The sequence below is a fragment of the Oryctolagus cuniculus genome, chromosome 6 (assembly GCF_051225735.1).
Source record: "Oryctolagus cuniculus isolate XC-2025 breed Fujian yellow rabbit chromosome 6, ASM5122573v1, whole genome shotgun sequence".
Lineage (NCBI taxonomy): Eukaryota > Metazoa > Chordata > Mammalia > Lagomorpha > Leporidae > Oryctolagus > Oryctolagus cuniculus.
Genome location: NC_142872.1, coordinates 168,341,520 through 168,603,076, shown reverse-complemented (window position 1 = coordinate 168,603,076; position 261,557 = coordinate 168,341,520). Strand labels below are relative to the sequence as shown.

The window sequence follows — 261,557 nt, the reverse complement described above, 5'->3', positions numbered from 1 at the left end:
GACCTCCCATCTTCCAGTTCACTCCCCAAGTGGCCACCATGGTCGGGGTTAGGCTAGGCTCAAGCCAGGAGCCAGGAACTGCACCCAGGTCTCCCACGTGGGTGGCAGGGCTCCTGTACTCAGTCCATCTTCTGGTGCCTTCGCAGAGAGCTGGGTCGGAAGCAGAGCGGTCAAGACTCAAGCCAGCGCTGTGATATGCTGGCATTGAGGGCAGCAGCCTCCAGCCTCCAAGTCTCACCCCACACCCTGTATACACAGCTGGGAGGTTCCCCTCACTGGGTCTGCGTGGGCCACCCACGAGGGTGCAGCCGCATCAGTGGACTCTGCACCAGCTGCGACCCCAAAGGCACGTTCCGAGGTGGCCGTGAGCACCCACATGGTGCAGCACAGGGGCTGAGGCCCCGAGCAACCCCAGTCACGGGATTCCAGACAGGTGCAGGTGAGATGCCAGGGCCACAGTGTCATGGATGGCGGTGTCCATGTTATCTCAGACACCAAGAACTAGAGGATGAGACGCAGGCAGAAGCTAGCCAAGGGACCAGATTTACACACAGCGTGGACACACCGGCACGCTCGGGGAGAGCCACGGGGGCCAGACACACCAGCACGCTCAGGGAGAGCGCGGGGGCCGGAGAAGCCGCTGCCCGTCAGGGTCCCGGTCCCAGCTGCTCCCCTTCTGATGCAGCTCCCTGCTCACGGCCTGAGGAAGCCTGGCCTAAGTGGAGGCTGGCCCAAGGCCCCCGCACCCAGGTGGAAATCCTGGAGGAAGCCCCTGCCTTCCGCCTGGCCCGGCCCTGGCCGTCACAGCCCTCTGGGGAGTGAACCGGAGAGGGAGATGTCCCTCTCTCTGTCAACTCCTTCCAACAAGTCTCAGATGCCCCAGTGCCAGGAGGGGTGGAGCTCGAGTACCCCCCCACCCTCTTCTGGAAGCTGGAAGTGTCACGGTGACAGGTGCGGGTGAGACCGAGCAGTGACAGTTTTATGGCCGTGACCTTGTCGCGGGCTGGAGGTCACCGCCCGCGTGGGCAGGAGCCAGGCATTCAAGCAGGCAGGTCTGATTGCGCGGAGGGGCTGGGGCCTCCATGGCCGGCTTGCTTCTCAACACAAAACACCGCCTTGGAATCGCTCGGGCAAGCAGTATTGCAAAACACACTCGCCCCTTCCCACAACAGTGCCCAGGGGCGGGGGTGCGAGCCGGGCGGGCGCTGGCCCCGGAGAGCCGCCTGCGCCCCGCACGGGGGCGCGCGGGTTCCAGTTCCGCTCCCTGCTGATGCGCACCCTGGGAGGCGGCGGGTCCGGCCAGGCGCGGGACACCCGGACGAGCTCCGGCCCCCGGCCTGTGCCGGCACCGGCGGAGCGAGCCAGCAGAAGGGGTTCGTCTCTGCCTTTCAGCTACATAGCTGCTTGTGAAAGCAGGCCTTCTGTGCGCGCCCCCATTTCAACAGGAAGTACGGCGTCCGCAGCGGGTCGTGAGGTGGACTGTCCAGCACCCGGCGGCCGCGAGGGGAAGGCGTCCACCCTCCCGAGCCGCCCCAGCCAGGCAGACGGCCACTCCCAGAATGCCTCAGGCGGGCGGACTACGCTTCCCAGAACGCTCTGCGCCGCCAGCCCGCGCACGCGCACATTCAGGGGCGGGGCCGAGCAAGCGCGACGGTGAGGGGGCGGGGCCGAGCAAGCGCGATGGCGAGGGGGCGGGGCCGTGGGCGCCGCGCGGGAAGTCCGAGCCGGCGGCGGCGGCGGCGGCGGCGGCGAGCGGAGTATGAGCCTGGAGCGCGAGCTTCGTCGTGAGTCCCGCGGGGCCCGAGTGCCCGGGGCGTGGAGGAGGGACGGGGCCCCGGGCGGAGGCTCAGCTCCCCGCCTCCCTGTTCCCCGCAGAGCTGAGCAAGGCCCAGGCCAAGGCCCAGAGGAGCGGGCAGCTGCGTGAGGAGGCCGCCTGCTGCCACCAGCTGGGGGAGCTGCTGGCCGGCCATGGTGAGCGCGGGCGGGCGGCGGGTCTGCGGGGCGGCCGGGCGGCCCTGACGACGATCGTGCGGTGTCCTCCCCGCAGGCCGCTACGCAGAGGCGCTGGAGCAGCACCGGCGAGAGCTGCAGCTCCTGGAGGGCGCGGGCGACAGCCTGGGCTGCGCGGTGGCGCACCGCAAGATCGGGGAGCGCCTGGCGGAGCTGGAGGACTTCGCGGCTGCCCTGCAGGTGCGCGGCGCCTCCGCCTAGGGAGCCGAGGGCCCGCGCGGTTCCTGGGAGCCGAAGCCGTGGGCGGAAGTGTGGTTCCCGGGGGTCGCGCCCGCGGCGGGGTCCCTGGCGCCCCTCTGCCCTGATGCTGCGGGACAGAAGGAGCCGGCCCGGCCTGGCCCGCTCTGCGCTGGGTGGGGTGAGCGCCCAGCAACGGTTTCTGTCCACGCCAGCACCAGCACCGCTACCTGGAGCTGGCTGGTTCCCTGTCCAACCACACCGAGCTGCAGCGGGCCTGGGCCACCATAGGCCGCACGCACCTGGACGTCCACGACCACTCCCAGTCGAGGGAGGCCTTGCTGCAGGCGCAGGCGGCCTTTGAGAAGAGCTTGGCTATCGTGGACGAGAAGCTGGAAGGTGGGTCCACCTCGGCTGCGGCCGTGCTGCCTCCCACGGTGGGGCGGCCTTGGAGGAGTGGGGGGAGCAGCTGGGGGGAGGGGAGGCAGTGAGCATGGGGCGGGCGTCTTCCAGGGGTGCTGACTCAGCGGGAGCTGAGCGAGATGAGGACCAGGCTCTACCTCAACCTGGGCCTCACCTTTGAGAGCCTGCAGCAGACGGCCCTGTGCAACGACTACTTCAAGAAGAGCATCTTCCTTGCTGAGTGAGACCCGCACACGCGCCCTGCGGGGAGGGCAGGGCTGGGACTGGCTGGGTGTGCCCACCCTGAGCGCCCATCACGCCTGTGCCCACAGGCAGAACCACTTGTATGAGGATCTGTTCCGTGCCCGCTACAACCTGGGAACCATCCACTGGCGTGGAGGGCAGCACTCCCAGGCCATGCGCTGCCTGGAGGGGGCCCGGGAGTGTGCGCGCGTCATGAAGAAGCGGTTCATGGAGAGCGAGTGCTGCGTGGTGGTCTCACAGGTACCCGCTGCCCCCGGCCCTGGGCTCGGCCTGGGCGGGCTGGGCCCCGGGCGTCTGCCCGCCTCTCAGCCTCTCCTGCTGCTCCTCAGATCCTCCAAGACCTGGGGGATTTTTTGGCTGCCAAACGAGCCCTGAAGAAGGCCTACAGGCTGGGCTCCCAGAAGCCTCTGCAGAGGACGGCCGTCTGCCAGAGCCTCAAGTATGGTGAGGCGGGGGACACGTGTCCGTGGGGAAGTGGCAGCTTCCGTGTGGGCTCTCTTCCAACCCAAGGGACGGGTCCTCGTTGGGAGGAGACCCCTTCTTTCTCGAGTCTGTGTCGCCCTGGAGGGTGGCGGGAACCTGGCCACGCCTTCACTGAGGACTGTGGGTCAGAACAGGTGGCGGCGCAGCGTGGGTCTCAGCGCTCAGGCGCCGTCTTGGACTGCTCCGTGTGTTACCTCTAACCCTAAGACGACCCCTTGAGACGGGTTCGGGTTCCTACCACCCCCTTGTCGGCAGGCAGGTGGAGGCATGGCATGCCCCCCTCACGAGACCCTTTCTGGCAGTGTTAGCGGTAGTCCGGCTGCAGCAGCAGCTGGAGGAAGCCGAGGGCAGTGACCCTCAAGGCGCCATGGCCGTCTGTGAGCAGCTGGGGGACCTGTTCTCCAAGGCAGGCGACTTCCCCAGGGCGGCTGAGGCATACCAGAAGCAGGTACGTGGCCCCTGGCTTGAGGGCAGGTACAGAGGGGCCCGGCCAGGGAGGCGGCCCCCGCCTCACTGCTCGGGCCCCCTAGCTGCATCTCGCTGAGCTGCTGCAGAGGCCGGGGCCCGAGCTGGCCGTCATCCACGTGTCGCTGGCCACCACCCTGGGAGACATGAAGCAGCACCGCCAGGCCGAGCACCACTACCGAGAGGAGCTGAGGCTGCGCCATGGCAACGCCCTGGAGGTGACGCCCCTGCCCGCCGCCCAGGGTGCGGGTCGCCCACAGCCGCCTCGAGGGGTGTGCGTGGACGGCCAGTGCCGCCCTGGACTGCTGGCCTCGAGCAGTTAGTTGGGCACGAATGGGGCGTGTGGGGAACCGGCCCATGGCGGCGGCCCGCTGGCCGTGGCGGCCAAAGCCTCTGACTCCTTCCTTCCTCCTGCCCAGGAGGCCCAGACCTGGTTCAACATTGCGCTGTCCCGTGAGGAGGCCGGCGCCGCGTACGAGCTGCTGGCCCCCTGCTTCGAGAAGGCCCTCAGCTGTGCCCAGCAGGCCCAGCAGTGCCAGCTGCAGGTGCAGGAGCCCACACCGTGCCCGCCCTCCCCAGGCCCCCAGCAAACCCAGCCTCTGCTCTGCACCCTCTGGCCCAGCCCTGAGAGGGGCCTCTGAACCGGACTCCCTGCTGCTCCCCAGAGGCAGGTTCTGCGGCACCTCCACGCTGTGCAGCTGAGGCTGCAGCCGCAGGAGGCCCACGGCACTGAAATCCGACTGCAGGAGCTCTGTGTGCCTGAAGAGGAGGAGGAGGAGGAGGAGGAAGCCAGCGAGGCCTTGGAGGCCAGCGAGCCGGAGCTCTCGGAGAGCGGTGAGGGCCGCCGTGCAGCTGCGCCTGGCGTGTTCTCCCTGTCCCTGCTGAGAGCTGGTGCTGTGCCCCCAGGGAGCCTGCTCTGGGCTGTGCCCCTTGCTTCCCTGGAAGTGGGCAGGGGAGCAGGCCGGCCCTTCCTGGAGGGGCTGGCGTTGGGGGCTTCTTGCACATCAACCGGGGGCCAGTGGTGTGTTTGAGGGCTATGTGCCGTCCAGGCGAGGCCAGGCAGGGTGTATCACACAGCAGCCCAGCACATCCCTGAGTCCTCCCCAGGCTGGTACGGTCAGCCACACAGGTGGACGTGGGGCCCGGCTGGACCTGAGAGCGGCTTGGGGTGTGGAGTCAGGGAAGGCCGTGGCATACCTGGGGCGACCTCCAGAACCTGGAGCAGGCCCCAGGCAACTGTGCCTTGGAGGAGGAAGCGGGTGGGTGTGAGCAGGGGTCGCCAGGGGAGGGTGGGGAGGGGGGCAGGGCCTGGGACCAGCAAGGAGCCATGAGCGAGGACGGTGTGGAGAGGGCTGGACCAGCCAGGATGGGCAGGGAGAAGGCGGAGCTTGGGTGGCTGGGAGCCGAGGGTGTGCCAGGCTGAAGGGAGTGACCTGGGTCCTCCCAGGTGAGGGACAGGGGACAGTTTGGGCTGGAGGAAACTGACCTACAGGGCCGGGGCAAGAGACCAGCACACTAGTGGATGGGGTCAGGGTACAGTTCTCTGGGAGAGGGCCTGCCAGCAGGGCCAGGGGTGTGCTGAGACGTGGGCTGGGCTGAGGAGCCCCGGGACTACCTGCCCAAGTCCACCCTCTCTGGCTGCCGCCCCGGCTCACAAGGCTGGGGAGCCGAGGTGAAGGGGGGGCCTCTCACCCCGTGCAGGCTGACGTGGGGCTGTGGGCTGGGCTCTGTTCCAGAGGATGATGCTGACGGCCCATCCCAGCAGCTAGAGGACGAGGAGCTGCAGGGCTGCCTGGGCCGGCGGAAGGTGGACAAGGTGAGGGTGTGCTCCCCCGTCCCACCCCGCCCCTCAGCTCAGCAGCCCTGCCCCTCACGCCTCTGCCTGTACCCACAGTGGAACCGGCGCAACGACATGGGGGAGACCCTGCTGCATCGGGCCTGCATCGAAGGCCAGCTGCGCCGTGTCCAGGACCTCGTGAGGCAGGTGGGCCGGCCCCCTGGGGCAGGCTACTGGGCCCGAGCCACTGCGAGGCAGCTGTGGGTTTGGGCAGGGTCTCCCTGGTGTTGGAACAGTCTGAGGCAGCCAGCACTGACCAGGCCAGGGTGAGGACCGGCCCTGCCTGCCCCCGACCGGGCGTGTCTTCTTCCCACAAGGGGTGGGAGGCCGGCTTCGGGGGGCAGGCATGCCTTCCTCGCGGGCGAGACCTGGGCTGTGGCAGGAGAGTGCAGGGCAGGGCCACAGAGGGCCCATGGGGGCTGCAAGACGGGCCAGGGCCAGGCTGTGGGATGTGCCGGGCAGGCTCCTTGCTGTCCCTGACACAGGGCCACCCTGTGAACCCTCGGGACTACTGTGGCTGGACACCTCTGCACGAGGCCTGCAACCATGGGCACCTGGGTGAGTGAGCGGCAGGTGGGGGCTGGCGGGGCGGGGCGGGGTCTGAGGAGGGCCCTGGGCACGGACTTGCATCCCGCCTGTCCACAGACATCGTCCGCTTCCTGCTGGAGCACGGGGCCGCAGTGGATGACCCAGGCGGCCAGGGCTGCGAGGGCATCACGCCCCTGCATGATGCCCTCAACTGCGGCCACTTCGAGGTGGCCGAGCTGCTCATCGAGCGGGGCGCGTCCGTTACTCTCCGGACCAAGAAGGTGAGCAGGGGCCGGGCGGGGCGGGGCAGGGGCTGGGGCGCTGTGCTCCTGCTCACCAGGTGCCGTGCAGGGCCACAGTCCACTGGAGACGCTGCAGGAGTGGGTGAAGCTGTACTGCAAAGAGCTCGACCTGGAGACGCGGCAGAAGGCGGGGGCCATGGAGCAGCTGCTGCAGGCGACCGCGGCCCGAGGCAGGCGGGCCCCTCCCCCAGGCCCCGGGAGCACACCTAGGGCCGCAGAGGCGGCGGGACGGGGTGGGGTGGGGCTGCCCCTCACGACTGCTGTCTCCCCAGCTGCCCACAGCGCCCAGGCCTCCCGGACGGTGCCCAGCAACCGTTTGTTTGACCCTGAGACGTCTCCTCCCTCAAGCCCCTGCCCGGAGCCACCCTCTCGAACCCCTGGACCTGCAGAGGCCTCCCAGGCCCACGTCAGGGTCTCTGCAGCGGCAGCCAGGCCTCGGAGGAGCAGGCACTGGGTGGCCAGCAGCAGCAGCTCGGAGGACGAGGACGGCTCTGGTCACCCCCGGCCGTCTCACAAGAGGCCCCGGCACTCTCCCTCGGAGGTGGCTGCCGCGAGTGCTGGCAGGGCAGCCTACCAGGCGGCCATCCGCGGCGTGGGCAGCGCCCAGAGCCACCGCCTGGGGTCTGGCTCTCGCGGCCTGGGCAGAGCTCCCACCTCCCGGGCCGCACTCATCCCTGAGGAGGAGTACCTGGCCGGGGACTGGCTGGAGCAGGACATACCCCAAGCCCCCAGCCGGCAGAGCGGCCGCCCAGCCCGCCCCCAGGGCAATGGGGACAGCAGAAGGCCCAGTGCCGCGGGCCAGGACAGTGAGGAGTGCCCTACCAGGCCCCAGGCCCAGCAGACCCGCCCAGCCTGTCCTGAGGGCTGGGGTGCCCCCAGGAGCGCAGGGGACAGCGGCCTGGCTGCAGAGCCTCCAAGGAGCCCCAGCACCCCCAGGGCCTCGGGCCCACCCTCGGTGAGCACATGGTGTGGAGCGCAGCCAGCTCCCAGCTTGGGGCAGGTGGGGCTGAGGCCTCCGCCTTTCCTGACTCCCCCTCCCACACCTGCCTAGGGTCCAGTACCGCCCCCTCCCCTCAGGGTCCGGGTTCGAGTTCAGGATAATCTCTTCCTCATCCCTGTCCCACACAGGTAAGGCCTCACTTGCTCTGCCCCGTGCTTGGCCGCCTCTGCCAACCTGTGCAGCACCATGCCTGGGCAGCCAGCAGCAGGGGGAGTGGGACATGTGACACGGGCTCTGAGCTCAAGCAGCCTGGCCCTGGGGGCCGGAGCCTGGTGCAAACCCAGCCTGGGTCCCAGGAGTGGTGTGGGCCGGCCCTGTGGCCCCAGGAGTGACCAGAGGAGCTGGCCGTGTGCTGTGCTGCGGGAGGGCGGGGGGGCGGCTGTCAGGGAGATGGCCGGTGGGGGGGGAGCTATGGGAGCCGTGGGCCCTGGGCAGGGGTGCAGGACCCTGGGCTCAGTGTGCCCCCGTCCTGCAGCAGTGAGGCCCCTCCGGTGGCCTGGCTGGCCGAGCAGGCCGCCCAGCGCTACTACCAGACCTGCGGCCTGCTGCCCAGGCTCACCCTTCAAAAGGAGGGGGCCCTGCTGGCCCCGCAAGACCCCATCCCTGACGTGCTGCAGAGCAACGATGAGGTGAGGGGGTCCCGGCCAGGGTCCCCCCGTGAGCGGGGTCCCGGCCCAGGGTCCCCATCCCGGCCCAGGGTCCCCCCGTGAGCGGGGTCCCGCCCAGGGTCCCCACGTGAGGCCCCGCAGGCCGCTCGCTCGCTCACTCACGGTGACTTCCAGGTGCTGGCTGAAGTCAGCTCATGGGACCTTCCCCCGCTGGCCGACCGCTACCGTCGGGCCTGCCAGAGCCTGGGGCAAGGTGAGGGCCCAGGAACCCAGATTTGCAGGTGAAGGGGGGGCCGAGGGGGCGAGGTCTGCAGTCCGGGGTATGGGTACCCCTCCCTGGCCTAGAGTCTGATGGGTTCTGTGTCGGGGGTGGGGGAGGTGAGCCAGGAAGACAGCCACGAGCTGTCAGCTGTTGGTGGGAAGAGTGGGATACGTTGAGCCATGGGCTGGCCAGGAAGCTTGTCGGGGGGCTGACACCCCGCTGTGGGAGTGGCCTCCCGGGCTCTGGCCCCGCTGAGCCCATACCTCCCCCCAGAGGAGCACCCGCAGGTGCTGCAGGCTGTGGAGCGCCAGGACTCAGGCCCCTCGTTCAGTGCCTGCTCCCTGGCCCTGCGCCCGGCCCAGCTCACGCCCCTCCTGCGGGCCCTCAAGCTCCACACAGCACTCCGGGAGCTGCGGCTGGCAGGGAACCGGCTGGGGGACGGGTGTGCCGCCGAGCTGCTGGCTGCACTGGGCACCATGCCCGGCCTGGTCCTCCTCGACCTGTCCTCCAACCACCTGGGCCCTGAAGGCCTGCGCCATCTCGCCACAGGCCTCCCAGGCCAGGCTGTGCTGCAGGTAAAGGTGGTGGCCAGCATCAGCTGCGCGGTCAGGCAGGCCCCGTGCAAGGGGACCCCTGAGGGAGGCCCAGCCCACGGAACTTTCAGGAGCCCAGGCCCTGCCTCCTGTCTTTCACAGAACTTGGAGGAACTGGACTTAAGCATGAACCCGCTGGGGGACGGCTGTGGCCAGGCACTGGCCCTCCTCCTGCAGGCTTGCCCCGCACTCAGCACCCTGCGCCTGCAGGCCTGCGGCTTCGGCCCCGGCTTCCTTCTGAGCCACCAGGAAGCCCTGGGAAGTGCCTTTCGGGGTGAGCTGACCCGGGGGCTGGGCCTGCCACTCTAGGCAGAGGAAGGTGTGTGAGTGCTGGCCCCTGGGCTCTGCGGGTCGGGTGCTGTCCTGACAGTGGTTCTGGCCCTGGTGCAGATGCCACGTGCCTGGAGACCCTGTCGCTGTCCTACAATGCCTTGGGCACCCCCGCCCTCGCCAGGGCCCTGCACAGCCTGCCAGCCCACTCCCTCCTGCGCTTGGAGCTCGGCTCCGTGGCAGCCAGCAAGAGTGACCTGGGCCTCATGGAGCCTGTGCTCAGATACTTGACCCAGGTACAAGGAGGGCGGGGACCTGCCAGGCCGCCATCCTGGGCTCGGCTCCCACAGCTGGGCTCACCTGGGTAGAGGGAGGGTGGGGTTCGGGACAGCCCAGGTGCCAAGGCCCCGGGTCCCCACACTCCTGAGGGCTCTTCATCTGCCCTCTGGCTCAGGGTGTGCGGCCTCTGCTTGTGTGCAGGAGGGCTGTGTGCTGGCCCACCTGAGCCTGCCTGCAAACCACCTGGGAGACAAGGCTGTGAGGGACCTCAGCAGGTAGCACCCCGCCCCGCCCGTGCCCCTGGTCCCAAGGTGAGGTCCGAGGAGCTGGGGGGGGGCACTGAGCAGTGCCGGCCCCGCCCCCAGGCGTCGCCCTCCCAGGGCTCCCAGAGCTTGTCACCCTCTGCAGGGCCTGCACGAGGGCCCCCACTCTGGCTCTTGGGAGCACCAGGAGGTGCCCAGGCCTGCCAGCCCGGGAGTGCCTGCTGCCGAGCTCGGCTGGGGCGCTAACCCTGCCCTTCTTCCCCGTCTCCCCAGCTGTCTCCCCGTCTGCCCCTCGCTTGTCTCCCTGGACCTGTCTGCCAACCCTGCCATCAGCCGCAGCAGCCTGGAAGCGCTCCTCGACGCCCTCCGGGAGCGGCCCCAAGGCCTCGGCTTTCTGGGACTGTCAGGTGAGGCCCGGCGTGGCCCCGGCCGCCCCAGCTGCCAGAATCCCCCCTCCCCGAGGCCGGGTGGGGGTCAGCCGGGGGTGTGCCGCAGAGGGGATGCTGGCCGGCCCGCCCAGCTTGGCCCTCAGCTGTCCATGGTGGGCAGGAGAGAGCCCGAGGTGAGGGTGGCACAGGCTCCCACTTCCGGTGGGGTCTGCTCTGGGCCTCCCTGCGCCGCGTGGCCCGACCCAGCCTGTGCGCCGCCGCTGGAGCTGTCTGGGGGCACACTGCATGAACTGGCCAGCGGCAGGCACCCCGGGATGGCCGGCTGGGGTCTGCACAGGGGCCAGGCGGTGCCCTCCAGGGACAAGGGCTGGAAGTAGGTGTGCACAGGGAGCCCCTGCGTTCAGACTGCGTCTCCAGGAAAGCGCCCCCCCCCCCCCCAGGCAGGCTGCACCTGCACCCTCGCGCGCACATCTGCGGGCGCCCCGTGTGTCTGCTTCCTGCAGGGGGAGGCTGAGGACGTGGACGGGCTGAGCCCCTTCCCGGGGTCCCGCGGGACTGAGGCCGCCCTTCCCCCTAGGCTGTGCCGTGCAGGGACCCCTGGGCGCCGGCCTCTGGGACCGCATCGGCGCGCGGCTGCGGGAGCTTCGACTGTGCAGCCGCCAGCTCCGCGCCGAGGACCGCGACGCCGTGCTGCAGCTCCAGCCCGGCGCCGGCGCGCTGCTTCGCGGCCGCAAGCTCTTCTTCCGGCGCCTTTGACCCCCCGCCCCCAAGCCCCCAATAAACGCTGCTGAAGCCGGCCTGCCTGGTTGTCTGAGGAGGGGGCGGGCGCGCAGGCGCACACGGACCCGCGCCGAGGCAGGGGGAGGGCCGGGGCGGGCAGCGCGCAGGCGCAAGATGGCGAGCGCCGAGTTGCCGCTCGGGGCGGTCGGTGTCGGCGCGCAGGCGTAGGCCGGGGAGTTCCGAGCAGTCGATTGGAGAGCCCCGCCCGGCGCCATCTCGGCGACTCGCGCATCCCGCCCAGGTACCCGGGACTGGGGCGGCGGGAAGGGGCCGGCGACCCGGGGGAGAGCTGACTGCTGGGCGCGCGCCGCCCATCTCGGGCAGACCCCGACTGGCGCCAGGCCTGTGGGAATCGTGTCCTCCCGGCACCGGGCCAGGGCCCGAGGCGGCCTGGCCGAGCGCGCTTGGGCCGGCGATGTGGACCCCCGTGCCCCCGCGGTGTGGGCGCCGCGTCTCATCTGGCCTTTCACCTCTGCCGGGGGACGCGGCTGGCATTCTTGATTCCTTTGTGGTGTTGCCCCGGTCCGGGGGCTTCACAACCACACCACGTCTGGACTGACCCTGCCCGCCGGCTCCGCCTCCCTCACTGGGCGGGCCCCTTCCTTCCCGGTTCCTGCTTCGCTGCCACCGCCCCCCCCCCCCCCGTTCCCTGTCCCCCTCACCTGTCAGCAGCACTCTGCGTGCTTGCTGGGGGCTCCTCGTGGGGGCCGGGGCCACAGGGCCGGGCTCCTGGGGTCTCCCGAGTTGTCACAGGCTGTGCTCCCCAGGTCTCAGGGCTGTGGCTGCCAGAGCCTGCAAGGATGTTCCACGGGGTCCCCACCACTCCGGGCTTGGGAGGTGAGTGTCCCGAGGACCCGTAGGGCACCCCTGCCACTCGCTCAGTTTTGGGGACACTGGGGGAAAGGTCACAGTGCGTAACGAGCTTCTGGCGTCACATCATGGAGCTGGGAGCAAGGTACAGGTGGGCCAGGTTTAGCACGTGCCCACTCAAACTGATGTCGGGGTGGGCGTGGCCCTCCAGCTCCCCCGGGGCCTTGGGGACCAGAGGGTGCCAAGAAGGGGTGGGGTCAGCACTGTGGCCAGCTCTCTCCTGCTCTGTTGCAGCCCCTGGGAACAAGCCAGAGCTGTACGAGGTGAGTAGGGGACGGTCACCTGGCCCACGCTGGCCAGCAGCACATGCTCGTGTGGCCTGGCGGCGAGGCCAGCTACACACGGCCTGCTCTCCTGACAGGAAGTGAAGCTGTACAAGAATGCCCGGGAGCGGGAGAAGTGAGTCAACACCACCCCCATGCCTGCCTGGCCTCCCCACGTCCACCCCGGCTGCCCAGCACCCCCATGCCTGCCCACGTCCACCCCGGCTGCCCAGCACCCCCATGCCTGCCCACGTCCACCCCGGCTGCCCAGCACCCCCATGCCTGCCCACGTCCACCCCGGCTGCCCAGCACCCCCCACGCCTGCCCACGTCCACCCCGGCTGCCCAGCACCCCCCACGCCTGCCCACGTCCACCCTGGCTGCCCAGCACCCCCCATGCCTGCCTGGCCTGCCCACGTCCACTCACAGGGGACCTTGGAGGACACGGGCAGGGACGGGGTGAGGGAGGCGGCCCCCAGGCAGGGGCTGGGTGCTGGGCTCTGGAGGCCTCTGTCCCCACCCCGCCCTGCGGTCTGATGGGCAGGTCGTGGGCAGGTATGACAACATGGCGGAGCTGTTTGCGGTGGTGAAGACGATGCAGGCCCTGGAGAAGGCTTACATCAAGGATTGCGTCACCCCCAACGAGTGAGTCCGCCGGCTGTCGCCCGTGTGCCGTGGTGCTGTGCTCAGCCTCGGGAGCAGGGCGCTCAGTGAGGCCGCAGGCGCGCATCACCACCGCCCCGGTGCTCCCGACACTGGTGCCTTGGAGCCGTCCCAGCTGGGAGTGGGCAGTGGGCTCCTGGGAGGCTGGGGGCAGCCGGTCTGTGTCGCAGCTGGGGCGGCGTCCAGTGAGCTGGCGCCCAGACCGGCTGCCCAGGACCCGAGGGCTGGCCTCCCCCTAGGTACACCGCAGCCTGCTCCCGGCTCCTGGTCCAGTACAAAGCCGCCTTCCGGCAGGTTCAGGGCTCAGAAATCAGCTCCATCGAGGAGTTCTGCCGCAAGTTCCGTGTGAGTGAGCCAGCGCGGCCCCACACGCGGGAGGGTGGGGGTGGGGCCCCAGGAGGCCCAGCACCCACCTCCGCCCCACCCCCAGCTGGACTGCCCGCTGGCCATGGAGAGGATCAGAGAGGACAGGCCCATCACCATCAAGGACGATAAGGGCAACCTGAACCGCTGCATTGCCGACGTCGTCTCGGTGGGTGGCAGAGCCGGGAGGTGGGCCGTGTCCAGGGGCTCTGATGCGCCCCGCTGCCCACGAGGGGCGCGCACGCTAGTCTCCCGTGTGGGGTCCCCCGGTTCTCTGGGCAGCCAGGACCTGCCGCACCCACGGCCCCAGGCAGGGCGCAGGGTGCAGGGCTCAGTGAGGCCAGCAGGGCCCCGGGCGGGCTGCAGAGGTCTCCCCACCCGGGGCGGCCCTGGGAGCCTCACGCGCCCGCCCGCCGCAGCTCTTCATCACCGTCATGGACAAGCTGCGCCTGGAGATCCGCGCCATGGATGAGGTGCGGGGCGGGGCTGCCCGGGCAGGGGGCCGGGGTGGGGGGCCGGGAGGGGGCAGGGCCGAGCTGCCGCCTGCACGCCTGCACCGCAGATTCAGCCTGACCTGCGGGAGCTGATGGAGACGATGCACCGCATGAGCCACCTGCCCGCCGACTTCGAGGGCCGCCAGACGGTCAGCCAGTGGTGAGTGCCCCCAGCCCGGCCCAGCTGCCCGGCGCCCCGGCAGCCCGCCGACACCCGCCCCGCCGGGCACTGTGCCTCCCCAGGCTGCAGACGCTGAGCGGCATGTCGGCCTCCGACGAGCTGGACGACTCCCAGGTGCGCCAGATGCTCTTTGACCTGGAGTCGGCCTACAACGCCTTCAACCGCTTCCTGCACGCCTGAGCCCGCCCTGTGTCCCCGTGGTGGTTCCCGCGCCTCGTGCCCTGTCTGTGTGTGGTACCAGGACCCCAGAGACCCTGCCCCACAATAAAGACGCTGTGTCCCTCCGCTGCGGGCAGCTCACCCCTCAGCCTGCTGTGTGTGTTGCCTGCTGGGGTCCTGTGAGCTCAAAGGCCGGGGAGAAGCCTCCGCCTGAGTTGGGTGCCCTCGGAGTCTCAGGCAGGAGGCACACCTGAGAGCCCTGGGCACAGCACTGCGCCCACGGCTGTCTCACCTGCCTGTGGAGTTCTGGGGGCACCGCACCCAGGGGCGCTGCAGGAGCCACACCTGGCCTCAGTGGGGCAGGTGGAGACAGACACACAGATCACAGCCATGGGGCAGGTGGAGACACACAGATCACAGCCGTGGTATGCCGGCCTGCGGCACAATGAACTGGGTCTTCCTGAAACAGAGAGTGGGAATGTGGGGACAAGGACGCAAAGAATGGAGCCAAGACAAGTCCTGATCAAGGCTCGTTTATTGAATAAATCCAGTAGTATTTAAACATGACCAGTTGTTTACAAGAAGGAGCACAAAAGATTTACATATCAAAACGGCTCTTAAGGTTACAATAAAAACACTTAGGTGATAAATGAAGGTTACAGGTGTGACTGATTATCTGTATCATCTCTTGTGAAAGTTTTAGGTTCTTCCTGCCTCTTTCCGGAATCTCCCTAGCCCAGTTGTCTGTGCCGGGAAGTCTCCATTCACATGTTTAAGTGTAAACAAAGGGAGTGACTACCTGTGGCTGCCCACACCGTGGGGCAGGTGGAGACACACAGATCACAGCCGTGGGGCAGGTGGAGACAGACACAGAGGCCATGTGTTGCCCTCAGCAGGGTGGGCCAGTGAGGGAAGGCAGTGGCACTGCGAGATGGGAACAGGACAGGCTGCGGGGAGATCCCGCCCATGACGGGCGCACACTGCCGCATGTGACCCAACAAGACGCCTGTCAGGGCCCAGGGGCACTGGACGTGGAGGACTGGGCATTTGAGGAGAGCTCAGAGGGAGTTGTACAGGGCACAGGCTCAGGACCCAGGGCAGAAGCCTGCAAAAGTATACTACGGCCACAGACAGCACCCTGGGCAGTGGGAACACAGCTGAACACGGGTAGAGGCCCAGCACAGAGCCCAGGGCAAGAAGAGGAAGGTGCGTGGGTGTGGTCCCAGGTGCCCGTGTCAGAGGGGGAGGGGCCACATGGGTGCCCCGTCCTGCTGTCGGAAGGGCAGCTGGCAGGGAAGGCGGTCTGGATCCCTGTTGAATGTCTGCTTGTGATAGAGCATGTGAACAGCTCAGTGGCATTAAGCACAAGCCGAGGCAGGCTGCCCCGCTGCCACCTCTGTCTCGGGCACTGGCCCTTCCGTGTCCTGTCCGTGTGGCTGTCTCGGAGAAAGGTGGATGAAAGAGACAGGAGCCTCAGCCGGTCCCACTCATCACCCATGAACATTGGGATGTATTCCCGGCCCTTGGATCTCACACACTACTGCCTTCAGACCCTGCCCCACCCCCACCGCAGCCCCTGGGGGTCGGCCAGCAGCTGGTCACCCACCGCTGTGGGGAGCAGCCCGGACTGGACTGAGTTACTGGAATTAAGACTTATTCTATGCATCTGCTCTCCCACAATATGGCGCTGGGAGAGAAGTAAACAGCTTCCGCACAGCTGCCTCCAGTTCAACCAATAAACTGTAGGACTTGCTCCTGATTGGAGGAGAGCAGCGTACTCGGCGTGTGGGCAGCCGAGTTGGGATTGGCGGAGGAGGACTATAAAGGAGGAGAGAGACGGCATGCACCAGGAACATCTAAGGGGAACATCTACCTGAGGAACACCTGTGCAGCCCCCGAGAGAGCCGGCCGGCGGTGTGCCGCTCCCCTGCGGAAGTGGGGAATGTGGCCAGGGGGAACTGCCCTTCCACGGAGGTGGAAGGGATAGTAGCCAACCCGGGAAGAACCAGCAGCAAACCCGGGGAGGGCCGAGCAGACAAAAGAACAGCGCAGGGTCCTGTGTCGTTCCTCCGCGAAGACGGGGAGCGACACACCGCTACAAGTTTGTTTTCTCTGAATAAATGCGGCCTGGCTGTAGAGTCCTATTCTGCACCTCTTCCTAGCATTTATGGAGTCCCATGGGAGGAGGCACCAATCGTAACTCTTCCTAACACAGGCCACTCGGGTCTCTGTGTCATGGAAGAACTTCCACGAGGACAGGGCAGAGAGAAAAGCAACATTTATTTAAGTCAGAGACTTCCTGCCCAAGCCGCTGGGAGGGGCTCCTAGACGGGCTGGTGGTAGTGGGGTTTAAGTGCAATTCTGAGGCCCTGACTTGGAATCTTGCCCTGCCCGGCCGAGGGAGGTGGCTTGTTTTCACAGTAGCCTGGGAGCTCAGAGGGTGGAATGTCACGCCCTGGCTATTCTCAGGAGAAAACTGGAAGCTCCCTAAAGGCAGCTTTTGGGGAAAAGCGTGCAGTGGGCTCCAGCACTTGGACCTTGCTAGGGATAAACTGGGGCAGCAGCTTGCACCCTCTTAGGGAGAGCCCCCCCCTTCTCTTCCACCCCACCAGGACCAACCCATCACAGAACCAGCATCCTCCAGGCTCCCCACCAGGTAGCAGGGGTTAGAATCCCCTTCCTCTTTAAGGCTGGTGACGCCCACCCCCAGGGGTGCTGCCTGGAGCTGGGTGTTTGGTCTCAGACGGGAGCAGACAGACACCAGACACCGAGCTGCCGCTGCTCTTGGGGCAACAGGGCAAGGCTGCAAGAAGCGGGGTGTGTGTGTGTGTGCGCGCGTGTGTGCGCTCCTGAGTCAGGAACAAGGAAGCCCCCAGGCTGCTCTGAGCCCCCTGTGGGGAGACCTCCAGTGGCTCAGCTCAGGCAGCTCTGCCCCTTGGCCCAGAGACTGGGATGGCCGAGACCTTTGACCAGAAGCTGATAGCTCCCAAGCAGTGTGGCCCAGCCTCTGTCCACTGTGGTGGAGCACAGAGCCGCCACAGCTCCCTGCGGGCTGCCCTCGTCCTGTTGCATCCACTGGTCAGCTAAAATAGAGAACTACAAAAACCAGTGACAGTCACACACGAATTTTATTGAAAATGAGAAGCAAATGAGAGGCAGGGTAACCGATCGGGACCGGCACTCCTTACCCCTCAACAGCAGGTTACACAGCTCTGTATAGTATTCTGTCCACTGGGCTCACAATTTCGAACTGGGCCCCTGGTATGCAGTGAACAATAAAAAGGAAAGCCAGAATATGGCTGTAAGATAACAGCTAACAATAACAAACCCAATAACAGATCCAAGTTACGGTTGTAAGGTAACAGTGAGGGCACATTTCAACCTAGTTCCTGGAAATTTGGGCCCACATAGTCTCTTTCTTTTAAAGGATTTTATTTATTTACTTGACAGTGAGAGAGACAGAGATAAAGGTCTTCCATCCATTGGTTCACTCCCCAAATGGCCGCAACGGCTGGAACTGCGCCTATCCGAAGCCAGGAGCCAGGTGCTTCTCCTGGTCTCCCATGTGGGTGCAGGGCCCAAGCACTTGGGCCATCCTCCACTGCACTCCCGGGCCACAGCAGAGAGCTGGCCTGGAAGAGGAGCAACCGGGACGAAAGCCGACACCCACACGGGATGCCGGCGCCGCAGGCGGAGGATTAACCTATTGCGCCACGGCACCGGCCCCCACCGGCTTCACAAGAGACACCCTTAGTCGTTAGCAAGCAAAGCTAATATGTACAGAAGCAAGAGATCTACAGTTAGCTTTTAGCCACGCTCACTCCATTTTGATTCTGATTCTACAGTCCCAGTGCCTCCAAGTCACTAGTTGCCTCCCAGATCCTTGGGGCTCAGAGGTCACAGAGGTGTCCTTGGCCTGAGGGCATCAGGCTTCAGCATGTGTGGATGGGGCAGAGGGGAGAAGCACCTGACCTGGGTGGAGAGCAGGGGCAGAGTCCTGCAGCCTCAGGCTACAGCTCCCCACCCAGCCACACGCCAAAGGCAGGGCTCAGGGTCAGAGCTTGGTGGGACACCAGAGGGAGGGCCCAGCAGTGCTTTGAGCCCAGCAGGCAGAGATAAGGCTGAGGGGTTCAAAGGCCAGGAAGCTGGCCCGGAGGGGCAGGGCTGGGAACCCTCCCTGGGCCTGGAGCTCAGGACCGGCCCTGACCTCCTGACCCAGGTGCTCCCAACCAGAGAGCGGCCAGGCCAAGGTCCCCGGCTCCCCCTCCTGTTTGTGCTGGGGCTCTGGCTGGTTCCTGGAGACTTGGGCGGGGGAGCATGACTCAGCAGGCAGCATTTGCCCGGGAGACCCCAGCCCAGCACCTAGGGAGAGGCTTCCCCACGCCCATCCTAACAGGGGCTCCTGAGGGCACAGGGGCTTCCTAGGCCACCAGCGCTGGGGGCAGTAGGAAGGGGGTGAAGCAAGGGGCCTGGGGCCGCGTGTGATCGCGTGGCATCTACCACCTCCGTCCCAGGACCCCAGCTTGGGGCCAGCCGCCTGGGTCCCAAGGCAACTCCCTCGGGGAGCAGAGGGGTGGCCCCACCAGCTGCCTCTGGGGGTGGCAGGTGGGGGAGCAGGTGCCAAGGCCACCCACCTGCAGGGAAGAGACCCGGTCTCACCAGACACATCTGAGGCTCCACGGCAGCCCCAGGGAGGACCTGCTACTGGAATGGCTAATCCGGCGCCTCCAGCAGCCAATCACAGAGCCCTGCAGCCAATACCTGGGAGAGGTCTCCCATGGCCCAGCCCCAGCCTGGCCCCAGGCAGCCCCAGTGACCCAGACACCCACAGCCTCCAGAAGGCGCTGAGCAGCAGGCCGACGATGGCGGTCCCGGCGTCCCCGGCCTGCCTCCGGCCGGGGCTGCTCCTGGCCCTGCTGGTGGCGGTGGCCTCGGCGGCCCAGCACCCCCGTCTGCTGAACCTACTCACCTCCAGCCAGGGCGCTCTGGACCGGGAGGCGCTGGGCGGCTTGTTAAATACGCTAGCGGCCCGTGTGCACTGCGGCGGGCCGTGTGGAAAGGTAACTGCCCCACCCGACGGCCCCCGGCCCCAGCCCCTTCCCGCCTGCTCCACCCTGTGTGCCGCAGCAGAGGGCCCGGGCAAACTCCAGGAGGCGGGCCTCGGGCGCCCAGGAATCCAGGGGCCATCAAACTGGTGGTGGCTCCTGGGGAAAGCTGGAGACGGGGAGCCCAGCCAGGGACGCCCTGTGTGCACACAACAATCCGCCGGCCTAAGACGGCCATGCGGTGTGGACTCCCGGGGTGGGGACCACTGTGTGCCCTGAGGGGGTGCTGCAGCTCCTTGCACACAGACCCACAGCCCGGCCTGGCCCCTGCCCACCCTCTGCCCACAGTGCCCGTCTGTGGAGGATGCCCTGGCCCTGGGCGAGCCCGAGGCACCGGGGCGGGCCCTGGAGTCCCGGCACATCGCCCGCCTCAGCGCAGCAGCCGCCCTCTTCCTGAGCAACCCAGAGGGCACCTGTGCCGACATCCGGGCTGGCCGCTGGGCCGCCCGCGCCGATGGACTCCTGGCCCAGCTCGAGGGCCCCGGGGCCCTGACCGCGGGCCTGAGCCGGCTGCTGCGGAGGATCGAGGACCCCATTGACCGCCAGGCCACTGGGGAGGAGGTCAGGGCATGGGCAGGCCTGGTACAGAATGGATGAGAAGGGCCGACGGCCAGTGGAGGGGCCGCCTGGGGGTCCTGGCTGTGGCCACACAGGGCACCTGGGGCACGCCGGGGAGGTGGCGGGGGGCTGGGGTCCAAGGTGGTGTTCACTGGCAGCCCCTGGGAGGAGAGGGCTCACAGGAGCGGACGCCAAGGGAGGGGCTGGTGGGGGAGACCCGGGGTGCCAGGGCAGGCGGCCAGCCCAGGCGCCGGGGGAGGCTGAGGCCATCTCCTCCCCCAGGCCTGCACGGGTGTCCCTCAGCTGCTGGAGGAGGCGGTAGGGGCAGGGGCCCCCGGCAGCCCTGGCGCGGCCCTGGCCGCCCTGCTGGACCACGCCAGGAGCGGGTCCTGCTTCCGCGCCATGCCGGACCCCCAGTACTTCGTGGAGTTTGTGTTCCAGCACCACAGTGGCGAGGCGCCCAACCTCACCCTGGCCGGTGAGACCCGGGTCCCTCGGGAGGGCGAGGCGGGGCCGGAGCCGGCGGCCGGCGCTGACTCTGGCCTCCCCGCCAGAGCTGGAGACGCTGATGCACACGCTGGGGCTGGGTGCTGAGGCCCACAGTGACCACAGGAGTCTGGGCAGGGCGGCCGGCCCCCAGGAGCCTGGTGCCCTCAACAGCAGCTCCCACGAGTGGGACGTGGTGAGTGGCCTGGGGCCCCGGGGGGCAGATGGGCACCCACGGGGCTGCTAAGGCCCTGATCGCTGTCTCCCCCCACCCCGCAGGTGTGCCTGAGTGCCAGGGACGTGATGGCCGTGTACGGGCTGTCGGAGCAGGAAGGGGTGAGCCCGGAGGGCTGGGCCCAGCTGAGCCCTGCCCTGCTCCAGCAGCAGCTGAGCGGGGCCTGCAGCCCCCAGCCCACCACCTCCACCAAGGACCAGCTCAGCCAGAGCGAGCGTGAGTGCCCGCCCAGCTGCCGCCGTGCCCCAGGGTGCCCCAGGGTGCCGGTTGTCCCAGAGGAGGGGCAGGGGTGAGGGGCCAGCCATGCGCGCCCCCTCACGCGGCCCTGCTCCCCAGAGTACCTGTACGGCTCCCTGGCCACCCTGATCATCTGCCTGTGCGCGGTCTTCGGCCTCCTGCTGCTGAGCTGCACCCACTGCAGCGTGGCCACCCACTACGTGCTGCAGACCTTCCTGAGCTTGGCCGTGGGCGCGCTCACCGGCGACGCCCTCCTGCACCTGACGCCCAAGGTCTGCCCGCCCCCACCCCCGCGCCCCCACCCCGGGACGCCGCCCCAGCCTCTCTCCCAGCCCAGCGCCCCCTGCTCCCCAGGTGCTGGGCCTGCACACGCACGGCGAGGGGGACCACGCTCACGGCCACACGGACAGCGGGGATGGTGTCGGCTCGGAGCCCACCTGGCGCCTCCTGGCTGTGCTCGGCGGCCTCTACGCCTTCTTCCTGTTCGAGAATCTCTTCAACCTCTTGCTGCCCAGGGACCCCGAGGTCAGGCCCTGGCAGGCACTGGACCTCACAGGTTGGGGGGAGGGGCTCCACAGGACCTGAGCCGCCGTCCCCCACAGGACCCGGAAAAGGATGCACCCTGCAGCCATGGCCACGGCGGCCACAGCCACGGCGTGTCCCTGCAGCTGGCCCCCAACCAGCTCCGGCAGCCCAAGCAGCCCCATGAGGGTTCCCGCGCCGACCTGGTGAGTGGGACCCCTGCGGCCCCCCACCCTGCTTGCGGGGACCAGACCCCTGCCCAAGGCCCTCAGCAGCTCCCCTTCCCTCCCCTGCCCCCTCAATCCTTCTCCCAGGTAGTGGAGGACAGCCCGGAACTGCTGAACACGGAGCCACGGAGGCCGAATCCAGGTGAGGCCTGAGGGGGGCGGGGCAGGCCCAGGACGCAGGGCTGGGGCTGGGGCCAGGCCCGCACGACCGTGTCCGCCGCCCCGCAGGGCTCAGGCTGCTGCCCTATCTGATCACGCTGGGCGACGCAGTGCACAACTTTGCCGACGGGCTGGCCGTAGGCGCCGCCTTCGCATCCTCCTGGAAGACGGGGCTGGCCACCTCGCTGGCCGTGTTCTGCCACGAGCTGCCCCACGAGCTGGGTGAGCGGCGGGGCGGGCGGGGCGGGGCGGGGCGGGGCGGCGGGCGGGGCGGGGCCGGCGGCGGGCGGGGCTCTCTCACGACCCCGCCCCCTCAGGGGACTTCGCGGCCTTGCTGCACTCCGGGCTGTCCGTGCGCCGCGCGCTGCTGCTGAACCTGGCCTCGGCCGTCACGGCCTTCGTGGGACTCTACGTGGCGCTCGCGGTGGGAGTCGGCGAGGAGAGCGAGGCCTGGATCCTGGCGGTGGCCACCGGCCTCTTCCTCTACGTGGCGCTCTGTGACATGGTCAGGGAGGTGGCCGGGAAGGGGCCGCCCAGGGCACCGGGCGGCTGAAGGGCTGGCTGCTGAGCCCGCGCCCGCTCCTCCTCAGCTCCCGGCCATGCTGAACGTCAGGGACAAGAGGCCCTGGCTCCTCTTCCTGCTGCACAACGTGGGCCTGCTGGGCGGCTGGACCGTCCTGCTGCTGCTCTCGCTGTACGAGGACCACATAACCCTCTGAGACCCCCGCCCGGTCTCCGGCGCGGCCCGGCCCTGTGTCCCTGCCCCGTCTCGTCCCTGGCCCTGCCCCCTGCCCGGTCTCCGGCGCGGCCCAGCCCTGTGTCCCTGCCCCGTCTCCAGTCCCTGGCCCTGCCCCCTGCCCGGTCTCAGGCCGCGGCCCTGCGCTGTGTCCCTGCCCCGTCTCGTCCCTGGCCCTGCCCCCTGCCCGGTCTCAGGCCGCGGCCCTGCGCTGTGTCCATGCCCCGTCTCCAGTCCCTGGCCCTGCCCCCCCGCCCGGTCTCTGGCCCCAGCCCTGCCTTACTGCCTTGTGCCGGTTTGGTCTCTGGCACCCTGGCAACTTTGAGCCCCGGGCGGCTGAAAAGTCCCTGGCCTGCAAGCGCCCCCCCCCCCCCCCCCCGCTGTGCCCCAGCCCCAGCCTCAATAAAGAAACTCTGCTTTGGAGCCCAGCCCCACTCTGGCCAGCACCAGCTCCCCCGCGACTCACCGGCCTGGCCCCCGGGACGAGGGCTGCAGTGGACACCAGGCCTGCAGGTGGCCAGGCGAGTCGGCCAAGGGGGCCCCCGGCCTCCGGCTGGCCACAAGCAACAGAGTCGCTGCTCGCAGCTCTGGAGGCTGCGTGAGGGCCAGGGTGCCGGTGGGTGGGGCTCGCTCCCTTGGAGGGCGCCTGAGTGCTCAGGGTTGTCGGGCGTGCGGCAGCAGGTCAGCGGGGCGCCAGCCTTGGAAAGGATTCCACTCATCCGTCCCGGATTTCTGGCCCCACCCCACTGCCGGTGGCCTCACCTTAACTCGTGCCATCTGTCGCCGTCCCGTTTGCAAACAGCCACATTCTGAGGTGCCAGGTCAGGGCTTCGCCATGTCCTTTGATGTGCACCGTGCAACGCATGAGCAGCTGCTCGTGGCCCAACACGGCTGCCAAGGCTCTAGCATCACATGAGTTCTCCTGGCATCAGAAAGGCGGGTGGAGAGAGCAGAGGGGGACGGGGCCCCGGGGCACCAGATCACACCTGTTTTCCGCTCAGTACCTTGGGTGCGGGAGCAGGAAAGACATTGTGCCAGGCCCCCAGGGCGGCTGGAACCCGGTGCAGAAGACGGGTGCTATTCCGTCTTCTCCAGGGAGCTGGCGCTGTCGTGCAGGTTAAGCCGCTGCTTGCGACACCGGCTTCCCGTGCCAGAGTGCGGCTCCGCTGCCCATGCTGCTCCAGCTCCCTGCTAAGGCGATGGCCCAAGTGCTCGGATCCCTGCCACCCACGTTCGAGACCGGGATGGCACTCCTGGCTCCTGGCTTCTGCCTGGCCCAGCCTGAGCAATTCAGGGAAAACCCAGTGGATGGGAGATATTCTCTCTCTCTCTGTAACTCTGCCATTCATAGATACATAAGTCTTAGGAAAACAAAACCTGGGGCTGGCGCTGTGGCAAAGCGGGTAAAGCCACCTGCAGTGCCAGCATCCCATATGGGCACCAGTTCGAGTCCCAGCTGCTCCACTTCTGATCCAGCTCTCTGCTATGGCCTGGGAAAGCAGCAGAGGATGGCCCAAGTGCTTGAGTCCCTGCACCTGTGTGGGAGACCCAGAAGAAGCACCTGGCTCCTGGCTTCAGATGTGCCATTTGGGGAGCGAACCAGTGGATGGAAGAAACCTCTCTCTCTCTCTCTGCCTCTGCCTCTCTGTAACTCTGCCTTTCAAATAAATAAATACAAAAAAAAAAATCTTTAAAAAAAAGTCTCAGCACACAGGATCCAGGACTGTGCAGCGGGGGGGTGGGTGTCTCGGGTGCAGCTCAGGGGATGCCACCTGCCTGACCACGCCAGAGGCCGTCATCCGCCGCCTGCACGTTCCGGCTTCACTTGTCCAGGTCAGGGTGCTGGGTCCCAGCAGCACCGGGAGCTGGCACTCAGCATCCCTGGGGGCGCCTTGGGTAACCCCAGCAGCCGGCCCTCAGGGCTGGGGGCGCCGAGCGAGACGGAGCCGCCACCCCCGGCCGCCAGGGGCCGCTGTCGCCGCTCGCGCCGCGCAAGAGCCCGGAACCTCGGCGCGGGGCTTCCGGGTGAGGCCGGACCGAGTCCGCCGGCGTCCCGGGTCCCCCGGTGGTCGGCTGCAACGGCCGGGTGGGCGGGCGGCGCTCGCGCGCGGGCCGTGCGCTCCCGCCGCCATGTACGCTGTGTACAAGCAGGCGCACCCGCCCACCGGCCTCGAGTTCTGCATGTACTGCAACTTCTTCAACAACAGCGAGCGCAACCTCGTGGTGGCCGGCACCTCGCAGCTCTACGTGTACCGCCTGAACCGCGACGCCGAGGTAGGCCGGCCGAGCCGCGCCGGCGCCCGCGCCCGCGCCCGCACCCGCACCCGCACCCGCACCCGCGCCGCCTGGACGCGCGCGTCCGCACCCGGCCCGCCGGGGCCCTCAGCGCCGGGGGAGGACGGCGGGCCCGCACCGAAGTGCAGGGAGCGTGTGGCGGGGGAGCCGCAGGCCCCGGAGGCTCCTCGCGGAAGGCGGCAGCTTCCCAGCTGTTTTCAATTTTATTTCCCTTTAAGTTGACGTAGGGAGAGAGAACTCCCGCCCGCCGCCTCCCAGATGCCGGCGGCCCCCGGGGTCGGGAGCCTGGAGCTCGCCTCGGCCGCCCACGTGGGTAGCGGGGCCGGGCCCCCCTGCGCCTTCGCGGCACGCTGGGGTCGGGCCGGCGGCTCCTGGAGGGGATGCGGGCGCCCGGGCGGGAGCAGCCCGTGCTCAGGGCGAGCTGAGGGTGCGTGCGATGAGTGGGACACGCACGGCTGTGCCAGGGCGCGTCGTGAGAGCTCTGAACCCAGCCCGTCCCAAAAGCAAGCTCGCCTCCCGCCTCCGTGAGCTCGGCACGTGGCTTCAAGGGCAGAGTCTCCATCTGCGGGGATGTGGCGGGCAGGGTGCGCCTGGACTGGGCTCCGGGTGTCTGGGGGTTGGACTAGGGGGGTGGGAGATAACCTGCCACCTCCCCCACCTCCCTCTGTTGCTCTGCTTTTGAAATGGAGAGAAGTAAAAAGCTGGAGAGGGGCCGGCGCCGCGGCTCACTAGGCTAATCCTCCGCCTTGCGGCGCCGGCACACCGGGTTCTAGTCCCGGTCGGGGCGCCGGATTCTGTCCCGGTTGCCCCTCTTCCAGGCCAGCTCTCTGCTGTGGCCCGGGAAGGCAGTGGAGGATGGCCCAAGTACTTGGGCCCTGCACCCCATGGGAGACCAGGAGAAGCACCTGGCTCCTGCCTTCGGATCAGTGCGCTGCACCGGCCACAGCGCACCGGCTGCGGCGGCCATTGGAGGGTGAATCAATGGCAAAGGAAGACCTTTCTCTCTGTCTCTCTCTCTCACTGTCCACTCTGCCTGTCAAAAAAAAAAAAAAAAAAAGCTGGAGAGGGCTTCTTGCAGACACGGGGGCAGGTGAGGGCATCGTGCGTCTGAGCTGCCTGGAAGACTTTGTCCTTTCTAATGGGGTCAGACCTTGTCGTGTAATCGGATTTCTACTATACGAGGTCACAGCCCACTGGAGCCCATTCCTGTCTGCTCGGCGTGTACTGAGCGCTTGCCGTGGGCAGGCGTCCGGGGAGACGCTGGCGAGCACCAGGCCCCCCCATCCCGGGGAGCTCGACAGGCAGGGTGGGGAGTAGGGAGCCAGGGCCGCGCTAAAGCCTCCTTGGGAGGCAGGGGTCCCGGGTGTGGGGCAGAGGGAGCGAGGAGGGGAGAGCAGAGGCGCAGGGGCTGGGCTGGCCGGGCACTGGCCCTGGTTCAGAGCCTTCGCTGGCTGGAGCCTCAGAGGTGGTGGGGCACCCTGGGGAGAGACTGGCATGTGGGGAGGCGCGGCTCGGGCCACTGTCTGGACTTGTGTCACTGTTTGGGGTGTAACCGGTGACCCCGAACTCAGACTGTGGTTTAGAGTCTGAGGGTCAGGAATCGGGGGAGGTTGGCTGTGTGGCTACTGTTCAGGGTCCCGGCTCTGCTTCCCGCTCACCCGCACGCTGTCCCGGGCAGCAGGCAGCAGAGCCGGTGGAGCTGCTCTGTGTCGGGGGGTAGGCCTGTTCTGCGGCTGTCTCAGCTGCGCTGCACCTCAGAGGCCACTCCTGTTGTCCCCAAGCCTGGTACCGTGTGGATGGCACTACCCAGGAAGCAGCCTGGCCTGGGCCCTGCGGGAGGGGCCGCGGAGGTCTGGCTGGCCGCAGTCCACTGTGGGGGTGGGGAGCTGGTGCACCCCCAGAGGCAGCACCCACACTGCTCTGTAGACCCAGGGTTCTTCACAAGACAGGGGCCTGGGTGGGGCTGTAGTGGGTCCTGTCACTGCCCTGGGCCTGGGGGGGCCGGCCAGGCCAGGCGTGAGCTCGCTTGGTTTTCCTGGCAGCATCATGGTTTGGCTTCTCTGGCGCTCAGGGCTGTGGTTGTCACGGCCTGGGAGGGCGCCTCCAGGGAGTGGGCCAGGCTCGGTCAGCTGGTGTCCAGCACAGCGAGACTGGAGGAGTCCTCCTTTCTAATGGTCACGGCGCCTGGGCCCATGCTGAGACCCGTGGTGCAGGTGCTGGGGCGGCAGGGGTGGGGCCCCCCTGGGGCGAGGGGATGAGTGACCCCTTGCTGCCCTCTGTCCTTCCTCTAGGCTCAGACCAAGAATGACAGGAGCACAGGTGAGTGTAGGGTGCCCCTGAGGGCGGGGGGTGGTCGGGGCACCTGGCTGAGACCTGGACACACCGCCCCTGCGCAGAGGGGAAGGCCCACCGGGAGCGGCTGGAGCTGGTGGCCTCCTTCTCCTTCTTCGGCAATGTCATGTCCATGGCCAGTGTGCAGCTGGCGGGGGCCAAGCGGGACGCCCTGCTGCTCAGCTTCAAGGATGCTAAGGTGAGCGCTGGGCCTGGGGTGGGGCCTGGCCAGCGGGGCGGGCAGGCAGGCCACGGGCATGCTCTCCCTGCAGCTGTCGGTGGTGGAGTACGACCCGGGAACCCACGACCTGAAGACCCTGTCCCTACACTACTTCGAGGAGCCCGAGCTGCGGGTAGGGGCCCCTCTGCCCACTGTGCTGCCCAGGTGCCCCAGGCCTGGCTGGCGCCCCTGCCCCCTACTCCTGGGCTGGCGTCCCTGCCCACTTCCCCCTGAGCCCAGCTGACACCCCTGCTCCCTACTCCCGGGCTGATGCCCCTGCTCCCTACCCCCTGGGCTGATGCCCCTGCTCCCTACTCCCGGGCTGATGCCCCTGCTCCCTACCCCCTGGGCTGATGCCCCTGCTCCCTACTCCCGGGCTGATGCCCCTGCTCCCTACCCCCTGGGCCCGGCTGACACCCCTGCCCCCTACCCCCTGGGCTGATGCCCCTGCTCCCTACCCCCTGGGCCCGGCTGACACCCCTGCCCCCTACTCCCGGGCTGATGCCCCTGCTCCCTACCCCCTGGGCTGATGCCCCTGCTCCCTACTCCCGGGCTGATGCCCCTGCTCCCTACTCCTGGGCTGACACCCCTGCTCCCTACTCCCGGGCTGATGCCCCTGCTCCCTACTCCTGGGCTGATGCCCCTGCTCCCTACTCCTGGGCTGATGCCCCTGCTCCCTACTCCCGGGCTGATGCCCCTGCTCCCTACCCCCTGGGCTGATGCCCCTGCTCCCTACTCCCGGGCTGATGCCCCTGCTCCCTACTCCCGGGCTGATGCCCCTGCTCCCTACCCCCTGGGCTGATGCCCCTGCTCCCTACCCCCTGGGCTGATGCCCCTGCTCCCTACCCCCTGGGCTGATGCCCCTGCTCCCTACTCCCGGGCTGATGCCCCTGCTCCCTACCCCCTGGGCTGATGCCCCTGCTCCCTACTCCTTGGCTGATGCCCCTGCTCCCTACCCCCTGGGCTGATGCCCCTGCTCCCTACTCCTGGGCTGATGCCCCTGCTCCCTACCTCCTGGGCTGATGCCCCTGCTCCCTACTCCCGGGCTGATGCCCCTGCTCCCTACTCCCGGGCTGATGCCCCTGCTCCCTACTCCTGGGCTGATGCCCCTGCTCCCTACCCCCTGGGCTGATGCCCCTGCTCCCTACCCCCTGGGCTGATGCCCCTGCTCCCTACTCCCGGGCTGATGCCCCTGCTCCCTACTCCTTGGCTGATGCCCCTGCTCCCTACCCCCTGGGCTGATGCCCCTGCTCCCTACTCCTGGGCTGATGCCCCTGCTCCCTACCCCCTGGGCTGATGCCCCTGCTCCCTACTCCTGGGCTGATGCCCCTGCTCCCTACCCCCTGGGCTGATGCCCCTGCTCCCTACTCCTGGGCTGATGCCCCTGCTCCCTACCCCCTGGGCTGATGCCCCTGCTCCCTACCCCCTGGGCTGATGCCCCTGCTCCCTACCCCCTGGGCTGATGCCCCTGCTCCCTACCCCCTGGGCTGATGCCCCTGCTCCCTACCCCCTGGGCTGATGCCCCTGCTCCCTACCCCCTGGGCCCAGCTGACGCCCCTGCCCCCTACTCCCGGGCTGATGCGCTGCCCCTGCAGGACGGGTTCGTGCAGAATGTGCACACGCCACACGTGCGGGTGGACCCTGACGGGCGCTGCGCGGCCATGCTCATCTACGGCACGCGGCTGGTGGTGCTGCCCTTCCGCAGGGAGAGCTTGGCCGAGGAGCACGAGGGGCTGGTGGGGGAAGGGTGAGTGCGGGGTAGGGCGCGGTGGGGGAGGGTGAGTGCCGGGGAGGGTGCGGGGGGAGGGTGAGTGCCAGGTAGGGGGCGGGGCGGGGGGGTGTGAGTGCCAGGGAGGGTGAGTGCCTGGGAGAGCTTGCGGGGGGGGGGGGGTGAGTGCCGGGCAGCCGTGTGCGTAGGGCGTGGCGGGGGGGAGGGTGAGTGCCGGGTAGGGCGCGGGGGGGGGGTGTGTGTGTGTGTGTGTGTGTGTGTGAGTGCTGGGTAGGGTGCGGGGCGGGGGGGGGGGGGGATGAGTGCCGGGTAGGGCGCGCGGGGCAGGGGGTGAGTGCCGGGGAGGGTGAGTGCCGGGCAGCCGTGTGCGTAGGGCGTGGGGGCGCTGTGGCCCAGGTGCCCCGCTGAAGCCCTCCCCCCCAGGCAGAGGTCCAGCTTCCTGCCGAGCTACATCATCGACGTGCGGGCGCTGGACGAGAAGCTGCTGAACATTGTGGACCTGCAGTTCCTGCACGGCTACTACGAGCCCACCCTGCTCATCCTGTTTGAGCCCAACCAGACCTGGCCTGGGTGAGCCCCCTTCTGGCTGGGGGTGGGAGCTCGCCTAGGGAGGCCCGGCCCGGCCCCGCTGACTGGCCTGTCGGCCCAGGCGCGTGGCCGTGAGGCAGGACACCTGCTCCATCGTGGCCATCTCCCTGAACATCACGCAGAAGGTGCACCCCGTCATCTGGTCCCTCACCAGTCTGCCCTTCGACTGCACCCAGGCCCTGGCCGTGCCCAAGCCCATAGGTGAGGGCCCTGGGCTGGGCGGAGGTGGGTGCTGGGGTGGGGCAGTGGGGCAGGAGCCCAGCCCCCAGCCTCGGCCCTCCCTCAGGTGGCGTGGTGATCTTTGCCGTCAACTCACTGCTGTACCTGAATCAGAGCGTCCCCCCGTATGGCGTCGCCCTCAACAGCCTCACCGCGGGCACCACTGCCTTCCCACTGCGTAAGTGTGGGGGCCTGGGGGTGTGCGGGCAGCTGGTGGGGGCGGGGCGGGTCTGCCCGGTCTCACTTCCCCCAACAGGCACCCAGGAGGGGGTGCGCATCACCCTGGACTGCGCCCAGGCCGCCTTCATCTCCTACGACAAGATGGTCATCTCCCTCAAGGGTGGCGAGATGTGAGCCCCCTGCCCCATCCCTGCCTGCCCCAGTGCCCCCATCCCCCCAGGGCCCCTGCCCCCTCTCAGCGCCCTCCTCCCACAGCTACGTGCTGACCCTGGTCTCCGATAGTGTGCACCCCCTACCCCCGCAGGGCCCCCCAGTCCCCCGTCCCCCCAGGGCCCCGCCCCCTCTCAGCGTCCTCCTCCCGCAGCTACGTGCTGACCCTGGTCTCCGATAGTGTGCACCCCCTACCCCCGCAGGGCCCCCCAGTCCTCCGTCCCTCCATGGCCCCACCCCCTCTCAGCGCCCTCTTCCCACAGCTACGTGCTGACCCTGGTCTCCGGTAGTGTGCACCCCCTACCCCCGCAGGGCCCCCCAGTCCCCCGTCCCCCCAGGGCCCCGCCCCCTCTCAGCGCCCTCCTCCCGCAGCTACGTGCTAACCCTGGTCACCGACGGCATGCGCAGTGTCCGTGCCTTCCACTTCGACAAGGCGGCTGCCAGCGTCCTCACCACCAGTGTGAGTTGGGGCTGCAGGGGTGGCCCTGGTGCAGCACGGCCCTGCCCTCACCTGCCCCCCTTTCAGATGGTCACCATGGAGCCCGGGTACCTGTTCCTGGGCTCTCGCCTGGGCAACTCCCTCCTCCTCAAGTACACGGAGAAGCTGCAGGAGCCCCCGGCCAGTGCAGACAAGGTGGGTGCCCGGGCCTGCTGGGTGGCTTCCCCTTGTCTTGTGCCTGGGGCCACTCACCGCCCCCTCCTGCCTCACAGGAAGAGCCTCCCTCCAAGAAGAAGCGAGTGGACGCCACCGTGGGCTGGTCAGGTGAGGGTCCCGGGGCGGTGGCTGCGTGGGGAGGGGCCGAGTGGCCCAGCTGCGCTCAGACGGGCTCTGTGCTGCAGGGAGCAAGTCGGTACCGCAGGACGAGGTGGACGAGATCGAGGTGTACGGCAGCGAGGCCCAGTCGGGCACGCAGCTGGCCACCTACTCGTTTGAGGTGAGACTCGGGGTGGCGGCGGGGAGGGCTGCCCCCGCCAGCCCAGCTGACTTGTGTGCCCGCAGGTGTGTGACAGCATCCTCAACATCGGGCCCTGTGCCAACGCCGCCATGGGCGAGCCCGCCTTCCTCTCTGAAGAGGTGCCTGGGGCTGGGGTGGGGGCGGCTGGGGTGCCCGGGTTGGGGAGGGGGCGCTCACACCCACCCTGTTCAGTTTCAGAACAGCCCTGAGCCGGACCTGGAGGTCGTGGTGTGCTCCGGCTACGGAAAGAACGGGGCTCTCTCCGTGCTGCAGGTGTGTAGGGCAGCAGGCGCGTCCGTGGTGACAGCTGGCTGGGCTGACCCTCCCAGCCTCTCCCTCCCTTCATTCCAGAAGAGTATCCGGCCCCAAGTGGTGACAACCTTCGAACTTCCTGGCTGCTACGACATGTGGACGGTCATCGCACCTGTGCACAAGGAGGAGGTAGAGGGGGCCGGGCTGTGAGGAGGCGCCAGGCACGCAGGAGCACACACCTGCCCTGCCCTGAGCGTCCTGCTCCCCGACTGCCTCTGCAGGAAGACACCCCCAAGGGGGAGGGCTCGGAGCAGGAGGCGGGGACCCCCGAGGCAGAGGACGACGGGCGCCGACACGGCTTCCTTATTCTGAGTCGAGAAGACTCCACCATGGTGAGGGGTGGGGCCTGGGCAGGGTCCCCTGTGTGTGTGTGCGGGGGGGGGGTTCACCTCCCACTGTCACCCCCAGATCCTGCAGACAGGCCAGGAGATCACGGAGGGCAGGGTCCCCTGTGTGTGTGTGTGGGGGGGGGAGGGTTCACCTCCCACTGTCGCCCCCAGATCCTGCAGACAGGCCAGGAGATCACGGAGGGCAGGGTCCCCTGTGTGTGTGGGGGGGGGGGGGAGGGTTCACCTCCCACTGTCGCCCCCAGATCCTGCAGACGGGCCAGGAGATCACGGAGGGCAGGGTCCCCTGTGTGTGTGTGTGGGGGGGGAGGGTTCACCTCCCACTGTCGCCCCCAGATCCTGCAGACGGGCCAGGAGATCACGGAGGGCAGGGTCCCCTGTGTGTGTGTGGGGGGGGGGGTTCACCTCCCACTGTCGCCCCCAGATCCTGCAGAGGGGCCAGGAGATCACGGAGGGCAGGGTCCCCTGTGTGTGGGGGGGGGGGGGAGGGTTCACCTCCCACTGTCACCCCCAGATCCTGCAGACAGGCCAGGAGATCACGGAGGGCAGGGTCCCCTGTGTGTGTGTGTGGGGGGGGGGAGGGTTCACCTCCCACTGTCACCCCCAGATCCTGCAGACGGGCCAGGAGATCATGGAGCTGGACACCAGCGGCTTTGCCACACAGGGCCCCACGGTGTTTGCCGGAAACATCGGGGACAACCGCTACATAGTCCAAGTGTCGCCGCTGGGCATCCGCCTGCTGGAAGGAGGTGGGGTGGGCGGCCGCTGGGTCCCGCGGAGCGGGCGTGTGCTGACAGCCGGCCGCTGCCCTGGCTGGCAGCCCAGGGGTCGCTGGGTCCCGCGGAGCGGGCGTGTGCTGACAGCTGTGCCTGCCGCCCTGGCTGGCAGCCCAGGGGTCGCTGGGTCCCGCGGAGCGGGCGTGTGCTGACAGCCGGCCCGCTGCCCTGGCTGGCAGCCCAGGGGGCCGCTGGGTCCCGCAGAGCGGGCGTGTGCTGACAGCCGGCCGCTGCGCTGTGCCCGCAGTGAACCAGCTGCACTTCATCCCGGTGGACCTGGGCGCCCCCATCGTGCAGTGTGCCGTGGCCGACCCCTACGTGGTCATCATGAGTGCCGAGGGCCACGTCACCATGTTCCTGCTCAAGAGCGACTCCTACGGGGGCCGCCACCACCGCCTGGCGCTGCACAAGCCCCCGCTGCACCATGTAGGCCCCCACCCCGCCCTGCCGTCTCCCCCAGCCCGTGTCCCCGCCCGAGGCTGAGCCCCGCCTGCTCCCCGCAGCAGTCCAAGGTGATCGCGCTGTGCCTGTACCGGGACGTCAGCGGCATGTTCACCACCGAGAGCCGCCTGGGTGGGGCCCGCGACGAGCTGGGCGGCCGGAGCAGCATGGAGGCCGAGGGCCTGGGCTCGGAGACCAGGTGAGCAGGTGCTGGGGGCAGGGCGTCGGGTTCCCGGGCAGCCTGTGACCACCTGCTGCCCCCAGCCCCACAGTGGACGACGAGGAGGAGATGCTGTACGGCGACTCGGGCTCCCTCTTCAGCCCCAGCAAGGAGGAGGCCCGCAGGAGTAGCCAGCCTCCCGCCGACCGGGACCCCGCACCCTTCCGCGCCGAGCCCACGCACTGGTGCCTGCTGGTGCGGGAGAACGGCACCATGGAGGTGGGTGGGGCCCGAGCGCGGGGTGGGGCGGGGGGGGGTCACGGAGGAGGGGTGCTTCCTAGCACGCAGCAGGGCGCCCCTCCTGCCTCCACCACTGCTGTTCGCTCCCTCAGATCTACCAGCTCCCCGACTGGCGGCTGGTGTTCCTGGTGAAGAACTTCCCTGTGGGGCAGCGGGTCCTGGTGGACAGCTCCTTTGGACAGCCCACCACCCAAGGCCCTGAGGCCCGCAAGGAGGAGGCCACGCGCCAAGGGGAGCTGCCCCTGGTCAAGGAGGTGCTGCTGGTGGCCCTGGGGAGCCGCCAGAGCAGGCCCTACCTGCTGGTGAGTGCGAGCCCCCCCCGCCCCGCCCCGCCCCCAACACGCACAGCACTCGGCACAGCCCCTCCCTGCAGGTGCACGTGGACCAGGAGCTGCTCATCTACGAGGCCTTCCCCCACGACTCACAGCTTGGCCAGGGCAACCTCAAAGTCCGGTTCAAGAAGGTGCTAGGGGTGGGAGAGCCTGGGGGGCGCTGGGGGCTGGGGGCGGGGCCAGCGGGGCCTTCACAGTGCCTGCCCCCAGGTCCCCCACAACATCAATTTCCGGGAGAAGAAGCCGAAGCCGTCCAAGAAGAAGGCGGAAGGCGGCAGCAGCGAGGAGGGGCCGGGGGCGCGCGGCCGCGTGGCTCGCTTCCGCTACTTTGAGGACATCTATGGCTACTCGGGGGTAGGCTGGCGCCTTCCTGGGGCGGGGCAGGGCGGGGCAGGGCGGGGCGGGGCCTCCATGCATGCTCACACCCCTGCCTCCAGGTGTTCATCTGCGGCCCCTCCCCGCACTGGCTGCTGGTGACGGCTCGGGGGGCCCTGCGGCTGCACCCCATGGGCATTGATGGCCCCATCGACTCCTTCGCCCCGTTCCACAATGTCAACTGCCCCCGTGGCTTCCTCTACTTCAACAGACAGGTAGAGTGGCCCTGGGCCCCCAGAACGAGGACCCTTAGCTGTGCTGGGGCCAGGGGTGACCTTGTGCAGGTTGGTGCGGCCCAAGGGGTGGTATCTCGAGCTTAACGTGGGGAGGGGTGCAGGATGTGGGCCCAACAGCCCTAGCTGGAGGAGCCCTTCCTCGGGGCTGTGTGTCGGGGGCATGCACCCTCCGCGAGCTGGGGCCACCAAGGTGAGTGCTTCCCAGGGCAGTGGACGGTCTGCAGTCCTGGGCGTGCCCAGTCTGTGGCTGCCCCCGGCAGGGCCTGTCTCCAGCCGTAGGGGAGTCCCTGAGGGTGGACTCAGCAGACTCAGCAGAAGCTGAGGTGCCCAGGCCACCGCCTGCGTGCAGCACCCTGTAGGTCTCCTGGGCCAAGGGCCAGGCTCGGCTGACCCCTCCACCCACCCGCCCCAGGGAGAGCTGAGGATCAGCGTCCTGCCTGCCTACCTGTCCTACGACGCCCCCTGGCCCGTCAGGAAGATCCCACTGCGCTGCACAGCCCACTACGTGGCCTACCACGTGGAGTCCAAGGTCTGTGCCCTGCCCCGCCCTTCTCCCCCAGGGAACTGCAGTCTGCGTGCCCTGCCCCGCCCCTTCCTCCTGACCTGTGGCACCCGCTGGTTGCCAGGTGTACGCTGTGGCCACCAGCACCAACACCCCGTGTACCCGCATCCCACGCATGACAGGCGAGGAGAAGGAGTTTGAGACCATCGAGAGAGGTGGGTCCTGCTCAGGGGACCCCTGTGCTGGGCACAGCCCCACCCCTGACCTCAGCGTGTCCCCACAGATGACCGATACGTCCACCCACAGCAAGAGGCCTTCTCCATCCAGCTCATCTCCCCGGTCAGCTGGGAGGCCATTCCCAACGCCAGGTGAGGCTGGGCCTGGGCGGGGTGGGAGGGCCTGGCTGGGCGGCCTGGCCTCCTGACCACCCCCTCCCCAGGATCGAGCTGGAGGAGTGGGAGCACGTGACCTGCATGAAGACAGTGTCGCTGCGCAGCGAGGAGACCGTGTCGGGCCTCAAGGGCTACGTGGCCGCGGGGACCTGCCTCATGCAGGGCGAGGAGGTCACGTGTCGCGGGCGGGTAAGGCCCAGGGTCCAGGGCTCACCACGGCGCCCGGCCGCCCCTGCGCCACCCACACTTCCTCTGCCCTGCAGATCCTCATCATGGATGTGATCGAGGTGGTGCCTGAGCCTGGCCAGCCCTTGACCAAGAACAAGTTCAAGGTCCTGTATGAAAAGGAGCAGAAGGGGCCAGTGACCGCTCTGTGCCACTGCAACGGTCACCTGGTGTCCGCCATCGGCCAGAAGGTGAGTCCCCATGCCCCAGCCCCCTGCCCTGCCCCCCTATCTGCCGCCCGCTCACCCCCACCCCCGTGTCCACAGATCTTCCTGTGGAGCCTGCGGGCCAGCGAGCTGACCGGCATGGCCTTCATCGACACCCAGCTGTACATCCACCAGATGATCAGCGTCAAGAACTTCATCCTGGCTGCCGACGTCATGAAGAGCATCTCGCTGCTGCGCTACCAGGAGGAGAGCAAGACACTCAGCCTCGTGTCCCGGGTGCGTGGGGCTGCGGGGGCTCAGCCTCCTGCCCTGTGTGCATGCGGCTTGGCAGGGGCAAGTGGCAGCCCCCGGCTGGGGCTGACACCTCTCCTCTCCCCCACAGGACGCTAAGCCCCTTGAGGTGTACAGCGTGGACTTCATGGTGGACAACGCCCAGCTGGGCTTCCTGGGTGAGTGTCGGGGCCTGGGGGCTGAGCCAACACGGGGCTCGGCTGGAACTAACTGGGCCTGCCCCGCAGTGTCTGACCGAGACCGCAACCTCATGGTATACATGTACCTCCCGGAAGGTGAGCAGGCCATGGGTCTCCCGGGGAGGGCGGGGCGGGGCGGGGCGGGGCAGGCAGTGACCCGAGGGGTCTCTGGCCAGCCAAGGAGAGCTTTGGGGGCATGCGCCTCCTGCGCCGGGCTGACTTCCATGTGGGTGCCCACGTCAACACCTTCTGGAGGACGCCGTGCCGAGGGGCGGCCGACGGGCCGAGCAAGAAATCGGTCATGTGGGAGAACAAGCACATCACGTGGTTCGGTGAGCACGGGGGCGGCTGTGGCTGGACCGTGGGGACGCCGGGGCAGTTGGCTTCACTCACGCCCTCCCCCAACCCCCCAGCCACACTGGACGGCGGCATCGGGCTCCTGCTGCCCATGCAGGAGAAGACGTACCGGCGGCTGCTGATGCTGCAGAACGCACTGACCACCATGCTGCCCCACCACGCGGGCCTGAACCCACGCGCCTTCCGGTGAGTGCTGCCCCTCCCCAGCCCTGCCACCCAGCTGACCCCTCCCCCGCTGACCCGGCCCCCCCCCCTGCCCCCAGGATGCTGCACGTGGACCGGCGCACCCTGCAGAACGCCGTGCGGAATGTCCTGGATGGAGAGCTGCTCAGCCGCTACCTGTACCTCAGCACCATGGAGCGCGGCGAGCTGGCCAAGAAGATCGGCACCACGCCCGACATCGTGAGTGCCGCCCGCCCCCCCGCCCGCCCGCCCCGGCACCCCACACCCAGGCCACGCTGACCCACCCCCTCTCCCTGTAGATCCTGGACGACCTGCTGGAGACAGACCGCGTCACCGCCCACTTCTAGCCCTCTGACACCGCCACACTGCTTCCCACCCCCTTTTGTACAAAACACAGACAGATTGGCTTGAGCAGAGTGGTCATTGCTTGCGTCTGGACACAGAGCCCAGTGTCCCAGGCTGTGGGGCATCGGTGGGGTGGGCCCCGGGGACCCGAGGCTGGATGGGCAGCTCTGTGTTGTGGGGCCCCAGGGCCTAGGTCTCCAGGGCTTGGTACAGCTCCTCTGTTGGGGGCATGAGGCCCAGGTGCACCAGGGCTCGGATCAGGAGGGTGGTGAGCCGCATGGCCAGCATCTCCAGCCTGGGGCAGGGGCAGGGGCAGGGTGGTCACTGGCTGGTGGGGGCAAGGCCCTGCCCGCCCCCACCAGCCCCCCGAGTCTGCCCACCTCAAGGCTACTTCGAACTTGAGCATCTCCCAGAACACCCTGACGCGGCGCAGGAAGCTGCTGCTGCGGAGGCCCTGGTGTGCGGCACCGGCCATGCGGCTCCAGGCCCGGACGGCGCTGCCAGACACGAGCGTGAGCCCCGCTGCCCGCGCCCTCCTGCCCGCGCCCGCGCGCCCCGCGGCCCGTCACGCACCTCCTGGCCATGAGGAAGTAGCGGTCCACGGGGCTGCCCAGGGCGGCGTGCACGGCCCGCACGGTGTTGACGTTGCGCAGCACGAGCAGCATGGGCCGGGGCAGCGCGCGCAGCACCGCCATGATGCGCTCGAAGTGCTGGCGCGCCATGGCCTGCATGTAGGCCGCCTCCCGGCGGCTCAGCAGGTGGGAGCCCCACAGCTGCCCCAGGCGCACCGGCCGCTGCATGAGCATCTCGGAGAACAGCAGGTAGTCTGGGGGCGGGCAGGGGCGGCTGACGGGCGGCCCTGGGGTGCGCCCCTGCCCGCCCGCCCCGGCCCGGAGCTGCCCTCACCTTGCACCCCCAGGGTGGCCGCGTGCTCCCTCATGGCAGCGTCGTCCCTCAGGATGATGGCCCGCCACAGCTGGCACAGGGCCGCGCGGTGCCTGCGGGGGCCCGGCCGTGAGCCCAGCGCTGGGCAGGACGCCCCGGGACAGGCCTGCCCGCCCCCCAGCTTACTTCTCGTCCAGGAACTGGTAGAGCCCGTGGTCCAGCAGCACCAGCTCAGCCGTCCCGTCCGGGCCCTTGCGCACCAGCACTAGGGGCACAGCGTGTGGGCTCGTGCCGTGCCGCCCCCACTCCCGGCCCTCCCCGGGGACGTCCTACCGTTGCCAGGGTGCGGGTCCGAGTGGATGAAGCCGGTGTAGAATATCTGCTCCGCAAACGCCCGGGTCAGCTTCTCCGCTATCTGGGGAGGGGCGGGTGCTTGCGGCGCCTGTGGCAGCTCCCTGCAGCCAGCCACCCCACCCCCACGCACATGGCACTCACGTCCGCAACCGCCAGCCCCTGGCGCTGGATGGCTTCCAGGTCGTTCACCTTGCAGCCCTCACAGAAGTCGGCCGTCAGCACGCGCTGGGGGCGAGTGAGAGGCTGAGCGTCTCGGGCCCTGGGGCCCCACCCGGGGAGGGGCCAGCCCCGCCCACCTTGCTGCACTTATCCCAGTGCACCCGGGGGACCACGACGTAGCGGAAGTGCCCCAGCTCGCGGGCACAGCGCTCAGCGTTCCGGCCCTCGTTCTCGAAGTCCAGCTCCTGTGCCAGGGTCCCCTTCAGGTCCTGGGGGCCACACACAGGGTCAGAAGGCCAGGGCTGGGGGCGTGGCCCTGCCCCACCCCAGCGGGCTGCCCCGGGCGGCGTCACCTGCAGGACCCAGCTGAAGCCGAAGCTGGGGTGCATGAGCTCCACCAGGCGCAGCAGCAGCTCCAGCGTGTGCACGTCCCCCTCAAACCGGTCCTGCAGGTCGATGTACTGCACCTGTGCAGACGGGCCAGCTGGGACCCGGCCCCGGAAAGGCTGGGCGCCCAGGCTACCCCAGCCCCACACACCTTCACGGCCACGGTGGTGCCATCCTGCAGCTGGGCTCGGTGCACCTGGGCCAGGCTGGCGGCCGCTATGGGCTGGTAGTCAAACTCTTGGAAGAGCTCGCTGGGCAGGGCCTGGAAGTCTTCAAGGAACAGTTCGTCCACCTGGCAGGAGCGGGTGCGTGCAGCGCTGTGGGGTCACGGTGGGAGGGCCGCCCCGCCCCCATCCTCGCCCGGGGGCCGGCTCACCTCTCGGAAGCCCCGGCTGAGGGCCCTGTCCTCCAGCACGCGCAGGGTCCGGATGTACTCGGGCGGCAGCAGGTGGTTGAAGGAGCACAGCCCCTGGCCCAGCTTCACGTACAGGCCCCCGTTGCTGATGGCGCCGGCCACAAGCGCGTCGGCAGCACGCTGGTGACACGCTGACATCACTTCCACGTAGACCGGGCTGTTCTGACCACAGGCAGAGTGCAGGATGGCTGCAGGCGCTGTGCCCCGGTCCCAGCACCCACCGCCTCCAGGGTGCCCCTCGTGGGCCTGGGGCACCAGCACAAACCTCCTCCACCCCTCGCAGAACAACGTTCGTGCACCACCAGTAGTCCAGGGAGATGAGCAGGCCGATCCTCAGAGACCTGCGGGCAGGGGGGCGCCTCTGAGCCTCTCCCCCTCCCCCAGGAGCCTGTGGGGGAGGCTGCAGAGGTGCAGGGCGGGGCCCCAGTGCTCACACCGCGGGCAGGCCTGCAGGCCACCGGGATCCTGCAGAACCATGGTCAGGGCAGACGGGAGGAGGGTGTGGGAACCACGGTGACTCCCAGGAAGGCGCACCAGGGGCTGAGGGGCTGCAGGTGTAGGACTCACTGGCCACGTGTCAGGTCCGGGAAAAGCAGGGGGTGGGAATGAGTCCAGCGACAGGACAGCCCGCTGTGTCTACACTGGCTGAGCAGCCCAGCAAGCACACAAGCAGTGTGTGTCGGACAGAGACAGCCGGGTGACACGTCCAGGGAGGCCCCCAGACCTGAGCGGCCACGAGGGAGTCCAGGGGATGATGGAAGGGCACGAGGGAACAGATCAGTTTCCTGCAGCACCCCTGCCAGGGACCCACCCATCGACTGCTCACTTCCCATCCGGCTCCCTGCCGAGGCGCCCGGGCGAGCAGCAGAGGACGACCCAAGTGCTCGGGCCCCTGCACCTGCGTGGGAGACCCAGAGGGAGGTCCTGGCTCCTGATCAGCGCAGCTCTGGCTGCTCCAGCCATTTGGGGGGGTGAGCCAGCAGATGGATGACCCCTCCGTCTCCCCTCAAATACAGAAATCCTGAGAGAAGATCAGGCTTCTGAGGCAGGGAGGCCGGGTGGCTGCTGTTCTGCCCTCTGCTCTCCTATGGCCAAACGCTGCCACCCCCTCATGTGGGAGCCGACCCTGACCCTCCCCGCCTCACTCCTTCCTTGGGCTCCTGCTCAGCCAGGGGTGTGCCACAGCCCTGCAGCTGCCCGGGAAGCCGGGTTCAGGGTGCTCTGCAGCCCCAGCTCAGGCGCCTGCTTAGTGGGCTGTGGAAGCAGACAGGACCCAGCATTGCAGGGACACGGACGCCTGGGACGCCTGGGACGCCTGGGCAAGCTGACTGGCGGAGGGGCAGGCAGGGCCGGTCCTTCCCAGAGGCCGCAGGCCCAGGGGCCCACGCTTCCTCACGCCTGTGGCTGCCCCTAGAGTGAATCCCAGCTAAGCCTCTGCGTGTCTGAAAACCTGGGGGCCCAGGGCCCTGCAGGGGACAGACATCAAGGCTGGCAGGGAAGCCACCCACAGCCCGTGTCGGAGGGCCTCGCGCTGGCCCTGGCCCTGCCTCCTGCCTTGGAGGATCCAGGGGGCTCCTGGCCTTAGCCAGTCTCCGGGTGAACCAGTAGGCGGGAGCTCTGCCTGCCCCCAACCCCAGGAAGTCAGCCCAGCCTGGGCCAGGGAGGCTGCAGGGCGCAGCAGTGCCACGGCCTCCCCTGGCGGTCAATCCCTCCACCCAACCTGAGGTTCCCCTCAGAACCAGGGGCCGGAGGTGACCAAAAGCAGCAGCGCCAGCAGCTCTCCCACCCCCAGGTTCTGACCTGGGAGAGGAAGGACACTGGACAGCTCTGGGGACCAGAGCCCAGAGCAGGCCCACAGGCAGGACCCCCCCTCCTGGTCCCAATCTGTGTGTGGACACTGCCTATCCCCATATCCCCACGTGGACACTGTGTGTGTGTGTGTGTGTGTGTGAACACCATCTATCCCCACGTGTGGACACTGCCTGTCCCCATGTGGTCACCTGTGTGAGTGTAGACACTGTCCCTATGTGGACACCTGTGTGAGTGTGGACACTGCCTGTCCCCATGTGGACACCTGTGTGAGTGTGGACACTGCCTGTCCCCATGTGGACACCTGTGTGAGTGTGGACACTGCCTGTCCCCATGTGGACACCTGTGTGTGTGGACACTGCCTGTCCAGCAGCATGGGTGAGGAGGAGGTGCCCCCTGCACAGGCCAGGGCTGGTCTGGGGGAGGGGCTGTGCAGCTGGTGCCAGCCCGGGGGGCCCTCACCTGCCAGCCTCTTGCCTGCATCACCTGTGCCCCATCCGTCAGCTCCTCCCCACGCGTTCCCAGAACCCCCAACCCCAGGAGGGGCTCGCAGGGGCCAGGCCACGGGCCACCTACCTGCCGAAGCGGCCGATGCCGTCCACGGTGAGCCGCATGCGCCTCCTCTCGCGAGGCTCGGAGGTGAAGTAGCGGACGCCGAGGAGCAGGGGCACGGCCACCGCGGTGCCGGACAGCGCCCTCCTCCACAGGGACGTGCGCCGCAGGGCCCTGGGCACAGAGAACGGCTCTGCTGCGCCTGCCCTCCACAGGCCTGTTCTCAGCCCCACGGCCACGCCTTCCGGGGCGGTGCTCATGGGAGAGCAGAGGGTGGGCACCGCTGGCCACCAGCCCAGTGTCCAGCCACGGTTGCAGGCTGGGATGGCGGAGGCCACCAGTGCTGCAGCAGGGGCGGTGCTTGGCTTGGCTGCGAGGCGGCCACCTGGGACGCTGGCCGCCCACATCGGAGTGCCTGGTTCGAGTCCCAGCTCCTCTGCTTCTGTCAGTGCACCTGGGGGCAGCAGGAGCTGGTCCAAGCGCTTGGGCCCTGCCCCCATGCGGGAGACCGGTGGCGTCTGTCTGGGCTCCTGGCTGTTGCAGGCACTGAGGAGCGAACCAGTGGATGGACGCTCTCTCTCTGCTTGCAAATAATTTTCTTAAAAAAAAAAAAAAAAGCCAGGGCCAGCGCTGTGGCACAGCGGGTTAAAGCCACGGCCTGCAGTGCCAGCATCCCCTATGGGTGCTGGTTCGAGTCCTGGCCACTCTACTTCCAATCCAGCTCTCTGCTGTGGCCTGGGAAAGCAGCAGAGGATGGCCCTAGTGCTTGGGCCCCTGCACCCACGTGGGAGACCCAGTGGAGCTCTTGGCTTTGGCCTGGCCCAGCCTGGGCCGTCTGCAGTGAACCAGCAGATGGAAGACCTCTGTCTCTCCCTCTGTAACTCTGCCTTTCAAATAAGTGACCAAGTCTCAAAAAAACAAACCAGGAAACAGGGCAGGGCCTCCCCGTGCCCACCCCCCGTTCCCAGCCTCGAGTTCCCATCTCGGGGTCTCTCCTGCTGTCACGCACAGAGCTTGGGGCAGGACTCAGCCGCCCTCCCCATCAGACCATCTCGCTGCTGCACACACCTGGCCTGTCCGCCACCATGGCCTGGGGCCTTGGCCCAGCCTCTCCTGGAGCTGGGAGCCCGCTGCCCCCGCCGTGACCCATGGCCCTCCCCGCCCAGGTGGGGGCCCCTACCTTGCAGGGGGGCTCCTGAAGCTCTTCTGGAAGCGGGCAGCGGGGGGCGGCCAGGCCTTCTCCCTGCCCTGCAGCAGGGCAGAGTGGAAGCGGCAGAGTCGCAGCTGCAAGACAGCAGAGGCTGGGCTGGCGAGCAGGGACACTCCCTGGGGGCCCTGCCGCGGCCCAGCAGAGCCAGCCGGCCCCCGACGGAGAGTGGAGAGGCGGCCGCACCCTCAGCCACAGGAAGTCCACGCAGCTCAGCCCGGGCCCCAGAGGTCCCGAAAACCCTCATCGAGGGACGGGTGCTGGGCACAGCCGTGAGGGCACGGGTTCGAGTCCCAGCTCCAGCTCGGACTCCAGCGTCCTGACGCACGCCCTGGTAAGGGCTCCAGTGGTTAGATTCCTGCCGCCCGCGCGAGGCCTGGGCTGAGGCCCGACCCAGCCCGAGCGCCGCGGGCACCTGGGAAGCGAGCCAGCAGGTGGGAGCTGTCTTTCCCTCTCTGCCTGTCGACCACAAGCTGCCCAGCAGTGCGCAGGAGAGAAAGGACTCAGGGCACTGATGGACCAAAGCAGCAGCCGCCCCTGCACGCCACCCCGAGCTGAGCACACAGCCCTGCACACGGCCCAAGGACTGCAGAGCAGTGCAAAAGCCAGGCGCGGCCATGACCCGCCGCCCCGGGACCGCGCAAGGCCACACACAGCCAGCACCGCCTCTCAGGGAGAACCAGAGGCAGACGGGGTGGGGGGCAGCCGCCCGCCACCCCGGGGGCCTCCGGAGCCAGGACGCCTGTGTGGAGCACCTGCCACAGCGACCACGGCGGGGACAGACACCCCAAACTCCCTCCCACCTCCTCAGCCCTGCACTGGCTGCCACTTCCACACACACACACACACACACACGTGCGCGCACACACACAGGTGCACACACGCACACGCTCGCCTGCCAACCAGCCCCTCAGGCAGGCCCTGTGTGCACCCAGGAGCCGCAGCGAGAGCACCGTGGCAAGTCTGGAGGCAGGAGACGGCCTGAGTGCCTGGAACAGAACTGAAGATGGTGGGGCGGGGGGGGGGGGTGCTCCGGAAGACAGGGGCACCGGCTTCCTCGCCGGAGAGGAACAGACCCGGCAGGGGCTCCGGCTGGGCGGCCAGGCCAGGAGCAGGCACAAGCTGGGCGGGGGGGGGGGGGGGGGGCAAAGCCACAGCCAGGGAAAGGAACATTGGGAGACAAGGCCAAGTGGATTCAGGACAAGGCGCCCAGAGGCGCGGGGGGCGTATTCCGGTCTCGGGAGCCCTACGCCCATGAGCAAGGATGGACGCCAGCAGCGCGGCCCTGTGCTGGTCCTGGGTTATCAGTGACCCTGAGAGCAGCCCCGCAGATACAGCACCAGGCACCCACTCGGCAGCGCCACCTCTGTAAACATCTGCAGTTTCTCAGAAAAAGTCAGGGAAGCCCTGGGGTCGGCTGAGGACCGGGGCAGACCCAGGGCGGCGGGCACGGCCGACCGTGGCCAGGACCGGTGCTTCCAGGCCTTGCTTGGTCAAGGGTTGATCTCTGAGTGGCCCGATGACAACACAGACGCAAACGCGCAGGGCTGGGCACCTGGCACGGCAGGGCCCCGACGGCAGCTCCCTGCTGATGCACACCCAGCAGAGTTCCCGGCCCAGCCCCGGCTGCTGCCACCGCTCAGGGAGTGAACCAGCGGCTGCAAGATCTCTCTCTCCCTCTTTCAAATTTAAGAGGTCCGGGGCTGGTGCTGTGATACGGCACATTAAGCCGCCGCCTGCAGTGCCAGCATCCCCTGTGGGCGCCAGTTCCAGTCCCGGCTGCTCCACTCCCGCAGCTCCCTGTTGATCAAGTGCCTGGGCCCCTGCACCCACGTGGGAGACCCGGACAGAGCTCCTGGCTGCTGGCTTCAGCCTAGCCCAGTCCCGGCCGATGCAGCCGCTTGGGGAGTGAACCAGCAGACGGAAACCTCTCCCGCTCTGCCTCTTCCTCTAGTTCTGCCTTTCAACTAAGCAAACAATCTAAGAGAGAGAGAGAGAGAGAGAGAGAGAGAAGGGGGAGGACGGAGGTGGCCTGTTTGGCCCGGACCAGAAGGCAGGCGATTCCAGTGCGCGCCCGTCTGCAGCAGCTCTGCCCACGTGTGCAGGGGCTCAGCACAGGCACAGCTGCCCCTGCGGGGCCCGGGAAGACAGCAAGCCGGCCTGAGCGGACAGAAACGTCAGCGTGCAGAAGGGAACAAGGGGGAGCAGGGCAGACAGCCCCGAGGCCGAGTCCAGCAAGGAAGCAGTGGAAGGCGGGCACCGGCTCTGCCGTCCCAGGCCCTGGGCAGGGGCCCTGCGGCGCCAGCACAGCCCCTTCAGGGAGCCCAGCCCGAGCACCCGGATGGCCCGGGGGAGGGGCAGGGAGTAAGACGCTGCCCACTGTCAGCAGCCGTGTGTGCGGGACAGGGACCCCGACGGCCCGGACTGGGGAGCGCACTCGGGACTCGCACGTGCGTGTTCTCACGTGCCGCACGGCCGCGACACCCCGGCCGACTGCCTTCTACAGCGTCCGACGGTCACCCCAAAGGGGGTGGCAGGAAGAGCCGAGGCCCTGCCCGAGGGGCAGCCGTGGCTGGAATCTACAGCCGCTCGCACAGTCCTTGCACAGAGATCCCCAAGTTGAGTCATCTCTCAGCGACGCCTGAGCCTGTCTCTGTGCCCGGCCCCTGGCACCTGCAGGGCTGGGGGCGTGGGGACAGCCAAGGCTCAGGGCACACAGCGCCCGGCACACAGAATGTTCCAGAATAAGAAGGCGCCACAGAGCAGGGAGGCCCAACCAGCGGCCCCAGGTTTCCCAGAACAGCAAGGCCGGAGCTCCGGGGGCCCTGCCCCTTCCCGCTGACGGCCTCGAGGCCTGGGCCCCGCCGCCCTACCCACTCTGACGGCCTCGAGGCCTGGACCCCGCCGCCCTAGCACGGGCTGTCCTGCCCCTTCCCGCTGACGGCCTCGAGCCTGGGCCCCGCCGCCCTACCCGCTCTGACGGCCTCGAGGCCTGGGCCCCGCCGCCCTAGCACCCGCTGTCCTGCCCCTCGCAGGCACCCAGGAACAGAGGCGGTGGGTGCTCGGTGCCCCGCAAGGCACGGCGCTCACCTGCCCCAGGCGCGGAGGGCAGCAGGCTGGCCCTGGACACGAGGTCTTCCGCTGACCTGTGCGGAGTCCCCAGCAGGGCTGTGCCACCTCGCCAAAGCACCACCAACTCCCCTCCCACAGGAGACGTCCCCCAAGACCCAGAGGCCACGTGGGGCCAAGCCTGCAGCCAGACCTCCCGGGGCCCCACGCACGGCCACTGCGGCACAGGACAGCGCGAGGAAGACCCCCCGCTGGCCCCCCGCGCCGCCTGGGCTGCCCGGCGCGTGCGCAGTCCGCCCGCAGAGGCAGGCACACCCCTTTCCCAGAGGTTTGCAGTTCCCAGCGGGGCGCGGCCGCGGGCTACCAGGCGGCCAGGAGGAGGCCCCGGACCCAGCTCCCCAGCAGGACCCCGGCGCCGCCACACCACCCGCGGCCCCGCCAGGGCCCAGCGGCTCATCCGCCGCCGCTGACCCCCGCGAGGGCCCCGCGCGACCCCGGGGGCAGGACGGCCGCGGCCGCCGAGTGCCCGTCCCCGGGCGCGGAGCTCCCAGCCGCGCATCCCAGCCTCCCCCACGCGCATCGGGTCGCGGGTCGCGGGTCCCGGGGGGTCCGAGCGCCGTGGGGGCCCCCGAGGAGCCGGGGCGCCCCAGGTCCTCACCGGTCGCCACATCTCCCGAGCGCCGCGCTCCCGCCCGAGCCGCCTCGCGTGGGCGCAGTGCGCACGCGCGCCCCGCCCCCCGGTAGGCGGGGCTCACGGCCGGGCGGCCTTGCTCGTCTGGCCCTGCGGCGCAGCGGTGCCCCCTGGCGGTCACCGGCGGCCCAGCCTCGGCACCTGCATGCACTCCCTGGAGCACAGGTTCGAGTCCTGTGCTCACCGCCGGAACACGACGCCGCGGTAGGGGCTACGGCAAGCAGCAGCTGGTGCGAGGTGTGGAGGGCTGGGGGCTCCTCCCCAGGTCTCTCTCCAAAGGGAGGCTATAACTCACAAGCTAAGCCCCTAGTCGGGTCCTTGTGTTCTGTCGGGGTGAGTCCAGCTTTCGGCTTGAGCAGGAGCAAGGAGCCAGAGGCCGCAGGCCCAGCCTGCCCTGGCCCGCCTCCCTCTCCCCGGGCCTCTGCCACCACCGGGCACTGTCCAGTGGGTCTTCCTGCAGCACAGCTGTTCTGGAGTGGCCACTGGGCTCACTCTGGCTGTGGCTCGGGATGGAGGCTACCATCGGGGCACCCGGCCCCACCGAGAGCTCACGCGCCAGGGGAGCAGGCCCAGGAAGGTCCGAGCAGAGGTGGGTGGCAAAGGCCTGGGGTCAGGCAGAAGCCAGGCAGTGGGGAGGCCAGCACCACTGCTTCCTGGGCCCTGGAAGGGCTGCCCCATGAGACAGGGCGCGGGGCTGGCAGGAGCGCTCAAGGTGCACCAGCCCAAGGCGGGGGGGGGGGGGCGTCCAGGGACCAGAGCCGCTCTGCCATGCACCTGCTGGGAGGCAGCCTGGCTCCATCCCAAACGGGCACCAGTTCGAGTCCCGGCCGCTCTGCTGCTGACCGGCTTCCTGCTAATGCGCCCGGGAAAGCAGTGGAAGGCGGTCCAAGTGCTTGGGTTCCTGCACCCACACGGCGGCCAGGACCGAACTTCAGGCTCCTGGCTTTGGCCTGGCCCAGTCCTGACCATCAGGGCCATTTGGGGAGTGAACCAGTGGGTGGAAGACCTGTCTTTCCCTCTCTGTGTGTCACCTGGCCTTTCAAATAAATACTCTTTGTTAAGAGGGGTTCATGCAGGGTGCATGAGCGTCAGCAGTGGTGACCTTCAGTGAGGTGAAGGTCATTGCGGGATGGTTTTTTCCGGCCAACACAGGGGCCGGGGTTTTCCATTGCACAAGTTGGGGGGAGGGGGGGCAGTGCAGCCCACAGCCTCAGCCCCTCCCCGTCTAGCACCTGGCTGTCCACACTTTTTTCCAAGCAGGTTGGGTGAGAACCAGGCCAGGGCCGCAGGGAAGTGGCCTCAGGGGAGACCTCGGGGGAGGGAAGCCTGGGAGTGAGACTATGGTGGGGCAGCGGGGTCGGCCGGGGCTGGGAGACAGGGAGGCTGCGGCCTGCCAAGGCTGCCACGTGGGGGCTTGCACAGCCGGCCCTGGCGGGGCAGCTCCCACACTCCCGCCAGCCTTGGGGAGACCTGCACTGCCATTTCCACGGTGGCCGTGTCCTGGCTGTACTGCCCGGGCGCCCGGCCTGCTGTGCCGCCTTCCATGCTGAGAGGCCTCCTGCCTGTGACACGGAGGGACCAGGAGAGTAGCCCACAAAAGGCCCGGCCCCCAGCACATGGCCCGCATGTCCGTCCCCTCGCTCAGCACCCTCGGGGACAGCACAGCCTGCCACACCCCCGGCTGCTCGCCGCTGCACCTGCTGGGAGCCGTGACGGGGAGAGCCCAGGGCCCTGGGCAGCGCCTCCCGTGCAGACCCCTCGATCGGCGGCCAGGGCCGATCCTGCCACACCTTCTGGCCCAGAGAGACCACCAAGGAGCGACAGACTCCCTTGTTGAGCCCAAGAGGTCTCTGGGGCCTGGCCTAGAGGCGCCACCTGGCGGGGAATGGGCGCTTTGGCCCCCGAGATCCACACAGCCCCTTCTCCTCTGCCAGGGCTCCTCACTGCGGCCGCCTGTGTGAGGTCCCTGGGCAGTGGGGGTGAACGCCCAGCTGGCCGGACGCAGGCAGAGGTCCTCACCTGCCCGCTCAGCAGAGGGGCCTCATGTCCCCTAGCTCTCGGCCCCCACATCCGGGCCAGGGCTCCACCAAGGCACCGGAGCCCCCGGGAGGGCCAGACTTTCTGGAATGTTCCCAGGTGTACACATCTGAGCTCCCCCATAACCTCACAGTCATGGGACAGGTTCAGGAGGTCCTGACACGCTCAGGCCCAAGGGCATAGCCGATGGGAGCACAGAGAGCCGCTCCCCTGGAGGGCTGGGCACCTGCTGCCCTGGCTGCCAGCTCCAGCGAGGGGCAGCTGGAGGCCTCGCCCCTGCCGGGAATCCAGGGCAGAGCAGCGGAGGAGCCAAGCAGTGAACTCTGCCCCATCTCGGGGAGAGAACCCGGCTCTGGCTGGGGCCCTGCCCCACGCCCAGCCCTGGTGGTTCATCTCCCAAGTTGGGGTTGCTGGGCTGGGGGCACGGGAACCCCTCTCCCAGGTAACAGGTGGCCTCCGCTTCTGCTCCCCCCAGCCCCACCAGTCCCCTGCTCCCATGTCCCCAGTCCCTTTGGCCTCCAAAGCTGCCAGGAAAGGAAAGAAGTCCCAGGGCACACGCCCAAGGCCAGCCTGGAGGCTCAGATCAGGTTTTATTTACTCGAAAGGCAGAATTAGAGCGGGGTGGGGGGAGGGAGGTCTTCCATCTGCTGGCTCACTCCCCAAATACCTGACACAGTCGGGTCTGGGCCAGGGCCTCCATCCGGGTCTCCCACGTGGGTGCAGGGGCCCAGCTACTTGAGCCATCACTTCTGCCTCCCAGGGTGTGCACTGGCAGGAAGCTGGCTGGGAAATGGAGCAGGACTCGAACCCAGGGACCCGGATACGGGAGGCAGACACCCCAAGAGGTGCCCTAACCACTGTGCCAATCCTCGCCCCAGCCAGTCGTAGTGAGTTGTGCCGGCAGCCTCCGGAAACCCCAACAGTGTGGCCAGGGCAGTTAACTCATCAACTACAGAAAGTTCTCACGATCAGCTCCCAAGCGAAGGCCAAGATCCGCGGTTAGCAGAGCAGAGGGGCTGCCGCTGGTGAGGCTGGCCTCCGAGATCAGACTGCCGTCTACGTCCCGGCTGCTCTACTTCTTTATTTACTTATTTATTTGAGAGGCAGAGTTACAGTGGAAGGGTGAGACAGAAAGAAAAGTCTTCCATCATTGGTTCACTCCCCAAATGGTGCAATGGCTGGAGCTGAGCTGATCCGAAGCCAGGAGCCAGGAGTTTCTTCCCAGTCTCCCTCACAGGTGCAGGGCCCGAGGACGTGGGCCATCCTCCCCTGCTTTCCCAGGCCACACTAGAGCGCTGGACTGGAAGAGGAGCAGCCGGGACTAGAAACGTGCCCACGTGGGACATGGCACTGCAGGCGGAGGATTGTTTTTTTTTAGTAGAAAGCTCACTTTGCAGCGCTGGTGTGTAGGCTGTCAGCTGTGGAGCCCGAGCCACGGGCGCCACGGGCACCCAGGCCCCCCGCGCCGGCCCCCCACGCCGGCCCCCCGCGCCCCTCCAACCTCAGCGGCTCCCTCCGCTGTCTCCCTAACTCTTCCCTGCAGCTACACTATCTCCACTTTCTTCAGCCATCCTCTCCTGGGCGCGAGCCACCTCGGACCACGCCCTGCTCCACTGCAGATCCAGCAAGGCCAGGTGATGGCCCGGAACCCCACTCCCACGCGGGAGACCGGATGGGGTCCTTGGCTCCTGGCTTCGGCCTGGCCCAGCCCTGGCTGTTGAGAGCCTCTGGGGAGTGAGCCAGTGGATGCAAGATCTCCTTGGTCTCGTGTTCTGCCTTCCAAATAAATCGACCTTAAAAGCAGCAGGTGTGCGGCTGGCTTTCCACAGGAGACAGCCAGGGACGCTCCCAGGACCAGAGTCACCTGCTTGAGAAGGGGCCGGCGCACGAGGGCTCATCTGACGCCATCGGGGCAACGGGGCGCGGGACCGTGGGCCCAGAACAAGCTGATCTGGACCCCAAGCTTGCTTTTCCACTGGATGCACCAGTGTTTAGTGTCTTCACTGCTGATCCCATGGTTGGTTTTTGTTTTTTCTTTTGACATGCAGAGTGGACAGTGAGAGAGACAGAGAGAAAGGTCTTCCTTTTCTGTTGGTTCACCCCAGAGTGGCCACTACGGCCGGCGCACCACGCTGATCCGAAGCCAGGAGCCAGGTGCTTCTCCTGGTCTCCCATGGGGTGCAGGGCCCGAGCACTTGGGCTATCCTCCACTGCTCTCCCGGGACACAGCAGAGAGCTGGCCTGGAATAGCAACCAGGACAGAATCCAGTGACTCGACCGGACTAGAACCCAGTGTGCCGGCGCCGCAGGCAGAGGATTAGCCTAGTGAGCCACGGCGCCAGCCCCATGGTTCCTTTTTTCGATTAAAAAGTACAATACAGGGGCCAGCACTGTGGTGTAGCAGATACAGTAGCAGCATCACATATGGGCGCCGGTTCTAGTCCCGGCTGCTCCACTTCTGATCCAGCTCTCTGCTGTGGCCTGGGAAAGCAGCAGAAGATGGCCTACGTCCTTGGGCCCCTGCACCCACGTGGGAGACCAGGAAGAAGCACCTGGCTCCTGGCTTCGGACCAGCGCAGTTCTGGCTGTTGTGGTCAACTGGGGAGTGAACCAGCTGATGGAAGACCTCTCTAACTCCAACTTTTAAATAAATATTTTAAAAGAAAAAAGTACAAAACATCAGGACCAGCACGGTGGTAGGAGTTCAGCTGCCACCAGCGATACCCGCATCCCAAGCAGGTATGGGCTGGAGTCCTGCCTGCTCCACTCCGATCCTGCTCCTGTTAATGCACTTGGGGAAAGCAGTGGACGATGCTCACGTGCTCGGGCCCCTGCACCCACGTGGGAGACCTGGAGGAAGCTCCTGGCTGCCCCAGCTCTGGCCTTTGTGGCCATTGGAGAGTGAACCAGCAGATGGAAGACCTCTTCTGTCTTTCCCTGTAACTGCCTTTCAAATAAATAATCTTTAAAAAAACTCCTTAACTACTACCACATTGTAGACAGAGTGGCAAATCCCTGACTGACAAGCTACACCGTAGCTCCTGCTGTGGGGAGAAGCAGGGACGCCGTTCCTTGGGCTCATGGAAGTGGGGCCGGGCAGAGGCAGGCTGGTGCCCACTGATGCAAGAGGCCAACGGCATCTCCAGGGCGCACGACTCGTCCTCAGGCTTAGAGGAAGGAGTTCCTTAGGTGGGGAACTCAGCTCACTGCAGGGCACACCCCCCTCCCCGCCAGGGTGCGCACCCCTCACGGCCACAGCCGCCACCAGCTTGCCCCCCCCCGTCGAGGTCCTGCCCCCTGCATGTCCTGCCCCGTCCTCCAGCCGCACCCCCTCATTGAGGTCCAGCTCCATCCCTCAGCTGCCCCCCATCCAGGTCCTGCCCCTGCATGTCCAGCCCCGTCCTCCAGCTGCCCCCCATCCAGGTCCTGTCCCTGCACGTCCAGCCCCGTCCTCCAGCTGCCCCCATCCAGGTCCTGTCCCTGCACGTCCTGCCCCGTCCTCCAGCCGCACCCCCTCATTGAGGTCCAGCTCCGTCCCTCAGCTGCCCCGCCCCGTCCTGGTCGGGCCTCCTGCACGTCCAGCTCCGTCCCGCAGCTACCCCTTGTCCAGGTCCTGCCCTCTGCACGTCCAGCTCCATCCCCGTCGAGGTCCTGCCCCCCCATCCTAAAGTAAATGTGGGTGGGCTTCTGTCTGTGACCCCCAGGGCCCCTCCTGTCCTCCTCAGCGACCTTTGACACAGCCCCCTCTCCCTCGCTTGCCAAGGGGAGTTAATCATTGTCTTAGCGACCCCCCGTATGCTGTGACCCCCCCCCCCATTGAGTGCTTCCCTGGCTTGCTCCCCTGCCGCAGAGGGATACGGACGGGGCGGGGGCAGGCCCCCCCTCAGCCACACCACACAGATAAAAGCCCCAGGGTGGGCTGGCAAAGGGTGCCGGGCACACCTGCCGGCCCGGCCTCCACCACACCTGAGGGCAGAAGAGCCGGCCAAGTCACGGCTCTGTAAGGCAGGGAGCGAGACCGGGCTCCGATCTGCTGGTTCACTCCTCAAGGCCCACAACCACGAGGGCTGGGCCAGGTCAACGGGGAGCCAGGGATTAGCCCAGGTCCCACGTGGGCAGCAGCCCGAGCGCTGGGGCCCTCCCTGCTACCTCCCCCGGAGCACGAGACCTGCATTTCTGGTGATGAAGCAAACAGGGGGACCCAAGTGGGGGCTGGGCCTTGGAGAACAGAACCAGGCGCCCCAGAACGTCAGAACTGTGGGCGCTGGGCCGAAGCATGGGGGCTGGGGCCCTGGGGATCCCACACCAAGGGGACCTGGCTTCGGCACAGCTGGAGCCCCGCAGCCCTGAAGACGACGTCGAGGTTGTGCGTTCGGGTTCGGCTCCGCTGTCCGCGCTGGCCTCGCTCTGGGCACACAGCTCCCACGATGGACTGCCGTGAGCTCCACGGGGGTCATCGCCCCCTTTCCAGTCGCTGTGGGCAGGAAGAGGTGCTGTGACCAATGTACCACAAGGACCACGCCAAGAACTGACCAGGCTGGCTCTTGGAGCCGCAGCAGGCCGGGCAGCTTTCCCAGGGTGGGCTGGGGGACAGAAGGGCCGACTCCTTCACTGCTGGGGACCTGTACCTGCCCCCACCCCGGCTACACCTGCGGCCTAGGAGAGGTCCTTTGAGGTCCACGGAGCCCAGGGGCCCCGTCCCTAAGCCGCCAACAGAGTCCTGGGTGGACCAAGTGCAGGACGAGGCCACTCTCCCCCCAGGCACTGCACACCTGGCTCTGGTGGGCTGACAACCCCGGGAAGGAGGGAGGCGAAGGTCCTACCTCTCACCTCTCAGCCCGGTCAGCAGCCACGACTTGGCTGGCCCTCCCCTCACCTCTTGATGGTGGCACAGGCAACGCCCTCCAGGACGCCCGGTGCCTCCAAGTCGTCTTCCTCCCCTGGTCCACTGACCTCTGCCCTGTGCCTGCGGCGCCAGCAGCAAGGCCTGGATTCAAAGGGCAGCGGCTTCCTCAGATTGTCAGCCTCCACCCTGGGGGCTTGGGGCCACCTGCCCCTCTCTGCAGCAGGGCCAGGCAGGGCCTTCTTCCTCCACCCACCGCCCCGGGCCCCCCGTGTGCGTGCACACACACACATGCACACGCATGCACAGGCCTGAGAGGCCTCTGATCACAGGCCAAGGGGAAAGAAAACAGGAAGGAGCTGAGGGTGGCCCAGCAGCCCAAGGACAGGCGCTGGCCTGGGAGGAAGGCACCGCCGACCCCGCCAGCCTTGTCCTTGCCCTCCGACCACCCCAAGGCAGCCGGCTGGCCCCACCGCCAAAGGGAAGGGACCTCCTCATGCAGCGGACACCCTGGGGGGAGGGCTCTGCCCCCGTGCAGGTGCAGGCCTGGCCCAGTCCAGGGTGGGACCTGCCTGTGGGGAAGGCCCCGACGCCAGGCTGTCTCCTGCCTCCTCACAGGGCAGGTGCAGCCCCTCCACGCCGCCGGCCTGGCCCCAACGGCCCAAGGTCCAGGCTGACGCCCTGTTCCCTGCAGACACCAAGGAGCAAGGCCCAGACTGCCCAGCACCGGGGGCAACGGAGCTCCCTCCACATCCGCCCGAGTGAAGGGTGCGGAGCCGGACCAGAGCTGGCGGCTCAGGAGGGGCAACGCTCTCAGGCTGAAGGGTCCCCAGAGGAGCAGGAACCCCGAACCGCCCCCAGGAAGGCACAGACAGGAGCAGCGGCCCCACCCACCCGGCGATCCTGGAGGGGCGCACGCTGGGCAGACCCCATGCTGAAGCCGCCCCACGCGGCCCTCGCCCTCCAGAGCCTGCAGCCCGAGTGGGCCCCAGGAGCTGGCCTCTGCCCACCCTCATGCAGCTCCGAGAGGCAGTGGGGGTGGATGTCCTGGGCTCAGAGGCGTGTGTGAAGGCCGGGCTGCCTGCCCAGGAGAGGGGCTCACACCAACGACGCCAACCCACCACGCAGACATACTTTATTGTACAAACCCCACCGCCGTCCAGGATCAAGCCCACGGCTCAACCCGGCTCTCTGGTCCCTACCCCGCAGCGCAGGGTGTCCTGTGGAGTGTGCAGGTGCGTCCAGCTTGCCCGAGTGCCTGCAGCCTTGAGGTGAAGACGGGTGGGAGCGAGGCCCCTGCCTGCCCAGGCTCAGGGCCCACACAGGTCCACGCAGTCTTGCCCGCTGCGGAACACGCGGTAGATGCTGGTGGGCGGGAACATGGTGACAGCCCCGAGCAGGGAGCCCAGCTGGATGGCCACGCCGGCCGCCAGCAGGGCTTGCCGCCCCCCACCGTGCAGCAGGGAGCTGACGGCCACCTTCACGTAGGAGAACACGCCGGCACACAGCACCCACGACAGCACCTGAGGGAGACGCGGCAGCCTCCTGAGTGCCAGCCGTCCCTGCCCGGGGCAGCCGGCCCTCCCTCTCATACCCCCGCCACGCTCACCACGAGAACCACCCCGGCAGAGGTGCCCACCAGCGGGGGGCAGGGGCTCAGGATCGCCAGCGCCATCAGGTAGGCCCCAAGGAGCACACCCAGCAGCGAGAGACCACCCAGGCCTGCCAGGGACCTGCGGGGAAAGAGTGGAGACTCAGGGCTGGCCGCGCCAGGACCGGCCCCCGGCCCTCCGCTCCTCCCGCCCTCGCACACCTGCACAGCACGCCCATGGCCAAGAAGCAGGCGAGGGGGTTTGCGGCGCTGCCCAGCACCACGGCCAGGTGGTAGGCCAGGCGCCCGTAAGGCAGGGAGGAGAAGCTCTGTACTGAGGGCAGCACGCCGTTGGTCAGCGCGTTGGTGGCGGCCAGCAGGCCCAGCAGGCAGGCGGTGCGGGCCGACAGCAGCCGGCGGGCCTCGGGCTCCGGGCTGGCAGGGGTGCCTGCCGCCTGGCCTGGCGGTTCCTGCAACGGCGAGGCCTCCTCCTCGGTCCCCGGGGCTCCCACCTGCAGGCCAGGGCCGGAGCCCCCCGCGGGGGCGGAGGGCGAGGGCGGCAGCAGCTGCAGGAGGCCCTGGAAGGCGGCGGCCGAGGTGACCAGGAGGGCAGTCAGCATCCAGAAGAAGGTGCTGGCTGAAAACCGCTCGGGGAAGTTGACGGGGGGCCCCGGCGTGCCGTTCGCCGGGGCCGGCAGGCACTCGAGCCGGCCCACGCCCTGCACCAGGGCCAGCACGCAGGGCAGCAGGGCACTGAGGCCCTGGCCCAGGAAGAAGGACCGCAGGAAGGGGGGCGGCAGGTGGCTCAGGAAGGGCAGGAAAGTGACGTTGGAGGCGCAGCAGGCCATGGCCAGCAGCAAGGCCAGCGTCAGGAAGGCCACGGAGTGCTGCTGCCCCCCCACGGGGGCCACATGGTGCCACAGAGGGGCCAGCAGCGCCGTGGCCGCCACGCTCAGCGCCTGCACCACCCGGATGGGTATCCGCTCGCCCTTGCCCGGGGCCAGCCGCCTCCACGCCGTCACCACCAGCAGGCCCAGGTTCCCCAGCGCCACCAGCACGGACAGGTAGGAGGGGAGGCTCCAGCCTGCGGGGGGGGGGGGGGGGAGAGGCCGCGTCAGGGGCCCGCACAGGCACCAGGCGAGGCAGCCCGGGCCCGGCTCCAGCACCCCTGCGCCACTCACCCTCGGGCAGGTCCTTCACCACCACGGGCAGCTCCACCCAGACCCCGTTGACGGCCGCCCACGAGCCCATGCCGAAGAGGGCCACCAGCAGGTGGGTCAGCACCAGGCGGCCCAGCGGGGGCGCCGCCATCCGGCCCGAGTCCGGCAGGCTCGTTCCCCACGTCGGACCGAGCGCGCGTGGGCTCGGCGGGCAGCGGGACGCCTCTTCCTGCGGGGAGGAAGCGGACGCCGGCGGGGCGGGGCGGGGGAGGGACTACCGTGCGCTGGGCAGGGCCCCCCCGGGGGCCGAAGGTCCTGTGGTCCAGGCCCCGCGCCGTGGACGGGCTCCGGCAGGGGTGCGCTCTGCGCCGCACACCGCCCGACGGCTTCTGCCGAGCGCAGGCCCGCAGCTGCCCGGCCGGCTGGGGGGGCGTGGCAGCGGCGCGAGTCCCCGCCCCAAGGTCTTTCCGCGTGGGAGGGCTTCCCGCCGCTTGTCCCCCGCCCCCGGCCAGAGCCCGCAGCAGCCAGAGCGGGCCGGCCGGAGCGGGGACTCGAACTCACGCGCCGCTCCCGGGGTACTCCGACGGCCGGCCCGCCCCCCGCGCGCGCGCCCCGACCGGAAGCCCGCCCCCGGAAGTCGCCGTCGGCGAGCAGGCGCGTGGTCTCGCCTCTTCCGCCGCGGCCCCGCCCCTTCCGCCCCGCAGAGGGGTGCGCTTGCTCATGGCGCCCGGGGCGGCCCGGCGAGCGCGGCGCCGGGCGCGGTGCGCGCGCGGGGCCTGGGCGCGGGCCCGCTCGGCCGAGGACTGGTGGTGGGACCGGCTGGCGCCGCGCGGCTCCGAGTGCCACCTGCTGCAGGCGGACAGCATGCTGCTCGTGCTGCCCGGCCCGGGGCCCCGCGAGGCCGCTGCCCATCCCAGGGCGCGGCCCAGACCCGAGCCGCAGCCGGCGCCCGCGCCGGGGCCCGACTTGGGCTGGGGGGACCGCATTCCCCTGGAAATCCTGGTGCAGGTTTTCGGGCTGCTGGTGGCGGCTGACGGGCCCCTGCCGTTCCTGGGCAGGTAGGCCTGGGCCCGGCCGCCCGGGGCGGGGCGAGCCCGCGGAAGGCCGGGCGCCCGCAGCCGTCCTGTGCCCGCAGGGCCGCGCGCGTGTGCCGCCGCTGGCACGAGGCCGCCTCGCATCCTGCGCTCTGGCGCGCGGTGACCCTGGCGCCGCCGCTGGCCGGCCGCCCTGCCAAGAGCGGAGTCAAGGCGGAGAAGAAGCTCCTCGCTTCCCTGGAGTGGCTCATGCCCAGCCGGTGAGGGGCTCCCCGCTGGCCGCCCCACGAGCGGGGGTGCCGACGCCCCCGGGCCCTCCGTGTCCCGGCGCGGGGGAGGGCGGGGGGGGCTGGCGCAGCTCGGCCTCTGCTGTCGCCCAGGTTCTCACAGCTGCAGAGGCTGACCCTCATCCACTGGAAGTCTCAGGTGCAGCCCGTGCTGAAGGTGAGCCCCGGGCTGCGGAACCCGCCGGACCCTGCCTGGGGCTCGCTCCTTGTGGCCTCTTGCAGCCGCCTGCGCCCAGGACAGGGCTGCACGGGCAAGGCCCGCCTCCCAGCTGGCCTCCGTGTCCCCGCAGCTGGTCGGCGAGCACTGCCCGCGGCTCACCTTCCTCAAGCTTTCAGACTGCCACGGGGTGACTGCTGACGCCCTGGTCGCACTGGCCAGAGCCTGCCACCAGCTCCACAGCCTGGACCTGCAGCACTCCGTGGTGAGCCCCGAGTCCCCCAGGGGGCGCTGAGGCCACCTGGCCCGGGTGACCGGTGCCCCTGTGCTGGGTCCCAGGTGGAGTCCGCGGCTGTGGTGAGCTTTCTGGAGGAGGCAGGACCCCGCATGCGCAGGCTGTGGCTGACCTACAGCTCCCAGACGACAGCCATCCTGGGCGCGCTGCTGGTACGTCGGCGGCTTCGGGCGGGAGCTGGGTCAGATGCCAGGCCACTGACCCTGTGTTTTCCCCGACCGTGCAGGGCAGCTGCTGCCCCCAGCTCCAGGTGCTGGAGGTGAGCACGGGCATCAGCCCCAACAGCACTCCCCTGCAGCTCCCGGTGGAGGCCCTGCAGACAGGCTGCCCCCAGCTGCAGGTACCTGCCGCCCCCGCCCCCGGCCCCGCCCCGCCTGCGGCCTGAGCCTCGCCCCCGCCCCGCCTGCAGCCTGAGCCCGCCCCGCCTGCAGCCTGCGCCCCGCCCCGCCCCCAGCCCCGCCCCGCCTGCAGCCTCGACCCCGCCCCAGGTGCTCCGGCTGCTGAATCTCGTGTGGCTGCCCAAGCCCTCTGCGCGGGGGGCGGCCCCCGGGCCCGGCTTCCCTGGCCTGGAGGAGCTCTGCCTGGCCAGCTCCACCTGCAACTTCGTGAGCAACGCGGTCTTGGGCCGCCTGCTCCATGGCTCCCCCAACCTGCGCCTGCTGGACCTCCGCGGCTGTGCCCGAATCACGCCTGCGGGCCTGCACGACCTGCCGTGTCAGGGTCAGCCTTCCCTGGGCAGCGGCCGGGTGGGCGGGGCCGGGGACGCTGGCCCAGCCTGCCGCTCACGCTCACACTCACGCCCCTCCCCTCAGAGCTGGAGCAGCTGCACCTGGGCCTGTATGGCCTGTCAGACCGGCTGACCCTAGCCAAGGAGGGCAGCCCCCTGCTGACCCACAAGTGGTGCCACACCCTGCGGGAGCTGGACTTGAGCGGCCAGGGATTCAGCGAGAAGGACCTGGAGCAGGCCCTAGCTGCCTTCTCGGGCACCCCTGGGGGCCCACACCCGGCCCTGTGTTCTCTCAACCTCAGGGGCACCCGGGTCACTCCCAGCACAGTCAGGTCAGCACCCCTCCCTCGGCCCCTTGGAGCTGGTCCTGCCTGCCTCTGTGTCCACCGTGGGCTGGCCTCGGTGCTGGGCCTGGGCGGCCCAGGGGCAGAGCACAGGCAGAGGGCTCTCTGTGTCCACAGCGCTGTCATCACCAGCTGCCCGGGTCTGCTGTACCTGAACCTGGAGTCCTGCCGCTGCCTCCCCAGGGGCCTGAAGCGGGCCTACCGCGGCCAGGCGGAAGTCCAGTGGTGTCTGGAGCAGCTGCTCACCAGCACCCCGCCCCCCAGCTAGGAACTGCCCCCTTTCCTGTTTTGTTACAATAAATGTTTTTTAGGAGCTCTGTGTGGTCCTTGGGGGGAGAGTGGACCCCTGCCTGCTGCAGCCTGCGTTGTGGGGGTGGGGTGGCCAAGGACCCCACTGCTCCCAGCGGCTCAGGGGTGTGTGTGTCCCACCGCAGGGGACACTGCGGGGAACGGGAGCTGTGGGACCCACACAGCCATGGCATCAGGGAGGGGCCTCGGCCAGTGGGTCCCCCCTCATCCCACTTAGGCCACCTCCACGTGAGCCTGTGCCAGGAGATCTCGCCAGGGCAGGGGCTGGTAGGGAGGGGAACGGCCACGGCCCGGCCTGACCCAGGGGCCTCCACGTGGGAGAGAGCAACAGAGAGGCCATTCTAGAACCCGCCGCCCAGAACTTCTAGAACTCGCACGGCCTGCCTGGCCCGGCCCCTGTGTCCACACTGACTCACCGCTGGTCCCTGGACCGCAACCCTGGAGGTTGGGGCGCTGCTGGGCTGTGGGAGGGGCGCGGGGACCGTGGCCGGCGCCCGGCTGACCGCCGCCGTCCCACGCAGACCCACGAGGGCCAGGCCAGCGGCCTGCCCACGACCTCGGGCGGCAAACACTTCCAGCTCTGGCGGCTGGGTTTCTGCACCGAGCGGCACCTGGCCAAGTGCCTCAAGAGCAACAGCTTCTACCCCTTCACGCAGCAGCAGCCGGGCGGTGCGCGCGGGGCGGGCCCGGGGCGGCACACGGGGCGGCCGGGCGCGGGCAGGGCCCCCGGGTCCTCACCACCGCCCTCGGCCCGCAGTCTTCGTGCTGCAGTACTACCTGGACACGCTGTGGAAGGGCGCGCTGCTCTTCGTCGTCTGCCTCGCGCTCGTCAGCTTGGACTTCGTCAGGCAGGTAGGCCGGCAGGTGCGCGCCCAGGGCCGGCCCGGTGCCAAGGCCTGGCGTGCTCACGTGGCCCCGCGGCGCCCGCAGGTGCGCAAGCAGGAGACCTGGGGCTTCCCCGCCTTCGGCGTGGGCGTGGGGCTGTGGCTCCTGGTCTCGTCGCTGCCGCGGCGCCGCCTGGTGCTGAATCACACGCACGGCCTCTACCACTTCTCCATCCGGGGCCGCACCGTGTGCCAGGGTCCGATGAACCTCATCTACGTGCGCCTGGCTCTCAGCTCCGATGGTGACGCTCAGGCGGGCGGGGGCGGGCAGGGCCGGGGGTTGGGGGGACGGCACGTGATGGCCCTCAGCCCCGGGGTGACCCGCTCTCTCGAGGCCCGCCCCACCCTCGGAGCACCCCCTTCACCCACCCCGCCCAGGAGGCCGCGCCCGGGGACCCGAGGCTGAGCCCACCCCGTCCCCCGCCAGCCTATGGGAGGTGCTTCTTCCGGCTCGTCCTGTGCGGCCACAAACTGGAGCCGCTGGTGCTGGTGCAGCTGTCGGAGCGCTACGAGGTGGGTCCCGCTGTGGACGCCGCCCCGCGGTCCAGGTCCAGGGCGCTCCGGTGGGGCGGGCCCGGGGCGGGCCGTTGGCCCGGTGAGGCGCAGAGCCCACCGCCGCCCACTCCCTCAGCAAATGGAGTACCTGGGCCGTCACATCGCTCGGAAACTCAACATCAACTACTTCGACTACCTGGTCACGTCCTACCGGCACGTGGTCCGCCACTGGCCGCTGGGGGGCGCCTTCAGCCCGGGCTTGGGGCAGCGCAAACCCCATATGTATCCCCCGCCGCGCCAGGCGACGACCGAGGCCTAGGGGCCGCCCTAGGGCCCGCGCCCCGCCCCCTCTGCCCTCAGTCCCCCGCCCCGCGTGGACCCACCGGCCCTGCTCGGAATAAAGCTGCCTCTGGCCCTCTGCCGCCGGGTCGTGGTCTCTGAGGGCAGGGGCGCTGGGGTTTCGAGACCGGGTGGCGGTGGAACACCCCTTAAAGAGAAGGCTCAGTGGCTGCCCAGCGGGTCCCGTACCTGTTCCCAGTGCAACCAGCGGTGGGGTGCGGCAGAGTGGGAAGACAGGCTGGGGGCCTGGGGATGAATCCTGGACCGGCCAAGGGCGAGTCGCTGCTGCCCACCCTGGGCAGCGGGCACGGGGCCTGCTCATGGCCTGGCTGTGTCCCCCTGGCCCCAGAGCCCTGGCCTCTCGCGCTGCAGCCGTGGAGGCCACCTGGTGGGAGATGAGAAAGTAGGGGGCTGGGTGGAGCAGTGCCCACCACGGCCCACATGGCTGTCCTGGTCAGCACGTCTGCAGACGTTATCCAGCGAACATCCCCAGAACCAGCACTGGCTGCAAATGTGGAGCCCTCACTGCAAAGTTCTGGAGAATTCCAGGATGACAACAGCAGAACATTAAAACCAGCACAGGGGGCCGGTGCTGCGGCCCAACCAGTAAAGCCGCCGCCTGCAGCACCGGCATCCCATGTGGGCGCTGGTTGGAGTCCTGGCTGCTCCACCTCCCATCCAGCTCCTTGCTAATGCTCCTGGGGGGACAGGAGAGGATGGCCCAGTGCCTGGGCTCAGGCCATGCATATGAGTGACCTGGGTGGAGCTCAGGGCTCCTGCTTTGGCCTGGCCCAGCCCTGGCTGCTGGTTGCAGCCACTTGGGGAGTGAACCAGCAGATGGAAGAGCTCCCCTCTCTGTAGCTCTGCCTTTCCAATAAATAATCAAAATCTTAAAGAAGCAACAGGATGGGGGCAGGCGGTTCAGACACAACTGGGATCTGGCTTAGGCTCCCACCCAGCTTCCTGCTGATGAGCACCCTGGGAGGCTCAGACACCTGGGCCCCGGCCCCTGACACCCACGCAAGAGACACAGGTGGAGTGACAGGTTCCTGGCTTCCCCCTGATCTAGCTGGCTGTTGAGGGCGTCTGAGGATGAGCAGGGAGAAGCTCTCTCTTGCCTTGTCTGTGTGTGTCTGCCTTTCAGATGAAATGAAAATAATTTTTAAAAAAGATTTAACACAGCACGGGGCCTGTCTGAACAGGGAGCCTGGTGAAGCAGCTCTGGGTGAGACCACGCCTCGTGAGTCACTAAGCCACCCCGGCCAGTGGTGCACAGGAAGCCCAGGGCCAGAGCCATCACCACCAAGAAGCTCCCTAAAGCCCAAGTCCCTGAGATGTCCCTGGCCACTTGGTGGTGGGGTGGAACCAGGTGTGGGCTGTGGGCGGGGCCGCAGGGAGCGCGGAGCGCGTGGCAGGAGTGTAGGGGTAGGGGACCTGGCAGCAGCAGGAGGGAGGCCCTCTTGTCCGTTTCCTTTTTATTATTTTTAATTTATTTGAAAGGCAGAGTGACAGAGAGAGGTCTTTCATCTGCTGGTCCCCAAATGGCCAGTGGTTGCAAGGGCCAGGCTGAAGCCAGTCTGGAGTTGGGCCACCTTCTGCTGCTTCCCAGAAAGAAGGCAGGGGATTGTACACTATGGAATACTACACAGAGGTTAAGAAAATGAAATCTTGTCATTTGCAACAAAATGGGAAAATCTGGAAAACACACTTAGTGAAATAAGCCAGTCCCAAAGGACAAACGCCACACATTCTCCCTGACCTGTGAGCGCTGATGGAGCCCCCAGAAGCCATCTGTAGAAGGGACACTGACACTCTGAGAGGCGGTGACTGAATAGTCCTCGTCTCAACTGCTGAGAACAGCTTTTTTTTTTTTTCATACAATTTGTTGAACTCTTACTTCGTAGAGTTAATCGTATGTGTATAAAGTTAACTGTTCCTAAGGTGCCCATGTGCGTCCCACAAGCCACCAGCGTGTGCCGGAGGGAGCAGTCCCCAGCCTGGTTTCCAGTCTGGCCTGCAGCACGTGTGTCAGGCCAGGTGCGGCACATGTACACATGCAAGTGCTAATGGAGTGGGGGGAACGTCCTCAGTGGACATTTCCCACTAAAATGTGGGGGCACCAGTTCATTTTCTGGCTGCTCCTCTTCCAATCCAGCTTCCTGCTATGATCTGGGAAAGCAGTGGAGGATGGACCAAGTGTTTGGGCCCCTGCACCTATGTGAGACCCTGAAGAAGCTCCTGGCTCCTGGCTTCACACCGGCTCAGATCCAGCCATTGTGACCATTTGGGGAGGAAACCAGTGGATGGAAGATCTGTCTCTCTCAACTCTATCAAATAAATAAATCTTAAAAAAAAAAAAAAAAGTGGGGGCAGTAGAGCTGGCATTGTGATGTAATGGGTTAAGCCTCCACCTGCAATGCTGGCACCCATGTGGGGACCAGTTCATGTCCCAGCTGCTCCACTTCCCATCCAGCTCCCTGCTACAGCGTAGGAAAGCAGCAGAAGACAGCCCAAGTGCTTGGTCCCCTGCACCCACGTGAGAGACCAGGAGGGAGCTTCTGGCTGCTGGCTTCAGCCTGTGCAGTCCTGGCCATTGCAACCATTTGGGGAGTGAGCCAGTGGATGAAAGACCTCCCTCTCTCCCTCCCTATCCTTCTCTGTAACTCCACCTTTCAAATAAGTATTTTAATAAAAAAATTCATACAAATCTCTTCAAGGCAGAGCCCCTGTACTGCAGTGGAATGTGTCCGAGATCCCAGAAGGAAACCCTCTGTGTAGCTGCGAGGGGCTGTGGAACACGGCCTCATAGTTTTCAGCAACATGAACATCAAGATTCTGCCAAAAATCAGAGCCTGGAGCTCCATCCGTGTCTCCCATGTGGCATGGCAGGGGCCCACGTACATCTCCTGCTTCCCAGGATTAGCAGGCAGCTCAATCAGGAGCGGAGCAGCCGGGACGGGCACTCACATAGCATGCGGGCGTCACAGGCCTGGTGCCACAGTGCCAGCCCCTGCATGTGGACGTCTGAACCAACCTCTTAGCCACCAAGGTAACCGCCTGCCTGTTCCCGGTTGTGTCACGTAGGAAGACAGATCCGGCTCTTGTACTGCCTCCTGCCCTGCTGTGGAGGTGAGCTCAGCTCCTCCACGATGAAGCAGTGGCCCGGCCTGCGCCCTCGGCCTCCCAGCCACCCTGGTACCCTGTTCTGAGGGTTTCTCCCGTGATTTTCAAACCCTTGGAACGGTGCCCTCGGCATCTGTGGTCTGACGTTCCTGTGTGTGGCCCTGATGATCCATGGGAGGCTGTGAGGGTGGGGGGCTGGGGAGTGGGGGAGGAACTCTCTGGGGTGGGGTCAGTCCCCTTGGAATTCCAGACCCCAGGCAGCTCCCATTGGCCAGGTGACGACACAGTGAGGTGTACCCGGACCTGCCAGTGCCCCCACAACTGGACTGTGAGACGCCATCTGCTGCTCGGTGCTCTGCCTGGGCGGTCTGAACAGAGCAAGACACAGTTGGCTGCTCCTAGCACACAGTCCTGGCCGGTCGCTGGCCCCGCAGTGGCCCCCATGTCCTCCCTGCCCCTTGTTCTCCCCTCTCAGCAGGCGGCTTCCACGTCTGTCCCTGGCCTGGAAGCTGGCCACTCACCCTCCATCCCTTCTCCAGAAGGGTCCCTGCTGGGAGAGTCCCTGGCCACGCCAGCCTCCCTCCGTGTCAGCTCTTGCTGTCCCGGCATGGCATCCTTCCACTCCCTGGTCTCTCTTCCTGCCAATGACCTTGTCCTCCGCCCGCCATGTACCCCGAACCCATCTCTGCCAGTCATGACCCCCACCACACATGGTGCAGCACCCCCGCCTCTGCCCATCACCACAGGTGACCAGAACATGACCCTGGGGAGGGGGGCTGCAGCAGGGGGACCCACCCTCCAGCCAGGCCTCTCATCAGGGTTGTGCAGCCCGAGGCAGGAGTGCTCCCTAGCTGTGCAAGGTTGGAGGCCAGCAGCAGGGCGGTGCATAGGCATGGCCAGGCAGGCCCCAGCATCACCAACGCGGCTTTGGCTGGGGGCCCTGACTTCACTGAGCCCTTCAGTCCCCAGCCTGGGAGACTCGGGACAGCCTCTGGCGGGGAGCTGAAACCGCCCCAAATCGGACGGACGGTCGCCGGTCCTTCCCCAGAGCCTTCCGGCTGGACCTTCCCATGTGGCTGGGGGTGGGGGCCAGTGTTCCAAGGGAGGCCACGCCGGAGGGCCAAGTCCTTGTGCTGGGGCCGCATGTGTGCTCGGTACCCAGGAGGGCCCAGACTGATGGCCAAGGCCTGGGCCCAGCTGCCCTTCCCTGCCGGGTGACCCAGGGGCTGCAGGATCCACCCGAGCTCGAGCAAGGACCGCGGGAATGGTTCCCTTGGGAGCGCCTGGCTGCGGGACACAGGTGTGCCGGCACTGGAGCTTCCTGCACCAAGGACACTGGGGGGCCAGGGGATGGAGGGCGGAGAGACAGGCGATGGAAAAATGGGGCTCCAGACAACGAAATGCAGAAGGGGGGAGGAGCGGAGAGGTGGGAAAGTGTGGGAGGGAACTCCGTGTCTGCGAGCAGGCGGTGGGCGCCGGGCGAGGGCATCGCGCCGGGCACGTCCCGCAGGCGCCCCGAGGGCCTGCCAGGTAATTAGGCCTTGGTCCAGCTGGGCCCCCCAAGTCCCGCAATCAAAATGCTAATTGGCCCTGCGACTCCGGCTGCGCCTCGGACGGACGAGCATCGTCACCCCCCACCCCGAGGGGACCCCTGCCCCGCCCCCGCGAGCCTCGCCGGCTGTGGCTCCGCGATAGGGGGGCGGCAGTGCCCTCTCGGCTCCCGGGAGCGCCCATGCCGGCGCCGGGTCGGGCACGGGGCGGCCCCTGGTCTCCGCCGCGCGCCTAAGCCGGGTCGGATCGCTCGCCCCGCCGTGGCTCGGCGGCGGCTGTGGGCGGCGCAGCGAGGGACGAGGCGCGGGATCCGTGCGGGTTGGACGCTAAGCAGCGCCCGCACGCCCCGTGCGCTCCCAGCCTCCGCGCGCTCCCGGCCGCCCTGCGCCCAGCACAAGGTCACCGCGCGCAGCTCGACGAGCGCGCGCGCCCCCGCTTGGCCGCGCTCCCGGCTCCGCCGCGCTGGGACACGCCCGGAACCGCTGAGCAACCTCGGCCCCGGGAACCGCGGGCGGCGTGGGCACGCGCCCGGACCGTGGAGACCCAAAGGACCGGGCGGGGGCGGCGAGGGGACAATGGCGGCGCCGGGCCCTAATTGGGGACATATGCACCGCGCGCGGCCATTGTGCGGCCCCGAGCCCCTGCGCCCCGCGCGCGCCATTGGCCGCCGGTCCTGACGTCATGGGGGCTGCAAACTCCGCGCGGGCGGCCGCAGGAAGGTTATGCGCCTGGTTGCGGGGCCGCCGGGGGGAGCTGCAGCCCCGCGGAAGGGCGAAAAACCACCCACGAAGTAAAAATTCTGGAGCGGGGCACCGCGTCCCCTCGCTGTCTCCACGCCGGACGCTCGCTGGGCCGCAGCGCTCCGCATCCGCCGCAGGGGCGAGAGGCAGGGAGGGGAGGCCCCCCGGGCATGCTCGGGGTCAGCCCGGGTGACGGGGTGGCCGGAGACACTGCGGCACAGGGCGCACACGCGGCACCCGCACACTGCGGGGTCGCCGGGCACGCGCCGCGCCTGCACACCCGCTTTCGCTGCCTCAGCACTCGCTCCCCAGTCTGGCGCCGCCCCCGCTCTCCCCCGCAGCCCCGCGCGTCCAGGCCCCGGGCGAGGCAGGCTGACCCGAGCTGGGTGCGCCCGCGTCCCTCCCTACATGACCCCAAGCCCCGGGCGAATAGGTCCCAGGCCCTACCTCCACCTCTCCCACCCGCCCGGCAATGCCGCCGACCGCGGGGTAGCCGTTCCCGAGCCGCGCGGGGGACCCTCCCCCCAACACGCAGAGGCCGAGGCATCCCCGAGACCCCTCCCAGGAGACCCTGGCCGAGGACCGGCCCAGCGCAGCCATTTCCGCCGGCCTCTTCCCCTCCCCTGCCTCCCCCTCCCCCCCGCTCGAGGGCTTTAAAAGCCGGAGGCTGGGCCGGGCCGCAGGCAGAGGCGGCTGCGAGCTCGGAGGCCGGGCGGGAGCTGTCCGAGAGCCGAGCCCCGCCCCCGGAGCCCCGTCCCTCCCCCTCCCTCGGCCCGCCCTCCCTGCGCTCCCCTCCCCCCAGGACCCCCGCCCCCCGCCCGCCGCCGCCGCCGCCGCCGCCACCACCACCGCTCGGGCTGCAGAACAATAAAGCAAGCCTCCCCGAGACCCCCGCCGAGGACCCCCGCCCGGCGGCCGAGCCCCCTCGGCCCGCCCCTCTCCACCCGCGCCGGCCGAGCGCGCCCGGGCGCTGGCCGCGGTGCTGCCCGGGCCGGCGCTGGCCGCGGTGCTGAAGACGCCGGCGCCCCCGCCGCCGCTGCAGCCGCCGCGTTGTCCCGGTCCGGCGCCGCCGCCCCCGGGGGCATGGGGGACCGCTGACTGAGGCTCGGCCACGGCGGCGGGGGGGAGGGCGAGGGGCCGCAGCCCTGCACCCACTCGCAGCCTACGGGCCCGGGACGGAGCCGCTCCCCCCTCCCCGCCCCCCCCAGCCTCCTCCCCCGCCTGTCCAGGGGCGGCACTGCGGGCTGGGAAGCCGGGACCAGAGGAGGGAAGGAAGGAAGGAAGGAAAGAAGGAAGAGGAGAGCGGAGCGGAGCGGAGGACGGAGGAGAGCGGCCGGGAGGCGCAGCGGCGGCGGCGCAGGGCAGGAAGCGGGCGGCGAGCGGACTGGCACTGGCGCGGCAGCATCCAGCGGCCGGAGGGGGGACCCGAGCCGCCTCCGCCGCTCCTCGGATGGTGACGGGGCCCCGCCGCGGCCGCAGTCCCCCCGAGCCCCGGCTCCGCAGGAATCATGCCCAGGTCCTTCCTGGTCAAGAAGGTCAAACTTGACACGTTCTCTTCGGCAGACCTCGAGAGCTCCTACGGGCGTGCCCGCGGCGACCTCGGCGTGCGACTGCACGATAAAGGTGCGAGCCGATTGGGGTGCAGGCCCAGGGCGTTGCTGCGAGGGGTAGAGGGCCCGAGCGTGGGGGGTGGAAGGGCAAGGTCGGGGGGGGGGGCGAAGAGGCCCCAGGGAACCAGAGCCACCGAGGGGCTGTGGCCAAGCCTGGACCGCAGCAGGGCATGGGGACCCGGCCTGGCTGGGAGGGGAGGAGGTGGAGGAGATGGGTGAGAACCAGGAGGCAGGCCGCCACCAATGCCGGCCACCTGCTGACACTGCACGTGCGGGCCCACACCCCAATCCTGGACCCATTGCCCTCTTCCTGTGCTCCCAGGACCCCTGCTAGGGAGCAGGCAGGGGTTCCAGGGGCCGCCCACCTGTCAGGGCAGGAGCTGCAGTGCCAGGGCCTTCCCTGAAGCCAGGGTCAGGGGGAGGAAGCTGCGGGCAGGGGAGGCTCTCTGTGCCAGGGTGCCCAAGTTCAAGGACAACTGTTCGCATGGGAGCTGGGGTGCAGGGAGTGCCAGCAGCCTGGCGGCAGGGCAAGTGCGACCTGCAGGAGTGGGAGCCTGTGTGGGCCCATGTGACTGCGTGTGACCATGTGACTGTCAGTGTGTGACCCTGTGTGAGTGTGTGCCTGCTTGTGTGCCACTCCATGGGACCATGTGACTCTGGGGCCAGTGTGCACCATGTGACTGAGAGTGTCCAGGTGGCTGCATATGTGACCCTGCACGAGTGGGTGGCCTAGCCAGCCGGGGACTCCAGGGAGGACCAAAGCGGGGACACAACCCCCTCCTGAGAGGTGCGCTTGTGATTTTGAGCTTGTAAGATCCATCTTGTGCTCTGGGTTCCGGCACGAATTGTGCTGCCTTCCCGAGGCTGTGTCTCTCTGAAGGTGTCCCATGGTGGACACCTGGGCGCTGTGCTCACCGCAGTGTCTCTGGCCTGGGAATGGCCCCTGCAGAGGCTAGGGGGTGGGAGGAAGAGGCTAGCAGAGAGCAGAGCAGGAACCCGAGGAGCAGCCCAGGAAAGGCGTGTGGAGCCATGGAGGCACCACTGCCGGCGTGGGTGGGGGTCAAGCCCAGCCAGGTGGGGGGGCGCGCCGGAGGAGCCGGAGCGGGGAGCCCGTCTCTGGGGCTCGCTGGGGGGCAGTACCAAGGCGGGGCACCGGGAAGAGCCTGCGGGGACCCCGGAGCGGCGGCCCCGGCTTTGTGCGCCGCAGGTCTGCAGTGTGTTGCATAATCAGGGAAAACTGCTGAAGTGGGGAGAACCCGAGGGGGAGGGGGAGGGGAGGGGAGGCGGGAGAGGGAGGCGCCGCCCCTCCCCCCTGACCTTGAGGCTCCGCGGAAGGGGGGCGGCCGCGCCCCGAGCTGCGCCTCCCTCCTCCCCCAGCGGGGGCGGGGCGCCGGGCGGCGGGGGCGGAGCGCGGCCGGGCCCGACTCATCCTCGCCTGTGCTCTCCCCTCCCTCCCCGCTGTCTCCATCCCGCCTGCCCCGCGGTCCCCCGGCCCCTTCTTTGTCTTCCTCCCGGTTCGTCCCCGCTCTGTCCTCCCTGTGCCCCTCCCGCCCCCTGTCCGTGTGTCCGCCTCGGTCCGCAGGATACCTCAGCGACTACGTGGGGCCTGCGTCCGTCTACGATGGCGACGCCGAGGCGGCGCTGCTCAAAGGGCCGTCCCCGGAGCCCATGTACGCGGCGGCCGTGCGGGGAGAGCTGGGCCCCGCGGCCGCGGGCTCGGCGCCGCCGCCCACCCCGCGCCCTGAGCTGGCCACCGCTGCGGGCGGCTACATCAACGGCGACGCGGCCGTCAGCGAGGGCTACGCGGCCGACGCCTTCTTCATCACCGACGGGCGCTCGCGCCGCAAGGCCGCCGCCGCCGCCGCCGCCGCCGCCGCCGCCCCCTCCACGGCCGCGGCCCCCGACGGCGACGGCGACACCGGAGGCGGAGGCGGGGCGGGCGCGCGGGGCTCGGGCTCGGGGGCAGGGGGCCGGGGCGGCGCGCGCGCGGGGGCGGGCCCCGAAGCTCGCGCGGGGCCAGGGCCCGCGGGTGCCGGTGGCCGGCACGCGTGCGGCGAGTGCGGCAAGACGTACGCCACGTCGTCGAACCTGAGCCGCCACAAGCAGACGCACCGCAGCCTGGACAGCCAGCTGGCGCGGCGCTGCCCGACGTGTGGCAAGGTGTACGTGTCCATGCCGGCCATGGCCATGCACCTGCTCACGCACGACCTGCGCCACAAGTGCGGCGTGTGCGGCAAGGCCTTCTCGCGGCCCTGGCTGCTGCAGGGCCACATGCGCTCGCACACGGGCGAGAAGCCCTTCGGCTGCGCGCACTGCGGCAAAGCCTTCGCCGACCGCTCCAACCTGCGCGCGCACATGCAGACGCACTCCGCCTTCAAACACTTCCAGTGCAAGCGTTGCAAGAAGAGCTTCGCGCTCAAGTCCTATCTCAACAAGCACTACGAGTCCGCCTGCTTCAAGGGTGGCGCGGCCGGCGGCCCCGCGGCCCCCGCGCCGCCGCAGCTCGGCCCCGTGCAGGCCTAGGGCGGAGGGCCTGCGCCAGCCCGCTCGGCGCTCAGCAATACGGGGCCTCCCCCAGGGAAGTCTCCGCCGGCGTCCGGGTGGAGGGGCCGGAGGGCGGGCCCCTCCTCACAGCAATAGGGGGAGGGGGCCGGCCCCACCCTGCCCCGCCCGCCGGGGGCCTTGCCAGCCCCTTCAAGCAATAGGGTCCCGAGGGGAGACCCACCCCGAACCCGCTCCCCTCCCCTCCAGGGTGCCCCAGGCTTCCTCCCAGCAATAGGGTCGCCGAGACCCAGAACCGAACCTCAGCTCCGAGCTGGGTCTCCGAAGATTGGGGCGGGGGGCGGGCGCGCCCCCCTGCTCCCTCCTCTGCGCCTCTGGATCGCGTCGCGAGACTCAGGTCTTCCCCACCCCTTCCCAAGCCTTCCAGGGCCGGGCCTTCGGCCCACACGTCCGGGGCGTCGGTTCCTCGCGGCAGCGGGCTGGCGGAGGGGCGGGCGCGGGCGCGGCCTGCGGAGGCGCCGCTGCCCGCTCCGGGGGCCGGGGCCGGGGCTGACGGCAGCGCTGCTCTCCCTCGGGCCCCTTCGGGGGGGCCCGGTCCGAGCCGCCCTCCCACCCTCACCCTCCTCGCATCCTCTGCGAAATCCGAATTCTTCCAGCCCAGCTCCCGGGGCTCTGTCCTCCACACGGAATAATAATGACGCATATCGAATCGCATGGACTCACCGACCCCCTGAGACCCCCGCCCCGCCCCGGGGCCCCGTCCCGCGCACCCGCGGCGCTAGGTGGTGTTGGAGGACGGATTCCGGGCCCGGCAGGCGGGCGCGGCTCTGCCCTCCACACACCTCTGTATTCGCTGCGAGGGGTTGCGGACGCGTCGGGGCTCCTTCCTGTATTAGTTTTATTTATGAACGGATTGCACTCGGGTCAGGGAGGGGGCGCCGGATCCCCCACCCCCTAATCCTCCCCGCCGACGCTGGGGACTCGGGAGTCCAGGATCAGTGTCCCCACCCCTAGCCGGGCTCGGGCTCGGTCCCGGGGGAGCCTCGGACCCCGCCCCACTCGGTTGCCAACTTTCGCCCGTCTATGCCAAAGCCTCGGCGGCGACTCCGCCCCAAGGGCCCGCCCCATTGGCCGCCGCCTTTGTGACGTCACTGCATGCAGCCCCACCCCTCCTCCCGACCCTTCCCGGGGCTGCCCGCTCCCCTGGCCCCCTAGTTAGTCCGACGCCGACTATAGAGCAATAATGCGCACTGCATGCGAAGCTGCCGCCGCCTCTAGTTCTTGAGAATCAGGTATCCCCGCCCCACCCCGCCCCGCCCCATAGGCCCCTAGATCAGGGATGCTGCGCGGGGCCGGCCGCGCGGACTTTCTACCCCCTTCCCCGCCCCCTCCCACGGCAGAGCCCGGCGGGGGTCTCGGCCCCGGAGGGGCGGGGCGGTTGCACCCAAGACCCCGCCTTCAGTCGCCCATCACTCACCGACCGCTCAGTGGGCACCTGCTGGGCGCCAGGCACCCGGCGGCCTGCGGGGAAGTGCAGGACCACCGCGGAGGCCCAGCGGCTCCCGCGGGGCGAGGGACGCGCGCAGATGCAGAGGGAGGCCGGGGTCCCGGGCCCAGACGCCCCTCCTCTCGTCCGGGGGCCTTTTCCGGCTCTGCCTTTGATCTGGGCCTCGCGTTCTCTGCTCAGGCAGGACGATCGCCCGCGTGGCCCTGCGAGTCCAGCCTGCGCCAGGGCCCTTCGCGAGGCAAGGCGCACTCTTGAGTGCTTGACGCGCCCAGCCCCAGGTTCGGTTGTGCCCACAGGGGCAGGTCCGGCATCGCGGTGCCCACATCCCGAACCCCCTCCCTCGCCAGGCGCGGTGCCCGCACAGCCCGGCCCTGCCCGCCTGCGCCGCGCGCAGTCGCGTGCACAGGCGCCCCCATCCCACTCTCCTGTCTACCTACCTGAGGAGAAGGCCCGAGGGCCGTGGGCCGCCCGGAGCCCCCGCTTCTCCGCACACCCCGCCGCCGTGGAAAGCCATGGGCCCCCTCCCGCCCCCATAACGAAGCAGCACAATAACCGACTTAGCGAATTCAGGTAGAAGGAACGTTTAGCTAGCACCTGTTTTGTACTATTCTACAAGTAGGGCCCGAGGTGCGGGGCCCTCGGTGGGGGCCGTGGCCGCCGGCCCGCCCCGCCCCCACCCCCGCCTGCGCCCCGCCGCCTTGTACAGATTCCCACCCGGAGCACGCCGGGATTTTTACTCGGGCCGGCCCCTCTTCCGCCCCCGTTTGGGGCTGGGCCGGCCGGACAGACGGACGGACGGACAGACCTCCTTCCTAAGCACAATAGCACCAGCTCCCCGGAGCGCCGCACCTCCACAAGGAGAATAAATGCCACTCTTGATAGAACTCGGAGCCTCACGCTGGTGTGTCCTGGGCTGGGCCGGCTGCAGGGGAGGGTCTGCGGGCTGGCCCCTTGCAAGGCTGGGCGCTGCATCTGGGAGGGGGAGGTCCCCCGGCCTGAGGCGCCTTTGTCCTCCCTGGACAGCGTCACCAGCCGGGCAGACCTGAGAGCCGGGGGTGCTGGTGGAAGACCCAGGACTGAAGAGGGTTTGAAGTCTGGCCTCTGCCTGCAGTCTGCAGCCCTCGCCCCGACCCCAGACTCCAGAGCAGTGCTCCCCCACCCCACACACCAACCACCTGCAAGCATGGCTGGGCCCGGGGCCACCCAGAACCCTGCACAGAGTCAAGGAGGCGAGGACCAGGCTGTGGTGGACGGGAAGGGCAGAGGGCCAGGGACATCCTGCCCAGCCACAGAGCCTGGCGAGAAGGTAGGCAGGCCTGAGCGGAGAGAGCCCTCAGTCTTGGGGCTTGGGAGTTCCTACCAGGCCAGCCCTGCAGGGGCCAGCGCAGCTGCCCACAGCCAGCGGCATGGGGAGGGGGCCGGGGCCAGGTCTGCAGCAGAGGCGGCTTTGCAGGGGTGAGTGCCCCCTTCTGGAGCGCACAGCCAGTGGGACAGCCTGCAGGGTGAAGGCACCCCTGCCGCTGCCCGGGGCCCAGCTCTCCTGCAGACCCTCCCTCTCATGCCGCCTAGCTGCAGGAGTCTGAGCCCACCTCGCCGAAGGCCAGGAGGAGCCACAGGTGAAGCCACAGGCTGGCACCCCCCCCCACCTGCTCCATTCCACCAGGACGGCAGGACCCCCTGGTGGGGCCTCACCCTCTGCCCTGTAACTTCCCAGCAGACAGACCTGTCCTGGCCAGGACACCACAGGCTTCACCTGCCCCACCGCCCTCCTCTCCCCGCGGTGGCGGTGGGGCTCCTCTCGCTGGTGGTCACCGCCTGGCCTTCCCGCTGTCTCGGCCCTTGGCCCAGCCGGACCTTCCTCCCCAGTGGCCCCGGCTCCGGTCGCCCAACTCCCGCGGCCACTGTCATGCTGGCGGCTCGGAGCTGGGACGTGGACGCACACAGCCGCCTCCAAAGCGGCCCCGCACTGCCGCTGGCCAGCCCCTGCGGGGGGACCCGACCGCTCGGCCCGGCGTGGCCGCCGTGCTCCGCGCTCTCTCCCCGGAGCCCCAGGCGCAGAGCGGGGGCGTCGTCTGCCACGCCCGCCGCACGTGGCAGCGTTTACAACAGCGGGCGAGAGGTTCGGCTGTCGGGCCCGCCCCGCGGACGCCGTAGGTCCTCGGCCGCCTCGCCGGACCGCCGCAGCCCCGCGCGCGCCCCTCGCTCGCCGCCGCGCCGCGACTACAACTCCCAGGGTGCGCCGCGCGCGCCCGCGGGCTCCGCCCACGCCGGCCGCGGGCTACAAATGGGCGCGCGCGCGGCCTGCCCAGCAGGCGCGCGCGGTCGGAGGCGACGGTGCCGCGGGTCGTCGCCGGAAGCGCGCGACGCGGGCGGGCTACGGCGGCCGGCAGGGGGCGGCGGCGGCCGTTGCCGAGGGTCCGGAGGCGGGGCCGCGGGCCTCGGGCGCTGCGAGCCCGGAGGGCCACGACGAGGGGGCCGCAGGGTGCGGGCGGAGGCCATGGGCGACCGCGGCGGCGCGGGCGGCTCCCGGCGCCGGAGGACCGGTTCGCGGCCCTCGGGCCAGGCCGGCGGCGGGCCTGCGGCGGCGGAAGAGGAGGTGCGGAACGGGGCGGCGGGCCCGGACGTGGGCGCCGCGGGAGACACGCCGGCCCCGGACAAGGACGCGGACGCCGACGTGGGCGACGGCCACTGGGAGCTGAGGTAGCCGCGCGCCCGACCCCAGCCCGCCGGGTGCGCCCCGCGGGGAGAGGCCGGGCTTGGCGGGGGAGGGTCACCTGCCAAGGTCACCCAGGTGGCCGGCCAGGTGGCGCGGAGCGCATCCTCAGGTGCGGAGGCCCGCGGAGGGGCCGGCCTCGCGCTTGGCTCCCCCGCCCCCGTGGCTGGACCCGCAGCTGCCGGGATAGGGGGCGTCTCGGGGCTGCCCGGGAGGGGGCCCTGCTCTGAGGGCGGGAGGGGCGCGCGTCCTGCTGCCCGGGCCGCCAGGGAGGACCGACGGCCCGGGCTCTGGCCCTTTGGCACCCTCAGGCTCTTGGCGCTGCCGTCATGTGGCCCAGGGTCCTCGGGGCAGCCGGGGGGCCAGGAGGAAGTGGGCGCTGTAGCCTGCCCGTGGGGTGCTCACGGCTCACCGGGGAGATAAGATAACCCCGCGGAGCAGTGTGGACAAAGGTCGCCGAGGCGGCCACGAAGGCGCCGGGGGCGGGGGGCCTCCCGAGAGGGGTGCAGCTTCCCCTGGGCGGGGCCTGCCCGAGAGGGGGTGTGGATTCTGGGAGGGGTGCTGCGGGGCCTCTGTGTGAGATGGGGCCCCGGGCCTGGCAGGGGGCAGCCACGTCCAGCTGGGCACTGGCCAGTGAGCCTTTGCTGTGTCCTGGTGTGGGCTGGGGCAAGGCGAGTGCGAGAGCCAGCAGAGCCCGGTCCCTGTCCCCGTCTGGTCTCCCGGGCAGAGCTGGGCCTGCTGGGGAAGCCGCCGCTCCTGGGTCCCAGCACCTGTGTCTCTGCCTGTCCCCAGACCTGGGGTGACCTGTGTCTCTGCCTGTCCCCAGACCTGGGGTGACCTGTGTCTCTGCCTGCCCCCTAGACCTGAGGGTGACCTGTGTCACTGCCTGCCCCCCAAACCTGGGATGACCTGTGTCTCTGCCTGCCCCCAGACCTGAGAGTGACCTGTGTCTCTGTGCCTGCCCCCAGACCTGAGAGTGACCTGTGTCTCTGTGCCTGCCCCCAGACCTGGGGGTGACCTGTGTCTCTGCCCCCCAGACCTGGGGGTGACCTGTGTCTCTGCCCCTCAGACCTGGGGTGACCTGTGTCTCTGTGCCTGTGGCTCAGACCTGGGGGTGACCTGTGCCTCTGTGCCTGCCCCCAGACCTGGGGGTGACCTGTGTCTCTGTGCCTGTGTCTCAGACCTGGGGTGACCTGTGTCTCTGCCTGCCCCTCAGACCTGGGGGTGACCTGTGTCTCTGTGCCTGCCCCTCAGACCTGGGGGTGACCTGTGTCTGTGCCTGTGTCTCAGACCTGGGGTGACCTGTGTCTCTGTGCCTGCCCCCCAGACCTGGGGTGACCTGTGCCTCTGTGCCTGTCCCTCAGACCTGGGGGTGACCTGTGTCTCTGCCCCTCAGACCTGGGGTGACCTGTGTCTCTGCCTGCCCCCTAGACCTGAGGGTGACCTGTGTCACTGCCTGCCCCCCAGACCTGGGATGACCTGTGTCTCTGCCTGTCCCTCAGACCTGGGATGACCTGTGTCTCTGTGCCTGCCCCCAGACCTGGGGGTGACCTGTGTCTCTGTGCCTGTGTCTCAGACCTGGGATGACCTGTGTCTCTGCCTGCCCCTCAGACCTGGAGGTGACCTGTGTCTCTGTGCCTGCCCCTCAGACCTGGGGGTGACCTGTGTCTCTGTGCCTGCCCCTCAGACCTGGGGGTGACCTGTGTCTCTGTGCCTGCCCCCCAGACCTGGGGTGACCTGTGCCTCTGTGCCTGTCCCTCAGACCTGGGGGTGACCTGTGTCTCTGTGCCTGTCCCTCAGACCTGGGGGTGACCTGTGTGTCTGTCCCTCAGACCTGGGGGTGACCTGTGTCTCTGCCCCTCAGACCTGGGGTGACCTGTGTCTCTGTGCCTGTCCCTCAGACCTGGGGGTGACCTGTGTCTCTGTGCCTGCCCCCAGACCTGGGGTGACCTGTGGCTCCGTGTGCCTGTCACTCAGACCTGGGCTGCACAGGGCTCGGGGCTGCTGGCGGGGCAGCCCTCTCTGTGGGCTCAGCTCGCCGTCTGTGTCCCTTCTCTCCGGGCCTGTGGCTGCTCTTCCTCTCTCCCTTCCTGGTCGCTCTGTGAGCGCCTGCCTCCCCCTCCTCACTTCCTGCTCTCCTTGGCCTGGGCAGCCCGGTCAGGCGCTGGGCATGAGCTCACTTCTGCCCTGTGGCAAGGTGAGAGCACCGTCCCTGCTCAGCCTGTGGCCTGCCAGGCTCCGCAGCCCCGTGGGTGCCGGGGTGCAGTGAGCCCCGCACTCCAGGGCTGTGGGGTGGCAGCAGGGGGAGCTGGCCCTCTGCCCCGTCCTCGCTCTGCTTGGCCCTGGGGCTGGACCGTGTGGTCTGCAGGTGAGGCCCGACTTGGAAGTAGAGCCGTGTGTGTGTCTGCCGCCTGTGCTGCCTGGGTGGGGGAGGGGTTAGAAGGGGCTCGGCTGGGGAGTGGGTGAGAGACAGCTGCAAGGCACAGAAGCGCGGGCAGGCTGTCCAGTGGGTGAGAGGGTGGGAAAGATGGCTCTGCACAGCTGCCCGGTCCGCGTCTCCCTGTGGCTTGCCCTCTAGCCCACTTGCCACTGGCTGCACTGGCAATCCTGCAGTTCTGTGGACGTTGGGGACAGGGCCTCGGGCATGTTGGTGGGGAGGGCAGCCGGGCTGAGAACGGAGGGGTGCTAGGGGCAGGGCTGGTGAGGAGCCCTGGAGGGGCCTGGGCGTGTGCAGGGGGGGCCTGGGGAGGGCCCAGCAAGCGAAGCAGGGGTGACGTGGGAGATGGCCACAGCCATCTCGGTGGTGGTCGCGGTGTGGAACAGCCGTGCTCAGGAGTGGCGCGGGAAGCTCGGTGGTTCTCTGGCAACAGCAAGTGGGCGCGCGCGTGAGCGCGAGCGCGAAGGCTGCCCTGCCCAGCCCGTGCTGCTGGGCTCTGGGGGTGGGGCTCAGGTGCAGAAGGAGCTGGTGTGTGCGTGGTGTGTGCAGGGGAAGCTCAGGCCGAGCTGCCTGCCCTGGTGCTGCAGCCCGAGGTGGGCAGGTGGGTGTGCGATCTCTGTGCTGCTGGGGGCCGGGTGGGCGCAGGGCTGTGTGGAGAGGGGCGCCTGGAGGCAGCAGCACCGGGTGCTTGTGGGAGGGAGGGGAGGAGGGGAGGCCGTGTGGCCTCTTACAAAACCCGGGCCTTGCTCAACGTGGCCCGGGGCTGCCTGGAGGGAGAGTGGGGTGCAGCTGCTGCCGCTCTGAGCTTGCCAGGGGCTGGGTCAGGACCTTGCCCCAGCCACCCAAGTGGCCTCTCTGTTGGGCCAGGTGTCCACCCCGGCACTGATGGAGGCCTTCACTGGGGGCCTGCCCCGAGCTCAGGGAGAGGACACGTAAGCACATGGGTGGTGCTCCTGCATCCAGGAAGCTGTGTCAAGCTGGGCGCTGGGCTGGCCCTTGCCTCGGTCCCAACGTGTGGCCGAGTGGGGAGGTTTTGTTGGCACGTTGGGCCAGCTGAGCGGGGTGGACTTGAGCCTCAGCCCCCGTCCCTGCAGTGCTAAGTGGTGCCAGGTGAGCCCACAGACCCCCAGAGTGGACTTCTGTGGCCCGAGTGCCCCTGGAGAGTGAGGTGTGGCCTCCTGCTTTCGGGCACCCAAGCGCACGGAAGCCTGGGCAGCCCGGGACAGGTGCCTGGGCCTCTGCCCGTGACCTGCTCCTTCCTGCTGCCTGCAGGGCAGGCCTCCAAGAGCTTTGCCGCCGCCCGCCCTGTGGCTGCGGTGGGCTCGCCGGCTTCTCTGCCCATCTGTAAATGGGCTGCGGGGGGGGGGGGGGGTGGATCCTGGTTTGGGGCCCTGCCCTGCCCTGCCCACGCGGCTCACCAGGTGCCTGTCGCTCACCAGATGCCACCGCCTGCAGGACTCACTGTTCAGCTCTGACAGTGGCTTCAGCAACTACCGTGGCATCCTGAACTGGTGTGTGGTGATGCTGGTGAGTAGGGCCAGCTGACGTCTGCCTGGGCACAGGCTGTGTCCCCAGGTGCAGGACCGTGGGTTGGGACACGTGAGACCTGACGCTGCCCTGAGGAGGCTGGGGCAGTGGGGGCCGCACAGGGGTAGTCCCTGCAGTGACCAGAGGGGCTCACGCTGGGCGAGGGAGGGCGAGCGGTGTGCCCAGGGCTCCAGGCCTCTGTGCTGTGAACTGCCCTGAGGGCCCAAGGCTCCCTTGTGGCCGCCTGGGCTGCTGTGGGCTTTCAGGGTAAGGGGACGGCCAGGCGGCGCTCTGGGCCACGAGGCCTCTCTGGGAGCTGGTGAATGTCCCTGTGCCTTGCCGTGTGACCCTCGGGGGCGGAAGCCCTCCAGGCCTCCTGGCCAGCCTCTCTCTCTTTGGGTCCCAGGAGTTTGTAGGGAGGAACTGATGGACACCTGTACTACATACCAGACCTGGTGCACTCCGGAGCATTGGAGTCCGGGCTCAAAGGGGCAGCCTGTGGAGCAGGTCGGGGCGCACAGGCCTGTCTGGGACCAGTGGCTACCGCGCACAGCCCATGTGGCTGAGACCTGCGGTCCTCACCTGGAGGAGCTCTTGGGCCTCTGTGACTGCTCCGCGCATGCCCACACTCCCTGCCAGCTGCCCTGGGAGGGCCCCAGCATCCTCGGCCCAGAGATGGCCTGATGGTTGAGAAGCTGGCCAGGCAGGCCACAGGAAGCCCAGTGCAGCCTGGCTTCCACAGATGGTGTGTCCATTCTGGCCAGGCTGGCTCTCGGGCCCGAGCAGGGGCTCTGGGGTAGCCTGGGCAGCACTGTCTGCTCTCCCACAACACCCGGGACCCTCTTTTTTTTTTTTTTTTTTTAAAGATTTATTTATTTGAAAGAGTTAACACACAGAGAGAAGGAGGCAGAGAGAGAGACAGAGAGAGGTCTTCCATCCGATGGTTCACTCCCCAACTGGCTGCAATAGCTGGAGCTGTGCTGATCCAAAGCCAGGAGCCAGGAGCTTCTTCCAGGTCTCCCATGCAGGTGCAGGGGCCCAACGGCTTAGGCCATCTTCTGCTGCTTTCCCAGGCCATAGCAGAGAGCTGGATCAGAAGTGGAGCAGCTGGGACTGGAACTGGTGCCCATATGGGATGCCGGCGCTGCAGGTGGTGGCTTTAACTGCTATGCCACAGCGCCGGCCCCTGCCTTCCGTGGGCCCCCCCAGGCAGGGCCCCCTGACCCCAGCGTGTGTGGCTCCTCCGCAGTCCTTGTCAATTCTGTTGCGCAGAGTTGAGCTCTGGGCAGACAGGTCAGTGGCATCAGGGCCCGGCTCGCCAGAGTACCTGTGAGATGGGGTCAAGGGAGGCCAGGGCCTGGCCCCAGGCTCGAGCCTGCAGTCTCTGCTGTGGTTCAGATCTTAGAAGCCACACTGGGGCTCGGAGAGCTCCAGGCCCAGGCCCCTGCGCCTCATAGCTCTGGCCAGTATCTTTCTCCCACCCCTAGGACTGCACCTCCCTGCCGCAGTCTCTTGCCACAGGCTGGACACTTGGGATTGGCCTGGCTGGTGGGCAGGCTCTGGCGTGTGCTTTGGGGCGGGTGGTCACTGTGCTGCTGGCCGTGGCTCCAGGCAGCTGGTGCCTGGTTCTGCGGTTTCTCTTGGTGTCTTCTCTGCCCCTGTGGTGGAGTGGTTGGGGTGAGGTGGGTAGTGGGCCCCAGAGCTTGGCATGGAGGCTAGACAGGAGCCAGGCTGCTGCCCAGGAGCTGTGCCAGGACTGCCCGCACTGGGCCCTCCTGTCTTTCAGATCCTGAGCAATGCACGGTTGTTCCTGGAAAACCTTATCAAGTGAGTACCCTTCCAGGCCCACAGGCCTCCTCCTCACTCCCGCTCAGGTTCCACCCCAGCCCAGGCCTTGCCCCCAGCTACTCAGGCCCCCATCCCCTGCCCCCAGGTATGGCATCCTGGTGGACCCCATCCAGGTGGTGTCTTTGTTCCTGAAGGACCCCTACAGCTGGCCCGCCCCGTGCCTGGTCATTGGTGAGCTGGGCTCCAAGGAGGGCCTCGGGCGGGGACTGGGCCCACTGTGCCCTGAGCCCGCCCTGTGGTGCTTCTGTCCTCAGTGGCCAATGTCTTTGCCGTGGCTGCGTTCCAGGTTGAGAAACGCCTGGCAGTGGTAAGCAGGGCCTGTCCTCGCCTCCCACGGCCCTTGGCCCTCGGCCCTCGGCGTGGCACTCCTCACTGGCTAGCCAGCCCTCTCCTAGAGGCAGCTCTGGCTGAGCGCGCCGTCTCCACCCCAGGGTGCCCTGACGGAGCCCGTGGGGCTGCTGCTGCACGTGGCCAACCTGGCCACCGTTCTCTGCTTCCCTGCGGCTGTGGCCTTACTGGTGGAGTCCATCACCCCAGGTGCGCCTGCCCCACCCGGCTCGGGCCAGCCTTGCTCCGGAGTCGCCTCTGGCACCAGACTGAGCCTGCCTCTCCACAGTGGGCTCCGTGCTGGCGCTGTCGGTGCACACCATCCTCTTCCTCAAGCTCTTCTCCTACCGAGATGTGAACCTGTGGTGCCGCCAGCGCAGGGCCAAGGCTGGTGAGGGCCGCGGGGGCGGGGGCTGCCCGCGGGGGCAGGGGCGGGGGCGGGGCAGCCATGGCCTACTCTGGCCCGTTTGCAGTCTCTGCAGGGAAGGCCATTGGGGCCGCAGGCCAGTGCACCGTGAGCTACCCCGACAACCTGACCTACCGTGGTGAGGGCTTGGGGGCGGTGGGGCCTGGGTGGGGCCTGGCCAGGGCGGGCCAGGCCTGTGAGGGTGCCAGCCCCCGCCTCCCCCTTTCACCCCAGATCTCTACTACTTCCTTTTCGCCCCCACTCTGTGTTATGAGCTCAACTTCCCCCGCTCCCCACGCATCCGGAAGCGCTTCCTGCTGCGCCGGCTCCTGGAGATGGTGAGGCGGGGGGCAGGGTGGCTCCCCGGGCTGGCAGACCCCCTGGACTGGGGCTCAGGCGCTGTCTGGTTCCTCCTCCAGCTCTTCTTCACGCAGCTGCAGGTGGGGCTGATCCAGCAGGTACGTGGGCCTGGGCCTGGGGGGCGGGGGCCCAGCCAGCCTGAGCTGACCTGTGTCTCCCTTTGCAGTGGATGGTCCCCACCATCCGGAACTCCATGAAGCCCTTCAAGGTGAGCGGGCGGGCTCCGGGGACTGGGGTGGGGGCGGCCGCGTGCTGAGGGAGCCTTTCTCCTGGCAGGACATGGATTACTCCCGCATCGTTGAACGGCTGCTGAAGCTGGCGGTGAGTGGGGCGGGTGGGGCGGGTGGGCGGCAGGTGGGCTTTCTGGAGCCTGGAGCCCCTTCTCCTTGCAGGTCCCCAACCATCTCATCTGGCTCATCTTCTTCTACTGGCTCTTCCATTCCTGCCTCAACGCCGTGGGGGAGCTCATGCGATTCGGAGACCGACAGTTCTACCGGGACTGGTGGTGGGTGGCCTTGGGGTGGCTCTGGGGGCGGGGCTTAGGGGCTGCACGTGCTCCAGCAGCCTCGTTCTCACCTCCAGGAACTCGGAGTCTGTCACCTACTTCTGGCAGAATTGGAACATCCCTGTGCACAAGTGGTGCAGCAGGTAGCTGGGCGTGGGCGTGGGGCAGGCTCGGACCCCCCCCACCCCCCCCCACCCCGTCCCACGGCCTCCCTCCCCGCAGGCACTTCTACAAACCAATGCTGCGGCAGGGCAGCAGCAGGTGGGTGGCCAGGACGGGGGTGTTCCTGGCCTCGGCCTTCTTCCACGAGGTCAGTGCTCCTCGGGGTGCCCCACCGCAGCCCTGGGCCAGGGTCTGGCCCTGGCGGACACTGACGCCCTCCTTCCCCACCCAGTACCTGGTGAGCATCCCCCTGCGCATGTTCCGCCTCTGGGCGTTCACCGGCATGATGGCACAGGTGAGCTCCCTCTGGCCCACTTTGCTTCTGGGACCTGGAACAGCCAACCCTGGGGCCGTGTCCCCGTGACGCAGCCCTTGTGTCCCCAGGTCCCGCTGGCCTGGATCGTGGGCCGTTTCTTCCGGGGCAACTACGGCAACGCAGCCGTGTGGCTGACGCTCATCATCGGGCAGCCGGTGGCCGTCCTCATGTACGTCCATGACTACTATGTGCTCAACCACGAGGCCCCGAGCGCTGGGGCCTGAGGGTTCCCAGGACCCAGCCTCTCCTCACTGTCCACAGCCAGAGCTCGCCTGCCCTGCTGGGCCTCAAGTGCCGGGAGGGGCCGCCTGCCCGCCCCTCCTGCCCTGGGAAGGCTTCTGCCCCCATGGGGCCTCCTCGGCTGCCCTCAGGGTGAGGGTAGCTACCCTGGCCCAGGTGGTCAATAAAGTGCTGCCCACAGTGACCTCTGCCTGCTGGGGTTGGGGGTGTGGCCAGGGCTGCTGCTGGACAGAGGGAGGGGGGTCCCACTTCCCGCTGCAGCCACCTTGAGTGTCCACATGGGCGTGGGCGGCACTGGCCTACCAGGGTGGGGCCCTGCAGGCCTGAGGCTGCTTTCACCTGGCAGAGGTCTTGGGACGGGGCCTCAAGCAGGCAGCCCAGGAGCTGTAGGCTTGCCCATGGCCCAGCAGCACTGTGTGATTGGTCCTGAGGCGCCACCATGGCCCTGGGCCCTGTGGGCCGCAGAGGAAGCCATGTTGTGGCAGAGGCCTTGGTGGTAGGGGTGGCTGTGGGGCCCATTCCTGCCTTCCCTGGGCACGGTGGGTTTCTGATTGCTGTGCAGCCATCTTGGTGGTGGGCAGTCCCGCTGCACGGCCCACACCTCTGCTGTCCTGGGGGAGGCGGCATCTCCCAGTGGCCAGTGTCCTGGGCCTGCCAGGATGGGAGCAGCTGTGGGGCTCCCAGACCCAACTCCCCTGCGCACAGCCTGACGGGGAGCTGGGGCCTCGCCCCGGGCTCTGGAGCAGCGCCGTGGGTGCCCACCTGACACATGCGAGAAGGCCCTCCCATGCCCGTCCTCACTGTAGCCCGCCCGCCTCGCCACCAGGGGCAGGAAGCACACAGAGGCTGCAGCCTAGAGCCCGTCCATTTATACAGCATCGCTGCCTGTCTCGTCTCCGTCTGTCCACCTGTGCGTCTGTGTCTGGAAGGGGAGGGGTACCCTCATGTAAAAACCAAAATACACCTCTGAGCAAGCCGCAGGCCAGTCCAAGTTGGCTGTAAAGCTCCAGCCAAACCCCTGGACGCCGGGAAGGGGCAAAGGCAACTCTGGCTCCTGCCTGGAGGCACTGCCCACCCCAAGCGCCTGTCCAGCTGCCCCGAGCCCAGCCCTGCACTGGGGGTGGCGGTGGGCAGGCCCTGGGTGGCCCAGCTCCCCCCAGGGCCTCTAGGAGACGGCAGGGTCCTTGGCTTTGGGGGGCTCGGAGCCTGTCAGCAGGGATATGGTGGGGTCGTCTGAGTAGTCGTCCCCTTCGGAGAAGTAGGAGCCTTCCCCCAGCTCGAAGAGCACGGGCAGCTCGCTGCTCCCTGTGTCCACGGCGTCCGGGTCCAGCAGGAGCAGGGGCTGCGCTGTGTAGTGGACCAGCTGCTTTCCTGTGTGGGGGACAAGGCAGGGTGGTGGTGGGCAGGGGGCAGGGGGCAGGGGGCAGGGATGGGGGCTGCGGTTGGTGTGGAGCCGAGTCTCAGCTCACCTGAGTCCGGGCTGCTGTTCTCTGCCTCGAGAGGCCTGGGGGGCTCCTGGGGAGACAGGAGCTCCTGGATCTGTGGGGGGATGGGGTGTTGTGGGAGGGACATTGTGAGGGTCCCTGCTGGTTCTTGCACCTGCCCCCTCCCTCCTGCCCGCCTACGCACACTGGCCAGGCTGTTGTCAAGGTCAGGCAGGTTCATGTCAGGCAGCGTCACCGAGGGGCTGAACAGCTGCGGGAGGAGGGAGGGAAGTCAGGGCCCAGCTGGGGAGGGGGCAGGGGGCGGGGTGGGGCAGGACTCACGTCCAGCAGGGCGCTGGTGTCCACGCTGAAGCCGTGACTGGTTAGCATGGTCTGCAGGTTATCCAGATTGGAGTCCATGGCATCCAAGTGGTCACTGAGCTCGTTCCTGGCCCGGGGTGAGTGGGCAGGTGAACCAGCGCCCCAGCTTCCCTGCCCAAATGTGCTCCTGGGGGAGAGGGGCTCCCCATGACCACACCCCCGCAGGGTGCCCAGCAGAGGCTGGGTGGGGGCGCGGAGAGCTAGGAGATGGGAGACTTGGGCTGGGCCGAGACAGTAGCTGGCTGGGGGGTGTCTTGTCTAGAAGTGTGATGGTAGCTCAAGAGTGTTATCAGGCCGACGGTGTCACCACTGCGTTTGGAAGGTGATGAGGAGGGACCTGTGGGGCCGTGGGGCCGTGTCGGCTCCACCCCAGAGTTGCTGCGAGGCCGTGGCTGAGGAAGCCCTGGGTCCCTGTGGCATGGGTGGGCTGGCTGGGCCAGCACAGAAGCCTGCACCCTGCTTTCGCCAGCCACAGGGCCAGGCTGGGGCCCAACCCCGGTCCAAGACAGTGAAGATGCAGCGCCGGGGCGGCCCCCCGCACCAGGCAGGGCCTAGTGCCGCACCCAGGCTGGGGGAGGGGCCCGAGCTCTGGCGGAGCCCTCCTCCCTCCCCAGAGGGGGCAGCGCTAACCCTGGCTGGACTCGGCCATGCAGAGAGGAGGAGGAGGGGCAGGGGAAGAGGCGGGCGACCCCAGACATCTGTGGAGCGCGAGCCACACTGCAAGATACAAAGACAAGAGCCCCCATTGCAGGCGGGGGCCGGCAGGCTGCGCCCGCGGTCCTCGCACTCCGCGGCTGGGGCGGGGCGGGGCAAAGAGCTGGAGAGCAGGTGCTCCCAGGGTGCTCTGCCAGGGGTGCCCTGCGGTGCCAGCGGCTCTGGGAGCTGTGCGGGCCCCCCAACCTCCCCCAGCCCGAAGTCTGGTGGGAGCCAGGCCTGTCCCTCTCGCCCCTGGAAGCCTGAGGCTCAGCCGCGAGTCCAGCCTCGTTGCCCACCCTGGGCCCAGCCCTCCAGGAGTGGGGTGGGAGTGGCACTCACTTGTCCAGGCAGGCTACGCTGAGGCACTTCTCGGGGGCGGAGCGGGGTGAGGGCGAGGGGGGGCGACCCCCTGCGTCCGGGAGGGCTGAGGCTGAGGCGGCTGTGGGGGCGGGTTCGCTCTCCCGCAGGATGGAGTCGATGAAGGTGGTCGGGGACAAGGGGGTGTCCACAGACGACGGGCACCCGGGACTCGCCTCCTCCACCCGAGGGCTCCGAGGTGGGCTCGGGGGCTCCTCCTTAACTCGCACCAGGGAGCTGCTGGATAGAGGCCTGGACGGTGGGGTGGCGCCGCGTCAGCAGGAGCCCTGCTGGTCCCACCTCCCCACAGCCCTGCCTTGGGCCCACAGAGCCCCACCTCTCATCTGCGCTCACGCCTGAGGAGCCCAGGGGGCTGGAGGGGGCCAGCTCAGTGATGTCGGAGATGATGGGCCCGGAGCTGGCGACGGCGTCTGCCGCGTAGAGGCTGGAGCCGCTGTAGGCCGGGGCCGGGGCCTGCAACCAGAAGCCGGCGGCTGCACGTCACACGTCCCCTGGCGGCACCCATCCCACCTGGCCGTGTCGCCAGGCCCCCGGCGCTCACCGCATAGGGGCCGGCACCGGGGACGTGCTCCAGGGAGTACTGCCGGCCGTACTTGGGCATGGAATGTGCAGAGCTGCCGTCATTCAGCATCAGCGGGCTGCAGGGAAGGGGTGGGGTTAGCTGCCTCCCGAGGCCTTGAGTGGCCCAGGGCCGGAGTGCGGGGGGCAGGGACCCCAGCGTCTCACATCTTTCTCTTCACCCCCAGGATCCGGTTGGACTGCACCAGCGAGATCAGGAACTGAATGAGCTGTAGGGGGGAGGGCTCCGTCAGCCTGGTCTGTGGGAGGACCATGGGGGGGGAGGGGAGCTGCTGGCCCTGCCCCCACCTTGTTGACAACTTTCTGCTGCTGGGCGTGCTTCTGCCGCAGGCTGGCCACCTCCCGCCACAGGGCCTCGTTCTCGCTGCAACACACAGGGCTGTGTCACCGGTGTGGGGAGCCCACGGGGCCTGTACCACCCGCCCTGCTCCACAGCACTCAAGTGCACAAGTGTACCCCAGGCACCTGGCACCAATCCTGCCCCCAGAAGGGCTGGGGGCCAGGTTCCAGGAACACCCGGCACCTGAGGCCCAGGAGTGGCCCAGTGGCCACGTGGGCCAGGGAAGAGCTGCCACGAGACATGGCAGGTGAGCGGGCTGGGTGCACTCCTGCCCTCAGGGCCTCCAGAGATGTGTCTGGGACCTGGAAGGTCAAGTGCACCTGGGCTATCTCCAGGTAACACAAAGTTAGTCGCTTCTGCTGGGCCCAAATGTGGGGCCCTGGAGCCCGGGGCCCCTCCACACTGCCTACAGGGAGCTCCACCGCTGCCCTGTGCTGGGGCGCCCCCGCTCTTGGGCCCTCCTTAACTCGCACCAGGGAGCTGCTGGATAGAGGCGGATGAGACGAGACCCACGCTGGCCGTCGTCCTAGGTGGCCTTGCCTCAGTGTCCCAGGTGCAACCTGTGTGGCAGGCCCCCAGCTAGGGCTTTCCCAGGACTCTGGGGTCCTTGTTGAGGAGGGGGCCACAACCGTAACCGGAGTGACCGGACCCCCGGCAGGGGCAGAGTTCCCTGCCTTAGGCCTGCGGTGGAGGCACTGCAGGTGCGCTGGGAGTGCCCCAGGGCGGCCAGGAGCAGGTGGCTGTCCCTCCTGGGCAGTGAAGAGGGTTCTGCATGGAGGGTGCGGGTGGGGCGGACACGTGGACCCCGGCACGGGACCCCCTCTTCCCACCCGCCGCTCCCGCAGCACGTGGCGACCTACTGCTTCATGGCCAGGAGCTTGGAGTCCATGCACTCCTGCCGCCCCTTCATGAGCTGCACGTCCGTCAGCAGCTTCGTGACGCTGTCCTGACGCACCTTGATGTCCTCGCTCTTCAGGGTGGAGGCCTGGGTCCCGGGGGAGGGGGCGTCACAGGCGGCCCCAGCCAGGTCCCCGGGGAGAGGGGAAGGCCCGGGCCCAGGGGGGGGTGCGGGCCGCGCGGGAGTGACTCACGCTGGTCACTTTCCTCTTGATGTTCTCGAGCAGCTGCTCCTGGCCACGCAGGAAGCACGGGTGCTGGAACTCGGTGTCGTCCCTCTCGGGCTTGACCAGGCCGCCCTGCTCGATGCGCACCACCTTCCGGAAGCCGTCTGCACAGGAGGCGGCAGCAGGTCTGCCTGAGGCCATAGGCCAGACTGGGGCGCAGCCTGGCGGTCTTGGCTAGGGGGCACCCTGTGGTCTCCCAGCTCCTGGCTCCGGCCCCTCCCACAAGGACCCTTCCCCCAGGAAGGGACCTCCCCCCCAGCCCGGGCTGCTGGCCTTCACATCCTGCACTGGTCAACCCAGAGTCCGTCCTTTGGCCGGGGCCCGGCAGGCACTCACACATGTTGAGCTGCCGCACGAAGCTGGCCATGTTGCTGTGCTTGAAGTACTTGGGCAGCACCTCCTTGGCAAACTGGCCCTGGTCGAACACGTGGAAGCTGTTGCCGCTCTGGCAGGAGACACGGGGTGGTCACACGTGGCAGCATGGGCCAGGCAGCATGGCTGCAGCCCTTCCCCGCCAGCTCTGTGATGCGCCCTCCCACCCCATGGGGTGGGGCTATGGAGGGGCTCGGGGGGAGGGGTACGGCAGGAGGAGGAACCGTCTCCCGGGGACCGGCAGACACATATGCACTGTACATGCCCCATGATGTGAGGCACCGGGCCGTGTGGCCAGAAACGGGGCCCTCACCCAGGCCCCACCTGGGATGAGAAGAGCCACACCTTCAGGCCCACGTGCTGGGGGCCGGCACTGAGCAAGCCCGATTCCCGTCGGAGGGGAGGGAACGCAGCCCCAGCCCCTGGCACAGACGGTGGCGGGGTGCGCTGCCCCTCTGTCCTCCTGAGCGCAGCCCAGGCACCAGGAGGAAGGTCTGGCACAGCGTCTGTGCTGGGAGCAGCTGTGGGGGCTCCGACGGGGCAGAGTCCACACAGTGGGGAGCAGGAGCAGGCAGGGACCGGGAAGAACCAAGGGCCTGTGGTTCTGGACAGGAACTGGAGCTGCTTTTGAACTCCAGAGAGAAGGAAAACGACACGGCAAGGGGCGTGCAAGAGACGGAGGAAGGGACCCGAAGCAGCAGGGAGAGCCCCGCGGCCGACGCCCCCAGAATCCAACTTGCGGAGGGGACACTTCTTCCCCAGCGACAGCAGCGAGCCTCCCTCCACCCCTGCAGCTGGGCATGGCAGGTGGGGCTGGGGCGCGTCTCTGCTGCCTGTCCCATTGCACAGGGGCTCCCCCAGGGCAGGTCTACGGCAGCATCCAGACGACAGAGGCAGAGACAGCTGTCCCATCTGCTGATTCACCCCCAAATGCTTGCCGCGAGCTGGCGGAGACCAGGTGACAGGAGCTCAAGCCAGGTCTCCCAGGTGGGCAGTGGCCTCCCACCGTTCACGCTAGCAGGAAGCTGGGGTCAGGCGCCAGAGCCTCTGCCATGGGATGGAGGTGTCTGAGCCTCTAGGCCGCACGCCTGCCCCCAGAGGCAGCTGTCAACAAAGCTTGCTGGGGGAGACAGAGCACCAAGCAGAGGAGGCAGGCAGGAGACAAGGAGAGGCTCCAGACACCTACGGGGGCCTGGACGCCAGGGCAGGTACCCAGGGCGTGCACTGGAAACCTTGCGGGCTCCGAGGAGGCAGGCAGGGAAGGAGGTGTGGAGAGGCTCCCAGGAAAGCCCGAGGCTGGCGGGCCCCAGCACCGAGACCACGCCCTCTCCTACAAGGGAGCCGAGGAGGTCAGATGATCAGAGCTGTGAGAGGCGAAGCCCCTTCCTCAGACCCTGCCTGGGCCACAGGACGCAGCGCGGGGCTGCACAGAATCAGCGACCACAACTCCAGGGAGGATGTCTCACTGTCTCATCTCCAGAGCCGCCCCATCAGGCCCAGCAACAGCCAGTTTCCAGCAAGCAAGCAAGCGAGAAGGGGTGGGTAGAGCCGCCGCCTGCAGTGCCGGCATCCCGTATGGGCGTCGGCTCAGGTCCCAGCTGCTCCACCTCCGGTCCAGCTGGGAAAGCAGTAGAGGATGGCCCAAGTCCTTGAGCCCCGGCACCCATGCGGGAGACCTGGAAGAAGCTCTTGGCTTGCAGCTCTGGCTGTGGCGGCCATCTGAGGAGTGAACCAGCAGATGGAAGACCTCTCTCTCTCTCTCTGTGGCTCTCAAGTAAATAAAAAATAAATCTTAAAAAAAAGAAAAGCAGAACAGAAAGTCCCCCACGCAGGAGCTGGCGCTTGGTGCAGCGGGCTAAGCTGCCACCTGGGACACTGCACCCACAGAAGCGCGGGGCCAAGTCCCGGCCGCTCCATGCAGGGCCCAGCGCCCTGCTGACTTGCCTGGCAGAGTGGGGGACAGGCTCCTGGCTCTGGCCCGGGCCACCTGGGGAGCGGATCTGCCAGCAGAGCCTGCTGGGGCTGAGGATTTCCTTGACGTGAGGCTCATACCAGGGACCTAACCCGTTTAAGCGTCGTGGGCGCTGGGCAGCTGGCTTGCGAGGACCTGGCCCACTTCACCTAGGGTGCGAATCCACATGCGTGCAGACGCAGTCTCCGGCCACAGCGGGGGTGCACTGGGGCCCCCCACGGCATCCTGCAGACCTGCAGATGAAGGGCTCCTGCCCAAGACTCGGGCCCGAGGACGTCACGGAGCAGCGGCAGCCTGAAGCTCCCTCCTCTGCTCGGCGGGTGACTGCACCCCTTCCCTCTGTCCCTGGGGCTCTGTGCTCTAACTCAGAGCGATGCCTGGAATCCGGTGACCCATCGCACTACTTCACAGAACCCTCACAGCCGTGAGCCTGACACGAGGAGAGAGGCTCTGGGCCCGCTGCCTCCTCCAGCCGGGCTGTCCACCCGGCCCAGAGCTGGACAGAGCCTCAGGAGACGGCGGGGACGGGAGGCTGACGTGGGCTTGGGCCCAGGACCTGAGAGGTGAAGCCCGCCTCCGGGCACCAGCTCCAGTTCCACGCAGCTTCCTAACGCACCTGGGCGCGCTGCCACTCACGGGGGAGACCCGGATGGAGCTCTGGGCTCCTGGCTTCGTCTGGCTCAGCCCCGGCTGTTGGGGGCATTTGGGCAGTAAACTGGTGGAGAGAAGCTCTCTCTCTCTACTGCTGTACCTTCCAAGTAGATGAAAATAAGGAAACTTTTTTTTTTTTAAAGTGCATTCTGGAAAAAACCCAGACATCGGGTGTGGGGAGGGCACGAGGCTGCAGGGCTGAGGCGAGGCGGTGCCAGGATCGCAGTCTACGCAGAGGGGCCGCAGCAGTTCTGAGCCAGCAGGAACGGGGGAGATGGCATGGGTCCTTGAACTCATCCTTCCCCAAGTCTTGTTTCTTCCTTCCTTCTTTTAAAAGAATGGTTGTTTCTATTTATCTATTTTTATTTATTTATTTTTTTGACAGGCAGAGTGGACAGTGAGAGAGAAAGAGACAGAGAGAAAGGTCTTTCTTTGCTGTTGGTTCATCCCCCAATGGCCGCTGCAGCTGGCGCACTGTGCTGATCCGAAGGCAGGAGCCAGGTACTTATCCTGGTCTCCCATGGGGTGCAGGACCCAAGCACTTGGACCATCCTCCACTGCACTCCCGGGCCACAGCAGAGAGCTGGCCTGGAAGAGGGGCAACCGGGACAGAATCCGGAACCCCGACCGGGACTAGAACCTGGTGTGCCGGCGCTGCAAGGCGGAGGATTAGCCTAGTGAGCCGCGGTGCCGGCCTCTTTATTTTTAAATATGTATTTATTTGAGAGGGAGGGAGGGATCTTCTGACTGCTGGTTTACTCTCCAAATGACTACAACAGCTAGGGCTGGGCAGGGCCAGAGCCAGGAGCTTCCTCAGGGTCTCCCGTGTGGGTGCAGGGCCCAAGCACTTGGGCATCTCCTGCTTTCCCAGGTGATCTAGCAGGGCGCTGGACCATGGGAGGCTGGCACTGCAGGTGGAGGCTTAACCTTCCACCCACACCGCTGGCCCCTCTTTCAAAATCAGGAGCCTGGAACTCAAGTGCGTGGGCCATTCCCGGGGTGCCCATTAGCGGGCACCCCTGCTACGGGGTATGGGTACGCAAGTGCAGCTGGGACCCAGGCTAGCACCGACCCGGGATGCGTCTGCTCCGCTGCTCTTGCTGCCCCGCCGCCCGCACTCACTGCCCACTGCCCAGACATCACCGCCCACTGCCCAGACATCACCGCCCACCGCCCAGACATCACCGCCCACCGCCCAGACATCACTCCCACCGCCCACCGCCCAGACATCACTCCCACCGCCCACCGCCCAGACACTACCGCCCACCGCCCAGACATCACTCCCACCGCCCAGACATCACTCCCACCGCCCAGACATCACCGCCCACCGCCCAGACACCACCGCCCACCGCCCAGACATCACTCCCACTGCCCACCGCCCAGACATCACCGCCCACCGCCCAGACATCACCGCCCACCGCCCAGACATCACTCCCACCGCCCAGACATCACCGCCCACCGCCCAGACATCACCGCCCACCGCCCAGACATCACCGCCCACCACCCAGACGCCCGTACTCACCGCCCACCGCCCAGACATCACCGCCCACCGCCCAGACATCACCGCCCACCGCCCAGATGCCTGCACTCACTGCCCACTGCCCAGATGCCCGCACACCACTGCCTTGCTGTTGACCGGCCACTCACCAGTGGATGGGTCTTGGCGGGCATCCCCACTGGCTGCTGTGAGCAGTGTCACGCCCGTTTCCGCGTGGCCTCTGAAAGGACACGGTTTTCCCCACTTATCTCCACCAAGACTTGCCGGCTAATCGCTGGGCCATGTGTAAAGGCCTGCCCAACTTCCACAGGAAACCAGCAAACCTTCCCAACACGGCTGGCCCACCTGCACTCAGTAACAGGTCGGGGTGCAGTCACCGCCCACGCCTGGTGTGCGAGGTTCAGCCTCTCCCTAACGCCCACCGCCACGCTGCCTGTGGGTCTTCTCGGGGTGCCTCGGGGCAGCTGACTGGCACGGCTGTTGCAGATGCTGCCTGGGGCACCCACGATGGGAGCCTCTGGTCTGAGTCGCGGCTCTGTTCCCACCCCGGATTCCTGCTAACGCACACAGCAGCGCTGGCAAGCAGCTGGGTGCCTGCCAGCCGCGTGGGAAACCCACACGGAGCTCCAGACGTGGGCTTTGGCCGTGCCCAGCCTCGGGTGTTGTGGGCCTTTGAAAAGTAAAAAATATTTTCCTTTAAAAAAAAAAAAAAGAAAGAAGAGGCTGCCTTACAAGCTGCAAGTGGTCCTCACTTTCCCTACTTCATGCTTCCTGGTTCCCAAGTCACTCAAGGGCAAAAGGTGTTCTCCAGCCTAGAGCTCGGCTCCATTCCAGCCCGCGCCCGGCCCGAGGTGCGAGGCGAGCTCTGCCACCCAGTCCTGCACCTGGGCCTGACACACGGCGCCCGCACAGCGAGCCACTGTTCTCTACACCGCGCCCACACACCGCACCGCCGCTCCCCTCACGCCATGACGCCGCTCCCCTCACACCGCGCCGCCGCCCTCCACCTGTGCTTGAGTACAGTGCTCCCCGTACACCGTGACACTGTCCTCCACACACTGTTGACGCTGCCCTGCACACTGTGACCCTGGCCCCTTTGTGGAAAATCAGAGGCGCTCCGATGTCCGAGTCTGCCTCGTGCCTCTTCCAGTTACTGGTGTGTCCACACTTGGCCAGCACCGCTGTCCTGCCGGCACAGTATACCACTGCGGCTTGCAGTCACACTGTAAGTCTTCCGACACTGTCTGCAATTGCGTCTTCGGCGTGTGAAGCGGGTAAAGGCTTCCTGCCAGGCAGCCCACAGATGGCCTCTGGGCCGCTGCTCCCTCCGCGGGGCAGCCCGCCGCGCCCTAGAGGCAGGCTCGCAGAGGCTGCTGCCACGGCAGCTCCAGGGCCCACGCAGGAAGAAGCGGAGCTCCTGGCCAGCGGCCAGGGAAGAACTGGGCTGGCCGGCAGCCTGTGGAGCGAGCCCCGAGGCAGCCCTTCTTGCTGAAGATGGTGCCAACTTTGTGTGAAACCTTGAGCCACAAGCAGCCCAGGACTCTAAGAACCCGAGATAACAGATGTCTGTGGCTCTAAGCAGTCCAGCTTGGAGGCTGCTGGCACAGGGCGGCGGATGACTTCCTGCCTGCACTTTCAGTAGCTCGGTGCTGGTTCACAGAAACACAACCCGCTTTATCCGTGGATCTTCTCTTACGGCCTCTGCTTTTCAGAGACCCTCTGGGACTTGTTGTTTCTTATTGTTAAGCATGGAAGCAAAGTTTAATGGAGAGGCTGGGCGGGCCTCTGGGACTGCCCACGCCTCCCGTTCGTGACCAGCCGGCCCTCCGTCCAGTCCTGGGGAAGCCTTCAGTTCTGTGCCGCGGCTAGGTGTGAGCTGTGGGCAATGTGGCCAGCTCCCTGCGTGGACGCCGGCACTGCCGCCTCTGCGCGGGTGTGGCGCCTGCCGCGGGCAGTTCTTCCTTTTTTTCTGGCTGTTTTAGTTTTTCTCCTCATTGGTCTTTTCAGACACTCGACTGTGATGTGCCTGGGCTTGGTTTTCTCTGTTCTTATTCTGCTTGACGCTCATCCATATTCACAGATGTACGGGGTGGCAGCTTTTCAAAAGTTTGGGGAAACTTTTTGTCATCTTTTTTTCCTAAAATAAGACTCATTTATCTGTCTGAAAGGCAGTTACAGAGAGAGACAGAGATGGAGAGAGGGATCTTCCATCCGCTGCTTCATCTCCAAATGGCTGTAATGGCCGGAGCTGGGGCAGGGTGAAACCAGGAGCCAGGAGCTTCTTCCAGGTCTCCCACGTAGGTGCAGGGGCCCAAGCACTTGGGCCATCTCCAGCTGTTTTCCCAGACATCAGTAGGGAGCTGGATGGGAAGAGGAGCAGCCGGGATGTGAACTGGCACCCATGTGGGATGCTGGCATTGCAGGTGGCGTCACCACCCCCCATGACTTCTATGCACCCCCGTCTCCCTCTCTCCTGGGTCACAGTGAGGTGAGGCCCCCGTCTCCCTCTCTCCTGGGTCCAGGGTGAGGTGAGGCCCCCGTCTCCCTCTCTCCTGGGTCCAGGGTGAGGTGAGGCCCCCGTCTCCCTCTCTCCTGGGTCCAGGGTGAGGTGAGGCCCCCGTCTCCCTCTCTCCTGGGTCCAGGGTGAGGTGAGGCCCCCGTCTCCCTCTCTCCTGGGTCCAGGGTGAGGTGAGGCCCCCGTCTCCCTCTCTCCTGGGTCACAGTGAGGTGAGGCCCCCGTCTCCCTCTCTCCGGGGTCCAGGGTGAGGTGCGGCCCCCGTCTCCCTCTCTCCGGGGTCCAGGGTGAGGTGCGGCCCCCGTCTCCCTCTCTCCTGGGTCCAGGGTGAGGTGCGGCCCCCGTCTCCCTCTCTCCTGGGTCCAGGGTGAGGTGAGGCCCCCGTCTCCCTCTCTCCGGGGTCCAGGGTGAGGTGCGGCCCCCGTCTCCCTCTCTCCTGGGTCCAGGGTGAGGTGCGGCCCCCGTCTCCCTCTCTCCTGGGTCCAGGGTGAGGTGCGGCCCCCGTCTCCCTCTCTCCGGGGTCCAGGGTGAGGTGCGGCCCCCGTCTCCCTCTCTCCTGGGTCCAGGGTGAGGTGCGGCCCCCGTCTCCCTCTCTCCTGGGTCCAGGGTGAGGTGAGGCCCCCGTCTCCCTCTCTCCGGGGTCCAGGGTGAGGTGCGGCCCCCGTCTCCCTCTCTCCTGGGTCCAGGGTGAGGTGCGGCCCCCGTCTCCCTCTCTCCTGGGTCCAGGGTGAGGTGAGGCCCCCGTCTCCCTCTCTCCGGGGTCCAGGGTGAGGTGCGGCCCCCGTCTCCCTCTCTCCTGGGTCCAGGGTGAGGTGAGGCCCCCGTCTCCCTCTCTCCGGGGTCCAGGGTGAGGTGCGGCCCCCGTCTCCCTCTCTCCTGGGTCCAGGGTGAGGTGCGGCCCCCGTCTCCCTCTCTCCTGGGTCCAGGGTGAGGTGAGGCCCCCGTCTCCCTCTCTCCGGGGTCCAGGGTGAGGTGCGGCCCCCGTCTCCCTCTCTCCTGGGTCCAGGGTGAGGTGCGGCCCCCGTCTCCCTCTCTCCTGGGTCACAGTGAGGTGAGGCCCCCGTCTCCCTCTCTCCGGGGTCCAGGGTGAGGTGCGGCCCCCGTCTCCCTCTCTCCTGGGTCCAGGGTGAGGTGCGGCCCCCGTCTCCCTCTCTCCGGGGTCCAGGGTGAGGTGCGGCCCCCGTCTCCCTCTCTCCTGGGTCCAGGGTGAGGTGCGGCCCCCGTCTCCCTCTCTCCTGGGTCACAGTGAGGTGAGGCCCCCGTCTCCCTCTCTCCGGGGTCCAGGGTGAGGTGCGGCCCCCGTCTCCCTCTCTCCGGGGTCCAGGGTGAGGTGCGGCCCCCGTCTCCCTCTCTCCTGGGTCCAGGGTGAGGTGCGGCCCCCGTCTCCCTCTCTCCTGGGTCCAGGGTGAGGTGAGGCCCCCGTCTCCCTCTCTCCGGGGTCCAGGGTGAGGTGCGGCCCCCGTCTCCCTCTCTCCTGGGTCCAGGGTGAGGTGCGGCCCCCGTCTCCCTCTCTCCTGGGTCCAGGGTGAGGTGCGGCCCCCGTCTCCCTCTCTCCGGGGTCCAGGGTGAGGTGCGGCCCCCGTCTCCCTCTCTCCTGGGTCCAGGGTGAGGTGCGGCCCCCGTCTCCCTCTCTCCTGGGTCCAGGGTGAGGTGAGGCCCCCGTCTCCCTCTCTCCTGGGTCCAGGGTGAGGTGCGGCCCCCGTCTCCCTCTCTCCGGGGTCCAGGGTGAGGTGCGGCCCCCGTCTCCCTCTCTCCTGGGTCCAGGGTGAGGTGCGGCCCCCGTCTCCCTCTCTCCTGGGTCCAGGGTGAGGTGAGGCCCCCGTCTCCCTCTCTCCGGGGTCCAGGGTGAGGTGCGGCCCCCGTCTCCCTCTCTCCTGGGTCCAGGGTGAGGTGCGGCCCCCGTCTCCCTCTCTCCTGGGTCCAGGGTGAGGTGAGGCCCCCGTCTCCCTCTCTCCGGGGTCCAGGGTGAGGTGCGGCCCCCGTCTCCCTCTCTCCTGGGTCCAGGGTGAGGTGAGGCCCCCGTCTCCCTCTCTCCGGGGTCCAGGGTGAGGTGCGGCCCCCGTCTCCCTCTCTCCTGGGTCCAGGGTGAGGTGCGGCCCCCGTCTCCCTCTCTCCTGGGTCCAGGGTGAGGTGAGGCCCCCGTCTCCCTCTCTCCGGGGTCCAGGGTGAGGTGCGGCCCCCGTCTCCCTCTCTCCTGGGTCCAGGGTGAGGTGCGGCCCCCGTCTCCCTCTCTCCTGGGTCACAGTGAGGTGAGGCCCCCGTCTCCCTCTCTCCGGGGTCCAGGGTGAGGTGCGGCCCCCGTCTCCCTCTCTCCTGGGTCCAGGGTGAGGTGCGGCCCCCGTCTCCCTCTCTCCTGGGTCCAGGGTGAGGTGCGGCCCCCGTCTCCCTCTCTCCTGGGTCCAGGGTGAGGTGAGGCCCCCGTCTCCCTCTCTCCGGGGTCCAGGGTGAGGTGCGGCCCCCGTCTCCCTCTCTCCTGGGTCCAGGGTGAGGTGAGGCCCCCGTCTCCCTCTCTCCTGGGTCACAGTGAGGTGAGGCCCCCGTCTCCCTCTCTCCTGGGTCCAGGGTGAGGTGCGGCCCCCGTCTCCCTCTCTCCTGGGTCCAGGGTGAGGTGAGGCCCCCGTCTCCCTCTCTCCTGGGTCAGTGAGGTGAGGCCCCCGTCTCCCTCTCTCCTGGGTCACAGTGAGGTGAGGCCCCCGTCTCCCTCTCTCCTGGGTCCAGGGTGAGGTGAGGCCCCCGTCTCCCTCTCTCCTGGGTCACAGTGAGGTGCGGCCCCCGTCTCCCTCTCTCCTGGGTCACAGTGAGGTGAGGCCCCCGTCTCCCTCTCTCCTGGGTCCAGGGTGAGGTGAGGCCCCCGTCTCCCTCTCTCCTGGGTCACAGTGAGGTGAGGCCCCCGTCTCCCTCTCTCCTGGGTCCAGGGTGAGGTGAGGCCCCCGTCTCCCTCTCTTCTGGGTCACAGTGAGGTGAGGCTCCCGTCTCCCTCTCTCCTGGGTCACAGTGCGGTGAGGCTCTGCTGATCACTCCAGGGACTGGCACAGCCTGTGCAAGATTCCAGAAAAGCTGGGAGGACAGCACCTGGAGTCCTGCAGGCCCCTGCTGTGATCTCCCGTGTCCACTCCACGTGCTTTCAGACCCTGCCAGCTTTCAGGGAGCCTCACGGCTCCGAGGGGGCTGGTCAGTTATCCTGCAGGCTGCCCTTCAGTCTGGACTTGTTGATGTTTTCTCGTGATGAGCGCGGTCATCCGTGTTTTCAGGAGGCAGAGCACGGAGCTGAAGTGGACGGCACAGGCAGCTGCCACGCACACCATCGCTCCCTGGGAGCAAGTCCGCTGGCCCCACGCCTCCTCGAGGGGCCGTCCACTCGCAGAACTCGCCACTCTGCTGGGGACGCGCTCCAGCGCGCGACTTTCCGCCCGTCTCCTGTTCCTGCTCTACGTCCTGCAGCGCACAGCGCACTCTCCACCCTCACTCACGCCCTTCCGGCCAGTCCGGGTCTCCCGCTGCGGACGGGTCTCTCTGGGCGCAGGAGTTCTTCCGGGCCCTCACAGCCGCCTCCTGTCACGCTGCTCCCGCTCTGGCTTCCCAGGTGCACACCAGCCTGGCACAGCCCCAGCGGCTGATTCCCTCCAAGCCGGGGCTCGGCCTGGCCCCCCCTTTCTGCCCGGGACTCTGAAGAGGGCCTTCCCAAGGGCGACAACGTGGCTGGCTGCGGCCCCGCTGATTCCTAACATCCCAGCATCATGAGACGCGCCCTGACACTCGAGGGTTAATTCAGGGACGCCCCACCCAGGCCCCTCCTCTGCTGACCACAGCCAACTCCAGCCTGCTGACCGGCTGGAAGGGCAGCTGGGACACGCCGCGTCTCACTGAGCTGGGGGCCTGTGTGCATGCACGCTGCACGTGGAGAAGGGACGTGTGGCTTCCTTCCTCAAAGGGCTCCACGAGCCACAAGGGCTGCTGGCCACTGCCTCTCACGGGACCCCTCCTCAGGCCCAGGCTGTGTCCTGGCCACGGCAGGCCCGTCAGTCACCCTGCCCAGCCAAGACCTGCGTGCAGCGTGTGCTCTGCTCCCAAGCCCAGATGCACATGCATGGCTCGCGTGGGGCGAGGGAGCCGTGGGGTAGCCAGGAGCTGTGGGGCAGAGAGGAGGGCCGACTCCTGGAGCCCCTCCCCAGTCCTAGCTTGGCTCTCACCCTGCCCAGGCTGGCTGGGACCCTCTGCCCTGGGCCCGCGGGGTCATGCAGCCCAGACAATTCTCTGCTCACCCAGGACCAACGAGGCCAGAAGGGAGAAGCAGGGCTGCTGGGCACCAGCACACATTTGGGGGCCAACGTCCCGTCCCCCATGAGGCTCCTCCTCCTGCCAGGCCTCCAAGAAGCCTGCATCCAAGGAGCAGGCTCTGGGGCCCGTGGGCCTTGTGGGAGCTGTCTGCCGGCCCCTCCCCTCACTGAGGGGCTGGGAGCAAACACCGGCGCTGCTCTAACCCCCTTGCCTGTCCTCACTGAGCCCTACCTGCCTTGGCCCCAGGGACAGGAAGACAGTGCAGAACCTGTCTCGTCCGTCCATCCGTCCCTCCACCCGCCCGCTCCAGGGGGCGGGACCCTCTGAATCCTGACTGTGAGGCAGGTGTGCTGGGGCCCTACTGCCTCCCTCCCGGGAGTGACGCTGGCCGGCCTGGGCAAGAGCCCAGACTTGTCTTTACCATCTCCCGCCTCACCGTGCTGAGCACCCCCCGCCCCCCCGCCCACCTGAAGGGGACCCATGAGAGGGCCTGTGACGGCCACTGTGGGGCGCCCTCGCCCTGTGCCTCAGGGCCTGCTGGGAACCAGCCCACCTGGCTCAGCACAGCAGGGGGGGGGCTCGCTTCCCAAACCCCTCATCTGGGTGTCGCCCTGCCCCCAGCAGACCTGGCGGACAGCACAGCCTCCTCCCAAAGAGGCCAGGGAGGTGCTCAGCAGGGGCAGCGCTCTCCTGGCAACCTCCCCAGCCAGCCCTGCAGGGCGCTGCCGCCTCCGGGTCAGGACACGCCCACCTGCACCGGCAAAGTCTGCAACCCCACACCCAGGCCGCTTTGTAAACTGCCTTCCACCCTCTCAGGACTCCGGTCGGTCAGAGGTGGGCTCCGTCCCGGCCGCGCCCGGCCTCCACTGCTCACGCACATTTGGGCTGGGAGCTCGGAGCTGGCCCTCAGCCCTGCAAGGCCCCGGCACCAGGAGCAGGCAGCGGGGCTGAGGGACCGGCCTCATGCCCCAAGTGTGGAGCCACCTGTTCACCCGGGTCCTCGGCCCCCTCTGCCTCTTTGGGAAGCGGTGGGAGGCCTGCGGCGAGGTGCACAGACCCACCTGGAACCCCGACCTCGCGCCCAGCAACCTGGCTACTGGGGCCTGCGTGTCCCCCTGCCCCCAGGCCCCCCAGAGTCTGACTGCTGCGCCCAGCAGACCCGCCCAGGGGTTTGGGCCGGTGTGTGTGTGGGGGGGGGGGGCCCTGGCTGCCTCGGGCAGCCTGAACTGGAGGAGGATTTGCCCGGGAGGGCGCGGAGCCAGCATCCCTGCCCCCACAGACCCTCTGGGTGGTGACTCACTGCCCCGTCCTCCCCACGCCTGTGGCTGACAGGAGTCCGGATCTCAGGCCAGGGCAGGCAAGTGCAGGGGCTACACCGGGCCCCACACAGGCCGCGCTCTCCACCCACCCCACCCCTGCTGACAGGCAGCCCCGGCTCTTCGGGGAGGAGCAGAAGGCCCTCGGGCGTGGATTTCAGACCCTCCCCAACGCTTGGCGAGCTGGACTCTGGGCAGTGACCCTGCAGAGGCTACGGGCCCTGCGTGGGTGTCCTCCGGGCCAAGGTGACCAGAGCACCACTGTGCCCAGGCAGCCAGCCTGGGGCAGCGCCGCCTTCCGCTGTGAAGCCAGGGCTTGGTCTGGGGTCGCCGTCAGCTGTGTGTCGGGTCCCGGTGGCCCGCAGGGACCACGCGCCGGCAGGGCCACAGGTGGTGGGGCCTTTCCCACTCCAAGCCCAGAGTGGCGCACCCGCTTCCCCAGCCGCCTCCCGACCCAATAAGCAAGACAGCAAGGGGGCCGTGGCCGCTCCCGGAGCGTCCGCGCGCAGGACCCCTCAGAGGGCCCGCGAGGTCCGGGCCCTGCCCGGCCAAGAACACTTCCTGCGGGCTCAGGAGGCAGGAGGCGGAGAACGCGCGCAGAGGAGCCGGGGGTCACTCCCCGAGGTCCCGGGCCTCGGCCCACACACGGCCTGCGCGGCGGAGAGCGGGCCTGCAGCGCCGGGCCCGGGCCGTGCCCTCCTCCGGCCGCCCCGCCGGCCCGCCTCCCCGGCCCCCGCCCAGGCCCCGGGCCCCCGGCGCTCCCCGCCCCCGCGGGCCCTCACCGGGCTCCAGCAGATGAGCGCGTCGGTGTCGGGGTCGCTCACGAGGGTCCACAGCTTGGTCAGGAAGGCCGGGACGTTGCTGGGCCCCGCCGCGCCGGGGCCCACGGAAAGGTCCATGTCGGGCGACGCCGGGAAAGGCGGAGGGAGTGGCCGTGAGGAGGGGCCGAGGGCAGGGCTAGCGCCGTCGCCGCGCCTGTCTCCCGGGCCGCGCCGCCGCCCGCTGCGCACACGCAACTCCAGGGCCTCGCATGGCCGCCGCCATCTTGCGCCGGGCGCGCTCCCGCCGGCGCCCCGCCCGCCGCGGCCCTGGCGTGCGCCTGCGCGCCTGTGCGTGCCGGCCCCGCCCCTCCCCGGAACGCGCCTGCGCACCTGCGCGCGCCTCGCGCCTGCGCAAGTGAGGCCCCGCCCCTTCTCCGACCAATCACCAATCAGGGCCGGCGGGGCGGTCCCGGGCCCGCAGGCGCATGCGGCTGCGAGGTTCTGCCGGAAGCGGCCGGCGGAGCATGGCGGGCGTGCAGGGTGCTGGGCGCGCCGTGGCGCTGGCACTGCGGCCGGGGAAGCGGCGGCTGGATCCCGGGCAGGAGCGGGAGCCCGAGCCGGAGGAGGTGACCGGGGGACGGCGGGGGTGCGTCTGGTTCCGGCTGGACGTGCACGTGGCGCGAGGCTGCTGGGGCTGGCGTCGGCGGAGGGCTCGCGGGGCTGGGCGCATTTCCCGTGTGCTGGGCATCGGCCTTGGGGCATGTGGGTGTCGTCTGCTGCAGGCGTCTCCGCGGCCTCCCCAGCGGAGGAGGCTCGTAGTGGGGGCGCTGGGGCCGTTGGCCCGCGAAGGAAAGAGACGCGAAGGGGCCGGAGGCGGCCCTGGCTCCCGCCTCGACGCCATTTGTGCGTCCCGGCGCTGGAGGGTTTGTGCTTGCGCCCACGGCTCACCCCCGGGTCCCGCGCGGGGCGCGTTGTATGCGTGGGGGCGATGCAGAGCTGAGCTCCCTGCGCCGCGGCGGGGGCCTCGGCGGTGCGGTAGACCCCCGCGCTGGGTGGCGGGAGGCGCGCTCGGGCCTGGGGCGCAGAGGCCGCCCCCTTTGTCTTGGGCAGTGCCGTGGCCGGGCTGCCCGCACCGGCCCCGCACTCCTGCCGTGCCGCGGGTGATGCTCCCGCGGGGTCGCCTTCCCGTGTGCCCGGGCGTGGGGTGGGCTCGGCTCTGGTTGTGCTGCCTGCGGGAAGAGTGCGCGGTTGTGCCGCGGTGGCAGGCGCCCTGCGGCGTCGTGGTGCTGGTCCCGGGCTGCCTGGAGGAGGAGGCGTCTAGCCTGGGTGCTCCCGGGCCCGCTTCCGTTTCTCCCGCAGGGCCCAACCTTCCTGTTACCGGCGTCGGAGCGCGGTTTTGCTGGCGCCTAGAGCTGGCCCTGTTAACAGCAGGTGACAGCGGGTGGCCATGCCGTCAGTGGGGGCCTAGGTGGGCGGGCCGCTGCGGAGGAGGTGGGGGCCTGAGGGGGCACCTGCTGGGGAGACGCCCACCAACCTGTGCTTCCTCTCAGGCTTCTCCCGGCTGCGACCCTGACCCCGGCCACGGCAGCGACTCCGGCCTCTCGGACAGCGAGGAGAGCCTGTTCTCAGGCCTGGAAGACTCTGGCAGCGACAGCAGCGAGGATGAGGATGAGGGAGAGGGCGCGGATGGAGCCAGCACCGAGGACGCGGAGGAGGGCCAGGTGGGGTGAGCAGCAGGAACTGCCCCGGAGAGGCCGAGCAGGCCCCGGGCCCTGGCCTTGTGCCTGCTGCTGGGCCGTGAGACGGGGGCGGTGCAGGTGCCGGCGGCGCGGGCTGGGTCTGTGTGCGGTGAAGTGCGCGGGAAGCCGCTGGTGACACCTCGCTCGCTGGAAGCCCAGAGCTGTGTGTGGGCGGGCGTGGTGTTGCAGCCCGCCCGTCCTGGGGAGCCCCGCTTCTCCGCCTCAGGTCCAGCTGCTCACGCTAGCGCATCCCAGCAGCCTTTGCTGTGGCCAAACCCTGGGGCTGCGGGCATCCGGGGAGTGAGCCGGCAGAAGGGAAGTCTCTCTGTCACTCTGCCTTTCGAGTAAATGAAAATAAATAATTTTTAAAAATAATCAGATTTAAGGTTGCATTCATTAAAACTCGAGTTTTTATTTTTTAAAAGTTTATTACATGAAACAGTAAAGAGAGGGAGAGACAGAGAGATCTTCCACCTTCTGGTTCACTGAGGCCAGGAGCCAGGAGCTCCATCCGGGTCTCCCGCGCAGGTGGAGTGGCCCAAGCACTTGGGCATCTTCTACTGCTTTCCCAGGCCATGACACAGGGCTGGATCGGAAGAGGAGCAGCTGGGACTTGAAATGGTGCCCATATGGGATGCCGGCGCTCAGACCATGGCTTTCACCCACTGTGTCACAGCGCCGGCCCCCCCATAAACTCTTAAAAACAGAAAACACTAGGCTGGCGCCGCGGCTCACTAGGCTAATCCTCCGCCTGCGGCGCCGGCACCCCGGGTTCTAGTCCTGGTCGGGGCACCGGATTCTGTCCCGGTTGCCCCTCTTCCAGGCCAGCTCTCTGCTGTGGCCAGGGAGTGCAGTGGAGGATGGCCCAAGTGCTTGGGCCCTGCACCCCATGGGAGACCAGGAGAAGCACCTGGCTCCTGGCTTTGGATCAGCACGGTGCGCCGCGCAGCCAACTGCAGTGGCCATTGGAGGGTGAACCAACGGCAAAGGAAGACCTTTCTCTCTGTCTCTCTCTCTCACTGTCCACTCTGCTTGTCAAAAACAAAAAAACAAAAAAACAAACAAACAAAAAAACAAAAATAAAACCCAACAACTCCAGAAAACACTAGTGCAGCGAGAAGGTGCTGGTTTGGGCGTGTGGCCCGTGGTTTGTCGCATTGTGATCAGCTGTGAGCTTGCCTGGCAGAGACTGGGCGGACGTGAGCGCTGCGGTGGGTGCTCCTGCCCCCTCAAGGTGGAGAGCCCACCCGTTGGGGTTGGTCCTTTGGGACAGCTCCAGTGTCTCAGGTGTGGAGGCAGGACGCTGGCCTGCGGCCCCGGGAGCAGCTCTGTCAGGTTCTGCGTGGGCCCCTGGGGTAGGCCTGCTCACCTGTAGCCTTTCCCCACGAGGCGGGGGGCTCGTGGCTGCCGCCGGAGCCCAGTGACAGCTTCTGCGCTCAGTGCCCGCCCTGTGTCTCCGCTGTGTGGTGGAAAGCTCTCTGGGTTCTGCTGGCCACGGCCACACCGCTGTGGGCGCTCCTCTTGGGTGACAGCGCCCCCAGCCCCCTGCTGTCCCTGCGCTCCTGCTGTCTTGTCCCCCGGGGCTGGTTCTTAACCAGGGTTGCTGAGTTAAGGAGTTTTTTTTTTTTGAGAGATTCACTGGGGCCGGTGCTGTGGCACAGCAGGCTAAGCTACCACCTGTGGCACTGGCATCCCACGTGGGTGTTGGTTCAAGTCCCGGCTGCTGCATTTGCGCTCCAGCTCCCTGCTAGTGCTCCTGGGAGAAGCAACAGAAAATGTCCCAAGTGCTTGGTCTCCTCCTCCAGCGTGGGGGACCTGGAGGAAGCTCCTGGCTGCTGGTTTCGGGCTGGCCCGGTCCTGGCTGTTGTGGCCATTTGGGGAGTGAACCAGCGGATGGAAGGCCTCTCTCTGTCTTTCTCTCTGTAACTCTGCCTTTCAAATAAATAAAACCTTTTAAAAAATGACTTATTTATTTGAAAGGCAGAGTTACAGAGAGAGAGACACACACACACACAGATCTTCCTACTGCTGGTTCAGTCCCCAGGTGGCTGTGTGGGCCAGGCTGGGCCAGGCCAAAGCCAGGAGCTTCCTCCGGGTCTCCCACGTGGGTGCAGGGGCCCAAGTACTTGGGTCATCGCTGCTGCTTTCCCAGGCTATTAGGGAGCTGGATCGGAAGTGGAGCAGCCGGGATTTGAACTGACACCACGTGGGATGCTGTTGTCACAGGCTGTGGCGTAGCGCCGGTCCAGTCGCGTGGTTTTCTGCTGCTGCCTGGTGCTCCTGTCTGTCCACCTAGCGCATGCCCGCTGCTGTGTCTCTGGGGTCCACTCTGGCCCATCTGCAGGCTCTGCCAGTTCCTGCTGCGGATGAGTGGGAAGCCAGGAGGGCGTGGGTGGGCGGGGCAGTGTGGCCGCACGTCCAGACCAGCGGAGCCCAGCGCCAGTGCAGAGACGAGGGACTGCCTGGCTGCTGGGTGCCTTCCAGGAGTCCTGTCCCCAGGTCCGGCTCCCTCGTGCTCAGCAGGCTGCTTGGCCAGGGGAGGGGGAGGCTCCGTCCACACCTGTGGCAGCAGTCGGTGGGATGACCCCGGCCCGCCCAGCCCAGCGGCTTGCCCCCCCACCTTGGTCCTTAGCATTGACACGTGTGTGTCCACCACATGCGTGCAGCAGGGACACGTGCATGAGACGCTGTAGGGATGCCAGGGTTGCTCAGGAGCTCCTGCGGGGCTTGCGAGGGGAGGGGTCCCCATGTCCCCGGCCTGCCAGCCCCGTCTCCGGCTCGTAGGTCTGTTTCTCGGGCGTTCTTGTGTCGGAGCCTCTCTTCATACCTTGAGGTTTGGTGGCTCTGTGGGAAGCGAGCAGCGAGGCGTGACTGCATTCCAAGGAGGGTGGCAGGCCCTGGGTCAGCACCCTGGTCCAGCTAGGACACGCTGGCAGCGATGGCGTTGCTGGGGTTGGATTCTTACTTGAATGGCAGAGTCACAGAGAGAGAGGAAGAGCCAGAGAGAGCGCCGTCTGCTGCTTCACTCTGCAGATGAGACAAACCAAAGCCAGGAGCCTGCAGCTCCGTCCTGGTCTCCACTTGAGCCGTCTCTCGCGGTTTTCCCTGGCCTTGGCCAGGCCAGCTCCGCTGCTGGCTCTGGCTGCCTGCTAGTTCTGTCTCTGGATGGCTTACGTGTGTGGGAGACCTGCATGGAGTTCCGGGATCCTGGCTTTGGCCCAGCCCAGCCTGGCCTGTGGGCATTCGGGGAGTGAGTCGCTGTGTGGGAGCTCTCTCTGTTTCTCAAATAAAGAGTCCCCAGGTCCAAGGGCAAATGTACATTTTTTTTTAAAGATTTATTATATTTATTTGAAAGAGTTAGGTAGAGTCAGAGAGAGAGAGAGGTCTTCCATCCGCTGGTTCACTCCCCAAATGACTGCAATGGCCAGAGCTGAGCTGACCAGGAGCCAGGAGCTTCCTCCAGGTCTCTAACGTGGGTGCAGGGGCCCAAGCACATGGGCCGTCTTCCACTGCTTTCCTAGGTGCATTAGCAGGGAGCTGGATTGGAAGTAAAGCAGCCGGGACTCGAACTGGCGTCCATATGGAATGCCAGCGCTGCAGGCCGGGGCCTTAGCCCGGTCCTCAGAGGACCAAGGCACCGGTCCCTGTTTCTGGAAGACCCGGTTCAGCATAGCTTGCACCTGCCACGCCAGCGTCTGCTGGGGCGTGGTGTCCCCTCCGCAGAGCACCAGGGGCTGACTCGGACCCGGGGCCGCTGTGCCAGCCACGCTCAGCTGTACTGGGATTCTGCTTGGAGCCCTCCCCCGGGAGCCCTTCCTGGCTCTGTCCCGGTTCTCTCCTGCTTCTTCCCACCGAGGCGCGGACCCCGTGTCTCCTCTTGTTCGGGCCGACTGCGCCTTTGCCCGCAGACTGCTGCTGAGCCCAGGAGAGCTGGCGTCCCTGTCGTTGGGTCTGCGGCCCCACCCGGGAGCTCTGGCTGTGTCTGCCCGGTGTCACGGGGTCACCCAGGCCTTAGCCGCTGTCTGGCCATGGTGGTGCCTGGCGCTGGGTTTGTGGCAGGGCCCGTGTTCTCACAGAGGGACCTGAGCTGCCACTGAGGGCTTTTGTGGTGGTGTCGGGAAGGCAGCCCCTGCCCCACCGGGCAGGCCCCAGAGTCTCCTCCTGTGTGCTTCACTGCAGGGCTGTGCCCTCTGCCTCCGCTCCTAGCACCCACTGCTGTCTGCCAGGCACCCTGGTGAGCGCAGTGCCCCCGGCCTCCCCAGCCCCCTTCCTGCCTGTCCAGCCAGGCCCCCACCCCCACCCACCGCGGCCCTTCCTCCCTTCGTGCCCATTTTGGTCGGTTTTCCTTTGCTGGTGCTTACCTTGTCTTGTTTGCAGTAGGGCCTTTGCTCACTTTGGAGGGTGAGAAAATGCCAGGCAGCACTTGGCTGGCGTGAGGCCGCTCGCGTTTCCCAGGGCCCTGCCGTGGGAGCGGGGGCCGGTCTCGATGGCGTGGGTGCACGGGCTGCAGGCAGCATCCGACCGCGCTCTGCCTCTGGAGGATCGGGGTTCAGGCACCCCACAGGGCCATTGTGTCTGCTCCCCGCCCACAGGCTGTGTTGTGGGGCTTGGGAGGGTCCCAGGTGCGAAAGCTGGGGCCTGTCCTCTAATGGTCTGGTGGCCACAGGACGTCTGTCTGTGCCCCTGGAGGGAGCCGGGCTTGGCATAAGCTTGTAGGATGCCGGGCGGAGCCGTGTGGACCTTGCAGTGTGGACCCAGGTCTTTCACGGCCCTGTGGCTTTGCAGTGGGAATTTGGGGTGAGGGGACGAGGCCTCTGGAGGGCAGCGTCAAGGGTTGGCCATGCTTCCGCGGCCACAGCGTCCCTTCCTGGACGTGTCAGAGCCTGGCTCGGTTGCCACCAGCCCACGGCCCCTTGGACCTGTGCGTGTGTGCTCGTGTGTTTGTGAATGCATTTGTGTGGATGCATGTGTGTTGTGCGTATGAGTGTGTGCATGTGTGTATGCGTGTCTATGTGTATTGTGTGTGTCTGTACATGTGTGTATTGTGCATGTGTGTATGTGTGTCTGTGTATTGTGTGTGTACGTGTGTATTGTGCGTGTGTGCATGTGTGTATGCGTGTCTGTGTATTGTGTGTATGTGTGTCTGTACATGTGTGTATTGTGCATGTGTGTATGTGAGTCTGTGTATTATGTGTGTATTGTGCGTGCGTGCATGTGTGTATGCGTGTCTGTGTATTGTGTATGTGCGTGTGTATTGTGCGTGCGTGCATGTGTGTATGCGTGTCTGTGTGTATTGTGTGTATATATGTGTGTCTGTACATGTGTGTATTGTGCATGCGTGCATGTGTGTATGTGTCTATTGTGTGTCTGTACATGTGTGTATTGTGCATGTGTGTATGCGTGTCTGTGTGTATTGTGTATGTGTGTCTGTACATGTGTGTATTGTGCATGTGTGTATGTGTGTCTCTGTTGTGTGTATTGTGCGTGCGTGCATGTGTGTATGCGTGTCTGTGTATTGTGTGTGCGTGTGTACATGTGTGTATTGTGCGTGAGTGCATGTGTGTATGTGTGTCTGTATTGTGTGTGTACGTGTGTATTGTGCGTGCGTGCATGTGTGTCTGTATTGTGTGTGTACGTGTGTATTGTGCGTGCGTGCATGTGTGTGTGTCTGTATTGTGTGTGTACATGTGTGTATTGTGCATGTGTGTATGCGTGTCTATGTGTATTGTGTGTCTGTACATGTGTGTATTGTGCATGTGTGTATGCGAGTCTATGTGTATTGTGTGTATGTACATGTGTGTATTGTGCGTGCGTGCATGTGTGTATGCGTGTGTGTGTGTTTGCCTGTGTGGGAGGTGGCCGGGCTGCTGCCCGTCTGCTGCTCTGGGTCACTTACAGGGAGGATAGGCAAGAAGTCAGGCGCAGCCCTGACAGGGTCCTGGGAGTGCCTCGCCTGCTCCTTGGTGGGCATCTCTTGTCTTCTTCTCATTTTTAGATTTATTGTATTTATTTGAGAGGCAGAGTTAGGTCTTCAGCTGCTGGTTCACTCCCCAAATGGCTGCGATGGCTGGAGCTGGGCCGATCCGAAGTCAGGAGCCAGGAGCTGCTTCCGGGTCTCCCATGCAGATCCAGGGCCCAAGCACTTGGGCATCTTCCGCTGCTTTCCCAGGCCACAGCAGAGAGCTGGATAGGAAGTGGAGCAGCCGGGACTCGAACCGGCGCCCGCGTGGTGGTGCTGGGTTGCTGCTCAGCTCCTGGCACGGTCGCCCCGTCCTTCATGGTCAGTGCAGCCTCTGCCCTGTGTCCTGGAGCCCCACTGCCTGCTGCTGATGCCACCCGGCCCTGTGAACGGTGGTGTCCTGACTCGCCCTCGTGCAGCCACGTGTGCCTGCCTGATGCCTGGCCCAGGGTCTGCTGACAGAACTCTGAGCCCCGGGGTGGGGGCTTGGTGTGGTCCTTCAGACCCTGCCTGGGGGGCCCGCAGCCTGGACCAGAGTGCCCGGGTTCAGTCCCAGCCACCTGCTGTGGCCACCCTGGGAGGACCCACGTGGGGCTTCGGCCTGGTCCAGCTCTGGCAGTTGCCAGCTTTTGGGGGTGAACCAGTGGATGAGTTCTCTCCCTCTTGCTCTGCCTTTCGAATAAACTAAAGAAGGAGACAAAACAGCACCCGGAGTCCCCCCAGGAATCCCCCCACTCTGCACTGCTGAGGGCCCGGAGCCAGGCCCTGCCCGTGGGCTCCCTCCACAGCTCCCAGCAGGGGCGACCCCAGCCTCCCTGTGTCTGACCAGGAGCACTCCTCTTGGTCTTGTATGTTTTACTTTCAAAAACGTCCAGTGCTCACCTGCAAAGCCTCGCCCTTGGGACAGGAAGGGCCAGTCCCGGAGCTGTGCTGCTGCCCTCTGGTGGACACTGAGTGCCCTGCAGCTGCCCCAGAGCCCCGGGTGCCCCCTATGGAGCACATTGGTAGGGGGCTTTGGCCCCGTCATTGGGGTGCCTCTCCTTTCCCGGGGCCAGCAAGGACCCTGTGGCCGTGGCTTGCGGCTCCCAGCGCCTGGCTGACAGCATCTTCCCCAAGCCACCCCAGGGCAGACCGAGAGGCCAGAGCCCAGCTGGCAGCCAGGGCTGTAGCCTCTGGGAGCCTCCTCTGGGCCTGGAGTCTATCTGCCCTGGGCCTGGGGCCTCTCAGGTGTTGGGGAGGGGCTGTGTGCCCTGGCAGGGGCAGGAGTTGGGCTCCCCCGCCACGGCCCCCGCTCCCGTGCTGACCGGCGGGGAGCGGGGAGCGGGGAGACGTGGAAACCGAATCCCTGGTTCCTGGCCTGCAGAAGAACTTAGCCCCCATCCTCTTCCTCCTGAGGGGAAAAACAGGCCCGAGGAAGAGCTGGGCCTTGGCTGCTGCCTGGGTCGGGGGAGGGGGCCCTGGGCGGGGGTGCCCTCACGCGGGGCTGCTGCTCCCGAGCACCTCCTGCCCCGGGTGAGGGGCCTGTTTTCCCCATCAGGCCTGGTTCCGCCAGCAAACTTGATCCGGTCGCAAACGCCCACGCTCTGACCTGGTGAGACGGGGTCAGCCCAGGGGCTGGGATTGGGCCCTGCTGCCGCCCGTGGCATTCTGAGGGTTCAGGGCATCTCCCTGGGCCTTGGCCAGCTGGGATGGACGTGGCTCACCGCAGCTGCTGGTGCTGGCCAGGCCACCTGAGGGTGGGCAGGCGGCTGTGGCCCCTGCAACAGCGGTGACTGCGAGGACCTCTACCCCCCACAGCTGGTTTTGACATCAGTAGGGGGTAGGGCGGCCAGGAGTAGGGGGCTTGAGTCCCCTGCTGGTGGCTCTGGGGGTCTGTGCGTCAGTGCTTCTCAGAGGGTGTTCCCCCGAGGCCCCGATGGCAAGGGTGGGTGAGGACCTGGGGGTCTGGGGGTGGGGCTGCGGAGGCTCACAGAGAGAGGTGTCCTCAGGCTTGTGCCAGGACCCTGGGCCTGGGATCTGCCCGAGGTCCCCCCCGCCAAGTCCCCTGAAGTGACCGTGCGCCTCTCTCCACAGCCTGGCACCCCTGGCCTGAAGACAGAGGCAAGGACGCACAGCGGAGACGAATATGCGGAAGACAGCTCTGATGAGGAGGTGGGCCAGGCCGGGCTGTGGGGGCTGTGGGGGCTGTGCGGGCTGTGCTGCCCTGGGGCAGAGGAGAGTGCGGGGCCTGTGTGTGCGTCTTGGCGTGGCTCCCTGTTCCCGTCTGGAAGAGCCATTTTGGGGTCTGCTTGTGTCATGGCCAAGGTTGCGGGGGAGGCTGGGCGTGGTCTGGGGCCCCGGGGTTGGGGGAGGACCCTGGGGCCCCGGGGCATCTTCGCGGAGAGTACAGCCTGGGCCCCAAGTGCCTCTGGTTGGCGTGGAGAGGCTGGGGCGGCCAGGAGCGGTGCCTGGGCAGCCTGGGGCAGGGCGGCGGCTCCACGCTCTCTCCCTGGCATCCCCAGTGCGGGCCTCCCCTAGAGCTCCAGGGGTCCTCGCCCAGGAGGGACCAGAGTGGGAGTTCCTCCCTGGAGGAGCCCGCGCTGTGGACGGCAGGCTGGGTCTGCCCCCCGGGGAGCTGTGGCCCAGGAGGCCGCGGGGCTGGCGTGCGCCCTGGTTCTGAGAACTCGCAGGCTGAGGCCTCGGCCGCTCTGCCTGCCTGTCGGGGCTGTCCCCGGGCCTGGGGACACACGCCCCTCCCCAGTTGGGCTTCCTCCCCTCCCCGCGCTGTCTTGGCAGCGGCTGGGGGAGCCTTGGCCGCCCGCCCGATCCGGAGAACAGAGACAAAACAAAATAAATTGGTTTCCTGGCCGGAGCAGCGGGCGCGCTCGGCGAGGGGGGCCACGCAGCGCGGCTCCCGGCCCGTCTCCCCTCCCCCCCAGGGGCTCTGGCTGTCGGCAGCCACATCCTGTCGGCTACTTTTTATATTTGGTATTTTGAGAAATCGATGGTGATTGTAAGTGGAGCGCAGAGGCCGGGGCGGGGCCTGCCTGCCCACAGGGAGGCGCTCCTCGCCAGGGGCCGCCAGGGGCCAGGCCCGGGAAGACCCTGCCGTGCGGGAGGAGCCGGCCGTGATGACTATCCCATCTGTAGGGCTGAGTGACAGCGCGGGAGCAGAGGTGCCCGCCCGGGAGCTTCTGCCAGCACAGCCGGCCAGCGGCTCGAGGGGGCGGCAGAGCAGGGACGCGTCCCTTCCTGCGAGGTCTGTGTGGGGCGCCTGCCGGTTCCCCCACCCGGAGGTCGCGCCAGGTCCCCTCACCCTCGTGAGAACTTGGCCCCCCTGAGCTGCCCCAAGCTCCTGCCCGGGGGGGGGGGGGGGTCCTGGGTCGGCAGGTGCCCTCCAAGGCTGAGGGGCTGAAGCCCCTTCTCACAGGGTCCTGGAGGGGGCCTGGCCAGGCAGACTGAGCGGTGGTGCCCCCGAGGGTGCTAGCCGGGGCCCCAGGCAGGGGTGGGCCCTGCTGGGGGTGGGGGGCTGCCAGGACCCCTCCTTGGTCTCCTCCTCTCCAGCCCCCACCCAGAGCCTGGATCCAGAGGGACTTGCTTTGGGCACCCCTTACCGGACTCCTCAACCTGCCCAGCCCCTCGAGGAGCAGTGGTCCCCCATGCACTAGGCCCCCTCACTCTCTCCCCCAGACTCCAGGCAGAGCAGGGGTTGGGGGTGTCCTGGCTGTGTGGAGCGGGAGCCCCCAGGAGCGGCTGTGCTGCGGCCGCCCCGCCCCCAGCCCTCCCCACAGCACCCAGGCGTCACAGACGTGATCTCATCCAGCCGCCCGGGGAGGTGGGCTGGGGGAGGGGCGGGCCCGGGGCGCAGCGGCCCCTCCTGCTTCTGTGGGGCAGCTGGGAGAAACTGAGGCCGCGCAGGTGGAGAGCGGCCAGCGTGCCGGGCTGAGAGGCCCTGGGCGCCGCTGAGGGGCTGGCCTGCCTTCAGGCCCTGGGAGACCTCTGTGGGGCCGGGGCTGGCCTGCCACACCCCACCCCCTGCCCCTCACTCCGCCCGGGCTGTAACTCGGCTCCCGCAGGGACGCGGCCCGGCCTGTCTGCATCCAGAGCCCGCGATCCCCTCTGCTCTCTCGCCAAACGCCGTTAATGGCTTCTCCCAGCTACTGAACCGGCAGCTGCCTCCAGCGCTGGCGGCCTCCGGCTCCTCCGGGCCCCCGCCCCCGCCCGCCCGCCCGCCCGCGTCCTGGCCGCCGCCCCGCACACTCACTCGCTTGCGTCGCTGCTGGCAGCAGCGCCTGGCGGCTCAGGTTTCCAGCAGGAGCGAGCAGCGCTCCCCGCCCCGTGTGTGGAGGGTGCGCGGCCTGCAGACCGCCCTGGCGGCCATCCACCCCGGCCAGCCTGCGTGCCTGTCTCGGACGGGGTAGCTGGACGGGCTCATCCTGGCCCTCCGGTCTGGTTCTTTCCCACTGCTGGCTGTGGGGCCTCGCCCGTGGCCGCTGGGCGTGAGTGGGCCTTTGCAGCTGTGACCGCTCTGTGCTCTTGGCCCGAGTCTGCTCCTGTGCCCAGCACCACCGTCGCCCTCGGCTGGTGGCGTGCTGTGCAGCCGACTGCCAGCCAGGGCGCTCCCCTTGGAAGGGCAGGGTAGGGGTCGTCCACTGTGCTGAGGGTCGCTGAGTGCCCTGTGCGGCCCTAATGGCCTGGTGGCCTTCGGAGCTGCCCTCATCCTTGCTGGGGGCGGGGCAGGGCTCCCCAGGAGGAGGGCTTTGCCGTGGCAGGGCAGGCCTGTGGGACCAGCAGGCGAAGGCTAGTGCTTGGAGGTCCCTGGAGCTGAGCTGAGCAGGAGCAGCGGCTGCCTGGGGAGAGGCCGGGAGCAGGCGCCGCCACTCAGCTCGTGGGGCACAGAGCCGCCGGGCTGAGCTGAGGACTGTAGCTTCTGGAATCCCCTGCCTGATCCTGCCCCCCCCCCCCCACGCCGCAGGCCCCGTGGAGGTGACGGGGATGGGGGCCCTCGCAGGAGGCCGACCTGCCCGATGGCCCCAGATTGGGCTGGGGTGGCCTCTTGAGGGGCGTCCGGGGGGAGGTTCCCGGAGCCGGTCGGTCCGAGGCAGCAGGTGAGGCCGGCGGGCAGCCCCTCCCCACCTGAGCACACTGACAGAGATAAAACACCCACCCCGAGGAGGAGGCGGCGCAGGAAGGCCCGGTGGTGTCCGAGACAGGCGGGGTCTGGTGCGGGGGAGCCGGCGAGCACCGCGCACTGAACACTGCCCCATTGTAATCGGAGAGGGGCTGGGGAGGAGAGAGACAGAGCGAGGGCGGCTGACCCCCAGCTCCCGGGGGACAGGTGGGAGCGGCAGAACGAGGAGAGAGTGAAGGATTCCAGAGGTGGGCCGGCTTCCTCTCTCGCAGACAGACACGGGAGGGAGGTGGGCAGCCGGCCAGCCCCGTACCTGCAGTTCCAATCTGTGGTCCTGACAGCTGCAGCCACTTTGGGGAGGGGGAGGGGGAGGGGGCTCCTGAAGCGGAAAAATCCCAGCCGACCCCGCAGCGGCTGCGGTGTCCTGTGCAGGGCGGGGGGGGGGGGGCCGCTCGGCCCGGCCCGGCCCACAGGCCGTCCTTGGGGCCAGCGGCTCCCGGGGGGCTCCGGTTCTGGGCCTGTGGGTGCCCTCGGCCAGCCGGGCCTGGGCTCTGGAGTGTGGTGCCTGACCTGCAGGGGTCACATGTGTTTCCTGGCAGCCCGCAGGTGCTGAGCAGGGCGGGGCTGCCGGCCTGGGGTGCCGGCCGCCTGGTGACGGATCACGTGCTGCCGCCAGCAGCCGGCTCCCCAGGCTGGGGACAGGGGGCTGACAGCCGAGGCTGGGCCCAGCGTTTCCAGTCCCACCCGGCAGCAGGGCGCCTGCTGGGCCCCCCTTCCCAGCTGCCTCCGTGGGGCACACGCAGAGGGGGCCCTGGGTCTTTGTCCCGCAGCTTTCTGGCTGGGGAAGTGGGGGCTGGGGTGGGCGGGGTGCACCTGCCACCCCCTGGCCATGGGCTGTGAGCAGCCTCGGGGGTGCGCTGGGACCTCGGGGCAGGGGCCGGCCCACACCGCCCCCGGTCTGGTTTGAATTTCTGGAGCAGTGAGGGTGACGGAGTGCTCCTCCCGCCCTCCCTCCTCCTGTTGGCTGAGGCCTCGGCCCGCTGCTGCTGCTGCTACCGGTGCAGCTCGGGGAGCTGCCGGGCCGGCTGCCCAGGCCTGCGGCTGGCCAAGCTGCAGCCTGTCGGAGTCAGGCCCTGCGGCGGAGGGCTCGGCCAGCGCGTGCCGCGCCCGACCAGCCAGGCGCCTGGGGATCCTGCCGGCCCAGGGGCTGTTTTGTCCCTGTCCCCTCTGACCCAGCCGCCTTGGACACCCCGGAGTTGGCTCGTGACCCCATCTCCCTCTGTTCCAGGCACATTCCTGGGGCAGTTCTGAACCTCGAAGTGGGTGTCCCATGGTTAGCGCCTGCCCTGGCGTGTGCAGGGCCGGTGGATAAGGGGAGGTGGCCAGGGTCCCTGGGTCTATGCAGTCTCCAGATAGGGCTTGTCCAGGCAGGGGAGTAGGGTGACCAGGCCACAGGACCAGGGCTGTGCTGCGCCCTGCCCTGTGTCGCACCCAGTGACCTTGCTTCCTGGGAGGGTGCCGTGCAGGCCCTGAGAACGAGCCCCACACCCCCCAGGTCCTGGCTTCCTGAAGGGCGGGGGCTCCTGCAGCGACTGCGCCCCCCACCCCCAGCCTCGGCCAGCTGGAGGCTCCTGCAGGATTAAGGAGAGGAAATTTGGGGTTGGGTTTCTCTCTGAACGAAAGCTGCCGCCGTGACTTTTTGTCCTGTTATATTTCTATCAGATTGGACACAGCCCTCCAGCCCTAATGGCTCTGGCTTGGAGAATTTCCTCCAAAATTACAGCACCACTTCCTGCCCAAGGGTCCCTGGAGCCCGTCCCTGCAGAGCGGGCAGCTGTGGCCCTGCCCTGCGAGGATGCCCACGTGGGCCTCAGCACCTGGTCTCCCCTGGAGCCTGGGGGAGGTGCCATTGTCTGGTGCCGGTGGGGAAGGCCCAGGCCAGCGGCCGCCCGCACCTGGTGCCCTGGGCCAGGCCCCGCCCGCCCACCCTGCCGGAAGTCGGGCCGCTGGCCCTGTGGGGCGGTGGGGGAGGTGGCCCTTTCTTCTCCGCTCTGCCCGCTGAACTGACGGCACTAAACTGTAATCGTCACCTGCAGGATTTTAACGGTCGGCCAGCTGTGCCCAGCGTGGAGGGGGCCGATGGACGGCCTCGTGGGCGGGTGGGTGGGGTTTTGCGGGGGTTGGGGGCTGTGGGCCCTTCCTCCGCAGTGGACCCATGCGGTGTCTCCAGGTCTGGCTTGTCCAGGCAGGGGAGCGGGGCTGCACTAGGGCGGCCCACATCTGCGCACGCCGCAGGCTGTGGCCTCGGGCCGGCAGGGGCAGGCGCGCTGTCCCTCTAACACACACGAGGCTCCTGGTGGGCAGCCCAGGGAGGGAAGGTGAGCGGCCTCATCAGAAAACAGTCCCACCGCCCGGGCTGGAGTGTGGGTGTCAGCTGAAGTGGACAATCGGCCTCCACGTTTGGAAGATACGGTTTCATTTTTACTTATACAAAATTTCCAGACTTTATATTATATCAAAGACAGGCAGCATGTCGCCCCCGAGGCAAGCCCAGGTCGGAGGCCACGGCAGGAAGTTCTGTGGGCCTGGGCAGGTGCTGGAGCCGCTGAGTGCTGCCGCCAGTGCTGTCTGTCCATCTGTCCATCTGTCCATCGGCCCCGCTCAGAGCCAGGGGCAGGTCCAGGCTGAGGATCGCCAGGGTCCCCCGTGCTGCTGCGCCCTCCTCCTAACTCCGTATCGCAGTCTTCCTGTCTCGGTCCTTGCTCTGCGGAGGGCAGGGAGGGGTCAGGCCTGGGCAGGGGCCCAGCACTAGCCCAGGCCTTCGGCTTGGCGCTGACCACCCCTGCCAGGCTCCCAGCTTCCCCTGTGCGTTCTGGGGAGGGGAGCACGTTGCTGCAGCCGAAATTGTAAAATTAAATTTCCCAGATGTTCGGGCCCCAGGAGCTCGCGCGCTGTCTGGAGAGGAAGCGGGGATTGCTCCCCACTCACCCTGCTTTTCCGGTGCCACCAAGCACAGCAGGGGCCGTAAATCACAGTGGGCCCCAGCCCCCAGGGCTCCCGGTGCCCTGCAGCCCACCCCGCTGCCCCCCCTGCAGGCCCTGGCGTCGGGGGGCAGGGCCGGCAGGTGCCCTGGGCACCCAAGCCGATGGCCACAGGGCTGTGGGGTGTGGGCAGCCCCTTCCCGTGGGGCCGGGAGGGCTGCTTCCAGCCGCTCGCTCACTGCAGGACGGCTCGCCCTGGGGAGGCAGCTGAATTGCAGGGCCCGGCCCCTCGTCCTCCCTCAGCCCTCCGTCTGCAGGTCCCCAGGACCCGCCGACCTGCCCTGCCCGCCCTCCCCGGCCGCGGGCACCTGCCAGGCCCCCGCCGCGCTCACCAGCTTCCTCTGGCTGCTCAGGCAGAAGGTGCAGATCTGTTTGGGCTGCGCGTTCTCGGCGTCGCGAGCGGGGGGCGGCGGGCTGCCCGCGCGCGCTGCGTGGAAGAAGGCAGGCCCCGCGTGGCACGGCTGCCCGTCGCCGCAGGCCTCGCCGGCCAGCAGCACGTTGCCCAGGTGCGAGATGTAGCTGGAGGCCAGGCGCAGCGTCTCGATCTTGGACAGCTTGCGGTCGGCCGGCTCGGTGGGGATGAGCGTGCGCAGCGCCGTGAAGGCCGTGTTCACGCTGTTGGTGCGGTCCCGCTCGCGCGCGTTCGCCGTGTGCCGCTGCCGGGGCTCGCGGCCCGGCCGGCCCCCGGCCCCCGGCCCGCCGGCCCCTGCCCGCCGGCCCCCGGGCCTGCGCCGGGTGCCCTGGAGGCCGCAGCGCGCCGCGTGCACGCGGCAGGGTTTCTCGTCGGATCCCGAGCTCTCGCTGCCGCGGTCCTCGTCCTCCGACAGCGGGCTCACCTCGGGGTACAGGTAGCGGCCCGGCGGCGCCGAGCGCAGCATGGCGAGGGCTGGGCCGGGGGCCGGCGTCAGCTCCGCCGCGCGCCGCGCATGCCGCCGCCTGCGGCCGCCGCGGGCCTCGCGGGCCGCCCGGGGCCGGGGAGGCGCGGGGTCTCGGCTGCGCCCCGCGGTGGCGGCTGCCGGGCCGCGCGCACACGTGCGTCCCGGGCTGGAGCGGGGCGGTGAGCCGCGCCTTTATAGCGGCAGGGCCCCTCCCCCGCGCCGGCCGCCCGCCCCGCCCCGCCCCGCCCCTCCCCCAGCCCCTGGAGGCCGGCGGGGCCGCTGTCCCTGTGCCTCCCCGAGGCCACACTTCTGGGGCGCAGGTCTTGGGGGCGCCTTCCAGTCTCCAGGTGGGGGGAAGTGGGAGTCCCCAAGACGGCGCAGCGCCTGCCCCTCCCCCCTCCCCCCGGGGGCGGGGGAGGGTCCATGAGGACCCCGGCCCCACAGAGCTAGCACAGCTGCCCTGATCCAGGCCCTGGCCGCACCCGGCCTGCCTGTCTCCCCCTGCCTGGGCACTCAGGCCTTCTGCCACGACGAAGGGGAGGGATTCGGCCCCAGCCCTGGCGGCTGCAGCCCAGAGGCTCGAGCCTGGGGGGCGGGCACAGCCTGTATTGCACCTGCCCCTGCGGGCTGGGCCAGCCCCGGCTTCCTAGAACTCACTGCCCCTCTCCTTTCTGCTTCCCACGTCACAGACCCTTCCCCACCCGCCTGGGCTGGGCCAGCCCCCTTGGAATACACATGCACTCCCGGGGTCTGTCTGCTCTGGGTGGGGCCCCGGAGCCATGGAGGGTGCTGCAGGCTCCTGCCCCAGGGGAGAGGGAAGGACATTCTCTGCGAGGGGTGCATGGGGGCTGAGCCCTGGGGTCCCCGACGGCCTCAGAGGGGCCGCCCTCCCCCTTCGCACTACTGTTGCAGGAAGTGGCCGCCTGGGCAGCAGTGCCCATGCTGGGAGGAGTGAGGGTGGTGGCTGGCAGGGGCTGCAACCAGGAATGTGTCCGGGAATGTGGTTGCAGGGCCCACCCCAGGGAGGCGGCTGGGGGCACCGGCCACCTCCTGGCAGAACGCAGTGGCCTCGGGCTCCCTGTGGAGTAGGCCGGTGGGGTCTCCCCTGCTCCCTGCCTTGTAGCTGCCCACTTCTTCCTCAGGCCCCTGCCAGGGGAGGGAGCCCACGGGCGATGAGGTCATCCCTGTCTGTGGCTGCCCAGAGCCCTGGCCAAGGAATCCGAGGCGGGGGGAGCTCTGGGGTTGGCACCACTTCAGTGGAAAATGTGAAGGTGCAGCTCCGGCGCCGGGGGGGGGGGGCAGCGCCGGCCACAGTGCCACGTCAGACCCCAGGGCCAGGGGAAGGGCACGTGGTCAGGTGCTGATGCCGCTGTGGCTGGTGGCCGCAGGATATCCGGAACACCGTGGGCAACGTGCCCCTGGAGTGGTACGCCGACTTCCCCCACGTGGGCTACGACCTGGACGGCAGGCGCATCTACAAGCCCCTGCGGACGCGGGATGAGCTGGACCAGTTCCTGGATAAGATGGACGACCCCGACTATTGGTAAGCAGAGGGGCCTGCCGGCAGGGGCTGGGCCTGCAGGCTGGAGGGTCTCTGACTGGAAGCCCCCCAGGCGCACCGTGCAGGACCGGCTGACAGGACGAGACGTGCGGCTGACGGACGAGCAGGTGGCCCTCGTGCGGCGGCTGCAGAGGGGCCAGTTTGGGGACATGAGCTTCGACCCCTATGAGGTAGGTGGCAGCAGCTGGCCTGGGTGGGGGGCGCAAGTCCCGGACCTGGGCTCCGACCCCTATGAGGTAGGCGGCAGCAGCTGGCCTGGGTGGGGGGCGCAAGTCCCGAGCTCAAACGCCTGTGCCCGTCTCCCCAGCCGGCTGTGGACTTCTTCAGCGGGGACGTCATGATCCACCCAGTGACCAACCGCCCGGCAGACAAACGCAGCTTCATCCCCTCCCTGGTGGAGAAGGAGAAGGTGCGAGCGGCCCCGGCCCCGGCCCCCGGCCCCCGGCCCGCCCTGCCCTGCCCACCCTCACCCAGCCCCCTCTGCAGGTCTCCCGCATGGTGCATGCCATCAAGATGGGCTGGATTCAGCCTCGCCGGCCCCGGGACCCCACCCCCAGCTTCTACGATCTGTGGGCGCAGGAGGACCCCAACGCCGTGCTGGGGCGCCACAAGATGCACGTGCCGGCACCCAAGCTGGCGCTGCCCGGCCATGCTGAGTCCTACAACCCCCCTCCCGAGTACCTGCTCAGCGAGGAGGAGGTGAGCCTGTCGGGGGGGGGGCGCCTGGGCTGCACCCTCTGCCCCGTCCACCTGTGCCCCCAACCCTGTCTCCTGTCTGCACAGCGCCTGACGTGGGAGCAGCAGGAGCCCGGTGAGCGGAGGCTCAGCTTCCTGCCCCGCAAGTTCCCCAGCCTCCGGGCCGTGCCTTCCTACGGCCGCTTCATCCACGAGCGCTTCGAGCGCTGCCTCGACCTGTACCTGTGCCCCCGGCAGCGCAAGATGAGGGTGCGTGGGGGGCGCCCGGGGGGGCGTCTCTGGGTGGGGGCCACAATGATCGGGTGCCTGTCTCCCAGGTGAACGTGGACCCTGAAGACCTGATCCCTAAACTGCCCCGGCCGAGGGACCTGCAGCCTTTCCCCACGTGCCAGGCCCTGGTGAGTGGGGGCGGTGACGGCCGGGGCTCCCAGCAGCCGCAGGTCTGTGCTCACGGCCCCTCCTCTGCAGGTGTACAGGGGCCACAGCGACCTCGTCCGCTGCCTCAGCGTCTCCCCGGGGGGCCAGTGGCTGGCTTCAGGTGGGCCTGTGGCGGGGACAGCCCCGCGTCGGGTGGCAGGGTGGGAGGGCTGGGTGCTGAGGACCCCTCTGCCGGTCCAGGCTCGGACGACGGCTCGCTGCGGCTCTGGGAGGTGGCCACTGCCCGCTGCATGAGGACCGTGTCTGTGGGGGGTGTGGTCAGGAGCGTCGCCTGGAACCCCAACCCCACCATCTGCCTGGTGGCTGCAGCCACGTGAGTGGGCAGGTCCTGGGGGGGGGGGCTGGGAGGGGAGGGCAGTGCTGAAGGCCGGCCCCGCCCCCGCCCCCAGGGAGGACTGCGTGCTGCTGCTGAACCCGCTACTGGGAGATCGGCTGGTGGTGGGCAGCACGGACCAGCTGCTGGGCGCCTTCTCCCCGGCCGAGGAGCCGGCCGTGCAGCCCGCCCGCTGGCTGGAGGTCTCCGAGGAGGAGCGCCAGTGGGGCCTGCGGCTGCGCATCTGCCACGACAAGGTGTGGGGCGCCAGGGGCGGGGAGGGAGTGTGGTGGGGGTGCCGGCCCCAGCCCGCGGCCACCAGCCCTGTCTTCCTGCAGCCAGTGACACAGGTGACGTGGCACGCACGTGGGGACTACTTGGCTGTGGTGCTGGCCACCCCAGGCCACACCCAGGTGCTGCTCCACCAGCTGAGCCGGCGCCGCAGCCAGAGTCCATTCCGCCGTAGCCACGGGCAGGTGCAGCGTGTGGCCTTCCACCCCAGCCGGCCCTTCCTGCTGGTGGCTTCCCAGCGCAGCGTCCGCGTCTACCACCTGCTGCGGCAGGAGCTCACCAAGAAGCTGATGCCCAACTGCAAGTGGGTGTCCAGCATGGCTGTGCACCCTGCAGGTGAGGGTGTGGGGGTGCCCCTGCGGGTGAGGGGAAAGGTGTGGGGTGCCCCTGCGGGTGAGGGTGTGTGCCCCCTGGGGTGAGGGGAGAGGTGTGTGTGCGCACCCTGGGGTGAGCGGTGTGGGGGTGTGCACCCCCTGGGGTGAGGGGAGCGGTGTGTCTGCCCCCTGGGGTGTGCGCCCTGCTGGTGGAGCGCTCACCCTGCGGGTCCCGGCCCCCAGGGGACAACGTCATCTGTGGCAGCTACGACAGCAAGCTGGTGTGGTTCGACCTGGACCTTTCCACCAAGCCCTACAAAGTGCTGAGGTGAGGCGGGCGAGTGGGGCGCGGCCAGTGGGGCGCGCCTGCTGGGCCCGTCCCGCGCCCGCGCCTGAGCAGCCCCGCCCTCGCAGGCACCACAAGAAGGCCCTGCGGGCCGTGGCCTTCCACTCCCGGTACCCGCTCTTCGCATCCGGCTCCGACGACGGCAGCGTCATCGTGTGCCACGGCATGGTGTACAAGTGAGTGCCGAGCCCCGCCCGCCCGCGCGCCCGCCCGCGCGCCCGCGCGCCCGCGCCGCCCTGGTCTGCAGCGAGCCCCTCCTCCCCACAGCGACCTGCTGCAGAACCCGCTGCTGGTGCCCGTGAAGGTGCTGAAGGGCCACGCGCTGAGCCGGGACCTGGGCGTGCTGGACGTCGCCTTCCACCCCACTCAGCCCTGGGTGTTCTCGGCGGGCGCGGACGGCACGGTCCGCCTCTTCACCTAGGCCGCGGCGGGCGCGGGTCAATACAGCCGTGTGCCTGCCGCCCTGCCTCGTTCCTCCCACCACGGCGCCGAGCGTTCCAGAACGGGGCACGCGTCACCCGCCGAGGGCAGCGCTTTATTGCAGAACAGGGTGGGCACAGCGCGCGCTCGCGTGGTGCCCGGGCTCAGGCGAACTTCCCCAGGCGGCCCAGCGTCTCGGCGGCGCTCGCCCGCACGCGGGGGGCAGGGTCCTGGAGCAGCAGCCGCAGCGCTGGGGAGGGGAGAGGCGGTGCTGTGCGGGGCCTGCGGCGGGGCCTCGCCCACCGCCCTCCTGACAGGCCTCTGCGGGGAGGGCCGAGGAGCCAACGGAAAGATAGTTTTTCCTTTTTTAGTGTTTTTTAAGCTCTTTTGGAACAGTTAAGAAGTTTCCGTGAATTACTAGAGACGATGAGGTCACCAGTGACAGGGAAAAAATCCTGAAATCCAGGAAAATCGCTTGGTCCCCGTGGGCGCCCACGGGGTCAGCCGGGCCAGGCAGGTTGGGGACTCGGGGGGGGGGGGGGGGGGCGAAGGTCGGGCAGGGGGCTCACCCGCCAGGAGCTGCTCCAGGTCCACCTGCGGGAGGTACTCGCGCTCGGCGTGCAGCACCAGGAACCCTGCGGGCGGGGCGGGGTTAGGCGCGGGGGCGGGCACCGGGGCGGAGCGGGGCGGGGCTGGGCGCCCACCTGTGAACATCGGGGCTGCAGCGCGCACGCCCTCCCAGCTGCTCTTGAAGTAGAACAGGCTCGTGCTCACCAGGCGACCCAGCAGGTCCGGGAAGCCGCGCATCTGCGGGAGCGGGAGCGGGAGCGGGGTCAGCCCTGCCGGGCTTGGGCACGCGAGCGGGGTCGGCCCGGCCCGGCCCGGCCCGGCCCGCCTCACCAGGGGCCGGCAGGCGGCGTTGAGGAACTCCCCGAAGTGCAGGCCGCGCCCCTCCTGCAGGTGCTGCCGGAAGACGTTCTCCAGCTCCTCGCACTCCAGGTTGCGGGCGCACATGCGCAGAGCGAACCTGCAGGCCTGTGGCGCATGCGCTCAGCCCTGGCCCCGGGCCCAGCCCCCCAGCCCGCGGCCCCTCTCTCCCCCAGCCACTCACACCAGCCACCGGGGCTTGAGGGTCCTGCAGGTGCAGCAGGAGGGGCGCCAGCCCACCCACCACCTGGTCCAGGAAGACGTCCTCGCAGGCCCCGTGGCACGCCTTATTGAGGTGGCCGAAAAGGCGGATGGACGCGGTCCGGAACTCCGTCTTGTCCTGCGGGTGTGGCCATCACTCGGGGTGCCCACCCTCCTGCCTCTGCCTAGGGGTGGGCAAGGCTGGCGAGCCGGTGGGGCAGCCGGGGTCCCTCTTCGGGGTGTGCGGCGCACGGGGGAGGGGCTCAGGGCTGCGTACGCTGTCGAAGAAGGGCCGGGTCCGGATGGCCACGTGCAGCAGCACGGCGCGCAGCTCCCGCGCCTCCACCAGCTCCACCAGCCGCGCCAGGCCCGCCATGGCCTCCAGGGCAACCGGGCTGTGTGCGTGGTCCCCGTCGTCCAGCCCGCCGACCATGGCTGTGAGCAGCTGGGGGCCGTGAGCCCGCACCTGGAGACCCCCACACTCTGGCACAGGCTGCCCGCGGGGGCCACCCCGAGCCCACCGCTGGGCCCCCGCGTCACCTTGTCAGGGGAGCCCGAGGCGACGTTGGACATCCCGCGGAGCACCAGCCGCCGCACACCGGCACAGGGGTCCTGCTGCCGGGCTGCCAGGCTGTCCAGCAGCGACTCGAGGAGCGTCAGGTCGTCCGCCACGCTGCTCCTCAGCAGCTGGGGGCAGAGGCGCCGTGTCCACTGGGTGCCCCCACCCCCGGACAGCTGGCCGAGGGCAGCCTGGGCCTCCAGGTCGGCCCCCGGGGGTGGAGCACTGGCCACCAAAGGAACCTCAGAAGGCGCCTGGCAGAGCTTGGGGCCAGCAGTCCAGGCGCAGCGAAGGGAGGGTCTGGGAGGCTGTGGGGGAGGGACGGCCCACGAGGGTCCTACCTCGGCCAGGAAGGCGGTGGAGGTGACCCGCTGCACCTCGTACAGGCTGCCCTGCATGCATGCCAGGGACTTCATCACCAGGGGCAGCCGGGGGCCTGCGTGCTTGGCCATGGCACTGGGGAGGCCAAGAGGTGTGGGGGCTGCAGGTGCTCCCCACCCGGAGGGGGTCTACGGGGTACTTCCGCCTCCCAGCCTGCCCACTAGGCTAACCCCTCCCCCCCACTCCCCCAGCTGCAGGAAGCTGGAGCCCGCTGCTCCCTGGGTCCCCCGGTCTCCAGCAGCCCAGCCCCACAGTGCCCCATGGGCCCCCGCCAGCGCTGCAGCCGCTTACCTGGCCAGCCGGGTGACCCCCTCCTCGTGCCCTGCGGAAGCGCTGAGCAGCGCCCAGCCTCCCTCCAGCTCCACACACTGCTCCACGTCCTCGCTGCCCGCTCGGAGCAGCACGGCCCGCAGGGCGTCCACCGCAGAGCTGCAGGTGCACGGGGCTCGGTGGCCAAGGGGAAGTGGCTGACCAGGTGCAACCCCACCCAGGGCAGAGACCCCGGAGCCAGGCCAGCCAGCCAGCACCAAGGGGAGGAGCCGTTCAGGCACAGCACTGGTCCTGGCTGGGGGTGCATGCAGGGTCCCATCCCCAAGCGTGCCCACCTTTAGTCTGACAGTGGCTGGGCCCACACCCCCTCCCCAGTGTTGGGTGCAGCTGCCAGGCGGATGACTGGCTGGGGTGGGTGGGAGGCATGCCCTGTGGCCCGGCCTCAGGGGTGTGTGCACATGCGCACTTGTGGTGCGGGTAAGGCCCCTCAGAGAAGTCTGGGTTCTCTGTCCCTGTCGAGCTGCCCACACCAGCGGTGGCCACCTCACATACTGGGCCCTGGCCAGCCTGCTGATGTCCAGGTCTAGTCCTCAGCCCACCGTGGAGTGAGTGGAAGAGCTGACCCCTGGGGAGAAGGCCTGAGTGCGGGCGAATAGGTCGCAGGAGCCAAGTGGCCCGAGGGGTCTGGGAGCCCCAGTGGCCTCCCAGGGTAGCACTGCCCACACTAGCCCTCCACATCCGACACTCTAACACACCCCAACCCCTGCGAGAGACACTGGACAGCAGATCACATGAGGCCCATGATGCCAGTGGAGGGGAGAACTGCACCAGCCCCTATGGGGACTGGACAGCAGGGTTCCCCCTAAGGGCGAGACAGGGAGCCCAGCCAAAGACCCATGGGCTTCCACAGGACAGCGGCCCCCCACTCAGTCTGCACAAGGCTGGGTCGGTCCTGGCACTAACCTTTGCTGGGGTTTGAGCCAGTCCTGGGGCAAGGCAGTGCCACGTGGGGTGGCCAAAGGGCCCACCCAAACCCAGAGCCAGCAGCCCCAGCTGTCACTGTTAGGCCTGTGGAAGCCAGGAGGGGCCCTGAAGTGCCACCATGCAACCCAGGGGTGGCCAAAGAGGTCAGGGCCTGAGGTTTGGGAGGTGGCCCGGCCTGGCCGCCAGCCTCCTGGACCAGAACCCAGGGCGCATCTGGCGGGGACCACGAGGTCCCCAGGGGAAGGCGTGGAGCCCCTCGCAGAGGTGGAGGCACCACGGCCATGTGTGGCACACCCAGGCCACTCTGTGGATGGCTTCCTTCCAGAGCCGCTCCCCCCAGTCTCCCATCCAGAGCGTGTTGGCCACGCGTGCACGCCGCACCCACATGTGTCCATCCGCACTGGGAGTGGAAGGAAGGACCCTGTTACCTGCAGGGCTCGAGGCTCCCTGGAGCCGTGCCGGCGCCCCTCCTCTCCTTGGCCTGCAGGTTCCGAGGCAGCTGGACACCCACGGTGCTGCTGACCCGCAGCAGGAGGGCCGCAAACAGCTGTGGGTAGAGCTCCAGCACCGCGGGCGCTGACGCTGGGGCGGACACGACCTCACGGAGCGCGCAGGTGGCCTGGGGGGCACCGCAGGGCTGGGCTGCAGCCCCCCGACCATCCAAGAGCCCTCGGCCAGCACACCGTGGGCAGTCGAGGTCACGGCCTCGGGCGGGGATGGGGGACATCTGTTCCAAGGAAGCCCTCACAGCTGCTTTAGGGCCTTGCCAAGCTGCATTTAGTTTTCTTCCGCAGGATAAAGTGAAAGTGGCCACCCCTGGGGCCAACACCCGTGAGGGCCTTGTGAGCCGAGGCTCCCGTGCCCCAGTGCAGCCCCCACTTACCGCAAGGGGCAGCAGTGTGGCCACACGGTCAGGGGCGGTGCCTGGCAGGAAGGTCCGGCTCTCCTTGAAGGGCACGTCCTTGCTCATCTTGTCCAGGAGCAGTCTCAGGACCTGGGCGCTGAGGCTGGCCTCCACAGCCAGTGCCCGCCACAAGGCACACGTGTGGCTGAAGCAGGAGGGAGGGGAGGGGCCTTGAGCCACCACTGACCACGGTACCCCAAGGCCCGACTGTCTCTGCCCCCTCAGCCATGGCCCTGGAGGGCTCAGACTCAGCCCCAGCTGGGCGGAAGGTGGACTCCTGACCTCAGGTCCGAGCTCCCTTGCCTCTGACCCCAGGGCCCTAGGGGAGCAGGGCTGGGACACAGGGGCTGGGAGGGGCCCCTGGAGGAAGCAGCGTCCATGCCTGGCCCAGAGCAGCCCAGAAAGAAGCAGGCATGCAGGAGGCCTGTGCAAGAGGGGTGCAGCTGAGGCCTTGGGGACCGCCGAGCAGCCACGCTGGCCGCCAGCCTTGAGCTACCACGGGAGCGAGGCCTGTAGACAGCTGTCTAGCTCAGTGCCTGGGTTCCAGTCCCGGCTCTGCTCCTCCCACCAGCTCCCCAGCGTTGGGCCCGCAGTGCTGAGATGCTTGGACTGACTGCCCCAGCTCCAGGCTTTGGCCCTGGCTGTTGCGGGTGTCTGCAGAGTGGACAGTGGTTCCTGTCTCTCTGCCTCAGAGAAACGGCAGCCTGGATACAGAAGAGAAACTGAACTGGGAGACAACTCCCAGAACCCAGCACAGACAGAACATGGTAGAAACCGGAAGGCATAGCAGATTATGGGGGCCGGACAGTGGGTGTCTCCAGGGAGAGCCGGGCACCAGGGGCAAAGCTGGCTCTCGAGAGCAGGGGAAGAGGACCACCCGAGACCCGTGCTGAATGCCAAGTGAGTTACAGGCTGGGCGGACGCAAGTGACCCCCTGCAGGCACAGTGGCCACCAGGGCCGCAGCAGTGAGGGGCGTGGCCTCCGGGCCCGGGCCCAGACAGTGGGAGGGTGGGCTCTGCCTGGCAGCACCTGTGCCCAGGGCAGGGCCAGGGAACGGTCTGAGCTCTGCAGACCACGGCGACCCCAGGGCTGCGGGGGGGGTGGTGGTGGTGGTGGGTGTGAACACGGATCTGCATCCCGTGCCCCTTGCTGTCACTCTGGTCTCCTCCCTGCGTGTACAACACCTGGCATCTCCTCCCAGGCGCGCACACAGAACAGAAACGGGTGGAGCAGAGTAGCCCTGCAGCACCGCCTGGGTCTCCACCACAGCCGGGGCGCCAGGTCGTCGGCTCCCTGCTGATGCGCCTGGGAACCAGCGGAAGGTGGCCCGAGTGTCCTAGGATGGAGTCCCAGGCTCCTGGCTTCAGCCTGGCCCTGGCTACTGTGGCCATTTGGGAAGTGTACCAGAGGATGGAAATTCATCTCTAATTCTGCCATTCAAACCACCAAATCTTTACAAAGAAAAAATACTGGGCAGCACTGACACAAAGCTCAAGACCGGATTAATACCTCTGGTGACAGCAGCTGGAGGGGCCTCCCAAAGGTAGGCTCCAGGGCCGGTGCTGTGGCGTAGCGGGTAGAGCCGCCACGTGCAGCGCCAGCATCCCATACGGGTGCTGGTTCGAGTCCTGGCTGCTCCACCATGGATCCAGCTCTCTGCTAACGAGCCTGGGAAAGCAGTGAAAGACGGCCCACATGCTTGGGCCCCTGCACCCACGAGGGACACCTGGATGAAGCTCCTGGCTTTGGCCTGGGCCAGCCCTGGCTACTGCAGCCATCTGGGCAATGACCAGCAGATGGAAGACTTCACTCTCTCTACCTTTCAAATAAATCAAACAATTCTTTTTAAGAAAGCTAACAGATGCGGGCACCAGTGAACATCAGCTGAGAGGTCTCAGGACCCCTGTCTAGTCTGAGACAAGCTGGACTTCATCCAGTTCAAGGGGACCATGGGAGGACCAGGCACAGGGCAGGGCTTCTGGAAACAGCCCGTGGGACACACAGGCACAGAGAAGCAAGCAGGCCAGAAGCCATGGCAACAGGGGAGGGGCACCAGGCACGCGCACCTTGATGTAAAAGGCACCATCGAGTGAAAACAGTGCCTTCCGAGGGACGCCCCGACAGCACGGTCCCCAAGCCTGCAGGAACCCACGCTACGGGGCCAGGGCAGGGCAGGCGCCCCAAACGCTGAGCTCCCCGTGCAGCCCCAGGGGTGCTGGCGGGAGCAGGCACTGCCCTCTGGGGAGACGCCGTCATGCGGCGGGGGCAGCAAGCAGCCGTGGGGACGCACACAGCTCGCAGCGCTGGTACCTGTCAAAGGGCAAGGGGCTGCCCAGGAGGCTGGACACCACGGCGGCGCAGTGCTGGGTGGCCAGCAGGTACACGCTGTGCTGGGCGGCCGGCAGGACGTGCTCCTCCTGCGTCTCCCGCAGCTTGCAACGCAGCACGCTCACGATCTCGGGGACCTGCGGACAAGACAGCGGTGCTCAGGCCCGGGCGCCAGGAGGCACCCGGATGGAGACGGGACACCAGTCTCCAGGCCAGTCTTGGAGACGGCAGGGTGGGGCAGAGGACGACACACCTGCCTGACAGCAGTGACGGAAGGGCAGAGGACGTGGGCAGTGGGCAGGGAGCCCTCTGCTGTGGGACCCCAATGGCTTCATTCTGGACACCACCTCGTTACTGGGTCCCTGTGCCCAAGGCACTGGCCCGGAGTCTCCACTGAGCACGGCCCAAGGTGGGCGCACACTCGCCTCACCCCTGGGGACGGCGGCAGACTGGGGCTCCACCTACGACGCATTCTCAGGCAAGAGCTGATGCCAAACTTCCTGGACATGGCCACAGGACCCACCAGACGGCCTGGGCAGCCAGGAACCCGAGACAGGACCGGCGTGGTAAACAGGGCCGCGCTGAGTGCCACAGCAGACGGCACAGCCAGCAGGGCCAGGTCCGCGCGTGCCGGCGCAGGGAGCCACTGGCAGGCGGCTGCGGGCAGCTCCTGCATCACCACTGCCCGCTCAGGGCAGGCCGGGTACAGAGAGCTGCTGACCCCCGCTCAGGGCACAGCACGGCCGCATCCGCAGCCCCAGTCCTGGGCTCATCTCCTTGCTCCACCTGCACCCCTCCCTGTTGGCCAGTCTCTGGACTGTGCTCCTCCAGCTGCTTCCCGCTCTCCCAGCTTTCGGGAAGGCCTCCCTCACAGGGGCAGCTACACTGCGGGCTCTGCACTCAGCGCCGCCACACCTTCCAGGCTCTTCCAGGCTCAGCACCGGCACGCCCAGGCCTCGGCACGGTGTGCTCCTGGGGCTTCCCTGGGATGGAGTCAGGCACACGGTCAAGCACGCAGCTCAGGGGTTCTCGGCAGCGGCCCCCGAGGGCTGGAGCCTTCCCTCACCCCTCCCCTCTGACCTCGGACCCCCTTCCTGCCCACATGGGCTGCTCTTCTGGGAGTGATGGCCTTTGGGCTGGCTTCTTTCAGGAGTGTGATGCTTCCACGGTTCACACGCTCACCAGCTCACTCCATGCTGCGCTCCTGTCTATGGGCATGTATGTTCTGTTGTGTGTCCACGGGCTGCATGATGGAACCCATCCTTTGCTTCTTTTTGAACTTATTTGAAAGGCAGACAGGGAATGAGGTCTTGCATCCACTGATCACTTCCCAAATGCCTGCAACAGCCAAGGTTGGGCCAGGACAAAGCCAGGAGCCAGGACTTCCTCTGGGCCTCCCATCCTTGGGCTGTCAACTGCTGCCTCCCGGGATGCACTGGCAGAAGTCGAGGCCGGAGTGCGGCTGCGACGTGAAGCCAGGCAGTCCACGGTGGACTGCGGGTGTCCCAGGCAGCAGCTCGACCGCGTGCCAAGTGCCCATCAAGGGGCACATTTTCTTGCAGACCAGTGGACGGACGCGTTCCCCCCAGTGGACTGCGGGCTCTGCACTGCAGTCTGTGTGTGGCGTGCGCCGTGCTGGGGGCTGCTCTGGGCCCAGCCATCTGAAACACCCTCCAGGCTGCTTCCACGGGGGCTGCACCCCCGCTTCTGCCTGTCGATTTCAAGTGGCGCCTCTTCTTCCCTTAGTTTCACCTGCACATCCTGTTCGACCCATGAAGACCCCTCCCCACTCGGCAGCTCCGGCGACACCAGGGCCTGCACCATGTTCTGCCGTGATCACCCTGTGGGCGGGGCTCAGGCTGGCACAGGACCAGGTTTTCTGCATCAGCGCCAGGAAACTCATGGCTGCGAGGACCCCGCAGAGGGGGAGGCTCCTGGGACCCCAGGGCACGGGGGCAAACCTGGGCTGGAGGAGGCAGCCTGCCCAGGGCACTGTGCCCAGGGGGACATCCGCTTTACCAACAATGGGCCCAGAGTTGCAACATTCCCAGAAGACAACAGGGAAGTTTCGTGACAGTCGACCAGGCAATGATCTCTCAGACGTGATGCAACAACACAGCCAAAGAAAAACACAAATGAAGAGCTGTTTGACCGAAAACCTTTTGTGCATAAGACAATCCATGCTGAAAAGTCCACGGATAAAAGGAGACTACCTTAGCAAGTCGCCACTCCAACAGCGTCTACTGTGCAAAATGCACGGAGCATTCTGGGGGCCAGGGCTGTGGTGCAGCGGGTGAAGCTGCTGCCTGTGACGCCAGCACCCCAAAGGGGCACCGGTTCAAGTCTCGTCTGCTCCACTTCCAATCCAGCTCCCAGCTAATGCGCCTAGGAAAGCAGAGGAAGGCGGCCCAAGTGCTGGGGCTGCTGTGCCCACAGGGAAGACCCGGACGAAGCTCCTGGATCCTGGCTTTGTCCTGGCCCAGCCCAGGCCATTGTGGCCATCTGGGGAGTGAAGGGGGCTGCTGTCAGAAGATGCCCGAGAGGGCCGGCAGGATCTCTCACTCTCTTTCTCTCTTTCAAATAAACAAATCTTAAAAAATTCTGACAACTCAACAACAAAAACATTAAATAATCTGATTTATATATATATATTTATTTATTATTATTTATTTGAAAGTCACTTACACAGAGAAGGAGAGGCAGAGAGAGAGAGAGAGAGGTCTTCCATCCGCTGGTTCACTCCCCAAATGGCTGCGATGCCTGGAGATGCGCTGATCCGAAGCCAGGAGCCAGGAGCTTCTTCTGGGTCTCCCACATGGACGCAGGGGCCCAAGGACTCGGGCCATCTTCCCCTGCTTTCCCAGGCCACAGCAGAGAGCTGGATTAGAAGTGGAGCAGCCAGGACTAGAACCGGCGCCCATATGGGATGCGGGCACTGCAGGCGGCGGCTTTACCCGCTACGCCACAGCATCTGCCCCAATAATCTGATTTAAAAATGGGCACAAGGGGCACGCATTGTGGCACAGCCGGTGGAGCTGTGGTGTAGCCGGCAGAGCTGCTGCCTACAACATCGGCATCCCATCTGGGCACCGGTTCACATCCCAGCTGCTCCACTTCCAATCAGGCTTCCTGTTAATGGCCTAGGAAAAGCAGGAGAAGGTGGCCCAAGTGCTTGAACCCCTGCCACCCATGTAGGAGACCCGGATGAAGCTCCTGGCTTCAGCCGGGCCCAGCCCTGGCCACCGTGGCCATCTGGGGAGTGAACCAGCAGATGGTGGTTCTCTCTCTCTCTGTATCTCTGATTTTCAAACAAATTTAAAAAACAAATGGGCAAGGGTGGGAATTTGGCCTCAGAGTTAGGATGCCAGTAAAGGTACCCATGAAGACACCCAGCACCCTTCAGGGCACCTGGGTCTGAAGTCTGGCTCTGGCTCCCGCCTCCTGGAAGGCAGCAGTAATGGCTCCCTGTCGGGTCCCTGCCACCCACACGCGAGACCTGGATGGAGTTCCTGGCTCCTGGCTTCAACCTGGCCCAGCCCCAGCTGTTGTATGCATTTGGGAGCGTTTACCAGCAGACTGGAGCTTTCTCTGCCTGTCTCCCTTCCTGTTAACTAGTAGTTTTTAAAGGGCAAAGAACTTGAACAGAGAAGACATACAAATGGGAGAGAAAAAAAAAGCCCAGAGAACCACAAGGAGACAGCACCTTGCAGTGTCAGGACTGCCACTGAGAGCAGGCGGAGAGTGACGTGGACGCCTGTGCGCCACGGGGGAAAGCAGCTGGGCGCTTCCTCAGAAACGTGGACCGGCTGCATGGTGCACGTGACCCACCAGCTGCCATGCCAGCAGCCCACATCCGAGCTCCAGCTCCAGTCCCAGCTGCTCCACTTCCAGCCCAGTTCCCTGCTCACCTGCCTGGGGAGGCAGCAGAAGGCAGACCAAGTGCTTGGGCCCCTGCCACCCATGTGGGAGACCCGGATGGAGCGCCTGGCTCCTGACTTCACCCTGGCCGTTGCAGTCATTTGGGGACTGAACTAGCGGGTAGAAGATTTCTCTTCCTGTCTCTCCCTCTCACTATGCAAAAAAAAAAAAAAAAAAAAAAAACCTATTAAAATAAATTTAAACATAGAATCACCTCATGACTCCACAATCTCGCTTCTGGGGATATGCCCACGTGTGACGGATAACAAAGCGTGGTCCACACACCTGGGACCACACGCAACGCCCAGCGGCCACCCCTCCCAGCCCCGCCCAGCCCTCCATCTGACCTGGAGAGCCCCTCAGCCTGCTAAGCCAGCTGTCTCGATTGTGGCCTCCCCCCCTCCCCCGCCAGTCTCTTTCACCTGCCCATGATGGCACAGACACTACGACACACACAGGCTCCCCTGCTCGGGGCTCCTGCTGGACACACCCCTCCCTAGGACAATGTGTGCAACATACAAACCCAACAGATGACCTGTACCCGAAAGGTACAAAGCTCCCCAAAACCAACACACACGTGAGCCTTGCTCTAAGGGGTCCCCGTGGAAGACAGCCAAGGAGGCGCAGATGCGCCGTCGGCAGAGAAGTGCAAGCTGAACCTGGCCACGGTGCCCGGGTGGGCCCTCGGGGCCTCTGCCTGACGGCCAGCTGGGACGTGCCCAAGAGCTCACTGAGGCTGCAGGAGGGGCAGTGGGACACAGCCCGGGTCAGTGACCCACACACCCAGCCGAGAAGCAGAAGGGCACTAAGCCCACCCTGCACCCACACACCAGCTCCCCTCGCCTGTGATACAGGGCAGCAGCTGGGGTGAGGCCTGGGAGCTGGCAGGAGGCTCTGCCGTGGCTGTCTGCGCCAACTCCAACGCCTCCGCTTCTCTGCCCAAAGTCTTGGCTTCAACACCCCCCCAGGGAAACGGGCCAAGCCCAAACCCTCCAGCTGCATTCTAGTAGCCACCCGGCCCACGGGTGCCCAGCAGACTGGAAGGTGCTGGGCACAGAGACACGCAAGTCAGCCCAGAAGAGGCAGGTGGGACAGCCCCGGAGCCCAGCTCAGCCAGAGCCACGGCCCACTCCCAGTGCTCCCTCTGGACTGCTCTTCCCTGTGATTCTAGGCATGGCTGGTTTTGACGAATCTGTCTTCGGATTAACACAAATATTTGTCCTTAACTGGCCCACAGGAGAGAGGGCAGAGCAACAAAGGTCATATTGGGGGCGGCCAGGTGTAGGTGCACAGCCACTTTGTCCCAGCCCGGCCCCGCCCTCACCTCCAGCAGTGCCCTGCCCCGCCCCAGCCTGGCCCCGCCCTCACCTCCAGTAGTGCACTGCCCTGCCCCAGCCTGGCCCCGCCCTCACCTCCAGTAGTACACCGCCCTGCCCCAGCCTGGCCCGCCCTCACCTCCAGCAGTGCACCGCCCTGCCCCAGCCTGGCCCCGCCCTCACCTCCAGCAGTGCACCGCCCTGCCCCAGCCTGGCCCTGCCCTCACCTCCAGTAGTACACCGCCCTGTCCCAGCCTGGCCCCACCCTCACCTCCAGTAGTATACCTCCCTGCCCCAGCCTGGCCCTGCCCTCACCTCCAGTAGTACACCGCCCTGTCCCAGCCTGGCCCCGCCCTCACCTCCAGTAGTACACCGCCCTGCCCCAGCCTGGCCCCGCCCTCACCTCCAGCAGTGCACCGCCCTGCCCCAGCCTGGCCCCGCCCTCACCTCCAGTAGTGCACAGCCCTGCCCCAGCCTGGCCCCGCCCTCACCTCCAGCAGTGCACTGCCCTGCCCCAGCCTGGCCCCGCCCTCACCTCCAGCAGGGCACCGCCCCGCTCTGACCCCGCCCCGGCCCCACCTCCAACAGCGTGCTGCTCCGCCCCAGCCTGGCCCCTCCCCATCCCTGGCCCTGCCCTCACCTCCAGCACTGCACTGCCCTGCCCCAGCCTGGCCCCGCCCTCACCTCCAGCACTGCACTGCCCTGCCCCAGCCTGGCCCCGCCCTCACCTCCAGCAGGGCACCGCCCCTCTCTGACCCCGCCCCGGCCCCACCTCCAACAGCGCCCCCAGCCTGGCCCCATCCGGGTCCCGCCCGCCCCGCCCTCACCTTCTCCAACAGCGCGCTGCCCCGCTCCTGCAGCAGGCAGTTGATCATGACCGTGGCGGCTCGAGAGCAGTTCTTGTCCGGGTCTCCCAGGCCCTCGAACATGGTCAGCAAGAGGCTGATGAGCTGGTCTGGCGGGAGGCGCTTGGCAATGATCTAGGTGAGCGGAGAGGGGGGCACCGTCAGACGCGCCCCGTGTGGCCCTCCAACCTCGGGCTGGCACTCCTGGAGAAGCACTGGGCAGCTGAGGTGCCCTCCCAGGGCCCCTCCTGAGCAGGGCGAGCTGGGGGAGGCCCTGTGCAGCCACCTTGGAACTCTCCAGAACAAGGAGGAGGCCGCTCAGCAGCCTGTGCCACCGCGGGGGCCCTGGCTCTCCTCCAGGTCGGCAAGGGACAAAGCAGAGAAGGGCCAGGAGTTCCAGCAAACGTGGCAGTGTGGAGCCAAGGGAAGGTGGAGGCAACTGAGGCCTGACCCCAAGACGACCAGGTCGGCAAGGGACAAAGCAGAGAAGGGCCAGGAGTTCCAGCAAACGTGGCAGTGTGGAGCCAAGGGAAGGTGGAGGCAACTGAGGCCTGACCCCAAGACGACCAGGTCGGCAAGGGACAAAGCAGAGAAGGGCCAGGAGTTCCAGCAACCGTGGCAGTGTGGAGCCAAGGGAAGGTGGAGGCAACTGAGGCCTGACCCCAAGACGACCAAGTCCCACCCGAGCCTGACTGGCCCCGGGTGGTCTCTGCTCCCCAGGGCTGAGCCCCCAACCCAGGGGACCCCTTCCTTCCTCTGTCCTCTACTGGAGACAACGCCTCAAGACCCCAGGGGCTACTCCCAAACGGGAGTGCAGCCATGTCCTGACTTCTCGTGGCCCTTAGGGGGGCCTGGGACAAAGGAATCTTGGGCCTTACTGGGCCTGGGGGGCAGGACAGCTCAGGGCCAGCCTGGGGCCCAGGGAAGGCAGCGGGGAGCCACGGGGCCGCCTCCCACACTGCAGTGGGAGAAGCACCTGCTGCTCCCCACTTACCTGGCCTGGTGCCCCCACAGCCCCCGTGGCTCTCAGGCAGGCAGGCAGGCAGCAGCACAGGCGGCCTGTGCGCACCGACACTGGCACCATGGTTCCGAGTCTGCTCCAGGGACCCACATCTGCAGTGTGCGGGCTGGTGACGGCCAGGCCTCACCAGGCAGAGAACCAGGGCCGGCAGGCACAGGACACAGGGCCAGCGCCAGACGGGATGGCTCCAATGAGGGCAAGTGCAGAGGCTGCGGGAGGCCCTCCCAGCCCGGCACAGCCCTCCCCCGCTCTGTCGTGCTGGCAGGCACCTGGGCTATGCTGTGGCAGCTGTGGAAGAGGGTGGCAGGGTCTGGGTGCACAAGGCCGTCTTTGAGTGGGGGGAGCTGCTCCGCCACGTCATCCTGGTGGTCTCGAGAGAAGCCTGGGGTGAGGCAGGAACAGGGGTCAGGCTGAGGGGCCCCAGCTCCACACCTCATCCCTCCCGGCCCCCCCCCAAGACCGCACCCTCATAGGCCAGCTGGAGATAGAGCAGGGAGTGCACGCAGTCCACAGCCTCCTGGCGGCTGGCAGGCCACAGGTCTGCGCATCGTGGCGAGAAGAGGCCGACAAGGAGGCCCAGGTTGTGGAAGGGCACCAAGGCCTGGGGGAAGACCGGCGTGGGGCCAGGAGCCTGCACCCAAGCCCTGGGCCCCCGGCGTCACACGGCCCTGTGTGGTGAGTTCCTTCTCCCCAGACCCGCGGCCCAGCGCGTCCTCAGCTCAGCCCTGGCATCCAGTCCACACGGTGCTGCTGGAGCGCTGGTGTGCGCAGACGGAGAGCCAGCCCCGAATGGCCGCCGGGGGCGGGACACACAAGGACAGCCACGCAGGCACCGCTTGGCCGACGCCCTTGCATGTGCCCCGGAAGGTCACTCCCCTGTGGACTGGCCCGGGCCCACCTCCCTGCACCTGATCCTTCCCCTGCCCTCTTCGCCTCCCACTGCCCAGGGCCCTGCCCCTCCACTCCCACTGGGCCCCCAGGGAAGTGGCCCTCAGCCAGCACAGGCTCTTAACCCTGCTGCCCTTGTCTGGGAGAAACCTGGCCTCTGCCCAAAGCAGCCTGATGGGAGGGAGGCACCGCTGCCCTCAGTGAGGGCACTCGCGCGCGGGACTCAGAGGCTCCAGCAGGAGGGAGAGCCCCGCTCGCATGCACAGGAGCGGCTTCCAGAAACACACCAGAGGACGAGAGCTCTGGCGCCGGGAAAAAGCCTGCAATAATCTGGCAAAGGACAAAGTCCAGCATCTCACGGGCGGGTGTTTCTGGAACCCAGTCCCAGCAGTGCCCTCAGCCGGGGCTCTGCAGGCCTGGGACCACCTGGCTCAACTCTGTGCCGAGCCTGAGAAACTCCTCAACCCACCTCTCAACCGGGGGGTGGGGGGGTGGGGGCAACACTGCCGCAGAAGGCAGCCAGAAAGCCGGGCCCGGGGACTCACGCTGACACGCAGGTGCTCCAGGAAGTAGCGCAGCAGGCTGGCGCTCAGGGTGAGTGCACGTGCCCGCTCATGGGCCCTCGGGGACTTGATCCACGGGCTCAGGTGCTGGGGGAGAGGGGGCTTCACACAGGTGCTGGCTCGGGGCAACCCCAAAGGCCGCCCGCCAGGCCACCTTTCCCAGGCTGCAGGGCCAAGCAGGGCACCTGTGTGGCTTCAAGGCCAGGGCCTGCCCATCACTCGGTCCACAATGCCCTGCTCCCCACATCGGCAAGGGGCATCGTGGTGCCCCCATGGGAAGAGAGGACAGGAAGACAGGCGAGCAGCCGGTCACCAGGCCCCGCCCCCAGCAGAGGCCCCGACACACCTCGACCATGACCTGCAGGCCCTGGGGCGTCATGTTTCTCCGCAGCAGGCTCGTCAGCAAGTTCTCCAGGGCACGCATGGTGTCCAGATACAGGAGCTGGAAGCAGAGCCAGGCTGCCAGCCCCCTCGGTGACCCTGCCGCCCACAAGGCATTCCCGCTGCCCGTGCAGACGCTGGCCCTTGGTGAGGACCCACAGCCATACCTCCTGGCAGTCAGCACCCTCCTCCTGGGGCTCCGGCGGCAGGGCCATGACACTGTGCAGGCAGCCGTGGACCACGTCTGCCTGAGCCTGCTCCTCCAGTGCCGGCTCCAGGGAGCTGAGCAGCAGGTTAAGGTCTCCCGCAGAGACCCCCGCACACCTCTGAGCCCATGTGCACAGCACAGGGGCCACGTGCTCAGTGTGCTCCAGGTCCAAGGCTGCCCCCCACAGGCATGTGCACACACATACACGGGCACACACAGGAAGGATACACCAGGCAGGCACAGGTAAGCATGGCTGTGTTCCGAATGGGTGTTCTCAGGGAGTCTGGGGGCTCTGCCCTGATGAACTCCTGGGGAGGCAGCCGCGGGACTCAGCCCATGGGGGGGTTCCAGCTTTCCTCCCTGTTTGGCCCCTTCCCCTCCTCCCACGGCTGTGGTGGCCCCCCCCCCCCGCCCCCCAGCACTCACCATCAGCTGCGCCACCAGCTCTGCCTTTTTGGAGAACTGGAAGCTGTCGGCCTGCACGCTGCTGTGAATAGCCTGGCTCACCATGCACAGGCCCTGGACCAGGCACTGCTTCAGGGTGGGGTCCTGAGGGCACAGCCACAGGGGCTGCAGGGGCCGCCAACACCTGCCCCAGGGTGGTTCAGCCCTGGGGCGGTGGCCACCAGCACAGGCTGTGGACACGCCTCTCTTCCCCGCACAGCCAACGTCCCCCCTTCTTCCTGGCTCTCCAAGGTGGAGCCCAGGGCCCCATGTCAGTCCTGGGCAGACAGGCCACAGGGCAGATGCCATGTCCACGGCCAGGGGCCCTGGATGGCTGCTCCCCACCTGCAGGCCCTGGAGAAGGGGTCGGGCAGGGTCCTGAGGGCATGGAGGGCCAAAGATCACCCTCCCAGCCACCCTGCAAGACACAGAAGAGTCTGCTCTTCAAAAGGTGCCCAACCAACTCGTCGGTTAGTGCTGGAGAAGGTTAGTGAGGTTGGGGCTGGGCCTCAGGGGGGCCAGGAGGGGTCCAAACAGGGGCAGCGCCCGACAGCAGCAGGGAGCAGAGCCTGTCCCTGGACTGCCTGGGGCTCGGCCCCCCTGGGGTGCAAGCCCAGGATCCGGCTGCCAGGAGATGCTGACGCCTCCCCGCTCCCCAGCCCCGCTCAGGGCCTGCGCCCAGGAGCCCCAGCGAGTCTGAGCCAGGCAGAGGAGACAGTGAGGAAGAGCCCGCTCCGTCCCCACTGTACCTTGCTCTCTATCTTTATTCCCAGAACCTGAGTGACAGAAAGTGGAAGCAGTAAGACGTGAGACACTGCTGTCGGCAGGCCCCTCGCCTGCCCGCCCCACGCAGCCATGGTGCCCACCTTGGTGCTGAAGACCTGGAACATGTTCCGGAGGATGTCGGACTCCACCTTGGCCAGCAGCAGCTCACGGGGGGCCTGCGAGGCCACGTGCCCGTAGCACAGCACCAGCGCACTCCTCACCCTGTCCGCCTCACTCTCGCTTCGATCCTGGCGGGCAGAGGTAGTGGCAGGAACTCACTTGACTCACCGAAAGGGAGCCTTGGACCCAGACCCACAAGCTCCCAACATCCTGAAGTTTTCTCAGAAAAGGGGCCAGAGCCAGCCGGCAATGGCAGAGTTAGGACTGAGCCAGAGGCCTGTGTCCCTGAGGATGGTGTAGGGACGGCAGGAGGACGGCTGGCCAGGCACAGGCCCCCAGGGGACCAAGAGACAGGGGAAATTGGGCCACGGTGCGTGGCTCCCAGCAGCCCTCTGCCCTCAAGCCTGTCCCACCTCTGCACGCCCGGGGCAGCCCTGAGAGTCACCTAAGAGGAAGCAGGCACCACCGCTGCCGTCTGGGCATCCACACCTTCCCTAACTCAGAACACAGCCCCTGCCGGCCACCAGAGGGCAGCAGGTGGCCCTTCCCTTCCCGGCCCCCAGCCCCGCCAGGGTTTGCCTCTGGGAGGTCCTGCTGCCCCTTCAGCTGGGTGACGGCCCACGCCCCCAGGAGGGCTGTAGGGAGCCAGAAGGGCCCCAGGAGCTTGACGTGGCTTCCTGCCCCAGTGCAAGCTTGCGAAGGGCAGGACCCCCAGCCCTCAGGGCCACCGGATGGAGTGCAGGGGCTGACAGGACGGCCCTCCCAGCCCAGGGTCCAACATGGTCCCTATACCTTAAATATGTTGAAAATGCCGATGGACTTCCGAGACATATCCGACCTGACGAAGTCCTCCAGCTGGGCCAGGGTGTCCTCGAGGTGGGAAACGGCACAGATTCCAAAGCAACAGGCGAGGCCCTGGGAAGATACACAGGTGCACTCACACCCGGGCCAGGAGGACGTGCCCTTCACCTGTGTGTACAGGGGGAGCACACACACTGCACACACACATGTATGTAGACGGTACAGCTCGCAGGTGCAGCCACACAGCGCTATGCACATACACCTATGTCCACAGCACGCATGTAGACGTGTGCTATGCACACACGGGGATGCCACGCACACACGCGGGCCGGCGGGCGGGGGTGGCACCTCGTGCTCTGCCTCCTCCTGGTATCTGGCCGTCTCCAGCAGCTCACGCAGGTGCTTCCTCACCACCTCCCTACTTGAAGCAGCACGCAGGGTGGCTCCTATGCACTTATACAAGAAGTTCTGCAACAGACAGAGAACGCGGTGCTGCCACGGCTGCTCCTGGGTGCCATCCTGCCAGCCTGATGTGGAGCTGCAGGGAGCACGGACCAGGCAAGTGCTGGGCTCCCCATCTCCCAGCCATCAGGCACGGGAGGAGGCGCCCGGGCCTTCTCCCAGGCTCTGCCGAGAGCGGGCAGCGAGGGACGGGTGCGAGCCGCAGGCATTCGGGGCCTCAGGACCCTGCCAGCCCTCTGCAGGCGGCTCTCACCTTCTCCCGGGGCGCACCATTGTAGCAGGGCAGCTGTTTGCACATCTCCAGGCTCAGCTGGCAAATCCACGTGTTGTCAGAAACAACAGCCAGAGTGTCCTGCAGAAACTGGACGAGGACACCGTGGGGCTCAGGAGCCCGAGCGCTTGGCCTGAGCTGAGGCAGCGGGCGGCGGGCGGGTGGGAGAAAGGCTCCCACGGCCAGGTGGCTCACAGGCCTGGAATCTGGCCTTGGCTGCCAGAGGCTCAGTGCAGCGGCACCACGGGGCTGGGGCCGCCCCATGGCCCTGGAAGGCGCAGGTCCTGGCCTGTGCCACCCCCGGCCCCTCTCCCACCACGGAACACAGAAGACGTCTCAGTGCCTAGGACCGGCCCGCCCATCTCACCATCAGCAGCCTCGCCTCCCACTCCTTCGGGGACAGAGTCTCCTCCGTGTGTTCTGAAACCACAGTCGCCCGCGGGGTCCTCAGAGCCCAGCACCTCTCCTGGCTCAGGCCCCACCCCACTTCAGGGCTCCTAGCGAGGACCCAGTGGCGGCCAACCCCGCATCCATCTGCTCCAGGTGGCTCCAGGAAGGAGCCACCGTCCAGCCCAGACCCTTTCTTGTCACCCCTGCCAAGCCCTGATGCTACCGGTGACAGTGACCCCAGAGCAGGCTCCCCTGGCAGCAGCCCTCCCCCAGCCGTGGCCCCTGGCCCCGGGCCTCACCGTCCAGGTGCTTCAGCAGCAGGGGCACGGCACTCTCCCAGTACTGACCCAGCAGAGGGTGGATGTTGGGGTGCAGCACGTGCAGGAGGCGCAGTGAGGCCACCCCACGCCCATCCCCCAGGTAGGGGTTGCAAGACACAGCCTGGGGAGGTAGGGAGAACAGGGTCTGAGCATGGAGCTCCCAGGGCCTCAACGGCCACCCGGGGGCAGAGGGAGACCCTGCCCTGAGCACCGGCCAGGCGGCTCTGCACCAAAAAGGCAGCAAGGGCCACAGAGATGGGGCGGGAGACAGCGAGGAGAGCCCCTCCTCCCCAGAGGTCTTCAGAGGGCGGGGGTGCAGTTAGCCTGAGTCTGTTCCCCAGCCCGGCGAGCTGTAGAGAGATGGCGCTTACCAGGAGTCTCGTGGTGATGGCATAGGGAGACGGGAGGTTCACTGCAGGTAAGAAACGAAGAAACCGTCACTCAGCCCCCAGGACGGCCCGCAGGAGTGGGCGGGGCATCCTGTGTACCCACCGTGGGCATCGAACTGGATGAGGAAGGCATCGGCCCCCGCCTCCTGCCTCTTCAGGGCCAGATGCACAAGGCTTCTGCAGAGGGGAGTCAGGGCCCCGGTGAAGCGGACAGGGGTGAGGAACTGGAGCAGGTGCGGCCAGAGAACCTGGGAGCAGAGGACGGGGCGCAGGCTGCACGCGGCAGCTTCCACAGGAGGCTGCAGCACTCCTGGCACGCTCCAGGGGACCAGGGAGGTGGGAGTGACCCGGGCAGACCCTTTGCTCGTCCTGCTGCAGCCAAGGCAGCCTCCAGGCACCCCTGGCCACTGCCCACAGCACTGTTCAACTGCTGCCCAGGAGGGCAGGGCGGGAAACCTCCCATGCAGCGGGGCAGCGGCCTCGAGCTGGAAGAGCCCTGCTGAGCCGCAGCAGTGGGGTCGGGCGGCCCTGCTCACTCACGTCGCTCATCCTGTCCACGGTGGTGCTGACCAGGTAGAGGGTGCGCACGCTGACTGCCCGCACACTGTCGGCCGGGGCATCCGCAGAGCCAGGGTCCAGCTGTGGGGGACAAGGCAGCCGCACATGCACCACAGCGCCACAGCTGCAGGTTTCGGGTGTGCAGACTCAGCTGCACGGGGCAAGGCAGGGCCTGGCCAGCCCCACATATGGGAACAGACAGGGGGTACTGTGCTACAATCACCCACGAAGACAGGTTCACCTGGCTAAGCGCTCATTTCCAAAAGAAAAGAAAATTAGACTTTCCCTGTGATGCACTGATCCCACTTAAAGAGCGGCTCTGCAGGGACAGAGCTGTGCAACCTACCACGGGCAGAAGTGAAACCACCTCTGTGGAAATCATGGTCATACTTATTCCATCAAGGCAATACCACGACCTCGGCAGCCTGGGCACACCTGCGGCTGTTCCCTGGGGTGCCTGCTGCTCTCTGGATCTGGGGACACCGCAAGGCTCCCTGGGGAGCCTCCATTCATGCCTGAAACCACAGAGCAAAACTGAGGGACAGGAGACAGTGGCAAAGTACAAGGATTACAGGAGACTCTCAATGCCTCTACGAGAAAGCAAAAGTAGAAAAGAAAAATAGTGAAGACCTTAAATGTTCAAAGGAAGTTCTAAAAATATAGACAGAATTTTATACCGAACATGCACAGACATTATTTTTATGTTTTTATTTATTGTCATTTTAATTATAAGGCAGAGAGACAGAGGGAGAGAGATTGACCCATGGATCTTGTATCTGCTGGTTCTTTTCCCAAATGCCCACAACAGACAGCTGGGCCAGGCCAAAGTCAGGACCCAGGACCTAGAATCCGGGTCTCCTATGAGGGTGGCAAGGACTCAGCCACTTGAGCCATCGCTGACCGCTGCCCCCCAGGGTGCACATAGGCAGGAAGCAGGAACGGGAGCAGAGCTCAGATTGGGGTCATGGTGATTGACTACTGCACCAAACGAGCGACAGCCCCACAGACAACTTTAAAAAGACTGACCATTAGGCAAAACAAGAGTATCTCAACACACTCTGGCCAGATCCAGTGTCACAACGCAGCGCACCTTCCACTCTACGATAGTCACAGCACCTGTCTGCCTGGAGACGCTCCAAGATGATTTTAAATGACTTGAGTTACCTTAACGAAGAAACCAAGCAGGGGCGGTGTCTGGCACGATGGTGAAGCTACCGCTTGGGATTCCCAGGTCCAGTACCGGAGCCTGGGCTGGATTCCCAGCTCCCTGCTAATGTGCACCCTGGGGGCAGCAGTGACAGCTCAGGCACCTGGGTCCCTACACCACATGGGAGAGCCTGACAGGGCCCCTGGCTCCTGGCTCGAGCCTGGCCCAGCCCCAGCTTTTGCAGGTACTTGAGGAGTAAACCAGGAGATAGATGGTCTCTCTCTCCCCCCTCTGTGAATTTCAATATAATCTTTTTCTCTCAAATGAGTTAGGAAAGCAATGTGCATTCACAGGTGTATGTATATAAAATATATGAAGCATATAAAAGATATAACAAGAAAACTACAGACCAATATAGCCATGGAAATCCTCAACGAAATACCAGCAAACTGAATCCAACAATACATACAAAAGGATTCTTTATCATGACTAAGCTGGACTCACCTGGGAATGCAAGGTTGGTTTAACAGTGGAAAATCTTTACTGAAATATACTGTAGCACTAGCATCGATAACAAAAACCACATGCTTAAGGCCAGCCTTGTTGCACGGTGGGTTAAGCTGTAGCTTGTGACAGAGGCATTCTGCATTGGAACCCTGGTTTGAGCCCCAGCAGCTCCACTTCCAATCATCTCCCTGCTAATACACCTGGGAAAGCAGTGGAAGAAGATGGCCTAGCTACTTGGGTCCCTGCCCGTAAAGTGGGAGACTCAGGATGGAGTTCTGGGTTCCTGGCTTTGGCCTGCCCAGGCCCGGTTGCTCTGCCATTTTGGAAGTGAACCAATGGATGGAAGCTCTCTGTTTCTCCCTCTCCCTCTGCCTTTCAAATACACGAGGGGCTGGTGCTGAGACGTAGTGGGTAAAGTTGCCGTCTGCAGTGCTGACATCCCAAATGGGCACTGATTCAAGACCCAGCTGTCCACTTCCAATCTAGCTCTCTGCTATGGCCTGGGAGAGCAGAAGATGACCCAAGTCCTTGGGCCCCTGCACCCGCATGGGAAGAACCAGAGGAAACTCCTGGCTCCTGGCTTTGGATCAGCACAGCTCTGTCCATTGCTGCCAATTGGGGAGTGAACCAGCAGATGGAAGACCTCTCTCTCTCTCTCTCTGCCTCTCTTTCAAATAAATAAATAAATCTTTTAAAAAAAATACACAAAATCTAAAAACAACAAACTGCCCACCACATGTTCATCTTAATGAGCACACTGTAAAATTTGTAAAATTTGATGCCCAGGGCCAGTGCATCCCATATGGGCACCAGTTCGAATCCTAGCTGCTCCACTTCTGATCCAGCTCTCTGCTATGGCCTGGGAAAACAGAGGAAGATGGCCCAAGTGTTTGGGTCCCTGTACCCATGTGGGAGACCCAGAAGAAGGTCTTGGCTTTGGATCAGCCCAGCTCTGGCCGTTGTGGCCATCTGTGAAGTTAACCAGCAGATGGAAGACTTCTCTCTGTGTCTCTGTGGTATAGCAGGTAAAGCCACCACCTGCAGTGCCGGCATCCCATATGGATGCCGGTTTGAGACCTGACTGCTCCACTTCCAATCCAGCTCCCTGCTAATGTGCCTGGGAAAGCAGTGGACAATGGCCCAAGTCCTTGGGCCCCTGCACCCATGTGGGAGACCTGGAAGAAGCTCCTGGCTCCTGGCTTCAGATCAGCTCAGCTCCAGCAGGTGGAAGATCTCTCTCTCTCTTTCTCTGTAACTCTGCCTTTCAAATAAAATAAATAAATCTATTTTAAAAATTCAACACCCTTCATGCAGGAGCAGAAAGAACAATCTCATCGGCTGAAGCGCTCACAGCACGTGCCACACTGAGTGGTGAAAGATTGAGGCCAGGGGGCCTCTAACTCCCTGGTCCAACCTCACATGGGGGTTCTGGTCATGGCACTTTGCCAAGAAAACTAAACAAAGGGCACCCAAACTGGAAAAGGCGCCTCTGTTTGCAGAAGACATGATCTCGTCTGCAGAAAACCCACTGACAATCGATCAGAACCAGCAGGCGAATCCATCAGGCTGCAGGCACAGAAGAACACGGACAAAGCACTGCACCGTACTTCTCCACAGGCGCGATCACAAAGTGCAGCTAAATTAAGACTACCCCGTTAAGAACAGCGCCAAGACGACGCAGTGCTCCTGAGCACATGAACAAAGAGGCTCAGAGCTGCACTGGGAAAGCCAAACCCGGTCAGCAGGAACCAGCGACCTACACAACTGGGAGCACACCCCAGCCGTGGTCTGGAGACCCAGCGCTGCTAAGACAGAAGCACTGGCTATCAGCGCCCCAGCTGGCTCCTTTGTAGACATGGACAAGCTGACCCTAGGATAAATCCCTGTGAGAATCCAGGGGACCCAGAACAGCCAGAGCAAAGCTGGAGGACGCACCGCACACTCCCCACCTCCTGGCTCGCCGCATTGCTGGAGTGATGCACCCACGGGGAAGGGCCGCGGCGGCCGGGGGCTGCTCCCTGGTTGTTCTCTGCAAACTTGGACTTTTGTTTCTAGCCACGGCAAAATCCACAGAACACAAAATTCACATCTCAACAACTTTCAAATGATCAGCTCAGCTGTGTTAGGTGCACCCACAGTGCCGCGCAACCCTCACCACCACTGTCTTCCAGAGTCTCCTGTCTCCCAAACTGAAACTCGGCTCGCACTCAACTCTGACTCCCTGTTCCCCGCCCCTTCCACTTCCTGTCCGTGGGGGCCTGACCACTGTAGGGCCCATTCCAGTGGAACCAGCGTCTGTCCTCTCGCAACTGGCTGGCTTCCCTGGGCACAGCGGCCTCGGGTTCACACACATGGCAGCGGGGCTGAGAGCAGGGCCCGCTCTGCTCACCCGCCCCTCCCTCCAGGATTGCCCCCCTCAGCTACTGTGACTAACACTGCTAGGAACGTGAGTGCGAGAACATCCCGGGATCCTCTCTCCACTCCCGTCTTCCATTCTAGGCAAATGCCTAAAGGGGCCAGGGTGGGAGGGGCACAAAGCTGGGAGCTCAGAACTCCATCCAGGTCTCCCAGGTATGTGGCAGGGACCCAGTCACTTTCCACATCACCGCTGCCTCTCAGGGTCTGCACTGGCAGGAAGCAAGCTAGAGTCAAGAGCCAGATCAGATCCAGGGGCCGGCACCGTGGCTCACTTGGTTTAATCCTCCGCCTGCGGCACCAACATCTCATATGGGCGCCAGGTTCTAGTCCCAGCTGCTCCTCTTCCAGGCCAGCTCTCTGCTGTGGCCCGGGAGGGCAGGGGAGGATGGCCCAAGTGCTTGGGCCCCTGCACCCGTGTGGGAGACCAGGAAGAAGCACCTGGCTCCTGGCTTTGGATTGGTGCAGTTCCGACTGTAGTGGTCATTTGGGGAGTGAACCAACGGAAGGAAGACCTTTCTCTCTGTCTCTCTCTGTCTATAACTCTACCTGTCAAATAAATAAATAAATTTAAAAGAGAGCCAGATCCAGGTATTGTACCCAGGTACTAGCACATGGGACACAGGCATCTCAACCACTTGGCTCAACACCACCCCCCGTTTAATATTTTGAAAAGCCTGCGTCCACCTTCCTTAACGCCTCCAGCATTCCACAGGACAGCACCTCAATACTGGAGCATCCCTAGCGACCAGGTCATCCGGGCGCCTGAGGCACTGCGCCTGCTTTCCTACTGCGAGGCTGGGACCTTGGAGGTAGCCTTGACCAGCCCCCCAAAGCCTTCCCCCAGCAGGGCCCATCCGTGTGCCTGTGTCTCACAGTGGCAAGAAGGCACACAGCGGGCCTTCCACACGCCACAGCCGGGAGGACATTTTCTGGGTCCCAACACGACCCTCGGCCCCGAGATCCACTGCCAAGGCTTACACAGGAGAAACAGACCCCCGATAGTCCTGTCCCTCGAAGGGGGAATTCATGATGGAACTCCCCCAACCCAGACCCCCCACAGGCCCCAAGGGGCTCCTCTCAGGAACTCTGCCAAGTGTGTAAGGAGAAATGATGTCAATTTTCCACCAACTCTTCCAGAAACGAGCGGAGGGAACCAGATTCACTTGATGATGACAAGAGTATCCCTGCGAGACACGGGCTAACACCACCCACAGCCAGACTGGGGACAGCCAGACCAAGTGGGCTTTACCCTGTACCGCCAGCTCCTGGGTCGCTCACGAGCGTCCGAGAAGAGGCCACGCCTCTGCTGAGCTGACCGAGCCGTCAGCCCCAGCCGAGCACTGACACACCCGCTAGCAGGCTCCGAGGCAGCAGCTCGAGGTGGTGCCCAGACTGCTGTCTACCACCTCTGCTTTGATCTTCAAGGAGAGATCAGCATTTACTTAGGAACGTTATAGAGAAAAGACCCAGAGAGACCACGCCCTGTCTTCTGCCTCTGCTTTCTGCGTCCTGGGAGCAGCCAGGTGGATGTACGTGGTGCAGACCTTGTTTCAGACACCAGAGGGCGCCCTGGCACACAGCCCCGGCTCCAACAAGGCCCCTGCTCAGAGGCGGCGGGTGACGGGGCAGCCCCTTACCTCCTGCTCGGGGGGCAGAGCGCACTGCTGCACGATGTACTCAATCATTGCCTCGCCTCCAGGCTGCTCCAGGTAGCCGTGGTGGGCCATGGCGCTGATCACCTGCACCACAGCCCGCTTCACCTGCCCAGAACCAAGGGGAATCAGCGAGGGCCGCAGATGGAGACCACCCGCACCTGCCGTCTTCTTGGTCCCTTGGTGCTGGAGGCTCTCTGAGCGCCCCACCAGTGGCGTTCCTGCCGGTGTGTACGTGACTCGGTCTGCCAGGGAAGGCTGTCCCGACGCCAGCTCCCCACGAGCCGCCGTGTCTCACTCCTCTCCTTCCTGCGTCCTCTTCCACCAAGTTTCACCCCCAACTCTAGGAAGGCCCCACCCCCACTGCCCTGCCCTCTGTCCAGTACTGGCCACAGCTTCTGTGGGGCGGCATCCTCAGAACCGGCTTCTCTTGTGGGACACCAATCCCTTCAGGTGGCAGACCCTGGCCTGCAGCTGTTCCTCCAACAGTCGGACTTCCCAGTCAGCACGTCCAGTCCAAGACGGCTGCAGTCACCCCTTCCTGGAGTCAGGACTGTGACCCCTGCTGCACAGAGCCTGCTCCCTTCCTGCATCCAATGATGCTTCCCAGAGACCTGAGGTCAGGGGCCTCCTTGGACCCTCCTACTCTGCAGCATGGGCGATGGGCCCATAGGGAGCAAGCAGCTGGCCGCCGGGCCTGGGCCAGGTCGGACTTGGGGCATGCCAGGAGAGCACACGCCGAATGTGAAGGGGGACCCTGCCACAGCTGGTGTGGGGTCCGTTCGAGAAGCTCTTGGGGAAACACAGTGAGACTCCCCCACACGGTCTCAAGGAGCAAGCCAGGACCAGCATGGAGGCTGAGGCGGCCTCCTGTGAAGGCAGCAGCCCCTGTAACCAGGATGCGGTCAAGGGCCCACCTTCCCAGAGATGGGTCTGGTCTCTGCCGTTGGCTCCTGGAAGTCCTGCCTGGGGTCTGGGCACTGACCAGGTGGTCTATCAGTGATGTGGGTGGGAGCTTCAGGCAACATGGCGTCATCCCTGCCTCCAGGGGTCACCAGGTCACATGACAAGAGCCCTGGTACAGGGCTGCTCTGTGTGGTGGGGCAGGGTGGCTGCAAGGCAGGACCTCCGCCCCGGAGCCTGCCGGACAGTCTGGCACCCTCCTCAGGAGGCAGCTTTCATCATATGCCTTTGCCGAAGTCAGCAGTGCCCCGTTTCCAGTGAGTCAGGAACCCAGGGTGGTGCCTGGGGTCGGCTGCTCTGGCCACACACACTACAGGGTCCCATCCTGGGCTGGCTGCCGGCTGGAAAGGGGCAGGGGCTTCAGGTCCCCCCAGGCCGCTCCCTGCTGCGGCTCCTGCTGCAGCTCCGGGGACCTGCCTGCTTTACCTTGTTGTTGGTGTCAAGAAGAGGGAGCCTCATGGAAGAGAGAATGAACAGCTTGTTAGCTTCCATCTGAGCAGCTGCAAGAAACAGAGAGATGTCTCAGCGCCCGAGCCAGCGCCTGTCCCGGCACACTCCGGGGCCTGCCTCCTGGCCTCCGAGCAGAGGAGGATGGTGGGGGCAGGAGCACACCCACTTCTCTCTGGGGCCAAACTACGGCCCCCAAAGACATTATTTTACCCAATGAAAAAGCTGGAAAGTTGGCAGTTTGGGGAGGCAGGTAAGAGACGGCCTGAGCCAGGCAGCCCAGGTTCAGACACGGCTCTGGGAGTCTCCGAGGGAGCGCTCCACCTGACCACTGTGACTGGGGGCTCCAGTGTCCAGTTCTCAGCTCCCAGGCGGCCTGTGAGCCCCCCAAGAACTGGAAATACAAGTCTTCTTCACTGCCTGACGCTCAAGTGCGGACAACATACGTCCGTCAAAAAGCAGTTCCGAGGTTACTAAAGACAAGGCCCAGAGCACAGCACAGTGCCCTCTGTGGCACAGGGGCAGTGCCACCGACAGGTATGGCAAAGACCCCGACGTCACTCAGGGAACCGCCAGGTCTGGGAGCAGCCAAAGGCGGAGCCCACGCAGCCAATCCAGGCCTGCAGCCCACCAGGCTCTGCCTAGCCCACCAACCCGCCCTTCCCATGCCCCGCCCCCGATGCCCCACCTACAGACCCTCCCCTAGGCCAAGGCCAAGACAAAGCCTGGATAAACCCACAGCAAAAAGAGGGACAGAGTTATCTGGACCCCCAAGTTCACTACAGCTCAATGCGCAATAGCTAAGATATGGAATCAACCCAGATGTCCATCACTGATGACTGGACACAATGAATTCCGGTAGACATACACTGTGGAATGCTACTCAGCTGCAGACAGAAACGAAATCCTGCCTTTTGCAAGGAGATGGCTACAACCAGTGAAACACGCCAGGCCCAGACAGACAGACGCGGTACGCTTCCCCAGCTGTGGTAACTAACAGAGTACCTGGAATGCAACGTGTTGGAGAGAAACGGACATTCTGAGACTCCATGATTGTTTACAGCCCTCGTCTCGACTGTTGAGGAGCAGGGCTTTGTCTTCATACTGAGTGTAGGGTTAACCTTATGAGTATAAAGTAAACTGAATACAGATCTTTGTAAAAACTGAGTGGGATTGGGAGAGGGAGGAGGAGGAAGGGTGGGAGCTGGGCAGGACGGAGGGTGGGGTGGGGATGTCACTGTTCCTGAACCTGTATATAGGGGGAAAAAAAAAAAAAAGCAGCACAGTTCTAGAGAGAACCGAGTCCTGCGGGGGGAGGAATGTAGCCCGCGCCCTGGGCAGGGCCAGGAACACCTATCCCATACAGAAGCTGCTGCCCGCCACTCCACTCACACCAGGGTCAGAAACCCATGAGCCCCGCCCCCTCGCCGTAGAGTCGACTGGAAACGGGGCATGGCCCTGCAGGCGGCAGGCAGCACTGCTGCGCCCTCCTAAACCACACGCGCGTGTCCTGGGATCACAGTTTGCATTTCCTAGTAAAAGGCTATGAAAAAGAGAAGAACATCAACACCCCAGTAGGAAAACGGAGATGAGCCCTAGGCACGTGCCCGGCAGAGGAGGAAACGAGGGCCACAAGGGCCCAGGGCTCAGCAGAACACAGCTGCACCCGGTCAAGGACTCACACCCGTCCAGCCCCTGGCCCTGAGGTTCAAAACACAGAGACGCAAGAGAAACACCCCCCCCACACACACACACACAGAAAGGTGCCACCTTGTCCTGCAGGTGTGGCGCTGGACACAGGCTGTATTTTACTTGCAATCTGTCATTCACTCAAGTCTGTGTCAAAGCCAACCACCTGCCGTGGCCTTAACAACACAACACGGGCCAGAGGCAGGGCCTCCAGTCTGGGGAGGTATTCAGTGTAGGGGCTACTGGACAGTGACAGGGAGCAGGACCCGAAGAAGGCAGCATGGGGCCCAGCGTGTGGCCCGCGGGCCAGCCCACTGCTGTGACGCTGGCTGGCACGCCATCCCAGCAGCTCCACTTCCGGTCCAGCTCATATAGGCAGGAGAAAGCAAGCAAGGTCAGGTCAGACCCAGGCGGACGGCAAAGGATGGGGCAGCCCCTGGGTCGTAAGCAGCACGAGGGCGTGCACTCAAGAGATACACTTGGCAAAACCTAAACAGGGCAGGTGAACGAGAAAAGCCTGAAGATTGGAGATGGACAGGGTAAAAGAGAAAAACCTGTGACTGTAAGCTAACGAGCCCAAGGCTACCAGCACGACGGAGGCACTGGCTCACCCCACAGCTCACACCTGGGACCAGAGACTGACCACCGGGGGGAGCAGGAGGGGGGAAGGCAGGATGAGCTCAGCACACGACGGACACGTGTCTCAGAGGACCGAGAGTGTGAGACCCCAGACCACCTGCTGTCCCAGGAGTCTTCCCTCTGCCCCTTCAGAAAGGCCTTCCGGCTGCAGAAGGCTCCTCTCGCAGAGCCGCTTGGCTGCCACCTGCCTGTTCACCTAACACTCTGCTAAAAACTGCCTCCTCGCTTTGTGCCTCTCCTTGCACTTCATCGTGGACAGAGCAAGTCCGGAGGGTCCCTCAGCTATAACAGTTATACTCCCTGGCTAGTATGCCTGGGAAAGCGGCACAAGACACCCCACGTGCTTGGCTCCCCCGTGCATGGGAGACATAAATGGAACTCTAGACTTTCGCCTTTTATTTTTTTTAAAAAGATTTGTTTTATTTAAAAGGCAGAGTCACAGAGAGAGAGAGAGATCTTCGATTTGCTGGTTCACTCCCCAAATGCCTGCATGGCCACGGCTGGGCCAGGCTGAAGCCAGGAGCCAGGAGCTTCTTTTGGGTCTCCCATGTGGATGCAGCGGCCCAAGCACCTGGGCCATCTGCTGCTGCTCTCCAGGTGCATTAGCAGGGAGCTGGACCAGAAGTGGAGGTGCCGGCATCACAGGCAGAGGCTTAACACGCTATGCCACAACACGGGCCCCAGGAGAAAAGAACTCAAAGGGAAAAGTGAACCACAGCTAAAGACCGAGCAGCTTCTGAGAGCAGGAGACCATTCAGAGCCAAGAGAAAGGGCCGCCTGGCTAGGGACACGGAGAGTCCAGGCACACCACTCACCTCCTCTGTGAAATGGACCCTCAGGCCGGCACTGCGGTGCGGTGGGCTAAGCCGCCAGCTGCAATGCTGGCATCCGTATCAGAGCCATGCGCTCTGCCTCCAACCCAGCTCTCTGATCATGTGCCTAGGAAAGCTGCCGAAGAAGGCCCAGCCGGCGCCGCGGCTCACTTGGCTAATCCTCCGCCTGTGGCACCGGCACCCCAGGTTCTAGTCCTGGTTGGGGCACCGGGTTCTGTCCCGGTTGTTCCTCTTCTAGTCCAGCTCTCTGCTGTGGCCCGGGAGGGCAGTGGAGGATGGCCCAAGTGCTTGGGCCCTGCACCGGCATGGGAGACCAGGAGGAAGCACCTGGCTCCTGGCTTCGGATTGGCGCAGCGCTCCGACTGTAGCAGCCATTTTGGGGGTGAAGCAGCGGAAGGAAGACCTTTCTCTCTGTCTCTCTCTCTAACTCTGCCTGTCAAAAAAAAAAAAAAAAAAAAAAAAAAGACGGCCCACGTGCTTGGATCCCTGCCATCTGTGTGGGAGACCTGGACACAGCACCAGGCTCCTGGTTTTGGCTTGAGCCAGCCCCATGTGCTGCAGCCCCCTGGGGAGTAAACCAGCACACGGAATATCTCTGTCACCCTGATTTGAAAATAAATTAAATAAATCTTAAAAAAAGACACACACACACACAGGGCACCTCTGTCCCAGGGTCCCGGGGGCCGAGGCAATGCTGCGGGCGGGAACAGCTTGCCCTCCTGTCTGGCTGCCCCCCCTCTGTCTCAGATGCCCCCTCCCCTAGGAAGCGCAGAGCAGAGGCAGTCCATCCAGGCGCAGAAGTCTCAGGCGCTGACCCTCCACTGCCTTGCACTGGGCGGCCCAACCACCGGCCTCAGGCTGTCTCTGGCGGGGCAAGCACAGCTGTTCTGACACTTTGGTTCCAATGCAGATGGCCATGGCCCCCGGTGCCTGCCCCTCTCAAGCTGCTCCCACACTGCCTTCATCTCTCCCTCCACGGCCCTGACTCCAGAGAGCACACCACGCAGGTCAGGGCCAGCACACGTGCTCCCTAAGTGGCCACAAAGAGTGCCTAGGCCTTGCGGCCACAGGTGGTTGCTGTCACGTACTCTGAAACGGTAACAGCTGCTTAGCTCGCAGGACGCTCAAGAGCAGGTCATGGGCCCAAGGTGGCCACAGCTCCTGTGCCCTGACCCTGTGACAGGACGGGGTGAGACTACACAAGCTTACTACTGGCCCACTGCACCAGCCTTGAGAGAAGGAACTGGGAACCCTTCCACCTAGTGGGGCGGGAACAGGCGGGGACGGCACCTGCAAACCAAGAGACGAACACACCAGACACCAGCCAGCCCGTGCTGCGAGCGGTGTGCCGGGGAGCCGTCGCGGGTGCGGCTGAACACACCAGCCGGCTGGCCAGCCTTGCTGGGAGCGGTGTGCCGGGGCGCCGTCGCGGGTGCGGCTGAACACACCAGCCGGCTGGCCAGCCCGTGCTGGGAGCAGTGTGCTGGGAGCCGTCACGGGTGCGGCTGAACACACCAGCCGGCTGGCCAGCCCGTGCTGGGAGCGGTCGCGGGTGCGGCTGAGTGGGGCACGCGTCTGCGAGCTGCACCTGGTACGGCGCACAAAGGAACTATTCTTGTACCTTTTCAGAAAGGCTGGAGTCTTGCAAGATGTAAAGTTGGAAACTCTAAATATTCAAAGCAGGAACGCGACTGTTCAGCTGAAAGGTGCGCAGTGTGCCTTCCTCAGCCCTGTTCCTGCAAGGGCACGGGCGCACTGGCTGCCTGAGGCAAGGGACACTCACCCGCCGAGTTGATGACGTGCCTCAGGATCTGCAGACTGCCCACACGGAGCCTCTCGTTGTTGGTGTCCAGCTTAGGCAGCAGGAAGGCCAGCAGGCGGTCAGGCGAGCAGCAGGCTAGAGAGCAAAGCACGCATCAGGCGCCATTCGCGATGCCGTCTCCTTCGCTGCTTGCACAATGCCTGGACCTTCCAGCCCTGGAGTCAGGGTCTGTGTCCCTTCCCTGCACGCAAGGGGCCCAGGCCAGTGAAGAGCCGCGTGTGGCCCGTGGGGAGCTGCAGCTGCCTGATGGATCCCATCCAAGGGGAGGCCGAGGCCCAGCAGGGGCAGCCGCACCAGGGCATGCGAGGCCGCCTCCTGCCCCTTGGCCACTCTGCAGCAGGGTGGGCTGACTCCTGACTGCTTGGACCCCCAGCCCACAAGGGGCCAAAGCAGCCCAGCTGCAGCCTTGCGTGCCAGGCCCTGCAGTGGGACCCTTCTGGCGATGAACCAGAGTCACTGACAGTTACCCTGCTCCACCTGGACACCAGGCTGGCCATCCTCCCACCCCCTGGCCCGGAAGAGATCAGCCTCCCCACCACCTCCCCCTCCAGGCTCCTAGGGGACCCCAGTCTTGAGGTGCACGAGCAGAGGCAGATGCTGAGATATGGGGGAGGGGGACAGCTCCAGGGAGACAGAGTGACAGACCTCACACCTCCGTGTGTCCCATGAAGCACATGAGGACAGCGCCACTAGACGAGGCTGTGTAAGGCCCATGCTGACCACAGCGCCACTCCCGGGTGTGGGTGTGACATGGCAGGGCGGAGCCTGGGCGGCAGCATGGCCCACGCGTGTCTGCTTACCCAGCACAGTGAAGCAGCGCAGCACCTCCTTCTGGTTGCTCTGCACCAGGGGGCTGGAGGACTCCACGGGCACACAGATCTGCCCAGGCAGGAGGCGGCACAGTCACCCTGAGCCCAGCGACGGGGCCCAGGGCCCAGGGCCACAGACCACCCTCCAGGCCCTTCTCAGCCAGAAGCAGGGATGGCCAGGCCTAGCTCAGGACGCACTGGCCCTGCGTCACCCAAGGTGTGCCAGGGACAGCCTACCCGCAGCAGCTGGGGATGAGGAGGGAGACAGGTGGACACATCAGTGCATGGACACCTGGCCTGTCCGCTTGCACCACTTCTGCCAGCAGCAGAACAAATTCTTACTAGAAAGGCAAGCGTTCCCGCCCAGACACACGCTCCCAGCCACAGGCCAGAGACTGGAACCAAAACACCGCAGGCCAGGCCTTCCAAGGCACAAAGTGGCACGGGTGGAGGGCAAAAGCCAGGCAGTGAGCTCCACCGCACCTTGGTGATGCCTCCAGGTGCCAGCTCACACCTCGGCCTCCCGGCAAAGGACACTGTCAGGGGCCGGGACTCCGCAGGGCCCCCCGTGAGGCAGGAGAGTGCGCACAGCGGGGCGCCCCTGCCTGGAGACAGAAGAGTGGGCACAGCGGGGCGCCCCTGCCTGGGGCCTGCTGGAACTTAGGATGCTGGGCAAGCACACAGTGCTGACCTCTAGGCTCAGGGGGCCGCGTTGCTCCCCTGTAACGTCCAACGCTGACCACAGTGGTCCTGCAGCCCCAGGGGAGCCTTCAGTTGGCACAACCTGGGCGAGACTGCAGCCCTGGAACCCTGAGCCAGACCGCCTGGGGGAGGGGCTATCGCAGCCCTGCCTGCGACTGCATGGTGACACTCGTGGCTGAGGCTGCCGCAGCGCAGATGCCAGACGCAAACGGTCACAAGTCCAAAAGGATCAAGCTGGACCCTCCCCCACGTAAATTAACTGGGAGAACTTGAAAAGCAGTCGCTGCACTTCAAAGGTTTTCCACATAGGACAAACCTGGCTGTGACGTAAAGGACAAAGGAGGCAGCTGGCACTGTGGGGTAGTAGGCTAAGCCTCCGCCTGCAGCGCCGGCATCCCATATGGGCGCCAGCTCTAGTCCCAGCTGCTCCACCTCTGAGCCAGCTCTCTGCTGATGGCCTGGGAAAGCAGTGGAAGATGGCTCAAGCGCTTGGGCCCCTGCACCCATGTGGGAGACCTGGAGGAAGCTCCTGGCTCTGGCTTTGGGTGGTCCAACCTGGCCATTGTGGCCACTGGGGGAGTGAACCAATGGATGGCAGATCTCTCTAACTCTGACTTCCAAATGAATAAATCTTTATATATACACATACGTACATATGCACATACACTTCATATGCAAAGACACATGATGGACACAACAGTCAGTTCTGCACAGTACGAACAGGCACAGTGGAGTCACGGGCCGCAGACAGGACCAGCTGAGATGCTGGCTCCGTCCCCGCTCCCGCGCTGACTCCACTTCCTGCTAATGCACACAGGCAGCAGGTGGTGGCTAAGAGCTTGGGCTCCACCCACCCCACGCACCCCACGGGCGATCTGGATGGAATTCTGGGCTCCTGCGCTGGCCTGGCTCAGCCCTGGCTGTTGCATTTGTAGTTTTCCAATAATATGCATTTTCCATGAACTCTTAGGAGACCTCCTATGTAGTATGAGGCTGGGAAGAACTGCTACCCATTAACACCACGAAAGCCCAAAGCCCACCAGAAAATGACGGCATAGATGTCAAATAGGAAATAACTTTTCAAAAAAGTTTTTATTTATTTGGAAGTCAGAGTATCAGAGAGACAGAGAGAGAGATACCTCCCATCAGCTGGTTCATCCCCAAATGCCTGTAAGAGTTGGGGCTAGGCCAGGCCAGAGCCAGGAGCCAGCAACCTCAGATGGGTGGCAGGGACCCAGACAGGCGAGCTCCGGAGGGTGCAGCAGCACAGTCGGACTGGAGCTGGGGGTGGGACCTGTCCTGGTCACTCAGTGTGGTGAGCGCCCTCACCTGTCGTGCTCGCTTCAGAGGGTCGCACTTCTCACCTTGTCTTGGTGTTGCATTTTCTGAACTGTCAGCTTCCCCACAGAGGTTGTGGGCCTTCTTGGTTAATTCCCAAGTACAACCTCGAGTCTAGGCTACTCCACTTCCAATCAATGTTCCTGCTAATGCGCCTGGAAAGGTGGCAGGTGATGGCCCAAGGACCTGGGCCCCTGCCACCCACGTGGGAGCCCCGATGGAGTTCCAGGCTCCTGGTTTGGCCTGGGCCTGGCCAGCTGATGCCACTGGGGAATGAACCAGCGGATAAAACCTCTGTGTGTCACTCTGCCTTTCAATTAATAAGTACATCTTTAAAAAAAAGTTTTTTTCTGCATCAACTGAATGCAAATGATTTCTTTTTGCTTTTTTAAGATGTACTTATTTGGGGCTGGTGCTGTGGCATAGTGGGTAAAGCTACCACCCACAGTGCCAGCATCCCATATGGGTGCCAGTTCAAGTCCCAGCTGCTCCACTTCTGATCCAGCTTTCTGCTATGGCCTCAAAAAGCAGAAGATGGCCCAAGTCCTTGGGCCCCCGCACCCACGTGGGAGACCCAGGAGAAGCTCCTTGCTCCTGGCTACAGATCAGCCCAGCTCTAGCCACTGTGGCCATTTGGGGAGTGAACCAGTGGAAGACCTCTCTGTCTCTCTTTATCTCTGCCTTTCAAATAAATAAATACATCTTAAAAAAAAAAAAAACCTACTTATTTATTTGAAAGGCAGAGTAACAAAGAGAGAAGAGACACAGGTAGAGACAGAGATTTTTCATCTGCTGGTTCACTCCCCAAATGGCCGTTACAGCCAGGCTGGGCCAGGCCGAAGTCAAGACCCAGGAGCTCCACCTGGGTCTTGCATGCGGGTGGCAGGGGCCCAAGTACCTGGGCCATTAACCGCTGTTTTCCCAGGAGCATTTGCAGGAACAGGGGTTGGAAGTGGAGAAGCTGGGACACAATCCGGCACTCCAATGTGGGATAGTGGTGCTGCAGGCCACAGCCTGACGCACTGCACATGCCAGCCTCATGTGACCTGACTGCCATGTGACGAGCGAGGCACATGACGACAGACGGGTCTTCTGTTCCTGGACCGAGCCCACCCCCCGGGAATTTTGATAACTACGCTGCATCTGCCAGGACACGGGCATCCTCCTGCATGTTCTTGTCTGGACCTGGGATCCCATTCTGCCTCACACAACTCTCAGCTCCAGACAGAACTGCTACCCTAGATCTGGGTAGAGCCCAGACTCAGAGCACGGAGGTCTTTGGGGCCGGTGCTGTGGCGTAGCAGGTAAAATCGTCACCTTCAGCCAGCATCCCACGTGGGCACTGGTTCAAGTCCTGGATGCTCCACTTTCAATCCAACTCTCTGCTAAGGTCTGGGAAAGCAGTGGAAGATGACCCAAGTCCTTGGGCCCCTGCACCCACGTGGGAGACCCAGAGGAAGCTCCTGGCTCCTGGCTTCAGATCAGCCCAGCTCCAGCCATTGTGGCTGTTTGGGGAATGAACCACTGGATGAAGACCTCTCTCTCTCTCTGCCTCTCCTCTCTGTAACTCTACCTTTCAAATAAATATTTTTTTTAAAGGAAGGTTTTAGAAGATTTATTCAAGTTCTCTACTTCTATCAATGCTGACACTGTTTATTTTTCTAGGACTCTACCCTTTTATACAATTTTAATTTACTTTTAAAGGTAATTTAAAAATTTTTCATTTTATTTGAAAGGCAGAGACAGATGCAGAGACAGACAGAGACAGACAGAGATCTCTCGTTCACTCCCCAAATGCCCACAACAGCTGGGGCTGGGCCAGGCCACAAACTCCGTTCAAGTACCGCATGTGGTCGGCAGAGCCCCAGCTGCCTGTGCCGTCGCCTGCGGGAGGCAGAGCCAGGCACTCTGACAGGGGCTGCACCTGCTTCTGAATACCTCTGCTCACTGCCCTCCCCGAGGAGCCCAAGGGTGGGGGACGGAGCGGAGACTTGAAGGTCCACTTCCTTGCTTCTTTTGCAGGGTCTCCTGGGAGAGACTCAGCTCTTGCTCTCTTGCCTCCTGTCCTGTCTCTCCCAGAAAGTCCCAGGGACTCAAGTCCCCACCCCTAGGTCACAGGTGTCCTCCACACATGGCACTCACCAGCCGACCGCAGGCCTCTGTCAGGTGTCCAACCGACCAACTCCTCACGGCACTTCCCCTGCCCCCGCCTCCCTGTGGCCACTCTGCTGGCTCTAGCCCACAGCATCCCTGGGCCTCTGCTCAGGCCCTGAGGGACTCTCTTGCCTGCCCCTACACAGCAGTCACCTGAGCTCTCTCCAAGAGCACCTTGGTGGCCTTCAGCACCTGCCCAGCTGCCTCTACCACCTGCATGCATCACTGCTGGGCAGGCCCTGAGTGTGGCCACGTCTCCAAGGTCCTCACCCTAGCAGCTCTCAAAGACACCCACTCCCCAGCCCTGCATGGCAGAGCCACCCACCCGATCGACACCTGCCCCCAGCACCCCCAAGCCTACCTGTGCGTGCAGAGCAGCCAGGAGGGTGTCGAGCTGGACCTCCAGTGTGCGGCTGCCCACACTCACGGCCGCCTCTAGGATCTGGCCCAGGCTCTGCTCAGGGCAGGAGAGGGGCTGTGAGTTCACCTCCAGATCATGCGGTCAACCAAGACCCCAGGCACAAGAGATCCAGGGGGCACAGGCCCTGCCCTGAGTCTCAAGGGCAAGCTCGGCCTCCTCATCTGGCGTTTACAGCTGGGGCTCTGGGCCAGACGTCCTAGAGTTCCCATATCCAGCGCAGGGCTGGGAGAGGCCCGGTCCTTCACAGCCCAGTTCTGCATCCCAACAGAGCACCGAGGCCACCCCCAGGGGAGGCCAGTTTGAGGGGGGTCCTTGAGGACTGCCTGGCCGGTGGGTACCTTGGACACGTGGAAAGCTTCTGCATGCTTCTTGTAGAGGGCGAGGACCCCAGGCAGGAGTTTGGGGAGTTGCTCCTCCAGCTTATCCCCGGGCAGCAGGTGGCTCATGGGCCCCAGAGCCTCTACCACCGCGAGCCGGAGCTGAGGAGACAGTGACAGGGCACCGGTGCTGCTCCCCATCACCCAGCACCAGGCCAGCGCAGCAGCTGCGGTCCGAGTACAGCTGTGAAGTGGCCCTGGTCAGGGGGCTGGCAGCCAGCTCAGAGGCATGGGATGTTCAGTGCTGGCTCTGGGAGCACTGGGGCCTGGGGCCTGGGGCCAGAGGGGCGTCTCAGTGCCAGGGCTTCAGGAACACGTGCCCCCAAGGAGAGGAGGACAAGCTCCACCGCAGGCTGGACCACTCACAGGTGAGGCTGAGCAAAGGTGTGGCCCCGCAGAGGTCCGCCAGCCCCAAGCACCAACTGTGGGCAGGGCACAGGAGACGGAGAGCACCTGACAACAGGTGTAGACAGACAACTTCCCCACGCCCTTTCCCAGAGCCCACGGAGGCAGAGGGGCCCTCAAGGTGGGCAGCCAGGTCAGGACCAGGTCCAGGCTCCTGGCAGGCCCAGGGGCTGTACCTTGGCTTCTCGACTCTGCAGCCAGTGGTGGAAGAGAATGTCATAGGCACTGGAGAGGTCAGCGGCGAAGGTGTCCTTCCTGACCGTGGGGTCTGGGGCCTGGTCCAGGTTGGCAAGGTATTCCAGGGCACTCTCGCTGAAGCGCTGCAGGGCTGCAACGGCCCATGGAGAGACTCACCTGACGCCCTGCGGGTGGTACTGCTGCCCACCCCGGCACACCGGCCAAACAGACTCCAGCACCACACCAGGTGAGCTCAGCCCCCAATCCCACATCACTCCAGAACCTGAGAGGGACCTTAGGTGACAATGGACCGGCTGCAGATGAAACTGCTCGTCAGAGGCCACGGCAGAACAGTGGAGGCCCCAACCCAACAGAAGAAAGGGAGCAGGCACAGAGGCAGGCACACGGCAGAGGCAGAGACTGGGGTGGGGGGCCCACCAAGGGTGCCAAGGGGGGACAGCCACGCCCAGGAGCTGGGGCAGGAGCAGATCGTCCCTCTGAGCACGCAAGAACCAGCCGGGTCCACACACGGCCCCAGGCCCCTACGGACCAAAGGTCTGCTATTTGAGCTGCACCCGTGGTTGATCAGGGCAGCCCTCCCGCAGCGGCCCCTGGCCATAGCGCCAGCAGGAGGCACTATGCCCCTCAACACACTTCCCAAGGGCAGCTATGCAGGGACAGTGCAGAGTATGGCCCCAGGTAGGGGACACAAAGGGGCACAGCGGTGGCCTGTGAACTCCAGAACCCCAGCACACAGGGCTGGAGAAGGGGACTTGGCTCCTGCCTGGGGGCTGACTGGGCACGCAGCCAGGAGTGGACAGGGCCAGGGCCAGGGCTCTCCTTACGTCCACCTGAGCTTCAAGTGGCCGTGGCCATCTAGGTGGGAAGTCTGGGGCCTGGAGTTCAAAACTTGGTGGTGGGTAGGTGCAGATCTGGAAGTGGCTGGTGGGGCTGGGCCCTGGGTCAAGGGAAGAAAGAGGACCCCAAAGGGAGTGACCGAGGCAGGACCCTCCTGCACCGCCCTGAGGGTGCAGTCAGAGGAGCTGCGGAAGGAAGCGCAGCAGGACAGGAGCAGCCAGGAGGTGCCGCACGCCTGGATCAGGCCTCCCGAGACCTCCCGGGGCGCAAATGGGTGCTCAGGACACCAGGCAGGGTCCATGTGCTCCACAAAGCAGCGGGCATGGTGGGTCCCAACAGCTGGGGCTGTGGGCTCCTGGTGCAAACCTCAGCAGCCACTTGGAGTCCGACAACCCAGTGCTGTCCAGACTGGCCAAGCGCCGCCCCTCCTGCCCACGCCCGACCGCCTGACCCCGGGGCTGCATTCTTCCTCTGCGTCCTCTGGGTCGTCTTCCCCTTCTTCTTGGAGGGTTTGCAATCCTGGCTATGACCTGGGGCATGGGACTGAGCCTCCTTGCCGTCCACTTCTTCACAGCCACAGCTAGGCCTTCCCACACCTCATAAAGCAGCGGTACCCTCTAATCTTCACAGCATCTCCTGACGAGCACAGCTCCTCAAGCCTCGACGTGCACGGCACGCATCTGTACGCTGGATCTGCACTTCCTTTCCCTTGAGAAGCTTCAGGGGTCACCGTGGTGGCGCGGCTGTGCTGCCGTGCATGGTGCCAAAGTCCCACATGGGCGCCAGAACCGCTTCCAAGCCAGCTTCCTGCTAACACACACCCTAGAAGGCAGCAGGTGACGGCTCAAGGACGTGGGCCCCTGCCAAGGGGAGACCCAGATAGAGTCCTGGGCTCCTGGATTTGGCCTGGCCCAGCATCAGCCATTTTGGCCTTTAGAGGGTAAACAGTAGATGGAAGACCAACCTCTTTTCTCTATTACGTAAATATTAAGAAAAAAATCACTTCCAACAGAGAACCACACGGTGGCTGCCACTGACAGTGCCCAGGCTCACCCGTCTCACATCCGTCTCACCCTCTCCCTTCCACAGCCCCCGACATCCAGCTCACTGAAGGGGACCCTGACCCCTCCTGAACCCACAGCTGTGTTCTGCACCCTGCCAGGCCCAGAAGCCTCACCCCGACACCCATCTCCACTGCTCCACGCTGCCTGCACAAGGGCCGGGCCGGCTCTGCAGCTCTGCCCTCAGGGCCACAGCCTCCCAGGGGCTGGCAGCCATCGGTAGAGGGGCTGTGGAACTCTCCCTGGGACCTGGCCGCCACTCACTGATGCAGAGGCCACCAGCTCGGGGGCTGCTCTCTAGGGCGCAGGCAGCCCGCCCTGACGCTCCAGCAGCACTCTGCTGCCGTCACTCATCACCTTGGCGGTTTGTAGAATGTGCTGGACGTTTTAGAGACCACAAAAGTCTGGTTTGCTGTGGTCCTCCTGGGCTACTGAGCTCCAGCAACTGCTGCCCAAGGACGCTGCCATCGGGCCTCCTGCCCCTCTCCCGACTCCAGGCGGGGCACTAACGGCTTCCGGACAGGCGAGCGATGCACGTGACTCCACGTGGGCCACTTACCTCTCCGGGCCTCTGTCTCCCCAGGTGTAAACAGAGAACTGCCGAGCTCACAGGTGGGACACAGAACAGCACCAGGTGTTCCCACGACCAGCTCACGTGCAAGGCCAAGCCAACCCCCCCTGCTTCTGGTCTGCAGGACAAAATGCCTTCAACGCCACGGGCAGTTCTGCTGCCCGGCAGCCAGGCCCTCAGGGTTTTCGGCACCTGTGCCCCCGGGGCCGGCCTGTCCCACTCCCACTGGCTCACCTGGAGCTCAGCCCCCACGCTAAGCTGCGGATGCGCTTTCGCTGCATGTTCTCAGGGTTCTGGTGTTAAGTGGAAAGAGCACATGTGGTGCTGCGACACTGCCGGACCGCAGAGCTCTCCGGGACAAGGGGCTCTCTTTGGGCTGAGCTAACTCTGTTTTTCTTATCCTGTAACAGACGCCCACTCACTTGTATTTACGATGGATTAAGAATCAACAGCCACAGAAGTGGGTCTGCAGGTTTCTTCTGCACCTGCCGGCACTGACCCAGATGGGACACATCTCAGCTCCATGTCAGCTGTGACTCTGTCCCTGGGCCTCGTCGTCACCAGGGATGCTAATCTCCATGTTCCCAGGTTTGGGGACTGAACCAACACATCACAGGCTACAGACGGACACAGGCATCCAAAGGCACCCCCGCCCTGGGAGCGGCACAGTGCGTGGCTGGAGGGGGTGTATTGTGTGTCCTCTCAGTGTGAAGGCACTACCCAGCTCATAGAGAGAATTTGGTGGGGTGGGCACTGTGGCATAGCAGGTAAAACTGCCGCCTGCAGCGCTGGCATCCCATACGGTGCTAGTTCTAGTCCCCGCTGCTCCACTTCCCATCCAGCTCTCTGCTATGCCCTGGGAGAGCAGTAGAAGATGGCCCAAGTGCTGTGGGCCTCTGTACCCACGTGAGAGACCTGGAGGAAGTTCCTGGCTTCAGATCAGCCCAGTCCCAGCAATGGGCATTTGGGGAGTGAACTGTCAGGTGCAAGACCTCTCTTCCTCCACCTCTCTGTATTTCTGCTTGCAAATCAATCAATCTTAAAAAAAAAAAAAAAAGGAAGGAAGGAAGGAATAAATGAATGAATTTGGCCCTGGGTGACAGGGTCAGGTGGGAGCCCTTGGGTGACAGGGCCTGGGGGGAGCCCCTGGGTGACAGGGTCAGGTGGGGAGCCCCTGGGTGACAGGGTCAGGTGGGAGCCCCTGGGTGACAGGGCCTGGGGGGAGCCCCTGGGTGACAGGGTCAGGTGGGAGCCCCTGGGTGACAGGGTCAGGTGGGGAGCCCCTGGGTGACAGGGCCTGGGGGGAGCCCCTGGGTGACAGGGCCAGGTGGGGAGCCCCTGGGTGACAGGGTCAGGTGGGAGCCCCTGGGTGACAGGGCCTGGGGGAGCCCCTGGGTGACAGGGTCAGGTGGGGAGCCCCTGGGTGACAGGGTCAGGTGGGGAGCCCCTGGGTGACAGGGTCAGGTGGGAGCCCCTGGGTGACAGGGTCAGGTGGGGAGCCCATGGGTAACAGGGTCAGGTGGGGAGCCCCTGGGTGACAGGGCCTGGGGGGAGCCCCTGGGTGACAGGGCCTGGGGGAGCCCCTGGGTGACAGGGTCAGGTGGGAGCCCCTGGGTGACAGGGTCAGGTGGGAGCCCCTGGGTGACAGGGTCAGGTGAGGACTACTGGCTGCTTCGTGTTTCTCTTTGCTCTCTGACCCTGCTGATGCCCTCAACACTTCTGAGGGGTGTGGATCCTCGGGGAAGCGCGCCTGACCCTGCCTCAGAACACGAGGACGCCCAGGCATCTGCACACCATCTCCGCACAGGCCCACACTCATCTCTCTGACACTGCAGTTTTAGGACGCGGCTGCCGAAGCGAGTGCAGTGTTATATTTTCCCAGATGTCTGTCTGTCCATTTTCTGCCCCGTTCCAGTCAGGGCAGGAGGGACGACCAGCAGCAGCACTGTCAATAATAACAAGGGAGAACCCTGCTCCAGCAAGGCCTGGGTGGCTCACCGACCACACAGCGGGCACAGCTCCGAGGCACCATGGCCAGAACAAGAGCCGCCTGTCCATCTGTGTGGTGGTGGGGGGGGGGGGCTGCAGAGAGAAACACTGGACTCCAGGCTGTAGCGGCTCCCTGGAAAGCCCTGGCCATGCACAGGTGATCAACAGCTGCTACTGCCGTGCTGGCGTATGTGCCCCACGCAGCGGGTCACACTCCACCCTGCAACGTGGGCTCCTGGAATCGGCTCTGCCCCAGCCACTCCTGCCTCCCCCTCTGGCAGCTGCAGGCTCCTGGCTTCAGCTGGACGGGTCGGTGTGGGAGGTGGCCCCTGGGGCCCGACAGGGCACAGCCTTCCCAGCAGCTGCTTCCTGGCACCCATGACCTCAGAGGATGCACCCAGCTGTGGACAACTGCTCAGTCACCTCCTTTGCTTTCTGGAGCAAGCAGCCACTCTAAGCCCTGCCCCTCCCCTCAGCCCTTCCTTCACGCTGCTCCTGCAGTCCCCAAAGCTCAGCCCACTCAGAGCAGCGCTGGGCAGTCCTCAGCTCCAGGCCCAGCTTCTCCAAGTGGCCAACCCTCCGCCCTTCATGGAGAGCACCGGCTTCCTGTCTAAACGCTCTACCTGTCCCTCTCCAAACCGGCCTCAAGGGCACAGAAACACAATTTCTCCCAACTTGTTCCTGCTTTTGCTTCCTTACCCTTTTTTTTTTTCTCCATCTTTAAGAACTGTTTACTTTTACTTGAAAGGCAGAGAGAGAGAGAGAGAGAGAGAGAGAGAATGAATCTTCCCCCCATGGTTCATTCCCAAAATGCCCACAACCACCAGCACTAGGCAAGGCCTAAGCCAGGAGCCAGGACCTCCATCCAGGTCTCCCACTTGGGTGGTGGGATTCAAGTGCTTGGGCCATCATCTGCTGCCTCCCAGGGCGCACTGGCAGAAGTGCAGCAGCTGGGGCTGGAACCCAGACTCAGATAGGGGATACGGTGCCCCAGGTGGTGCCGCGCCCACCCCTCTGCTGCTACGCTGTGACCTCATGAACATCAGATACGCTGTCTTCTGCTCTAATCCTACTCTGCTGCTGCGGGATTTCTGGCTGTAACTGGCACGGCCCCAGGCCCAGGCTGAGATCCTCACTGCAGGGAACCAGTGAGCTGCTGACTCAAGCCTGTGCCTCAACAGGAGGTGTAGACCGCAGCGACACCTAGCTGAAAGCCAGGCAGTTACACAACCTCAGCGGGGAAAACAACAGAAGAAAACCCACTTCCCAGGGCCCTTGGCACCAAGGGCGTCCCCTCGTCACCCTCTCGCGGAAGATGGGCCGTGCCTGTCTCCCACGCCTGCCTCCCGTTCCCGGCCGCAGGACGGACGGCAAGCCCATTGGCATTTCTGGGTGTCCTGCAGCAGGAAGGGTTCTCAAGGTAACAGGCTGCTCCTCACCTTCATCCGAGTCACACAAAGGTTAAGGGAGGGTTCTCACCCTCCCTCCCCAGCACGCTGCAAGCAGACAGGTGCTGGCTCGGACCCCTATCCTCTCCGTGCCTCATCTGCATGGCCCTGCCCACCCCGAGTGGCCCTTTCCAGGGTGGCCAGGCAGGAGTCTCCCCTGTCTCCTCGCCCCAGTTCTCCTTCCTGCACAGCTTTGCTGGGCGTGAGTTAGGGGTCATCTCCTGTGTGTATCTGCCTGGTTCTCCATCACAAACACAGCCCCCCTCCCCAAGGGGAAGACAGCAGCAGCCACTTGTCCTGGGCCTGCACCTCCTCCAAGAGGCCCAGGCGCCTGCTGTCCCCCGGTCTCTTGGGTGCCCACATGGTCAGAGCAGTGTCATGGTGGAACACATCCTCCATTCACCTCCGGGAAGCATGGCTGGAGGTTTGTCTTGAGGCTTGCTTTCCCTAAAGTCTTTATTCCACCCTGACATTCGCAAGGTGCTTGGGGTGGGCTCCCCTCCAGGCTGGAGAGGGCTGCGTGGCACTGCTGCCAAAGCTGCCCACAGGCCACCCGCCCCTCACCCTCCTCCTCGACCATCTTCCCCACAAGAACACCCTGCGTGCCCCCAGAGGATCTGCCTGTCCAGCCTCCTGGGCAGACTCACAACCACTGTCGGCTCTTTCTAAGGTGCCTGGTACTGGGGTCCTGGTTCCGTGCCCCAGCATGCTAATTCTCTCCGTCTTCTCTGCCACTTTTGCATTGTGGCTGTTTTGCGGAAGATTTCTACTCTTTCCTCAACTCTATTGTGTTTTTTCCTTTCTTTTTTTTTTTTTTTTTTTTTTTTTTTTTTTTTTTTTTTTGACAGGCAGAGTGGACAGTGAGAGAGAGAGACAGAGAGAAAGGTCTTCCTTTTCCGTTGGTTCGCCCCCCAATGGCCACTGCGGCTGGTACGCTGCGGCCTACCACGCTGATCCGAAGCCAGGAGCCAGGTGCTTCTCCTGGTCTTCCATGCGGGTGCAGGGCCCAAGCACTTGGGCCATCCTCCACTGCACTCCCAAGCCACAGCAGAGAGCTGGACTGGAAGAGGAGCAACCAGGACAGAATCTGGCGCCCCGACCGGGACTAGAACCCGGTGTGCCGGCGCTGCAGGTGGAGGATTAGCCTAGTGAGCTGCGGTGCCGGCTGTGGTTTTTATTTCTATCACCATGACTTCACTCTCAAAGCTCCGCTGTACTCTCTGGATGTGGCTTCCTCGCGACAACATGCCTGCTTCACGGTCCACCATCTCCTCGCATCTCCTGGGGCCTCGGTCACGGCTCTCTTGGCTGTCTTCTCCTGGGGCCTCGGTCACGGCTCTCTCGGCTGTCTTCTCCTGGGGCCTCGGTCACGGCTCTCTCTCGGCCGTCTTCTCCTGGGGCCTCGGTCAAGGCTCTCTCTCGGCTGTCTTCTCCTGGGGCCTCGGTCACGGCTCTCTCTCGGCTGTCTTCTCCTGGGGCCTCGGTCACGGCTCTCTCTCGGCTGTCTTCTCCTGGGGACCTCAGTCACGGCTCTCTCTCGGCTGTCTTCTCCTGGGACCTCAGTCACAGCTCTCTCTCAGCTGTCTTCTCCTGGGGACCTTGGTCACGGCTCTCTCTCTGCTGTCTTCTCCCTGGGGACCTCGGTCAAGGCTCTCTCTCGGCCGTCTTCTCCTGGGGCCTCGGTCACGGCTCTCTCGGCTGTCTTCTCCCTGGGGACCTCGGTCAAGGCTCTCTCTCGGCTGTCTTCTCCTGGGGCCTCGGTCACGGCTCTCTCGGCTGTCTTCTCCTGGGGTCTCGGTCACGGCTCTCTCGGCTGTCTTCTCCCTGGGGACCTCAGTCACGGCTCTCTCGGCTGTCTTCTCCTGGGGTCTCGGTCACAGCTCTCTCTCGGCTGTCTTCTCCTGGGGACCTCGGTCACAGCTCTCTCTCGGCTGTCTTCTCCTGGGGTCTCGGTCACGGCTCTCTCTCGGCTGTCTTCTCCTGGGGACCTCGGTCACAGCTCTCTCTCGGCTGTCTTCTCCTGGGGTCTCGGTCACGGCTCTCTCTCGGCTGTCTTCTCCCTGGGGACCTCGGTCACAGCTCTCTCTCGGCTGTCTTCTCCTGGGGACCTCGGTCACGGCTCTCTCTCGGCTGTCTTCTCCTGGGGTCTCGGTCACGGCTCTCTCTCGGCTGTCTTCTCCCTGGGGACCTCGGTCACAGCTCTCTCTCGGCTGTCTTCTCCTGGGGACCTCGGTCACGGCTCTCTCTCGGCTGTCTTCTCCTGGGGACCTAGGTCACGGCTCTCTCTCGGCTGTCTTCTCCTGGGGACCTCGGTCACGGCTCTCTCTTGGCTGTCTTCTCCTGGGGACCTCGGTCACGGCTCTCTCTCGGCTGTCTTCTCCTGGGGACCTTGGTCACAGCTCTCTCGACTATCTTCTCCCTGGGGACCTCGGTCACGGCTCTCTTTTGGCCGTCTTCTTCTTCCTGGACATACTGCACCCCGAGTCCATCTTTGTCTCTTCTGAGGCTGCCTTCCTATGCAGGCAATGCGGGGTGCCAGGAAGACCGCTGCCCCTGCTGTATTCCTGGGCAGTGTCAGGCTGTGCCCATTCCCCTGCATGGCACGTCCAGCGGTGCACACAAGGCTGCCCCGTGCCGCTCACTGACTGCCAGTGAAGCCTCCCTTCACGTGGGGAGTGGCCTCACCCCCACGGCAGAGACTGGAGGAGAGGAACCACAGCACCAGGGCTGTGGCAGCTGCAAGACCTGGGGTCGTGGCTCTCAGCACCGTAGGGGTGACACAGGGTGAGCTCAGCACAGACCCAGCAGCCGTCACGGTCCCTGGTCGCCGCCACCTGGACAAGGCCCTGTCCTACGCTCTCCCTGCCATGCTTTCACGTCGGGAAGGTTTACCCACATCCCACGCCATGCAGGCACCCCCGAGGCCCTCTCTCCACCCCAGCTCAGCGTGTGGTTCTCTGGGACCCTGTGTCAAATCTCAGCCTCAAACATCAGGAAGTGAGGTCTGCATCAGCTCAGCCAGGGGCCTCGTCCCCAGGCAGGAAGGAGTCTTTGAGGAAAACCCCAGAAATGAAAGCATGAAGAAGCTGGGCAAGGAGACAGGAGGCCAGGGGCTGCAAGGAGTGGCAGGGCTCTGCGGATGCACGGGAGGCAGGGCCCTAAGAGCCCCAGGACCCCAGACCCAAAGTCACCAGGAATGGGCCCAACATGTAAAACGTATTCCTCACTCCGTCACCATGCCCTTCCCCACCAAACCATGCCCCTGGGCACCAGGCCCTGCCTGCTGTGACGACAACCCACCAGGGGAAAAGCCCGGACATCCCAATCCTGGGAGGGCCAGCGGTCAACAAGGGGTCAACATTTAAGGAGCTGCTGCCTCCTGGGAGCCTGGAATGACACAGGTGCCCTGCCCACCAGGTTCCAGAGCTGCAGTCTTGCAGGGGCTTCAAGGCTGCTACCAAGGGTGGCTGGGTCCCCAGGCCCACAGCGTCCAGGGTCTCCAACTTTGGCTAAGTTAGCGCAGCTCCCTACAGGAACACCATGTTCCCAGAGGCCATGCCCAAGCCACTCCTACGGCCTGATCAGACACAGGTTTGAGAGCAGGGAGCACCCCTCTGGCTGCTCTGAGATGCCCAGGGAGAGGCCACTCTGCAAGCAGCAGCATGGAGAACAGAACAGACGTGCAAAGCTGTGATTTAAGGATGTGTCCTCCTACCCCGTGTCCAGGTCACTACAGACCCTTGGTGTGAGGATCTCAGCAGCACAGAGAAGCAGCGAGGGCACAGGCTGCAACACAAGGGCAGGCGCACCCAGCCCCCAGGAGCAGCTCAGCCAAGGCCCTCCCTCTGGCTCCTGCCTGCCTCCCTGCAGCCCCAAGGACCTGTGCCAGCTGACAGCGGCACGTCAGCCAGGTCCCACAGCAGCCCCGAGACACAGGGCAGACAGGTGCAGCCGTACCAACCATCTTACCGCAGCAGAGCACAGCCCGCATGGTGTCCTGCCTGGCCATCCCCAGCATGGGCAGCATGGTGCTCAGCACGGACGGCAGGAAAGGGACGGTGCCGAACACTGTGGGGCAGAGGGTGCTCAGGGTGGCATCATAGCCCCCAGCGCTCAGCAGAGCGAGCACAGCCCCCACCACTCAGCACAGGACACACACAGTCCCCACTACTCAGCACAGGACACACACAGCCCCCACCACTCAGCACAGGACACACACAGCCCCCACCGCTCCACACAGGACACACACAGTCCCCACCGCTCCACACAGGACACACACAGTCCCCACCACTCAGCACAGGACACACACAGTCCCCACCGCTCCACACAGGACACACACAGTCCCCACCACTCAGCACAGGACACACACAGCCCCCACCACTCAGCACAGGACACACACACAGTCCCCACAGCTCCACACAGGACACACACAGTCCCCACCGCTCCGCACAGGACACACACAGTCCCCACCACTCAGCACAGGACACACACAGCCCCCACCACTCAGCACAGGACACACACAGTCCCCACCACTCCACACAGGACACACACAGTCCCCACCGCTCCGCACAGGACACACACAGCCCCCACCGCTCAGCACAGGACACACACAGCCCCCACCGCTCCGCACAGGACACACACAGCCCCCACCACTCAGCACAGGACACACACAGTCCCCACCACTCAGCACAGGACACACACAGCCCCCACCACTCAGCACAGGACACACACAGCCCCCACCACTCAGCACAGGACACACACAGCCCCCACCACTCAGCACACACACACACAGCCCCCACCACTCAGCACAGGACACACACAGCCCCCACCACTCAGCACAGGACACACACAGCCCCCACCACTCAGCACACACACACACAGCCCCCACCACTCAGCACAGGACACACACAGTCCCCACAGCTCCACACAGGACACACACAGTCCCCACCACTCAGCACAGGACACACACAGCCCCCACCACTCCGCACAGGACACACACAGCCCCCACCGCTCCGCACAGGACACACACAGTCCCCACCACTCAGCACAGGACACACACAGCCCCCACCACTCAGCACACACACACAGTCCCCACCACTCAGCACAGGACACACACAGTCCCCACCGCCCAGCACACACACACACACAGCCCCCACCGCTCAGCACACACACACACACAGTCCCCACCACTCAGCACAGGACACACACAGCCCCCACAGCTCCACACAGGACACACACAGCCCCCACAGCTCCACACAAGACACACACAGCCCCCACCACTCAGCACACACACACAGCCCCCACCACTCAGCACACACACACAGCCCCCACCACTCAGCACACACACACAGCCCCCACCGCCCAGCACACACACACAGCCCCCACTGCCCAGCACACACACACACACAGCCCTCACCACCCAGCACACACACACACACAGCCCCACTGCCCAGCACACACACACACAGCCCCCACCGCCCAGCACACACACACACAGCCCTCACCGCCCAGCACACACACACAGCCCCCACCGCCCAGCACACACACACACACACAGCCTAGCACACACACACACACAGCCCCCACTGCCTAGCGCACACACACACACACACACAGCCCCCACCGCCCAGCACACACACACAGCCCCCACTGCCCAGCACACACACACACACACAGCCCCCACCGCCCAGCACACATACACAGCCCCCACTGCCCAGCACACACACACACACAGCCCTCATCGCTCAGCACACACACACACACACAGCCTAGCACACACACACACACAGCCCCCACTGCCTAGCACACACACACACACACACAGCCCCCACCGCCCAGCACACACACACACACAGCCCCCACTGCCCAGCACACACACACACAGCCCCCACTGCCTAGCACAAACACACACACACAGCCCCCACTGCCCAGCACACACACACACAGCCCCCACCGCCCAGCACACACACACAGCCCCCACTGCCCAGCACACACACACACACACAGCCCCCACCGCCCAGCACACACACACAGCCCCCACCGCCCAGCACACACACACACACAGCCCTCACCGCTCAGCACACACACACACACAGCCCCCACCGCCCAGCACACACACACAGCCCCCACCGCCCAGCACACACACACACACAACCCCCACCGCCCAGCACACACACACACAGCCCCCACCGCTCAGCACACACACACACACAGCCCCCACCGCCCAGCACACACACACAGCCCCCACTGCCCAGCACACACACACACACAGCCCCCACCGCCCAGCACACACACACACACAGCCCCCACCGCCCAGCACACACACACACACAGCCCCCACCGCCCAGCACACACACACAGCCCCCACCGCCCAGCACACACACACACACAGCCCTCACCGCCCAGCACACACACACACACAGCCCCCACCGCCCAGCACACACACACACACAGCCCCCACCGCCCAGCACAGGACACACACAGTCCCCACCGCTCAGCACACACACACACACAGCCCTCACCGCCCAGCACACACACACACACAGCCCCCACCGCCCAGCACACACACACAGCCCCCACCGCCCAGCACACACACACACACAGCCCCCACCGCCCAGCACACACACACAGCCCTCACCGCCCAGCACACACACACAGCCCCCACCGCCCAGCACACACACACAGCCCCCACCGCCCAGCACACACACACACACAGCCCTCACCGCCCAGCACACACACACACACAGCCCCCACCGCCCAGCACACACACACACACAGCCCCCACCGCCCAGCACAGGACACACACAGTCCCCACCGCTCAGCACACACACACACACAGCCCTCACCGCCCAGCACACACACACACACAGCCCCCACCGCCCAGCACACACACACAGCCCCCACCGCCCAGCACACACACACACACAGCCCTCACCGCTCAGCACACACACACACACACAGCCCCCACTGCCCAGCATACACACACACACAGCCCCCACCGCCCAGCACACACACACACACAGCCCCCACCGCCCAGCACACACACACACACAGCCCCCACCGCCCAGCACACACACACACACACAGCCCCCACCGCCCAGCACACACACACACACACACACAGCCCCCTACATGGCCTGAGCTCCTGACAGCCCGAGGCGGGTGCAGGCAGGAGCTGGGCCATGAGGCCAGAGCACAGAGCGGGCCAGGCCACCACCTACCGTTGGACACTGCGAGGCCGGCCAGCGTCTGCAGCACGAGGGGGTGCGGCAGGACCCCCGGCTGGAACTGGCTCAGCAGCTCCTCCATCACGGGGTTGATGCAGTGCTTCCCCACGGCCACCAGCACACTGCTCGCCGCCTGCTGCCACTCAGAGAACAGCTCCTGCCCAAGACCCAGAGGGAGAACTTCTCGCACAGGCGGCAGAACGAGCCTGTCTCCAGTGTCCCCCGGGGAAAGCTGTGGCACGAGACCTCAGCCGGACACAACCCACTCCTAACACCCGGGGCAGCAAGGCCCAGAAAGGAAGCCGCCCTCCCGAGCAGGGCCGAGCCCACGCACCTTGGTCTTGGTCATCTCGCTGGAGGCCAGGAGGAGGACAGCGCTGGCCGTGTCCTTGTCCAGCCTGCAGGTGTGACTGCTCAGGACCGTCTCCATAGCCCTCAGGACCATCGCGCGGTATGGGTGCGCCAACTGAGGAGGGCAGCGGGGAAGGCTGTGGGGCGTGCGGCAGCACACCCAGACTCCGTGTGCCCAGAGCTGCGCTACAGGGGTCCGCCCACACAAGGCCACCCCCCTGCCCCTACACAGGAGAGGGCACGTCCAGTCTTCTGCATGTGACGGGCAGCAAGCAGCCAAGCTGGAGCTCCCAGGCCCCTGCTCCCCGACCTGGGCTCCAAGGCCCCACCCCAGGCTGTGACAAGCTCCAGGCACCAGACTCCAACATGAAACACGACCCCCATCCATCAGCCACGCCTCCTCCGGCCCTCGGCTGACCCCGCACACAGTCCTGCCCCCTCTTCCTCCTACACCAGGCCACTCCAGCACAGTTTTTGTCTCAAATAAGCACAGGGGACAACGGCATGGGCTGGCCACACAACTGGACAGCCAGGACCAGCCACAGCACACATCAGAGCTGCCACTGCCCAGTCCCAAACAGGGCACCGGGTGTCTGCCACTGGAGACACCCAGTTAGCCTGAGTGACATCCCCGGCACTCCTCCCGAGAGCAGCTGCCACGGGAGACGGCTCATGTCCGCAGAACACTGCCCGCACAGCGGGGACGGACACATCAGCCCAGCCCCGTGGGGGAGAAACAAGGTTTCCCGGGTGAACTGAAGTTAAGCAGGCTTGCAGGCGACAGTCACAAGACAGCTTTGGGAAGAGAAATGGCAGTCAGCCAGCCAGGAAAGGCTTGGTTTTGCTTAGACACCACTGGAAGGGAGTTGGCACGGGGTCACTTAACAGACACAGACTTGGCCTGACTGTGGCTGCTGCCCACACGGCTGGGTGGGTTATGGAGCAGTGGCCACCGTCTGGAACTTGGGGGACTGTGAGTGTCCCAGCACTGCAGAGACAGATATGGGGCTGCGGAGGGGCCGTGACTTTCCCAGAGATGAGCCCGTGTGTATCACGAGCACCCCAGGGACGCTGAGAGTTCACACACACTGCCAGTTTCCCCGGGGAGCTTCAGTTCTGGGTGGTTTGCTCCGCGTGAGACCCTTCGGCCCTGAAGGCCATCTCCTGAGGTGCAGTCAGCCAGCCAGCCGGCACCTGCCTTCCTTCCTGGGGGCCACTTGTTTGCACTTCTAAGTTAGCTAGTAAGTCATTCCTCACTTCTGCAACGTCGTGGGCCTCCAGGTTTGTGCTCAGCTGCCAGACAGGAGCCGACTCCTAGAAAGCACCCGTGTGCCCTGAACACTGGACGGAGTCGCTCCCAGCATCCCAGTCCTCAGAGCAAGATGCTGCAGGCCTGAAACACGCGTGTTGTCTATGCAGAGGCAGCCAGACAGGGCAGCCAGGAACACACACACGCAACAGCAAGGCCGAGGGTCTTGTGCCCACACCTGCAAGTGGCTGACAGGAGACAGACGAGGCGTCCACCCCGGAGGAGCAGAGCTCCCCACTCAAAACATGTACACATCCGGCCACTGATGGGAAAGTCGTTTTACTTTGAAGCCATTTTAATAAGCTAAATGGGGGCCAGGGCTGTGGTGTAGCAGGTTAAGCCTTTGTCTGTCATGGGATGTGGGCGCCAGTTCGAGTCCCAGCTGCTCCACTTCGCTAATGGCCTGGGAAAGCAGTGGAAGATGGCCCTACTGCTTGTGCCCCTGCACCCTGGCTCCTGGCTTCGGATCATCCAGCTCCAGCTGTTGTGGCCATTTGGGGAGTGAACCAGAGGATGGAAGACTCTCTCTCTGTCAGTAACTCTGCCTCTCAAATAAATAAATGAATCTTGAAAAAAAAAAAAAAAGCAGCTAAAACCGTTAGAAAAGAGGCAAAATCAGACACAAACCAGGAAGCGGCACACACGATGAAGCACACTTATGCTCCGCTGCAGGAGTGGGCATCTGGCCTAGGACGTGAACGGACACAACTGCAACCCACTGCAGTGCCTGAGTCCACTCCCCGGCTCTGCCCGGACTCCAGCTTCCTGCTAACACACACCCCACACCCGGGGAGGCAGCAAGTGATGGTGGCTCAAGTACACGCACCCCTGCCACCCACCTGGGAGACCCAAATGGAGTTCCTGGCCCCTGGCTTCAGCTTGGCCCAGCTGCCACTGCTGTGGGCATCTGGAAAGTGAGCCAGCAGACGCAAGATCTCTGTCTCTGCGTCTCTATCTCTGTCGCTCTGCTTTTCAAATTAATAAAAACAAGTAAACATCTTAAACATTTTTGGCTACAAATTACTAAACGTAACAGTCTCTTGTTATCTGTGGTGCGTTCTGGTGACTTCCTCTAACAGCAGGGTCAGCCCCAGCGTCTGTCAAGGGCAAGGGAGCCTTTCAGCCACCCAAGGAAGGGTGAGCCCAGAGAGTCTGCAGGAGTCACCTACAGGCACACACACACACCACACTGCACACGCACTACACACATATGCACCTTGCAGACAGCACACTGCCATCAACCTCCAGCCACTGTCCTGTTGGAACCACAAACCCACTGCAGGGGTAGTAAGGACAGCCCCCCATGCCCAGGGGAGTAAGGACAGCCCCCCATGCCCAGGGGAGTAAGGATGGCCCCCCATGCCCAGGGGGAGTAAGGACGGCCCCCCATGCCCAGGGGGAGTAAGGATGGCCCCCCATGCCCAGGGGGAGTAAGGATGGCCCCCCATGCCCAGGGGGAGTAAGGACAGCCCCCCATGCCCAGGGGAGTAAGGACGGCCCCCCATGCCCAGGGGGAGTAAGGATGGCCCCCCATGCCCAGGGGAGTAAGGATGGCCCCCCATGCCCAGGGGAGTAAGGACGGCCCCCCATGCCCAGGGAGAGAAAGCACAGCCCCCCATGCCCAGGGGGAGTAAGGACGGCCCCCCATGCCCAGGGGAGTAAGGATGGCCCCCCATGTCCAGGGGGAGTAAGGATGGCCCCCCATGTCCAGGGGGAGTAAGGATGGCCCCCCATGCCCAGGGGGAGTAAGGACGGCCCCCCATGTCCAGGGGAGTAAGGATGGCCCCCCATGTCCAGGGGGAGTAAGGATGGCCCCCCATGCCCAGGGGGAGTAAGGACAGCCCCCCATTCCCGGGGGGAGTAAGGACAGCCCCCCATGCCCGGGGGGAGTAAGGACGGCCCCCCATGCCCAGGGGAGTAAGGATGGCCCCCCATGTCCAGGGGGAGTAAGGACGGCCCCCCATGCCCAGGGGAGTAAGGATGGCCCCCCATGCCCAGGGAGAGAAAGCACAGCCCCCCATGCCCAGGGGGAGTAAGGATGGCCCCCCATGCCCAGGGGGAGTAAGGACAGCCCCCCATGCCCAGGGGAGTAAGGACGGCCCCCCATGCCCAGGGGGAGTAAGGATGGCCCCCCATGCCCAGGGGAGTAAGGATGGCCCCCCATGCCCAGGGGAGTAAGGACGGCCCCCCATGCCCAGGGAGAGAAAGCACAGCCCCCCATGCCCAGGGGGAGTAAGGACGGCCCCCCATGCCCAGGGGAGTAAGGATGGCCCCCCATGTCCAGGGGGAGTAAGGATGGCCCCCCATGTCCAGGGGGAGTAAGGATGGCCCCCCATGCCCAGGGGGAGTAAGGACGGCCCCCCATGTCCAGGGGAGTAAGGATGGCCCCCCATGTCCAGGGGGAGTAAGGATGGCCCCCCATGCCCAGGGGGAGTAAGGACAGCCCCCCATTCCCGGGGGGAGTAAGGACAGCCCCCCATGCCCGGGGGGAGTAAGGACGGCCCCCCATGCCCAGGGGAGTAAGGATGGCCCCCCATGTCCAGGGGGAGTAAGGACGGCCCCCCATGCCCAGGGGAGTAAGGATGGCCCCCCATGCCCAGGGAGAGAAAGCACAGCCCCCCATGCCCAGGGGGAGTAAGGATGGCCCCCCATGCCCAGGGGGAGAAAGCACAGCCCCCCATGCCCAGGGGAGTAAGGATGGCCCCCCATGTCCAGGGGGAGTAAGGATGGCCCCCCATGCCCAGGGGAGTAAGGACGGCCCCCCATGCCCAGGGGAGTAAGGACAGCCCCCCATGCCCAGGGAGAGTAAGGATGGCCCCCCATGCCCAGGGAGAGAAAGCACAGCCCCCCATGCCCAGGGGGAGAAAGCACAGGCGGCCTCACCAGGCCACAGCACAGTTCTAGGTATCCTCTCGGAACCAGACCATAGCACAGTTCTAGGTATCCTCTCGGAACCAGGCCATTTCCTGGAGAAACACTCACCTGATGAGGCCCCCTTTTACATATCAAAATATCAAATAAAACAAAAAGAATGAGGGGCCTCTGAGACTACAAAACCCTGCACCAAGAGAAACAAGAACCCAACAATTTCAGGCTCTGCCAAGGCCCAGCAGAGGCAGAAGTCCAGTGAGCCGCGACAGCTGAGTCGCTCACTCCCACGGGGGCTTGAACCGGCAACCTGACACCCGCGGGCAGAGGGAGCATACCCGTCTCACAATTCTGCCAAGTTAGCAACGCACGGGGCGGACAGTGTGCTCCAGAGCCCCCTCCCCGGGGCAGCTCCCGCCTCGGGGGCAATGCAGCCTAAAACCTCAGACCAGCTCTCCACGGCCCTGCTAAGTCTTCCCAGACACCGGCACCAAGGGGACAGAGACAACCTTCCCTCCCTGGGGCAGGAGCTTGGTCCGCCACCTGGAGCAAAGGGAATGGCAGGCAGCCCCTGCTCACCAGCCCCAGAGCTGCAGTGGGGATGGCCAGTCTCCAGACAGGCCAGTGAGCCTGTTGGGGCACAGTCACACTCCAGGCACAGGACGAGGGGGCCCTCTATCCTGAGACGCCAGACCTTGAGGGAGCCCAGGGGCAGCTCTCTGCCAACAGCCAGCACACATGCAGCCCACTGCTTCCGACCGGGCTGTGCGCCCCCAAGCCAGGAAGGCCCAGCAAAGGGTGCCCCGAGGGTGTCCCCATCCGGGCAGGCAGACATACCTTGTCCCGGTGCCGCAGGAACTCCTCACAGGCACGCAGCATCTCCCCCGGCCGCACCTCCCCAAGGGAGCACAGGGCCCTGCACACCTGCTCCTGCACAGCGGGGTCCTTGTCCGTGACAGCCTCCAGCAGGGGATAGGACAGCTCTGTGGAAACAAGCCTGTCACCAAACGCGGTCCAGCAGCCTCTTTACTGTGGCACAACTGCCGCCCCAGGCAGATGCCGTCAGCCTGGGGCCCCGTGGGGGTGGCACATTCCGGCACCACGCCCGAAGCCTTAGGGCCACCCCACAGAACGGCCATGCCTACTGGCACCTGCAGCTACGCACAGTGTGCCTGCCTTCCACCCCTTGGGGTCGGGAGCACCAGGGGCCGCTGCCTGCCTGGGATACATGGGTTAGGCCTTCAGAAGACAGGCCCAGCTGCCCTCCCCACACACGAGGTTCTGCCAGTCATGATCATGAGGCCTTGGGCTCACTGCCCGGCTGGGCTCGGCCGGACAGGTTCCTCAGGGTCCATGTGCAGGACCACACCCCTCACGTCCCAGGACAGGTGTGGACATCTCCATCTCATACTGTGTCACCTGGGGGTGGACAGGCACCTAACGAGCAGAACCCACGGAGAGCAAGGAAGGAATAAAGCCAGACCCTGCCTCACGACACTGAAAGAAGGCAGTGCTCACAGGCCAGGCCAGGCCTCAGCCGGCCATAAGCACTGCCCCAGGCAGAGACAAGACCCTGCGGGGCTGGCCATGCCCTCTGCTCCACCAGCAGGAGTCCGCCATGAGCAGGACATTGCATCTGAACAGCCCCCACCTCCACACTTAATAGTTCAGCAAATAGGCCGCCCAAATTAAGGAGATCCACTCATATCTAAGTTTAACAAAGCTGGCCCGCCCTGTGGTCTGCACCCACCCCTCCATGCAGGGCCCTCCCGCTGATCTCGGGCCCTCACACGGCTCGGGCCATCTGTGGGCAGTGCATGCTCCCGCCTCTCCTCTGCCCAGCCCTTGCCTGCACCCAGACTCCTCAGGTCTCTCAGTGGCCCTCAGCCTCAGCTGTGCCGCAGTGGCACCGACAGAACCCCCAGGCGCGGCACAGGAGGGAGGAGGTGGAGCATGTGGGGGGTTTCCACCTCAGGGGGGCTGTGGGACTTTGTGGGGGAGGCAGGGCCAGTGAGGCAGGCACCAGCTCCATGCCAAGGCTGCGTCAAGGCGGGGAAGGCACAGCGACCCAAGGACCCCTCCCATTCAGAGCGGTCGGGCCGAGCCCGAAGGAAAAGCTGTGTGCTCGGCTTCAGCAGCTGCTCCGGACCAGCCCAACACAGCCTGAATGCTGGCCCCCTTCGGAGTGCACACGCTGGACTTCACTCCACGGCGGGCCCCGCGGGAGCAGGCGTTTGCTGTAGCTCGTGTGCGAGTGTCTGGTTTGAGTCCCAGCTGCTCCACTTCTGGCCCAGCTCCTGCTCATGCACACCCTGGAAGGCAGCAGATGATGGATCCGCCTCCCATGGATGGAGGTCCTGCCTTGGCCTGACCAAGGCCCAGCTGTCGTGGGCATTTCAAGAGTGAACGAGCAGACAGCAAATCGGTCTCTGCCTCTCTCTGCCATTCTCCTTCTGTAAGTCAGTCTGTAAACCGCCCCGTCTACGGCATTTCATTACAGCAATCCAAATGGCCTGAGACAGCACTTTGCTTACTGGAGAAAGCAGCTTCTTCAAGACAGACTCCTTCAAGCCACAGCTGCCTGGCACCGTGGCTGCTCTACACCAGAACCCGGCAGGCTCAGAGCCCTGATGGGGACGCCAGGCATCCCAGAGCCGTGTCAATCCCACCGGCCCCAGCAAGGGGCAGCCCCATCTGTGGGGGCCTGGAAGCACTTGGGTCCCGCCCACACCGCACACTCACTCTTCACATAGGACTCGGTCATTTCTGAGGTCCTGGCTTCACCCAGTGGGGACGGGGCAGCTTCTCCAACCTAGAATAACAAAACATTCATCCATGAGCCCCCACAACACCTAATTCTTCCAAAAGTTACTACTTCCTGTAACGTGAATTTGTTCTACGGGAAATCTCTCTGCCACATTTCAGTTGAGCTGTTCGAGGGGAAAGGACCCCTTCTCCTCAGACTCCGGCTCTGCTCTGTCCCTCAGCACCTGGCAGCCCTGCCCGTGAACTGGCCAGCAGGGCTTGTCCACCACCGTCAGCCTAGACAAGCAGCTCCCTGCTCACCCTGTGAACACCTCGGAGTGCCTCCCGCACAGACAGGCATCAACACACACAGCCCTCTGCCTCTGCCTCTGCCTGTGGGCACGCGCCCAGGCCCTGTCAGGGTCCCCCACCCCTGCACCCTGCACCCTGCACCCTGCCCCGACAAGGAGGCTGGCTTCACTGACTCCTGCGTCCTCCATTCTCTGACAGTTCCTTCAACCTCTGCATCACCTCTCTGCCATCACTCCTCCCTAAAACATCAGGAAAATGGGAAGACACAGTGCCCACCCTGAGCTGGGGGTGAGGGGGACAGGCAGGGTGAGAGGTCATGCAAATCCTGGGAGTTAGGGAGTAAGAATCCAGGCCAGGAAGGCAGACTCATCTCAAGCATCCGCCCACATCCAAAAGCCCAGTGAGGTACAGCAGGTAAAGCCGCCACCTGCAACACCGGCATCCCACACGGGCATCAGTTCATGTCCTGGCTGCTCCATTTCCTTTTCATTTCTTTTTAAAGATTTATTTATTTATTTGAAAAGCAGAGTTACAAAGAGGCAGAGAGAGAGAGGTCTGCCACCCACTGGTTCACTCCCCAGATGGCCACAACAGCCAGAGCTGTGCCTGAAGCCAGGAGCCAGGAACCAGGAGCTTCCTCCAGGTCTCCACACAGTTACAGGAGCCCAGGGACGTGGGCCATCTTCTGCTGCTTTCCCAGACCATAGCAGAGAACTGGATCACAAGTGGAGCAGCTGGGACGCGAACCAACGCCCATATGGGATGCCAGCGCTGCAGACGTCAGCCTTACCCGCCACACCACAGCTGCAGCCCCCGTTACACTTTTTTTTTTTGGACAGGCAGAGTGGACAGTGAGAGAGAGACAGAGAGAAAGGTCTTCCTTTGCCGTTGGTTCACCCTCCAATGGCCGCTGCGGCCGGCGCACCACGCTGATCCGAAGGCAGGAGCCAGGTGCTTCTCCTGGTCTCCCCTGGGGTGCAGGGCCCAAGCACTTGGGCCATCCTCCACTGCACTCCCGGGGCACAGCAGAGAGCTGGCCTGGAAGAGGGGCAACTGGGACAGAATCCGGCGCCCCAACCGGGACTAGAACCCGGTGTGCCGGCGCCGCAAGGCGGAGGATTAGCTTAGTGAGCCGTGGCGCCGGCTCGTTACACTACTGATCCAGCTCCCTGCTAATGGCCTGGGGAAAGCAGCAGAAGATGGCCCAAGCTCTTGGGCCCCTGCACCCACGTGGAGACCCAGATGAAGCTTCTGGTATTGGCCTGGCTCAGCCCAGACTATTGAGACCATCTACGGAATAAACCAACGGATGGAAGACGAATCTCTCTCTGCAGCTGTGTCATGCAAATAAATTTATTTATTTGAAAGACAGGAGTTATAGCGAGGTAGAGCCAGAGGGAGAGAGAGGTCTTCCATCTGCTGGTTCACTGTCCAAATGACTGCAATGGCCACAGTTGAGCTGATCTGAAGCCAGGAGCTTCTTTCAGGTCTCCCATGTGGGCATAGGGGCCCAAGGACTTAGGCCATCTTCTACTGCTTTCCCCTGTACATCAGCAGGGAGCTGGATCGGAAGTAGAATAGCCAGGACTCGAACTGGCACCCATATGGGATGCCGGCTCTGCAGGCTGGAGCTTTAACCCACTTTCTAGGGTGACAGGTTTTGAAATAGCAGCCCATGGGGCCAGCATTGTGGCGCGGCGAGCTAAGCTGTCGCCTGCAATGCCAGCATCCCGTATCAAAGCACTGGTACGAGTCCCAGCTGCTCTGCTCCTGATCCAGCCCCTGCCAATGTGCCTGGGAAACAGGGGAAGAAAGCCCAAGTGCTTGGCCCCTGCCACTTCTGCTGGAGAGCCAGAGGGAATTCCTAGCTCCCGACTTTGGCCTGGCCCAGCCCTGGCTATTGCTGTCATTTGGGGAGTGAACCAGCAGATGGAAGAGCTCTCTCTCTCTGTCTCTCACGCTCCCTTTCAAATAATTAAATCAATATTTTAAAGAATAAGTAAATAAGATAGAGCCCACACGAGCACAATCAACAGGAAAGAAAAATGGACAAACCCGAGGCCGGCAGGAGTCTCAGGAGACTGCAGGCAGAGGGAGCGCCCTGGCTTGGAAACACATGGCCTCTTTCTTCCTGAGGAGCATCTGCAAGCAGCAAGAGAAACCAGACGTGAACGCGCACCCTCTGAGCGCACCGCCAGGAGGCAGGAAGGGCGAAGGGTCAAGTGGCTGCCAGCAGGGAAGGGAGTCTGGCAGACACCAGGAGCCGGCACAGCATGTGTCTCCAGGGCCAGGCCTCCCTGTGGTCGGGCGGGCTGAGCCTCTGCCTGCAGCGCTGGCATCCCATATGGGCACCAGGTGGAGACACTGCTCCGTTTCTGATCCAGCTCCGTGCCAACGTGCCTGGGAAAGAGGCGGAAGACGGCCCAAGTCCTCTGGCCCCTGCACCCACGTGGGAGACCTGGAAGAAGCCCCTGGCTCCTGGCTTGGGCCTGGCGTGGGCCTGGCGTGGGCCTGGCTCAGCCCTGGTCGCTGCAGCTATTTGGGGAGTGAGGCAGTGGATGGAAGAGCAATTGACGGATCTCTCTCTCTGCCTCTCTGTAACTCTGCCTTTCACATAAATAAATAACCTTTAAAGTGAAGCGAGGCAGAGGGAGGACTCCATCCATTGCAGCCGGCTGTGAAGACGGAGGCGGCTCTGGGACAGGGAAACTGAAGCTGGACTTTGGTCCCACAGAAGCCAAGAACCAAAATCCGCAAACGAACTGAAGAGCAGGAGCAGCACCAGAGCACTAGAGCCGGCAGACGGCTGGAGGACGGCAGCCGGGTGAACGCCACATCAGGCTGCTCACCCCGAGAACTTAGAGAGGTTTGTGGTGATTTGCTAGAGCGATGCAAGGGCCACATGTGAGAAGAAACTGGCCAGGACTGGGGAAAGGGCCACCAGAAGGGGCTGGCAGCAGCGGCATCTGCAGTTCCACTCAGCCAGGAACCACGCCCGCTCCCGGCAGCCAAGGCACCAGGAACCACGCCCGCTCCCGGCAGCCAAGGCACCAGGAACCACGCCCGCTCCCGGCAGCCAAGGCACCAGGGAGCGTGCCCGAGTCACCTGGCCTCGCAGCAGCACAGAGCTCAAGACTGACGAGGCGGTAACGTCTGTATCAACACGGCAAGAGGGCAGCCCCTGGGTCCAGTCACAGGTCCAGGCCCGGCCTGCACAGTGGCACAGTGGCACAGTGGGGTAGGCCACCACCTGCGATGCCCGCATCTCTCATCAGTGTTCCTATTCAAGTCCCAGCTCCCTGCTGATGAGCCTGGAAAGCAGCAGAAAATGGCCCAGGTGCTTGGGCCTGTCACCCACAGGGGGACCAGATGAAGCTCTGGCTCCTGGCTTTGGTCTGGCCTCGCCTAACACTGGGGCCAACTGGGGAGTGAGTTAGCAGATGGAAGATTTCTCTGTTACTCTGCCTTCCAAATAAAAATAAAATAAATCTTAAAAAAAGATTTCTAGATGCAAAGAAGCAAGAAAATTCAACTTACAATGAGGCTGGCTCAATCGATACAAACTGACCTGGAAACGACGCAGAAGAAGGAATCGGGAGATAACGTCTAGACAGTTAGAGTAACTACAATTCATACATCTAAGAAATGACGGAACGGCTGAATGTGCTTAGTCAAAGAATGAGGAAAGAAAAACAGGGCTAACATTAGTCATGGAAAGTTGTGGAAACTATACTGGACGAAACAGGTTTCCCAAACATAGCAATCCTAAACATTTATCCCCTAACAACAGAGCTTCAAAATCTACAAAGCCAACTCTAATACAAATGAGAGAAAACAGACAAATCCAAATTATAATGGAGATTCTAACACCTCTCCATGATTGACAGAAAAAATAGACAGAAAATCTGTAAGAACACTGTTGGGGCCAGCGCTGTGTTGTGGTGGGTAAAGCCACCACCTGCAGTGCTGGCATCCCATGTGGGCGCTGGTTCGAGTCCCAGCTGCTCCACTTCTGATCCAGCTCTCTGCTATGACCTGGGAAAGCAGTGGAAGATGGCCCAAGTCCTCCCCCCCCTCCTGGCCTTAGATCAGCTCAGCTATAGCCACTGCAGCCATCTGGGGAATCAAACAGTGGACGGAAGATCTCGCGCTCGCTCTCTCTGCCTCTGCCTCTCTATAACTCTGAAATAAATAAATTATTTACTTATTTCAACTAAATAAATCTTTAAAAAAAAAAAAACAATAAAAACCACTGTCAACCAACTTGAGCTACGAAGTGGTTACAGAAACTCCATTCTGTGACAGAATATATACCGCTTCCCAAGCCACAAGAATAGAACTCAACCGAGATAATTAAAGCAATTAGGCTCCAGGTAGTTCATGATCAAAGTTTGATTTCTTTATTTTCATTTTACTTAGAAGGCAGAGACACAGAGACAGAAACAGAGATCTCCAGTCACTGGTTCACTATCCAGACACCCACAGGGGCCAGGGCTGGGCCTGCCCAAAGCTAGGGGGTCTGGAGCTGCTTCCAAGTCGCCCATGTGGTGGCAGGGACCAGGTACTTCCATGTGGCAGGCTGGAAGTCATTGGAGTCATGGGAGTCATTCTTCACATATCCTTCTCTTTCTGGGTACAGCTAGGGAAGGGAGAAAGAACGAGAAAACAGTGATAGAAGCCAAACACAGAGCACAGAGCAAAGGGCTGAAAATCAACCCACAAATCCATGTGGATCAGCAATAACAATAAAGATAAATGTGGCAAATCCACCAGTTTGAGAACGAGAGATGGGTCCAGCGTTGTGGTATAGCAGATAAAGCTGCTGCCTACAACACCTACATCCCATGTAGGCACCAGTTCACGTCCCGGCTGCTCCACTTCCCATCCAGCTCCCTGATAAGGGCCTGGGAAAAGCAAGAGAAGATGGCCCAGAGCTTGGGCCCCTGCCACCCATGTGGTAGGCCTGGATGAAGCTCCCGGCTTCAGCCTTGCTCAGTCCTGGCCAGGGTGCCTAGGTTTGCTTCAGGCTCCACTCTTGATTCTAGCTTCCTGCTGCTGTGCACCCTGGGAGGCAGCCGTGACGGCTCAGGTGGTCGGGGCCCTGCACCCACGTGGGAAACTGCACTGGGCTCCTGTTCTTGGCTTCGACCACAGCCCAGCTCTGGCAGCTGCAGGCATCTGGGGGCTGAACCAGCATCTGGGGAGTGACCTGTGCATTTGCAGGGACCCAAGCACTTGGGCCGTCTTCTGCTGCTTTCCCAGGCCTTAGTAGAGAGCTGGACCGGAAGAGGAGCAGCCGGCACTCGAACCAGCGCCATACAGGATGCCGGCGCTACAGGCACAGGATTAACCCACTGCGCCAAAGCACCGGCCCCTCCATTCTTTTTTAATTGTGTTTTTCTATAAACTTTTTGAAGCTCCCTTTTATCCATATTTCAAAACATGTTGTACACCATAAATACATACAACTGTCATCAAATTTAAAAAGCATTTTTAAAAAAGAAAAGGGAAGCTGGCGCTGTGGCTCACTAGGCTAATCCTCCGCCTTGCGGCACCAGCACACCGGGTTCTAGTCCCGGTTGGGGCACCGGATTCTGTCCCAGTTGCCCCTCTTCCAGGCCAGCTCTCTGCTGTGGCCCGGGAGTGCAGTGGAGGATGGCCCAAGTGCTTGGGTCCTGCACCCCATGGGAGACCAGGAGAAGCACCTGGCTCCTGCCTTCGGATCAGCACGGTGCGCCGGCTGCAGCGCACCGGCCGCGGCGGCCATTGGAGGGTGAACCAACTGCAAAGGAAGACCTTTCTCTCTGTCTCTCTCTCTCACTGTCCACTCTGCCTGTCAAAAAAAAAAAAAAAAAAAAAGGGAAAAGACAGCAGAAGGAAGGGAGGAAGCGCATTCCAGGGACAGCTGGACAGGAGCCTGCGGTGGGAGCTCCACGGAAGAGAGAGGACGGCACGGAGCGGCGTGGGCAGAGCAGACGCGCGGTAGTGAGCGGGGACACCACCTCCCGCAGCTGGGGTTTCTGAGCAGGGGAGCAGACAGGGCGGCCCGTGCCAGGGGGGATCCTGCCTGAGGGAGAACCTGCAGACCACGCTGACTTTGAGTCTGGCCTGGAGCCCTCGTGGGGGGCAGGGTACCCCCAATCCAGTGAGGGGAACACACGTTTCTTTCCCCCCGCCCCCGACATGGGTGCCATCTCGACGCCAATAGAGGCTGCAGCGTGACCGGGGGTTTTGCCAGAGGGGAAATCCACGCTCCCTGCTGACTTTGAGTCTGGCTTAGAGGGTTGGCAGGGGCTGGGCATCCACTCAGGACTGTGAGGAGCCACCGTCCCCTCAGCCTATCACAGGCTCTGGGGCTCACTGCCAAGGAGGTGCGCCCACAGGCAGAGGGCTCTGGGAATGTCTCTGCTCCCTCCGTGGATGAGGGAGGCCCACAGGGCTGCCAGTGGATCCTCTGCAGGCTGACTGTGGCGATTCTGTGAGTGTGGGGAGTAGCTGGCTCTCCGGGCAGTCACTGTGTCTGGCATCAGAGGCTCAGAGCTCCTGACCGCCGAGGGTCACTGCAGAGGGCTCCGTGCTCACAGAGACCCACCCCGATCCTTTGTGCAGTGTATGCACCTGTGTGGGTGGGGGGCTGCACCCACCCTGGGCTAACCCCGGCATGCATCACCTCAGAAAGAGGAGGTGAGGCCAACAGGCGGGATCATTCCTTCACGCCCGCTGACAACAGAGCAGATCTGCCCCCTGGAGTTCTCACCCCATCCTCAAGACCGACCAGAGCTCCCTGGCCCCACCCGCACGTGCCCCGAAACCCACTGAAGGCGCAGACACTCCACTAAGCCACAGAGGCACAGTTCAAGGACAAAACCCATTAGAGGAGAAATCCAACAAGTGTTTCCACGAACGCCTAAGAATAAATGCAGAAACACAAGAAACAAGGCAGACAGCATGACTCCCCAAAAGCAGCATAGCGCTCCAAATCAGAGTGTGAAGACAAAGAGGCTGGTGAAATGCCTGGGATGAACTCAAAAGAATGACCACAAAATTACTCAGAAACACAGAGAAACCAATTCATGAGATAAGGAAATCCATACACTATATGGATGAAAAATTTTGCCGAGCAATTGAGATACTGAAGGCACATCAAACTGAAATATTAGAAAAGAATAACTCAGTATGTCAAACAGAAAGTACACTGGAAGCCTCAGCAACACAACAGAAGAAAGAATATCCGGGTGGAAGACAAATCCTTGGAAATATCTCAGACAAAAAATCAGAAAAAGAAAACAGTGCTCAAGATTTACGGGAGCTATCAAGTGACCAAACGTGTCTCAGGAGTTCCTGGAGGTGTGGAGAGAGAGGACGGACCAGAAGGCCGATGCAGTGAAGTAGCAGCAGGAGACGGCCCTGAGCTGGAGAAGGGAGGCAGGCAGCACACGGTCCTGCTGGGCCAGAAAGGATCTCAACACAACACACCTCAGCCAAACCTTCCACAGCAAATTCTCAATGCCAGGTTCCCTCAGAGGAGCCCCAATTAGACTAGCAACTGGCTTATCAGAGAAACCCTACAGGCTAGGAGAGAACGGAGATACAGTCCAAGTCCTACGAGGAACTGTTAACCCAGAATGCTGTGCCCAGCAAAGCTCTCACTAATAAGTGAAGGTGATCTAAAGATCTTAAAAACAGACAGTTCAAATAATTTGTCACCATTTGTCAAGCCTTACAAATGATTCCTTTTCTATATTTTTTTTCTTTTTTGTGTGTTGGAGTGTGTGTGTGTGTTGGGGTGTGTGTACTGGGATGTATGCTGGTTGTGTGCGCTTATTTGGGGTGTGCTCTGAAGCCTGGGCACCACACTCCTTCCTCCAGCAAGCTCCTCACAACAAGTGATTTTTAAAAGATTTATTTATGTATTTATTTGAAAGGCAGAGAGAGAGAGAAGGAAAGAGAGTTCTTTGATCCACTGGTCACTCCCCAAATGGCTGCTATGGCTGGGGCTGGGCCAGATGGAAGCCAGGAGCCAAGAGCTTCTTCTGGGCCTCCCACATGTGCAGGGGCCCAAGCACTTGGGCCGTCTTCCAATGCTTTCCCAGGTGCATTAGCAGGGGGCTGGATTGGAAGTGGAGCAGCTGGGACTCAAACCAGCACCCACATGGGATGCTGGTGCTACAGGCAGAGGCTTAACTTTCTACGCTACAGCACTGCCCCAACAAATAATTCTTCAGGATGAAACAGAGAACAATAGTCATAATTATGAAAGAATGTGAAGGCAGAAAATCTAGTAAAAGGAAAAAGGAAACCCAAAGCAAACAATAGAAGCATTAATAGAATGGTAGACCAAATCATTACTCGGTCTATGTATCCCATAAGTTATTATTATGGTCTATCCTAGAGAAAGTTCCACACCAATAATAACCTTGGATGAAAATACCCTAAATCCTCCAATTAAAAGATACAGATTAGCTGAATGGATTAAAAAACAAGATCCACTGGGGCCTGCACTGTGGCACAGAGGGTAAAGCCGTCGTCTGCAATGCCGGCATCCTATGTGGGTGCTAGTTCCTGTCCCAGATGCTCCACTTCCAATCCAGCTCTCTGCTGCGGCCTGGGAGAGCAGGAGACTGTCCAAGTCCTTAGGCCCCTGCACCTGCCTGAGAGACCAGGAAGAAGCTCCTGGCTCCTGGCTTCTGATCGGCCCAACTCCAACCATCGCAACCATCTGGGGAGTGAACCAGTAGATGGAAGACCTCTCTCCAACTCTGCCTTTCAAATAAATGAATAAATCTTTAAAAAAAAAAAAAGACCCATCTATCTGCTGCCTACAAGAAATATGCCTCACCAACAAAGATACACACAGACTTAAAATCAAAGGATAAAAAAAGATATTCCATGCTAATAGAAAGCAATCTGAGCAGGGGTAGCCATTCTAATATCAGACAAAATAGATTTTAACACAGAAACTGTTAAAAGACACAAAGAAGGGCATTATGTAATGATTAAGGGATCAAGTCAACAGGAAGATGTGACTATAGTAAATGTATACGCACTCAATGCTAGGGTGCCTGGCTGTTTAAAACCTATGTTCATGGATCTAAGAGAGACACAGAATCCAACAGTAATGGGGGACTCCAACACCCCCACTTTCCTCAATGGACAGATCAAATAGACAGCAAATCAACCAAGAAACAGAGCTAATCTACACTATGGACCAAATGGACCTAACTGATATCTACAGAACATTTCTTCCCACAGTTGTAGAATATACATTCTTTTAATCAGTACAGGGAACTTCTCCAGGATAGACCATATGCTAGGCCATAATGTAGTCTCAGAAAATTAAAAAAAAAATTGAAATCATACCCTGTATCTTTTCTGACCACAATGGAATGAAGCTGGAAATTAACAACTTAAGAAACTCTAGAAAATATACAAACACATGGAGACTAAACCACACACTCCTGAATGAACAGTGGGTTACAGAAGAAATCAAAGGGGAAAGCAAAAATTTCCTGTAAACAAATGAAGATGACAACACAACATATCAAAACTTACAGGATACAGTAAAAGCAGTCTTAAGAGGGAAGTTTATAATAACTGGTGCCTACATCAAGAAATTGCAAATACATCAAATAAATGATTTATCAATGCATCTCAAGGACCTAGAAAAAAGCGACCAGGGTTGTGGCATAGTGGGTAAAGCCACCACCTACAACACCTGCATCCCATATCAGTCCTGGCTGATCCACTTCCAGTCTAGCTCCCTGCTGGTGGCCTGGGAAAGGCAGCGGAAAATGTCCCAAGTGTTTGGGCCCTTGTCACCCATGTGGGAGACCTAGAGAAAACTCCTAGCTCTTGTCTTTGGCTTGGCCCAGCAGTGGCCATTGCAGCCATATGGGAACTAAACCAGCAGACAGAGGATCTCTGTCTCTCCCTTTCTCTCTCTTTCAGATAAATAAATACATCCTTAAAAAACAACAGCAGAGTCCAGCACTGTGGCACAGAAAGTCAAGCTTCCACCTGCAATGCCAGCGTCCCGTAAGGGCGCCAGTTCGAGTCCCATCTGCTCCATTTCCAATCTAGCTCCCTGCTACTGCTCCTGAGAAAAGCAACAGGCCCCTGCACCCACATGGGAGATCCGGAAGAAGCTCCTGGCTCCTGGCTCCAGAATGACCCAGCCCTGGCTGTTGCAGCCATTTGGGGAGTGAGTCATCGAGTGGAAGACTTCTCATTGTCCGTAACTCTGCCTCTCTAAATAAATAAATAAATCTTTAAAGAGAAAAACAAACCGAAGAACAAAAACCAAATTATTATCTCAATAGATTGAGATAGCATTGATAAACTAAAACATCCTTTCATGATAAAAACTCTTAAGCAAATTGGGTATAGAAAGAACAATCCTCAATACAATGAAGGCACTATATAACAACCCACAGCCAGCATCATACTGAATGGGGTAAAGCTGGAAGCATTTCCACTAAGATCCAGAACCAAAGATGCCCACTTTCACCACTGCTATTCAATACAGTTCTGGAAGTTTCAGCCAAAGCCATTAGGCAAGAAAAAGACATCAAAGGGATACAAATTGGAAAGGAGAAAGTCAAACTATCCCTGTTTGTAGATGACATGATTCTATACATAGGGGAACCGAAAGACTCCACTAAGAGACTACTGGAACTCAAAGAAGAGCTGGGTAAAGATGCAGGATATAAAATCAACACACAAAAATCAATGGCCTTTGTATACAAAGACAATGCCATGGCTGAGAAAGAACTTGTAATATCACAATAGCTATAAAAGTTTTTAAATACTTGGAAATCAATGTAACTAAGGAGGTGAACAATGTCTACAATGAAAACATTAAAAAAGCCGGTGCCGCGGCTCACTAGGCTAATCCTCTCCGCCTTGCGGCGCTGGCACATCAGGTTCTAGTCCCGGTCAGGGTGCCGGATTCTGTTCCGGTTGCCCCTCTTCCAGGCCAGCTCTCTGCTGTGGCCAGGGAGCACAGTGGAGGATGGCCCAGGTGTTTGGGCCCTGCACCCCATGGGAGACCAGGAGAAGCACCTGGCTCCTGGCTCCTGCCATCGGATCAGCGGATCAGCGCGGTGCGCTGGCCGCAGCGCGCCAACTGCGGTGGCCATTGGAGGGTGAACCAACGGCAAAAGGAAGACCTTTCTCTCTGTCTCTCTCTCTCACTGTCCACTCTGCCTGTCAAAAAAAAAAAAAATTAAAAAAAAAAAGAAAACATTAAAAGAGACACAGAAAAAAATGGAAAAATCTTCCTGTTACTGACACAAAAGCAGACATGTAGACCAACAGAACAGAAAAGAAACTGCACAAATCAATCCAGGCATCTATAACTAACTTATCTTTGACAAAGAGCTCAACCAATCCTTGGAGCAAGGACGGTCTCTTCAACAAGTGATGCTGGGAAAACTGGGTCTCTGTAGGCAGAAGTATGAAACAGGACCCCCACCTTACACTTTATACAAAAATCAACTCACAATGGATCAAGGATCTAAATCGATGACCTGATACAATCAAATTACTAGAGGAGAATATTGGGGGAACTCTGCAAGACATTGGCATAGCTGGCATTGTGGCACGGCAGGTTAAACCACTGCATGAGATGCCAGTGTCCCATACCAGCGCTGGCTCAAGTCCCAGTGCTCTACTTTTAGGGTCCACCACTGTGGTAAGGTAAGCCTCCACCTGAGACACCGGCAACCCACACGGGCTCCAGTTCAAGTCCCAGCTGTTCCATTTCCAATCCAGCTCCCTGCTGATGGCCTGGGAAAACAGTGGAAAATGGCCCAAGTGCTTGGGCCCTGCACCCATATGGGAGAACCATAAGAAGCTCCTGGCTCTGGATTGGCCCAGCTCTGGCCACTGCAGCCATTTGGGGAGTGAACCAGTGGATGGAAGAACTTTCTCCCTGATAAATAAATAAATCTTTAAAAAAAAAGACATTGGCATAGGCAAAGACTTCTTGGAAAAGACTCCAGAAGCACAGGCAATCAAACCCAAAATTGACAAGTGGAATTACATTAAGCTGAGAAACTTCTGCACTGCAAAGGAAACACTCAACAAGGTGAAGAGGCAACCGACAGAATGAGAGAACATATTTGCAAACCATGCAACTGATAAAGGATTAATATCCACAACCTACAAAGAATTCAAGAAATACAACAACAACAACAGAAATAATCTAGTTAAGCAATTGTCAAAGGACTTGAACAGACATTTTTCAAAAGATGAAATTCAAATGGCCAACAGACACATGAAAAAATGTTCAGGATCACTAGCCATCGAAGGAAGTGCAACACAAAACAATGAGGTTCCACCTCACCCCAGTTAGAATGGCTCTCATACAGAAATCAACAAACAACAAATGCTGGCGAGGATGTGGGGGAAAAGGTGCACTAATCCACTGTTGGTGGGAATGTAAACTGGTGCAACCACTGTGGAAGACAGTGTGGACACTCCTCAGAAATCTGAAAACAGAGGTACCGTATGACCCAGCCACCCACTCCTGGGAATTTACCCAGACGAAAGGAAATCATGATGCGTATGAAAGAGTGATCTGTTCCCCCAAGTTTACTGCAGCTGAATTCAAAATAGCTCAGATAAGGAATCGACTCAGATGTCCACCAACCAATGACTGGATAAAGAAACTGATACAAACACACAATGGAATACTACTCAGCCATAAAACATAATGATGTCCTGTCTTTTACAACAAAATGGATGCAACTGGAAACGATTGTACTTAGTGGTTTATACCAGCCCCCAAATAAATATCATGTTTTCCCTGATTTGTTGTAACAGAGTACAAAAAAATAACACATATTGACATTCTGAGATTCAATGATTGTTTACAGCCCTTGTCTCTACTGTTGAAGAACAGTGGTTTTTATTTTTTTTTCCTTCTTACTATTTGTTGAACTCTTTATTTAGTGGAGGGTTAAGCTTATGACTATCAAATAAAATATGTCATTATAAAAATTATAAGAAAGAGTGGCCAGCTCTGTGGCATAGCAGGTAAACCCACCGCCTGCAGTGCCGGCATCCCATATGGGCATTGGTTTGAGTCCCGGCTGCTCCACTTCTGATCCAGCTCCCTGCTATGGCCTAGGAAAGCAGTAGAAGATGGCCAAGTGCTTGGGCCCCTGCACCCACGAGGAAGACACGGAAGAAGCTCCTGGCTCCTGTCTTCAGATTGGCACCATGCCAACCCCTGCAGCCAACTAGGGAGTGAACCAGCAGATGGAAGACCTCTCTCTCTGCCTCTCTGCAATTCTTTCAAACAAATAAATAAATCGTGGTTTTTTTTTTTTTTTTGACAGGCAGAGTGGACAGTGAGAGAGAGAGAGAGACAGAGAGAAAGGTCTTCCTTTGCCGTTGGTTCACCCTCCAATGGCCGCCGCGGCCGGCGCGCTGCGGCCGGCGCACCGCGCTGATCCGATGGCAGGAGCCAGGAGCCAGGTGCTTTTCCTGGTCTCCCATGGGGTGCAGGACCCAAGCACTTGGGCCATCCTCCACTGCACTCCCTGGCCACAGCAGAGGGCTGGCCTGGAAGAGGGGCAACCGGGACAGAATCCAGCGCCCCGACCGGGACTAGAACCCGGTGTGCCGGCGCCGCTAGGCGGAGGATTAGCCTAGTGAGCCGCGGCGCCGGCCAATAAATCGTGTTTTAAATGATAAGAAAGAATAAGGGAGGAAAGAGGGTGGGAGCATGGGCAGGAGGGAAGTATCACTAATGCTCCTCAATCTGTATCTAGGAAACACGTGAGATGTGTTCCCCTGACATAAATTAAATAACTATAGAAGAAAAAGACACCACAAGGGCAAGTTACAATATGACAATAGGCTAACTTGCGTAATATTAATGTGCAAGTAAGACAAAGAAGGAGGACAAAGGTCGCACATGAATTCTCACAGACACAAGATGGCTGTGCTGGCCAGCCCTCAGGATGAGCAGGTACGGTCTCCTGCCTCTCCAGAGTCAAGGGTGATGAGGCCCAGAGGTCACAGGGACTGAGTGCCAGAGCCAGATGCCCAGCGGCCCCCAGCGTGTGCTCCTGCACAGCCTGGAGCAGGTGTGGCACCTCCCGCTCCAGCGTCTATAAACGTGACTCAGCACCTCCAGCCCCACGCTGTGACTCAGGGCAGGGCCGGGCAGCCAAGCTTTGCGCCTCAGACACAGCTGCCTGGTGCTGGGTGCTGGGTGCTGGCGCTGGGGCTTGGGGAGCAGCTACCTGGAGCCCGAATAAGCCAACCTCCACTTCCTGCCCCTGTCCACACCAGTGGTGCACAGAAAATAATGAACGTGGTACTAGAGGAAACAGCCCAAGAACAAGTCAGGATCCGGTTAAATTAAAAAAAGAAAACCTAACGGGAGAAGGTGGTAGTAGACAGAACTCACGTTACCCGAACAGAGAAGCTGCTGCCTCCTTGTTCCGCAGCTAGGAAATGCCCTCCAGACGTCCCAGGCCCACCGTCCCTGCGTGAGGCTCTCTGAGGCAAGTGTTACAGCCTGCACTGAGCCCGAAGGGGTTAGGTGGGTGTGGGAAGCGGGGTGGGCCAAGCACCAGGCCTAGAGGCACTGACGGGCAGCCTGGAGGGTCCAGTGTATGCCGGGGGGGGGGGGTCACCCACACACAGAGCACAAGGGACTCTCCCAGCTGCTCCACGAGCCAGAGAAAATCAGCTTCCGGAGTCCCCAGAAAAATGTGGGCTGGTGACCCAGGAAACCAGGCCTGCTGCTCGCTGCCCACTGGCCCGAGACCGCGCCTCCTCTGGCGAAATCAGGCTGCAAAGCCGCGCACAAGGAGCTCCTCCAGCCGTTTACAAGCAGGTTTGCATGAGGTCCAGCAGCCAGCATTCTCCGAGCACTGGCCAGGGGCTCCTGGGAGAAGCGCAGGCGATGGAGCCGTGTGAGTCGTGCTGAGAGACGACGCCTTTCACCCCGGGCAGCTCAGCCTGGGAGAGGGGTCGGCGGCCTGGGACTGCTGACCACCTGGGCCTCTCTGGAACCCAGAGACGGAGCCGTGGGCCCACCCAGCCCAGAACACAGCCCCCCGGCCAACAGGGCCGACCGGGGAGCCAGTCACAGCCAGTGGCTCCCAGAGAGCCCAGGCGCTCCGAGCATCCCCCTCCGGATGGTCACCACCACTCAGACCCAACAGTCCTCGACGAAGCTCCCGCCCTTCGCACACCTCGTCCCTCTGCTACACCACGGTGCGCGGGGCCACCTGCCTCCAGGGTCACACGCCCAGGTCCCCGACCCAGTGCCCTCTGCCCCTCCTGCAAGCCCTGTGCGCAGACCTCGTTGCACGTGAGTTTGGGGTCCGTCCAGCGAGTGGGGAGAACGGAGCGCTCTCCTCCAGCCGGGCCCCGCACGACAGCTACGCGGACACTGCAGGACGAGCGGGAGCCGAACTCCGAGCCGGCCGGCTGTGCGCGGACCCTGCCCGCGCCCCTCGCGGCGGCCCCGCCGCGCAACGCGGGGAGAGCACGGCGTGGGCGCGGCTCCCCAGCCAGGCCCTCGGGACCCCGTGGCGCAGCACGGGGCCAGGGACGCGGACGGCCGCGCCGCGCGGGTCTCTTCCGGGTGGGACGCGGCGGGGTCGGGACAGCGGGGCGCGGGGCACACTCGGCCGGGGCGGGCGCCGGGCCCTCCCGCCCAGGCTTCCTCACAGACGCGTCCCCCGCGCCGCGGAAGGCGCAGCTCAGCTCACCGCCTACCTGAGGGGGGCCGCCGCCGCCGCCGCCTCAGCCGCCGCCGCCGCCGCCGCCGCCGCAGCCACCCGGCGCGGGCGGAGCCGAGCTCGCCGTGCCCACCCCCGCCGCCCTCTGGCCAACCGCGACCTGGCGCGCGGCGGCCCGGCCACGCCCCCACGCGATGGCTGCGTTCACTGGCTGGAGGCACGTCCTTCAGGCTCGCTCCGCCTCCTGCCCCGCCCCCGCGACCGCGGACTGCGCAGACTCCGCTTCGCACTCGGTCCCGCCCCCGCCTCCCCGTGACCGGCGCACCTGACTGTTGCTGCGCAGGCGCCGGCGCCGGCCCCCAGCTGGACAGCATGCTTTCGTGTCGCGGTGAGACGCACACCGCTCCCTGCGGACGCCCGCGCCCGGACGGCGTCCTCCACGCGCCGGATAGCACTGAGTGCAGCTCTGCTCGCAAACACCTGTCCAGGTACACCTTCCAGGACGTTAACACACACATGCGACACCCAACAAACACGCAAAGTCGGTGGGTCACCCGCAGGCCTGTCCACACCCTGCGTGGAGGCCCCAAACTCGAGGGCAGGCGGAGCCCCGGGGTGCGAGACAGATGGCCGCTCACGTCGCGCGCTGCGGGGCCCGGCCGTCTGCTTTGGGACAGGCGTCGGAAAGAGGTGTTCAAGAGGTCAAATGAAGAGAGCCGTTGGAGAACCAGGAAGCTGTGGGCAGCGCTGCATCCGAGGCCTGGCAGTGCGGGTCAAGCGCAGGTGCGGCCCTGCACGGGGTGGGTGGGGATTGCAGGCTGCCGAGTGGGCGCCTTGGAAACCCTGGGCCGGGATGGCAGCGGAACAGCACCGGGGGGGTGTGCTTCTCCCCCAGCCCCAGCGGCCTGAGCCTTTGTGTTGGAGAGACAGACGGGACACTGCCAGGGCAAACAGGAGCGGGAGGCCCGTGGAGGGTTCCCTCGCCGTGGCCAACGCCCAGCGAGCCCCAGCCCAGCCGCAGTGGCCAGCAAACATCACAGCTTCACGTCAACACCAACCACCCCTCCCAAGAGCTGGCCTCTGAGGGGCAGGCCTGAGCCCACGCTGTGCCCCCAGGGCTCCAGCAGGACGCTGTGTGTCACCTGCAAAGGTGAGAGCTGGACTCTGGCGTCCCCGGGCTGCTCTGGGTCCACAGGCAGCAGCTTCCACCAGCCTCGCCCCTTGGAATGCCCGAGTGACCAATCCCACGTAAAATCAGATGCTTGCATCTCCTGAACAGGGAGCGGCTCTTCACCTCGGCCCTGGTCAGCCACAGACCAGTGAGCCCGCCCTCGGGACCGCAGCTTGCCGGTTAGGGCCGTGATTGCGCAACGGAACAAGAAACACAAGTCTTGCACCAACAGGCTGCGGCCCAGCAGGGATGAAACTCTGTGTGTGTGTATGTGTGTGTGTGTGTGCGTGCGCGCGCGCCTGTGCCTAGGCCACACCACAGCCCGCCCGTCTCCCTGCAGGCCCTCAGCGCCTGTGCAGGGAGCACACGTCTGGGCCTGGGCCTGAATTCCATCACCTGCGAGGCACTGTTTTCGTGCGTCTGAGACTGGATGCGAGGATGATGGGTCCAAGTGATGGGCACCTCCAGTGTGTTCTGCCAAGGGGGCAGGATTGCTGCAGGGGGTCGCCCGGAGTCTCCACCGCGACAGTGGGCCCCACACAGGGCTGGGCTGGCCCCTCGAGGGGTCTTCAGAGCAGGCAGGTCCCGGAGAGCCGGAGGACACACACCCCAGATCTGAGGGGGTGACGCAGGTGCAGCTCCAGAGCCTTCTAGAATCTGCCCCCACTTTCCAGAGCCTGTTCCCTGACCCAGCCCCTGCTGCCTGGCAGGGGAAGCAGCTCTCGAAGCAAGCCGGGCCTCAGCCAAGCTCCCGTGCCCTCGCGGGGGCTGCAGGCCACCTGGACCCTGCCCTCTGTGAAAGACAGTGGCAGGCGCGAGTTAGACCAGGGCACCGTCACAGACCGGCTGTGGCAATGCAGGGACCACAGCTGCCAGCCTCGAAGACCAGCGCTGTGCCTTCCCGAGGTGTCCCTTGCCTACACACACGCGAGCACGCGGTGCAACCCGAGTGCCACAGCTGGATGGGGCAGGGGTTCCCTGTGCCGAACCGCTCAGGTATCTTCCCGCCACCCCCAGCTCCTCCAGTCCCTGTTCCCACGGGACAGGAGGCAGGGGAAGGTGGTCAACACTGCCCAGCAGTGCCCCTACAGAAGTCACGGATGTGCAGAGAACAGGCAGCCCAAGGGGCTGTGGCCTGCATGTGACCGACATCACCTCCCCCAGCTGGCTGTCACAATGCTGTCCACAGCCAATGCCCCTGTGGATTCCTTCTGCAAGTCCCTGCCCGGTGAAGAGATCATTCACCAGCACCTACCAACTCCTGAACATGGCAGGCAGTGGCTTCAACACAGCCCGTCCCATGCGTGCACACACCCCGAGGCCAATCCTCACTACACCTGCCACCGCCCCAGACCTGGGACCTCCCATTGGCCCTTAGTCTCAGGGCAACTGTCCCGGCACACCCATGGCCCAGCCGCTCACGTGACAGCAGGTAGGTGGGCGGGGGTCTGGCAGGTACAGAGCAGCCAGCGATCCAACCTGTGCCGGAGTGGGCAACCCAGGGAGACCTGCTGGACACAACACCACACCAGCCCACCGCTGTCCTGCTACTGCCACATGGAGAGAGCCACCTGGCTGACCACTTGAGCCCAGGCTAGGCCCTCCTCGCTCCCCACAGAGGAGCCTTAGTGTGAGTGCCGGATGGCCAGGGCTTCTGACGCCAACCACTGAGCCCCCAAGCCCACCCCAACTGTCACCTCCACTCTGGTCCTGGGCAAGACCCCCTGCCCCCGCCCCGCAGCACGCTTGCCATCACACACTCCATGACCCCACACCCCTGCCCTCCCTATGCAGACACTGGCTTTGCCAGCTACACAGGGCTTGAGAACTCACTGCTGAGCCCCCAAGAGCCTCATGCGTGCATGTACAACAGGGAGCAGACCAGCTAAGACCCAGGCCCCAGGAAGGGTCGCCTGTGGGGTGGACACAGGGAAGCCCGATGTGGCATCTGCCCTGCCCAGGCTGGGAAAATCAGCCCACACGCCCAACTTGAAGTCAAGAAAAGACAGCGGCTCCCACATGCTGCAGCCGGAGCTCTGCACTGTCCCAGGTGAGCTGCCAGCAACTGCCAGTGATGGGCACAGGCCAGGGCACCGGGGGCACAGGGAGAGGGCAGGAGGCTGCAGCCAGGACCTGCCCCGACAAGCCCGGGCCTGCAGCGGGCAGCCACGCAGCACTGGGTGCTCCTCTGCCAGGCCCTCAGCACCACCTGGCCCCTGCTGCATGGCTTCCCAGAGCTCCCAGCGTCCCTGCCCCTGGATGGCAGCACGCTGTGGACCTGGGATCCCTGTGGCCAGTTCTGCAGCTGTGGCGTCCCCAGGCACGGGGCAGCCCACAGGCAGCACTGCCTGCCCCAGGCAAGATGCAGGCGCTGCTAGGCTGGGGCCCCGGCACCAGCCAGCCTTGGGTGAACACCTGCAGGCATGCCGGACATCAGCAACTCGCCTGGGCCCCACGGGGTCCACGGAGGACAGGCGGGCAGTGCGAGCCAGAGTGCTTGTTCGTGCAGCAGGCGGTGCAGAGGTCTTGGAGCTGGAGAGCGTCAGCTCCAGTGCAGGGAGAACGCTGGGCCACACATCTTGGAGGTTCTCAAATGAGGCGCTGAGAACGCCCCAAGGACGAGCTGAGCCTGCTCCGCAGGGCCAGGGTGGGCACAGGCAGGAAGCCCTCTGCCCAGAGGCTTGGGAAGAGCACCCTGGGGTGAGAGCCACCGTGACAGCCTTCAGGGCGTGGCAGCCACAGAAGTACTGTGCGGGGGCGGGGTCACCCCACGGGAGCCCAGGAGCAGGAGCGCCCAGCAGAGGGTGACCGGGCGCACCGGCTCAGGCCAGGGCTGCGGCTGCCGGCCCTCTCCGGTCACGGGCAGCTAAGGTCACCCTTTCCCTCGCGAGCGGACGTGGACGACCTGCAGCTCCGGGCCTCGTCTTCACGGGCTCGGCCCTCCTCTCCAGGAGTTGCTGATTCCTTGGGATGGGCCCCGTCAGCTTTCCGTAAGCACGAAGGACACCACCCAAGCTCTGCCCTAAGTTCGGGGTTCTGGCTTCAGTTTCAGCACACCTCGTGTCCTCGGATCACTCCGACAGGTGCTCTTCCCAAACTGGTCTTACCCTCCTTAGTCCTCAGACTACATCTGTCCTGGGGCAGGGTGTGGCGCAGGTCGGGCCACGGCTTGGGACGCTGACGTCCCATCTCCTAGAGTCTGGTTGCAGTCCAGCCGCTCCGTGTCAGATCCAGCTTCCTGCTAGCGTGCGCCCCAGGGAGGCAACGGATGACAGCCCAAGTTCTTGGGCACCTGGCACCCACGTGGGAGGCCCAGATGGAGTCCCAGGCTCCCGGCTCCAGCTGGCCCAGCCCCAGCCCAGTTGTGGACATCTGGGGAGCGAACCAACGGATGGAAGATCTCTTTGTCTCTGTCTCTTCCTGTCACTCTGCCTATCAACTCAATCAGTCTTAAGAAACAAAACACAGATCTCTCCCATTCTCAGAGGTTCTACAGCAAGAACTTGAAAACCATGATTTATTTCACCCATGATCCCGTGGGGCTGCCGCAGCCACGCTGCTTCCACTGGAGAGCCCACGGCTGGGTGCGCGGCCGTCCCCACCTTGCTCCCCCACGGGGGGGCACCAATATGTGTTTTTTCCACCCCCCCTGCTCCCCACTTCCTCCTCGTCCCCACGCTCCCTGGAACCACGCAGAGCAACCTGTACTCTCGCTGGCAGCACAGGGCACAGGGCTGCCCTCCACTCTGCAGCCTCTGAGCAGCGGGACTGGAGGGGCCGCCAGGCCACAGCAGGCCTCCTCAGGAACTTGTGGCCGAGGTGGGCCTGCGGCTGGCTCAGGACGCAGGGGCCCGCTCCCGCTGCAGCTGCTCCTGCTCCTCACGGTCCAGCTGCTGCAGCCGCCGTTCCACGTCCTCAGGCACCTGGACCTCCAGCAGGTTTTCCATGCCTCGCTCCGGCTCATCCCCGATGAGCACCTGGGGGGGGAGGGGGCAGTGAGCCGCTGGCCAGCGGTGGGCACCCCGTCCCAGCCTCTGCGGCCCCGCACCTACCTGAATGAGCTTCTCACAAGCTGCCTGCACGGCGGGCTCCGGCTCCCAGCTGTGCAGCTCTCGGAGGATCAGGTAGGCTCCCTGGTCCCGCACCAGCTTCCGGCCAGGTGCGGTGGCTGTCAGCTGAGGGGAGGGGAGGGGGTGCCCAGATGTCACTGTGCTCGTGTGCCGGGGCGGCACAGCCACGGCAGGACCCCCACGCACCAGCATGATGGCTTCCACCAGCATCTTGCGGATGTCGGCATCAGGCTCCCGCTGCTTGTCGGGCGGCAGGTACTGCAGGTCCACGGGCAGCCCTAGCGGTGAAGGTGGGAGCCCCTGGGTCCCTGAGCTGGGTGGCGGGGCCAGGCTCTGCCCACTTCAGCCCCATCCGTGCTCAGCTCCCTGCAAGGTTTCAGAAGGGGCCTGGGACCGGGACACCTTCTCCTGTGACTTCCCTGGTGGGTTCCCTCCTGCCAGCCGAACCCCAGACGTCCACCCAAGCCACTCACGGTCCATCTCTTCCTCGGAGAAATCCTCAGGCCCGGCCAGAGGCAGCAACAGGAAGGGGAGGATGTCCACCTCGGGACCAAGCAGCCACTCGTGGTGTCCTGGGGGGGCAGGGACAGGGGTCGGCCCCGAGCCCCCCGCCTCCGCCAACGCCCCAGCCGCCCTCCCCATCACTCACGGTGCTCGAAGCAGCAGTTCCGCAGCGTCCCCACCACACCGCCCCTGCGCACCGAGGAGTCCGGATGCTGGGTAAGAGGCAGCAGCCGCTGCACCACGCACCTGCAGGGAGGGATCTCTCGTTGCGGCCCTGTACCCTTCCACCCGCTCCGGCCCGCACGCGCGCCCTGGGTTTCACCTGTCGGGGTCCAGCAGGAAGGCGCGCGCCGCCGGCCGCTGGCTGAGGTTGGAGAGCAGCGGCCCCAGGTAGTGCAAGGGTGCGCGCGCGTTGTAGCCGGGGGTGCACAAGGCGCGCACTATCCGCTCCAGGCCCGAGCCCTCGGGGTCGGCGCTCGCCAGCGCCTCTGACAACGCGGCGCACGGCGCGGGCTCGCGGCTCAAGTTGGCCAGTGCGGCGGCCGCCTCGTCGGCCCAGGGCCACTGCGGGTCCAGGGCGAGGCCGAGCAGGCGGGCCGGCAGCCCGGGGTCGGCCGCCAGCAGCGGCTCGTGCAGGCCGGGGTCGGCAGCCAGGTTCACGAGTGCGCGCGCCGCGTCGCGGGCGGGGGCCGGGGCCGGGGCGCCCGCCAGCTGGACCAGCGCCCGCAGCAGCGCCGCCTGCCCGGCCAGCAGCGAGCGGCCCGGCTCGGAGCCGGTCAGAGCCAGCACGTGCCGCACCGCTGCCGCCTGCAGGTCGGCCCGGGCACCCGGCGCCAGGAAGGGCAGCAGCTCGGCCGCCTCCGCCTGCGCTTCGGGCCGTCCCGGCGCGCGCTCACCAGCCCCACTCGCGCCGGTCTCCCCCATGGCCACGGCCAGCACGCCGCGAGGAGCCGGCCCCACCCGCCGCGGAGACGGAAGTCGCGGAGGCCAATCCGAGGCCGCGGACTCCACGCCGGGGCGGGGCCGGGGCGGGGCCGGGGCGGGGCCGGGGCGCGCGGCATTGTGGGCGCCGGGTGCGCGTGACTGGCAGGTCTGCAGGGTCGCTGGCTGCGGGCTCTGCTGGTGTCGGGCCCGCCCGGTCCCTGCTCCCAGGCCGCTCAGGCCGAGCACCAAGCGTGCCCTCCTGGGCGGACGCGGGAGCAAGGAAGGCCCTTCCCTGCGTGGGGTCTTCCGGCACCTGTCCGGGACGCCGAGGGCCTCAAGGCAGGTCCAGCTCGGCACTGCGGGCAGCTGCTGGCCAGGTTGGAAAGTGAGACACAGCGCATGTTATTGGTGCCAGACCCACAACTGTCGTGGCGCGTTTCCACAGGACCTGGCCGCGGTGCAGCCGTGGTAGCGCGCAGGATGCAAGGTTGCACACCGGAAGTAGGTCAGTTGTGGGCAAACCCTGCGGCCCTTCCTGTCCTGTGACCCTCCGCGGTTCTGTCATCAAACCGCCGGATGCCTGGTGCACACTGCTCTTGCGTCTCAGTTCCCGGAGCCCTGGTGCCGGCCCGACGTGACTCCCTGCCCTGCCCCAGGTCTGCCCGGCAGTGCCCACCCCGTGTCCACACACACTTGGCATGCCTCGCACGTTGCTCACCCAGTGAGCGACCTCTGGCAGGGATAAAGGAGGCTGGGCGGCTGCTTCCACCTGCTGGTCACTCAGTAAACGCCGCTGGCCCTGCCTTCTTCAGGCTTCTGTGTCCATCCTGGGCGGGGGCGGGGGTGGGAGGCGGCTTTATGTCCCACGCTGATAATGCACACGGTGGGAGGCACCAGATGGTGGCCAAGTGCTTGGGTCCCTGCCACCCCGCCGGAGACCTGGACGGAGTTCCTGGCTCCCGCTTCCACCGGCCCAGTCCGGGCTGTTGAGGTCGTTCAGGGAGTGGTGAAATAAATAAAAACGCAAATACATAAATAATATTTAAAAGGCGTGGCCGCCATGGAAAACAGTGTCAGTTCTTCAAAAAGTTAAACAGAAGTGACAACCCAGCTCTCTGTTCCTGGGTATGCGCGGGAGAAACCTGTGTGTGCAGGCTGCATTACCCACGGCAGCCAGAAGGTGGGGACAGCCCAAACGTCCACGGGGGGGAGGGTGGGCCCTTGGTAGGGGTCTCACTGCGCTGTAAGAGGAGGCGGGCTCCTGATGCCCCAGGTGGATGTGCCCCCCAGTCAGCAGTCAGCAAATGGAGCAAGTCACAGAGCGCATCTTGTGTGATCCCGTCTATAAGACACTTCCGGAACAGACTAATCCACAGACCAAGGACCTCAGAGGTCGTCACAAGCCGGTGGACAGGGAGCAGGCAGCCGGAGATACCGTTGGTGGGTGCTGTGGATGGAGCAAACGCTGGGGTCCAGGCCCTAGCGGGACTGGCCTTCCAGATCAAGGTTGAGAGGCCACATGGCCTTCCAGATCAAGGTTGAGAGGCCACACACAGGGCCGGGGTCTCTGCACGTAGGGCACCAGAGTGCCCGCTGGCCCTGGCTCCACCGGAGGACACAGGGAGCTGGGCGCCCTCCCCGGAGCCACACCTGGGGTCTCCAGGCTCCAGAACCATGAGGAGACCTCTGTGGTCCAAACCCCCCGGTCTGCGGTGTCTTCATGTAGCAGCCGAGCTAAGATGGCAAGTGCAGGCTTTGCTTTTCAAATACGAAGCGGTGGTTCAGGCCAGGGCTGGGAGTGCCCGGCTCCAGGTTCCAGCTTCCTGCCAGCGCACACCCTGGGAGGCAGCAGTGACAGCCCAGGTGTTGGGTCTCTGCCACCGCGTTCCTGGCTCCTGGCCCAGCCTGGCCCAGCCCCGGCTGTTGTGGACATCTGAGGGAGCCAGGAGATGGCATCTCTCTCTGTCTCCTCCCACACCAGCTGGCTGAGCCCCCCTTCCCACTGGCCCAGGGAGGCAGCCGCCCTGTCCTCTCTGGACCTGTCACTTGCTGTGCTCCATGGAGTGGCACCCCCGCGTCTCACCTGACCCCCACCCCCAAGCTTTCCTTCCTGCTTCCTGCCGGCCAGGGCCCTCTCCAGAGTGGCCGGACAAGAGACCCAATGGCGTCTCCTGTACAAACAAGCTTCCTGAGCGAGGACCCCCCGCTCAGGGCTGGACACCTACACACTGGGCCATCCCGGCATGGAGGAGGAGCCGATGCTGTGAACACCCACAGCCACCTCTCCTGGAGCCCTCTCTCCAGAGAGACCTCAGCTCAGCTTCAGCAACAAGAAACAAAAAGCAGCAACACACGGCAGGAGGTTGAAGTCGGGGGGGGCCAGCTCCGGAGCTAACGCCTTCCCCAGGGCAGCGTGTGTGTGGCTTTAGCATAACACCGAGCGGACCCCAAACTCCTGCCGCATGGGCCATGGTTTGAAGGTGCCCCCCAAACCCAAACTCCATCCCAGGCCCAGTGCAGCGGTGTTGGGAGACAGGGCCCACCGAGACGTGGTCAGCTCGCGAGGCGCTGCTCGCGGGTGGGCCCACGTCAGGAGTGGGGGTGTTCAGAGGGGCCTTACTGTTAGAGACGTTTGCCCTCTTTGCTCCTCCAGCTTCTGCCCGGGCGATGTAGCCGGAAGCCTTCACGGGTCCCCTCTGTTTTTAGCTTTACACGGAGAGTGACTTCAAGAGAGCCCGTCTCTTCTTGTTCTGCCTCTGCTTTCCTTCCACTTGAAAGGCAGTGCTGCACACAGATCTTCCGTCTGCTGGTTCACTTGCCAAATGGCCGCCACAGCCAGCGCCGGGCTAAGAGGGAAGCCAAGAGCCAGGAGCTCCTTCCAGGGCAGGGGCCTAAGTGCTTGGGCCATCATCCGCTGCTTTCCCAGGTGCATCAGAAGGGAGCTAGATCAGAAGTGGAGCGGCCAGGACTCGAACCGGTGCCAATAGGGAATGCCGGTGTCAGAGGCAGCAGCTTAACCTACTGTGCCACTACACCGGCCCCTTCTTCTGCGCTTTTATCCCTAAGAGCCAATCTCTGCACGTTGGAGCGTCACCCAATTCCAGAATTGCGACTAAGAGCATCTAACTTCTTCTAAACTGGGGCCAACGATGGGCACAGTGGAGCGAGCTGCATCTGGACAGGACATCCCATATCCAAGTGACGGCCGAGTCCTGGCTGCTCAGCTGCCGATCCAGTTCCCTTCTAAGGTCCTGGAGAAGCAGTGGGAGATGGTGCAGGTCCCTGGGCCCCTGCCACCCCCTTGGGAGACCTGGATGGAGTTCTAGGCTCCTGGCTTCATCGTGACCCAGTGCTGACCGTTACAGCCAAGCATTTGGGGAGCGAACCGAATGGATAGAAGGGCTCTCTGTCTCCCCCGCCTCGCCGTCACTCTGCCTTTAAAAACAAATGTGTAAACTGGGGAGCAGGCGCTTGTGGTTAGGTTACCCGTGTCCCACACTGGAGGGACTGGGCTCAATTCCTGGCTCAGGCTCCCAGTCCCAGCTTCCTGCCGATGCCCCAGGGCACCGGCCCTGATGCACGTGCTGTGATGTTGGATTTTATGCTTCCAGTGAGAGGTTTCTTTTCTTTTCTTTTTTTTTAATTTATTTTTTGACAGGCAGAGTTAGAGAGAGAGAGAGAGAGAGAGACAGAGAGAAAGGTCTCCCCTCCGCCGGTTCACTCCCCTAATGGCCGCCACGGCTGGCACTGCGCCAATCCGAAGCAGGAGCCAGGTGCCTCCTCCCAGTCTCCCACGCGGGTGCAGGGACCCAAGCACTTGGGCCATCCTCCACTGCCTTCCCGGGCCACAGCAGAGAGCTGGACAGGAAGAGGAGCCACCGGGACAGAATCCGGCGCCCCAACCGGGACTAGAACCCGGTGTGCCGGCGCCTCAGGCGGAGGATTAGCCTAGTGAGCCGCGGCGCCGGCCAGGAAGGTTTTCTTTAACATGCCTTGTTTCCATCTTGCATGTCTTCACCTGAATTACTTCCTGGATACCTGGTGTTTGTGATACTGTTATCAGTGTGTTCTAAAATGCTTATTAACCGTCATCTTCGGGGAGCGAGTGTTTAGCCTGGCAGCTAAGACGCCTGCCTCCCGTGCTGGAGTCCCTGGACACCTGCTGCGCCAGGCTCCTGGCCTGGGGCCGGCGGCGGTGTCTCTCACACTTGGTTTCCTGCTGCCCAACTCAGAGACCTGCACTTTGTTTCAGGCTCCTGGCTTGAGCCTTGGCTCAGCTCTGACCACAACAGTATTTCGCATAAACCAGTGAGCGGGAGCTCTATTTACTTATCTCTCAAATAAGCAAATAGCATAAACACAGGGGCGGGTGTTGTGATACAGGAGGTTAAGCCGGACCCTGTAGCAGAGGGCCCAAGTGCTTGGGGAGACCGGATGGACCAGCCCGAGCCTTTGTGGCCGTTTGGGGGAATGAAGCAGCAGATGGAAAATTCTCTCTGTCACCTGCTTTTCAAATAAATAAAAATCTAAAAATAAAGATTCCATTTTCTCATTGTTGCTTGCATGTAGCAGTGCGGTTGGTATTTATATAGTTTGTCCTTTATAACCATGTCAAATTCTATCAACAGTCCCTACAGTGAATATTCCATTTTCTCACTGTTGCTTGCATGTAGCAGTGCGGTTGGTATTTATATAGTTTGTCCTTTATAACCGTGTTAAATTCTATCAACAGTCCCTACAGTGAATATTCCATTTTCTCACTGTTGCTTGCATGAAGCAGTGCGGTTGGTATTTATATAGTTTGTCCTTTATAACCGTGTTAAATTCTATCAACAGTCCCTACAGTGAATGTTGAGGTTTCTTGCAGCTTTCCCGAGAGACACTTAGCACACACTAGAAATGCGCGTATTTCAAGCGCACAGGGGCTGGTGCTGCGTGCAGCAGGCGAGCAGGTGCTCAGGCACCCACATCCCACTCTGGAGGGCCTGGTTGGAGTCTCGACTTCCTGCGAATGTGCCTGGGAGGCAGCACCTAATGGCCCGAGTGCTTGGGCCCCTGCCACCCTCATGGATGAGGATCCTGGCTCTTGGCTTTGGCCCGCACAAGCCTGCCTGTTGCAGCCATCTGGGCAATGAACCAGCAGATAGATCTCTGTGCCTTCCCTTTCTCTGTCACCGACTCTTTCAAGTAAATTAATAAATGTTTTTAAAAAGTAAAATATACACTTTGTTGGGTTTGATATTTTATATATATATATACATATATATCTCCCCATAAAACTGCCATCCCCATCAAGAGAACAGAGGCACCTGTCACCCCAAAGGCTCCACACATTCCTTTGTAACCCTACTTCTCCCCTCTCTCCCTCTCCCATTTCTTAGCAAACACTGACATGTTTTCTGTCATTATAGGTCAGTTTGAATTTTCTAAACCCTGTATAAATAAAGGGAATATTGTAATGGACTCTTGATTCTAGTTCCTTTCATTCAGTGTTGGTTGAGGTTGAGTGGAGTATTGGGTAAGGCTGGGCTGAGTGTGGGGGGACTGGGCTGAGTGTAGGGGGGACTGGGCTGAGTGTAGGGGGGCTGGGTTCAGTGTAGAGGGGCTGAGCTGAGTGTAGGGGGGCTGGGTTGAGTGTAGGGAAACTTGGTTGAGTGTAGGGGGGCTGGGTTGAGGGGGGGGCTGGGTGGAGTGGGGGGGCTGGGCTGAGTGTAGTTAAGGCTGGGTTGAGTGGGGGGGCTGGGTTGAGTGGGGGACTGGGTTGAGTGGGGGACTGGGTTGAGGGGAGGCTGGGGTGAGTGTAGTTAAGGCTGGGTTGAGTGGGGGGGCTGGGCTGAGTGGGGGGGCTGGGTTGAGTGTAGTTAAGGCTGGGTTGAGTGGGGGGCTGGGCTGAGTAGTTAAGGCTGGGTTGAGTGGGGGGGCTGGGCTGAGTGTAGGGGGGCTGGGTTGAGTGGGGGGGGGTCTGGGTTGAGCACAGGTGGGGTTGTATTGAGTGGCAGGTGCAGCTGGGTTGAGCCACGGCAGGGTAAGTTCCTAACTATGGAATGTGAAGGGGGCGGGGCATGCATCCTGTGCTTCTGTTTCGGAACCAGTGTTGGCTGACCTTTGTGCAGTTTAGATGTGTGCGGCTATGCTGGTTGCCAGCGGAGATGACAGGTGAGAGGCTGAGCCCCACAGGGTCTTGAGGTGCCAGTAAGTTGGGGGGCAGCCTCTGTGAGCATGGCTCTTGGAGAGTCCTCCCAGCCAGTTGTCAGAGGCAGAGCAAAGGTGGACCTGGTTTTCAAGCACATCCTCATGGTTGCTGGCACAACCGCACGTGGACAGCCGCAGCCTGGGGAGCAGGGAGCCTGGGCCCTTGCCGGAGCTGGAGCTGAGGTCGGTACAGGGCCATGGCAGGGGCCCAGATGCCACAGATTCCTGGGCACCTAGGAACAGGGCGTCTTCGGCTCTCAAGGATCAGGTACACGGGATGGCACGCGCCGTGGCTTGCAGTCAGCTCCTCTGCCCAGATCCCCAGAGCCTGCTTTGTGGGGAGCGGGGTGGCCACAGTGGCAGGCATGGATGCCCCACACAGACTCAGCCGTGTGGTCTTGCCTTTCACCAAGAGTGACACGGGGGACATCCCGCCGGCTGTGGCTGCACATGCCGTCTAGCCCACCTGGACAGGGCACACCTGGCCCACGCTGAGTGACTTCAGCCGGCCCGGTGCCCCTGAGAACCCCGCCTACTGGCGCTGTGTTCTCACTCCTCGGCGTCACGGCTGCCTGGACCGGCGTGAGGGTGACTTCAGGGGCCCTGGGGGAGGGCTCCCTCGACTCTCCCGGGTAGAACCTCGCGGCAAACCCAGCGGGGTCTCAGGTTTTCCTCCTGGTTTTCAAGCACAGGTTCCACTCGGTGCACGGGCACACGGCTGTGCGGGTTGTTGCCTCCTTCCTGGGGGCCTCTTGGTAACGTCTGTGGTTTGAGCAACACAGTCTCGGAAACGTGATCCCCAGAGGAACAGTGTTCAGAAGTGAGCCTTCACGAAGAGGCCGTGGGCCGAGAGGGCTGACATCGCTGGTTTGAGACCTCGAAGGGTCATTTTGACCACTTGTTTTTTTTTTTTTTTTTTTTTTTTTTTTTGACAGGCAGAGTGGACAGTGAGAGAGAGAGAGACAGAGAGAAAGGTCTTCCTTTGCTGTTGGTTCACCCTCCAATGGCCGCCGCGGCCGGCGCAATGCGGCCGGCGCACCGCGCTGATCCGATGGCAGGAGCCAGGAGCCAGGTGCTTTTCCTGGTCTCCCATGGGGTGCAGGGCCCAAGCATTTGGGCCATCCTCCACTGCACTCCCTGGCCACAGCAGAGAGCTGGCCTGGAAGAGGGGCAACCGGGACAGAATCCGGCGCCCCGACCGGGACTAGAACCCGGTGTGCCGGCGCCGCTAGGCGGAGGATTAGCCTAGTGAGCCGCGGCGCCGGCCCCCATTTTGACCACTTGTTTCTTGGACGGATGGATGGGTATCAGAGCACAGAGATGAAGAAGCAGATAAACTCCTACACTCCAGTTCAGTCCCCACATGCCCACAACAGCCAGGGCTGGGAACTCCACCCAGGTCTCCCACCTGGGTGTCAGGGATCCAGGTGCTTGAGCCGTCACCAGCGCCTCCCAGGGTTCACACAGCAGGAAGCTGGAGTCGGGAGCAGGGCTGGGACTCCAGCCCAGACACTCCCACACGCGACGCAGGCACCTTCACCACTAGGCCAAGGGCCTGTCCTGCCTCATGGATTGCACGTTGCATAAACCCCTTTAACAGGCGGATGTAATTATTTAATTCTTTTACATCAAGGGCACAAATGCCCAGGAGAGCCCCACAAACTCCCAGAACTGGCACTTGCCCAGGGTGGCCCCTTGGGCGGGCACTTTATGGTCTCATCCAGACCTGACCTTGTGTCCCACCGAAAGGGAGGAAAAGGGGGCGCCAGGCGGACAATCTGGGCAAATGGCGCCCTCTGGTGGGCACTTTTGTTTGCGCCCAAGATGTGCAGGTCAGGCCCACTGGCTCCCACAGGCCCATGCTTGCTTTGATGCCATGGGAGGCCTATATATAGTACCACCACGTGGTCACCAGGACGGGCACCCCCCACAGTCCCAAGACAGATGGGCAGATCGCAGCCTCTGGTGTGTGGCCATTGGCTCAGCAGTTAAGTCGCTGCTTGGGACGCCTGTGTCCCATGTTGGGAGAGCAGGGGTTCAGGTCCCAGCTACGCAGCGTCCTGACAACGCACATCCTGGCAGGCAGCAGTGATGGCCCAAGTGAACCAGTGGGTGGGAAAGCTCTGTCCCTGCTCCTCCTCGCTCTGTCGCTCTGCGTTCAAATGAGGAAATGGATCCCTTTAAAAAGCTGGTCATAGAGCTCCCCTCGTGCAGGACCCCCGTCCCATCCTGCGCCCTGGCCATCTATTCTCACCTGCACACTGTTGTTTCGAGAATGTTCTAGAAGTGGAACACGAGGCTCTGCAAGGGTACTTCAGGAAGTCTGGGGAGGAGCGGGATTTAGTCTCGCGGTTAGGACGACCGGTGCACTCCCGACTCCAGCTCGGAGCCAGCCGGTGCCGGCCCCAGGAGCTGGGCTCCTGCCAGCCATGGGGGAGAGGTGGTTGAGTTCCTGGCCCCTGACCTCAGCCCAGCCTGGTAGCCCCGTAGTATCGGGCACTGCAGGACGGGGTGTGGGTGTCCCAGGCGGCGCCTTAACCCACACCCTGGGGCGCTACTTTGAGGCTGATTTGCAGTCTTGTTGGCGGAGCCTGATGCATTTCTCCCGAGTGACGGCGGGGTCACTTCCGACCTCCTGGGCTGCCCCACCCGTGCAGAGACTGCGAGCCCACGGCAGGCCTCCAGCCTGGTGAGTCTCAGGTTCTCACGTGTAGGCAGCCCAGTGAGCAATGGCCGTTTGTCACAGTGGTTCTCAGTTGCTGAGGGTGAAGCCATGTGTGTGTATGTGTGTGTGCACGTGTGCGTGTGTGCACGTGTGTGTACACCCAGACATGGGTCTGTCTTTTTTTTTTTTTTTTTTTTTTTTTTTTTCTTGACAGGCAGAGTGGACAGTGAGAGAGAGAGACAGAGAGAAAGGTCTTCCTTTGCCGTTGGTTCACCCTCCAATGGCCGCCGCGGCTGGTGCGCTGCGGCCGGCGCACCGCGCTGATCCGATGGCAGGAGCCAGGAGCCAGGTGCTTTTCCTGGTCTCCCATGGGGTGCAGGGCCCAAGCACCTGGGCCATCCTCCACTGCACTCCCTGGCCACAGCAGAGGGCTGGCTTGGAAGAGGGGCAATCGGGACAGAATCCGGTGCCCCGACCGGGACTAGAACCCGGTGTGCCGGCACCGCTAGGCGGAGGATTAGCCTAGTGAGCCGCGGCGCCGGCCCGGGTCTGTCTTTTTTTTAATGTTTCATTCACTGGGGCCTGAGCTGTAGCACGGAAGGTAAAGCCACCGCCTGCAGTGCCGGCATCCCATATGGGTGCTGGTTCGAGTCCCACCTGCTCCTTTTCTGATCCCACTCCTTGCTAATGCACCTGGGAAAGTAGCAGAAGATGGTCCAAGTGCTTGGGCCCCTGCACCCACGTGGGAGACCCAGAAGAAGCTCCTGGCTTGGGATCGGCTCAGGCTCTGCTTCTCTGTAACTCTGCCTCTCAAACAAACAAATAAATCTGAGAGACAGCGTTACAGAGAGAGAGAGCTTCCATCTACTGGTTCACTACCCAGATGGCTGCAACAGCTGGAGCTGGGCCGATCCCAAGCCAGGAGCTTCTTCCAGGTCTCCCACGTGGGTGCAGGGGCCCAAGGACTTGGGCCATCATCTGCTGCTTTCCCAGGCGCATTAGCAGGGCACTGGATTGGAAGTGGAGCTCATATGGGATGCTAGCGCCACAGGCGGAGGCTTAGCCTACTAGGCCACAGCGCGGGCCCTGATGTGTCTGTAATGTTTCCATGTGCCTCTTGGACTTCTTGTGCGTTTTCCTTCAGGGCTGTGTGGGTTTTGCTGTCAACTGCGGGACTGCCTACTCGCTCTGGACGGATGGCAGAGCCCCCCTTCCTACTCCCTTAATGCTCACTAGGCTAATCCTCCGCCTGCGGCGCTGGCACCCGGGGTTCTAGTCCCAGTTAGGGTGCCGGATTCTGTCCCAGTTGCTCCTCTTCCAGTCCAGCTCTCTGCTGTGGCCCAGGAGTGCAGTGGAGGATGGCCCAGGTGCTTGGGCCCTGCACCTGCAGGGGAGACCAGGAGACCTGGCTTCGGATCAGCACAGTGCGCCGGCCGCAGCGCACCAGCCGCAGTGGCCATTGAGGGGTGAACCAACGGAAAGGAAGACCTTTCTCTCTGTCTCTCTCTCTATCTCAATGTCCACTCTGCCTGTCCAAAAATAAATAAATAAATAAATTTTTAAAAATTAAAAATTCCGCCAACGCCATGGCTCAATAGGCTAATCCTCCGCCTAGCGGGGCCGGCATACCCGGTTCTAGTCCTGGTCGGGGCGCCGGATTCTGTCCCGGTTGCCCCTCTTCCAGGCCAGCTCTCTGCTGTGGCCCGGGAGTGCAGTGGAGGATGGCCCAGGTCCTTGGGCCCTGCACCCCATGGGAGACCAGGAGAAACACCTGGCTCCTGCCTTCGGATCAGCGCGGTGCGCCGGCCGCGGCAGCCATTGGAAGGTGAACCAACGGCAAAGGAAGACCTTTCTGTCTCTCTCACTGTCCACTCTGCCTGTCAAAAAAAAAAAAAAAAAAAGAAAAGAAAAAGAAAAAGAAATAAAAAATTAAAAATTCCTGTGTAGATACATTGTTTCCTTTATGACTGCTTTGTGGGTGTGTGATGTTTCAAACTTGCTGTGCTTGCCTGTGCCATACCTTAGAAAGGGTTTGCTCTCATCCCGGAACAGGGAGGCGCGGTGGGGGTGGGGTCAGCTCACCTGGCGGTGGGCTTGAGGCCCACAGGGAAGGAGCAGGCCCCTAACCATAGCCAGAGGCAGGAAATTTACAGGAAGTCACTGCTGAGAGCCCAAGGCAGGGCACCCAAGGTGTGCGTGCAGTCTTGGGGGTCCCCTCAGAAGGCGTGTGTGACCCTGTACCCCACAACAGCACCCATCTCCAGGGACTGCTGGGAGAGTGCCCAAGACACAGCCAGCTGCCGCCTACCCCACACACACCTGCTGCCGTCAGGCCACCCACCCCGAGCCCGGGCCGCAAAGGTGGAGGCAACGCCCCATCTGCCGGCTGTGGCCCTGGGCTTTATTCCAGACGCGAGGGGGCAGGCAGGGGTCGGCCAGGCGGTCAGCCCAGGCCGTCGGGGTCTGCGCGCCCCGGCACGAAGTAGCGCTGCAGCCCGGGCTGCAGGGGCAGCGGGCACCGCGGGCGTGCGGGCTGTGGCCACCCCGCCGGAAACGGCTGTACCTCCACCCGCGGCAGCGGCAGCTTCAGAGCCCGGATGGAGCCGTCGAGGGGGCGGGTGCGGCCGGTGCGGAGCGCGGCGGGCATCCGGCCTGCGGGCGCAGGGGCAGGGCGGTGAGGCTGCCGGCAGGCATGAGGGTGGGGGTGGCGGTCCCGCCTCCGCCCCGCGCACTCACCCCTCGGCCGCTCCTCGGAGCTGTGGACCTCGGCCTCCTGGAGCCGGAGGATGGGGCAGCGCCTGGGGACGGCGGGGGCAGCGGGTCAGCCGGGCCGGCCCGTGGCCGCCCGCCCCCGCCGCCCGGGCCGCGCCCGCACCTGCGGTCGTGCGGCGGCCGCACCACGGTGTTGGGCTCGGGCGAGCGCAGGCGCTGCGCCTCCTCCCAGAGCAGGATGAGCTGCTGCGCCCGCTGCTGCTCGCAGAAGTAGTTGAGCGCGTCGATGCAGCCGAGGTCCAGCATCTGCCCGTGGGGCAGCTGCGGCCTCTCCGGCAGCGCCGGGGACGCGGGCGAGCGCCAGCTGGGCCTGGGCGTCCCGCAGAAGTTCTGCAGCGTCTCGGAGAGCGCGCGCTTGGTCCACCGGCTGCGCACCGGCTGGGCCTGCAGCTCCGCACCCGCACCCGCACCCGCCGGCAAGGGCGGCTCCAGGAGGTGCCGCCAGGGCACGGGGGACACCGGCGGCGCAGCCTTCAAGGGGGCCTCCTTGGGAGGAGTGGGGGGCGCTGAGGGCTCTGGCCTGGCCGCCTGCGCCTTCGTGATTCTTGTCTGCAGGAATCGGAGAAGCGCTCAGAGCTGCGGGGATGGGTGCCCCGCCCCTGACCGCGCCTCCCTGCCTCTAAGCCGCCCCGCCCCGCCCCGCCCCCCCCCCCCCCCGCAGGCTTGCAGCTGCCCAAGGAGATCCTGAAGGATGCCCTGGACGGGCAGCGCCTGTGCCACCCCCCCCAGCTCTGCCCCCACGTCCTGGAGGAGCCTGGGAGGGGGGTGAGCAGGACCTGCAGCTGCTGGATCATGCCCTCCAGCTTCTGACAGCACAGTGTGCGCAGCGTGGACTTGGAGCTGAGCTGGGCACCCTGGACCCAGGTCAGCATCTCCTTGAACAGGAAGCCCTGCGGGTCTTGCAGGCCCAGCCTGTCCATCAGCTTCTTGAGTTCTGGCCTGGGGCAAGGACAGGTGGTACGGCAGGGCCCAGGCAGGGCTGGGGGGGGGGGCGGGGGCGGGACGCACCGGCAGGGGTCTGGCGAGTAGAGGAAGTAGGACATGAGCTCCAGCACCGCGTCGTTCGACTCCAGGAAGCAGGCCAGCAGCAGCTGCAGCGCCAGCATCACAAACTGCTTCTGAGTGGGGTCCTGGGAGAAGCCGGAAGCCGGGCTGCGGTTGGAGGAGGAGGGGGCCCGGGGCGGGGCAGGCTGGGGGCGTGGCGAGCCGTGCGGTCACCTGGAAGCTGGGGGGCTGGTCCAAGTTAAGCAGATGCAGGAGGAGGTCCCGCAGCTGGCTGCGGAGGCCGTGGCCCAGGTCCGGCAGCAGCATCAGCAGAGCGTGCAGCATGTGCACGCGGTCTGCCCAGGAGGACGTGGGCAGCATGTCCAGCAGCACCGAGGCCAGTCCCTCCACAGTGCCCATCTCTGGATATGCCTGCGGTGGGGGCGTGCTGGGCCCCAGCTCGTGCCCCGCCCCAGCCTTGCTGCCCACCCATCCCGGGCTCCTCCTACCTCTAGGGTGATGACGGGGAACAGCTTTTTGAACCAGTTCTGGCTGACGAAGAAGTGCAGAAACTTGGGCAGGTGCCCGTAGCGCTCCTCCCACAGTGTGCGGGTGCGGGGGTACTGGGACTGAGGGTAGGCGCCCGTCTTGGTCCTGGTGGTCTGCTGGGAGCTCAGGGCTTCCGGGGTCAGCTCTGCGGTGCTCTGGGGGAGGCAGGGTCGCTGCAGGCCCCATTTCTTGGCGCCGGGGATGCTGAACCCACGCCTCCCGTGGCAGCCTGGGGCCTGTACCGAAAGCTTGGGCTCCAAGGACTCCAGCCGCTGCTCAGAGTGCAGCCTCTGTGGGCTCAGGGTCGCCGAGGAGCACACCACTCTCAAGTCCTCCTCCTCCTCCTCCTCCTCCTCCTCCTCCTCCTCCTCCTCCTCCCCTTCTTCCTCCTCCTCCGGTTTCTCTTCCTCATCCTCCTCCAGAAAAATCACCACCTTCTTCTCCTCCTCCTCCTCCTCCTTGGCCCTGGCCTTCCCGCGCAGCCACTGCAGCCACCGCCTCTTCCACCTGGCGTTGGACCGCCGGGGGTGATGCAGCCACAGGTCGTCGCCGCGGCTCCCACCTGGCTGCAAAGCCGAGGGCGAGAGGCGGCGTCCGTCGGGCGGTGGGCACGGCAGAGCCCTCCCCGGGCCGGCGAGCCCCCCGCCCTGCCCCTTGCCTTGCGTCTCCGGAACCGGGAGGCGAGCTGGGCCAGGGATCCCAGGCAGCTGACCTCGGCAGGCAGCCACATCTGCTGCAGCAGCATGGAGTTGGGCACAAAACCTGGGAAGCTGATGGGCAGCGGGCAGCCCTGGGGGCAGGCAGAGGAGGGTGGGCTGAGGCCCCGAGGTCCCTCAGCCCACGCTGGTCACCCACACGACCCCACTCAGCCCCCAGTCCAGCTCCACCAGCCAAAGTGCCCCCCCGTCAGCCCATAGACAGGCAGGCCAGATGGAGGGGTGTCAGTGTGCCGTCAGCCGTGGTACATGAAGACAGAGTCCTGCGGGGCCAGCGGGTGCTGGTTCTGAGAGTCTCCCCCCACCGGGAGCCCCCCGCAGGGTTCAGCCCTGAGACCTGGAAGGGGGAAGTCTCAGAACCATGGCTGGTGGGGGCAGGGCAGGAGCAGACAGTGGTCCCCTCCCAGGGAAGGGCCAGTCATGCCCCAGGCAGGTGTAGGAGAGGCGCCGAGGCCTGCCCAGGAGCCTGGCGGGTTTGGAGGGCCAGCTCCGCTCAGCCTTGCTCCCCTGAAGGGTGGGGCCTCAGGTCACCCAGGAGGAGCCGAAGGGGATGCCCACACCCAGCCAGCGGAGGCTCCTGCTGGCAGCCCCCAGACTCTGGTGCAGGCTCCTGAGCTGGGCCGAAGGCGGGCCAGACAGGGACAGGAAGCTGTGTGGCAGAGGGGGTCCTGGCCTCACCTTGTGGGGGTGTGGGGTGGCAGGAAAGAAGCCCCTGAGCTTGGACAGGGGCTCCCTGGGCCGTCGCCTCAGCAGCAGTGGGATCTGGGGAGGGGGATCGGAACGGGCTCAGCACACAGTGCGGCCCCCGACGCCCCGGGTACCTTCACCCGCCAGGCCCCTTACCCTGTGCTGCAGGTAGGACAGTGAGTCGGGGCCCACGGTCATCTCCCGCCGGACCTGCTCTGACTCCAGCAGCATGTCCAGCCCGAGGCCCAGCTCGTAGCTCAGGGAGGAGCGGACTAGAAGCTGGGACAACACAAGAGTCACGGGGCAGGGAGGCCGGCGCGGGGTCAGGCTGGGTGGGGAGTGGCGGGGCCTCACCTGGGACACCTTGCTGTGCACCTTGTGCTGGGTGGGTAGCAGGGGCAGGGCGACTCGGGGAGGGCGGGCGAAGCGCCGGGCCCGGGCTTCCAGGGCCTGTGGGGGCAGAGCTGTTGGCGCTGTCTGGACACTGGCGCTGGGCGACACAGTGTCCCCGGCCTCTCTCTCCAGGCCGAAGGCCGCAGTGGCCCACTCCTGGGATGCCCTTGCAGACTGGAAGTCCTGGGGTGACAGAGCAGGCGGGCTGAGTTGTCTCGGGGCAGAGGGAAGCCCCGGGTCAGGGGTGGCTGGAGGTGGCCCCACACCCACCAGCAGGCCGGGGCTGTGGATCAAACGGAGGTAACGGTCAAAGGCGTCCTGGCGCTGCTGCCTGGAAAGTGGGGGCGGGGCTTCAGGGACCACCAGCCCCAGCCTCAGCTGCTTTAGGTCTCTGTCCCGGGCCACGAGGGGCTCCAAGTCCTGAGGAGGTGGACAGGGGTCAGACTGTCCTCTCTCGAGCCTGGCCCACAGCTACCCGGGCACGTGCCAGGACCCAGGGCCAGCCCCAGGGACCAAGGGTTGTGGCCTAAGCCTGGGCAGGGGTCACAGCTGGGCCCTGGGGAGTCAGGGGTCTTAGGGCCCACCCCACCTCCTTCAACACCGGCTCCTGGGGCACTGATGACTGGTGACGGATGAAGGTCAAGGCCACACTGCAGACAGGGACAGGCAGAGGGGGATGGGTGCTGGGGGCATCCCGGGGCGGGGGGAGGAGCAAGCGAGGTGCAGGGACTGGGCTGGGCTGGCTCGCAGCCAGCCCCGAGGGGCCCTGGTGCTGGGGGCACACAGCTCCTGCCCCCACAGGGCTGGGGGGAGCCTCCAGGAGGGCCGGGCAGAGCCGCGGGCAGACCTGAGGCTGGCCACCCCGTGCAGGGTAGCGAGCCTTTGCAGCTGGACGGAAGTCAGTGGCTCCTTGCTGGTCAGTGGCAGCGGGGGGTCGTCCACCACGTCAGGTTCCTTCATGCACAGCTTCTGAACAGGGGCGAGAAACCCAGATTCCTGGCCTGGGTGGGGGACAAGTACCTGCAGCAGCCCCCCTGTCAACTCCTCCCTCCCCGCACACCTTAACCAGGTAGGACGTGGGCAGGTACAGCTTGTGGGACACCAGGCAGAGGTGGGAGCCCAGTGCCAGCACCAGGTCTCCACTGTTGTTGCAAAAGGCCAGGGCCTGCGGGGCACCGCCCAGCTGCAGGAGCCTGCAGGGTGCCCAGGGGCCAGAGTCCAGTCAGAGAGGGAAACTGAGGCAGCAGCAGGGCCGGGACCTGCCCCCCCAGTGGAGCCCAGCAGCTGTGCTCCACCCGGACGCCCCAGCCCGGCCCCGCGCCCTGCCCACCGCAGCAGGCGGTTGTCGGCGGTCCAGATGCGGACGGTGCAGTCCAGGCTGGAGCAGGCGTAGAGCTTGAGTGTGGGGCAGCAGCACAGGCCTGCGGGGGGCTCCAGGTCAGCACGCAGGCCAGCACGGCGGCCCAGGCCTGGCCACTGGCTCGCGCCCTCACCCGTGATGTGGTCCAGGGGGTCATCCTGGGGCCGGTGGTCGCAGCGCCGCTCACTGCCCAGGCCGAACTGCACCAGGCCGTAGGTGGCGCTCTCCGGGGCCTCGAAGCCCACGGTGACGCGTCTGCCCAGCGCGCAGAGCCAGGCGCCGGGGTGGCAACAGGAGAAAGTCCGCAGCAGGCTCAGGCTCTCTTCGGCGTAGGGGAAGACGCGCCACATCTTCACCGTCAGGTCTCCGCCTGTGGGACGGGTGTCGGGAGCCGGGGCTGGGCCCCCGGGGGTCTCCCAGGCCAAGACCCGCCCTGGGGCAGGACAGCAGGGACTGACCGGAAGTCACAATGCTGCTGCAGGTGGATGCGATGGCTGTGACCGGGCCCGGGCTGTGTGCCTCCGTGTGGAAGACGGCCTTGGACGTGGGCCCTTCGAGGACCGACAGCGAGCCGTCCGAGTACCCGACCACCAGCAGGTACCTGCGGTGGCCACAGGGCGTGTTGGCGCGGGCCCGGTCCCCGGCCGCCCTCCCAGCCCTCGGGCCAGCTCCGGCACCCACCGGTTCTTGTTCTTCCAGGCCCAGGACGCGGCGCTGTGGCGCGGCTCGCCCCCGCGCTCGCGCACGGCCTCCCAGGAGGCGAACGCGGCTCTGGGGTCCGTGAGGTGGCTGTAAAGGTGCAGGCAGCAGGGCTGCGGCGCCGGGGGCGGCGGCGGGCGCGAGCGGTACAGCACGCGCATGGGGCAGCGCGCGGCGTTGGCGAGCACCAGGTGCCCGGCGCGCGTCAGCAGCCACAGTGCCTCGCGGGGCAGGCAGTAGGCCACGCTGGCCGCCAGGTCCTCGGGCTCCAGCAGCAGTGCGCTCACTAAGCGCCCGGTCACTGCCGACACCAGGTAGACCGAGCCGTCCGCGCACGCACACACAAGGCGCGCGGGCAGCGACGGGTATTCAGGCGCGGGCAGCGGGGGCGCCACCTGCAGGTGCAGCACAGGTGCGGGCAGCTGTGCCAGCGGTGAGTGGAGCTCTCGCAGGCACCACAGCCCCACGCCGGTGGCGCACAGCGACAGCACGGGCCAGCCGGGGCCAGCCGGGGCCAGCAGGCGGTTCACGCGCGCGGACAGCGCATCCTGACACCAGTAGCACAGAGACACTTCGCCCACTTGCGCCGCCGCCTGCAGGTCCCACGTGCGCAGCGTGCCGTCCTGCGAGGCGGACACTACCAGCGTTGTGTTCGGGAGCACGGTCATAGCAGTCACTGGGCCTGCGGGAGGGGCGCGGGTCACTCGGGCGCATCCGCCCGGAGGGTTAGGGCGTCGTCGGCCTGGCTGTGGCGAGTGCAGCAAAGCCTGGCCAGGGCTGGCGGAGACGCCGCACCCCACCTGTGTGGCCCACGAACACCATCCGGATCTGCCAGTCGGCTTCCCACACCTTCACTGTGGTGTCCCGCGAGGCCGTCACCATGACCTCCGCATCCTCGCAATACGCCAGGTCTGAGATGGTGCTGTGGGCGCGGGAGATGCGGCGTGGTGGCGTGCGTGCCTGGCGCGCCCCCTGCCCCGCCCGTGGCTCTCCCCAGAGGCCCCATCTCACGGCCGCTTGCGCCCAGGCGTCCTCACGTTTTGTGCAGATCCCGGCGCACGTCCACTAGCGCCCACTCCTGAAGGTCCAAGGTGAGAGCAGCAGAGCCGTAGGCGGCCACACAGCGCGGGACGCAGTGGGGTGGCGCAGGCCACAGAGCTAGGCGCTGGAGCGGCCCCTCCAGGCCGGCCGGTGGCTGCAGGGGTGACCCTCGCGGCACCAGGCGGCGACCGCCTGAGCGGAACTTCCAAAGCGCCAGGCCGCCGCTCGCCTGGGCCACCAGCAGTAGCCCCAGGTCGGGCACCGGCAGGCAGCAAGTGGTCTCGTCGCTCGGCGGTCTGTCTGCCCCAGGCTTGCTCAGCCATAGCAGACTGAGGTCAGGCCGTAGGATGGCCAGCCCCTGGGGACCCCAGCCTACAAAGCGGCCCACCGCACCCAGAGGGCCCAGCACGGCCACCAGCCCCGTAAGAGCCACGGGGGCCAGCAGCTTGCCCTGCGCCCAGCCGTCTTTTCTGTGCAGGTGCAGGCGGCACTCGCCGTCCAGCACCACCAAGCGTCCTCCCACGGGGTCCAGCGCCACGGAGCGCGGCCCGGCTGCGACCTCCAGGCAGCGCAGGGGCTCCAAGCCGTGCGTCAGGCGCGCCACGCGCAGCTCGGCCCTCTTTTCCTGCGGGCGGGGACGGCAGGCCTGCGGTCACGACGGGAGGAGCGCGGCTGCCCGGGGTTTTGGGGAGTCTGCGCTGGGGGCCCCCGCACGCGCTGGGACAGGCTGCACCTTCTCCACGATGTCGCGAAGGCCCGTGCGTAGAAGCAGCCACAGCTGGCGGGCGCGGGCGCGCAAGGTCAGGTTTTGCCACCTCTGGTTGCTGGCAAAAAACTGCAGGTTGCGCTCCGGCTCGGTGAAGTACAGCTCTGTGGGCGGCAGGCGCCGTCAGCCCGGGGGCCCAGCCCCCGCGGGCCCCGCTCCCCGGCAGGGCCTCACCGTCCTCTTCTGAGAGCAGCCCGGGGTCTGGGACGTCGTAGGTGTCCGTGTCGTACAGGTCCACGTCCAAGACCAGGCTGTCGCCTTCGGCTGATAGAGGGTTGCTCGCGTCCAGGGCCTCCCCCTCCATCTTGGCAGCCGAGGGTCCAACAGCCCTGGGAGCCGCCCGGGCAGGGGCCGTTGCTAGGATTCCAGCGGACGCAGGCCCCGCCCCCACGCAGGCCCCGCCCCCGCGCCGCAATGAGGTCCACACCGAGTCACGCAAACTTTTATTTGAAACAAATGAGCTGCAGCGAAGTGACACTCAGTGCACGCGGCCCGACGGGCGAGGTGGGGGGCACAGGTGGGCGCCACGGGCCACCCAAGGTCAAAGCCGGTGACCGCTGGGTCCCGCTGGCAGGGGTCTGCGACCGTCGGCCCAGAAGGAAGTACAAAAATAAACTCTGTGGTGCAGCCGCCCCTGCCTGTGGCGGTTGTGTGGGCAGCAGGAGCCTGTGGCTGAGTGGAGTCCACAGGCTGCAGCCAAAGGGCTAGGCAGGAGTGGCCTTGGGCAGTGCAGGGTCTGGCCAGCAGCTGGGACGGCCCTGGGACCCTCAGCGGAGCAGGTCCAGGCTTGGTTGAAGCTGGATGAAGCTGGGGCCTCTGCTCTCCTCCTCGTCACATACAAATCACCGGGACTCTGGCAGAGGTCGGCACACGGCAAGCCTTGAGGGGCCACCACGCAGGAGGCCGGGCACAGGACCCCCGCCCCCGTCCCACCCGTCCCAGGCCCTGGGGACCTGAGCCGCAGCCCCCGTCACACACCTGTCCTCCATGGCACTGGTCTCCTCGGCCGCGGCCTCACTGCCTCCACCCCCGCTCTCCTCCCCCAGGTCCATGTCCAGCTCGTGGCCGGCCTCCGAGGGGGTGTAGGTGGAGCCGCTGCGGAGACACGGGGGCGCTCTCAGCCCCTCCTCCCCTCCCCCTGCTCTGCCGCGGGCCGGGCCGGGCGGACCAACCTGATGGAGCGGCAGCTGAAGAAGACGATGCGCTTGAGCCGCTTGTTGTAGAAGAAGTAGTTGAAGGACCAGAGGCTGCCGTCCTCCCCGAACGGGTCCGAGTCCAGGTCTGGGTTGTAGCTGCGGGGTGAGGGCGAGGGGTGGCGTGAGGCCCCGGGGCGCGGGCACGGGCCCCACCTGCGGGCAGCCGGCCCACCTGTAGATGTCACACTCGGCCAGGCAGATCTCCTCGTCCACCGCGTTCCACAGCTGCGGCTTCAGGGCCCTGAAGTCCTCCCGCACGGCCGAGAACAGGCTGCAGTTGACGGCGTTCACCACCTGGGGCGGGCACAGCACAGCTGACGGGGGCCCGGGGCGGCACGGGTGGGCGGCGGGGGCGGGGGCGGCCTGGGGGACCCGACCCTCACCCAGCTCAGGCTGGGCTCCCTGCTGAACTCGTGGCTGCGGGCGGTGCTGAAGTCGTAGTCGGGCCTAAAGGACTCGTTGAGCGTGGCGATCAGGTAGAAGAGGGTCTTGCGGCTGCACTTGTCGCTCAGCGGGCCCTCGTCCTCACCTCCTTGGCTCTTGCTCAGCCTGCAACAGGCAAAGCCTTGTCCCACCCTCGTCCCACGCTCCCCAGCCCAGCCCCCGCCCAGCCTCCGTCCCAGGCTGCCCCCTACCCCCACCCCGCGCCGCTCACCTGCTGGGGCTGAGGCCCGAGGTCTGGGGTGGGGACAGCGCCTCCAGCACGTGGGGCTGCCCGTCCTGGCAGAACTGCTTGAACATGTGCTTGTCGTCTCCCGCCATCTTACACGAGTAGCTCTCGATCCTAGGGGCGCGGGCGGGACCATGGAGCACCGGGCCTCCAGGCCCAGCTCGGGCCGGGGCAGGGGGCCCGGGGGCCCGGAGACGCTGGCCTCACCTGCCGATGATGTGCGCGTCCCCGGTCTCCACAGTCAGCTGCGAGTTGATGGCCTCGAAGCTGGAGTTCTCCAGCAGCTTCATGTCCTGGGAGGGGCGGTGCCCCGGAGGGGCCGGTGCTGCCTAGGGCGAGCAGGCGCGGCCATGGACACCTTCCCGCTAGGAGGAGCCGCTGTGGCCTGTCCCCAGCCTGCCTCCGAGCAGCCAGAGCAGCGGGGATGTCCCGTCGCCCGGGGGTGGCAGCCCCCGGCCCCCGTTCCGCCACACCCCTGCGCTGCCCCGCCATTTCCGGGGTCAGGCTGGGAGCCCACTGGGGGTCTTGTTCACCCTGGAGCTGCTGGTTCAGTTTCTCCCTCCCCATCCACAAAAAGCCGCGGCCCCCCACCACGGGCTGCGGCTCCCCAACGCAGGCAAGAACCTGCACGCCGGTCAGGAACCTAGGGGCCCCGCCAGGGGCGCCTCCCGTCCTGCGGGCTGCCGTCCGGCAGGGAGCGGGAGAAGCCCCGCGGGCGTGGAGACCCCGGCCCCGTGCACGGCGCACCTGCCGCGGCCGGGACTCCGAGTCCCAGGAGGCAGTGCGCCGGCGCGGCCGGACTTCAAGTCCCAGGAGGCAGTGCGCCGGGCGCCGGGCGCGGCCGCCGGGGGCTGAGGGGCACAGGGCGGACACCCACCTGCCTGGGCTGGGCCGGGCCGTGCCGGGCCGCTAGGCGCGGGGGACGGTGCGAAGGCGCGACAGGCTCCGCGCGGCGAGGGCGCCTCAGGACCGGAGGGCGGCGCCGTGGCCCGCGCGCAGGCCGCACTGTATCCGGGGGAAGCTCCGCGGCGACGTCCCGTTACTCCCGGCCCTGCCGGCCCATCCGGGTTGCCACCGCGACATAGCCTCACCCCGCTGCACAGCGCCCGCTCTCGCGACCGACCTGCCGCCGACCGCCACAGATCGGCCCAGCGAGCGAGCGAACCAGCGACCTCCGCCTCCCCCAGCCGGACAACAACAAGCGTCCGTCAGGCCCGGCCTCACGCCTGTGAATGGCCCGCTCCAGCCTCCGGGATCCAAAGCTCGAATAGCCATTGGTGGGCTTGCCCGCCGCTCAGTCCTACTTGCATTGCTACTGGCTAGAGGACCTGCCTGTCACTCCCCTGGCCCTACGAACCCGCCTTCCTCGCTGGCACTCATTGGTCGCGGCTTCCCCCGTTCCGCCCCTGAAGGGAGGGGGTCGCCGACCCAGTTCCCAGGGGCCGCGGCCCCGCGAGCGCGCCGTGTAGGCGGGGCCCCTGCCCGGCTGCCGGGCGCCGGTGGGAAGGGAGGCGTTCGGAGCGGCGCTGGCAGGTACTCGCCGCCAGGCCGGCGTCCCGCCCGTCCGACCCTGTCTTCCAGTTGTGGCCGGTGCCTCGGCCCCCAGCTCAGACGTAGCCTCCTCGGCTGTCCCGCTCAGGCCTCGGACCGGCCGCTGGCCTCGCCCGGACCGTGTGCGTGCCAGGCCAAGCGGGCGGGTCAGCTGGCCGCCCCGGAACCCCGGGCCCGCGGCTCGCGTTTCTGGCCGGTGCGGGCGCTTGGCGGCCCGATCACCCGGAAGCGGACTCGGAGCGCCGCGGCCCAGCCGGACTGGAGATGGCGCCGCCGGCCGGCGGGGCGGTGGTGGCGTCCTCTGAGCCGGGCTCGGCCGCGGCGCTCCTGGCCGTGCACGCCGCCGTGAGGCCGCTGGGCGCCGCGCCCGACGCCGAGGCGCAGCTGCGGAGGCTGCAGCTGAGCGCGGACCCCGCGCGGCCTGGCCGCTTCAGGCTGGAGCTGCAGGGCGCGGGGCCGGGGGCGGTGAGTGAGGGCGGCATGCTTTGCCCAGTTTGTGTTTTCTCACTGGAACCCGGGGGTCGTGCGGGTACCCGCGTCCCGACTCGCGGAAAGGAGGGAACCGTGCAGGTGGCCTCCCGCTGTCTCTTCCGGTCCTTCGGCGTCGTGCTGAGCGGGGCCCGGGTGGGAGGCCCTGAGCCTGGACTCTCCTCCTCAGGTCAGTTGGCAGTGGCCCCTGGACTCCGTCTGCTACACCGTCCGAGGCCCCGGCCAGCATGAGCTGCAGCCCCCCCCAGGAGGGCCGGGCACCATGAGCCTGCGTTTCCTCAACCCTCAGGAAGCTCAGCGGTGGGCAGCCCTGGTCCAGGGCGCCGCCATGGAGGGCCAGAATGGTAGGTGGCCCGGCCTCCCAGCCCCGGATGAGACTGGGGGGCTGGGCCCGCCCTCCCCTCAGCAGGGGCCTGCGGAGGGTCCCAGGAGGGAGCAGATGGAGACAGGGTCAGAGGTAGAGGCTGAGCGGCACTGAACCACGCAGGTGTGGAGAGGAAGAGCACACAGGGCCTGGGCGTGGTGGGAAGTGTCCCTCAGCAGTGTGGTGTCGGGTGGTGGAGGGACAGGTGTCCCCTGGAGTGTGGTGGTGTCGGGTGGTGGAGTGACAGGTGTCCCCAGGAGCGTGGTGGTGTCGGGTGGTGGAGTGACGGGTGTCCCCTGGAGTGTGGTGGTGTCGGGTGGTGGAGGGACAGGTGTCCCCTGGAGTGTGGTGGTGTCGGGTGGTGGAGTGACAGGTGTCCCCTCAGTGGTGGTGTCGGGTGGTGAGTGACAGGTGTCCCCTGGAGTGTGGTGGTATCAGGTGGTGGAGTGACAGGTGTCCCCTGGAGTGTGGTGGTGTCGGGTGGTGGAGGGACAGGTGTCCCCAGGAGTGTGGTGGTGTCGGGTGGTGGAGTGACAGGTGTCCCCAGGAGTGTGGTGGTGTCGGGTGGTGAGTGACAGGTGTCCCTAGGAGTGTGGTGGTGTCGGGTGGTGGAGTGACAGGTGTCCCCTGGAGTGTGGTGGTGTTGGGTGGTGAGTGACAGGTGTCCCCTGGAGCGCGGTGGTGTCGGGTGGTGGAGGGACGGGTGTCCCCTGGAGTGTGGTGGTGTCGGGTGGTGGAGTGACGGGTGTCCCCTGGAGTGTGGTGGTGTCGGGTGGTGAGTGACAGGTGTCCCCTGGAGTGTGGTGGTGTCGGGTGGTGGAGGGACGGGTGTCCCCTGGAGAGCGTGGTGGTGTCGGGTGGTGGAGTGACAGGTGTCCCCTGGAGTGTGGTGGTGTCGGGTGGTGGAGGGACGGGTGTCCCCAGGAGTGTGGTGGTGTCGGGTGGCAGAGTGACAGGTGTCCCCTGGAGTGTGGTGTCGGTTGGTAGAGTGACAGGTATCCCAGGAGTGTGGTGTCGGGTGGTGGAGGGACAGGTGTCCCCTGGAGTGTGGTGGTGTCGGGTGGTGGAGGGACAGGTGTCCTCTGGAGTATGGTGGTGTCGGGTGGTGGAGTGACAGGTGTCCCCAGGAGTGTGGTGGTGTCGGGTGGTGGAGTGACAGGTGTCCCCTGGAGTGTGGTGGTGTCGGGTGGTGGAGGGACAGGTGTCCCCTGGAGTGTGGTGGTGTCGGGTGGTGGAGTGACAGGTGTCCCCTCAGTGGTGGTGTCGGGTGGTGAGTGACAGGTGTCCCCTGGAGTGTGGTGGTATCAGGTGGTGGAGTGACAGGTGTCCCCTGGAGTGTGGTGGTGTCGGGTGGTGGAGGGACAGGTGTCCCCAGGAGTGTGGTGGTGTCGGGTGGTGGAGGGACATGTGTCCCCTGGAGTGTGGTGATGTCGGGTGGTAGAGGGACAGGTGTCCCCTGGAGTGTGGTGGTGTCGGGTGGTGGAGTGACAGGTGTCCCCTCAGTGGTGGTGTCGGGTGGTGAGTGACAGGTGTCCCCTGGAGTGTGGTGGTATCAGGTGGTGGAGTGACAGGTGTCCCCTGGAGTGTGGTGGTGTCGGGTGGTGGAGTGACAGGTGTCCCCTCAGTGGTGGTGTCGGGTGGTGAGTGACAGGTGTCCCCTGGAGTGTGGTGGTATCAGGTGGTGGAGTGACGGGTGTCCCCTCAGTGGTGGTGTTGGGTGGTGGAGTGACAGGTGTCCCCAGGAGTGTGGTGGTGTCGGGTGGTGAGTGACAGGTGTCCCCAGGAGTGTGGTGGTGTCGGGTGGTGGAGTGACAGGTGTCTCCAGGAGTGTGGTGGTGTCGGGTGGTGGAGTGACAGGTGTCCCCTGGAGTGTGGTGGTGTCGGGTGGTGAGTGACAGGTGTCCCCTGGAGTGTGGTGGTGTCGGGTGGTGGAGTGACAGGTGTCCCCTGGAGTGTGGTGGTGTCGGGTGGTGAGTGACAGGTGTCCCCTGGAGTGTGGTGGTGTCGGGTGGTGGAGGGACGGGTGTCCCCTGGAGAGCGTGGTGGTGTCGGGTGGTGGAGTGACAGGTGTCCCCTGGAGTGTGGTGGTGTCGGGTGGTGGAGGGACGGGTGTCCCCAGGAGTGTGGTGGTGTCGGGTGGCAGAGTGACAGGTGTCCCCTGGAGTGTGGTGTCGGTTGGTAGAGTGACAGGTATCCCAGGAGTGTGGTGTCGGGTGGTGGAGGGACAGGTGTCCCCTGGAGTGTGGTGGTGTCGGGTGGTGGAGGGACAGGTGTCCTCTGGAGTATGGTGGTGTCGGGTGGTGGAGTGACAGGTGTCCCCAGGAGTGTGGTGGTGTCGGGTGGTGGAGTGACAGGTGTCCCCTGGAGTGTGGTGGTGTCGGGTGGTGGAGGGACAGGTGTCCCCTGGAGTGTGGTGGTGTCGGGTGGTGGAGTGACAGGTGTCCCCTCAGTGGTGGTGTCGGGTGGTGAGTGACAGGTGTCCCCTGGAGTGTGGTGGTATCAGGTGGTGGAGTGACAGGTGTCCCCTGGAGTGTGGTGGTGTCGGGTGGTGGAGGGACAGGTGTCCCCTCAGTGGTGGTGTCGGGTGGTGAGTGACAGGTGTCCCCTGGAGTGTGGTGGTATCAGGTGGTGGAGTGACAGGTGTCCCCTGGAGTGTGGTGTCGGGTGGTGAGTGACAGGTGTCCCCAGGAGTGTGGTGTCGGGTGGTGAGTGACAGGTGTCCCCTGGAGTGTGGTGATGTCGGGTGGTGGAGGGACAGGTGTCCCCTGGAGTGTGGTGGTGTCGGGTGGTGGAGTGACAGGTGTCCCCTCAGTGGTGGTGTCGGGTGGTGAGTGACAGGTGTCCCCTGGAGTGTGGTGGTATCAGGTGGTGGAGTGACAGGTGTCCCCTGGAGTGTGGTGGTGTCGGGTGGTGGAGTGACAGGTGTCCCCTCAGTGGTGGTGTCGGGTGGTGAGTGACAGGTGTCCCCTGGAGTGTGGTGGTATCAGGTGGTGGAGTGACGGGTGTCCCCTCAGTGGTGGTGTTGGGTGGTGGAGTGACAGGTGTCCCCAGGAGTGTGGTGGTGTCGGGTGGTGAGTGACAGGTGTCCCCAGGAGTGTGGTGGTGTCGGGTGGTGGAGTGACAGGTGTCTCCAGGAGTGTGGTGGTGTCGGGTGGTGGAGTGACAGGTGTCCCCTGGAGTGTGGTGGTGTCGGGTGGTGAGTGACAGGTGTCCCCTGGAGTGTGGTGGTGTCGGGTGGTGGAGGGACGGGTGTCCCCTGGAGTGTGGTGGTGTCGGGTGGTGGAGTGACGGGTGTCCCCTGGAGTGTGGTGGTGTCGGGTGGTGGAGTGACAGGTGTCCCCTCAGTGGTGGTGTCGGGTGGTGAGTGACAGGTGTCCCCTGGAGTGTGGTGGTATCAGGTGGTGGAGTGACGGGTGTCCCCTCAGTGGTGGTGTTGGGTGGTGGAGTGACAGGTATCCCAGGAGTGTGGTGTCGGGTGGTGGAGGGACAGGTGTCCCCTGGAGTGTGGTGGTGTCGGGTGGTGGAGGGACAGGTGTCCTCTGGAGTATGGTGGTGTCGGGTGGTGGAGTGACAGGTGTCCCTCAGCAGTGGTGGTGTCGGGTGGTGGAGTGACAGGTGTCCCCAGGAGTGTGGTAGTGTCGGGTGGTGGAGTGACAGGTGTCCCCAGGAGTGTGGTGGTGTCGGGTGTTGGAGTGACGGGTGTCCCCTCAGTGGTGGTGTCGGGTGGTGGAGGGACAGGTGTCCCCAGGAGTGTGGTGGTATCAGGTGGTGGAGTGACAGGTGTCCCCTGGAGAGCGCAGTGCTGTAGGGTGGTGGAGTGATGGGTGTCCCTCAGGAGCGCGGTGGTGTCGGGTGGTGGAGTGACGGGTGTCCCCTGGAGAGCGCGGTGGTGTCGGGTGGTGGAGTGACCGGCTTAGATTCACACTGCTCTGACTCAGTGAGGCCCTGTGTGGTACTGGCTGGTGCAGATGGCGGGGAGGAAGGGTGTGAGATGATTGGGTGGCGAAGTGAGTTGGGTTCCCGCTGTTTCAGTGGCAGTGCAGAGTTCCTGGGTAGAGGGCCTGTGTGAGAGGACGGCAGGGGGTTGGGTCCGAGGCATCTGGGAGTAGCAGTCATCCAAGATCATCAGGAGAGAGGAGAGGGCCAGGCCCGTGGTGTACACCAGGGAGGGAAGGAGGACACACAAAGCAGACCAGACAAGTGATGTGTGAGAGGCCCAGGCAGTCAGTCACCCACCAGATACGAGGGCACTAAAAAATTCGTAGAAAAATTGAAATTAAAAGAGAAGCTTATTTGGTACAAAATATCTTTTTTTTGTTTTAGTTTATTTGAAAGGCAGAGTGAGAGAATCTCCCGTCCGCTGGGTCACTCCTTAAATGGCCATACAGGTCGTCCCAGGCTGAAGCCTGGAGCCAGGAGCTTCTTCCAGGTCTCCCCCATGGGTGCAGGGGCCCAAGCCCTTGGCTATCTCCCGCCGATCCAGCAGAGAGCCAGGTCCGCTGGTCTGGAACCAGTGCTAGCATTGGGTGCTGATGTCGCAGGCAGAGCGTAACCCGCCACGCCACAGTGCTGGCCATATATATATATAAAATCTTGTCTTAAAGCCAGAGTTATAAAGAGGAGGGAGAGAGAGAGATACCCATCTTCCATCTGCCAGTTTGCCCCCCATTGGCTTCAGTGGCCAGGACTGGGCCAGGCTGAAGCTAGTATACTCCTCCAGGTTTCTCACGTGGGTGCAGGGGCCCAAGCACTTGGGCCATCTTCCACTGCTTTTCCCAGGCCATCAGCAGAGAGCTGGATCAGAAATGGAGTAGCTGGGACGCGAACTGGCACGCATGCGGGATGCCGGTGTTGTAGGTGGTAGCCCCACCCCAAATTTTTTGAATCCATGCAAATTTTACACAAACTTCTCTCAAGACCATAAGTCTTTGCAGATGCCCCTTTAGCATGAATAAGGCCTCAAGCTCCCACCCTCCTGAAGCTTCCTCTGCCTCCCACTTGTCAAAAAACTAGAAGCGGGGCAGGCACTGTGGCGTAGCAGGTAAAAGCTGCACCTGCAGTACCGGTGTCCCATATGGGCGCCGGTTCTAGTCCCGGCTGCTCCACTTCTGATCCAGCTCTCTGCAGTGGAAGATGGCCCAAGTGCTTGGAACCCTGCACCCGTGTGGGAGGCCTGGAAGAAGCTCCTGGCTCCTGGCTTCGGATCGGCACACTCTGGCTGTTGTGGCCCCCTCTCTCTGCCTCTGTCTTTCAGATAAATAATCTAAAGTCTAAAACAAACCAACTAGAAGGGAAGCAGACATCGAGGACAGAGTGTAAACAAACTCCCATTAGATGTGAACAGAATGGGCGCGCGGGAGCTGGAAGGGGCCTTGCTGAGCGGGTGAGACCAGTGAGATTCGAGATTCCTAGCAGGAGCCGTGTGGCCGAGAGCCGTAAGGGGCTCTGCAGGGCCCTGGACGCACAGGCACAGCACTGGCGGCTGGGAGGGCCGAGGCCACCAGAGCTGCCATGGACTGGGCCGGGCGTGTGCAGTGCTGTGGGGAGAGGGGGGCCCCCGACTGCGGGGCTGCCTGTTGGGCAGCTTTGGCCGTCCTGTGTGGAGTGGGGCTGGCACGCGGGCCCAACAGCAGAAGGGGTCTGAAGGTGTCCAGGTCCCAAAGACCACACGAGTTCACTTCTAGCATCCGCAAGGGTCAGGCAGGGGACGACTTGGGAAGGTGAGGTGAGAAGACAAAGGCCTGGCCAGAGGCCCCGCCCATTGCCATCTTTCCTCCCAGGCAGTGGCAGCCCACCCCCAGCCCAGAGCCCAGGGACGTGCCCTGTTTCCCCACCCAGTCCCCCTGTGGCCCTCGCGCCCAAAGCCCCCCAACCCGAGGCGGATCCGCCCTGGAGCCCTGGAGACCTGATGGAGAAAGGTAAGGGCAGGAAGCCAGGCAGGGTTGGGGGAGCAGCGAGTGCCCGGCTGGGACAGCTGTCCTCCCTCGCCCTGCAGAAGAGCTGGTAGGACGCCTGGCCAGGGCCATCGCAGACGGGGATGAGGAGGGGGCGGCCCAGACGGCCGCCGCCCTGGCCCAGCATCACGCGGCCCTCAGCGTTCAGCTCCAGGAGTCCTGCTTTCCGCCTGGTCCGCTCAGGTGAGGCCCGAGACGCCGCCGTCACCCAGCCCGCCCCTCCCGTCACCCAGCCCCGCCCCTCCCGAGGGCCCGGGCCATCCCGATTCTGGTTCTGGTCAGGCTGCAGGTCACGGTCGAGGATGCCGCGTCGGCCGCGTCCACGGCGTCTTCGGCCCACGTCTCGCTGCAGGTGCACCCCCACTGCACCATCGCAGCGCTCCAGGAGCAGGTGGGCACAACCAGGGCTGCCGCTGGGGAGGCCACCCGGGGACACGCCCAGCCGTGACGCTTTGCTCCTAGGTGTTCTCGGAGTTTGGCTTCCCGCCCGCGGTGCAGCGCTGGGTCATCGGGCGATGCCTCTGCGTGCCTGAGCGCAGCCTGGCCTCCTACGGCGTCCGGCAGGACGGGGACCCCGCCTTCCTCTACCTGCTCTCAGCCCCTCGAGAGGCCCCAGGCCAGTCCCTGACGTGGGTGGGGCGGGCGGTGGGCTACAGCCTGGGGCGGCCCTGAGCCCCACCTCCTGTTGCAGGATGCAGCCCTCAGCGCCCCCTGAAGACAGGTGGGGACACGGGACACTCGTGTCCTCAGCCACTGGCGCCGCCCCGGGCTCCTCAGCCGGCCAGCTCCAGCCTCCCCAGCCCTCTTCAGGTGGGCAGGGACCCGAGTGGGCAAGGTGGGAATGGGCCGAGCCTGGGCAGCTGTGGGCACTGGGAGGAACAGGAAGCAGCCGCTGTGTCCCCGCCTCCCCAGCCCGGCTGGCCCTGTCCGTCCTGCACCTTCATCAACGCGCTGAGCCGCCCTGGCTGTGAGATGTGCAGCACCCAGCGGCCCTGTGTTTGGGACCCCCCGCCCCCAGCCTCCACCTAGACCCACCACAGGTACTGGGGGTGCGGTGGGGTGGGGGCGGGGCCGCAGCACAGCAGGAATGACTGTCTCTCCTCCCAGGTGACAACGTCCTTGAAGGCCCAGGGCCCTGGATTGCTGCGTGAACTTCTCAGGGGGTGGAGACTCGGGGTTCGGGGGAAGGGAGCGCAGCCAGTCATTAAAAACACTTAGCAGCGCCTGTGTCCCCTTCCCCACCTGTGTGAGGAGCCAGAGCTGCAGGAGGGGCAGGGCAGGCCCTCACTGCTGGAGCCCAGACGTGGGCCCCCAGTCTCGGAGGAGCAGACCCCGGGCCTCCAGGGGCCTCCCTGGCTGCTGCCGACCACCGGGCTGGGGCTGGGGCGCCCATGCAGGCCCTCTGGGCCCCTAGGCACACCGTCCTCTTCCGCTCGTTCCTGCTCCAGGCAGGATGACAGACCACCAGCAGCAGCAGTGGGCTTTGGGATGTTTTCGGGTAAGAGTATAAAAAGTTTTTAAGGCTGAGGGATCTCTGCCTGCCAGCTGCCTCCCCAAGTGCCACGCCAGAGCCAGAGTCAGGCGCAGCACCCCAAGCCCTTGGGCCAACGCCTGCCTTCCGGGAGCAGCGGAAGCTGGAAGCAAAGCAGAGGCAGGACTTCACCCGGGACGCAGGCACCCCAAGAGGAGCTCAGCCCACCCACCCACCCGGGGTGTCTTCAAGCCTGTGCTACCACTGAGGTCACACAACCCCCTTGTCACTGACGTGCTGCTGTCTAAACCCAGCCACTAACAGCAGTCTGGCCTGGGCCACCCAGCGGCCATGGTGGCCAGGACACTGTCCTGTCAGAAATCCCTTGATCCCCGGTACAGCTCCGGCCATTGCGGCCAACTGGGGAGTGAACCAGCGGATGGAAGACCTGTCTCTCTCTGCGTAACTGTCAAATAAATAAATAAATCCTAAAAAACAAACTCCTTGTTCCCTCCCACAGCTGTGCAGTTGAAACCAAGGGACACTGGAGTGCACTCTTGCTGATGGCTTACGCGGCAGGGGGCTGTTCCCTGCCCCCCGCCCCCCAGCAGCCCTTGCTCACGCCAGACCCTTCCCAGGGGCCCCGCTCCTCGTTGTCTGGCTGCTGCTGCTGGCAGGTCACTGGGCTCCTGGACCAGGGCCAGCCTGTGCCTGGGCACACCCACCCTGCTACATACTGCCACTCCCTCCCACTCCCATACCCACCCAGGTACCACCCGGTGGAGGGCGGGGCTGGCCGCAGGGCCCAAGGCATCCTGGGAGCTCTGGTGGGGCGGTCTGGTCCCAGAGTGCCCTGTGAGGACAGAGGCCTTTCACAGAACAGCGCCATCGAATACGCTGACAAGTTTTAATTAATTTATTCCCGTGACGGGGCTGACGCGAGGACCCCAGGCTGCGAGGACCCCAGGCTGCACCCTGGTCTCCCGCCCCTCCCCTCTTGTCCCAGATGAAGAGGGCGTGGCCGGGGGGGCCAGCTGAAGCCTCCTCAGGCTGGGGACAGCTCCTGGGCCCGAGGGCCTCTTCAGGCAAGATGACAAGCACACACCGGACAGGGTCACTTGGGTGGCCGATACGCCAACTTCCGACTCTTGAGGACTGACCACTTGTGCCGCTTCATGGCGTACAAGAGGGGCAGCAGCAAGCCCACCATCATCAACATCTGCGGAGAGAGCGGGCTCAGGGGAGGGAGGGGAGCGCCTGGCCCCTCCGCGGCCCCCCACCGCGGCCCTGGCTCCGCCCTTTCACCTTGAGCCCCATGCGTTTGCGGTGGTCGTGTTCCGGCTCAGATGCCCAGCGCAGGAAGGTGCACACGTCCTTGGCTACCTGGGACATGGTGGCCGGGGTGCCTAGGCCAAGGACAAGTGGTGGGAGTTATCCTTGGGAGCTGCTGCCCCAGCACCCTGGGCTGCCCCAGCCCTGACACGTCCCAGAGCACCAATGGCTCCGGAATGCCCAGCCAGGGAACCCACGGGGTGCCCCCTGGGGTTGGGGAGGGCTCCCCAAGGAGGGGTCTCACCGTCGTCAAACTCCAGGACTTCCGTGTAGATGGGCGGGGCCATGCCGATGGCCTGGCCAGGGAAGTAGGGGTTGAAGTAGAGGCCTTCTCTCAGCGACACCCCCGTGGGCGGCTCGCAGTAGCCCGTGAGCAAGGAGAAGACGTAGTCCTCGCCGCCGTGCCTGGAACCAGACCGCAGCTGCTCAGCCACCGCGCGGGGCCGCACTCCCGCCCCCCCCGCCCCCCGCGAGCACCCCCAGACCTGGCGCGCACGATGTAGCTGAGGTCGGGGGGCAAGGCTCCGTTGTTGGCGGCTCTGGCAGCCTCGGGGTTGGGGTACGGCTTGGGGAAGTAGTCCGACAGCTTCCCGGGCCGCGTGAACATCTCCCCGTCCTCGTTGGGGCCGTCCTGGACCTCCACCTGCCGCCGACAGCCGTCACTACCCTGCGGCCGCCCGGCCCCGGCCCCCGCCCGGCCCCCGCCCGGCCCCACACCTCCTCGGCCAGCGCCTTGGCTTCCTCCTCCGTGTAGCACACGCCCACCAGGTGGCGGTAGGCCACGTAGTCCATGCTGTGGCAGGACGAGCACACCTGCTTGTACACCTGGAAGCCCCTCCGGATGCTGGAGAGGGGGGAGAGCGTTAGGGGCGCCAGAGCCCGCCGCCTCGGTCCGCCCAGAGAGCACCCCAGCCCGCCTGCCGCACACCTGGTGTGGTCCAAGGAAGACAGCAGGCCGCGGTGAGACCACGGGAAGCTGGGGGGATGCAGCTCCAGGTCAGTGGCGCTCACGGCCGAGTGCAGAGCCACGGCCAGCCCCGCACCCCCTGCCGCCAGCACGCCCAGCGCGGACAGCATCACCTTTCGGCCGCGGGAAGCGCCAGCCTTCGACGACAAGGACACTGCCTGCAAGAGCTCCGCTCAGCGCCTGCCGGACAGCAGGGCACCGACGCCCTCCCCGGGACGCCCGGCCCCCGCCGCTGCTAACCCCCAGGCCGCGATTCGGCTCCGAGCTGGGGGTCCGGCCGAGGCGACCAGAGATCCCGGGGCAGGCCAAGGTCACAGCAGCTGGCCGAGGTCAGGCTGGGGTCACTTCGGGACGCGAGCCCCGTCTGCACAGCCGGCGGCGGGAGCCGTCCAGGGCGCCCCCTCGGAGGAAGCCCCCAGCCCGCCCGGCAGCGAGCCCGCCCGCCGCCCCCACGCTCGGACCGGGCGCCTCGCCGGAGGGAAGAGGCGGCGCCCGGCCCGGCTCGCGGGCGCCAAAGTCGGCGGGCGGCAGGGGCCGGGCCGGGCCGGGGGCGCTGGGAGCCAGGCTGCGCCCCCTGATGCCCGCCCCGGCGCGCGCCCGGAGCCTCCCCGCCGTGACCTTCACCGGGATGCGGAGCCGCGCGGCGGCCGAGGCCCCGGCCAGCGCTCACCTGAGGCGTCCGCAGCGGGAGCTGCGCGGGCCGCGCGCCGCAGAGCAGGCCCCGGGCACGCGCGCCCGGGAGACCCGCGCCCCGCGGGCCCAGCACCGCTCCGCGAAGCGAGGCCGCCGCCGCCGCCATCTTGGCCCTCTGCAGCGCGGCCGCCGAACCGTCGGCCCCTGCGGCGCCACGCGAGCTCAAACCTCGCGAGATCCCGCGAGGCGGGGCTGCGGGGCTGACCGCGACGCAGGTGGGCGGGCCGGGATCTGTCCGTCAGGGCCGACGGCTCCGCCTCCCCGGGCTCCTCCGGTCATCTGGGAAACTGGAGGGTGGGCGCACGCCGTGGCGTCCCCTGTTGCTGTGACAACGCCCCTTGACCCTTGCGCGGCCGGGGCCCAGGAAAGCGAGACCCGGCACGACCGCCTCTGTCCGGTGGACCCCGAGGCCGCGGCGCTGGACGGGCTGCGGCTCTGCAGCTGCTCGGAGCGTCCCCGCCGGCTACGGACGCGGGGTGGCCACTCGGCTGTCGGGGGCGCCCCGGGCATCGGCGGGACTTTGTCCACGGCCAGCTGACCGCCAAGCCCAGGAGCCCGCACGGACAAGGACGCAGGAATCGCGGAGGGCCGGCGCTGTGGAGTAGCGGGTAAAGCCTCCGCCTGCACTGCCGGCATCCTGTGTGGGCACCGGTTCGAGTCCCGGCTGCTCCACTTCCGAGCCAGCTCCCTGCTGTGCCCTGGGAAAGCAGGGGAAGATGACCAAGTGCTTGGGCCCCTGCACCCACGTGGGAGACCTGGAGGAAGCTCCTGGCTCGGGATCCGGCAGTTGTGGCCAATTGGGAAGTGAAGCAGCGGGTGGAAGACCTCTCTCTCTGTCTCTCACTGTCTAACTCTGCCTGGCAAAAAAAAAAAAAAAAAAAAAAAAAAAAAAAAAAAAAAAAAAAAAACGACGCGGCCGCCGGGCTGTGCTGAGGCTGTCGTGTCCAGAACGGCCCGAGCCTCGCTCCGCGTCCCGCCCAGGGTTCCCGCTGCCTCTCTCCGGGTCCCGCCTGGGGTCCCCACTGCCTCTCCCTCTCCGTGACCTGCCCGGGGACCACTCGGTGAGGTTGCCTGGCAGGCTGTCTCCTACGGCGGCCTTGGGCATCCCCCAAGCACTGCCAAGCTGCTTAGACTGTTGCTCAGAACAGGGGCCTGGGGAAGCCCTGCCTGCAGCGCCCCCAGCCCAGACCGGCGCTCGGCTCCAGCTCCCGCTGGTGTGCCTGGGAGAGCAAGGTGGGGGCTGGCGCTGTGCAGTGGGCTGAGCCTCCGTGTGGTGCTGGTTCGAGTCCCGGAGGCTCCAGCTCTCTGCCGTCCTGGGAAAGCAGCAGCAGATGGCCCGAGTGCTGGAGCCCCTGCACCCACCGGACCTGATGAAGCTCCCGGCTCCCGGCTTCAGGTCGGGCTGGATGGCCACTGGGAGCCAACCAGCTCCATCCCTGTATCTCTGCCTTTCAAATAAACGGGAGAGAGAGTGTACTAGACAGAGCCTGGAGTTGAGAAGTACAAAGGGACACGATTACTGGCAGGTTGAAAAGAGCCAGCGAAAGGAAGTTAGGTCAGCCCAGGTCGTCCTGTCCGAGGAAGGGACGTGGAGGGGAGGAGGAACAGCGCCCGCGAGCTGCAGGACACAGGACGTGCAGAGGGGGGAGGGGGAGGGGAGGAGACTATTTAAAGAAACAATGCCAAGGTTTATGAACATTCACCTACGTGCCCGGACGCATCACACGTTGTTGGAGAGAAGCGACCACCACACACAGCAGCACGAATGCATTTCCGTTTCCAGTTCTCCCCGACCTGATCCGTGTAGGCTGGCACTGTGGCACTGTGGCACAGGGGCTAAGCCGTGGCTCGCAGTGCCAGCCTCCCCTATCCCAGCGGGTCCGTCCCCGCTGCTCTGCTCCACTCCAGCGACACCTGACGGAGCTCGGTTCCCGGCTTGCGCCTGTTGTGCGCGTTTGGGGACTGAACCAGCAGACGGAGGAACTCTGTGTGTGTGTCTCCCCCTCTCTGGTGCTCTGCCTTTCAAACTAATAAATCTTTTAGAAGAAAATAAACATCTGTGAAAAAACCACAGAGGCCCATCTGGATGGTACAGAATGTGTGAGGGTGCATTGGTGACAACGGCGGGGAGGGAGGGGCAGACATGACGGAGGAGCAAGTTCTTGTGATTCTGTTGGAATTAATTCAGTGTTACTAGAATCGGAAGAAAGTTCAGGATCTTGGTGTGTGTCTCGCCCAGCCCTGACCATTGCCTTTTAAATCAATAAAGTCAATAAAAAATCTAAGTTGTTAAAAAAAAAAAAGTGGTCCAGTATCCACAGTAAATAAAAACGCATACATACACTGGCGATGGGAAGAAACTAACGAGAAAAATGGGTAGGTTCACAGACCGGGAGACGCCATATTGCGAAGTCCGCAACAGCCCTGGTGTGAGGTGCACACTCGGCACAGAAACAGTCGGAGTGGCCAGTGCTGGGGACACACGGACAGCCTGGGAGTGACCAGTGCTGGGGACACACGGACAGCCTGGGAGTGACCAGTGCTGGGGCACACGGACAGCCTGGGAGTGACCAGTGCTGGAGGGGACACGGACAGAATGGGAGTGGCCAGTGCTAGGACACACGGACAGCCTGGGAGTGGCCAGTGCTAGGACACATGGACAGCCTGGGAGTAACCAGTGCAGGGGGCACATGGACAGCCTGGGAGTGACCAGTGCTGGGCAGACAGCCTGGGAGTGACCAGTGCTGGAGGGGACACGGACAGCCTGGGAGTGACCAGTGCTGGAGTGGACACGGACAGAATGGGAGTGGCCAGTGCTAGGACACACGGACAGCCTGGGAGTGACCAGTGCTGGAGGGGACACGGACAGCCTGGGAGTGGCCAGTGCTGGGGACACATGGACAGAATGGGAGTGGCCAGTGCTAGGACACACGGACAGCCTGGGAGTGACCAGGGCTGGGGACACACGGACAGCCTGGGAGTGACCAGTGCTGGGAGCACATGGACAGCCTGGGAGTGGCCAGTGCTGGGGACACATGGACAGCCTGGGAGTGGCCAGTGCAGGGGGCACATGGACAGCCAGGGAGTGACCATTGCTAGGACACACGGATAGCCAGGGAGTGACCAGTGCTAGGACACATGGACAGAATGGGAGTGGCCAGTGCTGGAGGGGACACGGACAGCCTGGGAGTGGCCGGTGCTGGGGACACATGGACAGCCTGGGAGTGGCCAGTGTTAGGACACACGGACAGCCTGGGAGTGGCCAGTGCTAGGACACATGGACAGAATGGGAGTGACCAGTGCTGGAGGGGACACGGACAGCCTGGGAGTGACCAGTGCTGGGGCACACGGATAACCAGGGAGTGACCAGTGCTAGGACACACGGACAGAATGGGAGTGGCCAGTGCTGGAGGGGACACGGACAGCCTGGGAGTGGCCGGTGCTGGGGACACATGGACAGCCTGGGAGTGGCCAGTGTTAGGACACACGGACAGCCTGGGAGTGGCCAGTGCTAGGACACATGGACAGAATGGGAGTGACCAGTGCTGGAGGGGACACGGACAGCCTGGGAGTGGCCGGTGCTGGGGACACACGGGCAGCCTGGGAGTGACCAGTGCTGGGGCACACGGATAGCCAGGGAGTGACCAGTGCTAGGACACATGGACAGCCTGGGAGTGACCAGTGCTAGGACACACGGACAGCCTGGGAGTGACCAGTGCTAGGACACATGGACAGCCGGGGAGTGACCAGTGCTAGGACACATGGGCAGCCTGGGAGTGACCAGGGCTGGGGACACACGGACAGCCGGGGAGTGACCAGTGCTAGGACACATGGGCAGCCTGGGAGTGACCAGGGCTGGGGACACACGGACAGCCTGGGAGTGGCCAGTGCTGGGGACACATGGACAGCCTGGGAGTGACCAGTGCTGGGAGCACACGGACAGCCTGGGAGTGGCCAGTGCTGGGGACACATGGACAGCCTGGGAGTGGCCAGTGCTGGGGACACATGGACAGCCTGGGAGTGACCAGTGCTGGGAGCACACGGACAGCCTGGGAGTGACCAGTGCTGGGAGCACACGGACAGCCTGGGAGTGGCCAGTGCTGGGGACACATGGACAGCCTGGGAGTGACCAGTGCTGGGGACACATGGACAGCCTGGGAGTGACCAGTGTTAGGACACACGGATAGCCAGGGAGTGACCAGTGCTGGAGGGGACACGGACAGCCTGGGAGTGGCCAGTGCTGGGGACACATGGACAGCCTGGGAGTGACCAGTGCTAGGACACACAGATAGCCAGGGAGTGACCAGTGCTAGGACACACGGACAGAATGGGAGTGGCCAGTGCTAGGACACACGAACAGCCTGGGAGTGACCAGTGCTGGAGGGGACACGGACAGAATGGGAGTGGCCAGTGCTAGGACACACGGACAGCCTGGGAGTGACCAGTGCTGGGGACACACGGACAGAATGGGAGTGACCAGTGATAGGACACACATGGACAGAATGGGAGTGGCCGGTGCTGGGGACACATGGACAGCCTGGGAGTGACCAGTGCTGGGACACACGGACAGCCTGGGAATGACCAGTGCTGGGCAGACAGCCTGGGAGTGACCAGTGCTGGAGGGGACATGGACAGCCTGGGAGTGACCAGTGCTAGGACACACGGACAGCCTGGGAGTGACCAGTGCTGGGGACACACGGGCAGCCGGGGAGTGACCAGTGCTGGGGCACACGGATAGCCAGGGAGTGACCAGTGCTAGGACACACGGGCAGCCGGGGAGTGACCAGTGCTGGGACACACGGGCAGCCTGGGACCCTCATGTGTCTGCCGGGAACAGCAATGTCCTGCTGCCTTGGAAAGTCTGATGTCTTCTCACGGTGTTAAGCTGATTCTCTGTGACCCAGTAAATCCACTCCAGAACTGAAAGTGCGCCCCACACACTTGTTCGTGAATCTTCTAGCAGCACTGACAGCCAGAGCTGAGGAGCGGGCAGACACCCACGAGGTGCGCGAACCCGTCCTCAGCCTGCTACAGCTCGACGAGCCTTGAGAACTGCCGAGTGGAGCAGCCCGGCACAGAGCAGGCTACCCGGGAGCCGGGAAGCAGATTACTGTGGGGTGGGGCAGCGGTGTGCTGAGCAGCCGGGCAGCAGCTGGAACCCGCCCCGAGGGCCACAGCAGACCTGGGCCGCCTCCATGTGAGGTGGCCAGTGCTCAGGTCTAACCTGGGGCTTTGGACAGGGGTGTGCTGCAGCGGTTACCACCCGGGACACGCGCGTCCCACAGCGAGGGCTGGTTCGAGTCCCTGCATCCCACAGTGAGGGCTGGTTCGAGTCCCCGCGTCCCACAGCGAGCGCTGGATTCCAGCTCCTACCCATGTGCATCCTGAGAGCAGGACTGGCTCCTGGCTGGCCTGGCACTACCCTGGCTATTGTGGGCATTTGGGGAGCAAACGAGATACTCTGCAGGCATGCTCAGAACGGGTGCTCTCCCAGAGTTTCTCCCACGTATTGACTCCCTGAATTACGCTTTGTTACCACCAAAGCCCCGCTCAGGACAGGTGAAGATGCCTGTCCTGGGAGGCACTTGGACTGCGGCACAGACTGAGCCTCTGCTTGGGGATGTCCACGCCCCACCCTGGAGCTTCTGGTTCAAGTCCCAGCTACCCCGTGCTTCCAATGCAGCTTCCTACTAGTAAGCCTGGGAGTGGGTATTGGTCCAAGTCTTCTGAATTTTTTTTAAAGATTTTATTTATTTGAGAGGTAGAGCCACAGAGAGAGGGAGAGACAGAAAGGTCTTCCATCTGCTGGTTCACTCCCCACTTGGCCGCAATGGTTGGGGCTGTGCCAATCTGAAGCCAGGAGCCAGGAGCTTCTTCCGGGTCTCCCATGCAGGTGCAGGGGCCCAAGGACCTGGGCCATCTTCTACTGCTTTCCCAAGCCACAGCAGAGAGCAGGATCAGAAGAGGAGCAGCCGGGACTTGAACCGGCGCCCATATGGGATGCCGGCACTGCAGGTGGTGGCTTTACCCGCTACACCACAGCACTGGCCCCTGGCCCAAGTCCCTGCCACCCACATGGGAGACCCAGCTGGAAGTCTGGCTCTTGCCTTCATCCTGCCCTGGCCCTGCCTGCCTGTCAGTACTTGGGGAGCGAGCCATGCATGGAAGCTCTTTCTCTCCCTACCTCTCTACCTTTCAAATCAACCAAAAACAAACAAAAGACCAAAACTACAACTGTTTCCCACACAGCAGCCCAGGTTCCAGGCCTGACTGACAGCTGGGACGTGCTCCTCGTGTGGGAGGCAGCTGGGTCAGGGAAATGCTCGTCACAGAACGTGACCCAAGTCCCAGCCCCGGGACGGCAGGTGAACACGGGCAGGCTGGTGAGGCCGCCGCGTCACAGGGGCCCACGCGCTCAACCGTGCAGAGCTCCTGCCAGACGAGCAGCCAGCGCAGGCCGACCTAGCTACCGTCCCAGTGCCGCGAGCTCCCTTCCGTGTGGGAAGGCTTCAGACTTCATTCAGTTGGACTAAATGATGTTCCAAGAACCGCTTCTTCAAAGACATTAACAACATGAAAATCATGCTAGCTCTTTGTACGTAAAACGAAAACTTCAACAAGTTCCTGGCTCTTGATTGGCTCAGCTCCGGTTGTTGCGGCCACTTGGGGGGTGAACCAGCCAATGGCAGACTTTTCTTTCTGTCTCTCTCTCTCTATGACTCTGCCTCTCAAATGGTCTTTATAAAAAAAAAAGTAAAAAGGACAAGTTAGAACAAAACTGAGAATTTAAACAAACACACAAAGCTCCCGAGGCCCTGGACCCTGCCATGGGGAGCCAAGCCCCACCACAAGGCAGCAGGGCCCGGGACAGGGCAGGTGCCCTCCCTCATCACAGCACTCGGACACGGCACTGGACGCTGCCCCTAGGCCAACTCTAACAATCGCTTTGGCTCCTCCAGCCACAGCGGAGAACTGGCGCTTCATCCTGTCTCCCCTGCAGGGGCGGGGGGCAGGGGCCAAGCACTCGAGCCACGGCGCCTAGCAGGGAGCAGCCAGGACTTGAATCAGCACTGCTGCGCCTCGACGCTGCCCTGCCTGCACCCCTTCCAGCACTGCGGTCTGTCCCTGCTAGCGCTCCCGGGGAGCCGTGGACCCGGCGTCAGGCGCTTGAGCTGCTCTTACCCACCTGGGAGACGGGGATGGTGTCCCGACTCCAGGCTCCAGCACGGCCCAGGGACGCTGGTGCCACCATCTGGAGAGTAAATCAGTGGACACAGATCCTCTCTCCGCCTTTCAAACACACAGCATTTCACAAAGCAGGTCTCTGCGTCGGCCTCTCCCTGCTGTCCCCTGTGCTCCAGTGCCGGCTGGGCTGTGAGCACCTCTGCCCACATGCAGCGCTGCGGTCCTGTCCTGCACCTCCTGCAGGCTCTGGCTGCGGCTCGGTCCCCCAGTCCAGCAGTGACAGACCATGTCATCTACGGGGGCTGCAGCCCGGTCCCCCAGTCCAGCAGTGACAGACCATGTCATCTACGGGGGCTGCAGCCCGGTCCCCCAGTCCAGCAGTGACAGACCATGTCATCTACGGGGGCTGCAGCCCGGTCCCCCAGTCCAGCAGTGACAGACCATGTCATCTACGGGGGCTGCAGCCCGGTCCCCCAGTCCAGCAGTGACAGACCATGTCATCTATGGGGGCTGCAGCCCCGGGCAGATGCCAAGTCTTGTCTGGGGTATTTCCTTCTCCTTAGCATTGAGCCTGGCACAGATGCACACGTCGGTGGCACCCTCTGGCCTGAGAATATGCACTTGGGGTCGGGCAGGGTCTGCACACACCCCGTCCAGAGCCCAAGGCCTGGGACCGGTTTGGCCGTGTCCGTCCGAGGCGCTCCTGGGTCTGACACAGCTGGGCCCCTACTCCTGCCAGTGAGCAGAGCAGGGCAGCCCCGCCAGGAGCCCCGGGAGACTGCCCCACTCTGCAGGCACAGGCTGTTCGCCCCCACGCCCTGATGCCCGACATGGACGGCGGCTAGGAGCCCCAGGAGCAGCCGAAAGCACGTTTGTTTATTCCAGGAGGTAGAGGGGTGGCCGTGGAGGGCCCTGCTCTCTGCGCCCGACAGGCTGACCTCACTTCCAGAAGAGCACGTTCCAGAAGAGCAGCCAGCAGGGGTAGAGGCCCAGCGCCAGCAGCGGGAAGAGCAGGGCGCCGTAGCTGTAGTGCTCCAGCACGCCCTGGGCCAGCGCCGCCAGGAAGAGCTGCCAGCCCTCAGCCAGCGACAGCGGCACCTCCTGCAGCTCCCGCCACAGGAACAGGCTGCCCAGCAGAGTGGCTGCCGGGCTCGTCAGCACCAGCAGGGCGGCGTAGAGCGGCCTAGGTGAAGGAGCCACAGGGTGGGTCCCGAGGCGGGGGCAGGGGCAGTGAGGGCAGGAAGCTCTGGGAGAAGGCACAGCGCACATACCGGGGCCCGTGGGGCTCGGCGAGAGCGGCAGCAGGCACCATGGTGGCGGCCAGCAGGAAGCCCAGGGAGAAGTTGGTGAGCGCGATGCAGCCCAGCTGCAGGGCCAGGTAGACCAGAGCCACCAGCTTCAGCGCCATCCAGCCCCGGTCTGGGGCCTGCGTGCTCACCACCCTGCAAGGTGCGGGCTCAGAGGCAGCCCGGCACAGCGCTACGTGCCGAGGGGACCCCGCCCCCACCGCCCGGCCCTCACCGGTGAGTGTTGTGTGGAAGGGCCAGGCCAGCGGCGTAAATCGCCAGCAGCGTCAGCACCACAGCCTCGGCCTCGGCCACTGGGAAGTGCTGGGCAGCCACGTGCTGGCCCAGCACCGGCAGGACGTAGAGGGCCAGCCCCATGGCCTGGGAGATCAGCAGAGGTGCCACGAGCGAGGTCAGCCCCACACCCTGCAGGGCACACGGGCTTCTGGAGATGGGCCCTGGGACCAGGGAGCCCCAAGACCCCTCATCACCAGCCTTCTACATAGGGGTGCGGGGCAGCGGCAGGCTCCGCGCAGGACGCTAGAAGCCCTCCCCGGAAGAGGAGGGGGCGCCATCACCTGCACTGGGGGAGCGGCAAGGCTGGGCCCAGGCACGCCCCGAGCCTCGTCGGGGCCCGCTCCGGCCTCGTGCAACCGCATCCACAGCTCCAGGGCGTGGCCAGTCAAGGACTCTGCCAGGACGCGGTCTGCGGGAGGACCCAGCACCACCCCCCACCACCCCCCAGCAGGATGAGGGATTCTCCCCGGGGCTGAGGGGCTCCAAGCGGAGAGCCCGAGTGGGGCGGGGGAGGATATCTTGAGCCCGAGGACCAGGAGCAGGAAGCCGGCGGCCGGCATGTAGAGGCCGATGGAGACGAAGCGCGAGAGCGCCGGCAGCAGGTAGAAGAAGAAGGACTGGTGCAGCCGCTCCAGGAGGTGGTTGAGCTTTCGGAACATGCCCTCCAGAGCCCTGCCGCACGGGAGGCAGGGTCACAGCTGGCCGGCCCCGGGCCACCCCCTGGCGTGGGAAGAGGGGCCCAGAGCTACTTACTTGCCCACCGCTACCAGGTCGTACTTGTACTGGCGAAAGCTGTTGATGCCCCGCAGCGTGAGGGCCTCCACGCGGTAGCGCAGGAAGAGGCCGTGGGGGCCGTGGGGGCGGCCGGAGGCCTGCCGCAGGACCATGAGCAGCAGCGTCTGCAGGCTCTGCAGTGGCCCATCCAGCGATGTCCAGTCCTGGGGCTGCAGCTTCGGGGGAACAGGTGCAGGATCAGCGCGCCCTCCTCCCAGCAGGCCTTGTGCGCCCCAGGCGGGGCCTCACCTTGCCCTGCAGCGTGCACAGCAGCCCCCCTTTCTGGCAGAAGGTCTGGAAGAGGTTGAGCAGGTCAAGGTTCGGCAGCTGCCCGTTGAGTCCCTCCACGGTCACGTCGAGGCTCGTGATGACATCGCTGCTCAGCTCCAGGGCCACGGCGGCCTGGATGGCCCCCGCCCGGCCCTGCAGGGGCGACGACTGGATGCCTGCAGGGACAGTGAGCGAGCGCCAGCGAGGGGCTGGTGGAGGCAGCGACCAGGGCAGGGCAGGGCACCTACCAGTGACATTGACGTCGTGGTAGGCTTCGAGCCAGGCCTCCGTGCCCAGAAGGTCATGGTCGGTCACCAGGAAGATGATATCTTTTGCCCAGTAAATCTGCCCTGCACGTGAGAGGCAGGGTCAGCAGCAGGGCTGGGGCACCGACCAAGCCGTCCCTGGCCAGCAGCGACCCCCACAGCCAGTCTCACCACGGAAGTGGGCAGCAAGTGCCAGCAGCAGCCCCACAGCCTGGCTGTTGGTGGAGTCGGAGCTACAGGGCACGGTGAGCACCAGGGACTCGGTGCTGGCGGCTCGGGGCCCTCGCAGGATGCCATACACGTTGGTACCGGACACCAGCTGCACACAGTGGCAGGTGGGGAGCGTCAGCCCGGGAACCCCGGTACAGTGCAGGGCCCCTCCCTCTGCCCGGCCACGCCGTGCTCCCCAGGGGCTTCCCTGGCCTCGGGACCGCCCAACGCGACTCCCACCCTATGCCACCCCAAGATGCTTTTCGGCCCCAGCCACACCCCCTCCCCCAATACATAGCGCTCGTGAGTCTCATCTGGGAAAGGCAGTTTCCGGGAGAAACTCTGCGTGTAGACCTCCAGCCCTACTGACCGCATGGTCCGCTCCAGCCAGGCCACCGGCAGGGCCCTGGAGACACAGAGCCTCTGTGAGCACGGCGCCCGGCCTCGGCCTCGGCCCTCCCAGACCCCCGCTCCGCCGCTCACCCCGACTTCCTGCGGTGGGCGGCGAAGTCGCGCGCGAAGTTCCGGGCGCGGTCCCCCCCCGCGAACTGCTCCTCCACCATGGTGGAGCCCATGGCGTTCTCGGACATGTACGTGCGCTGGGTCAGCGGCGGGAAAGCCAGCGCCAGGAACCAGGCGATGCCGGCCACGTAGCTCAGCACGCTGCGACGGGGCAGAGGGGCCGCCTCAGCGTCCGCGGGGCCGCGCGGCCCGGGCCCCCGCCCCGCGGCCCCGCGCTTACCACAGCGGCGCGTTCAGGCGCAGCACGAGGCGGGCGAGCGCGCGCCGGCGCACCGGGTCCGACAGGAGGCCCATGGCTGGGCGGCGCGGGCCCACGACCCCTCTCCCGCCACCAGTACGGGCACCGACGCGGCGCGCGGCTCCTGTCAGACCCGGGGCTTCGCGCTCGCTCGCACTTCCGGTCCCAGAGGGCCTCGCGCCGCCGCGCATGCCCAGACCAGAAGGCGGGGAGGCCCCTGCGCATGCCCAGGCCAGAAGGGTCGCAGGAGGCCCACTGCGCATGCTCTGAGCGGCGACTCGCCGGAAGGCCGCGGGGCTCGGGCTCAGCTGACAGGGGGTGGGCCCAGGCAAGGGAGGCAGCTTCCAGTTCGGCCAGACCGTGCACGAACGGGCCAGACCGGTCAGGGGCGGCGAGAAAGCACCAGCTGGACGGCTGGCAGGAGACGGAGGTGAAGCGCAGGGCGGCAGCGAGCAGCCGACGGGGATGAAGGGCTTGGAGAGGGAGGCCGGGACGGGGAATCCTCGCCGTGGGTGCCCTGCACCGAGGTCGCCGGTAGGGAGCGCGCTGCCCCTGTCCAGGCCAGGGGGTCCCCGAGGTGGTCCGGGAGACGCAGCTCCTGGTTCCCTGCTGCAGGGCTCGGGCGGGTGACGGGGGCGCAGTGGTGGGCGGGGAGGCAGGGGCCGAGCAGGGGAGAATAATGCAGGCAAGTGCACGAGGTTGTGGTACTTTTAGAGCTCAAGGTAAGGGACAGAACGGCCCAGGGTCTCCTGGGGGAAGGGGCTGCTCAGTCCAGCCCACAGCGCCCACAGCCGCCTCCCGCCGCCTGCGCGCACCGCACCGGCCCTCCAGGTGCGACTCCGGAGCAGGTCACGCGTGGGAGAGGTCCGCACGGGCCCGGCGGCCGCTGTTCAGTCCCCCAGCAGGATGGAGGCCTCGCGCACGTGCTGCCGCACGACGCGGTCCAGCAGGGTGTGCACGCCGCGCGCAGCCTGCGCAGCCGCCTCCAGCACCTGCTCCAGGTGGTCTTCGTGCAGGCGAGCGTCCATCTCCAGCAGCGCGATCTGGCCGGAGGCCGGCAGCAGGGCCAGAGCCAGCTGGGGGCTGCCCGACGCCTCCTCCACGTGGCTGAGGTCCGTCAGCGCTGTGCCGTCCACAAAGCCGGCCGAGCAGGCGCACACGAAGTCCCGCATGGGTATCCCGGCGTCCAGCACTGCCAGCGTGGCCGCGTTCACACAGGCCGCGTAGGTGCCCCCGTCCGCCTGCAGCACCTGCAGGGACCCCGAGGGGCGTCAGGCGGCCGCCCCACGCCCCGCAGCCCCTCCCTCCGCGTGCGGGGCTGCGGCCAGCTCACCTGCACGTAGATGTCGATCTGGGAGCGTGGGTGCAGCTGGGTGAGGATGGCCGCCTCGAAGGTCTGGCGCAGCTGCAGGCCCAGCTCACAGGACTTGCGGTCCCCGTGCGGCCGGCGCTTGCGCTCGGCTGTGCTGAACGTCGCCGAGCTGTACTGGCAGTTCACCAGGGCCCGGTCGGGCAGCGCGCGCGAGCGGGAGCCCCGGATCTGGAAGAGGGGCGCCTCGTGAGCCAGGCCCAGGCCCCCCGGCCCCCGCCCTAGTCCGCAGCGGCTGCTCGCCCAGCGCCGCCAGTCGCCTCCGGCGCGCGTCCCTAACCCACTCCCCGGGGCTACGCGGGTTCTGTGGGAGCTGCACCTCAACCCCCGCCTCCCCACTGCGCGGGGAGTGAAACCCCAAACCCTGGGAAAGCCTCACGGCGGACGGGTGCCCGGCTCTCCCCACCCCAGTCCGCCCACTGCTCGCGCCGACAGGCAGCGCGTGTGGACTGCCGCGGGCCGGGCCGTCGAGGTAAGGGAGCGAGAGCGCCCGGCACGCGAAGCGCCGCACGGCGGCCGGTGGGCGTTCGCTCCGAGGGCGCGCCGCCGCCGCCGCCCGCTCACTCGCCTCGTGCGGCCCGTACACCACCGCCAGCGCCTTGGTGTTGCCCTGCTCGATGTAGGCCGAGCCGTCGGCCTGCGCGAACACCCCCATCCGCGCCTGGATCTTGCGCAGCTCCCCGGCGCGCCGTCCGTCCACCCGGTAGCCCTGGTCCGACAAGAGCTCCAGGCCCGCCATGCTCGCGGCCGCCCGCTCCGCGCTCGGCCGGCCGGAGAACTACACCTCCCATCAGCCCCGGCACTTCCGGCGGCCAGGCCGCACTTCCGGTCCCTGAGGCCCGCGGCTCCGCGCGGTGTGGCGTCACTTCCGGCGCCGCGGTCCCGGGCGGTCTTCCGCGGCCGCCGGAGCTGGCGGGGCTCCGTTCTCTCGGTTCCTTGCCGTTCTAACTTTTGTTGAGTTTAAAAGCTGGGCGCGACCTCGTACGATACGGTCGTATCCGCGGAGTTGTGACTCCCTCAGGCGCTTGTCACCCCGCGGCTCTGGGGGCGCTGAGCCTGTTCCCTCGTACGCACCTTTTTGTGTTGCACAAAACAGCGCGGAATCCCTTCGCGTGGTCCTGCAGGGCTGCGTTGTGGCCGCGGAGAGCGCACCCCGAGGGCAGGGGCTTCGGGGCGAAGGCCGCAAGCAGGGCAGCGCGAGCTCTGCTGCTTTCCCACCGAGCCTGGGAACTGACCGTGTCCGTGGGAAGGGGCCCGGACCTGTGCGGCCAGCACCTGCCTCCGCTGGGCCGCATCCCACCGCAGTCTGCAGGTGGAAAGAGGCGCGCCGGAGAGGAGAGGAGACGCGGGCGCCGGTCCCGTGCTCCCGGGCTCTTGCCTCCCGTACGCCCAGCTCCCACAGTGCCCGCGTCCCCTTTGAGGGTGCAGATGGCCGCACCCTTCCAGAAGGCGGTTGGTGCATGCTTGGTTCTTGCTGCGGGACCTGCACGCTGTCACAGAGCGGAAGTCCCTGGGTTGCTTCGCACAGTCCACAGTTGGCGCTCAGTGGTGGCTGGCGCCGTCTTGAATGCTTCCTCCCCGTGGCCGCTGCTGTTAGCTGCAGGCCGTCGGCGCACACCTGCCTGGCTTCCCCAAGCAGCCTGGGCTTTCCCTCGGCTTGGTGGCGGCTCCCAAGGCAGCGCCGCGTGTGTGGCGACTTCATGACTCAGCCCCAGAAGTCCGCGTTGCCTCTGCCGTACCGCATGGCCCAGGCTTAAGGGGAAGGGACAAAGCGCAGCTGCCCTGGACGGCGTGGCGATGCAGACAGGCTGGTCCAGGGTCCAGGTGCAGCGCTTGCAGCGTCTTCTCCGTAGTGGCTGTGGCCGCGGCCGTGAGGGCTGGTCCTCTGCCACTGACCACTCTGGGTCCCCCACGCTCTACCCTGCTGCTGGACGAAGCTGTCTGCTAGAAGAGCAGCCGCAGCCCCTTGCCTCGGTGGCCTGAGCTCACTGTCCCGTCCTCACTGGGCTGGAGTGTCGGCCTGACCTCTGCTGTCCTCCTCCCTGTCTTGACTGGGTAAGGTGAAAATACTGAGGAGCCTGCGGTCCCCTGGGTCCCTGCCACCGCTGCAGCCCCAGCTTCACGACTCAGAGTAACCAGGAAGTGCCAGTCTTCAGCCTAAGCAACCAAAGTGGGTGAGTGGTAGCCAGGGGCTTCCTCCAGCCCTCCCACGTGGGTGCTGGGGCCTAAGCACTTGGGCCATCTGCTGCTGCCTTCCCAGGCCACAGCAGGGAGCTGGATCAGAGTGGGGCAGCTGGGATGTGAACCAGCATCGGTACGTGATGCAGGCACTGCGGGTGGGGGCCTGACTAGGGTCCTGTGCAGAACTGCTAGCCCAGCAGGCCCGCTCTTTAGAAGACAGGTCTGCAAAGTGCACTGGCGTCTGGGAACCCGGCCCTCAGGCTTCGCAGCGCTCACTGGGCTGTTTGTCAAACATTCGGCTTGTGAGGAACGGCTGCTTTCCTTCCAGGCCTCACAAGGTGCCTGTGTGCCAGCCGGCCATGCACAGCCTGGGCACGGAGGCTCCAGCCAGCTTCCCTGTAGACACACTGCACGGTCGCTGTCCCCGCTTGTTGCCGGGAGATGGCCGTGTCCCGTGTGAGCCCGCTGGACCAGGACCCTGGTCCTGAGAGGATGCCTGCTTCATCCCGTGAACCTTTCCCTTCACCGACTTTAACTCATTTCCTTTCTCCGGAATGAATCTTGGCTGTGAGCACAGCTCCACGCTGAGCGCTGTGTTCTTCTAGCCAATCACGGAATCCAGGGGCGGCCTTTGACGTCTACAACACAGCCCCGGACGTGCACGCACCCATGTGTGTGCCCTGCAGCTGGAGTGAGGGGCAGAGGCCCCGGGGTGTGAGGCGGGAGTAGCCCGAGGTGCTGCTGATTGGCCACCCTGCTCCTGCGTGTGGGGGACGGAGCCCTGGCCATTGCAGCCGTCTGGGAGTGAACCAGTGGGTGGAAGACTCTCCCCGCCTGTAGCTCTGCCTTTCATGTAGATACACCCTAAAAGAAGGGCAAGGACGGGGCTGAGCGTCTCCGCCACTGCAGGGAGCTGGGGCCGGATTCTGACTCGCGTCACTCGTCAGGTGAAACAGCCGAGGAGGCAGAGTCGTGCTGTTCCTATCGCCGGAGGAAGTTACTGGCCACGCGTGTCCCGCAGAGTGGCAGGGCGCTTCCAGCAGGTTAGAAGTCAGTGCGGGGCCGGTGCCGTGGCTCAATAGGCTAATCCTCCGCCTAGTGGCGCCGGCACACCGGGTTCTAGTCCCGGTCGGGGCGCCGGATTCTGTCCCGGTTGCCCCTCTTCCAGGCCAGCCCTCTGCTGTGGCCAGGGAGTGCAGTGGAGGATGGCCCAGGTGCTTGGGTCCTGCACCCCATGGGAGACCAGGATAAGTACCTGGCTCCTGGTTCCTGCCATCGGATCAGCGCGGTGCGCCGGCTGCAGCGCGCCGGCTGCGGCGGCCATTGGAGGGTGAACCAACGGCAAAGGAAGACCTTTCTCTCTGTCTCTCTCTCTCTCTCACTGTCCACTCTGCCTGTCAAAAATTAAAAAAAAAAAAAAAAAAAGTCAGTGCGGCATGGTTTGAACATGAAGGCACGTCACCAGACGGCACTGTCGGTTTGCTGTTTGATCTTGCGTGAAGCCCGGCTCTGCCTTGGAACATCGCAGCGCACTGTAAGTTTTCCAGAAAAGCACCTTCTGCATCTAAGGATACAGCTAGAGCTCGTTTTGTGTCTTGTGCTGAAGAACCTGGTGCTTGACAATGTTTTGTGTACTATTTTAACTTTTTTTAGTTAAGAAGCTGATGCCTTTTTTATTAAAAACTGTTTGTTTATTTGAAAGAGTTACAGAGGTGTGGGGAGAGTCTTCCATCTGTTCGTTCACTCCCCAAATGGCCACAACAGCCGGGGATGGGCCAGGTGAGAGACAGGAGCCAGGAGCTTCCTCCGGGTCTCTCACGTGGGTGCAGGGGACACATTAGCAGGGAGCTGGGTCGGAAGTGGAGCAGCCAGGACTTGAACCAGCACCTGTATGGGATGCCGGCACTGCAGACAGTGGCTTAGCCCACTGCGCCACAGTGCTGGCCCCGACGCTGATGCTTTAAAGCATGAGTCAAGGAACTCATGACGTGCAGAAAAAGATCACAAACAGCGCTGGGTAGGACCACAGAACGAAAGATCTGACCGGTGTTGGGCCATCAATCGCAAACGCATGGGCTGTCCTGCAGAAGGACATGCATTTCAGTCTACCCCATTTAGGATACACCAGACAACGACCAAATGACCTTTCATTCGGAAGCTGTTTTGTCCTGCGGCTATAGATGGACAGTTGTGTGACAGGTGATCGCAAAGACGTGTGTTCTGCAGTTGCTCCTCAAGACGGGGAGAAAAAGTGATGATTCGTGGAGCTGAGCCGAGCTGGCAGCCCCTCACGGGGCTGAGTGAGCAGCTGCGCCACCTGCGTGACTGTCTTCGTATCAGTGCCACCTGAGTGAATCACCCTACGCTGACCCTACTGCCACCCTGGCTTCGGTCGGGTCTGACCAGGACACCTTGCAGCTGCAAGCCCAGTGGGGAAAGATTGAGTGTGAGATGAGGCTGGGCTGACTCTGCCGCCGGCACCCTGCAGGCCTCCGGTCTTCTTGAACAACACAATGGAGTGGGGCCTTCGGGCCAGGAAAACAGTGGGAACAGAGACGGCATTTCCCAAGGTGACCGTGGTTGAGTTTCAGCTCCACAGAGTGGAAACATTGGTTTTTAATTTTCTAGAGAATTAGACTTAAGAAAGTGTTACCGGTGAATGGCAGGGTTCTTGTCTTCGCGCAAGAAAGAATTCAGACGTGAGGCAGAGTAGTGGGAGGTAAAATAGCAAGGTTTATTAGGGCAGGGATGGGCACCTCTCCAGACAGGACCTGAGAGAGTGCAGTCTCTCAGACTGCGGGGCGGGGGCGGGGGGGGGGCGAGGTTACATGGTTGAGTGGAGAGAGTACACCTGGGCAGGCAGGCGGGCGGCTCAGCAGAGAGGCCGAGGGCTGAGTGCGCAGTCCGGTTGAGGCCGGGGGTTTTTAAGGAGATGGGTCTCTGTCTTCACACATCTCCTCCCGAAACAAAGGATTTTATGGATGTAAATTTTAAGAAGCTCCTATCTGAGTTTTCCCCTGAAGCCCTGGAGAATGGGGATCAGAGCAGGGTGTTTGAAGTGCAGATACTGGGCTGCATCTGGGAGACTGTGGAAGATTGTCAGACAGAAGGGGCGGGGACCCCCACCTGGCAGGTCATCAGGTAGGAGGGGCAGGGCAGGATGCGAATACCAGACTGCCCCTGAAACATTATCGGGATGACTTTGAGATGCAGATGCAGATGCTGGACGTAGGCCTTTGTCACACACATATAAGCTCATATCTGACTCCCCACCTAACAAAAGTAAAAAAGAAATTCTGTTATCAATAACTTGCAGTGATTTTTGGTAAAAGATGGAACTACAGTAAACCTGTCTTTCCTTAATGAGAATTTTCTGCTTACGGTCTGGCTGTTGGGGAGACTTTGTAAAGCCTCTAAGTACGTTCTGCCCTTAACAGAAAGGAGAAGTGTGTGACACAGTGGCTGGGGTGCTGCTGTGGATACCACAGCTGGTGTTTGAGTGCCTGGGGAGTCCTGACTGCCCGCCCAACCCCAGCTCCCTGCTAGTGCACGCCCTGGGGCAGTAGGTGACGGACAGCTCCAGTGGCTGGGTCCCTGTCCCCGAGCCTGCAGGAGGAGCGTGTTAGTTAAGCACCGTGAACAGCTTGGTTTACTGCCTGAGCTGAGGGAAATGTCTCCTGCGTTCCTCAGACGCCACTCGGATGGGCTCAGGAGACTGCGGCACGGCGCGCTCACGTCTGTACGCAGCGAGGTCGTGTAACCGCTTCTCCTGTTTGAATTTTGCTTGTATTATTTATGTCTTAGACAGCTTGCGTCAGGTAACAGCTCCTTTGGGTAAACCGTGTTTGTGGATTGTTGTTGAGTTTGAGGAAGCCTCTACCAGGTTTCTTCACGTTTGAGCCGTGACTCACACATGTTCTGACTAGTCAGCTCAGCCCGTCCTGACACGCGGCAGAGGCAGGCGGGGGTTCACTTGGCAGTCGCGGAGCCGTGTTAGGAAGTGACTGCTCTCTGCACAGCCTCTGCTTGCCCGGCTCTGGCTCCCTGGCCCGACCCCGCAAGACCCCTGGCAGCTCCGTGCAGGTTGCTGGGGAAGCACAGCCTTCACCGATTGCGGCTAAACCGTTTTAGTTACGAGCTTTACTCAGTCTACAAGGAGGTGGTTCCTCTGCCAGGGCCCAGTCTGGAGCAGCTGCTTCCTGTATTCCACAGTGACCCTGTCCCGGGATCCCGGGTCCCTGGCTCACCCTGCAAGGGGCTGGCACCCCCAGGAGGCTGCCTGCGTTCCATTAGGCTGGCAAGGATTTGGGAACACCAGGATCCCCAAGGCACGAGCCCACTGTCGCATGTCATAGCTCTCGGGTGGGTCCTTACAGAAAGGGAGGCCTTCAGGAAGCCTAGGGTGGACATAGCGGCAGAGGAAGGAGGGGCACAGAGATTCCAGGGGAGGCCAATCGCTGGCTCCGGCCGTGTGGAAGGAGTCCGTGGTGCTTGGTCTCTGCTGACAGGTTGGGCAGTGGCAGGGGGACCCACGTGGAGCCGCCACCCTGGTGCTATGGCCACTCTGGTAATGGGACTTGGCTGGCTTGTCTGCTAGGGCAGTTAGCATCGCCTGCTGGTCTCTGCAGAATCGCAGTTCACACTGTCCATTTCTTTGCACAGTCTCTTCATTGTAGGTAAAGTCTCAGAGCAGCTCAGTTCTGCCACAGGCTGGGCCCCGCGGCCTCCGCCACCGCCGTTTCCCCGCGCCGCACTCTCTGCCACTGCCCAGTTCTCCCCTAGTTCTTTCTTTCTTTCCTTTTTATTGTTGTGATTTATTTATAAGTCAGAGTTACGCAGAGAAGGAGAGGCAGAGAGAGAGGTCTTCCATCTTCTGGTTCACTCCTCGATTGGCCACAACACCCAGAACTGCGTTGATCCGAAGCCAGGAGCCAGGAACCTCTTCCGGGTCTCCCACGTGGGTGCAGAGGCACAAGGACCTGGGCCATCTTCTACTGCTATCCCAGGCCATAGCAGAGAGCTGGATCGGAAGTGGAGCACCCGGGCCTCGAACTGGCATCAATATGAGATGCTGGCACTGCAGGCAACAGCTTTACCTGCTATGCCACAGCGCCAGCCCCACCCCAATTTTTTTTAATTAAACATTTATTTATTTATTTGCAAGGCAGAGTTACAGAGAGAGCAGGAGGGGCTGGCTATGTGGCAATAGTGGGTAAACCCACCACCTGCAGTGCTGGCATTCCATATGGGCGCTGGTTCGAGTCCTGGCTGCTCCACTTCCAATTCCGCTCTTTGCTATGGTCTAGGAAAGCAGTGGAAGATGGTCCAAGTGTTTGGGGGCCCCTGCACTCATGAAGGAGACCTGGAAGAAGCTCCTGGCTTCAGATTAGCCCAGTTATGGCCATTGCGGCTATTTGGGGAGTGAACCAGCAGATGGAAGACCTTACCCCCCCCCCCCGCCTCTACCTTTCAAATAAATAAATAAATTTTAGGAAAAAACCCACAGGGGCCAGTGCTTTAGTGTAGTGGATAAAGCTGCTACCTGCAGTGCCGGCATCCCATATGGGTACTGGTTCAAGTCCTGGCTGCTCCACTTCTGATCCAGCTCTCTGCTATGGCCTGGGAAAGCAGTGGAAGATGGCCCAAGTCCTCGGGCCCCTGCACCCATGTGGGAGACCTGGAAGAAGCTCCTGGCTCCTGGCTTCAGATCAGCTCAGCTCTGGCCGTTGCGGTCATTTGGGGAGTGAACCATTGGATGGAAGACTCACTCTCTCTCTCTCTCTGCCTCTCCTTCTCTGTGTAACTCTTTCAAATAAATAAATATTAAAAAAAAAAAAAAAAACAGAGCAGGAGAGAGAGAGAGATCTTCCATTCGCTGGTTTACTTCCCAAATGGCCACAATGATCAGGGCTGGGCCAGGCTGGAGTCAAGAGCCACAGACTCCTTCCGGGTCTCCGACATGGATGGCAGGAGCCCCAGCACTTGGGCCGTCGTCTGCTGCTTTCCCAAGTGCATCAGCAGGAGCTGGACCAGAGGCGGAGCAGCCAGGACTTGCACTGGTTCCATATGCGATGGCAGTGGCTTAACCCACTGCCACACACTGGCCCCAAAGGAACTGAAATTCCCCCATGTCAGGGGTAGGGCTATAACCAGAGTGTGGTTTTTGAAAAGAGGGTGACATGTCTCCTGTTTCTCTCCCCAAATGGCTGCAGTGGTTGGGCTGGGTCAGGCCAAAGCCAGGAGTTTCTGGGTGGGCCGGCATTGTGTCGTAGTGGGTAAAGCTGCTGCCTGCAATACCGGCATCCCATGTGGCTACTCCACTTCCAATCCAGCTCCTTGCTAACGCACCTGGGGAAGCAGCAGAAGGTGGCCCAAGCCCATGGGCCCCTGCACCCACCTGGGAGACCTGGAAGAAGCTCCTGGCTCCTGGCTTTGGTCTGGTGCAGTCCTGGCTGTTGCAGCATCTGGGGGGTGAACCAGCGGATGGAAGATCTCACCTTTCTCTGTCTATCTGTCTTTCCTTCTCTCTCTCTACCTTTCAAATAAATATTTTTTAAAAAGTCTGGCTTCCTAGAGATGGCACTGAGCCAGCGTGGCTTATCATCAACCACAGATTGGCCAAAGGTTGTGCTCATGCTTCCGGAGCCAGTGAGGACCCATCCCTCATGGGGGTGGGATGTCTGTGACAGCGTCACGGTGACTGCCAAAGAGCCCCAGGGGAAATCACTGAAGCCTGTGAAGTTGAGCTTGTTTTGCAGATGTGACTAAGTCATGAATTTTATAAAAAAGTTTATTTGAGAGAGAGAGAGAGAGAGAAAGAGAAATATCCTCTACCTACTGGTTCACTCCCCAGGTAGCCGCGATGGCTGGGGCTGGGTCAGGCTGAACCCAGGAGCCTGGAACTCCATCTAGCTCTGCCAGGTGGGTGCAAGGGACCGGGTATCTGGGCCATCTTCTGCTGCTTTCCCAGGCACGTTATCGAGGAGCTGGATTGGAAGCCGAGCAGCCAGGGCTCCAAGTGGTGTCTCAACACACTGCGCCGCAATGCCAGCTCCTAAGCCCCAGATCTCGAGGCGGGAGTGGCCCTGCTCTCCAGGCACTGGGCCCTCAGCGTCCTCAGGAAGGGGAAGTGGGGCCCTCAGCGTCCTCAGGAAGGGGAAATGGGGATTTGTTGGCAGAAGAGGAGGCAGTGCCACCGCGGAGTGTGGCTGGGAAGACGCAAGAGGCAGGAGACAAAGTCTCCCCTGGAACCTCCGGAAGGGATCATTCCTGCTGCAAACCTCCATCCTAGCCCGCGAGACTGTCTCACCGGGGGCCTGTTTTGCTGAGTCCGTGTTGTGTCTGCAGTTAGAAGCCCCCAGGTGAGGGCAGCAATGGGAAGACACACATCAGGAGTGTGCCCCTGCTGGCCACCCCGAGTAGCTGGTACAGACCTGGGCTTTCAGGGGTTCTGGGAGGCCAGCAGGCTCCTTTTCTAGTTGTCTGTCCCTGACTGTCCCCCAGCTGGCCTGCCTGTTCCTCCATCGAGCAGTTAGCTTGTTCACGATGGCTGGCCTCTCATGCTTTCAACTTCTACGAGAAGTCAGCCCCTCCCCGTTGCCCCTGCCCTGGGAAGGGTCTGGGGCACGGAGGGCCTGCTTCTCCCAGGGAGACTCCTGCTCTAAGGGTAGGTGCTGCACCTGCTCAGCTCCGTCCTCCGCCCCACGCTGGGAGCCAGTGGAGTCTGGATGCACAGATCTCAGAGGTCTTAGATAAACACTTCTTGTGCAAGGGGCCACACGGCCATCTTGGGCAGCCTGTGCCTGCTGGGCTGTCCCAGTCAAGCCTGGAGCCCACATTCCCGGTACAGGCCAGTGCGGATTCCAAGAAGGACGACTGGGCTTCCTTCTGGAGCTAGGGGCACCGTGTGCCCAGGGCAGGTAGCAGCGTGGGTGGCTGCCCCAGGTCTCCAGGCACAGAGCTTGTATAGCAGAAAGCTGCACTTGGAGCTTCCTTCGCAACCTTGCTGCCTTAGCCCCAGTCTTGCCGGCTATTGTGGCATCATAGACTAAGCCACTGCCTGTAATGCCAGCATCCCACCTGGGTTCTGATCCAGCTCCCTGCTGATGCACCTGGGAAAGTCAGCGAAAGATGGCCCAAGTGCCTGGGCTCCTGCCCCCACATGGGAGACCCGGATGAAGGTCCTGGCTCCTGGCTTCGGCATGGCTCAGCTCCAGCTGTTGCAGCCATTTGGGGAGTGAACCAGCAGATGGAAGGCCTCTCTCTCTCTCTTTCTCTCTCTCTCTCTCTCTCTCTCTCTCTCTCAAATAACCCTGCCTTTCAAATAAATAAAATAATATAAAAAAAATCAGTCTCGCGCCTCCATCAGTACCGACGGCGGCTGTACTGCTGACAAGCTGCCAGCTGGCGTGTGTTGAGCACGCACTCCCACGGGCGGGAGCCAGGGCACTGCGCGGCTGTGCCAGAGAACAGATGAAGATCGTCACCTGCTCTTCTCGCCCTCGGCCTGTGAGCTTTCCTCAGTGTCTGCTGAGCTAGGCTAGCGGCAGCGAGTTCTGTTTCCTTGGACTGTCTATTCCACCTTCAGTTCCAAGGCGAAACAGGATTTTCCTGCATGTAGGGTCCCTGCTTGGTGCCTTCCTGGGGCGGGGAGTCGGCCACCCACCTTCTCTGGGCTCCCCTGCCCTGTGAAGAAGTCAGCCCTCGTCCTGCCGGGTTCTGTCACCTGTGAGCCATCGTCTCACAGCCCAGGGGGCGTCTCCCGGGCTCCCTCACGGGCAGGGGGCATCTCCCGGGCTCCGGCACGGGCAGGGGGCGTCTCCCGGGCTCCCTCACGGGCAGGGGGCATCTCCCGGGCTCCCGCACGGGCAGGGGGCGTCTCCCGGGCTCCCTCACGGGCAGGGGGCGTCTCCCGGGCTCCCTCACGGGCAGGGGGTGTCTCCCGGGCTCCCTCACGGGCAGGGGGCGTCTCCCGGGCTCCCTCACGGGCAGGGGGTGTCTCCCGGGCTCCGGCACGGGCAGGGGGCGTCTCCCAGGCTCCCACACAGGCAGGGGGCGTCTCCCGGGCTCCCGCACGGGCAGGGGGCGTCTCCCGGGCTCCCTCACGGGCAGGGGGCGTCTCCCGGGCTCCCTCACGGGCAGGGGGTGTCTCCCGGGCTCCCGCACGGGCAGGGGGCGTCTCCCGGGCTCCCACACGGGCAGGGGGTGTCTCCCGGGCTCCCGCACGGGCAGGGGGCGTCTCCCGGGCTCCCTCACGGGCAGGGGGCGTCTCCCGGGCTCCCTCACGGGCTGGGGGCGTCTCCTGGGCTCCCGCACGGGCAGGGGGAGTCTCCTGGACTCGCTCACGGGCAGGGGGCGTCTCCCGGGCTCCCTCACAGGCAGGGGGCGTCTCCCGGGCTCCCGCACGGGCAGGGGGTGTCTCCCGGGCTCCCGCACAGGGCAGGGGGCGTCTCCTGGACTTGCTCACAGGCAGGGGGCGTCTCCCGGGCTCCCGCACGGGCAGGGGGC

At 64.9% G+C, this 261,557-nt stretch overlaps 21 protein-coding genes across 61 annotated transcripts; 10 read left to right on the top strand and 11 right to left on the bottom strand.

Moving 5' to 3' along the window:
• The first annotated feature begins 1,667 nt into the window (after positions 1-1,667).
• Positions 1,668-10,929, top strand: TONSL (tonsoku like, DNA repair protein). 5 transcript variants are annotated; one of them, XM_051828693.3, is made up of 26 exons: positions 1,668-1,784; positions 1,876-1,971; positions 2,048-2,190; positions 2,403-2,586; positions 2,701-2,830; positions 2,922-3,093; positions 3,183-3,297; positions 3,639-3,784; positions 3,867-4,019; positions 4,221-4,346; positions 4,467-4,635; positions 5,538-5,617; positions 5,696-5,785; positions 6,124-6,196; positions 6,284-6,447; positions 6,518-6,638; positions 6,741-7,423; positions 7,520-7,596; positions 7,947-8,097; positions 8,251-8,329; positions 8,612-8,913; positions 9,034-9,205; positions 9,322-9,497; positions 9,682-9,755; positions 10,017-10,150; positions 10,710-10,929. In XM_051828693.3, the coding sequence occupies exons 1-26, from the start codon at positions 1,760-1,762 to the stop codon at positions 10,886-10,888; spliced, it is 4,014 nt and encodes a 1,337-aa protein (XP_051684653.3). In that variant the 5' UTR covers positions 1,668-1,759; the 3' UTR covers positions 10,889-10,929. The 5 variants fall into 5 exon arrangements, with proteins under 5 accessions (XP_051684653.3, XP_051684651.3, XP_089192639.1 ...); XM_051828691.3 differs by having other exon boundaries at positions 7,944-8,097; XM_089336513.1 differs by having other exon boundaries at positions 5,538-5,785.
• A 166-nt stretch (positions 10,930-11,095) lies between these two features.
• Positions 11,096-14,052, top strand: VPS28 (VPS28 subunit of ESCRT-I). Of its 4 annotated transcripts, none has more exons than XM_051828721.3 (10): positions 11,096-11,153; positions 11,680-11,749; positions 12,017-12,045; positions 12,144-12,181; positions 12,600-12,689; positions 12,947-13,052; positions 13,138-13,239; positions 13,490-13,543; positions 13,633-13,724; positions 13,808-14,052. In XM_051828721.3, the coding sequence occupies exons 2-10, from the start codon at positions 11,713-11,715 to the stop codon at positions 13,923-13,925; spliced, it is 666 nt and encodes a 221-aa protein (XP_051684681.1). In that variant the 5' UTR covers positions 11,096-11,153; positions 11,680-11,712; the 3' UTR covers positions 13,926-14,052. The 4 variants fall into 4 exon arrangements, with proteins under 4 accessions (XP_051684681.1, XP_069931787.1, XP_051684683.1 ...); XM_070075686.2 differs by having other exon boundaries at positions 12,589-12,689; XM_051828723.3 differs by lacking the exon at positions 13,138-13,239.
• Positions 14,053-17,019: 2,967 nt separating this feature from the next.
• SLC39A4 (solute carrier family 39 member 4) lies at positions 17,020-22,592 on the top strand. The gene is made up of 12 exons (XM_051828702.3): positions 17,020-18,964; positions 19,298-19,570; positions 19,850-20,045; positions 20,122-20,249; positions 20,333-20,504; positions 20,625-20,797; positions 20,880-21,050; positions 21,128-21,253; positions 21,362-21,416; positions 21,503-21,655; positions 21,751-21,938; positions 22,024-22,592. The coding sequence occupies exons 1-12, from the start codon at positions 18,614-18,616 to the stop codon at positions 22,150-22,152; spliced, it is 2,115 nt and encodes a 704-aa protein (XP_051684662.3). The 5' UTR covers positions 17,020-18,613; the 3' UTR covers positions 22,153-22,592.
• A 1,601-nt stretch (positions 22,593-24,193) lies between these two features.
• On the top strand, positions 24,194-36,883 carry CPSF1 (cleavage and polyadenylation specific factor 1). The gene is made up of 37 exons (XM_051828727.3): positions 24,194-24,443; positions 26,756-26,783; positions 26,861-26,994; positions 27,068-27,148; positions 28,611-28,762; positions 29,168-29,314; positions 29,394-29,533; positions 29,619-29,729; positions 29,808-29,901; positions 30,314-30,401; positions 30,468-30,575; positions 30,653-30,704; positions 30,782-30,876; positions 30,942-31,016; positions 31,090-31,170; positions 31,249-31,338; positions 31,431-31,541; positions 32,164-32,305; positions 32,580-32,758; positions 32,836-32,972; positions 33,038-33,212; positions 33,326-33,535; positions 33,607-33,696; positions 33,776-33,919; positions 34,003-34,155; positions 34,589-34,705; positions 34,803-34,893; positions 34,962-35,046; positions 35,118-35,259; positions 35,334-35,486; positions 35,562-35,738; positions 35,845-35,911; positions 35,981-36,028; positions 36,109-36,264; positions 36,346-36,475; positions 36,553-36,691; positions 36,772-36,883. Exons 1-37 carry the CDS (start codon positions 24,300-24,302, stop codon positions 36,817-36,819), a joined length of 4,314 nt encoding a protein of 1,437 aa, XP_051684687.1. The 5' UTR covers positions 24,194-24,299; the 3' UTR covers positions 36,820-36,883.
• On the bottom strand, positions 36,875-46,401 carry ADCK5 (aarF domain containing kinase 5). 6 transcript variants are annotated; one of them, XM_089336550.1, is made up of 16 exons: positions 46,313-46,358; positions 42,559-42,662; positions 41,403-41,552; positions 39,585-39,741; positions 39,283-39,358; positions 38,979-39,174; positions 38,754-38,894; positions 38,569-38,682; positions 38,353-38,484; positions 38,198-38,281; positions 38,036-38,117; positions 37,889-37,967; positions 37,724-37,815; positions 37,391-37,643; positions 37,198-37,314; positions 36,875-37,112 (listed from the first exon to the last, which is right to left on the bottom strand). In XM_089336550.1, exons 6-16 carry the CDS (start codon positions 39,153-39,155, stop codon positions 37,007-37,009), a joined length of 1,377 nt encoding a protein of 458 aa, XP_089192676.1. In that variant the 5' UTR covers positions 39,156-39,174; positions 39,283-39,358; positions 39,585-39,741; positions 41,403-41,552; positions 42,559-42,662; positions 46,313-46,358; the 3' UTR covers positions 36,875-37,006. The 6 variants fall into 6 exon arrangements, with proteins under 6 accessions (XP_089192676.1, XP_069931768.2, XP_069931771.2 ...); XM_070075667.2 differs by lacking the exon at positions 39,585-39,741 and having other exon boundaries at positions 38,979-39,179; positions 46,313-46,401; XM_070075670.2 differs by lacking the exon at positions 39,585-39,741.
• A 7,942-nt stretch (positions 46,402-54,343) lies between these two features.
• On the bottom strand, positions 54,344-56,608 carry SLC52A2 (solute carrier family 52 member 2). The gene is made up of 4 exons (XM_051831180.3): positions 55,998-56,608; positions 55,039-55,900; positions 54,835-54,958; positions 54,344-54,748 (listed from the first exon to the last, which is right to left on the bottom strand). Exons 1-4 carry the CDS (start codon positions 56,125-56,127, stop codon positions 54,536-54,538), a joined length of 1,329 nt encoding a protein of 442 aa, XP_051687140.1. The 5' UTR covers positions 56,128-56,608; the 3' UTR covers positions 54,344-54,535.
• A 52-nt stretch (positions 56,609-56,660) lies between these two features.
• Positions 56,661-59,133, top strand: FBXL6 (F-box and leucine rich repeat protein 6). 2 transcript variants are annotated; one of them, XM_051831179.3, is made up of 9 exons: positions 56,661-57,034; positions 57,112-57,270; positions 57,391-57,454; positions 57,588-57,719; positions 57,794-57,901; positions 57,976-58,089; positions 58,238-58,469; positions 58,562-58,808; positions 58,938-59,133. In XM_051831179.3, the coding sequence occupies exons 1-9, from the start codon at positions 56,697-56,699 to the stop codon at positions 59,086-59,088; spliced, it is 1,545 nt and encodes a 514-aa protein (XP_051687139.3). In that variant the 5' UTR covers positions 56,661-56,696; the 3' UTR covers positions 59,089-59,133. The 2 variants fall into 2 exon arrangements, with proteins under 2 accessions (XP_051687139.3, XP_089192689.1); XM_089336563.1 differs by having other exon boundaries at positions 56,697-57,034; positions 57,567-57,719.
• A 162-nt stretch (positions 59,134-59,295) lies between these two features.
• CATSPERQ (catsper channel auxiliary subunit theta) lies at positions 59,296-60,943 on the top strand. The gene is made up of 6 exons (XM_008254024.3): positions 59,296-59,325; positions 59,498-59,798; positions 59,887-59,981; positions 60,060-60,255; positions 60,441-60,526; positions 60,645-60,943. The coding sequence occupies exons 1-6, from the start codon at positions 59,296-59,298 to the stop codon at positions 60,825-60,827; spliced, it is 891 nt and encodes a 296-aa protein (XP_008252246.2). The 3' UTR covers positions 60,828-60,943.
• Positions 60,944-67,626: 6,683 nt separating this feature from the next.
• Positions 67,627-70,536, top strand: SCRT1 (scratch family transcriptional repressor 1). Its single transcript, XM_051831201.3, has 2 exons — positions 67,627-67,884; positions 69,454-70,536. Exons 1-2 carry the CDS (start codon positions 67,770-67,772, stop codon positions 70,392-70,394), a joined length of 1,056 nt encoding a protein of 351 aa, XP_051687161.1. The 5' UTR covers positions 67,627-67,769; the 3' UTR covers positions 70,395-70,536.
• A 3,656-nt stretch (positions 70,537-74,192) lies between these two features.
• Positions 74,193-82,905, top strand: DGAT1 (diacylglycerol O-acyltransferase 1). Of its 3 annotated transcripts, XM_051831193.3 has the most exons (17): positions 74,193-74,580; positions 78,470-78,557; positions 80,344-80,384; positions 80,491-80,576; positions 80,660-80,712; positions 80,837-80,942; positions 81,022-81,123; positions 81,206-81,277; positions 81,373-81,476; positions 81,558-81,596; positions 81,665-81,706; positions 81,775-81,819; positions 81,891-82,003; positions 82,081-82,146; positions 82,226-82,313; positions 82,398-82,460; positions 82,550-82,905. In XM_051831193.3, the coding sequence occupies exons 1-17, from the start codon at positions 74,378-74,380 to the stop codon at positions 82,703-82,705; spliced, it is 1,467 nt and encodes a 488-aa protein (XP_051687153.1). In that variant the 5' UTR covers positions 74,193-74,377; the 3' UTR covers positions 82,706-82,905. The 3 variants fall into 3 exon arrangements, with proteins under 3 accessions (XP_051687153.1, XP_089192647.1, XP_089192648.1); XM_089336521.1 differs by lacking the exon at positions 80,491-80,576 and having other exon boundaries at positions 74,211-74,580; XM_089336522.1 differs by lacking the exon at positions 80,491-80,576 and having other exon boundaries at positions 74,552-74,705.
• A 663-nt stretch (positions 82,906-83,568) lies between these two features.
• On the bottom strand, positions 83,569-101,321 carry HSF1 (heat shock transcription factor 1). Of its 8 annotated transcripts, XM_051831198.3 has the most exons (15): positions 101,028-101,312; positions 92,286-92,356; positions 87,980-88,088; positions 87,611-87,747; positions 87,380-87,504; positions 86,468-86,543; positions 86,327-86,388; positions 86,142-86,238; positions 85,917-86,053; positions 85,562-85,831; positions 85,157-85,243; positions 84,488-84,593; positions 84,351-84,416; positions 84,191-84,260; positions 83,569-84,092 (listed from the first exon to the last, which is right to left on the bottom strand). In XM_051831198.3, exons 2-15 carry the CDS (start codon positions 92,307-92,309, stop codon positions 83,887-83,889), a joined length of 1,572 nt encoding a protein of 523 aa, XP_051687158.1. In that variant the 5' UTR covers positions 92,310-92,356; positions 101,028-101,312; the 3' UTR covers positions 83,569-83,886. The 8 variants fall into 8 exon arrangements, with proteins under 8 accessions (XP_051687158.1, XP_051687155.1, XP_089192681.1 ...); XM_051831195.3 differs by lacking the exon at positions 92,286-92,356 and having other exon boundaries at positions 101,028-101,321; XM_089336555.1 differs by lacking the exon at positions 92,286-92,356 and having other exon boundaries at positions 85,562-85,819; positions 101,028-101,309.
• A 191-nt stretch (positions 101,322-101,512) lies between these two features.
• Positions 101,513-122,152, top strand: BOP1 (BOP1 ribosomal biogenesis factor). Its single transcript, XM_051831194.3, has 16 exons — positions 101,513-101,632; positions 102,557-102,727; positions 110,778-110,855; positions 119,122-119,276; positions 119,347-119,464; positions 119,602-119,703; positions 119,781-119,993; positions 120,078-120,239; positions 120,308-120,388; positions 120,459-120,528; positions 120,609-120,741; positions 120,818-120,998; positions 121,080-121,368; positions 121,590-121,674; positions 121,761-121,868; positions 121,960-122,152. The coding sequence occupies exons 1-16, from the start codon at positions 101,531-101,533 to the stop codon at positions 122,111-122,113; spliced, it is 2,202 nt and encodes a 733-aa protein (XP_051687154.3). The 5' UTR covers positions 101,513-101,530; the 3' UTR covers positions 122,114-122,152.
• SCX (scleraxis bHLH transcription factor) lies at positions 116,274-117,895 on the bottom strand. The gene is made up of 2 exons (XM_051831203.3): positions 117,188-117,895; positions 116,274-116,578 (listed from the first exon to the last, which is right to left on the bottom strand). The coding sequence occupies exons 1-2, from the start codon at positions 117,731-117,733 to the stop codon at positions 116,540-116,542; spliced, it is 585 nt and encodes a 194-aa protein (XP_051687163.1). The 5' UTR covers positions 117,734-117,895; the 3' UTR covers positions 116,274-116,539.
• A 54-nt stretch (positions 122,153-122,206) lies between the features above and the next one.
• Positions 122,207-197,414, bottom strand: MROH1 (maestro heat like repeat family member 1). Of its 7 annotated transcripts, XM_051831188.3 has the most exons (44): positions 197,310-197,414; positions 183,621-183,707; positions 181,251-181,320; positions 179,346-179,491; positions 174,315-174,446; positions 173,975-174,137; positions 170,724-170,822; positions 160,827-160,978; positions 160,207-160,347; positions 159,809-159,901; positions 155,245-155,323; positions 154,406-154,519; positions 149,441-149,514; positions 148,037-148,159; positions 142,310-142,408; positions 141,873-142,017; positions 141,752-141,792; positions 141,360-141,501; positions 141,038-141,090; positions 140,653-140,760; positions 140,286-140,405; positions 139,929-140,051; positions 139,118-139,264; positions 139,001-139,027; positions 138,234-138,356; positions 138,036-138,115; positions 137,767-137,881; positions 137,565-137,660; positions 137,201-137,305; positions 136,233-136,368; positions 136,037-136,149; positions 134,729-134,881; positions 128,650-128,804; positions 126,318-126,483; positions 125,863-126,053; positions 124,472-124,609; positions 124,141-124,255; positions 123,781-123,927; positions 123,518-123,706; positions 123,224-123,379; positions 123,013-123,147; positions 122,817-122,919; positions 122,682-122,747; positions 122,207-122,362 (listed from the first exon to the last, which is right to left on the bottom strand). In XM_051831188.3, exons 3-44 carry the CDS (start codon positions 181,270-181,272, stop codon positions 122,277-122,279), a joined length of 4,911 nt encoding a protein of 1,636 aa, XP_051687148.3. In that variant the 5' UTR covers positions 181,273-181,320; positions 183,621-183,707; positions 197,310-197,414; the 3' UTR covers positions 122,207-122,276. The 7 variants fall into 7 exon arrangements, 6 of the variants coding, with proteins under 6 accessions (XP_051687148.3, XP_089192633.1, XP_089192635.1 ...); XM_089336507.1 differs by lacking the exon at positions 183,621-183,707 and having other exon boundaries at positions 197,310-197,394; XR_016236628.1 differs by lacking the exons at positions 122,207-122,362; positions 122,682-122,747; positions 122,817-122,919; ... (6 more) ...; positions 125,863-126,053; positions 126,318-126,483 and adding exons at positions 130,881-131,052; positions 131,353-131,545 and having other exon boundaries at positions 128,667-128,804.
• A 4,532-nt stretch (positions 197,415-201,946) lies between these two features.
• Positions 201,947-204,003, bottom strand: HGH1 (HGH1 cochaperone). 2 transcript variants are annotated; one of them, XR_016236635.1, is made up of 6 exons: positions 203,340-204,003; positions 203,163-203,263; positions 202,987-203,085; positions 202,700-202,879; positions 202,496-202,618; positions 201,947-202,420 (listed from the first exon to the last, which is right to left on the bottom strand). XR_016236635.1 is itself a non-coding variant. In XM_008253451.5 (6 exons), the coding sequence occupies exons 1-6, from the start codon at positions 203,939-203,941 to the stop codon at positions 202,280-202,282; spliced, it is 1,158 nt and encodes a 385-aa protein (XP_008251673.3). In that variant the 5' UTR covers positions 203,942-203,999; the 3' UTR covers positions 201,947-202,279. The 2 variants fall into 2 exon arrangements, 1 of the variants encoding a protein (XP_008251673.3); XM_008253451.5 differs by having other exon boundaries at positions 202,700-202,791; positions 203,340-203,999.
• Positions 204,004-211,725: 7,722 nt separating this feature from the next.
• On the bottom strand, positions 211,726-223,214 carry WDR97 (WD repeat domain 97). Its single transcript, XM_051831215.3, has 26 exons — positions 222,940-223,214; positions 222,733-222,869; positions 221,996-222,624; positions 221,759-221,880; positions 220,941-221,640; positions 220,718-220,860; positions 220,393-220,629; positions 220,230-220,320; positions 219,960-220,092; positions 219,747-219,868; positions 219,489-219,549; positions 219,170-219,319; positions 218,861-219,082; positions 218,663-218,785; positions 218,498-218,581; positions 217,762-217,893; positions 217,346-217,669; positions 217,064-217,258; positions 216,789-216,986; positions 216,579-216,700; positions 216,347-216,509; positions 215,674-216,119; positions 215,535-215,596; positions 215,362-215,450; positions 212,388-212,553; positions 211,726-212,285 (listed from the first exon to the last, which is right to left on the bottom strand). Exons 1-26 carry the CDS (start codon positions 223,067-223,069, stop codon positions 212,182-212,184), a joined length of 5,085 nt encoding a protein of 1,694 aa, XP_051687175.3. The 5' UTR covers positions 223,070-223,214; the 3' UTR covers positions 211,726-212,181.
• Positions 223,196-225,865, bottom strand: MAF1 (MAF1 negative regulator of RNA polymerase III). Of its 2 annotated transcripts, none has more exons than XM_051831305.3 (8): positions 225,509-225,865; positions 224,839-224,960; positions 224,617-224,745; positions 224,345-224,510; positions 224,134-224,255; positions 223,938-224,057; positions 223,744-223,860; positions 223,196-223,618 (listed from the first exon to the last, which is right to left on the bottom strand). In XM_051831305.3, exons 2-8 carry the CDS (start codon positions 224,919-224,921, stop codon positions 223,597-223,599), a joined length of 759 nt encoding a protein of 252 aa, XP_051687265.1. In that variant the 5' UTR covers positions 224,922-224,960; positions 225,509-225,865; the 3' UTR covers positions 223,196-223,596. The 2 variants fall into 2 exon arrangements, with proteins under 2 accessions (XP_051687265.1, XP_051687266.1); XM_051831306.3 differs by having other exon boundaries at positions 224,839-224,956.
• Positions 225,769-234,960, top strand: SHARPIN (SHANK associated RH domain interactor). Of its 11 annotated transcripts, none has more exons than XM_089336565.1 (9): positions 225,769-225,908; positions 226,841-227,015; positions 232,816-232,953; positions 233,031-233,172; positions 233,272-233,380; positions 233,452-233,605; positions 233,681-233,799; positions 233,902-234,029; positions 234,535-234,960. In XM_089336565.1, exons 2-8 carry the CDS (start codon positions 226,934-226,936, stop codon positions 234,016-234,018), a joined length of 861 nt encoding a protein of 286 aa, XP_089192691.1. In that variant the 5' UTR covers positions 225,769-225,908; positions 226,841-226,933; the 3' UTR covers positions 234,019-234,029; positions 234,535-234,960. The 11 variants fall into 11 exon arrangements, with proteins under 11 accessions (XP_089192691.1, XP_089192690.1, XP_089192692.1 ...); XM_089336564.1 differs by lacking the exon at positions 225,769-225,908 and adding an exon at positions 226,031-226,164; XM_089336566.1 differs by lacking the exon at positions 225,769-225,908 and adding an exon at positions 226,031-226,164 and having other exon boundaries at positions 234,097-234,960.
• Positions 234,961-235,353: 393 nt separating this feature from the next.
• Positions 235,354-237,580, bottom strand: CYC1 (cytochrome c1). Its single transcript, XM_051831303.3, has 7 exons — positions 237,430-237,580; positions 236,721-236,917; positions 236,510-236,636; positions 236,278-236,435; positions 236,037-236,197; positions 235,766-235,866; positions 235,354-235,679 (listed from the first exon to the last, which is right to left on the bottom strand). The coding sequence occupies exons 1-7, from the start codon at positions 237,556-237,558 to the stop codon at positions 235,575-235,577; spliced, it is 978 nt and encodes a 325-aa protein (XP_051687263.1). The 5' UTR covers positions 237,559-237,580; the 3' UTR covers positions 235,354-235,574.
• A 7,913-nt stretch (positions 237,581-245,493) lies between these two features.
• GPAA1 (glycosylphosphatidylinositol anchor attachment 1) lies at positions 245,494-248,691 on the bottom strand. The gene is made up of 12 exons (XM_002724313.6): positions 248,483-248,691; positions 248,224-248,403; positions 248,035-248,146; positions 247,702-247,849; positions 247,513-247,614; positions 247,244-247,440; positions 246,974-247,170; positions 246,739-246,892; positions 246,502-246,597; positions 246,159-246,349; positions 245,909-246,079; positions 245,494-245,820 (listed from the first exon to the last, which is right to left on the bottom strand). Exons 1-12 carry the CDS (start codon positions 248,689-248,691, stop codon positions 245,577-245,579), a joined length of 2,001 nt encoding a protein of 666 aa, XP_002724359.5. The 3' UTR covers positions 245,494-245,576.
• A 501-nt stretch (positions 248,692-249,192) lies between these two features.
• EXOSC4 (exosome component 4) lies at positions 249,193-250,633 on the bottom strand. Its single transcript, XM_002724314.6, has 3 exons — positions 250,438-250,633; positions 249,834-250,040; positions 249,193-249,750 (listed from the first exon to the last, which is right to left on the bottom strand). Exons 1-3 carry the CDS (start codon positions 250,606-250,608, stop codon positions 249,391-249,393), a joined length of 738 nt encoding a protein of 245 aa, XP_002724360.1. The 5' UTR covers positions 250,609-250,633; the 3' UTR covers positions 249,193-249,390.
• Positions 250,634-261,557: the final 10,924 nt, after the last annotated feature.

Bases quoted from the DNA above. Each gene is read 5' to 3' on its own strand.
- MAF1 (XM_051831305.3), bottom strand. From the start codon at position 224,921: ATGAAGCTGCTGGAGAACTCCAGCTTCGAGGCCATCAACTCGCAGCTG. The intron at 224,511-224,616 runs GTGAGCGGCGCG...TGCCTGTTGCAG, and splicing joins TCGGGCCTCAGCCCCAGCAG to GCTGAGCAAGAGCCAAGGAG. The intron at 224,058-224,133 runs GTGGGCCGGCTG...CTCACCCCGCAG, and splicing joins GCCGAGTGTGACATCTACAG to CTACAACCCAGACCTGGACT.
- SCRT1 (XM_051831201.3), top strand. From the start codon at position 67,770: ATGCCCAGGTCCTTCCTGGTCAAGAAGGTCAAACTTGACACGTTCTCT. The intron at 67,885-69,453 runs GTGCGAGCCGAT...CTCGGTCCGCAG, and splicing joins CGTGCGACTGCACGATAAAG to GATACCTCAGCGACTACGTG.
- HGH1 (XM_008253451.5), bottom strand. From the start codon at position 203,941: ATGGGGGAGACCGGCGCGAGTGGGGCTGGTGAGCGCGCGCCGGGACGG. The intron at 203,264-203,339 runs GTGAAACCCAGG...CCCTCCCTGCAG, and splicing joins TTCCTGCTGGACCCCGACAG to GTGCGTGGTGCAGCGGCTGC. The intron at 202,619-202,699 runs GTGCGTGGGGGT...CCCTCCCCTCAG, and splicing joins TGGTGGAAGCCATCATGCTG to CTGACAGCCACCGCACCTGG.
- SLC52A2 (XM_051831180.3), bottom strand. From the start codon at position 56,127: ATGGCGGCGCCCCCGCTGGGCCGCCTGGTGCTGACCCACCTGCTGGTG. The intron at 55,901-55,997 runs GTGAGTGGCGCA...CCCCCCCCGCAG, and splicing joins GGTGAAGGACCTGCCCGAGG to GCTGGAGCCTCCCCTCCTAC. The intron at 54,959-55,038 runs GTGTGCGAGGGC...CTTTCCCCGCAG, and splicing joins GCCATGGGCGTGCTGTGCAG to GTCCCTGGCAGGCCTGGGTG.
- VPS28 (XM_051828721.3), top strand. From the start codon at position 11,713: ATGTTCCACGGGGTCCCCACCACTCCGGGCTTGGGAG. The intron at 13,053-13,137 runs GTGAGTGAGCCA...CCCCACCCCCAG, and splicing joins AGTTCTGCCGCAAGTTCCGT to CTGGACTGCCCGCTGGCCAT. The intron at 13,725-13,807 runs GTGAGTGCCCCC...GTGCCTCCCCAG, and splicing joins CGCCAGACGGTCAGCCAGTG to GCTGCAGACGCTGAGCGGCA.
- SHARPIN (XM_070075663.2), top strand. From the start codon at position 226,447: ATGGCGCCGCCGGCCGGCGGGGCGGTGGTGGCGTCCTCTGAGCCGGGC. The intron at 226,841-232,815 runs GTCAGTTGGCAG...CTTTCCTCCCAG, and splicing joins GCCTGGACTCTCCTCCTCAG to GCAGTGGCAGCCCACCCCCA. The intron at 233,173-233,271 runs GTGAGGCCCGAG...GGTTCTGGTCAG, and splicing joins TTTCCGCCTGGTCCGCTCAG to GCTGCAGGTCACGGTCGAGG.
- BOP1 (XM_051831194.3), top strand. From the start codon at position 101,531: ATGGCGGGCGTGCAGGGTGCTGGGCGCGCCGTGGCGCTGGCACTGCGG. The intron at 110,856-119,121 runs GTGGGCCAGGCC...TGGTGGCCGCAG, and splicing joins AAGACAGCTCTGATGAGGAG to GATATCCGGAACACCGTGGG. The intron at 120,742-120,817 runs GTGAGTGGGCAG...CCCCGCCCCCAG, and splicing joins TGCCTGGTGGCTGCAGCCAC to GGAGGACTGCGTGCTGCTGC.
- CATSPERQ (XM_008254024.3), top strand. From the start codon at position 59,296: ATGGCATCAGGGAGGGGCCTCGGCCAGTGG. The intron at 60,256-60,440 runs GTGACGCTCAGG...GTCCCCCGCCAG, and splicing joins CCTGGCTCTCAGCTCCGATG to CCTATGGGAGGTGCTTCTTC. The intron at 60,527-60,644 runs GTGGGTCCCGCT...CCACTCCCTCAG, and splicing joins AGCTGTCGGAGCGCTACGAG to CAAATGGAGTACCTGGGCCG.
- GPAA1 (XM_002724313.6), bottom strand. From the start codon at position 248,691: ATGCGCGGCGGCGCGAGGCCCTCTGGGACCGGAAGTGCGAGCGAGCGC. The intron at 248,147-248,223 runs GTGAGCGGCGGA...CTGTGTCTCCAG, and splicing joins GCCCACCGCAGGAAGTCGGG to GGCCCTGCCGGTGGCCTGGC. The intron at 247,441-247,512 runs GTAGGTGCCCTG...CTGTCCCTGCAG, and splicing joins CCACGACGTCAATGTCACTG to GCATCCAGTCGTCGCCCCTG.
- SCX (XM_051831203.3), bottom strand. From the start codon at position 117,733: ATGCTGCGCTCGGCGCCGCCGGGCCGCTACCTGTACCCCGAGGTGAGC. The intron at 116,579-117,187 runs GTGAGCGCGGCG...TGCCCTCCGCAG, and splicing joins TGAGCAGCCAGAGGAAGCTG to AGCAAGGACCGAGACAGGAA.
- SLC39A4 (XM_051828702.3), top strand. From the start codon at position 18,614: ATGGCTAATCCGGCGCCTCCAGCAGCCAATCACAGAGCCCTGCAGCCA. The intron at 21,254-21,361 runs GTGAGTGGGACC...TCCTTCTCCCAG, and splicing joins AGGGTTCCCGCGCCGACCTG to GTAGTGGAGGACAGCCCGGA. The intron at 21,939-22,023 runs GTCAGGGAGGTG...GCTCCTCCTCAG, and splicing joins ACGTGGCGCTCTGTGACATG to CTCCCGGCCATGCTGAACGT.
- ADCK5 (XM_070075667.2), bottom strand. The intron at 41,553-42,558 runs GTAGGGGCCCCC...CTCTGTGCCCAG, and splicing joins TTCAGGAGCCCCCCTGCAAG to GGCCCTGCGGCGCACGTCCC. The intron at 38,683-38,753 runs GTGTGTGGGGCT...CCGTCTGCACAG, and splicing joins GCACCACCGTGGCCGTGAAG to GTGCAGTACATCGACCTGCA.
- FBXL6 (XM_089336563.1), top strand. From the start codon at position 56,697: ATGGCGCCCGGGGCGGCCCGGCGAGCGCGGCGCCGGGCGCGGTGCGCG. The intron at 57,271-57,390 runs GTGAGGGGCTCC...GCTGTCGCCCAG, and splicing joins GAGTGGCTCATGCCCAGCCG to GTTCTCACAGCTGCAGAGGC. The intron at 57,720-57,793 runs GTGAGCCCCGAG...GCTGGGTCCCAG, and splicing joins TGGACCTGCAGCACTCCGTG to GTGGAGTCCGCGGCTGTGGT.
- DGAT1 (XM_051831193.3), top strand. From the start codon at position 74,378: ATGGGCGACCGCGGCGGCGCGGGCGGCTCCCGGCGCCGGAGGACCGGT. The intron at 81,278-81,372 runs GTGAGGGCTTGG...CTTTCACCCCAG, and splicing joins CGACAACCTGACCTACCGTG to ATCTCTACTACTTCCTTTTC. The intron at 81,707-81,774 runs GTGAGCGGGCGG...TTCTCCTGGCAG, and splicing joins ACTCCATGAAGCCCTTCAAG to GACATGGATTACTCCCGCAT.
- MROH1 (XM_051831188.3), bottom strand. From the start codon at position 181,272: ATGACCGAGTCCTATGTGAAGA. The intron at 136,150-136,232 runs GTGCGGTCTTGG...GCCTCACCCCAG, and splicing joins TCTCCAGCTGGCCTATGAGG to GCTTCTCTCGAGACCACCAG. The intron at 123,380-123,517 runs GTACGCAGCCCT...CCACACCCGCAG, and splicing joins CCCGGCCCTTCTTCGACAGC to GACAAGACGGAGTTCCGGAC.
- CYC1 (XM_051831303.3), bottom strand. From the start codon at position 237,558: ATGGCGGCGGCGGCGGCCTCGCTTCGCGGAGCGGTGCTGGGCCCGCGG. The intron at 235,867-236,036 runs GTGAGACCCCTC...TCCTTGGCCTAG, and splicing joins AGTCCTGGAGTTTGACGACG to GCACCCCGGCCACCATGTCC. The intron at 235,680-235,765 runs GTGAAAGGGCGG...CTCTCTCCGCAG, and splicing joins GCAAACGCATGGGGCTCAAG to ATGTTGATGATGGTGGGCTT.
- CPSF1 (XM_051828727.3), top strand. From the start codon at position 24,300: ATGTACGCTGTGTACAAGCAGGCGCACCCGCCCACCGGCCTCGAGTTC. The intron at 30,576-30,652 runs GTGGGTGCCCGG...CCTGCCTCACAG, and splicing joins CCCCGGCCAGTGCAGACAAG to GAAGAGCCTCCCTCCAAGAA. The intron at 31,171-31,248 runs GTGTGTAGGGCA...CCTTCATTCCAG, and splicing joins GGGCTCTCTCCGTGCTGCAG to AAGAGTATCCGGCCCCAAGT.
- TONSL (XM_089336512.1), top strand. From the start codon at position 1,760: ATGAGCCTGGAGCGCGAGCTTCGTC. The intron at 6,448-6,517 runs GTGAGCAGGGGC...GGTGCCGTGCAG, and splicing joins TTACTCTCCGGACCAAGAAG to GGCCACAGTCCACTGGAGAC. The intron at 7,424-7,519 runs GTGAGCACATGG...ACACCTGCCTAG, and splicing joins GGGCCTCGGGCCCACCCTCG to GGTCCAGTACCGCCCCCTCC.
- WDR97 (XM_051831215.3), bottom strand. From the start codon at position 223,069: ATGGAGGGGGAGGCCCTGGACGCGAGCAACCCTCTATCAGCCGAAGGC. The intron at 220,630-220,717 runs GTCAGTCCCTGC...CCCGTCCCACAG, and splicing joins CAGCAGCATTGTGACTTCCG to GCGGAGACCTGACGGTGAAG. The intron at 217,670-217,761 runs GCAAGGGGCAGG...TCGGCTTTGCAG, and splicing joins CCCGGTTCCGGAGACGCAAG to CCAGGTGGGAGCCGCGGCGA.
- HSF1 (XM_051831195.3), bottom strand. From the start codon at position 101,144: ATGGACCTTTCCGTGGGCCCCGGCGCGGCGGGGCCCAGCAACGTCCCG. The intron at 86,544-87,379 runs GTAGGTCGCCAC...TGTGTGTTGCAG, and splicing joins AAGCTCCTGGCCATGAAGCA to CGAGAACGAGGCCCTGTGGC. The intron at 86,054-86,141 runs GTGAGCGCCGGG...TTCTGGTTGCAG, and splicing joins CCGGTGCCGGCCCCTATGCG to GCCCCGGCCCCGGCCTACAG.
- EXOSC4 (XM_002724314.6), bottom strand. From the start codon at position 250,608: ATGGCGGGCCTGGAGCTCTTGTCGGACCAGGGCTACCGGGTGGACGGA. The intron at 250,041-250,437 runs GCGAGTGAGCGG...CCCCTCTTCCAG, and splicing joins TGGTGTACGGGCCGCACGAG to ATCCGGGGCTCCCGCTCGCG. The intron at 249,751-249,833 runs GTGAGCTGGCCG...GGGTCCCTGCAG, and splicing joins AGATCGACATCTACGTGCAG to GTGCTGCAGGCGGACGGGGG.